This window comes from Microtus oregoni, unplaced genomic scaffold (genome assembly GCF_018167655.1).
Source record: "Microtus oregoni isolate MIOR12 unplaced genomic scaffold, Mior012 000027F_ref0000203, whole genome shotgun sequence".
NCBI classification, from domain to species: Eukaryota; Metazoa; Chordata; class Mammalia; order Rodentia; family Cricetidae; genus Microtus; species Microtus oregoni.
Genome location: NW_024543086.1, coordinates 31,382,731 through 31,585,383, shown reverse-complemented (window position 1 = coordinate 31,585,383; position 202,653 = coordinate 31,382,731). Strand labels below are relative to the sequence as shown.

At 44.4% G+C, this 202,653-nt stretch overlaps 2 protein-coding genes and 1 pseudogene across 5 annotated transcripts; 1 reads left to right on the top strand and 2 right to left on the bottom strand.

Annotated features, from left to right (window-relative positions):
- Window positions 1-1,202: 1,202 nt before the first annotated feature.
- Window positions 1,203-32,860, bottom strand: Bfar (bifunctional apoptosis regulator). Of its 3 annotated transcripts, none has more exons than XM_041676242.1 (8): window positions 32,702-32,860; window positions 19,053-19,388; window positions 15,219-15,423; window positions 13,858-14,027; window positions 10,944-11,088; window positions 6,882-7,055; window positions 4,970-5,172; window positions 1,203-2,007 (listed from the first exon to the last, which is right to left on the bottom strand). In XM_041676242.1, exons 2-8 carry the CDS (start codon window positions 19,313-19,315, stop codon window positions 1,815-1,817), a joined length of 1,353 nt encoding a protein of 450 aa, XP_041532176.1. In that variant the 5' UTR covers window positions 19,316-19,388; window positions 32,702-32,860; the 3' UTR covers window positions 1,203-1,814. The 3 variants fall into 3 exon arrangements, with proteins under 3 accessions (XP_041532176.1, XP_041532177.1, XP_041532178.1); XM_041676243.1 differs by lacking the exon at window positions 32,702-32,860 and adding an exon at window positions 22,067-22,177; XM_041676244.1 differs by lacking the exons at window positions 19,053-19,388; window positions 32,702-32,860 and adding an exon at window positions 17,686-18,130.
- On the bottom strand, window positions 23,591-25,956 carry LOC121463647 (annotated as a pseudogene).
- Window positions 32,861-38,447: 5,587 nt separating the features above from the next.
- Window positions 38,448-129,657, top strand: Parn (poly(A)-specific ribonuclease). Of its 2 annotated transcripts, XM_041676563.1 has the most exons (24): window positions 38,448-38,576; window positions 38,978-39,055; window positions 40,182-40,261; window positions 40,932-40,999; window positions 41,080-41,161; window positions 44,682-44,742; window positions 48,691-48,835; window positions 50,691-50,756; window positions 51,609-51,647; window positions 52,382-52,424; window positions 54,596-54,676; window positions 56,033-56,089; window positions 60,891-60,968; window positions 69,760-69,803; window positions 71,934-71,976; window positions 73,341-73,416; window positions 75,711-75,821; window positions 76,338-76,407; window positions 99,304-99,359; window positions 100,822-100,908; window positions 105,215-105,289; window positions 118,230-118,389; window positions 124,811-124,989; window positions 128,694-129,657. In XM_041676563.1, exons 1-24 carry the CDS (start codon window positions 38,558-38,560, stop codon window positions 128,744-128,746), a joined length of 1,851 nt encoding a protein of 616 aa, XP_041532497.1. In that variant the 5' UTR covers window positions 38,448-38,557; the 3' UTR covers window positions 128,747-129,657. The 2 variants fall into 2 exon arrangements, with proteins under 2 accessions (XP_041532497.1, XP_041532498.1); XM_041676564.1 differs by lacking the exons at window positions 75,711-75,821; window positions 76,338-76,407; window positions 99,304-99,359; window positions 100,822-100,908.
- Window positions 129,658-202,653: the final 72,996 nt, after the last annotated feature.

The following is a 202,653-nucleotide window of genomic DNA, read 5'->3' as shown; positions in this document are numbered from 1 at the left end:
TCATCATGAGAAAGAAAAGCACAGGAAGGAATCTCCAGGGTTATGTCCAGGAATGCACAAATACAGTGTGCCTGAACCACAGAGTCGCTGTCTCACATAGACAAAAATCAGGTGGCCCTAGGGCTCCATGAGAAAACTGGGAGAGGACATTTTTCCTTCACTGGAGATATCACTAAGCAGCATCCTGGCTAAACACCCCACTCAACCTGACTATGTCATAACACATCAAGCTATGTAGGATTTTCCTTGTATTTCCTCAGAATCAGATTTCTCTATAGAGGTTTTATTTATATAAAAATAATTGAAATAATTTTTATTTCAAGTAATTGTCCAAACTTCCAAATGCAAACTTTAACTGAAATCGTAAAGGGTTAATGAATTACAAACTCTCTCTCTCTTTGGATATAAGCTTGTTTGCACAAAGCCAAGGCTGACGAGCTCACACCTCTATACCTGCTGTGTCCACATTGGTCACCATTTGGCTCACTCCATATTTATCATGGCAGCACTTGGTATAATTATACCCACTGCTAAACTTCAGGACCATAAAGATTATACACTATACGGCGCGAGAGCAGCTTACAAATGTTTCCTTGAGGAGACGATACTGTACTTATCCTGCATATTTTGCTTTCAAAACAAAACCCCAGCAGTGCTCTCAGCCACTCGACTGGCTCAGTCTGATGGGTGTCCACTCGGCTGTCATCACAGAAAGGAAAATTAATTCCCAATGACCACAACAGGAAACAAGTCAGCTAGCCATCACTCTCTCGGCCTGAAGCTTTCTCTAGGTTTACTCTAAAGCCTACCAACTCCTCAGTTAAGAAACTGATTGAGATACCCACAGAAACAGCTGACCTGAGCTAGCCTGATAGCGTAGGACCCTGCATAGGACCAAACTAGGCCCTCTGAATGTAGGTGACAGTTGTATGGCTGGGGCAGCCTGAGAGCCACTGGCAGTGGGGCCAGGATTTATCCTTACTGCTTGAGTAGGCGTTTCGGAACCCATTCTCTTTGGAAGGATACCTTGCTCAGCCTAGATATAGTGGGGAAGGCCTTGACCTGCCTAGACTTTGAGGACTCTTCTGAGAGTGGATGGAGGTTGGCTTCAGGGAGAAGGTGGTGGAAGCAGGAGGAGGGGAAGGAGTGGGAACTGGGATTGGTATGTAAAATTTCAATTAAATAAAAAAAAAAAAGCCGAATTCTGGGTTTTCCTTTGTATTTTGTATATGTAACTATGCCTATGACCAAATCCTATCCTTGTTTTCCTTAACTTGGCCCCAACAGGCCTGGTTTGGGGAGCTTGTCAGTCCATGAGGTTAAGGCTAGTAGACTCTGGTGGCCTTCTTCTTTTTGTTGCTGTTGTTGTTTTCAAAATAGGGTTTCTTTGTAGCCCTGGCAGTTCCGGAAATCATTCTGTAGACCACTCTAGCCTTGAACTCAGAGATCCACCTGCCTCTGCCCCCCAAGTGCTGGGATTAAAGGCGTGCGCCACCTCGTCCAGCCTGTGGTGGTCTTCTGACACGTCACTCCACATTGGGTCCAAGACCATCATTCCTGATAGCCACAGTAGTCCGAGCCTCCCAAGTCCATGTAAGAAGAGTGGCTGGTTGTTGGCAGCAGAATCTCACCTGACCTGGGTAGTAGTCAGCTGCCAAGGTGCAGGAGACAAAGGAAGAAGGGACCTGGCTGAAGCCTTGACACACAGAAGCAGCACCTTGCTTTACCATGGTAGAAATGAAGCCCCTGCTTCTTTGACTGTCATAGCTTGGACATCAGGGAGACTCACAGGCTCTCCTGGACCTTGCTGCTGGTCATAACACTTGGGTTTCCAGCCGCCGGACTTCCTTGACCACCAGGTCAATGTTAATAATCGGGCTGAAGTAGAGAGCCCAGTAAAACAGACAGCTGCAGACAAACTGTGGAATGAGAGGCCAGAACATGGCCATGAAGAGCCCCTGCGTAGACACTTTCCAGAAATGGCTCCACATCCTTTGGGGCACAGTCCTGAAAAGAAGAGAAGAGTGGTGGGCGGGCTTGGACATGCTGGGGTACTAAGGTCTGCCCCATCATCTGTTCCCACACTGCCTTACCAGTCGACAGCTCCCAGCACAAGTCCCTGTGGATATTCTCTGGGCACACAGGTACAGCCTCAGCTCTACCTGCTTTGTGGTACTCTGCCCCCCCCCCCGACAAAGTTTCATATAGCTCAAGCTGGGCTCAAACTTGCTATGTGCCTGAGGATGACCTTGAACTTCTCATCTTTCTGCCTTCACCTCCTGAAGGCTGGGATCATCAGGCATGTGCCACCATATCCTGTGCTGGGGACAGAGCATGAGTATGGATGCACACATTCTCTAAAGGAATAAACGACACATGAGAGAGTCTTACAACTATTTACAAGGTCAGGAATCCTGTGACCGATGGGATACCAATATGAAACTGTGTGGTGGCCTGTCTGCCTGGAACAGTCTTCCTAAAACAACTGGAATTGCTTTGGCGGTGCCTGCTTTGTCTATCTGGAGGAACGTGAGTGTGTGTTCTACAACTAAGCTATACTTCCAGCCCCCCCCTCCTACATTTTCCCCATGTGGTTTGATTTGGACACATGCTTCATCTTGAGCTTGGCCATGAAAACCTAGCACATTCCTGCAGTGTGACATGTGGGGTAGGCACATGACTCAAGCTGGACCGACCAGAGTAAAGGCTGTTTCAAGTGTTACAGGAAATGAAGTGCTTGTTTTCTCTTGGCCTTGCTAGGCAAGTTTTGGGGCAGCCATAGGCCATGAGGTGCAAGAAGAGCTGAGTAGCACAGGGAAGGGCAGCCTATGGTCAAGGAGGCCCTGAGGGAGGCAGTCCTGAGGAAGAGTATTTGGGTCTCTGGGTCCAAAACATGCTTTCTACTCTGGGTGGGCATTTCTTTCGTATTAAATTCAGTTAGGCAGATTCTTGCTACTTGCCACCGAGATCTACTCAATGACCAAGCTCTCATCCTACATTAATCTAGGGAAGTTATTATTGTCCCAAGTGCTGGCAAAGCAGAACACTACAGAATTCCCTAGGATGCCTCTCTGGCCTTTACTATACTGCTCTTATTCTATGAACACTCTGCTTTTCCTTCACTTATTCCTCAATTATTAAAATCCTTCAAACCTCTCCCCAGACATTATCTGGTTTCTTATCAAATAGGAATGAGATATGATGACACACACACACACACACACACACACACACACACACACTCTCACGAGCAAAAACAAAAAAAAAAAAAATTAGCACTTGCCAAGCCTGGTGGCACATATCTTTAATCCCAGTCCTTAGGAGACAGAGGCAGACAGATCTTTAGGAGCTTGGTCTATACAGTGAGTTCCAGGCTAGATAGAGCCACAAAGCAAGGGTCTCAAAATAAAACCAATGACCACAAAGAGCCAGGCACAATAGTGTATGCTTATAGTCCCAGCTACTTAGAACTCTAGAGGCAGGAGATAACCAGGTTGAGGCAATAGTATATGTTGGTGTTTTGCGTGTATGCATGTCAGAACTTAGTTACAGACAGCTGCTAGCTGCCATGTGGGTGATGGGAATTGAACCCAGGCCCCCAGGAAGAGCAATCAGTGCTCTTAACAGCTGGGCCACCTCTTCAGCCCTCCTACAGGGCAATCTTAAAAAAAAAATAAAGGCCTTTTCTCAAATGACGTTCCATCATCTCTAACTTGCACCAAGTTGACAAAAAATTAGTGAGCATGGAGTCCACATTGTTCTGAGTGCCTGGACACTAAGTATGCACTATTGTGCTGGCTCTTTGTTTTGTTTAGTTTTTAGGTTTTTATTTTTATGTAGTTATTCTTTTTTTTTGATTTTTTTTTTGGTTTTTTTCGAGACAGGGTTTCTCTGTGGCTTTGGAGCCTGTCCTGGAATTAGCTCTGTAGACCAGGCTGGTCTCGAACTCACAGAGATCCGCCTGCCTCTGCCTCCCGAGTGCTGGGATTAAAGGTGTGCGCCACCATCGCCCGGCCATTCTTTTATTTTGAGACAGGGTCCCACTTTGTAGCTGTCTAGCCTGGAACTCACGATGTGGATCTGTCTGCCTTTGTCTCCCAAGGACTGGGATTAAAGGTGTGTGCTACCAAGCTGGGCTTCCTTATGGTGTTTTAGCATAACAATAGAATGATTGCTCTGCAGGCTGATGAGGGAGGGAAACTTGATGGGGGAGGGGGAGGGAAATGTGAGGCATTGGCGGGGAGGAGGCAGAAATCTTTAATAAAAAACAAACAAACAAACAAACAAAAAATCCTAACGAAGACAGACCCAATTTCTAACAAAGAAACCAAAAAGAAAAAAAAAAATATCAGGAACAAAACCAAACCATTATGCATAATGTAGTCTATTACTATACATAGGTAACTTTTTTTTTTTTTTGGTTTTTCGAGACAGGGTTTCTCTGTGGTTTTGGAGCCTGTCCTGGAACTAGCTCTTGTAGACCAGGCTGGTCTCGAACTCACAGATATCCGCCTGCCTCTGCCTCCCGAGTGCTGGGATTAAAGGCGTGCGCCACCACCACCCGGCTCATAGGTAACTTTCTTATTTTCTGCTTAAGGAGTATTTGTGAAACCAGAGCCTGAGTAGTCTAGATAGAATTTTGTTAGACCTATTTTTATTTATTTACTTCAATTATGTGTATATGTATGGGTTTCTGTACATGAAGGCAATACCCTCAGAGGCCGGAAGAGGATGTCAGATTCCCTGGAGTTGGAATGGCAGGCAGTTGTAGGTGCCCGATGTGGGTGCTGGGGACTGATCTCCAATCCTCTCCAAGAGCAGCACTTGTTCTGAATTGCTGAGCCATCTCTCTCCAGCACAGAATCACCCCCGACTCCAAGTCCGAAAAACACTTTAAAGGGGATCTTCATCACTGCTGCCTCTTTACTACCCCTGTTACTCCAACCATCTCCCACAGGAAGGCACTTACTTCAGCTCACTTCTGGACCAGATCTTCCAAAAAGAGAACAACTCCAGAACAGACAGCAGCATGGCGTTGACGATAAGGAAGCGTGACGTCCAGTAGTGAACTTCCAGCCAGTCCCAGGCAAACTCTGCAATCAGCTGGTACGGCAGGAAGGAGTACTTGACAAGGAATTCACGCCATTGCCTCCACGTGGGCTCCCTCAGGTCCTTGAAGAACACACAGAGTCTCAATCACAGGACTGACTTACACAAGTCAACTCATACATCCCTTTAACAATCTAAGTTTTTTTCAGACAGTATCTTGTCATATAGCTCTAGTTGGCCTTGAACTCACGTTTTTTTTTCCTGCTTCAGTTCAGAGCTCTAGGATTAAAAGCATATGTATGGCTTAAAATAGAGTATTAGTCTATCAATCTCACTTGTAATATTTCCTTTTAGAATAGATGAAGATGGGGCTAGAAAAATGGCTCATTGCTTAAGGATACATGCTGTCCAAGCACAAGGGCCAGAGTTTGAATCTTTCATATTTCATAAAAGCCAGGTATGGAGCCAAGCACTGATGGCGAAGGCCTTTCATCTCAGCACTCATTCACGGTGACAGGTCAGTGAATCTCAAAACACAAAAAAGCAAGAAAAAAAAAATTCTTTTTCCTTCCTTCCTTTCGAGACAAGGGTTTCTCTGTAGCCCTGGCTGTACCGACTGAAACGTGCTCTGCAGACCAGGCCGGCCTCCAACTCACAAATTCCACCTGCCTCTGCCTTCCGACTGCTGGGATTAAAGGCGTGCAACCACCACTGCCCAGTCAAGAAAACGATCTCTTGATACTTTCACTTTTAATTCAGTTTTAACAGACAAAAAGTTAGCTTGATGAACAGTCAGGGGCTACTGGTGCTTATGGAAACACAACATTTCACAGCTTCTCTGTAAAAGCTGGCAGTGGTGGCGCACGACTTTAATTCCAACACCTGGGGGGCAGAGGCAGGCGGATCTCTGTGAGTTCCAGGCCAGCCTGGTATATAAGAGCTAGTTCCAGGACAGGCCCACACCTACAGAGAAACCCTGTCTTGAAGAAACAAACAAACAAACAAACAAACAAAAAAAGCTGGAAACTGGGTGATTAGAGGAATATCCCATAAAGCACAATTTCAACTTTATTCAAGACCAAGATCAGTAGGCAGGAACTTGATTGCTGTGTTTAAAGGAGCTTGTGGAGACGTGGGAATTCTGCTTTTGCAGGGTTAGAGAGGTCCTGAGTTCAGTTCCCAGCAACCACAGGGTGGCTCACAACCATCTGTAATGAGATCTGGTGCCCTCTTCTGGCCTGCAAGCATACATGAGACAGAATACCGAGAATACTGTATACATAATAAATAAATAGATTAAAAAGAATTCTGCTTTAGCATTTACGGGTGTGGGTTACTAACCATGATTCCTATACGTATGACAGCTTTTGAAAAAGACAGACTACAAGAATTAATTAATCCAACAGTAGCAAAGCAAAGGACATTACTCTCAAATGACCAAGCAGAATCAGAGAAGCCATCCTAGTAAAAAGAGTCCTACAGGAATTGGGAAATGACCCATAATATGGAAAAAAAAATTGGCTAATGCCAGTAGTCATAATACCCTGGGTGTGGTCTTCAGGGAAGATCCAAACCATGCTGTGTAGTAGGCTAACTACTACCCTTCAGGAGTTCTGCCAAAGTTGAAATCTATACATCTAATCTCTTAGAATGCTCTGCACCTTCAATGACTTCTTTAGCAACAAAAGCAATGCTTTTTACAAAAAAATATTTCAAGACTAAAAGGGTCATGCACTACTCACAAGCTACCAAAAGGCTGGGGTACTGTCTCCAGTTCTGTATGACATGGAGGTAGGGTAGAATTATCTTTTCCAGGAAACATTTAGACCTACCAGAAGCTTGGTGAGGATGTCTTCCCCAGAGTTGTCTTCTTTCAAGGGGCAGATGGTATGGATGAAGGGTAAGAAGGAGTCTGTGTAGTCAAACAGGTACAGGTACAGCAAGCCAAGCCTTGGGGAGCTCTTGAGGGCATACAGCAAGAACAGAGACCTGCCTGGGTTCACAGCCTGCAGAGGACAAGACAGAGAACCATATTACATACATGGTGGCCAGCTCTTCATCTGCCCTCCTTCAATGTCCCACGATTTTTACCACTAATCTTTTGTGTGCTATAGAGTCCATTTGTTGGGGTATACTGTAAAAAGCTCCAGTCTTGCTGGGCATTATTGCACACAGCTCTAATTTCAGCAGGAAGCTGGAAAATCTGAGGCCAGTCTTGGTATCAGAACAAGTTTAAGGGTAAGCCACATACCAAGCGTATTCCAAAATCCAGGAGGTTAGCTAAGGGTGACAGTGCATGTCTTTAAACCCAGCTTTAGGAGATTCATTGCCTTCTTATGGCCCCTGAGGGCATTTGGCACACATACAGTACGCAGACACAAAAGCAGGCCATACATTCAAACACATTAAAAAAAAAAAAAAGATTATGCTGGCAAGATATCTTAGTGCACAAAGGACTTGCCACCAAACCTGAAAACATCAGTTTGATCCCTGGGACTCAGATGGTAGAAGGAGAGATTTCCTTCCAGCATTTGTCCACTGTCCTGACTTCCACATGTGTGCCACAGCAGCTGCATGCATGCACACGCACGCACCCAGAAAGAAATAAGCATAATAAAATATAAACAGGATTATTAGACATACCACAAGCCCGGCAGGGTGTTGAACACCTATCATCCTGGCACTTACAGAAAGGAGGTAGGTGGACTGTTCATTGATGTAGACTCCACCCTGTCTGTGATCATCACAAACAAAAACCGAAACCCAAAACAACAAACTGCACAAACTTCCAACTGAGGAACATTCTTCAAAAATTAGGATAAATTATAAAAAAAAACTTGGGATAAATTTTGAAAAAAGTTAATTTTAGAAGTCAAATATGATGCTGGGCATATTGGCACATGCCTTTAAATCCCAGCAGTTGGAAGGTAGAGGCAGGCATATCTCTATGAGTGCAAGCCCAGCCAGGTCTACATAGTGAGTTCTAGAACAGCCAGGGTTACACGGTGAGATCCTGCCTCAAGCAAACAAACAAGAGTCAAGCATGGTGATTAAAGCACGTAATTCTAGCAATTGGGAGCCCGAGGCAGGCATGTCTAGACAACAGGGAGACTTTGCCTCGAATAAATGTTTCTATCTGTTTGTCTAGCTATTGATAGAGCAATCATTCAACCAACCATCTATCCATATGCTGGGTATTGAACACAGCCCATGTAGGAATGTTAATATTCTATCACTAGTCTACCCCAGTGACTTCCTTATTCACAGTCACTTTCTTTTTCAGTGGATATCTGTATGTCTGCGTCTATTATTTAACTGTTGCTAATGATGGGCACAAGTTTCTTCTGTGTGTCTGGAGGTGTTCTCCCCTTGTGCAGAGGTCACAGGTTGACAATGGTGACCTCTTCTATTACTTTCTTATTTTTGTGACACAGCTTCTCAGTGAACTGATGGAGAAAGGTCATTGGCCAATAAAGAAACTGCTTGGCCCTGTGGGTGGAGTAAACAGAACAAAATGCTGGGAGGAAGAGGAAGTGAGGTCAGAGACGCGACAGCTCTCCTCTCAGGAGCAGATGCCTGAGAGAGACGCCATGCCCCGCTCCCAGCATGAAGCTCCGACCCAGGATGGACATAGGCTAGAATCTTCCCGGTAAGCGCACCTTGGGGTGCTACACACAGATGATTAGAAATGGGCTAAATTAGTATGTGAGAATTAACCTAGAAGAGAATGGGCCCAGCAGTGATTAAATGAATACAGTTTGTGTGTTGTTATTTTGGGGCATAAGCTAGCCGAGCAGGCAGCCGGGGTGCTGGGGAGGCAGCCGGGGTGCTGGGGACGCAGCCCCGCCGCTCTTATTACTACAGTGAACCTAGACCCTATCAATTTGGCTACACTGGCTGGCCAATAAGATTTTGGGATCCACCTGTTTCTGAGCCACTATGCCTTGTTTCTCCATGGGTGCTGGGATCTGAACTCAGCTCATGTTTACACAGAGAGCATGCTACCCACTGTGCAATCTCTTCAGACCCTTTGTTGACAGAGGTTTCTGTCCCACCTGGTCCCTTAGCCGTTCTGTCCCAAACAAACTCAGAGAGGTCTACCTTAATCATAAACTGGTTGGTCTATTAGCTCAGGCTTCTTATTAACTAATTCTTACATCTTAAATTATCACATAATTCTTGTCTATGTCAGCCACGAGGCTTGGTACCTTTTATCAATGGGGCATTCTCATCTTCCTCTGTGTCTGGGTGATGACTGCAGACTCACAGCCTTTTTTCTCTTCCCAGAATTCTCCAGTTCTGGTCACCCTACCTATACTCCCTGCCTGTCTACTAGCCAATCAGCGTTTTATTAAAACACCACAAGATCATTGTTCTACAGCAACCCTTAGATTGTTTTTTGTTTTTTGTTTTTTTTTTTCTGTGTAGCCCTGGCTGTGCTGGAACTCCCTCTGCAGACCAGGTTGGTCTCAATTCAGAGATCCACCTGCCTGTCTCCCAAGTGCTGGGATTAAAGGCATGCACCACCACCTGGCTCCTTTAGGTTGTTTTTAATGTACTGTTATGATCAATTACATTCAATTTTCTTCCCCAATCAGACTTGGTGAAACATGTCTGTAATCCCAGCACTCAGGAGTCTGAGGCAGGAGAACAGGAAGTTCCGGGTCAATTTGGACTACAAAGACAGACTGTGTCTAAGAAACAAAACTTTTGTCTAAGAAACAAAACTTTTGTCTAAGAAACAAAAGCCAGCGCAGTTTACATTGGGATGTCATTAAACTGTTCACTACAAAGGCCCAATTCAGGAGCTACAAACAGGAATGGGCTTTTTCACGTTATATCAAGAATGGATAAAAGTTGGGACTGGAGAGGTGGCTTAGAGGTTAAGAGCACTGGATGCTCTTCCAGAGGATGTGGGTTCAATTCCCAGCACCCACACAGCAGCTCAAAACTGTCTATAACTCCATTCTAGGGGATGTGGTTCGCTCACATGGACATACCTTTAGAAACAACACCAATTCATATAAAATAATAAATACACTATAATATTTTATATATATATATGTATATATATATGTATATATATATATATACATATATATATATATATGGCTGGACAGTGGTGGTGCACACATTTAATCCCAGCACTTGGGAGGTAGAGGCAGGCGGATCTCTGTGAGTATGAGGCCAGCCTGGTCTACAAGAGCTAGTTCCAGGACAGGCTCCAAAGCTACGCAGAGAAACCCTGTCTGGAAAAGCAAAAACAAACAAAACAAACCGAAAAAACAAGAACAACAAAAGAATAGACAAAAGTCACTTGATTGGCCCATCTCCACCCTTTGAACTACAAACTAACATTTTCCACTCTATGTTTAAGAGTTACATGGCTTTGTCTCTTTCAATATGCATGTATGAATATCCCAGATATTTGCTCTTCAGTACAACATACATTACATTCTGTCTCTGAAGGAGAATCAACTGATATGGTCAAAATGAAAATCAAGTTATCAAGCACAGTACGATGAAGCTGTGTATTATTTGTGACTGAATAACCCCACTCCTCTACATGTGCCATCAACAGTCATCTGTGTACGAGAGTGCCTGAAGCAGCACTGCTAGTGACGGTGCAGACAGAAGAGCTGCTGCTGTCACCAGCAGGGAAATCCAGGGAAGGACAAACAACCATGTATCCTGTGAACACCACCCAGAGATTAGGGACAGAGGCCTGAGACAACCGAGTAGCGCCCACTGCAGGAAGGTGACCCCGAGCACCATAGTACTTGTGACTTCAGTGTCTGAAATGCTTTTCTTCTTAATTTGCAGAGTGAGGAGGAAGATGGCTGCTAGTCGTTTTCTATCGTTTTTTTCCCCCTCAGTTAAAAACAAGTGTTTACCTTGTACTCCCAGAGATTCTGGGGTGGCTTCACGCCCAGGGTTCTTATGCGCTCCAGCTCCAGGAGGATGGCTCTTCTGTGGCTACTGTTTTCTATGGCGTAAGGTGCTCTGGAAAATTCTTCCTCTGTCAAAGTTAAAAGCAACCTGGAGGGGTAAGACGTAGAAATGACTTGAGATTACAGACGGGATGTAGACCTTGCACGCTGAATTCTGTCTTAGTGTGCAAATATGTAGGCTTGTGTGGAAAGGCAGAATGTTAAATGCTGGCAGCAGTGCCCATGACTGCCAAGAGCAGTTTGTTTATTACCAGCCAGTCACCAGCAGGAAGTATTCCCACAAACTTGTCGCTATCTATTTAACTCTGCAGAGTAGCATTGTACTCACTGTGCAGACCAGAAACTGGCTTCAGAAATAAAGTAACTTGCCTTAGGCACATCAGGGTGCTTGTTTTGAAGCATTCCTGTTGGCATATATTACTTTGTTTTTAAAGGGGAGTGTGCAGGAGAAAACTAGAAGGAAATCCAACTGAACAAGGTTCCATTGAGAGTGGTTGCTTTAGCTGGGCTTACTACTACACTTCTCTAATACTGGAGACTTGGAAGGCTGAAACAGAAGAATAGCTAAGACTGAGGCCAACTTGGGCAATATCAAGATCTCAATCTCAAAAACAAAAACAAAACAACCCCAACCAAAAAACACTGATTGTATTGGGATACTGATTCAACTTAACAAAAGTGATAAATCCTTAATTTATTTTCCTCATCAATAAACAATTATCTAGTGGCTAGAGAGACGGCTCAGCTCTTCCAGAGGACCTGGGTTCATTCCCAGCACTGATATGGTGGCTAATGACTATATGTAACTCCAGTCAAGGGGATCTGAATGCCATCTCCTGGCCTCTGAAGATGCCAGATATAACCATGGTGCGTAGACAAAAAAGACACAAAAATCACACACACATAAAAATAAATAACAAATGTAAAACCACTATCTAAGAAAGCAAATGAGAAAACAAGACAAAATGTAAAAAAAAAACCAAACCCCAATAATCTATTTCTATAATGACTCAGTACTAAAACATCCTTGTATAGTGGGAATAGAGTTAAAAAGCTGGGTTCCTTACACAGGAGACTAAGGCAGGAGAAGTGAACACTCAAAGGTCAGTCAGGAAAACACTGTGAAGTCTGTCTTAGATAAACAAAAGCAAATCAAAACCCCAACAACACATTCATATAACTGTACAAACATAAAAAAGCCAGGCAGGGCTGAGGAGAGTTTCAATGGTAGAGAGAGGAGCTGGCATGTTCAAAGCCCTATGTGATCCCCAGAGGACATCCTGACAAGATAACACTCAGATTTAGAAAGATATCTAATAAGATTATTTTTTTGAGACAGGGTGTGATGTATAGCTCAGGTTGATCTTGAACTCTGACCATCCTACCCTCATCTTCCATGTGCTAGGATAGTAACTGTGTGCCACCATGCTAAGTTATGTCTATATTAACAGCAATATTCTAAGAGCAGCAACATAAAGAAATGTCTTACATTATGTTTTAAAAATAATGCTCCGGGGGAGGGGCTCGGGGATTAAAAAAAAATAAAAATAATGCTCCTCCATAATAAGGAGTAATATAGAAATTCAAGTATCACTGATATGAAGTGGAAAGCAGTCCGTCAATGTCTTTGAAAAGTAACCACAGATTGACCCTGTGATGTGGACACTCTTCTCCACGAGCTCCCAGAATACAAAGCCTTGTGCGTGAGTGATCTTAGAGCACTCTTCAGAACAGCCACACACGGAACCAACGCAAATGCCCATTAAGTGAAGAACTGACAATCTGGTCTAACCATCCATACAAGGATGTTTTACAGACACAGGTACTGGTGGATGCTTTTTTCATGTGTGAAATTATGCCAAGTGAAAAAGCTATACACAAAAATATTTTACATATTTCATAACTACATTAATATGCAAGAATTATGGCAAATACGTTTCTGGATAAGATAACTGGTATCTGTCGAGGGAGAAAGGAGTGAGGATGGACCAGCAAAGGGAAGAATCTTCTTTTGGGAGTCAGGAAACTGTTCTAAAGGTAGACCAGTTGTACAGCTCTGTGAAGACATCAGAAAGCCATGTTTGCTGTGGAATAAGAAGATGTGTGACTTTTTTTTATGCTGTGAAACATTTGTTTAACAGTGTTCTTTTATGTTGCATTTGTTTAGCTTGGTGAAGTTGCATTACTTACCTGTCTAAAACACCTGATTGGGCTACTAGAGAGCTGGACGGCCAATAGCAAGGCAGGATGAAAGGATAGGCGGGGCTGGCAGGCAGACTGAATACATAAGAGAGACCTAGGAGTGAAAGAAGGAGAAGAGAGGACTCCAGGGGCCAGTCACTTTAGTTACAATTTCAGCCACGGAGTAAGAAGTAAAGAAAGGTATAGAGAAAGATAAAGCCCAGAGACAAAAGGCAGATGGAATAATTTAAGATAAGACAAGCTAAGGTTGGGCACTCATAAGAAAGAATAAGACTCTGTCTGATTTGGGAGCTGGGTAGTGGGGGCCCCAAAAGAGCAAAAATGTCAAAGAGTAAAAAAAAAAAAAAAAAAAAAAAAAAAAAAAAAAAAAACAAAAAAACAAACAAAAAAACCAAAACCTTGTTTATACACTTCTACAAGGATTTGTGGCAGATAAAATGTATATCAATAAAGTTACCTATGAGCATGTCTGTTGTGCCAGAGGTATTCAGTTTGTTTGTTTGCTTTGTTTTTGACAAGGTTTCTTTAAGTAGCCCTGCTGGCTAACTTGCTAGGTACACCAGGTTGGGTTCAAACTCCCAGAGATTCTACCTGCCTCTGGGATTGAAGGCAGGCACCACCATACCTGGTCTGGAGTGGTAGATTTCCCCCTTACCTTCCATTTACTCTTTCAGATAAGAATCTTTCTCTGTAAAGAGAGGCCCAAGGGCCCAGCTGTTCTAACCAGAGGACAACTTCTTCTGCTGTCCATTTGGCTACAGCCTTGTGCACCAGGAGGCCATGCTCAGACTCTCTGCTGCGCCAGTGATATACAAGCAGGACGACCTGAAAGGAGACAGGCTGTCACAAGTGGGAAAGCCAGTTTCTGAGGGTGTGAGTCTGAGAAACAATACTAAGTCTATACAGGAAAGGAAGGAGCCTCTGCCACAGTGAAGTGAGGAAACAATGTCTTCAGAGGCAGTTTACCTCATGGCTGGGTAGAGATCTGGAAAGGAGGGTAGACAGCAGACAGCAGAGGAACAGTTGTGGTCCTGCCCCACCAGCTCACACGCCTTTTCTACAGGGAAACCTTTTAAGATCGCAGTAAGTCTGCACACTGGCAGCGATGTGCATGCTCTTAAGAGTCTAGCATCAGCACGGATTTGGTTTCTCAGTCTTCTTCTGCTCCTCTCCTCAATTCTTTTTATTTTTTAAAATTTATTTAAATTATTTTATATGCATTGGTGTGAAGGTGGCAGATACCCTGGAACTGGAGCTACAGATAGTTATGAGCTGCCATGTGGGTGCTGGAAATTGAACCCAGGTCCTCTGGAAGAGCAACCAGTGCTCTCAGTGAGTCATCTCTCTGGTCCCACCCTTTCCTCAGATCTAAAATGAGGTTCATCATGATGTCACTCACTGCACAGGTCAGGAGGAGGACAGAGTTAACACTTAAAGACAACTATTGTCTAGTCTCTGCTACTTGTGGGGCCCAGGACAGCCTGGCCACACATGATAGGGCCCAGGCCACATGGGCTGCAATAGCAGGCAGCACCAGATTCCAGGGAAGGCCATAAGCTGACACCACCCAGGAACAGACCATCCAAAAAAAATTCCTAACTTTCTAACCATTGTAGATAGGATCACCTGCCAGCACACACCCATCGCTTTTCACAAGAACACCCCTAGACAAGTGTCGGCCAATCAGGGGTCCTAAGCCTTAGAAATCCCTCATCCCTACCTTTGCTACTATAAAAACCCAACCCCAATTAAGCTCGGGGCTCTCTGATCACTCCAATACGTTGGACACACGGAGAGTCCGAGTTTGCAAACTTGTACAGAATAAAGGCTCTTTGCTTTTACATACAGGGCTCAGTTTCCTAGTTGGTTTGGGGGACTCGGCAATCTGGCGTACCTTACTAACATAAAATACCATTCTGATGAGTCACACCATCAGCTGTTTCAGAGCTATCAGAAGAACTGACTTTAGAGCTAACTGTGGGTGGCACAGGGCTCAGATTACACAGACAAACTTACTGCCACACCAGTCAAAGCAGTGAGTACTCCGGAGAAGAATCCCCCTCCTCTCTGCTGATTCACTCGCCCTGTGCTGGCAGTTACAGGACTCTGATCACTCCCGTATTTTTGAAAGGCTGCAAGACTTTGAACTATGTCATTATTCTGCTGAATGTCTTCAATTCGCATTCTAATGGCATCAGGAAATAACTTTTCAATGGCATCCCTGTGGAGAAAAGAGAAATCATAGGACAGATGTTTGATAAAACACAGCATTCAGAAACCACACCAACTAATACAAACATTTCATAATCTACATACGTGCCTAGGAGAGAAGCAAAGAGTTTTGCTTTATGATAAAAGCAAAAATGGAAGAGCAATCTATGTGTCCACCATTAAGGAAACAGCCAAATGAAATAATTACATCAAATTTGAACCTAAGGCCTCATATATAGTATCAATGTGCTTTACCACTGAGCTACAGCCTAGCCCCTGAAGTAGGCCCCACTCGTATTGCTAGGTGTAGTGTGCACACCTTTAATCCCAATACTCTAGGGGCAGAACTTTGAGACCCAGGCTGGCTTGGTCTACACAGAAAGTTACAGGATAGCCTGAGTACTTACTTAAGTGCACACTTGTGTTCGATGTGTGTCTGGGTGTGGTCATGCTTACGTGAAGGTTAGACGACAACTTTCTATCATAGAACTCTGGTCATCATGTTTGAGTGGCAGGTACTATTAGCTGCTGAGCCTGAAATACATACTGAACTCTTTTTTTTTTTAATTTTGTATACAGAATACTACATATTTTTATAAATGTACCTACTGGGTTACTCTGTATCAAGTTGGATAATTTAGGACATAATGTTGGATGAGAACAGTATATTGCAGTGCTGGACTGATAAAATATCACTGATGTGAGAAAATACTAGCATTTTTCTGTCAGCACATTTATTCAAAAGTATTTGTTCTTATTTTTTGAAAGAGGGTCTCATGCAACCCAGGCAGGTCTTGAATTCCCCACATAGCAGAAGATGATTGAACTTCTGAATTCCCTTCCTGTACCTGCACGCCGTTTCAAATGGCACTGTTTTGTTTTACAGATTTACTCATTTCATGTATGGGTATGTGCCTGAGTATATGTCTGGGCACCATCCCTGAGCTGGAGTTACAAGTGTTGTGAGGTACCATGTGGGTGCTGGGAACCGAACAAGGTCCTCTGAAGCAGCAGCAAGGACACTTAGCTCCTGAGTTTTCTTTCTAGCCCTCTTCAAAAAGTCTTACAAATCTGAATGAAATCACAACTAAGTCCTAACTGAAGGTTCTGAGGGGAGGAGAGTGTAATGGTTTGTCCTGTCCCTTTAAGAGACAAGCTGATCTTCAGCTTCTAGTCTGAGTCCCCCAGAGAGGTAGCTGCTGCTATAGCTTCTCTTCTCCCCACCCTCTGTTTCTTTCTCTCTCTCTGCCCCTCTTTCTGCTCTCCTCCTTTTTCCCCTCCATAACCCACTAAATAAATATCCAAACTCACTCTGCATGGTGTGCCTATCTCTCTGTCTCTTCCTTGCCATGTGGCTCCCTACCTGGGACCAGCTGCCTATGGAGACCTGCAGCGTGGGACTTGCTGCCCCTCGTGGCCCACTGCAGCCACTTGGAGAACTGTGCCATCCCTGCCTGGGGCTAGCTGCTCTTGGGACCCACAGCCCGCTGCAGCCACTTGGGGACCTGCAGCATTTTTTACTTAAACCATAATAGAGAGGTCTTTAGCTTGATCATGAATTTTGAATCTTAATAAGATAATACATGCCATAATCTAGACATGGCCATTAATGGTTATAGCATCAGCACTCAGGAGGCCAAATAGAGTAGTTACCATGGTTCTGAGGCCAGCCTGGGATACAGAGTGAGACCTTGTTTCAAAGAGTCAACGAAGCGGGGCAGTGGTAGCGCACGCCTTTAATTCAGCACTTGGGAGGCAGAGGCAGGCAGATCTCTGTGAGTTGGAGGCCAGCCTGGTCTACAAGAGCTAATTCCAGGACAGGCTCCAAAGCTACAGAGAAACCCTGTCTCAAAACAAACAAACAAACAAACAGTCAAAGAAAATTAAAATTATATGAATGTATATGAATGTACTACTTAAGCTATTATGATAGATTAGTTTACAGAAATGGAAAATGAAGTTCAGTTGGAAACAGTGTGCTATACAGTTACTTTTTGACCGAAGTGTTAATTTTCTTTTTTTGTTTTAAAGAAATCTAGAGGGCTGGAGAGATGGCTCAGCAGTTAAGAGCACTGACTGCTCCTCCAGAGGACCTGGGTTCAATTCCCACCACTCACATGGCAGGTCAAAACTATAAATCCTAGATCTGACACCTCATACAGACACACATGCCAGCAAAACACCAATTTTTATTTTAAAATAAAAATTAAAAAACTAATTTCTTTGTAATTAAATTTTTTTTGAGAATTTTATATATGAATACTCAACTTACATCATTTTCACCTTCCCTTCCTCTCCAGTTTCTTCCCTTAAAATTAATAACTTCTGACAGGTGGTGGTGGTGCATGCCTTTAATCCCAGCACTTAGAAGGCAGAGGCAGTCACTGATTGTTCTTGATCCAAGGATAGGTAAGACTTCAGAAATCTCCCCAACCACACTGGCATGTCAACTGTCAGGTGGTCATGTGCTTATTCAGGTCTTGTTTAGACAAAAAGGTTTCAGATTCAAGCTGGTCTATGGAGGCAGAGGCAGGCGGGTCTCTGTAAGTTTGAGATCAGCGTGGTTTACAGAGTTGAGTTCCAGGACAGCCACGGCGACACAGAGAAACTCTGTCTTGAAAATGAAAACAACAACAAAACAAACAAAAGAACAACCACAACAAAAAAGGTTTCAGATGTTGCAGTTGTAGCTTTCTTGTATGTCTCAAAGGTACCACCTAACACCAAGCACCCTAGCCCTCTGGCTCTTCTATCTTTCCAGGATTTTCCTTGAGCTTTAGGTGCAGGGCTATGTTGTAACCAAGTGCAGCTGAGCGGACTTCCGCAGCAGCACCTGTCTGCTCTAAGAAGCTCTCTGATGAGAAGAGTGCTGGCTCAGCAGCCAAGCTAGGTATGGGCGAGTAGAGGGCTCTTCCTAAAAATAATGTTATTACATTTATTTGTGGATATATTTATAAACGTGTTGACTTTAGGGAAACCTTTCAATTTTTCTCTCCATGGCACATGCAGGAGATTGGAGGACAACTCTCCACCACGTGGATCCAGGCATTTAAACTTGAGTGGTCAATAGTGTTTTTATGCATGGAATACCCTACTGGACCCCCACAAAACTCTTTTCATTTTCAATTATGTAAAATCAAGGAGTCCTCTTTCCAGGTAAGATGAATCTTTTTGTTTTTTGAGACAGGGTTTCTCTGTAGCCTGTCCTGAAACTAGAATGCCTCGAACTCACAGAGATCCACCTGCTTCTGCCTCTCTCCTGAATGCTGGAATTAAAGGTGTGCACCACAACAGCCCGGCTAAGATTAATCTTCAGGTAAAGTAAAGCTGACAGTTATGACCGATGCTGGGCACATGGGCACACACCTTCAACCCCAGAAAAGGCAGGCAGATCTCTGAGTTTAAGGCCAGCCTGATGTACACAGCAGTCCCATGACAGTCAGGTATGATGGATGCACTGAGTGAGACCTTGCCTAAAAAGAAAACAAACCAAACAGAAGGGCAGGTGACAGCCACGTGTGAGAAAAGGAATCGTCTTTTTTGTTTCAAGCCCCTAGAATGATCTGCCCTGAGCCTGTTCCTTGTCAAACAACGGCTCCCAGAGAGAAACATCCATGTTTCCAACAGCACACAGGTTACCTGAGGAGAATGTTGACTTTGGGGAAACCTTCCCATTTTTCTCTGCATTCTGGACACTCTGTCTTCTTTGAAGACATCCACCATAAAGCTAGACAGTGCCGGCAGAAGCTGTGGCCACAGTTCAAGGTGGTGGGGTTAACCAGGGTGTCGTAACAGCAAGGGCAGGAAAACTCACTAACAGAAATCTGAGGGCCGGTGCTTTTGACAGGACTTTCTTCCTCCTGCCCTGTTACGTTCAGGTCATTTTTCTGAGGCTCCTCCATCTCTCAGTAAATTCTGGGATCCACACAAATAGAAACTTTCAGAATCAGGACGTCGCTATAATGCATCATAAGTCTAGAGGAGGAAGCAATAGAACAGGATGAATAGTGGTTGTGGAAGATGCTGCCATTCGATTATACTTCTCCCTCTCCCTCTCTCTTTTTATTTTAGGGTGGGGGGAGGGTGTGGGGTGAGGGTCCTAATATCCAGGCCGGCTTCAAACTCCAGATTCTCCTGCTTCAACAAACTCCAAGATGCTAAGAGCAGAGGTGTGCACCCCACCCCTGGTTTCTGGGATGCTGGGTACTTCATACATGATAGACAGACACTCTACCAGCTGAGCTGTTGTTCCCAGCCCCTAGCGTGCTAAGCTTTAGCCAATGAAGGCATTCTAGACAAGTGTTTTTACCACTGAGCTATACCCCAGCCCTAGAGTTCTGATTTTTGGTTGTGAGCCTAGCCTTTAACAGCAGAGCCATCCCTCCAAGCCTAGAGTTCTGATTTTTAATGTGACAAATTTAATTAATAAGATTTTACATTCTATAAACCATCAGCAAAAAGATATTCACCACATTTTGAAGACTAAGCATGGTGGTACATACCTATAATCTCAGCACTTGAGGAGTGGAGACAGGAGGATCAACAGTTCAGGATTAAAGGCTGGAGAGATGGCTCAGTGGTTAAGAACACTGGCTGCCCTTCCAGAGGGCCTGAGTTCATTTACCAGCATGGTTTATAGACATCTATAGTAGGATCTGATGCCCTTTTCTGTTATGTAGGCATACACACAAGTAGAGCATTCGCACATAAAATATATAAATAAATCTTAAAAAATATTTAAAGAAAGAAAATAAATTAAACTTAAGGGGAAAGGAAAATGGCTTGACCATTAAAGCGCTTGCCATGTAAGCATGAATATCTGAGCTTGGAGCCTCTGCACCAACGGAAATCTGGGCACAGTGGTGTTTAGGCTTGTAATCCCACCACCAGGGAACAAAGACAAGAGGGATCCCTGGGCCTCCCTGCCCAAGGAGTTTAACTGAGTTGATTTCCAGGCAAGTCCCTGGTCCAAAAAATTGGGTGGACATCTTGATGGGAAATGCGTAACATTGGGGGGTTTTGCCTTTGTCTTTGTAAAAAGTAATTTGTTGCCATTTTCTGGGAACACCAGAATGGATCTGGACAGAGTTCATCATCCTGGCCAGAATTTAATTAAAGTTTCCTTCAAATTTGTCTCAAAATTGTGGTAGTGATCTTATCCTCACCCAGTAGAACTAACAGTGTCTTCAGCCACCCAATCACCTCCCTTCTTACGCCACTTGTGTCACTAGCAGAGCTCTCATTTGTCTCCAGACCAGGGCTCGTCTCTCTTGCCTCTCCCAATACCCTTTAAGTTCTTTAAAAGCTGGACTTAAGCTGGGCGGTGGTGGCACACGCCTTTAATCCCAGCACTTGGAGGCAGAGGCAGGCGGATCTCTGGGAGTTCGAGGCCAGCCTGGTCTACATGAGCTAGTTCCAGGACAGGAACCAAAAAGCTACGGAGAAACCCTGTCTCGAAAAAAAAAAAAAAAGCTGGACTTAATTTAAAACAATCACTACTGATTGCTCCTGACGTGTGTGGGTGCTCATGTTATGGTGCATGTGTGGTAGTCTGAAAACAACTTTGTGGCATTGATTCTTTCTTCTCACTTTGCATGTTTCTGGGGGTTGAGCACAGGTTGCCAGGCCTACTGCCCAAGCAATTTTACCAGCTGAGCTGTTTCTTGCAGGCCCTTGAAGACGGAAGTCTGGTGGTTCACATCTGCAATCCTAGTCCTGGGAAGCTGAGCCAAGAGGACTGCTGCTCTTTCAAGGCTAGCCTCGTCTGCAGATTGAGACCATTTAAGCCTGCCCCTACCTTCCCAAAATGAAAACTGGAGCTATCCCCAGTTCTGTGGAGGGGTTTGTTTTAGGCATAGTATATGCTCATTGACTGAGGCTCCCTCTCCTCAAGTATCTGAGGTCTGCTATCTGTTGTTTCAGGAGCACTCCATCTGCCATCTTGTTGCCAGTTCTGAGAACGTACTGGTTGGTGGTTACTTCATCCTGTGGCTATGCCTTCAGGGTATGGGGCATGAAGGCAAGGAAATGGTGGTAAAACTGACAGATGACAAGTTCTATCTATGGCCATTTGATTTCATTGCTTCTAGGACCACAGACAGTAAGGGAGACCATCACGGAAGGGGTGTGTTGAAGATTAAAGTTTACTTCAGGTTATACAGGACACAGACAAAGCAAGCTCTGTCACTGAGACATGGTCTCTCTCTGTAGCTCAGGCTGACCCTGAAGTGATGGCAATCCTCCTATCTCAGCCTCCCAAGTGGTGAATTATAGGCCTTGCCACCATGACCAACTTAATGCAATTAAGTAAATTTACCAAGTAAGAAATCATTTAATCTAGGTTTAAGAATGTTTATGGGGCTGGAGGGATGACTCAGTGGTTAAAAACACTGGCTGCCCTTCCAGAGGACCCAGGTTCAATTTCCAGCACCCATATGGCAGCTCACACCTATCTAGAACTTAGTTCCAGGGAATCTGATACCCTCACAACAAAGCACATACAATAAAATTAAAAAAAAAATGTATGCCCAGTCTGGTAGTTCATGCCTTTAATCCTAGCACTAAGAAGGCAAAGACAAGTGAACCCAAATTTGAGGACACCATGATTGACACAATGAGTTCTAGCTCAGGTAGGGTTCACAGTAAGACCCTACCTAGGGGTTGGAGAGACGGTTCATCAGGAAGAGCACTGATTACTCTTCCAGAGGTACTGAGTTCAACTCCCAGTAACCACATGGTGGCTCACAACCATCTGTAATGAGATCTGGAGCCCTCTTCTGGCCTGCAGGCATACAAGCAGAGACAACATTATAAAAAAAGAAAAGAAAAAAAAAGACCCTATCTCGATTTTTAAGTCTCAAATACCTGCAATAACAATACAGCAACAAAACAAACAAACAGTTGAAATCATGGTCTGTTACTACTTTGTATAACCTAAGGGGGGAAATTATGGATTTAAAGACTGCCATCATAGAGAAACTATTCCAATGAAGTGTAAGTATCAGCTCAAAGGCCTGATTTCCTCCTTCATCATCTAGTTCACACCACAGTGCTACTACAATTGTATGGATCTGACACTATCTGATGCATGAACTCCAACTATTAGATAAGCAACTGCTAGCATGAGCAAGGTGTTACAGAAAACATCAGGAGGGAAGGTCTAGTACAGACATCACTACAGACACTGGCAGAACACTTCAGGGTCCACCCAGCTCTCACGACTACCAAATAAAGATTAATGTGCCCAGACTAAGTGAAGCAAAGGTCAGGGATGCCAATAAGAACAGAATGGTAGTGGAACTCCTGCAGACGGAAAAACTGGCTCCTCCATTACTAAGGCAGAAAAGCATCCTAGTCACTATATTTTCCAATTCCAAAAAGACTCTTCTGGAGAAGGTCAGAGGTCAGCTCCTTTAGATGTTGACTTGTTGCCCTAACTTAGATTGCTTTAAATTATGTTGGGCAAGACAAGGGCAGGCTGAGAAAAGCATCAGCTGAGCCTGTCGTCCGCTGTCTCTGTGGCAGGCTTCGGAGGATCTATTCTGTACTACACCTAACTTCTTGTTCAACAACTCAGAAAGCTATTAAGAAAACAAAACAAAACAAAAAGCCTGTTGTGGCGGTGGCAGCGGCAGCGGCAGCGGCAGTATACACCTCTAATCCCAGCACTTGGAAGACAGAAGCAGGTGATCTGACATGGAGGTTAGCTTTGTCTACAGAGTGAGTTCCAAGACACTCAAGGCACTCAGAGAGACCCTGTCTCAAAAAAAAAAAAAAAAAAAAAAACCCCTCAAAAGTACAAAGACTCTAAACCAAAAAGCTTACAGGGGTTACCAAGTAACACATGCCCTAATAGTTGGTTTTAAATATCCATTTTGGTACTGGGAGTATAACTCAGAGGGTCATCAGTTGACTAGAAGGGCAAAATTCCAAGTTTAACCCCCAAGTGCCACAAAGATACAGACACCAACTCAACTCATATTATAAGCTCACACGTCCTTGGAAGATTCAGCCCCTTCCTATACTTTTTATTTTTTTCAAGATACCAAAGCACCAGTTTATTAAAATAATATACTTTGTAGAACTTTAAGACAATTCTAAGGACATTACTGAGCCCTCAGTCTTAGTGCCTTAGTGCTCCCCCCTCCGTACTGAAATGTTGGGAACTTTCCATCTCCCTATGTCCTGTGGATGTTCTCTAAATAGAGCTTCCTAGAATTGGGACAAGACAACCCACAGATGTCCACAGATGTTTTGACTCTGACCCTGGAAAGGGGTCAGAATGACCCCCAGATGTTCCCTGTTAACTCGCCTGATCTAGCACCCGCTCTCCAGCCCTGGCTCAGACCACTTGTTATTAGAAGCCCCCTTGAATAAATCAATCCCAATAGCTGGAAAACAACCCCGAGTCCCCACCCTGTTTCTATGGCTTTTTGCTTTAAAAATAGCTTGTAACAGGCATTCGGGGTCCTTGGCATTGAATGCTGAGGGACCCTGCCGTGGCAGAATAAAATCCTCTAGCTATTACAACAACTGCAGTGTGAGAGTGAATTCTTGGGGTGACTCCTCCACGGTAATTGGACTCTAGGGTCCAACAAGGATAATTTTAATACAAGCAACAAAGCCTAAGAAAGTAAAAATCACAATTCAAAATGCTAACATTTTTATATGCTATCATTTACTATGAAGTTCAGTCTCTAAACTATAAAGTACAATTGGGCCACACATTCTTGCACTTGGAAGACTAAGATCATGAATAAGAGCAGAAGCTGCTCCCAGCAGCTAAGACACCCACTGAACACTGGCGCGTGTATGAATGAGTAGGTTCTATAGGTGGAATGGAGTTCAGAATTGATTGCTTTAAGCTATTTTAGATCTTACTTGACATTGAAGTATTTCCTTTCATCACAAAAATTCCATATTTGAAGTATTTGTGCAATTCTGGAGTAACAATCGAGGAACGCTTTTCTGCCAGAGCACCAATTCTTTTTTTTTAATATTTATTTATTATGTATACAATATTCTGTCTGTGTGTATGTCTACAGAAGAGCACCAATTCTTAAGAAGCATCATATTGTGCAGTGAGCTGCCTGAGCTCTCTCGCACACTGCTTGATGTGGTAGTGTCATATATCAATCTGTTGATTTCATTGGTTAAGGAATAAAGAAACTGCCTAGGCCCCTTGATAGGCCAACCCTTAGGTGGGTGGAGTAAACAGAACAGAATGCTGGGAGAAAGAAGCTGAGTCAAGGAGTCGCCATGATTCTCCCACTCCAGGCAGATGCAGGTTAAGATCATTCCTGGTAAGCCAGCTCGTGGGCTACACAGATTATAAGAAATGGGCTAGTCCAGGTGTGAGAGTTAGCCGAGAAAAGGCTAGATATAAGGGGCCAAGCAGTGTTTAAAAGAATACAGTTTCCGTGTAATTATTTCGGGGCATAAGTTAAAGCTAGCCATGCAGGCGGCGGGGGTGCTGGGGACGCAGCCCCGCCGCTCCTATTTCAACATACTGCTCACTTATTTCATGCAAGTTCTGAACTCAGAGTGCAAAATGAATGTGTTTCTAATGAAAGATCTTTTCAACCAGCATTCATTACCATCGCAAAGGTTTCACAGTCCTGCTGGTACGCTTGCTTGATTTCCTTGGCTTTGGATGCAATTGCTTTAGTCAGTTGGTCATCAACTAATTCTGTGCCTTCTGTTCTGTTTGATTCAGGCCCTCTGGGGCTGATCCATAAGTAATGGTTCCATGACTCCAACTTCAAACTCAGAAATTTTAGGTAAGTCACTTTCACCTGCCATCTTTGGCCTTTCTACAGCCTGCCTGCTGGTAGCTTCAGGAAGTTCTTTCCATGGAATTTGTTGAGTTTGTTTAAGATTTCTGATGAGGGCCGGGCGGTGGTGGTGCACGCCTTTAATCCCAGCACTCGGGAGGCAGACGCAGGCGGATCTCTGTGAGTTCGAGACCAGCCTGGTCTACAAGAGCTAGTTCCAGGACAGGCTCCAAAACCCTGTCTCTTGAAAAACCAAAAAAAAAAAAAAAAAGATTTCTGATGAGGGAACTGCTGGGGAACTTGATGGGTATGTGCCTCGTGATGTTTTCAAAGACCAGCCAGGTCTCTTTTGACCTCCTTCTGGCTTTTCTTCTCTGTGCCATCTGTAGGAGGCATGAGCATGCACGGGTTCCTTAAACTGTGACCAACGGGAAGAATTCTGCTAGTGTCGTTTTGGAGAGTGCCCTTCATGGGATCCAGATCTGCTATATGAAGAGTCTTTCTGACCTACACTTGATCTGCTGAAGAACGAGCAGCCCCTTTATGGGGAGACCACTGTCTTGACTAACGAATGGGAAGAGGAGCATCTTCTAAAACCATCTTTCATGGCCCTGCACTGACACTGCTGCCTTGCAGAAAGACCATCCCTTGTTCTCCTCAGGCCAGATTCATCACTACAGAACTCTGAGGAAGTCTCTTAGACCACATCTCTCATCTCTTCTGTACACTAATTTTGGATGGTGACCAAGGATAACGGGGATGTGAAGCATGGATAGTCGGGCAGGCCACAAGCTCACCAGGACAGTCCTAGCATTCCTTTGATGGGCACTGAGACACTGGCCTCAAAATTCCCCTGCACCCTAGGGAGGCTGACTCTGGAAGACATGGCTTCAGTGCAGCTTGATGGCTCCGGGTTCCAGGATGCTGCGTAGAGGCTGCCACGGAGGCGGTCAGGGGTTTGGCTGGTGTGTGCTACTGAGTAAAAGTCAAGTATACACTGCCTTGCATTATTTGTTTGTAGGAACGATAGGCTTCTTACAACCTTTGAAAGATCAGTGCACACTTCTTTCAGGTTTACAAAAATTAGAAACGGGCCAGGTACTGGTGGCGCAAGCCTTTAACCCCAGCTATAGGAGGTAGAGACAAGTGGATCTCTCTGAGTTTGAGGCCAGCCTGGGCTACAAACTGAGTTACAGTACAGCCAGGGGTGTTTCTAGAAAAAAAAAAAAAACAAAACAAAACACAAAGGACATGGTCAACAAGACAAAATGACAGCCTACAGAATGGGAAAAGATCTTCACTAACCCCATATCAGACAGAGATCTGATCTCCAAAATATACAAAGAACTCAAAAAATTGGACACCAAAAGATCACTTAATCCAATAAAAGAAAAGGAGTACAGACCTAAACAGAGAACTCTCAACAGAGGAATCTAAAATGGCTGAAAGACACTTAAGAAAATGTTCAGGCGGCTGGAGAGATGGCTCAGTGGTTAAGAGCAGTGCCTCGTCTTCCAAAGGTCCTGAGTTCAATTCCCAGCAACCACATGGTGGCTCACAACCATCTGTAATGAGGTCTGGTGCCCTCTTCTGGCCTGCAGGCATACAAGCAGAAAGAATATTGTATACATAATAAATAAATAAGGGACCAGCGCGCAACACCAAGAGCAGATCGCCCCACTACAATTAAATCAAAGAGGTGGGCCTTTGGTTGGTGAGGTTCCTAGCAAAAGAGGAGCCAGGTCCTGTTCCTGAAGACCCTTCTGAGGGGTGAGAGGGATCGTGGCCCCCGGCAGGAGCCAGGAAACAAAGCGAGGGCATTTGGTAAGAAGAGCCCCTGGCCAGCAGGGAAACCTGAACGGGTTTTAAAAGACCCATTAGATAGCATCGATAGGAGGAGATGGGCAGGCGCCAAGGCAAAAATTCACCCAATAATCTCAAAAACAACATGAAAACACCAGAACCCAATGATCTTACAACAGAAGGACTTGAACACCCTAACACAGAAGTGGAAAAAATTGACTTTATGAAAGCGATAGAGTCCCTTAAACAACATGTGAAAAACACCCTTATAGAAATGGATGAGAAGTATAACAAAAAGTTTGAAGAAATGAGTAAATACGTACATGATACCCTGGGAAACCAAGAAAAAACGATCAAACAGGTAATGGAAACAGTTCAAGAATTGAAAACTGTAATGGAAGCAAGGAAGAAAACACAAACGGAGGACCAGTTGGATAGGGAAAATCTAGGTCAACGAGCAGAGCCTACAGAAACAAGCATAATCAATAGAATACAAGAGATAGAAGAAAGAATCTCAGATTCTGAGGACACCATAGAGAAAATAAACGCACTGATCAAAGAAAACAGCAAAGCCAACAAATTCTCATCACAAAACATTCAGGAGGGGCTGGAGAGATGGCTTAGTGGTTAAGAGCACTGTCTGCTCTTCCAGAGGTCCTGAGTTCAATTCCCAGCAACCACATGGTGGCTCCAAACCATCTGTAAAGAGATCTGGTGCCCTCCTCTGGTGTGTGGGTATAAATGGAGGCAGAGAGTTGTATATATAATAAATAAATCTTTAAAAACAAAACAAAACATTCAGGAAATATGGAACACAATAAAATGACCAAACCTAAGAATAATAGGAATAGAGGAAGGAGAAGAGTCACAGCTCAAAGGCCCAGAAAATATTTTTAACAAAATCATGGAAGAAAACTTTCCCAACATAAAGAAAGATATTCCTTTGAATATTCAAGAAGCATACAGAACATCAAACAGACTGGATCAAAGAAAAACATCCCCTCGCCATATAATAATCAAAACACTAAATACACAGGTTAAAGAAAAAATATTAAGAGCTGCAAAGGAAAAAGGCTAAGTAACTTATAAAGGTAAACCGATCAGCCACAGTCAAGCATATTATATCAGAACAGCTATAAAACACGGCTCTAGATATTTCCAGATGAAAACTGAAATGACAATCATCTGACATTCAACAGAATGCTGTGGGAAACAAGGTGAACTTGACCCAGAAGAGCCTCAATCTGAGTCCACAAATCCTTTCTGGGCAAGGACAGTGTTTACCTGCAGCCTATGCACTGTATCCTATATCCCTCAGTCATCTATTGCTGCTTTTCTGTCCTGTTCTGTTCTGTTCTATTGCCTTTGCTGTCCTGGAACTTGCTCTGTAAATCTGCTTGCCTCTGCCTTCCGCCTGACTCCCTTAGTTACCTCTCTCTCTCTCTCTTTTAAAATTTTTATTTATTTATATTTTATGTATGAGTGCTATGCAGGTACACCTGCACGCCAGAAGAGGGTGTCAGATCCTATTATAGATGGTTGTGAGCCACCATGTCGATGCTGGGAATTGAACTCAGGACCTCTGGAAGAACAGCTAGTGCTCTATAAACGCTGAGCCATCTCTCCAGTCCTCTCTTTTTCCTGCTCTTTCAAGACAGGGTGTCTCTGTGTAGCTTTGAATCTTGTGCTAGAACTCGTTCTATAGACCAGACTGGCCTCGAACTCACACAGTTCAGAGTTTAATCTCAAATGCTGGGATTAAAGGCAGGCACCACCACAGCCTGGCATTTAGTTATCTCTTATACGTGCTCAGCATACAAGCAACCACAGTAGGCCTGACTACAAAGTAAACATGAGCAAAATACCAGGCAAATAAGACCCACAGCGCTGGAGAGCCTGCGGATCTGTGAAACGGCAGGAAGCTATCAGAGGGTGTACATGCCTGTGTATAGTTTCATTCCTCTGCATTCAGTGTCGTGCTTAGCATGTGGCAAATTTAAATTTTGGTTTTTGGAACTTCCTGGATGTTCTGGCAGGGCCAGTGTTAAGTCTGGAGCTTAGCCCCAGGCCCTGGCATCCATCCCAGCACACTGGCCTGGCAGTTGCCTTGCTCTAGACTCCAAATCCCAGCATGCCAGAGTTTTTAAGTGGGCTCCCAGAGGAGAAACAGGTGGTTTTGGGTTTACATGTGCTCCTGCTTTCCTGTCTCCCCGCTATGCACTGCACTTAATGAAACAATGGGCATTTTGATTTGGTTTGATCTGACCTAATTGGATTTCTTTGTGCTGCGGAGCTGCCCCTCTTATTTTTTCCTAACAGCCAGGGATTGACCTCAGGAACACTGTGCAAGCTAGATTCACTATACTATTGAATTACATTCTCCAGTCCCAAAATTAACTTAAAAATTCTTTCCCCTACCTCTTGTTGAATTTGTAAACACGGAATCCACAGATAAGGACCTGACTAGGTATCTGAAACAACAAGTGCTTCACAAGATTATCATGAGCCTGAAAGTTTAGTACTGCATGGAATCTACAAGCAAATGCCTGAATATGTCTTAGACAAGGTACGGCCAAAGTGAAACTTAAATACCACTTACACTTCTTTTTGTAAATCTCTTTTGCAATGATTGAATAATTTTCTTAGAGCAAAATTCCCATCAAATTCCTCCAGTGCTCAAAACCTTCCCCACTAACCTGGATCTGTAGACACAAGCCTATATAATCCCAGCAGGAGGCAGGCCATCCTTAGTTCAAGCCAGTTAGTGCCAAAACATTCCCTACTACAAAAAAATTAAAACTCACAGATGCTAGAAATTCACTCAAGAATCTGCATGGCTGGGGGTTGGAGAGATGGCTCAGAGGTTAAGAGCACTGACTGCTCTTCCAAAGGTCCTGAGTTCAATTCCCAGCAACCACATAGTGGCTCACAACCATCTGTAATGAGGTCTGGTGCCCTCTTCTGGCTTGCAGGCATACACATAGACAGAATATTGTATACATAATAAATAAACAAATATTTAAAAAAAAAGAATCTGCATGGCCAACTGACTAACTTTTCTAGCACTGGGAACTGAACCCAGGATTTTGTACACACTAAACGGACACTCTACTACAGAGGCAGTGGCCTTCAGCCCTAATCCACAGAACTAAGGTTTTGAATTTACAATCTTGCTGCCTCGGTTTACCAAGCAGCTGGAATTAAAGGTCCGTGCCATCAGGCCTTGGCTTGTTAAACCACCATATCTGATTGTCAAACTAACATTTTCAGAGACAGATTGAGTAAGTTCAATCTTAGCATGATCTCAGACAAGTCACTTCCCTCACTTGCCTCACCTGTAAAATGGGGATAACGATACAGTCTCAGGAGGCTATTAAAGACCGCTCAGAAGGGCTCCTAGCACACGGTTCCACAATGATACTGCTATTACTGAGCTTAGACTTTGTTCTCAGGCCACAATGCAGCCCCACCTATAAATTTCTGCTCCCTGAGGGCTTTCTTTATTTTTCATACACTCCTGAAATGACTAAAGTACATCATCCTGTCTGGTCCGTGTTCTGTTTGTTCTCAGACCTACATTCCCTTTCTGCTCACATCTGCCTTGGCAACTCATTCGAGGTTATGTCTAAAATAACTACTATACTCTGCCAGGAATGAACATTTAAGGTTACTCTGACCTTTGATGTAAATTATGGTCTTTGTAGTTTTTGCTTTAAAACCCTCTATCCCTGAGTTTGGGCACCAAGACATTTTTCAGAGGCACAACCCTACTCTTCGTCTGGCCATCATTTAAAAAGAACTTAAAATTTTTAATTGGCTTAATTAACATGGTTGTCAACAGCTACCTCATGTGGATCACTACACTCCCATCTGTTACGATTCCTAAGTGAAAAGTATCCACTAACAAGACCCAAATGGGCTTTGATGATCAATCCACTCCAAGTCAGCCATTCCTGTCTCTATACAGCTACATAAGGTTTATCTGTGTTACCTAATCTCCTGGTAGAATGTTTGCTTTGCTTACTAGGTTCTAACATTAGCAGCGTATAAACTGGCAATGGTGGCACATGTGTATAATCTCAGCACTCAGGAAAATTGCCTTTTGCATAGATCCACATTTCTGAGTCATGAAATTGGGAATCAAAAGAGGGAAATTCTATCTCCTATCACTGGTGTCAATTTACAGTTTCAGTTTCCCTTCTGCATTTCCTGTTATCCGATTCAGACTCAGAAAGTCAGGAAAATCAAAAGTCCAAGAGTTATTCTTGGCCAGCCTGGACTACACGGATTCTATCTCAAAAATAAAAAAAAGTCAGGCATAATGGCTTGTGCTTTTAATCTGAAGGCAGAGGGAGGTGGATTTCCATGAGTTCGGGGCTGGCCTTGTCTGAGTTCCTCGGCAGCCAAGACTACGTACAGAAACCCTGTCCCAAAATAAAAACAAAAACCAAACATACCCCCTCCCACAAACCCACCTACCAATAAAACAACAACAACAAAAAACAAAATAAGTTTTCAGAGTAAAGGCTAACCTAGGCTTTTCAACCTGATTGCCTTTGAGCCTCATTATTTACCATTAACTAGTCCACACTATTATCAACGTTAAAGGATTGTTGGAAATAGATGCCAAACTGTGTCCACAGATAGGTAAAAAGTTTGCTGGATGACTGATTTTAATGAGATTACTAATTTTACTAAATGGTGACTACAGTGTTGATAGCATATATCTGAACTTTTTGATGTATTTATTGCCTGTATATATTGCATACACTCATTGTCCTTATTGTATGTCGTTTTCTTATGTTACAGCCTTCTTTATTATTTTAGACAAAAAGGGGAACTGTAGTGGCATTTCAGTTGTATTTTAATAAATAAAGACTGCATTTATTTATCTAACAAACAAAAAGAAAAGGAAAAAGGGGTAGGTCTGAACAGCCCAGGAGTACGGTTTTCCCATCAAGTTTGTGGAAGAAAAACATGGGCATATCCGAGCATGGGTCAGGACACGTCCAAACTGCTTACAAAACAGCAGTAACAAGAACAAACAAAACTGCATAGGCACGTGCAGTTCGTATTGGCTCCGGGGTGTGCCTAAAGAGAGAGGAAAACGCCTTCACAGTGGCCTCACCTGGTGTGACGTTGGGGCCAACCCAAGGGCAAACCAAAGGGCTTCCCTGGGGTTGACCCGTCGGTGACAATTGCGGCATAACAAGGCTCCCACTTTCTCTTTTCTACCAAAGTTAGTGGTTCGCCCCTTGCCCAACATCGTCTCCCCCCTCTCTCTCGCGCACACACACACACACACACACACTCCCCTTACTACAACATTTCTAAGCCGCGAGTATGGGAATGACAAGAGCGAAGCTCAGGTCAGTCCAGTGTGACGTTGGAGTTTGATGTTCCCTTTTCTGCGTTTCCCATTATTTTCTGCGTTTCCCATTATTAACAGTCTGCCTTGGGACAGGAAGGCTAAGGATCTAGCGGACGTGGCAGGAACCCCTAGCCCGCAGGTGTGTGAAAACAACACCTCCTTGTCCGCCACCAAGTGGGCGAGTGGCTTAGACCCAGACCCCGAAGCGGGCAACAGCCCGGCAGCTCGGGGGAGGAAACGGCCGCGAGCTTGGGTCACCCTGCCCGCGCGGCTCGGGGAGCGGGGTCCGTTCCATCCCAAGCCAAGCGCCCCACCACCATTTCCACCGCGCTGAAGCTCACCTCGCCAGTAGTCCCGGGACCCGCTAGGAGCCCTGCGGAAGCAGAAAGCCGCAGGCTTCGCTTCCGGAAATAACCTAGGTCTGCGGGCCGACCGTGCCGGCTCCCTCGACCATAGAGGAGAGGCCGTTCTCACGCCGCAGATTCTCAACCCCAGGCGACCTCCCCACTGCCTAGAGCGGCCGCGCCGGGGAACGGTGTGCCGCATGCGCACTAGTGCGGCCCGCCCATTTGACGCGTGGTCTGAGCCCCTAAATCACAGCCCGAGGGTGGGGAAGTGTTTTTCCATTAAGCCTCGCTCCCGGAACGTGTTCCTGTGTTTACATGATCTAGCTTCGGTTAGACATTAAAATAATTCTCACGCTGTCCTGTTTGCACAGCAATAAATCTTACCTTCGCAATCCACAGAAAACCAGAGGCCGGGCTTAAAAGTTTTATTTATAAACCCGGAGCCGTGGAGCACGTCTTTAATCCCAGCACTCAGGAGGCATTCATTGTAATAGGGGATACAGAATTTACCATTTTAACTTTTTCCTTTTTGAGATACAACCTTTATAGCCCAGGTTAGTCGTAAATCTGAGATCCTCTTAAATCAGTCTCCCCAAATGTTTTGAGCACAGGTGTGTAGAGGAGGAGGGAAACCTCGCTCCCCAGTGGGGGTTCCCTCCCAGACCAGAGATTAGGCACAAACCACACCCAAACACCGGTTTTCACAGACGGATAGTTTACTAACCAGGGAAGAAAAGTCAAGGTAACTGTTTTCTAACTTAGATAGTAAATAGCAGCGAATGACCATGCAGGCGTAATTTTTTTTTTTTCCTTTCAAGACAGGGTTTCTCTGTAAAGCTTTGGAGCCCCTAATGGAACTCGCCCCGACCACACAAGAGATCAGCCTCCCTCTGCCTCCCAAGTGCTGGGATTAAAGGCATGTGCCACCAACCACCCAGCACTCAGGTTTAATTTTTAAAGAGATTGTGGGTTATGGAGAGGGAAGAGAAGAGGAGAGGTGGGGAAGGGGAGAAGGGAGAAGGGTTGGGGAGAAGTAGCAGCTGCTTCTCCAGAAGGGGAGGGAGAAAGGGGGGCAGGAAGGAGATCTGCTTGCCTCAGTGAAGGGAGGGTGGGGAGAGTTGGGAGTGGGAGGCGCTTATCTCTTAGGGGACAGGGTACCCAGGTGACTAACCAGGCCAGCAGATTGCAACATCCACTGCCCTACTGTTCAGGATATCATGCATGTTCTTCTGTTCTGTCTTCCTATCTCTTATCTTCACTTTTTTTTTTTTGAGACAGTATTGTAAAGTTTTTGTGACCCAATAAGCCTCTCTGCCACTGCAAGAATTCAAATCAGGGCCGGGCGATGGTGGCGCACGCCTTTAATCCCAGCACTCGGGAGGCAGAGGCAGGCGGATCTCTGTGAGTTCGAGACCAGTCTGGTCTACAAGAGCTAGTTCCAAGACAGGCTCCAAAGCCACAGAGAAACCCTGTCTCGAAAAACCAAAAAAAAAAAAAAAAAAAAAAGAACTCAAATCAGACCAAATCAAACAGAATTAGAAAAAGCCCAGGTTTATGGATACCTTCCAGCACTTTAAAGAGGAAAGGAGATGGGGAGGGAAGACTGGAATACGTTTGTTCTCTGGGGGGCAGTTTAAATACCCTCTGGGGAGGGGTCATCATTTGGCGGGCTTTCTCAGAGGTGAAGTCTGACTGAAGCAACTCCCAGGGGAGGGGGCATGAGATGGAACTTCCACCCAAACACTCCAGACTCTTTAGGTATATGGATGCAGGGACTGGGGTAAAGCCTTAACCCAAACAAGAATCTCACTACATAACCCTGGCCAGTCTGGAACTCAGAGATGTGTCTGTTTCTGCCTAAGGTACAGGCTTGAAAAGCATGTGCCTCCACACTCAGGTTGTTTTTTTTTTCCCCTTGCTTTTTCGAGACAGGACTTCTTTGTAGCTTTTGAAAGCTGTAGTGGAAGCCAAGAGGTGGTGGCACACACCTTTAACCCCAGCTCTCAGGAAGCAGAGGCAGGCAGAATCTCTCTGTGATTTTGAGGCCAGCCTGGTCTACAAGAGCTAGTTCCAGGACAGGCTCCAAAGCTACAGAGAAACCCCGTCTTGAGAAACTTCTCCTGGAACTCACTCTGTAGACCAGGCTGGCCTCGAACTCACAAGAGATCTGCCTGTCTCTGCATTCCAAGTGCTGGGATTAAAGGCCTGTGCCACTACCACCTGGCTTTTATTCATTCTTATTGAGGGTCTTATCCAGGTCTTGTTTTATAATATTTTTATTTATTTATTTATTTTTTGTTTTTTAAAACTTTTTCTGTGAAACAGTCCTGGCTGTCCTGGAACTTGCTCTGTACACCTGGCTGGCCTCAAACTCACAAAGGTCCTCCTGCCTCTGCTTCCTGAGTGCTGAGATTAATGCGTGCACCACTACCGCCTGGCTACTTTTATTATTTTTAATTATGTGTATGTGTGTGTCTGTGACTGTGTTGCATTGTGCAAGTGAATGCATGTGCCATGAAGGCCAGAGGCCCTGAACTGGAGTGACAGGCAACTGTGAGTCTCCTGATATGGGTGCTAGGAACTGAACTCAGGTCCTCTGCAGGAGTAATGGATACTCTTTTTTTTTTAAGATTTATTTATTTATCATGTATACAACATTTCTTCCATGTATGCTTGCATGCCAGAAGAGGGCACCAGATCTCATTATAGATGGCTGTGAGCCACCATGTGGTTGCTGGGAATTGAACTCAGGACCTCTGGAAGAGTAGTCAGCGCTCCTAACCTCTGAGCCATCTCTCCAGCCCAGTAATGGATACTCTTAACTACTAAGCAATTTTTCTACTTCCTCATTGATGGAGGAAGGTCATTGGTTAAATAAAAAGAAACTGCTTGGCCCTCATTGGTTTGAAGATAGGTGGGAGGAGTAAACAGAACAGAACGCTGGGAGGAAGAGGAAGTGAGCTCAGACTCCACAGCTCTCCTCTCCGGAGCAGACGCCTCAGAGAGAGACGCCATGCTCCCAGCTCCCAGGCAGACTCATGTGATGAAGCTCCGACCCAGGATGGACATAGGCTAGAATCTTCCCGGTAAGCGCACCTAGGGGCGCTACACAGATGATTAGAAATGGGCTAAATTAATATGTGAGAATTAGCCTAGAAGAGGCTAGATAGAAATGGGCCAAGCAGTGATTAAATGAATACAGTTTGTGTGTTGTTATTTCGGGTAAAGCTAGAGCTAGCCGTGTGGGCGGCTGGGTGCCGGGGACGCAGCCCCGCCGCCCTTAATACTACACCTCATCTCCTGGCTTACAGGCAAGCCTCCCTTCTCTTTAGCACCCCTGCCATATCTAATGATCTCCCTCCTACCATGAGGTCTGATCACGGTCTCAAACTCTGACTCCTAGTAAAATCTCATTCATGAAGAGTATTATTTGTCAACTTCCTTACCTAGGCTGACCTCAATTTCTTTTCTTTTCTTTTCTTTTTTTTTTTTTTTGGTTTTTCAAGACAGGGTTTCTCTGTAGCTTTGGTGCCAGTCCTGGAACTAGCTCTTGTAGACCAGGCTGGCCTCGAACTCCCAGAGATCCGCCTGCCTCTGCCTCCCAAGTGCTGGGATTAAAGGCGTGCGCCACCATTGCCCGGCTCCTCAATTTTATTGTATTGCTATTATTATAGTTAGTTAACACATTGTAAGACCCTGTTTCAAACTTCTCCCACTCAACAACAAACCAATCAGTTATTTATACAGATTGATTTGTGTATAATTCTCTCTCTCTCTCTCTCTCTCTTTCTCTTTTTCTACAGCGTTTCTTTATGTACCGTTGGTTGTGTTGGAACTTGCTATGTAGACCAGGCTGTCCTTGAATCCGGTGGTCTGCCTGCCTCCCAAGTTCTGGGATTAAAGGCGTGCGCCACCACTATTCACCTGTATAATTCTTTAAAATTCACATATTTTAAAATTCAACTGAAGTTTAGGAAGATTGGCTGCATTACCAGGTTACTAAATGGTGGAGCTAAGTTTCACATAGCCCTCTGGACAACTTTATAGTGAGGTTTTTGAAAGACCGAGTAGGAATTCACTCCATCAGTTCGATAAGGGTATCTATTATGTGTCAGTCCAGTGAAAGGCATGGGGGATCAACAACGATCTCCAGCCAATATGACTCACCTCTTACGGCTCCAGCTTTGCCCTTTCTGCTTAGCTAAGAAACCCTGCATCCTCATCACTCTCTGTTGCTGCACCTTCCTTGCTCTTTATCTCCATAGCAACTACCATGTTTCCAAAGGGCAAGTCGGATTTTCCTTCCTACTGTTGCCAAGTTGAGACCCCCAGAGACACCACCGGAATCCAATCAAGTCCAGAATGCAAAAGCAAGGTTTATTCTCCAGCCAGGCTGGGAGTTCATCCATTACGTACAACGCAGCGCAGTAGAGAAAGCTCCCTTCCTCATTTGGGGTTGACTTATATAGGCAAAAAACACAAGCGGGGTTCATTTTGGATCAAGGGGGTTGGTCTTGCTAAATGAAGGATGGGGGCTACTTCTGCACACCCCCTTCCTCCTTTAAGTGGCAGCTTCTGCTTCTGTGCATGCCCCCCTCCCCAAGCAGTTATGTCTGCTTCTGTCTAGACCACAAAGCTGGGTGTCAACAGGTAGGGTTAGCTGCTAGGAACATCTTGGGAATCTTTTGGTTTTTACTTGAACCCAGTATCCTAACCAGCTCTTGATCTTGCAAAGTTTTTAAAATTTTCCATGTCCTTTCACTACCCCAAGTTTTCTGCTCCAATGGGACAATCACCATGCTTTTTCATCATGGTATCCCCATCCTTCCAGAGAGGTAAGGAATGGGAACTCAGTAAAAAGGGGCTGAGAGATGGTTACTTGGACAGCAGTACTTGCTGTCAAATCCACAAGACTTGAGTACAAATCTCCAGCACCCTTGTAAAAAGCCAGAAACAGCCCTGAAGGCCTGCACCGCGGGGTTCGGAGACAGAGACTGGTACCTTAGGAACTGTCTGGCCAGCCGTTTCTGTTGAAACAGATTCAGTGAGAGACCCTCTCTCGAGGAAGGTAGACAAGGAGAGACCTCACCAAGGTCCTCCTTTGCCTACCACTGGCAATCACCACACACATGCACACATATACCTCTCCAACGCTACCGCATAAACTCACAAATAACACACACACGTATGATATATACACACATGTATGTACACACACAACAAATGTACACACTTTTATTCTTAAAATGTTCGCGGACACACACAAAACATGTATGTATACACATACACACAACATGTATGTATACACGCACATATATATTTTTACTTATTTACTTCTAGAGAGCTTCTCATTTTGTTGCCTAAGTGGCCTCAAATTTGCTATTCCCCTGCTTCACCCTCCTCAGGTCCGGAATTTCAAGTCCAGGGAAAAAAATCTCTAGATCAAGTCAAGCGGTGTTCGAGGTCACCTCGTTCTACAGTGCGAGTTCCAGGACTGCCAGAGCACAGGAAAAACCCTAACCAAAAACCAAACCAAAACAACAACAAAAATCTGTTGGTCAACCAGGGGTCAGAACAGTTTGGCCAGTGTTTGTGGGACTTTGTGAGCAACACCACTTCCTGCCCCCAGACAGCCCGGAGGCCTTCAGCCTCCGTCCCGCCCCGCCCCGCCCCGCCCCTGCCTTGACGCAACTCTGACGCAGGCGCAGCGGCGCGCGCTGTTTCCGGAAGTGTCCTGGCCGTCTGTTTCGTGGCCGCCTCCGACACCTGGGTAGCTGTTCTTTGCTGTGGAACTCTGCGCGTGGACCGGCGTCGGCCTGGGCGGGGCCAGGGTTCCGTCTGCGCCGCAGAATGGAGATAATCCGGAGCAGTGCGTGTCTGCCGTGTCCCCCCTCCCTTGTCCCCAAGCCCACCCAGAGTGCTAGGCCCAGACCTCGTGTGCTTGGCGGAACCCGGGGCCAAGTCAGTTCTGCTGCTGGGCTTTGCATCCTTGTCCCTCTGCGAACCGTGCACCCTTGGCACGCTTGCCGCTCTTCCCCGTGCACCTCCTCTGGCCTACCCTTCTCAGTCGTGCACACTTGGGGGCTTGGACTCTTCTGCCTAGCCACCCCTAAAGAAGTTGTCTCTCTTCGGTCCTTGCAGACCTTAGGGACTTGTCCGTCTTTTCCGTGGCCCTGGGCGCTCTTCCGGACCCTTCTCTCCCATCTCCTTTTAGTTGGTGGGCTAGAAGGCCGGCCATCTATTCTGAACCTCTTCTTGGTTTCTCTGCAGATTTTAAGATTAATCTTCACAAAGTGTACCAGGCCATAGAGGAGGCTGACTTCTTCGCCATCGATGGGGAGTTTTCAGGTATCACTCCCTTAAAAGCTCGGGGTTTACACCTTGTATGGCTAAGGCTCCTTTTGTAATCTTGCTAGTTTTGGCAAAAGCGTATGAGAGATGCAGTGGTTCTGTGATTAGTCAGACTGAAGTTTGTGGAAACAGATTGTGGTTCTGGCACTGCTTAAAACAATTAGGTGTTTATGGTTAAAATGCAGAGGGCTGCTGGGCGGTGGCGGTGCACACCTTTAATCCCAGCCCTTGGGGGGCAGAGGCAGGCAGATCTCTGTGAGTTCGAGGCCAGCACATTTCCCCAGCCCTATTTCAGTTATTATTAAGTAGTTTTGCAATTTGGTGGCATTAATTACACACATGCTGAGATGCAGTCGGCGCTGTCTATCTCTGGAATTTTTTTCCTTTAATCTTAAACAGACACACTACTCAAGGAATTATCCATTACCTCCTTTGCCTCTGTCTGCCATCATTGATTGTGTCTTGGATTGTGGCCACTCTAGATACATCATGTAAATGGTATTTTGTGACTTGCCAGGGCCACACTTGAACGGCAGATAAGGATATTACTAATGCTTTAGTAGCTCAGTAGATACATGTGTGCGTGAATATGTCTTTAAGTATGTGTACATCCATGTGCATGAGCAGAGGCTAGAGCTCAACATTCATTGGTTGTTTTCCTCAAACTACGTTTTTTTTTTTTTTTTGGAGATAGCATCTCTTACTGAACCTGGAATTCAGTGATTCTCCTTGATTGGCTGTCTGGCTGATGTGCTCCAGGGATCCACTATCTCTGCATCCACAGTGCTCCATGTAGCTGTTTGCATGGGTTCTGGGAATTCCAACTCAGGTCCTCATGCTTACACAGCAAGCGTTTTGCTGACTGATCCATCTCTCTAACCAAACCCCAATTATTATTTTTCTTTGAATGTAGGAATCCAGCTCAGGCCCTCTCATGTGCATGATGAGCAAGCACTTCTACCAGTTAGCTACACCCAGCGCACACATTAATGTTAATTTTAAAAAAGTGTGATATACACACTTGGAATTAATTTTAAATAACAGGGATATGAATCGGCACTGAATGAAGACTCTAGCAGAGGCAGTTTTATAATGAACCCAGTCCTTGTTTGTTATCATCCAGGAATCAGCGATGGACCTTCCGTCACTGCATTAACAAGTGGTTTTGATACCCCAGAAGAGCGATATCAGAAGCTTAAAAAGGCAAGTGGATATGCTCAGATGTCTTTCTCTCTGCCATGTGGCTCCTGCTGTTGAATTATGAAAGGGTGGAATCATTAAACTTACACTTTCGTATTTTGTAGGTGAGGTGTATCTTCTTTTTTTTTTTGTTTTTTTTTTGAGACAGAGTTTCTCTGTAGCTTTGGAGCCTGTCCTGGCACTAGCTCTTGTAGACCAGGCTGGTCTTGAACTCACAGAGATCCGCCTGCCTCTGCCTCCCGAGTGCTGGGATTAAAGGCGTGCGCCACCACCGCCCGGCTTCTTTTTTTTTTTTGGAGGTGTATCTTCTTAACACCAGCCACAAAATAACATTTTAGTGATGTTTAAAATAGCAAAAGTTATTGTTTGTTGGAAAAAATTCTGAGTAAGGGCTATTATTTCTTAAAATTAATTTGATGTGTAAGAAATAAATATGTAGTTGTAATAGTTTGGAAATAGGCTTAATGCTATGCTCTGGCGATGGTAGATAGCTTCTTAGTTGGGAACAAATTAAGAACTGTGTATAAATGAATAAGACTACTGATGTATAACTTGCACAGTCTGTTCTGCTGAAGTTATGTTGAGTGATTCAGAAAGGCTTCAGATTGAGAGTATTTGCTCATGTCAGATATATGACTCTCTTGTGATTGATTTTTTTTTTTTCCTTTGCCAGCATTCTATGGACTTTTTGCTGTTTCAGTTTGGCCTTTGCGCTTTTAAGTATGACCACACAGATTCCAAGTAGGTTGTCTTAATAGTTGGGAATTCCTAAGCTGTCTCCAAATATCACCCCTAAGTGTCCTTTTCTCTTATTTTCCCAGGCATATAACGAAGTCGTTTAACTTCTATGTTTTCCCCAAGCCTTTCAGTAGGTCCTCACCGGACGTCAAGTTTGTTTGTCAGGTTAGTAGTGGAACTGCACTTTTTCTACTTATGAAATGCTGTTGGGATGGAGTGGAAATGAAGAATTCCTGTAGATTTAGCTCTAGGGCTGAGCTGTAGGTCAGTTAGCAGAGTGCTTGCCCAGCGTGAATGATGCCCTGGGTTCTATCTCCAGGACCACATAGGGTGCGTGCCTGTGATAACAGCCTCAGTAGGGAGGTGGAGGATCAGAATTACCTGGTGAGTTTGAGGACAGTCTGGGCTATATAAGATCCTGTGTCATCCCCCACCCTGCAAAACAACAAACAGACAAACAACTAAACAAAACCATAAAACCAAGCAACAAGATTTAGGCATTGAATAAGTTATCTCACCTTTCTGACCTTCATTTTTAGGTTTTTAAATTAGTGATATTGCTAGCTCCTCTTTATTTCAAGATATTATAAGAAATAGGCTCTAAAGATAAGCAGATGGAAATTAGATCCTGCACTGTATTTTTTATTAATAAAGCTGAGTTGGGGATCATGACATTGCAGTGGGACTCCATTTGGGACATCTGTCTTCCTCTGTATTTATCCTACACCAGGACCCCAGACTTCTCCTTACCTCATTATCTTTGTTCCTTCCTCAAGGGTAGAGCTTTCTTTTCTGAAAGAGTCAAACTTTTTAAACCTGGGTCCTTTCCCCTAACTAACCAATTCAGAAACAGAAGGTGGAAAAGACTCCATTTTCCTTTTGAGAAGAACACGAAGTAGAGAGGCAGGGAGACTTCCCCTGAGACTCTTGTGGTCTCTGGCTTGGCAGATACTAGGTAAATAAAGTTTCCCTTCTGCCTGCTTGGTTATTTGTTGTCGTGAATAAGCAGAGTGTATGTGGGTGTACTGTGGAAGAGAGGGGCTGCCTCTTTCCTCTGTAATCCTGCAGCTTAGGTGGTCTTTCCCTACTAACATGAGTTCATCTTAGTCTTTTCCTTTTTTGCCATAAAAGTGGTAATACATCTGTGGAAATCCAGCACAGACTCCTGGGTACTGGGCACTTTCTTTCTAAAGTTACAAGATAAGGGCTAGGAATGTAGCTTAGTAGGTAGAGTGCTTGCCTAATATGCACAGGTCCTTGAATTTGATTCCCAGCACTTGCATAAACTGAACCCAAAGGTGTAGATAGACAGACAAGTGGCACATACCTGTAATTCTAGGGTCTTACGCATAATAAGTAAACATTTTATAAACCGAGATACCTCCCTGGCCATAAAGTTGTATTTTTGTTGTTGTTGCTTGCTTGTTTTATTTAAAAGTCTATAACTGCAGGCTTTGGGTTTATAGCTGAGTGGAGAATCAGGGCATGATAGCCAGGATCAGTAATCCCAGGGCTGCATGTTGAGACAGGTAGGTTCTGAGGGGAGGTGCCCGCTGGCCAGCCAATCTGGCTGAAAAGGCAAGCCCCAGGTTCAATGAGAGACCAAAAATTAAACTGGAGAGTGATTAGGACCTCAGGATTCCACATATGGCTGTATGGTTGAGTTGAGTGCACCTGTGCGCATCTTTATACATCATATGGGCAAGTGCAGATATATACATACAGCAAAGAGAGAATGATACGAAGATGCAGACATGCATAGACACGTGCACCCTCTCCCACATACTACATACACATAGACACATACCTCCATCTGCAGAACTACATTTTACAAAAGAGGTAGGTGCTAGAGTATGAATAGATTACAATTATGTCATCTGGGACCTAAAGGCAAAACATCTTACTGTGTCCTTGAAAGTTCAGTGTGTTTAGCACAGAGCTGCTAGGTAAGATGCAGGAATGGGCTGCGGAGACTTCCAGGCGGAGTGAAGCAAGTGAAGTTGCAGGATGGCATTTATATGCTTTTTGTCTTTTCTACTTCCCACCTTCTCTTTCTCTCTGTGTTTTCTGAGACTTGTTCCAATGGAGTTCAGACTAGTTTCAGAATTACTAAGTAGTCAAGGATTGACTTGAACTTCTAGTTCCTGCTCGAGGTGTGTCTTTAATAAATGTTTAAAATAGTTGGATGTATATGAAAGAATTTTTCTAGAATGTCTCTGATTTATTTGCCAGCAAGTGGTTGACTTGTCTACCTGTTTTATATTCCTATACCTCGGTTTATGTGAAATTTCTTGCATGAGAAGGGTTTCTAGAGGAAAAACTTTAAGCAGCCCCGGTTTGGCACCTGGGAGACAAAACACCTATCCATGTCCTTAGCATGTCTGACAGAGATGGAGTGTTTGCACAGCTGTGTAAGACTTAGGGAGAGTGCCAGGCAGTAGCTCACACCCTTAATCCCAGCACTCAGGAGGCGGAGGCAGGCGGATCTCTGTGAGGCCACCCTGGTCTACAGAGTCCTCTTTAGTTACTTTGAGGAAGGGCTTCATGATTTGGCCAAATTCATGCACTATTTCTAAAATTATTTACTTAACTCTGATAAATCTATTCACATCTTCCAGGTGCAGGATGTGTTTGTTTAGTCAGGTTTGCTAATTTTTTTTTTGTTTGTTTTGTTTTGTTTTTCGAGACAGAGTTTCTCTGTGTATCTCTCTGGATATCCTGGAATTTGCTCTGTAGAGGCTGGTCCTGAACTCAGAGATCATCCTGCCTCTGCCTCCCCGACTGCTGGGATTAAAGGCGTGCACTACCGCCCGGATGGATCTTGAAAATTAAAAACACCCAATTGGCCGGTGGTAGTGGCACTCACATTTAATGCCAGCACTCAGGAGGCAGAATCAAGTGAATCCTTGTGAGTTCAAGGCCAGCCTGGTCTACAGAGTGAGTTCCAGGACAGGCTCCAAAGCTACACATAGAAACCCTGTTTTGAAAAACCAAAAAAAAAAAAAAAAAAAAAAAAGAAAGAAAGAAAGAAAAACATGCAACTGGCCAGGTTTGGTGCACAGGCCTGTCATCCAGCTGCTCAGGAGACTGAGGCAGGGAGCAGCAGAGCTTGAGCCTTTAATGGACTACAGGCTAAGTTCAAAGCTATCTTCGGCAACTCGACAACTCAGTGAGACTTTATCTGAAGAAAAAACAAAACAAAAATCTGAGTGTTGAGGATACAGCTCCTTGGTAGAGCGCTCGCATAGCGTGTATGAAATCTTGGGCTGTGAATGTAGCTAGCACATTTGGTAGCGTGTGTGCCGAGAGTGAAGTAAGCTTTGGAGTCCATCCCAGGACTCAGACTGGGTATGGTTGTGCACAGTTACAGTCTCAGTCCTTAAGGAAGGGGGAGGATTAGGAGTTCGGTCCCTTGAATCCACTTGCAGGTGGAAGGAGAGAACCAACTCTGCCAGTTGTCTTCTCGCTTCCACACCTATTCCACCACCACAACGCTCACATGCACTGTTCTAATGAGAAGATGGCCTTCTGGGTCTGACTCTTCAGTTTAGACTTGAGGCTTTATGAATGTTCTTATTTCTGTTTACAGCCTGTCAGTCTAGTAAGAGCGGGAGCCTACTGCTACTGGGGAGTTAGCCGTCCACTCTGGATTTTTAACACTGACATGTGTGTTGTCTATTTTCAGAGTTCCAGCATCGACTTCCTAGCAAGCCAAGGATTTGACTTTAATAAAGTGTTTTGCAGTGGTAAGACTGACTTTGTAGTTGATAAAACTTTAAAATCCTTCAGAAGTAAATCTCATTTCGCTTGAGAATCACCATTTTCCAAAAGCCTTTTTATTTTATCAACTTATAGTTCATCATGGAGACAGTGCTAGGTTTCATGTTCAGTACTGCATTTATAGATGTGTGCTGCCTCACCCAGCTTGTCCGTGGGTGCTGGGGCTCCAAACTCTGTTCCTCGTGGCATGTATGAAGTCTTAGGCTCAATCCCTACTTCTCAAAAACAGCAGCAACCCACAAAGAGAGCGTTTTGGGCTGTGAATGTAGCTAGCTCATTTGGTAGAGTGTGTGCCTAGCCTGAAACAAGTTTTGGAGCCCCTCCACATAGCAGGTATTTAACTGACTGAGCTATGTCCCTGAACCTCTATGTTTAATTTTTTTATTAAAATAACATTTTTGCTCTGGGCGGTGGTGGTGCACGTTTTTAATCCCAGCACTTGGGAGGTAGGGCAGGCGGGTCTCTGTGAGTTCCAGGCCAGCCTGGTCTACAAGAGCTAGTGCCAGGACAAACACCAAAGCTACAGAGAAACCTTGTCTCAAAAAAAAAAAATGCATTTTTTTCCATGATATTTATTGAGGTCTACATTTTTCTCTGCTCTCCTCCCTGCCTCTCCCCTTTTCCCTTCAGCCCTCCCTCATGGTCCCCATGCTCCCAATTTACTCAGGAGATCTTGTCTTTTTCTACTTTCTACTTCCCATATAGATTAGATTTATGTAAGTCTCTCTTAGTGTCCTCATTGTTGTCTAAGTTCTCTGGGATTGTGGTTTGTAGGCTGGTTTTCTTTGCTTTATGTTTAAAAACCACCTATGAGTGAGTACATGTGATAATTGTCTTTCTGTGTCTGGCTTACCTCACTCAAAATAATGTTTTCTAGCTCCATCCATTTTCCTGCAAAATTCAAGCTGTCATTATATTTTTCTGCTATGTAGAATGTATCACATTGTATAAATGTAACATATTTTCCTTATCCATTCTTTGATCGAGAGGTTGTTTCCAGGTTCTGGCTATGACAAACAAAGCTGCTATGAACATAGTTGAGCACATGTCCTCGTAGCACAATTGAGCATCCTTTGGATATATACACAAAAGTGGTATTACTGGGTCTTGAGGAAGGTTGTTTCCTAATTTTCTGAGAAATCGCCACACTGACATCCAAAGGGGTTGTACCAGCTTGAATTCCCACCAGCAATGCAGAAGGTTCTCTTTTCCCCACAACCTGTCCAGCATAAGTTGTCATCAGTGTTTTTGATCTTGGCCATTCTTACACGTGTAAGATGGAATCTCAGAGTTGTTTTGATTTGCATTTCTCTGATGACTAAGGATATTGAATATTTCTTTAAGTGTCTTTCAGCCATTTTAGATTGCTCTGTTGAGAGTTCTCTGTTTAGGTCTGTACTCCATTTTTTTTATTGGATTATGTGATCTTTTGGTGTCCAATTTCTTGAGTTGCATTTATTTTTTTTAAATAGTTTATGTATATTTTTATGAGCATTGATTGTTGTTTTGGCTTGCATCTCTGTGTGAGGGTGACAGATCCTCTGGAATTGGAGTTACAGACAGTTTTAAACCGCCATGTGGGTGCTGGGAATTGAACCTGAGTCCTCTGGAAGAGCAGTTGGTGTTCTTGACCACTGCGCCATCTCTCCAGCCCCCATTTTTGCATTTCTTTGTTACATCTGTGCCCATCCAGTGTGTGTGAGTACAAGAGCTCGGAGGAGGATTTTGGGTACTCTGCATCTGGAAGTAAAGGTGGTGATGCGCTGTCTGATGTGATGCTGGGACCTGAGCTCAGACCCTCCAGAACAGTAGCAAGTGCTTTTCACTGCTTCAGCTCCACCCTCTCTTTTGTAACCTGGTTAATTCTGAGTGAGTAAGAGAGTAGGTAGTATTTCCTTAGATTGTAATTAGGTCTCTTAAAGATAGTTCATCTTACCCCTTCAGGACTTACTCACATCTGTCCAAATGCAGGAATGTTTCCTAGGTCCTGCCAGAGTGACAGGTGCATTTCCTACTTAAGCCTTCTGGTCACAATCTCCCGTCCCCATTACTGTTTATTATAATGGAGACAACTCATGGGGAGAGGTGAGGTCTGTGTAGCTGGCCTGACTCCAGTGGCTCAGCTGTGGGGCTCTTGGACTGGACAGCATGCTGAGGAGGGGCTGTGCCTTCCTCATGTGCCATCGTCACTGTAGAGCATGAGGCATCTTTTTCAGGGAGGAGACTTACTATTTGTTGAATGTTAGTGCTGGAATATTGGATAGTAGGACATAGTAGAATGGCGTTCCTTTCTCTTAAATGTTTGGGAGTGAAGGTGGTAGGTGGTACATCAGTCAGGCAGGCAGTCAGTCAGCCTGCCTATGTGAGACCCAGTTTCATCCTTAGTATTACAAAAAAGAAAAGAAGAAAATAGAAGGAGTAAATTTTGAGAGTCAGATGTGGTAGCTGCCCATAATCCCGTAGCTGAGGCAGGAGAATTGCAAGTTCAGTGCCAGCCTTGGCTTCAGTAGCAAGAGGCCCTGTCTCAAAACCAGAAGCCCTGGAATAACTCTTCTGCTGGAAGTTCTTCCTGGGGCTGTCACAGGCTCCGTGACATCTGGACATTGTATAGGAGCTTCAGGGCTGTTACAGGCTCCGTGATGTCCGGACATTCTCCAGGAGCTTCAGGGCTGTCACAGGCTCCATGACGTCCGGACATTCTCCAGGAGCTTCAGGGCTGTTACAGGCTCCATGACGTCCGGACATTCTCCAGGAGCTTCAGGGCTGTTACAGGCTCCGTGACGTCCGGGCATTCTCCAGGAGCTTGAGCTCCAGCTTGGCGTTGTTGTTGGTCTGTCTAGCCCTTCTCTTGCTCAGGGTGACTTTGACATCCAACAGGATGGTTAGGAATGCCCAGTTTGTGCATTTCTTGAGGAAATACTAACTCGGATTGATTTTGTTGTCAATTAACATTAGCATCCAGTGATGATTCCTTTGCTTCTCCCTCTTAGAGCGGTCCCTTCGTTGGCTCTGCATATCTTTTTTCTTCATTTGGTTTTCCCTCACAGTGACCTTTGCTCATTTGATCAGAAGTTCCCTTTGTGGCAGAACAGGCTACTTCTGTTATTTCCTTCATGTTTTTATTCATAAATGCTCAGAACAGCATCAGGGCCGAGTAGTTATTGAAATGATGAGTGAATACATGAACAAGCATCTCTAATGATCACTTACCTTCTGTGGTTTTTGTTTTTACAGTATAGTTAAAATGTGTTTTCTGAGTATGATGGGTTTTTTTTTTTTTTTTTTTGGTTTTTCGAGACAGGGTTTCTCTGCGGCTTTGGAGCCTGTTCTGGAACTAGCTCTGTAGACCAGACTGGTCTCGAACTCACAGAGATCCGCCTGCCTCTGCCTCCCGAGTGCTGGGATTAAAGGCGTGCGCCACCATCACCCGGCTATGATAGGTTTTTAGTTAGTTAAAAACTTTTGTGTTTAAGCCAGGTGTAGTGATGCACACTTTTAGTCCATAACTTAGGAGGCAGAGACAGGCAGATCTATGTGAGTTCAAGGTCAGCCTGGTCTACATAGTGAGTTCCAGGAGAGTCAGGACCACATGGTGGGACTCTGTCTCCAAAAACAGAAAAAAACACCCCCAACAAAAAACCAAAACGAACCAACCAACCAAAAATAGTTTCATGGCTCAGAAGTTAAGAATGGTTGCTTTTCTTCCAAGGGGGTGGAGCTTGGTTCCTATCACCCACATCTGACAACTCATAATTGCCTGTAACTCTAGTTCTAGGGGGTCCAAGGCCCTCTCTGATCTCCGCAGGCACCTGCATACAAGACACATACACATAAGGAAAAATAAATTAAAAGGAAGAGTTTTCTCTGTGAAATTATTATGTCTTCTAATGTATCCTTTAAAAAATTATGTGTAGGAATTCCATATCTGAATCAAGAAGAAGAAAGACAGCTGAGAGAGCAATTTGATGAAAAACGTTCTCAGGCCAATGGGGCAGGAATTATGGCAAAATGTCCTGTGACAGTTCCTGAGGACCAGAAGAAGTTCATTGACCAAGTAGTGTAAGTTCCTGAAATGACATGCCACACGGGTTGGGGGCTGTCTCACCTTGGGCAGCACCTGCAGGGAACCTACATAGGTGTGATGTCAGAGGCAGCATCTTGATTGTGGCAGGACTTCTGTCTCCCACACAACTTGTGCTTCATATGCACAGGTGTTCACACGAGCGTTCACCGGAGTTGCAGGCTTTAATTGTGGCTTATCTAAATATGGCCAATAGCAGCAAGTTGCATCGTGTTTGGGCCTGTTCCATGCTGCTATGTGAGGGCCTCAGCAGGTGTGCAGATCTGTCTGGACCAAACCTTCCCAGAATGTTGTTCCGTATTTACTTTTTTTTTTTTTTCTCACAGTGAAGTTTTGACAAGAAAATGTGTCCTGGGAGGAGTATCTAGTCTATCTAGTCTTATATAGGTTAGTCACCAGTATAGTAGCTTTATTAGAAAAGTCAAAGTGTATTGCTAGTATTGATGAATTCTTTCTTAAAATACTTACAGATTGTGTAAGTGGTATTTATACACTCATGTGTGGGTGTCTGCGTGAGGAGGTCAGAGAAGGGGGTTGGGTATCCATCTGCATCCCTTTGCTTTATTTTTGAGGTGGGGCTTCTCCTTGTAGCTGGAGCTAGGCTGACAGGCAGCATGGCTCAGTGATCCTCCTGTCTTTGCCATGCCCACTCCCAGCACTGGGGTTGTAGCTGTGTGTTAAGTCCTGCCTGGCTTGTTGGTATTGGAATCTGCACTTACCCTCATGGTTGTGTAGCAAGCACTCTTGTCTCTGCATATCTAATATTGATTGTTTGAGAAGATGTTTTAATTTCGCTAGTGACAGCAATAATTCACACAAAGCATATGTAAATCCATTTTTTGTTTTTATTTTTTTAAATTTACTTACTATGTATGTAGTGTTCTGTCTGCATGTATTCCTGCAGTCAAAAGCGGGCACCAGATCTCATTACAGACAGTTGTGAGCCACCTTGTGGATGCTGGGTATTGAACTCAGGAACTCTGGAAGAGCAGCCAGTTATCTCTGAGCCATCACACTACCCCTTAATTTTTTTTTTTTCTCTTGGTTTTTTGAGACAGGGTTTCTCTGTAGCTTTGGAGCCTGTCCTGGAACTAGCTCTTGTAGACCAGGCTGGCTTCGAACTCAGAGATCCGCCTGCCTCTGCCTTCCAAGTGCTGGGATTAAAGGCGTGTGCCACCACTGCCCGGCTTCTGTGTAGCTTTTGAGCCTGTCCTAAGCTCACTCTATAGACCAGGCTGGCCTTGAACTCACAGAGATCCCCTGCACTGCCTCCTGATTAAAGGCGTGCTCCACTACCACCTGCCATTTTCTTTGGCTTTGATTATCTTTTTGATATGCTTGGATTATATGGAAAAAAGACCTATAAGCATAAGACATATGTTCTTGGGGCTGGGAATGTAACTTAGTTGGTAGAATGCTTTCCTAGAATGCACAAAGCCTAGGGTTTGGTCTCCAGCACTGCATGAGCTGAGTGCAGTGGTGCACATCTGTAACCCTAGCATTCTGCTTGTGAGGTGGAGGCAGGAAGAGCAGATGTTCAGGCTGTCCTCAGTACATAGCAAGTTTGAGGGCAACGTGAGATACATGAGACTGTCTCAAAAAAGGAAAAAGGGAAAAAACTAGACTGCTTTTGTATGTGGGGGCATGTTCCAAAAATAGAATTCAGGCTTTTGTTCATGCTAGACAAGTGCTGTACCACTGGCTTCACCCCAGCCCTGTGCTTTTGAATGTAACTTGCTGGTTACTTGAGTATGGATTTTGAGTACAATGACTGTTCTGATCACTTCATTCCTTCAAGGTACTTATGGTCCTTGTCTGATTCTTATTCATCAGAGAGAAGATAGAGGATTTCCTACAAAATGAAGAGAAGAAGATCTTGGATCTAGAGCCGTGCACTGGGTCAGTTCCTGTTTGTTGCATGCATTCCTTTGTAGGAGAGGAGTTCTGCTTTTTGATGTGTGTTCCCTCCCTCCCTCCCTCCCTCCCTCCCTCCCTCCCTCCTTTCTTTCTTTCTTTCTTTCTTTCTTTCATTTTTGGTTTTCCAAGACAGGGTTTCTCTGTGTAACAGCTCTGGCTATCTGGAACTCACTCTGTAGACCAGGCTCTGCCTCCTGAGTGCTTGGATTAAAGGTGTGCATCACCGTGTCCAGCATGTATGGTCTTTCTACAACATCCTATAGTCCTTCTTTCACAGATGTGCTCCTAAGACTTGTCGCACTGACACAGTGGGAATGTCTGTCTACTGAGACTCACAGTCAATACTTTGTCCCATCCTTGGACAGAGCCTTTAGGTTGTGCCCAGAAGCAGCGTCATTAGCCTGAAGGAGGGCTAACCATATGAGGATCTCAGAAGAGAAGGAGTCACTGTCAGGTCCCCTCTGTTCTTTTAATTCTTTCTACAGAGAAAAACCAAGTCAGCATGTGAGAGAACATCTTAGCATCTCTCCTCCTTTACTCATGGCACACTTCACAAGGGTGTCAGGATGCAGATGTCTATTCTAAATTCTTCATGCAGCTGCAGGCAGCAGTATGTTTGATCCTAATTTCTACCTTATCTTTAAAAGCAATATAATAACTTTAAAATTCTGATTAAAAACACATGATGAGTCTTTCTGCCTCACAAATGTGCCTGTGTTTGTTATTCCCACCACATTCTAATGAGGTCACTAAATTCAGTCTTTTCCAAGCATTGACTAATTCGTTAGGGTTCACTCTTAATAGCCCACGTTAATTCCTTTTCTTGTTTTATAGGTTCCAAAGAAAACTTATTTATCAGACTTTGAGTTGGAAGTAAGTATTTGAATTAGATGCGAGAGAGCTCTCAAGGACTGGGATTTACTAAAGTATAATCTTTGGTTCTATTTCTCATGAAGTTTTCAGTTATGGGTGATTTGACCCTATCATGTCCCCAGTCAGTTCTTAAATGGACTCCTCCGACACCACTTTGTGTGTGTCTTAAGGCATACGTAGCTCCCGCTGTTCTCTGTGTCTCCCTCTCCCTCTGCCCCTCCAAACGAAAAACTAATCTGACAGCTATGTGCACATGGGAATAATCTTGTTCTATCCATACATCTGCTCTCTGTGCTTTCCACATCCCTTTCTTCTTTGGCTGCTGCAAACGCCAAGGCAAACTGCAACCTAGCAGCGCCCTGCCCTCCCCTTTGTGCACCCCATGAAGTCTGCAGACAGTGTTAAAACACTTCAGTTACAAAGTAGGCATTAGGAAGCAAGATGTCCTCTGAGACAGTGAGTTGACTATATTATGAAATACCAAGCATTTTAGAAAGTGCTAAAATCCTAAAATGTTCACATGAAATTGATGACATTCCAGTGCCTGAGACGAGGCGGGAAAGCGGTTTTCCGTAGGCTTTTCGTAAAATCTTACTGTAAAGTGTAGTGATGATTGTCCCATTTTAGTAAAACTTTAGTTTATAACCACGTGGCTGCTTGTCGAATTCTTTGGGCTTTAGCAGTCATTGAATCTACACTGATATGTTTTTCCTTTTTTTTTTTTTTCCGTTTAGGTTTCCCAAAGGCATTCATGTTGAGACGTTAGAAACTGAAAAGGTAACTAAAAGTTACGCTGACAGTCAGCTAACACAGTGCCTTTGCCCTGGCTCCCACGAGCTGTGACTCACCACCCATTTGTCCTCTCCGAACCTGCTTTTCCTTATTTGTAGCAGAGCTGAGTATTATGGTCTTAATCTAATGTAGGTTACAGCCTTTAAAAAAAACCCAGAAATTCAGAAGATTTATTTATTTATTTATTTATTTCTAAGACGGCATTTCTTTGTGTAGCCTTGGCTGTCCTGGAACTCGCTCTGTAGACCAGGCTGGCCTGACACTGACAGAGATCCACCTGCCTCTGCCTCCAGAGTGCTGGATTAAAAGTGTGCACTACAACTGCCCGGCTGTTTATGTTTTTATGTGTACAAATGCTTTGCCTATGTTAGTTTGTGTAACATGTGCACTGTAAGTCAAACATAATTGGAGTTACAGATGTTTGAGAGCCATCTGTAGGTGCTGAGAATTGAACTCAGGTCCTCTGCAAGAGCAGTCATTGCTCTTAACTACTGAACCATCTCCCCAAACCCCACTTACTGCTTTTTTTTTTTTTTTAAATGAAGATTCAGGCTAGGAGTAGAGATGTTCTCCTTTAATTTCAGCTCTTAGAGGCAGACCGATCTCTTTGAGTTCCATCCAGCCTGGTCTGCATAGTGATTCCCAAGATGGCCAGGGCTATAGAGAGATCCTGTCTCAAGCAAAACAAAACAAAAAGCAACAAAAATGAACCAAATAAAATGATTCAGTGCCGGGCCGTGGTGGCGCACGCCTTTAATCCCAGCACTCGGGAGGCAGAGGCAGGCGGATCTCTGTGAGTTCGAGACCAGCCTGGTCTATAAGAGCTAGTTCCAGGACAGGCTCCAAAACCACAGAGAAACCCTGTCTCGAAAAAAACCAAAAAAAAAAGAAAAAAAGAAGATTCAGTGTCTAAGTAGAAGAGTACTGTTCCCATATCTAATATATACATACATTATATATAGTATGCATTTTTTTCTTTTTTTAATTAAAGGTTTATTTTTATTTTATGTGCATGGTTGATTTATGTGCATGTATGTCTGTTTGCCATGTGTATGCAGTGCCCACGGCAGCCAGAAAAGGGAATTGGATCTCTTGGGACTGTAGTTATAGATAATTATGAACTGCCATGTGGTTCTGGTAATCAGTCTTGGGCCTTCTAGAAGAGCAGCCAATGCCCTTAAGTGCTGAGCCATCTCTCTAGCCCCTCTTTTTCTCTTAAAATTTATACCTGCACGTATGCATGTATGCACACACATGCTCATGTCTGTGTCTGTGTTGGTGGGGATTAGGGCATGTGGAGGTCAGAAAAGCCCGGCTAGAACTCAGGTGGTCAGGTTTGTCACTAGGTGCATTTCCCTCATGAGCCGTGTCTCTGGCCCTACAGTGTACTTAATGACTATAAAATATCTCATAAATATAAAATGATTTGTGAGAAATAAGACTATACTCCTCTAAGGTTTTTCTCAAGATCATAAAATATGTAGATGCTTTATTTAAAACTAATTATTTAAAATTTCATGGTCAAAAGTTACATAACCTTGTTGATCACTCTGTAAAGTCTTGCTTGTGTGCACAGTCTGTGGTTGATTTCAGTTGACATTTGTTAGTTTGAAATTTTTTTTTTTTTTTTTTGAGACAGGGTTTCTTTGTAGTTTTGGAGCCTAAAGGTGTGCGCCATAGTTTGAATTCTTAAAATACTAGAAATGTTGCTGATGTTGGTAGCAAGTGCCTTTAATCCCAGCATTTGGGAGGCCTAGGCAGGCAGCTCTCTGAGTTCAAGGCCAGTCTGGTGTGCTGTAGTGAGTTCCGGGACTTGCTTCAAAGATACCAAGAAGCCCTGTCTTGAAAGACAAAATGAAAGAAAACAAAGTACTGGAAGTGTCATGACATGCAGATGCAGAGGGGCCTGTGTCCCCACTCAGCTTGGGCATCATCTCAGAATAGCTTCTGTTGTGCTTGCTTATGCTTTGGCTGATAACTTTTTGGCTGTTTTCTTTTTGGCTTATTGAGATGGACTCATCTAGCTCAAGCTGGACTTGAACTCACTATGTAGCCCAATACATCAACATTGCCATTTGAAGTGATAGTCACAGCCCTTTGGAGCTAAAGGGGTGTACAGTGTTTTCAGAAAGCTGCACATTTGCTGTGTCTTTTAGAAGGAGAGACACATACTTATCAGCAAAGTGGATGAGGAAGAGCGCAAGAGGAGAGAGCAAGAGAAGTACGCAAAGGAGCAGGTGAGTGCGCTTGCTGTTTCATTTAGTGAGAAGTGACAGTGTACACAGGACTGACTTCTTTCTAGGTATTTCTGGATCACAGTTGTTGGATCAGTTTAGCAAGCAGATGGCCACTTGTTACAGTTTGTTTTGGTTTGGAGTTTTTGAAGACCAGTAGGGTGTTAGACGGCAGTTCCTGGTTCTCTTTCTCAGTCTTCCAATTGCTGGGATCACAGCTTTGCACTACTTTGCCTTGTTGTATTTTGTAAGTCACCTTGATTGACTTCGAAATTGTAGCTTGGTCCTATAGCTATGTGTGGTGAACCCAGCCCTTGGAAGGAGGAGGTGGGAAGGTCAAGCTTCAAGGCCAGTATAAACTGTACGAGGTCCCGATTCAGAAAATAGATAGTCCTTTTCCCAATATTTAAAGTGATGGGCAAACTCTCAGTGTTATTAAGTAAATTAATGAGTAATTTAACATTGCTCTTTTACTCTCTAAAATAGGAAAATATGTACTTCTCTTTCTTTCTTTCTTTTTTTTTTTGAGACAAGGTTTCTCTGTGCAGCCCTAGCTGTTCTGGAACTTGCTCTGTAGACCAGACTGACCTCAAATTCAGAGATCTGCCTGTGCCTCCCAAGTGTTGTGATTAAAGGTGTTTATCACCACCTCTCATCAAAGATTTACTTTCATTATTTTGTTTTATTTTTATTTATTTCATTGGTGTTTTAGCCTGTATGTGTAAATGTGTGAGGGAGCTGGATCCTGGAGTCACAGACAGCTGTGAGCTGATGTGAAGGTATCACATCCCCTGGATCCTGGAGTCACAGACAGCTGTGAGCTGATGTGAAGGTGTCACATCCCCTGGATCCTGGAGTCACAGACAGCTGTGAGCTGATGTGAAGGTGTCACATCCCCTGGATCCTGGAGTCACAGACAGCTGTGAGCTGATGTGAAGGTGTCACATCCCCTGGATCCTGGAGTCACAGATAGCTGTGAACTGCCTTGTAGGTGCTGGGAACTGAACCCAGGTCCTCTAGAAGAGCAGTCAGTGCTCTTGACCGCTAAGCCATCTCTCCTCCCCACTTTCATTATTTTATTTATGTGTATATGTGTGCTTTGTGTGTATCCTTGAGAGTGAGTGTGCAGAGGCCAGATGAGGGTATGGGAGCCCCTGAAGCTGGCGTGAAATGCATTGTGATCTCTCTAATGTGACTGCTGGGAACTGAACTTGGGTTCAGTTGGAGCTGTCACTTTTCTTCAGCCTTTACAGGGTTCTGAGGGGCACACTCAGGTTGTGAGGCCTGTGTGGCAAGTGCCTTTACCCACTAAGCCCTCTTGCTGGCTCTGTTTGTTTTTAATTTAGTTCTTTTACTTAGGAGGAACTGAATGATGCTGTGGGATTTTCAAGAGTCATCCATGCCATTGCTAATTCGGTAAGTCATCAATATTTTGGTTTTGTTTCTAATTAAATGACTAAGCATACTATTTAAGATTAACTGTTTAACTGCTATTGAAAATTCTTCATTTGATTACTGTCTTAGATAGAGTTTCTATTGCTGTGAAGAGACACCATGACCATGGCAACTCTTATAAAGGAAAATGTAGTGATATTTTATTTGTATTTTAATAAATAAAGCTTGTCTGAAGATCAGAGAGTAAAACAGCTGCCTGGTCAGCCGTATAGACCAGGCAGTGGGAACACACACCTTTAATCCCAGCAGCCACACTAGTTTGCCATAGAAACTGGGTGATGCTGGTGCAGGCCTTTAATCCCAGAACTAGAGAGGAACATAAAATGCGAGGAGACAGCTCTCAGACACAGTCTCATTCTGAGATTCCTGGTCACCATTTTAGACTGAGGTAGAGGTAAGAGTCAGTGGCTGACTGCTTTGCTTTTTTAACTTTCAGGTTGAACCCTAATACCTGCCTCTGGATTTTTATTAATTGTACTACAGGGAAATATTTAATTGGGGCTGGCTTACAGTTTAGAGATTCAGTCCATTGTCATCATTGTGTTCATGGAGGCATGTAGGCAGACATGGTGCTGGAATGATGGAGAGGCTGCATTTTATATGGAGGCGACAGGAAGTGAACTGAGACAACTGGGCATAGCTTGATCATAAGAGACCTCAACCCCACCCCCACAGTGACACATTTCCTCCAGCAAAGCCACATCTTCTAATAATGTCACTTCCTAGAGCTTATGGGGGGCCAGTTACATTGAAATTACCACAGTTACCCTTGGAATGTTTACCTAGTCTCAAGGAGGAAGTCAGTGACACAGGGTCGGTTGCTGCAAGACTCTGGGCTGTGGTGGCACACGCCTTTAATCTCAGCACTTGGAAGGCAGAGGCAGGCGGATCTCTGTGAGTTTAAGGCCAGCCTGGTGTACAAAAGCTAGTTCCAGTACAGGCTCTGAAGCTACAGGAAACCCTGTCTTGAAAAACTAGAAGAAAAAAAAAAAACAAAAGACAACCCAACACAGTAGCTGCACGAAACTAGCATCATGAGTATGAAATTGAGAATCAGAAGTCAAGGAACGAGTAGGGTAATCCGGAGGATAAATAATAACAAGTTGACTTCCTCTACAGAACTCTAGTTAATCCTGAAATATATCTATCATAATCTCCGTAATAATAAAGCTTTGAAAACGTACTGGCTCTTCAGGCAATAGTAGTACACGCCTTTAATCTCAACACTCAGGAGTCAGGCAGGCAGGTCTCTGTGTGTTTGAGGCCAGCCCGTTCTACAGAGTGAGTTCCAGGACAGGCTCTAAAGCTACACAGTGAAACTCTCTCAAAAAAGCAAAACCAAACCAAAACGAAAACTGTATTGGCTATTTGTATAAATGGCTAGAGAATTCTATGGTAGACATCTTTCCTTGGTCCTTTCGCATGGGTAAATGTGGTAGTTCTCTTGCTTTGATCACCTGGGTCTGAGATTTTCTTCTTGGGCAGTTGGATCTGGGAAAAGAGGTTGACTTGTCCCTTAGATGTTTGGTCATCAAGACCCTTTAAATCAGTGCAGGTCTGTCAACATGGGCAGTGGAGAAGAGGCACACCGTGTTCTCATTTGGGGACAGTGCCAATCATAGAGCCTTCCAGAAGAAGATCATTAATCATGAGGGACTTGTTATGAAGTGGACAGTTGTGTGATCCTGGGAGGAGAAAGGGCTGAGTCTCTTCAGCAGCTGCTGAGATCATAGGAGCCTAGAAAAGCAGGTTCTGCTTCCCCTTGGTACTGTGTGCTGCCAGTGTGCTTGAGAGTCATCTTACTGTTCAAAGTCCTCCTTGTTCGTGGAAAGAAGTACATGTCTATTCACTTAACGGTACATACTCTGAAAAAATACAGAAGACAGCAGTACCTCTGATACCTATGGGGCCGTGGTAGATGTGAAAAGTGAGAAGGTGACAGATCTCTTCAAAACACATAGTTTAATAAAAGGATCTAAATCTCTTTTCTAGGATCTAGAGGATTACAAAGTGAGAAAAAAAATTTAAGTTATACGTCTTAGAAATTAAAATATTTCTTATTATATTTTGTTTCAAAATAGGGATTCTCTATATAGCCCTGCCCATCCTGTAGCTCGCTCTGTATACCAGGTTTGCCTTGAACTCAAAGATCCACTTGCCTCTGCCTCTCAAGTGCTGGGATTAGGGGCCTGAGCCACCATTACGTGGCTTAATTTTTTATTAATATTAATAATGTCTCTGAAGCCAACAGATAGTAAACACATTTATTTATTTATTGAATGGTTGATGGATTGATTTGCAGGATTGAGGGTTGAACCCAGCACTTTACTCTTCAATTTTTTTTATTAAATAATTTATGTGTATGGATATTTTGCCTGTATGTGTATGTGTGGACTTGTGATTGCAGCTGCCTACATAGTCCAGAAGAGTGTATCAGATCCCCTGGAGCTGGATTTACAGCTGCCCAGTGTGCCAACTGGGAACTGAACCTTTTTATCTTGTTCTTCGTTCGCTTGTTTGTTTTTCGAGACAGGGTTTCTCTGTGTAGCCCTGACTATTCTGGAACTCATTTTGTAGCCCAGGTTGTCCTTGAACTCACTCTGTAGACCAGGCTGGCCTTGAACTCACTCTGTAGACCAGGTTGTCCTTGAACTCACTCTGTAAACCTGGCTGGCCTCGAACTCACTCTGTAGAGCAGGCTGGCCTTGAACTCATTTCTGCCTGCAGAAGCCAGAAGAGAGAACATCCTCAGATGTCCTTCCAGGTGATTGTGAGCTATACTATCAGGCGATTGTGAAATGGGTGCTGGGAACAAAGCTCAGGTCCTCTGAAAGCAGTAAGCACTCTTAACCAGTAGCTCCAAGAGTGGTTTCTTCTGTGCTGTCCTGACTCTGTGCCACTGGGCAGTGTGTACACAGCCATAGTGCAGGTTGACGTCAATGGGCAGTGTGTGTACACTCAGCCATAAGTGCAGGTACTTAAAAGAGAAGTGCACTTAAAAGAGAATGGCCACCTAGACTCAAAGATTTTAATGCTTAGTCACAAGGGAATGACACTATTTCACTATTTCAAAGGATTAGGTGTGACCTAGTTAGAGGAAGTGTGTCACTGAGTGTTGGTTTGCCCAGAGGCTCTGTCTGCAGTGAGGACGTAGCTCTCAGTGCAGTGCACACTGCCATGATAATAATGGACTGACTCTGAGACTGGAAGCAAGTCCTGTAAGAAGATTGCCTTGGCCGCTGTGGCTCATTGCAGCAGTAGAACACTGATTAAGACAGTTGTTGACATCTGGCATCTCCCTTCTTCATTTGTCATGCCCCACCCCACCTTTCACTTGTCTTGCCCCTCTTTGATTCAGCTAGGCTGGCTGACTAATGATCCCTCCCCAGTGTTTGCATTATAGAAATGAAGCTTTTTTCAAAGTCCTAATGTTTCTTCATGTAACACGTCCAAGTCAGAGCTCAACTTAATTCTTGACATAATTAATCTTCTATAAAATATCCCAAATCTAACAAGCAGTGCTTCACTATATTGCTTGATGCTTTGTGTTCAAAATGGAGTCATCTAGCCAGCACTACACAGTGAGTTCCAGCACAGCCCAGGCTATAAAGGAGACCCTGTGACAGATAAAACAAATTACCCTTCTTAATCCACAAATAAGTAACAAAACCAAACAAAATCTGGAAGCAAAGCTGAATATGGTGGCACATGGGATCAGGAGTTCAAGGTTATCCCAGCTGCATAGTCACTCACAGCCAGCCTAAGCTACCTGAGGACCTGTCTCAACTCCTGCTCCTCCATCCCCAAAATAAACCAGCAGTGTCATCTTCTTCCCATTTCCTAAGAATCACAAGGTTGCAACATTCTATGTTAGTAGTTAAATTTTTATCAAAATGCAGAAATTATTGTACATGTTTATATTTCAGTTGATTGAGAAGTACTGAGGGTCAGCACTGAGCCATCTTGTGGCAGCCTGAGTCTGATTTCCCAAATCCATGTAAAGGTAGAAAGAGCAAATCCTGCTGTGGCTTGTGTACTTGCCCCCTCTACCACCCACTCAAGTATGTGCATGTGTGTGTGCACACACACAGACTAATAATAATAAATTTTAAAAAAGAAGAGCAATGACATGTCATGACTCATTGAACTGAGACATAGATAAATGTAGTTAATGAAGGTTGAATTTAATAAAATTAGGAATTATTTTTCCGTTTCATGGCATTGTTATAAATATATCTTTAACAATAAGTAGGCTGTTTTAAAGATCTTTGTTAAAGTCTTAAAGATATATATATATATTTGAAGTTTTGTTCACAGCTTTTGACAAGCCAAGTTTTCAAGGTTTCAGATTTTATTGTTTAAAAGTGCTTCAGTCAAACTTACTACTTCCAGCCAGGCACTGTGTGTGCTACATCCCCACCTTCTCAGGGACGCCGAGGCAGGAGGATTGCTGTAACCCAGAAGTTCAGGGGCAGCCTGGGCAGTATAGCAAGACTTGTCTTAAAAAACAAAACCAACAATAAAAAACTACATCAAATTCTTGAAAATGACAAGATTAATAAGACTAAGAAAAACAGAGACATCACTAAGAATGGACACAGTGGGTGTATACCTGTAATCTCAGCACTTGAGAGGCCAAGGCAGGAAGGGTATGAATTTGAGGCCTGTGAGGATTACCTGTCTCTGTTGTGAAACTCTTGTCTCATCTGAAGCATGTATCTTACTTGAGTCCTGATGCAATTTTGACCTTGTCTTTTCCCAGGGAAAACTGGTTGTTGGACACAATATGCTCTTGGATGTTATGCACACAATTCACCAGTTCTACTGCCCTCTGCCTGTGGTAAGTCACTCCTGTGTAACTCTGACTGACTGCCCTCTGCCTGTGGTAAGTCACTCCTGTTAACTCTGACTGACTGCCCTCTGCCTGTGGTAAGTCACTCCTGTTAACTCTGACTGACTGCCCTCTGCCTGTGGTAAGTCACTCCTGTGTAACTCTGACTGACTGCCCTCTGCCTGTGGTAAGTCACTCCTGTGTAACTCTGACTGCCTTCTGCCTGTGGTAAGTCACTCCTGTGTAACTCTGACTGCCTTCTGCCTGTGGTAAGTCGCTCCTGTTAACTCTGACTGCCTTCTGCCTGTGGTAAGTCACTCCTGTGTAACTCTGACTGCCTTCTGCCTGTGGTAAGTCGCTCCTGTGTAACTCTGACTGACTGCCCTCTGCCTGCGGTCAGTTGCTCCAGTGTTGATACCCCCTGCCTTTTCAACTGTGACTGCTCTCTGCTGGGTTGCAATTCCTCATTTCCTTGTATGTGACATGTTTCCAGAAACAACTGCCTGTACTCTTCTTTTTAAAAGATTTATTTTACTATTTTATGTGTGTAAGTATTTTGTCTGCATGTTGTGTGCCCTGTGTATGCCTGGTGCCCAAGGAGTTCCAGAAGTGGGCACCTTAGGACTGGAGTGACGGAAGGTTCTAAGCTGTGAGGTGGGTGCTGGGTCTTCTGGAAGAGCAGCACATGCTGTTGATCATTGAGTCCTCTCTCTAACCCCTTAGATATCCTCTTTGGGGTTATTTTCTATGGACCTGGGAAGATAGTTCAAAAGCTAGCTGCTGACCAAGTTTATAGCCTTGCTGTACTGTTTTGATAGGAAGTGTACATGAACTGTTTCAGTGGTTTGATAGCATCAGCTATTGCCAGAGCAAAGCTAAATATTTATTTCCTCCATTGATTCTGGTGGGTTGTTTATTTACTACTGCACAGAGGGTAGGCCACAGGCATCTCTGAAATTAGATTTAGGAGAGCTGTGATTGCCTCCTGCTGAGCATCATGAGGCTCCCTGGGGACTTCAATGGCATCTCTGTACCAGGAGCCATGCTACTCAGGTCACTGTCCCGCCTCTCCAGTCGGCTGTTATAATCCTGAGGCAGCTCATTTCCCAGCTGCCCAGACCGGAATAATCACACAGAAGCAAATCCTTAATTACAACACTGTTTGGCCTATTAGCTCAGTCTTCTTATTAACTAATGTATTGCTACGAGGCTGTGGTTTACTAGGTAAGGTTCTGTTCTGGTGTCTTTCTCCTTCGTGTCTCTTTGACTCTGCCTCCTCTTTCTCTCTCTGTTCTGATTTCCCACCTGGCTTTACTCTGTTAAGCAACTGGCCCAAACAGCTTTATTCATCAACCAATAAATGCAACACATATACAGAAGGACATCTCACATCAGATAATACCTGATTTAAGAGAAAATTAGGTGATGGCCCAAATTTGGGTTGTGTGGCCATAGTTTGCCAATCCCTGTGTATTAGTCAGGGTTCTCTAGGGAAAGAAACTGATAGACTAAATATATCTATATCTACATATATATGTGTGATTTACTAGAGTGCTTACAGGCTGTGGTCCAGCTACTCCAGCAATGTCTGTCTTCCAATGGAAGGTCCAAGAATCCAGTAGTTATTCAGTCCACAAAGCTGGATGTCTCGGCTGGTCTTCAGCGGACACTGGAATGCTGAAGAAGCATGCTCTAATGCCAGGGAAGGAATAGACTTGCCAGTGAGAGCGAGGAGCAGGCAAAGAGAGCGAGCTTCCTTCTTCTGTGTCCTTCATGTAGGCTGCCAGCAGAGGTGTGGCCCAGATCAAAGGTGAATCTTCCACCTCAAAGATCTGGATAAAAGGTATATCTTCTCATTTCAAAAATCCATATTTGCTGACCGTGGTAGCGCACACCTTTAATCCCAACACTCAGGAGGTAGAGGCAGGCAGATCACTGTGAGTTTGAGGCCAGCCTGGTCTACATAGTTCCAGGACTGATAGGGCTGCTTCAAAAAGAAACCTTATCTCCCCCCCCCCCCCCCCCCGCCATCCAGATTAGAAATAGGTCTTTCCACTTCCAATGACTTAATTAAGGAAAAAAAAATCCCTCACAGGTGTCCCCAGATATTTTAATTTTAGTTAATTCCAGATGTAGTCAAGTTGACAACCAAGAATCATCATTACACCATGCTTTATTTTTATTTACTTAAAAAAGTTAATTTCAGGTCTGTCACGGTGTCTCAGTGGTTAAATTCACTTGCTTTTTCAGCAGACCTGGATTTGGTTCCCAACACCCACACTTGGCAGTCCTCAGCTTCTTGTAACTCCAACTCCAGGGGATCTGATACCTTCTGACCTTCAAGGGCACCCGCAAAAATGTAGTGCCCATAAACTCAGCCACATACACACATAAATAATTTTGAAAGTGTGTGAGTATTTTCCCTGCACCATTTGCTTGCCTGATGTCACAAAGGCCAGAGAAGGTTGTCAGATCCCCTGAAACTGGAGTTATAGATGCTTGTAAGCTATCAACTGAACCTGTTCTCTGGAAGAGCAGCAAGTGCTCTAAGCCAGGAGCTCTCTCTCCAGCCCCTACTCAAGTAGCCCAGACTGGTTTTGAACTCTTAGTTCCAAGAGCTAGGATTACAATCTGCTCCCCATCTCCCGCTTTAAACTGCTTTAGGTTGGACTTCTGTTTTGTTGGTTCTTGGATGGTTTGGTCTTAGATAAGAATTTGATCTTATTTCCACATCTGCCACCTCTCTTGATGTTTCCTTGGTCACGTGGCCCCATCAGCCCCTTGATAGTCTTTTGGTGGAGGACAGTGCACTTGACCACTTGCACAGTGGGTCTGTTGGTCCCTTATCCTAGGACTTTGGTCTTAAGGTTGTCATCACTTCCATGACAGACCCATCATCCTCTAGGATGTAAGGGTTCAGGCAAAAATGATGATGAGACATTTGCGCTTTCTATCTAAAGAGTTCATGGTTGTTTCAGTAATTCATTTCTCACTGGCCAGGGAGACCAACAGAGCAGCTTCATTCCTGTCCTTAAAGCAATGAAGTTAACAAAAAGGACTAGGGAGCATATTTAGTGTTGTGCTCTGGGTGTTCTGAATACCAGACAGAGGCAGACTCATGACGGCACTCAATACTGACTTAACAAATGTGTGTTTTCTGACTTATGTGCGTCTCTCTTCATATAACTGTCCGTGACTAAAATTCCCAGGTAATCTCACATTGTTTGTTTCTGCATGTAGTCGACTCTTTGGAGCTGGCCTGTCAGGCTGTGTCTGATTGACTATATAATCCAGTCTCTGTGAGACTCCATGTTCCCAGGCAGGCTGACGTGTTTCCTCAACGCTTTGTGTTTTGGTACGCCTGTGGTGTGGATGCATGCTTATTCCTGCGTGGTCTACTGCAGTTTTGCTGCATGTGTGCAGTCTGCAGCTTCACTCACCCTTTCCTGCCACACAGTTCTTTCTTTGCCTGCTGCTTCGCTAGAATCCAACTGTTCCGTGGCGAGCTCTCCGGGGATTTGGTACCTCCATGGTGCCTATGTTTGGTTCTGGATTACAAGACAACCAATTCTGTGATAAGATCTGAGGAGGATTCACCTGGTGTATGTGTGCTCCGAAAATGTGAACTTGAGTGAGACTAGACCAATTAAAATTCTACCAGAAAGCTGGTGATTTGTATTACAGTGCAGTTTTATTTCACCAAGGAACCTGAGGTGATCACACACACACACGCACACACCCTTTTTCTCCCTACATTATAAGAGAAAAAAAATTCGTCCTTTATTTAGCTATGGAAAAAGTGATTAGAGCAATAGACAATCTATTGAAGATGCTAGAATATTTGCATTTGCTGGTACCATATTTTAGTTTAAAAACATTTATTATTTTATTTTTTGTGTATGGATATTGTCTTAGTTAGGGTTTCTGTTGCTTTGACAAAACACCATGACTAAAAAACAAGTTGGGGAGGAAAGGGTTACACTTCAGCACTGTTGCAGATCATCTAAGGAAATCAGGACAGGAACTCAAGAAAGGCAAGAACTTGGCAGCAGGATCTGATGTAGAGGCCATGCAAGGGATCTGCTTACTGGCTGCTCTTCAAGGCTTGTTCAGCCTACTTTCTTATAGAACCCAGGACCACCAACTCAGGGATGGCACCGCCCACAATGGACTGGGCCCTTCCCCATCAGTCACTGATTAAGAAAATGCTTACAGTTGAATGTTAAGAGGCATCTTCTCAGATAACTCTAACTTGTGTGTCAAGGTGACATGAGAACAGCCAGCATAGTTGTTTTCCTTTTTGTTAGTTTCTTTTCTGTTGCTGTGAAGAGACACAATGACCAAAGCAGCTCCTAGGAACGGAAACATTTCATTAGGGGCTTATTACAGCTTTAGAGGGTGAGTTCATGAACTTCATGGTGGGGAGCAGACATGGCTCTGGAGTAGTAGTTGAGGACTTTACATCAAGATCTCCTGGCAACAGATTCAATGCAATGCCCATCAAAATCCAAGCAAAATTCTTCAAAGACTACGAAAGAATGGTACTCAACTTCATTTGAAAAAGCAAAAAACTCAGGATAGCCAAAACAATCCTGTACAATAAAAGAACTTCTGAGAGTCTGGTTTACCTTTATAAGTTACAATGAGGGCTGCTGAGAAGCCAAGGACAGTGGCACTGGGTTTTGATCCTACTGCATGCACAGTTTGTGGGAGCCTAGCCTGTTTGGATGCTCACCTTCCTAGACCTGGATGGAGGGGGGAGGACCTTGGACTGCCCACAGGGCAGGGAACCCTGACTACTCTTCGGACTGGAGAGGGAAGGGGAGGGGAGTGGGGGAGGGGGAGGGAAAAGGGAGGCGGGGAGGAGGCAGAAATTTTTAATAATGAAAAAAAAAAGAAAATAGAAATCACAATCCCCATACCAACAACCTTTGATTAAAATACATTTAAGGTGGAAAAAAAAAAGAAAAGAACTGCCTTTAATCCCAGCGCTTGGGAGGCAGAGGCAGGTGGATCTCTGTGAGTTCGAGACCAGCCTGGTCTACAAGAGCTAGTTCCAGGACAGGCTCCAAAACCACAGAGAAACCCTGTCTTGAAAAACCAAAAAAAAAAAAAAAAAAAAAAAAAAAAAAGAACTGGAGGCATCGCAATCCCTGACTTTGAACTCTACTACAGAGCTACAGTACTGAAAACAGCCTGGTATTGGCATAAGAACAGACAGGAGGACAAATGGAACTGAACAGAAGACCCAGATATCAATCCACACATCTTCAAAACCTGATCTTGATAAAGAAGCAAAAAATATCAAATGGAAAAAAGAAAGCATATTTAACAAGTGGTGCTGGCATAACTGGATATCAACATGTAGAAGAATGAAAATAGACCCATATCTATCACCATGCACAAAACTCAAGTCCAAATGGATCAAAGACCTCAACATAAAGCCAGCCACACTAAACCTGATAGAAGAGAAAGTGGGAAGTACACTTGAACGCATTGGCACAGGGAACCACTTCCTAAATATAACCCCAGCAGCACAGACACTGAGAGAAACAATAATTGGGACCTCCTGAAACTGAAAAGCTTCTGTAAAGCAAAGGTCATGGTCAACAAGACAAAATGACAGCCTACAGAATGAGAAAAGATCTTCAGTAACCCCACATCAGACAGAGGTCTGATCTCCAAATTATACAAAGAACTCAAGAAACTGGACACCAAAAGATCAAATGTCCAATAAAAAAAAATGGAGTGGTGGCGCACGCCTTTAATCCCAGCACTCGGGAGGCAGAGGCAGGCGGATCTCTGTGAGTTCGAGACCAGCCTGGTCTACAAGAGCTAGTTCTAGGACAGGCTCCAAAACCACAGAGAAACCCTGTCTCGAAAAACCAAAAAAAAAAAAAAAAAAAAAAAAATGGAGTACAGACCTAAACAGAGAACTCTCAACAGAGCAATCTAAAATGGCTGAAAGACATTTAAGGAAATGCTCAACATACTTTGTTATCAGAGAAATGCAAATCAAAACAACTCTGAGATTCCATCTTACACATGTAAGAATGGCCAAGATCAAAAACACTGATGACAACTTATGCTGGACAGGTTGGGGAAAAGGGAACACTTCTGCATTGCTGGTAGGAATGCAAGCTGGTACAACCCCTTTGGATGTCAGTGTGGCGATTTCTCAGAAAATTAGGAAACAAGTTTTCTCAAGACCCAGCAATACCACTTTTGGGTATATATCCAAAGGATGCTCAATCGTGCCACAAGGACATGTGCTCAACTATGTTCATAGCAGTTTTGTTTGTCATAGTCAGAACCTGGAAACAACCTAAATGCCTCTTGATCAAAGAATGGATAAGAAAAATGTGGTACACAGCAGAAAAAAATAACAACAGCTTGAATTTTGCAGGAAAATGGATGGAGCTAGAAAACATTATTTTGAGTGAAGTAAGCCAGACACAGAAAGACAATTATCACATGTACTCACTCAGGTGGTTTTTAAACATAAAGCAAAGCAAGCCAGCCTACAAACCACAATCCCAAAGAACTTAGACAACAATATGGACACTAAGAGAGACTTACATAGATCTAATCTACATGAGAAGTAGAAAGTAGAAAAAGACAAGATCTTCTGAATAAATTGGGAGCATGGGGACCTTGGGGGAGGGCTAAAGGGGGAGGGGAGAGGCAGGGAGGAGAGCAGAGAAAAATGTAGAGCTCAATAAATATCAATAATAGAAAAAAAAGGTCTCCTGGCAACAAGCAGCGGATGGGACTGGAGTTGACTTTTGAAACCTCAAACCCCAGTGACACACACTCTCCAAATCCACACCTTTTATTCAATCCCAAATAGTTTCACTAACTGTGGACTAAACATTCAAATATATGAACCTATGAGGGTCATTCTCTTTCAAACCACTATAGCCTGCATGTACATCTGTGCACCACTTTAATGCCTGGTACCCACAGAAGCCAGAAGAGTTCTGGGAATGAACCCATCTTCTGGAAGAGCAGCTAGTGTTCTTAACTGGGCCATATCTCCAGCTTCTGGCACCGTATTTTTAAGATGTAAATGTAAAGCTAATCACAGTAACTTATCTGTAATCCAGAATTCTACTACAAGATGAGAGGGGGAGACAGACAAACCTCCCAAAGCTTGTGGGCAAGACAGCCTAGTGTATAGTCAGTGAAAGAACCTGGCTCAACATGGTGGAGGGAGAAGGCTGAATCAGAGATTGTCTTTGACTTCCATACATGCACCGAGGCAGGCTTGTGCTCACACTCTATATACACATTTTATGCACACACACGCCAAGATAAAAATAAAAAAAAAAAAGAATCCATGTCTTGGCATTTAGGGGAGAGTTTTTAATGGGACCTTTTGCTGCTTGACCATGACCTTGTAGGTATTGGCCCATAATTCTGTGTTTGCCCTGGTGGTGGCTTTGGTTCTACTTTGCTCTTGCTTGTAAAACCTTTTAGTGGTGTTGAAAGGTTAACAATGGTCATTAGGGCATTTTTGGTTGACTTAGCCTTAGAACCACTTGTTCATATTTTGTTCATTGATTAAACAGCAGCTGTTGAGAAGCTGGTAAATATTTTAAACTAAACACAGTCTGTGTTATAGGCTTGAAAAGCTAGTTGGGAATGGCAGCTCGCTGAGAAGCATGAATGACTTGAAAAGAAATAAAGTTTACAAAGGGTGGGGAGTGTGGCTACCCAGGATAGCATGACAGTTATGTGTGTAAATAAGCTAATTCAGAACTAAAGTACTCTCATTTCTGCTCTAGAATTCCTGATCAAAGTAAACCTATGAAATGAATAGTCTAATTTAGGCACTTATAGTTAGTGCTACATCAGTAATTTTCTGAATACTTAGAGCAAGAGTCATATGCATGTTGCAAGGTCTGTGTGTTAATGGCCATTTTAACTAACACCCAGAGACGGGTCTGTACTCTGGGGTATGACCGTCTCTCAAGTCAATAGTCCTTTACATACGACAGAACCACTTCTTTTTACTTCTCCAAGTCATATAATTCCCAGTGAAAAATGAGAGATATTCCTAAATTCATTTTTATTTATTTAATTTTTATTACATTAAAATTTTAATTTTGTATTCTCTGTGTATATATGTGTGTTGCTGAGGTGTGTCTGTGGAGGTCAGACCCAGTTGTGAGAGTTGGTTCCTTCTTACTCGTATGGATCTCTGATCAAATTCAGGTTGTCAGGCTTGGCATCTGTCTGGTACCTTTAACCCGCCAAGCCATCTTACTTTCCCTGTTTTTCTTAATTAGAAATTTGTGTGTGTGTGTGTGTGTGTGTCTGTGCACACTTGCACAGGTGGCAGTCAGAGGACAACTTGCAAAAGTTAGCCTTCGGTCATGTGAGTCCGAGTGTTGAGCTTAGATTGTCAGTTTTGACCACCGGTACGAGCCTCAGATTTTGTTTTAGAAAGTAATTCTTTTGTAATGTCTTGCCTGCATATATGTATATATGTGTACCACATGTGTGCCTAGTGCCTGAGGAGGTCAGAATAGGGCATTAAATCTCCCGGAATAGGGTGGTTGTGAGAAACCATGTGGGTTCTGGGAACCTAACCTGGGTCCTCTGCAAGAGCCATAAGTGCTCTTCACCTTGGAGTCATCTCTACAGCTTCCAATAAATAATTCTTAATTAGAAGTGGATTTTGCTCTTTAGCTCAAAGCCCATGTGAGGCATGGCAGTTAATATTTGAGAAAACAGCGAGAGCTGTTCGTGTGTGTTCTTAACAAAGACAGTAACGGGGCATCCTTTTGCCGTTTAGGACCTGAACCAGTTTAAGGAGATGACAACATGTGTCTTCCCCAGGTAAGCCTTCTTTAAGAGCCCCTTGACATTTGAGATACTCACTGAGGTATATGCTACACGAGCGGGCAGTTCCTCCAAGCTAGGAAGGGATTTAATGGCTTAGACATCCCCCACTTTCCATTATTGACTGATTAAGTTTATGAGTAGTGTGATCATCCATTAAAGATCAGATTCTAGCTTAGAGTGAAAGTAGAAAGTAGCTGATGTCTCCCTTTTTCCTGTCCTGCATTCTGCTGTCTGAAGGACTGGTGAAGGGTCCTGACACGGGTCTGGCCATTCACACATGTGCGACGTGTTCCAACTGAGAGTTCTTTCTCCTCAGTTAAGAACTGTATGGCTAGAGACCCTCCTACCTACACTGATATGAAGTTCATCAGAGCCAGTATTGTTAGTGTTTGGCTATGTCATATGTCACATGTATGATCAAACACATGACAGGTGCATGGAGCTTATGCGGTAAGAAGGACAAGTGAGGGTAGCCAACTAGTCTTACTTTCAACTGGGATATTGCTGTCCTAGCCACAGTGTTTATATTTATTTGGAAATAGATTTAGACACAATCCTCCCTCCCTCCCTCCCTCCCTCCCCTCCTCCCTCCCTGTTTTTTGAGACAGTTTCTCTGTAAAACGATCCCTGCTGTTTCTTTATTTTTGTTTGTTTGTTTATTTATTTATTTGTTTTTGAGATAGGGTTTCTGGGTGAAACAGTCTTGGCTGTTCTGGAACTCACTCTGTACACCAGGATGGCCTTGAACACAGAGATTTGGCTGCCTCTCTAGTGCTGGGATTAAAAGCTTGCACCACCACCGCCCAGGAGATTTAGACAGAATTTTTTAAAAGACTTATTTATTTAGTATGTATTCAGTGTCTGCCTACATGTATGCTTTCATTCCAGAAGAGGGCACCAGATCTCATTACAGATGGTTTTTGGACAGGACAGTTTTTGGAGCCTGTCCTGGAACTAGCTCTTGTAGACCAGGCTGGTCTCGAACTCACAGAGATCCGCCTGCCTCTGCCTCCCAAGTGCTGGGATTAAAGGCGTGCGCCCCCACCGCCCGGCTCTTTGACAGAATTTTTATGTGGTCAATCTCTTCCCTAGTATTTCTGGTTCCTGTAATAGAATAGTTAAGTGCTCTACTTTTTCTCATTGCTGTGATAGAATACTTGAGAATATCAGCTCACAGGAGGAAAAATCTAGTGTAGCTCACAGTTTGAGGGTGCAGCCTGCTGTGGTGGGAAGGGATGGTGAGCTCAAGGAGTCTACTCCTCACACCCACAGGTCAGGGATACCGCAGCACTTATCTGGCTTTCCCTCCTTCTTTTTTTTTTTTTAATATTTTATATATTTATTATGTATACAATATTCTGTCTGTGTGTGCCTGCAGGCCAGAAGAGGGCATCAGATCTCATTTCAGATGGTTGTGAGCCACCAGGTGGTTGCTGGGAATTGAACTCAGGACCTTTGGAAGAGCAGGCAATGCTCTTAACCACTGAGCCATCTCTCCAGCCCCCCCTTTCCCTCCTTCTTTACCACTGTGTGTGTGTGTGTGTGTGTGTGTGTGTGTGTGTAAACTTCTCAGAGGTCCTTAGGTGATTCCAAATTCAGCCATTTTGGCAGTGGAGCTTAGCTGGCACAGTAGGAAGTAGCAGGGAACTTCCCAATGTGGATTTTGGCCCCATAAGAATTCAGACTGTGTAACCCAGGTGGTAGTGGTGGGTGGTGGCTGTTTGGGAGGGGCAGACCACGTAGAATGGGAAAACGGACAGTGTTTGTCTGACCTTTAAGATGGATGCTAGCCTCATTCCTCCAGGTACAGGAGTGGAACCTGTTCCTTTGGCAAGTATATGGAAAACGGACAGCAGTTGGATGAATGAAGCCAGCACATGGGACTGTGTCCTTAGCTCATTAACCACATTACTGCTAGATTCACACTGGCCAGTGTGTGTGCGTCATCTATCCACTTTTAAGTATGAATGAATTGTGTGATTTTTCAGTATATCATATATGAAATATATGTTACATGTGTATTTTATTTATGAAACATTTTAAGTATTTTTATGTTTTAATAAAGTACATTTGAAATAATGCTATATATTTTATTTACCTTATTAAAATTTATTTTGTTTCCAGACTCTTGGATACTAAACTGATGGCCAGCACACAGCCTTTTAAGGTATTATTTCAATCTGAACTATCATTCATAAGAAATAATTTGAATTTTTTGTTTATTTAAGACAGAATCTTGGTATGCTGAGGCTGGCCTTAAACTCACCCTGTAGGTGAGAGTAGTTACCTGAATTCTTGTTTCTCCTGCCTCTACTTCCCGTGTGCTAGGATGCAGACATGTGGCACCATGCACTTTTTGAAACTTTTTTGCATTACCACTAATAACTTTGGAATTCTGGTCTTTTAAAGTGTTATTTCAGACATAATAAAAAATAAAAAAGGAAGAAGAGAGACATTGGAAAAGCCCAGAAATAAATATATCAAAATATGAAGTTATCTTTATTTTTCCTCTTTTTGAGTGTAAGTTTTTGAATGTTAAAATATATAATTTTTGTTTTTTTATTTATTTTTGTTTTTTAGTACAGGCTTACTCTTTAGCCCAAGTTAACTCTATAGTCCTCCCCCTGTCAGCTTCCTCAGTGTTGGGGTGACAAGTGTGTGCCACCACACAGTTGTGACTTACGTATAATTATATATAATATGTAAGCACACACATACGTACATACATGTTTTTGAGAAAGGGTTTTTCCATGTTACAGTCCTGTCTGTCTTGGAACTTGTTTTGTAGACCAGGCTGCACTCGAACTCATAGAGATCCTTCTGACTCTGCCTCCCGAGTGCTGGGATTGAAAGCAGGAACCATTACACCTGCCTTGTAGTCTATGTTTTTTAATTGGTTTTACATGCAGCCAATTTGTCCTTTCTCTACCTGTCTCATTTTACATATTTGGACATATTTTCTAATAAAGATAAGTTAATGTATGATCATTTATAGCTTGTGAAGGACCTTCTGCAGCCTCTGGAGCAGTATGCCGGGACAGTGCCTTCCAGCTCTGTGTCCCTGCCAGCAGTCCTGGACATTAAGAACTTGCTGTAGCCTTCAAGCAGTGCACTAGGGCAGTACTGCCAAAGTTGTGTCATCCCCATGCCCCCACACCCCCAGCAAACCTGGAAGCTTGCTTTTTCTTCCCCTTCCACAGTTTTTTCTTAGTTTTGCTTCAGTAAAAACCAGGTTGGCCTTCCAATCTCCATCCTGCTGCCTCAGCCTCCCAAGTAGCAGATTAGAGGTGAGCACCACTAGGCCTGCACATGTTTGCAGTTTTAACACAGTGTCATTATTCTTGTCTGTACAGTGAACCTTGAACTTGCTGGTGTGCTTTTTTTTCATGTGGAATAAGCAGTGACTTCTGTCCTTTAGGACACAAGAGGGCAGTATGGGATGCTTTTTCTTCTGTGTACCCTGAAATGACTCTCCTTAATCTCTCTCACTCTCAGATGAGATACCCTAACTCTCCACCTTCTGCCTTGCAGGATATCATTAACAACACATCCCTTGCAGAGCTGGAAAAGCGCTTAAAAGAGACACCCTTTGACCCTCCTAAAGTTGGTAAGAATATTAATCATGAAAACCTTCAAACTCTGGAAATTACCAATATGTTCTGTGCAAACAATGTGATCCATCTCTGAAATATTGTGTTATTTGTAGGGTGTGGCTGGTTAAGGTTCATGCCTGTGGCAGTTTTCTGAATAAAGATGGTGTCCTAATTCCACATCTAGCTCCATCTACATCATGTCAATAGAGTTGGGTAGGGATTCACTGAGAAGTTTCAAGACTTTTATTTCCTAATGCTTGGAGTTCTCCCAAAACTTGATGTGTCCTTTCAGATGGTGTATGTTTGAGCAGAGAGAGAGTCAGTAACTAATAATCAGAAACACAACAGCACCTCCTGTCCCAGAAAACTTAGAGCTGGGGTGCTGTGAGACAAGAGCGTATCCCCGTGTCCTCAGAGGCCAGGAGGAGCCCTTGGTGTCAGATGGGTTGTGTGCATATGTGTGGCCCCCAACCCGTGCTCTGGGGCACTGTGTCCGTGTCCTGTTACCCCATTGTGCAGCTGCCACAGCATTCCATTAGCTAAAGACGATGATAACCACGCTAATGATTCAGAAATTGGTGATGGAAGGTGTTAGAGTGGACAGAGTCATAGTATTTGCTTCCCTTCTGGGTATAGTCCAAGAAAGGAAGTACAACAATGCTGGGTGGATAGAGGGAAAGAAACCCATGTATAATAGCGTAATGGAATAATTGGTTTGGGGAGTGATGAGCTTCAGCAGGTGATGTTGAACATTTTACTTAAGTGCTGCAGTGTTAAAAGGCTTTCTTTGGAAGTGTCAAGCCCAATATTTAGTTCATAAGGACGTTAAGAAGTTCTTGCATAAGAGTATTTTATTGGTATGAAAATGTTCCAGCCGTTCTATCAGCAGTTTCCACTCATGCTTCTGATGTCCTAACATTCATTTCCAGATTAATTCTAGGAAATAATTACTTACAAGTAAGGGCTGTATCCTGTCCTATTGTTTTCATATTTCTTTAGTAGAAAATTTACTCAGAAGTCGATTAGTCTCTTTCATTCTCTCAGCACCTGTGTGTATCAGTAGAATCAGTATTATCTTATAAAATGATTCTTGTAGTGCAGTAGGCCCGTGAACTAAGGCTGGTGTTACAGCAGTTCTAATCTATTTTGGGTGGGGAGTATGCTGTTGTCTCTAAATTGCTAAGCTTGGGAACAGTCCAGGGCCCCTCCAGTATTCAGGTAAACTCTGGGGTTTTATGGGGACTACTTGGGATACTAATGGTTATGTGCATGAGGCATGTGCCAAGCACTAGATGAGATCTTTAGCAGTACCTTGACATTGGATGTTCCCCAAAAGCCTTATGGGGGAAGGTTGATTATCATCTCCTTACAAAATTGGGGGCTCAGAGATGAAGTGCCTTGCCCCAGGGTAACATTGCATATGCCTCAGATTCAGAGAGACACTGTATGACCTCTCAATCCTACTGGGATTTTATTAGTTTATTGTTTGTTTATTTATTTTTGAAGACAGGGTCTTACTTTGTAGCCAGGGTTGGACTAGAACTCACTATTTAGCCTAGGCTAGCCTCAAACTTGCTGTGGTTCTTCTGCCTCAGCTTCTCAAGTGCAGAGATTACAGGTGTGACCACCATGCTCGATTTGGAGTTCTGCTTAATCTGCTGTATCCTGCAAGTGTGCAAGAGTAGCACAGTAGGATTGTCGCAGGATGGGAAACAAATTGCAGGTGACTCTAGCCAGTGTAGCTGAGGAGGCCTACAGCTGAACCTCGGTAAGGAAACAGGCCTTTTTCTGGTCTGAACTGAAATTGTTGTTGTCAGGGTGTTTGCTATTTTGTATTGTGAGGTCTTACATGGACAGAACTGAGAAATAAGACAAGTTTCCTTGTGCCTTCCAGCCACATCTGCAACTGCAGCACACAAGAATGCATCTGAATTTGGCAGGACACCATGCTTACTAGTTAGTCAGTCTGTCTTTCTTTCTCTCTCTCTCTCTCTCTCTCTCTCTCTCTTCTTCTCCTTCTTCTTCTCCTTCTTCTTCTTCTTCTTCTTCTTCTTCTTCTTCTTATTATTATTATTATTATTATTATTTGATTCTTTTTGAGTCAGGGTCTTTCTGTGTAACTTTGGAGTCTGTCCTGTAACTCACTCTGTAGACCAGGCTGGCTTTGAACTCACAGAGATGCACCTCCCTCTGCCTCCCGAGTGCTAGGAGTGCTGGGATCACAGGCGCCACCACCACACGGCACGTACTAGTTTTCATGTTTGCTAGTACACTGGGGAATATTGATGATTCCTTTTTTTCTCTCTAGAAAGCGCAGAAGGCTTTCCGAGCTACAACACTGCTTCTGAGCAGCTCCATGAGGCAGGGTATGATGCTTACATCACAGGACTCTGCTTCATCTCCATGGCAAATTACCTAGGTACTTGAGATATGTTTCTGTTAAACAGAGTGAGTCTTGCCTGTTTCGTGTGACAAATTTCCAAAGACTAGGCCTAGATAACAGACCTGTGTTTCTCATGGCTCTGGAGAGTAGTAAGCCTGTCCCAGACACAAGCTTCCCAACATTTGACACTCCCGGGTGCTAGTTAGAGGAAGCACCCATACTCTCGTGAGGGAACCAGTTCCCCTACTTGCCTCCAAATAGCTCATTTATGGATACCATTGTTTGGGATTTGACTTCCATGTGGGAGTGGGGAAGGGACGACGACCGTCTGTGCATCACAGATTGTCCTAGGATCTGACCACCCTTATAGAAGCAGGAAGGTTTTGAGGGGAGCTGGAGGAGATGAGGAGGGGACACAGGAAGGGACTGCTGACACTTGCCTGTGTAGGTGTGTGGACCAGAAGAGTAACTGTTACCCTCACTGAATGTACCACACTGAGCTTCTGCTGTTTGACCACGCACTGTGTATAACACCATGCTTTTCTTCACTAGGTTCTTTACTTGGGCCTTCAAAAGTGTGTGTGTCTGCCAGATCAAAACTCATTGAACCCTTTTTTAACAAGTAAGTAATCAGAGGGTTACAACTCTGCTTCTCACACTCTGACAAGCTCCGTGTCTTGGGAGACAGGAAACTAGGGTACATTTTTATTAAATATTTCTTATCTTTAGTAGCACAGATAGTTTTTGAGAGTAGAAATTGACCTTTTGGGAAATAATTTCTTAAATATACTGGCTTAAAGAAACTAAAGAGGCTGGGCATGGCACCCCTTTAATCCCAGCACTTGGGAGGCAGGGCAGGTGGATCTCTGAGTTCTGGGCCAGCCTGGTCTACAGGGTGAGTTTCAGGCCACCCAAGGCTACACAGGGAGACCCTTTCTTAAAAAAACCCAAAAAACTAAAGAAAACATTACTGGGGCTGGAGAAGATGGCTCAGCGGTTAAGAACACTGCCTGCTCTTCCAAAGGTCCTGAGTTCAGTTCTCAGCAACCACATGGTGGCTCACAACCATCTGTAATGAGGTCTGCTGCCCTCTTCTGGCCTGTAGGCATATACGCAGACAGAATATTGTATACATAATAAATAAATACTAAAAAAAAATTTAAAAAAAGAAAACATTACTAATGATAGTGTATCTCTTCCAAGAAAAAAAAAGATGGCAGTTTTAGCATTTAAATTACCTTCAAGGGATACTTGTGTTTATAGCTGAACCTACCCTCTAGTGAACTTTACATATGACATTATTATTTATTTGTATTTGTCTTATTAACTGATTACATGTTATTTCTAAGGAAATGTCTGATAAATGGGTATGCTACTCTATGAAGTCTTGATTGTCATTGCATGCTCTTTGGCTCTCTGTTTATCTCTTTTTTATTTTATGGTGTTGAGAATTGAACCCATGGTCCCATGCATGCCAGGGAAATGCTCTGCTATTGATCTCATCTAGGGATGAAAAAGCTTTTCCTACATATGCATTGATTTCTGAAGAAGTCTCAGGGATTGTTATTTCAGACTCTGCCTTGTGCTTGCTTGGCAAGTCTGTGACTAAAGTTAGGATGTGACTCTTGGGCAGCCATGTCTGCTGTGGGCCGCAGCCTCAGCCTTTGTCTGAGGAGTTGGTGCTAGAGTCGGGCGGAATGAGGCAGCTCACATCTGTCATTGTGAGAAACAGCCATGTCAGTGTCGGTGCGTTCATCTCCTTCCCTAATGCACAGCACGTTAGATTGTATCGTGGTTTCACCAGGTGGGACACTGTTTCCTTGGGTTATCTGTGTCAATGATAGTTGACAGTTCTGTGCTTAGTGTACTGTAGAGGCAGCTGCCATTTCCAGCGTCTAGACTCTTCCAGCCTGGTATTTCTGAGCTGCTGAGCTTCATTTCCTTTATCTTCTTCTTTTCTCATTCTCTTTCTTCTTCTATTTAATTTTGCATGTGAGTGTTTTTTGGGGGGAGGGGTTTCGAGACAGGGTTTCTCTGTAGCTTTGGGGCCTGTCCTGGAACTAGCTCTTGTAGATCAGGCTGGCCTGGAACTCACAGAGATCCACCTCCCTCTGCCTCCCGAGTGCTGGGATTAAAGGCGTGCGCCACCACTGCCCAGCTGCGTGTGAGTGTCTTGCCTGTGTGTATGTTTGTTTGCTATGTGTGTACTTGGTACCTACAGAGTCTGAGAGAAGGAGTCAGATGTCCTGGAAATGAAGTTACAGGTAGTTGTGAGCTGCTATGTAGCTACTGGGAATTGAACCTGGGTCCTCTGGAAAAGCAGTCAGTGCTCTTAACTGCTGAGCCATCTCTTCAGTTCCTCTTTGTTCTATTTTTGTTGTTATTTTATTTGGAAGTTCAGAGGAAATATGTAGGAAGTTGATGGCCTTTTCAAAAGTAGGCTAGTTACTAGTGTGATGTATATTGGAAATTAAGTTGAATTTTTTTGTAAAGAAAATGATTTGTGCCCGAGTCTTTGATGTCTGTCTAGTTCAATAAGAGCAGAAAGAGTGAAAAATCATTTTCTTAGCTTTTACCTCTTATTTTAGAGCAGTATTTATCTTTGTATTTCTTCTGAAATCTGTGCCACTGGCGACAATAAATGTGGTTTAAGTTTTGGTCATTCCTTACATTTTTTTTTTTTTTTTTTTTTTTTTTTTTTTTTTTTTTTTTTTTTTTTTAAATATTTATTTATTTATTTATTTATTATGTATACAATGTTCTGTCTGTGTGTACGTCTGCAGGCCAGAAGAGGGCACCAGACCTCATTACAGATGGTTGTGAGCCACCATGTGGTTGCTGGGAATTGAACTCAGGACCTTTGGAAGAGCAGGCAATGCTCTTAACCACTGAGCCATCTCTCCAGCCCCCCTTACATTTTTATGTACATGATATTGCTTTCATTGTTCTACATATTTTTCAACTTAGAAATGTTTAGTTTCTGCAGATGTTTGGAGCAGCAGTTTTGTAATTCCTTACAAAGTCGGGTCTGATGTATACTGACCGGGTCAGATGGAGATGGCATCTAGCTTCTGATCACGTGTGTACCTACAGAATAGGCCAGCTTGCTCAAGAGCTTTTCTACAAGAATGGGTTGCAAATGCGCTGCAGCCTTCTGATCTAGAAGAACGTGACAGAGCTGTTGTGCTCATGCCTGGGATCCAGTTCTTGGGAGACTTGAGTCTCAGTCTAGAACTGGCTGCAAAGTAAGTTCTAGGCCTGTCTAAGCTGCACTGTGAAACCATCTCCAACAAAAGCAGAGAAAGAAGAGGCTGGGCAGTAAATATGTAAGGCTTCCTTCAGCATGAGAACATCTGTCCATTTAGAGGTTTTCTTTTTTTGGGGGGGGGGGGTTTACGAGACAGGGTTTCTCTGTAGCTTTGGAGCTTGTCCTAGAACTAGCTCTTGTAGACTAGGTTGGTCTCAAACTCAGAGATCCACCTGCTTCTGCCTCCCGAGTGCTGGGATTAAGGCGTAGAGTTTTTGTTTTTGAGGAGCTAAAATCTAAATACTTAGCAAAACAGTGAACAAGGGCATAAGGTCAGGAATCCTCCTAGGATTCTCTTAAAAATTGACTTTTGGTTTGTTTTTTTCTTATTTGTAAAAGAAAAACATACTTTTCTTATTTTTGAAGAGAAAACTCTGTGGTTTTTCTGTTCTGTGCTGTAGTGTCCTCTTGGTCCAACACAGTCGGGTTTTCCAAGGCCTCTCCAGTGGAGACTACTGCTCCTGACATATCCTCCTTCTAGCACTGACCTTGCTCTTACAGGTCTGACTTATCACACGGGACCTTGAGTTTTGTCAAGTTATCTTTTTAAGTTTTCGTTTAAACATCTAACATTGGCCCACAACACTATCTCAATTAATGGTGTCAGAAAAATACGATTTTTCTGAAGGTCAGCTTATTTCATTATTGTTTTTTTTTCTTCTTTTGAAACAGTTTCTGCTAACTGTGTAGCTAAAGGAGACCTTGAACTTGTAATCCTCTTGTCTTCCTCTCCCAGGGCAATTAGTTTCTATAGCAGTTTTTCTAATGTAGCTTCACCACAGTCATAAGATCTGACGAGCTTCCCTCAGACACACACAAGCAGTGTTTTGTTTGCTTCCATCGGATTTCTGCTTTAAAGGTAGAGTTTAAGGCGGCTGTTGGCGATAGCTCAGTAGGTTAAGGCAGTTGACACAACTCTGGCAACCTGAGTCTGCTTCCTGGAACCCGTGTGAAGGTTGAGTGAGAGATCCATTGCACAAAGTTGTTCTCTGACTTCCACACACATGCTGTGACATGTGCACATATAATGATAACTATGCATAAAGCTTTCTGAAAGAAGAAAAAGATAAACTTTGAGCAAAAATAAATTCATAGTTTCATTTAAAAATTTGTGTGCAGTGTGTGTGTGTGTGTGGAGAGAGCATGTGCATGTGGCCACTCACACTGGAGATTGAACCCTGTGTCTCATGTATGCTACATCTACACTCCAGTTTATAAAGTTTAATATACATGTGAACATGTGCGTGTCAAAGAGTCAGAGAGGCTGGGTGGTGGTGGCACACGCCTTTGATCCCAGCACTCAGGAGGCAGAGGCTGGCAGATCTCTGTGTGTTCATGGCCAACTTGGTCTACAGAGCGCGTGCCAGGGCAGACAGGACTACACAGAGCAACCCTGTCTTGGGAAAAAAAAGAGTCAAAGAGAATTGAGCATGGCAGTGAGGCTCCTGGCTGCTCTTGCCCTGCACTGGCAGTGCCCTGTTGTTTGTGTGGGACTCTCTGGTCAGGAAATGATCTACTGTCTTAATAACCTTGGTCTATTTCAATCACGGCCTGGAACGCCAGACAGAGAAGAAACTTTGACCCAACCCTTTGGGGCTGGAAAGAGATAAAAGTACTCTCTGCTTTTACTTTTATTGAACCATAGAAAGCAAAGTGTGACTTTGCCTTACATTTATTAACAGCTATCTGTCTCTGCAAACCACCTTTAAATCTCTGTAGATGACCTTTTATGAAGGTTTAGGAAAGGAGAGATTCCATCTCTACTCACTGCCTCCTACTCTGCCCTTAAGAGAGATGCAGCTGTGGTAGGAAGATGGGTTTTAATAACAGGGAAATGTTCGTTACCTGTGGACACAGGCTGGAGTACAGAGCTGCAGGTGTGAAGCAGGTGTCCCCTTTCGCACATTCTGCTTCCAAGTGTTACGGGCTTATGAAAGAAAACTCGGGAAGGTGGTGTCAGCCTGGTGCTTGGAAGCACAAGCACTTTGGATTGGGGCAGTTCCAGACGCTGTGCCACTCAGCTGACTGATGTTGCGACAGCGTGTGGGCTGCAGGTGGAGAGGGGAAGTCCCCCAGATGAAACACACCACAGAGTCTTTCCAGGAACTCTCTATGTAGATCAGGCTGGCCTTTAACTCACACAGATCCTTTTTCTTCTGCCTCCCGAGTGCTGGATAAAGGCACGTGCCACCGTGTCCCACTTCATCACAGTGATTTTTACTTTGAAGGATACAGAAAACAATAGTAAGGAACAGAGCCCAGCTCCTGGCTCTGCTCTAAGTGCGGCATGCATACAGTCAGGGCTGCTAGTGTGCTGTAATGTGTGGGAGGGCCTGTTCTCTCATCTCTCTTGAGGAAGCCATGGTCACACAGTGTCCCCCTTTATATGACTGCATCTTCTCAATGCAAGTATGAGTTGTGACAATCTGTGCTGCTGGGAAACACGTGTCACAGCACCACAGGACTGCTTTCTATCTGAGGCTAAGAAAGAGTTAAACTGTTTGCTTACCCTTCTGCCTTAGCTTTCTCACCTGTGAAGTGTGGCTGCTAGTGTTCTGTGATTGGAGCGAGGGTGCAATGGTGCAGTACATGTCTGTGCCCTCAGACAGCGGTCACTGCTGTCACTGATCTAAGTGATCTGAGATGAAACGAGGACCATTTAGTCCTATGAGAGGCACTGTATAGGCTTATCCTTTGCACTGCCAAAACTCTTTAAACAGGACGTTGTATTAAGTTATGACCTTTGACCAGAAAGCAAGTGACAAAAACCCTGCTGTGACCATTGATGCTTAGGGGGAAGACTTGTATGGGTTATTTCTTATTTCTTTTTGTTTTCCCCCATAGGAGTAAGTAACTACTCTATCATATCCTGCCAGCTGCATTTTCAGGGGGTTTCAGGGCAAGAGTCGTAAGGAAGTGACATCTGCTAAAAGATTCAGCACATGCTTTTCTTTCTTTTTTCTTGTTTACCTGCTTTACTGAGATAGACATTCACCATAACATAGTTTATCTATCCATTCAGAATATATAATGTAATGTTTTTAATCTTTAAAAATTAATTTGTGTATGTGTGTGTCTGTAGGTGTGCACTGCGCACAGGTGAGTGGTGGTCCGAGGACAGCTTTTATGAGCCAGTTCTCTGCTGCCATCATGTGCGTTCTGGAGGTCCAGCTCAAGCCGTCAGGCCTGTGTGGGCCATCTTACCAGCCAGGGATGTGAATGCTTTAAAATTGTGGTAAACATTTATCACTTTTGCCATCTTAACCACTTAAATACAATACTGAGCAACCACCAACCTTCCACTCCCCAATTCTAGAACTTTTTTGTCCCCTCAACAGAACTCTGACCCTCGGGTAGCGACTCCCCACTTTGTCTCCTTTTACCCTTCACCTTCCTGGGAATTGGCCCATTTGGTTTTGCTCCAGTGAAATTCTGTGTTTGTTTTATTTTGTTTTGTTTTGTTTCTCGAGACAGGGTTTCTCTCAGCTCTGGCTATCCTGTAACTCACTTTGTGACCTTGAACTCACAGAGATCTGCCTCCTAAGTGCTGAGATTAAAGGCAAGCGCCACCATGCCTAGCTCCAGTGAAATTCTAATATACTAAAACTACTGACATTTTAGAAATACTGGGAACATCAGTGTAATTGTGTTATATCATGATCAGTGCTTTGACTCCCAATCTTCCAGTTGAATACATGTGTCTTTGTGGGACCATTTCTGCTAAGGTTGACTTGTACGCAATGTGGCAGGGGCGTGAAGGAGGGGAGTCTATTAGTAGGTAGCATCTGCCTGAGTAAAGTCACATCATCTATGTAGCCCAGGCTGGCCTAGACTTTGTAATCTTCCTGACTTGGCCTCCTGCTTATACATAACATTTGACTTTAAAAGTTGTTTTACAATAGTATACATACTGTTTTTCATTAAGGGAAGAGATAGGTGTGTCTTGGGCACAATGAATTATTCTTAAGTTTTAAATCTGGTTTTTAATGCTTGTGCTTGTTTTTGTGGCTTCTTCAGGAAAGGAGTACTTCCCTCAAGTTGGTATTATCTTGTCTAATTTCACCTTGAATTTTTGATTGCCAAAACATTTATTGGTAGGGCTGTGGAGATGGCTCAGTGGGTAAAGGGCTTGCTCTGCACACACAAGGACCTTAATTTAGACTCCTGTCACATACTGGTCATGGTGGTGTATGCTTCTGCTTTCTGGACAGCAGAGACAGGAAGGATGGTCCAGGGGCTTATTGACGAGGCAGCCTAACCAATTGGTAAGCTTCAGTTTCAGTGAGAGACTCTGCCTCAAAAAATAAGGTGGAGAGTGCTTGAGGAAGACAGTGTGCATGCTTGTGCTCTCTCTGGCTGAGCTGGTCTTGTCTTTGCTCTGGTTGCTTTTCCCCCTGGCGTCACTTAGCATTATAATAAACAGTAGTGTGTGGAGGTCTATCAACTTGCACATGCTTATTGGAGCAGCTTGCTTCCTTCATAGTGGGGATGATGTTAGTGTCATGTGGTGGAGGTTAGCTTGCTACCTAAAACAGCAGAAACTTATGTTCTCATATTTAGAAGGCCCAAGTTCCACAGTAAGACATCAGCAGGACTGTGTTCCCTTCTAGTTTCTGCTGGTTGCTGGCACTTGACTTGTGACCACATTAATCTCTGCATTCACAGTCACAGAATGCTAACTGTAAATGTGTACTCTCTCTCTGCCTGTCTCAGAATACATGTCATAGAACTTAGGTCCCATGTAGCTAATCCATGTGGATGTTCTTACCGCAAGGATTTTAATAGCAATTATTAAGGCCTTTTTTTTGTTTGTTTGTTTTGTTTTTAAGACAAGGTTTCTCTGTAGTTTCTTGGAGCCTGTCCTGGAATTCATTCTGTAGACTAGGCTGGCCTTTAACTCGTAGAGACCCGCCTGCCTCTGTCTCCTGAGTGCTGGGATTAAAGGTGTCACTACCATCTGCAATTCCTAAGACCTTTTACCCCCAAATAAGGTGACATTCCCAAGTCCTGGGGATTAAGTGTTATTTATTGTTATTATTGTTGTGGTTATTATTATTATTATTATGATTAGTCAGGGTTTCACTGTGTATTCTGACTGGCCTGGTGTTTTCTATGTCGACCAGACTGGCTCTAACTCATGGAGATCTGTCTGCTGCTGCCTCTCAGGTGCTGGGATTAAAGCTTACAACACCATGCATGGCAGAAAGCATTCTTATGTGTTTTTTCATTAGTCCTGGCTTAGAGCAAGTGGTTAGTAATTATTTTTAAGACTGTATAGTTTGTGCCTGCTCAACAGTGAGCCATGTTCTCTAGGGAATGTAGCTTGAAGGGCTGAGGAGATGGCTCAGAGGTAATGTGGTTGCTGTTCAAGATGGCTGGACTTGGTGTCCTACTTGTCACTCACAGCTTAGGAGACAGACGGGGAATCCTTAGAGCAAGCGGACTAGCCAGACTCACTGAATGGTGAGTTCCAGGTTCAGCAATAGACTCAATGAATAATGTGGAAGGCAATCTGAGAAAATACTGATACCAGATAGGGATTGTATCTCTCTGTGAGATCTCTTTTTCTCTCAGCATTTGACCTGAGCATTGGTTCTGAAAGATGTGTCTGTCATTGTGGGGTATCATGAGAACCGGTACCCTGATGTCAGTGGTTCACGGGCTTTGCAGACAACGCTTTTGTATAATACTTAGTTTAACATTTTTATTTGTTATAATATGGTTCATTGGATAGAATCTATTCCAATGAGCTGTTGGCTTTTGTCTTTCTTTTTATCTAAATTTTAGTGTCAATTATATTTAAGAAGGATGTGCATTGGCTTCTAGACAAACACGAGCACCGCTCTATTTGGACTGAGTGAACTAAAGGAAGCCACGACAGCAGGACCCTTACGGTCAGGGCTTATACAGGAGGGCCAGTGAATTGAGTAAATGTGTTTATTTCAACGTGAGAGATGTCTGCATCTCCTGACCCCATGTCAAGATCTTTTCAGATAGCACGGACATGTGGATATGTGCTTCCTGTGCAGTGCTTTTACTGCTGTGTCCTGTTCCCAAGTACAGCAGAGCCGGTGGCTGGTAAAGAGTGGGAGTTTCCCATTGGGAATTTGGGGGTTCTTGCTCTAATTTTTGACCCCAGGCTTAGTGATAGAGAACAGGACAGCTTTACTTGGCACTGAGTGAAATACTTCGTTTTTAAGAGAATAGTTTGGGGATGTGAGCTTTTCCCTTTTGCTAGGGAGACGGACCAAAACAGACGCAGGTGCATATTAAGGTATGTCTTGACACTAGAACTCTTTCCAGGTCAGTCAGGCCTGAGTGTGCATACACCTGTTTGATGGGGTAAAAAGTCCCTGTGTTCAGACCCTCAGGGTGTCTCAGCTTGGCAATTTGACTGCTGTTCCTGATGCTGACAATGGAATGACATTGCATGCTGGTTAAGGTCAGCCCAGGTAGTTGATGGATTGTTTGTTTTGAGACAGAATTTCTCTGTGTAGTCCTGGCTGTCCAGGTTGACCTAGATCGCAGAGATCCATTTGCTTCTGCCTCCCAAGTGCTGGGATTTTGCAGACTTGGCTGTGGCCATGACCTGTGGCCACATGACTTTCTTCACTGTCCTATTGTCCAACTGTCTTGAAGATTCATTCTACTTAGAGTTCCTTATGGGGAAGCAGTCTCACTCCCCAGAGCCAGGCTGTGCGCCATCACAGACAGCTAAAATTTAATCAGCCCTTTGAGCATGAATCCCATAAAAATGTCTGGGGGTTTTTACTTACAGGCTTGGATGTTGATTTAGAGTGACCATCCTGGTCTCCAGCCCTTTCTGATGGACTCAGAGCTCACTATCTCCACAGAGGTTTTTGAAGCAGTTTGTGTTACACATTTGGTGGGAGAAGACCGGGAGAGGGGCTTGCAGAGGAGAGAAGGCTTGGTTAGCATTGGAAGCTTTGCTTCTGGTCTCTTCTCTTCCCCTGAAGTGGTCAGCGGTCACTACCGAATTGGAAAACCTTACCTCTCTCCTTTTCAGATAAAGAAGCTACTGCTAATTCTCCTCAAAGAATCTCAGCAAGCTGAGTAGGCAATTGTGTTATTTTAGTCAGAAGTTGACACTAAGGTTTTTTTTTTTAACAGATTAAAGCATAATTTTTTTTAACAGATTAAAGAAAAAACAAAACAAAACAAAAAACGCGCATAGTTTCTTAGGCCAAAATAAAAACTACTGTCATTTTACTGAATTTCCAATACATTTGTTCTGTTCTTCGTTTCTTTTGCATTTACTAATTGAGATCAATATTTTCTGTATTTCAGTTGATTATACTGCTGTGTAAGTTACAAGTTAAAAATATGTATGTAGGCTCCAGAGGTGACTCAGCAGTTGAGAGTACTTGCTGCTCTTGTAGAGGATCCAGGTGTGGTTTCCAGCATCCACAGTGGCCCTCTTTTGGCCTTCTTAGGAACCATGTATGACATGGTTTATGTGCATACATGTAGGCACTCATACATACACATAAAATTAAAATAATCATATATATGTTTATCTTTTTTTTTTTAAAGATTTATTTATTAATTATGTATACAGGGTTCTTCCTGCATGTATGCCTTCAGGCCAGCAGAGGGCACAAGATCTCATTACTGATGGTTGTGAGCCACCATGTGGTTGCTGGGAATTGAACTCACGACCTCTGGAAGAGCAGTCAGTGCTCTTAGCCTCTGAGCCATCTCTCCAGCCCCATATATGTTTATCTTACATATGTATTTGAATCCTTGAGAACCTGAGAGGAAGAAGTGTGTATGTATATATATAAACACACGTACATACATGTTTGCACACACACACATATATGAAATTATGGTAAGCCTAGTGGTCAGCGTTGTGTAGCGAGCCTTTGCCACCCTGTCAGGTGGGTCTTGGAGACCTTCCTTCCCTCTGGACTTAAGTGTCTCGTCAGTATCTACCTCCACTCTACCGTGTTTCCTTTCCAGAGCCAAGCAGACGTAGGTTTCTCTTTTGCTTTTAAAGAAAGGGGAGGAATCTTCTGTGTTGTAGACTCAAACCCCTGACCTCACCTCAAGCAGTTCTTTTGCCTCAGCTTCCCAAAGAGCTGTGGTTGTAGACTCTCGCCACTCTGCCCCGCTTGCCAACTATTATCACCTCCTGTACTTCCTTCTCATCCTCCTCTCTTTAGACAGGTTCTCATTATGTCCTGACTCTCCTGGAACTCCTGTGTAGAACAACAGGTCATGGAACTCTCAAAGCTCTGCTTGCCTTAAAGGTGCACAGCACCACACCAGTGTGTGTTTGTTTCTCATTTTTAGATTTGTGTGTGTGTGTGTGTGTGTGTGTAAAACTCTAGAGACTAGGAGAGGGCGTGGCATCCCCTGGAGCTGGATTAGAGGTGATAATTGTGAGCTGCCTAAAGAGGGTGCTGGACCCTAACTTTGATCCTCTGCAAGAGCAGCCAGTGCTCTTCACCGAGGAGCCATGGTCTCCAGCCCCTTCAGCTTCTTCCAGTGATTTCCAGGGTGTCTTACTGTCTTCCTCCCAGTGCTATACTGGAAGGTCTCCTATTTATCAGAAAATAGAGAACCATTTTCTTTCTTTTCCAATCAAAATCAACCTTCCAATTTGGTAATGCAGAATTTTACAGTTATTATCTGTTTTCATGCCAATGTGTCCAAGCCCACCTGCAGAGATTCCTGTCTCCTGCTGGGTCTTCTTATTTAGTCTAAGTTTTCAACCCACCAGCCTCAGTAAATGTGTCACAGTGTGCATGTGGAGGTCAGAGGCAGCTCGCTGGGTCTGCATTTACCTTCCCCAATGTGAGTTCTCAGGTCTGCAGGCTTGGCAGCCAAGCTTTACTTGCTTAACTGTCTTACTGGACCTTCCATGTAACTTTCATCACATTCACCTTTTGGACATTGTTGCATATAGTAGGTTAATACGGGCATTATTTTGTAACCTTTTTGGACAGGTAGGGAATGATTCAGATAAGCCATAGTTCAAAGCAAGCTACTGTGTCATTAAAGAATAATAACCTTTGACCTTAGTTCCCTCTGGTTGGGTTTGGTGAAGAGGTGATCCATGTCTGAAATTTGTTGGTGAATTTTGATGAAGGTTATGGATGTCAGTTCTGTGTTGTGTGGATTAGAGATTTTTTTTTCAGTATTCTTTAGTGGTTAAAGTTTAACTTTTGTCGTCAATTCATAGAAATATGTTTAACTTTTGCTAATGAGTTGTCAGATACTTCTCTTTCTCTCAAAATGAGAATGAAGCCAGATATGGTGGTTCACATCTGTAATCTCCCAGCACTCAAGACTGAGGCAGGAGGATCATGAGTTCAAGGCCAGCCTGGACTGCGCAGCAATGCTGTATGACAACAACAAAATAGCAAACAAAAGACTGTAAGGATGACAGTTATGAAGTAAGCAGTAATTTCCCCTAATTGTCCCTTCCAGGGAACCTGGTGCAGTAGCTTGTCACACTTTGACCTCCTGGCTCCTGGGAGAGATAAAGGCCTATGCTACTGCTTCCTGCATTTTGAGATAGATCTTGAAATTTACTACATTTGTGTTTTTCCAACTCAAAATCTTTTACTGTAAACAAACCATCACAATTCATTTGTATTGGAGAGGTCAGCAAGGCATTGTCACACAGCTGATGATGATAATAACGATGTTGAACACTGCTGTGAACCCAGGGATGGCAGCTCCCAGTTTCTGAGTCAGAATCTCTAACATGTTGTCAAGCGATGATGCCACCGCCAGTGGAAAGCCACATTTTGATAAAGACTTGAGGTTTTATGCCCCTGAGAAGCTGTTTAGACAAGGTATAGTGAATGTGTAATCTTCCTGCCTTTGCCTCCTGGCGGCTTGCATTAGAGACGTGGACTGTCAGGCGTGCTCCTGGGAAGTTCTGTGACGGAAACTTAGTGACAAGTGTGGCATCCTAGGTAGTCTGGGTCCAGTGCCATACCACCTTGTTTACAGAGGAGCTTTTTGTGGGTGCCATTTAGCATGTTGGTGAAACAGGGGAGTTGTCTTATAGAAATAAGGCACCATGCGGGCCCCATAGAAGGCTGAGCTGAAGCTGTGCAGCCTTGTGAAAAGACTGCAGCACACTGCTTCCATGGAACTTTCTAGACTTGTTTGAATGTCAGCAGTACCCCGTTCATAGGATAGGAAGTGCATTGTAAATGTAAATGGTATATACATGACTGTACCCCGTTCATAGGATAGGAAATGCATTGTAAATGTAAATAGTATATACATGACTGTACCCCGTTCATAGGATAGGAAATGCATTGTAAATGTAAATAGTATATACATGACTGTACCCCGTTCATAGGATAGGAAATGCATTGTAAATGTAAATAGTATATACATGACTGTACCCCGTTCATAGGATAGGAAATACATTGTAATTGTAAATAGTATATACATGACTGTACCCCGTTCATAGGATAGGAAATACATTGTAAATGTAAATAGTATATACATGACTGTACCCCGTTCATAGGATAGGAAATGCATTGTAAATGTAAATAGTATATACATGACTGTACCCCGTTCATAGGATAGGAAATACATTGTAAATGTAAATAGTATATACATGACTGTACCCCGTTCATAGGATAGGAAATACATTGTAAATGTAAATAGTATATACATGACTGTACCCCGTTCATAGGATAGGAAATGCATTGTAAATGTAAATAGTATATACATGACTGTACCCCGTTCATAGGATAGGAAATGCATTGTAAATGTAAATAGTATATACATGACTGTACCCCGTTCATAGGATAGGAAATGCATTGTAAATGTAAATAGTATATACATGACTGTACCCCGTTCATAGGATAGGAAGTGCATTGTAAATGTAAATAGTATATACATGACTGTACCCCGTTCATAGGATAGGAAATACATTGTAAATGTAAATAGTATATACATGACTGTACCCCGTTCATAGGATAGGAAGTGCATTGTAAATGTAAATAGTATATACATGACTGTACCCCGTTCATAGGATAGGAAGTGCATTGTAAATGTAAATAGTATATACATGACTGTACCCCGTTCATAGGATAGGAAATACATTGTAAATGTAAATAGTATATACATGACTGTACCCCGTTCATAGGATAGGAAATACATTGTAAATGTAAATAGTATATACATGACTGTACCCCATTCATGGGATAGGAAATGCATTGTAAATGTAAATGGTATATACATGACTGTACCCCGTTCATAGGATAGGAAATACATTGTAAATGTAAATAGTATATGACTGTACCCTGTTCATAGAATAGCAAAAACCAACAAGTTCCACGAAAGCTTAGAGGTGTTTTATGACATCCAGAATGTGAATTTGTTACTGTACAAGACAGAATTTGTTACTGTACAAGTTGGAATCTTGTTAACATCAGTCCTTTAGGTTAGGTGGTAAAATACTGTTTCATCATGGGCTTTCAGGAATGTAGCAGGATTCCCACCCACATCTCAGTTGAGTGTCTTGACAGTATTAGTTCAAGTGTCTTTTTTAAAATTATTTTTTCTAAGGATGTGTGTGTGAGGTTCATGTGGAAGTCAGAGGACAACTTTTCCAGTCAGTTCTTTCCTTCAACTACATAGGTTCTGATGCTTAAATTTAGGTTGTCAGGCTTGGCAGCAAGTGCCTTTATTTGCTGAGCCACTGTGTGTGTGTGTGTGTGTATACGTGCTTGTGTGTGCATGTGAGTTTGTCTGTGTGCAGGTTGCTGCCCCTCCCTGTTAACTCCCAACCCCTTACCCCGTGTCTTTTAGAAGCCTTTAGGTGAAGGCAAATTGTCTCTTCAGCTCAGTTTGCAGCCAAGGAGCCCTCATGCTCCCCAGCTTTTCTGTACCGGGTGCATCTCATGTTAGGGTAAAACTGCCAAGGAGCGCCCTCATGCTCCCAGCTTTTCTGTACCGGGTGCATCTCATGTTAGGGTAAAACTGTCAAGGAGCGCCCTCATGCTCCCAGCTTTTCTGTACCGGGTGCATCTCATGTTAGGGTAAAACTGTCAAGGAGCGCCCTCATGCTCCCAGCTTTTCTGTACCGGGTGCATCTCATGTTAGGGTAAAACTGTCAAGGAGCGCCCTCATGCTCCCAGCTTTTCTGTACCGGGTGCATCTCATGTTAGGGTAAAACTGTCAAGGAGCGCCCTCATGCTCCCCAGCTTTTCTGTACCGGGTGCATCTCATGTTAGGGTAAAACTGTCAAGGAGCGCCCTCATGCTCCCAGCTTTTCTGTACCGGGTGCATCTCATGTTAGGAAAACTGTCAAGCTAGCCAATCCATAAACAAAGCATCTTACCAAGTCTTCCATGGAGATGGCCTAAGCTCTCTGGCAGCTGGTTAGGGTGAGGCACACATACACTGAGTGTTTAATTCTTCTCCAGAAGTTCAGGGTAGCTGGGTGGTGGTGGCGCACACCTTTAATCCCAGCACTTGGGAGGCAGAGGCAGGCGGATCTCTGTGAGTTGGAGGCCAGCCTGGTCTACAAGAGCTAGTTCCAGGACAGGCTCTAAAAAGCTACAGAGAAACCCTGTCTCGAAAAACAAAACAAAACAAAAAAAATAGAAGAAGTGCAGGATGGTAGCAGCTGCACACTGTGGTATAAGGAGGTGGGAAGGTACTGGGGGAGTTTCCTTTGTTTCTGCTCTGCAGCCGCTCAGCTGCAGCAGAGTTACTTTCACAGTTGTGAGGCTCTTTCTAGGTCCCGTGTGCCATGCCACACACAGATCTGGTTTCTGTGTTCTTCCTGCTTGAGGGGGCTGTTTAGTTCTCTCCAGCCCAGAGATGAAGCTGGAGGCAGCAGAAAAGGTGAGAAGTTCTGTTAATAATTCATTTGAAAGTGGCTTCTATTCAAGTACTGAGAAAGCAGATCTGATAGTCAAGATGAAGTTGACATCTCCAGATTTGTGTGTTTTACCTGAGGATAAATGTTCGCTTTAGTTAAGGTTTTGATTGCTGTGAAGAGACACCATGACCACAGCAACTTTTTTTTTTTTTTTATTAAAAAAAAGACAGTTTCTCTGTGTAGCTCTGGGTTTCCAGACTGGCCTCAAACTCACAGAGATCATCTTGCCTTTGCCTCCTGAGTGCTGGGATTAAAGGGTATGCACCAGCACCGCACCATGACCACAGCAACTCTTATAAAGGAAAACATTTAATTGCAGTGGCTTGCTTAGACGTTCAGCCCATTATCATCATGGTGGAACATGGTGGTGTGTAGGCAGACGTGGTGCTGGAGAAGGAGCTGAGAGTTCAGCATCTTGTTAGGCAGCAGTAAGTGAACTGAGACATTGGGCAGTATCTTGAGCACATATGAGACCTCAAAGCCTGCCACAGTGACACACTTCCTCCAACAAGGCCATGCCTCCTAATAGTGCCACTCCCGTTGGGGGGAGGGCATTTTCTTTTAAACCATCACAGTTTTTTTCTTCTCTCTCTCTCTCTCTCTCTCTCTCTCTCTCTCTCTTTTGAGACAGAGTTTCTCTATAGCTTTGGTGTCTGTCCTGGAACTAGCTCTTTTAGACCAAGCTGGCCTCGAACTCACAGAGATCCGCCTGCCTCTGCCTCCCGAGTGCTGGGATTAAAGGTGTGTGCCACCACTGCCCCTGCCCGGCTTGCTTTTTTGTTTTTAATTAGTAAATTTTGTACTTGACAGTTTTGTACAGGTCTATAGTGCATTCTGGCTACTGTCCTCCACCCTCTCTCAGCTCCTTCCCTCCCCTGCCAGTTTTTTTTTTCTTTCTTACCATTAATTTCCTTTCTATATCCCTGACCTTTTTTTTTTGCTGTGTTTTGTTTTGTTTTGTGCTCCACAGAGTTTAACTAGGACACTCCCTGTGACCTTGGGTTTGGAACTTTTCATTAAAGCTGGTAGACCCACCAGTGGCTCTACAGCTGGGGTTACACTTCCCCCTTTAGTTGCTGGTAGTTTAGAAGTGAGTGGTAGGGCTTCTGAGTCTCTTCTCTACTCATACTTGACTGTAAGGCAGCCCTGATGTGTATGTGCCCAGTGCCATGCTGTGTCCTGTGTAGGAGTAAATTCTTCGGCACTTTACCCCGTCTTCTATTTCTTTGTACCTTCTTTCCAGCCCCTCTTCCAAAATGTTCCCTGAGCCTTGTTTAGGGCTGACCTTCATTCGTAGTCTCTGTCTTTACCTGTTTGCTACCAAGAATTTAAGGAAGAGAGTGTAAAGATTGAGATCTCTTCCAGGTGGGGAGATGCCTTTGTTGAAGCCACTGAAGTTTAATCCAGTGGGACAAGTGAGGACCTAGCCAGCCAGCACTCCTAGGGAGGCAGGTTTACTAAAGACAATGTACTTTTCCTTTCTAGAATTTCTGCCCTAGTACACTCCTCATGTGTGGTGGCATTTCAAATGTATCTTAATAAATAAAGACTGCCTGAAGATCTGAGGATAAAGTAGTCCCACTGCTCAGCCTTACAGATCAGATTATGGTAACACACACCTTTAATTCTAGTAGCCACCCTAGTTGCCATAGAAATTGGGTAGTGCATGCCTTTAATCCCAGTGGTACATGCATGCCTTTGCTCCCAGCCCTAGAAAGGAGTATTAGATGGGGTGAGACAGTGTCTCAGACACAGTCTTCTTCTGAGATTCTTGGAGGCAGGATTGCCATTTTGGACAGAGGTCGAGGTAAGAGCCAGTGGCTGGCTGTTTTGCTTTTCAGCTCTTCAGGTTGAACCCCAATTCTGACCCTGTGCTTCACTCATGAACTGCCATGATTTTCGCCTGGGTCTGCCAGCCCTTTCTTAGAAAGGCATAACTGTTTCCTTTTCTTCTTTTTCTTTCAGATTCTTTCAGATTCTGGCCAGAGCCCAAGTATGCTTTTAAACTCTAAGTCATGCTTTGGGCCTCCTTGCTCTTTCTTCTTCCCTGTTGTGTGGCTGCCTGCTGCCAGGTGGCTGACCTGTCTTCCACCCTCTCTCAGACACCTTGCTTTTGTTCCTTCTGGTCTCCATTTCCCCCGATGCTTTCCTGGCAGCCTCAAGATTTACAGCTTGACTGCCCTGAGGGTTTTCTTTTTAAACTGTAATATTGTCCTCAAGATTCTGTTTGAGTATGCTCTTTGCCTTTGAGCTTCCCTTTGTGTCCTTTCTTAAGTTCTTTTATTAATAAGATCAAGAACCCAAAGAGGGGATCCTGACTTCCCTTGTATTATGATGGCTGCACTGGACCTTCCCAAGATTTCTGGTAACACTTCTTTCTGGCCTTTTAATTCTTTAATCATTGTGCACCCTCAAAAGTGTCAAGAGCAGCCTTTGTCTGTGGGTGTAAACAGATATCTAAGAGACACTTTGTGTATGGGTGTAAACTTGGGTTTCTAGAAGGCAGTTGATGCTTTCCAGTTTACCTAAGCAGCAGTTTAGTCTTAGGTCTTAGGGCTCAAGACCTTCTCAGTCAGAGATTTTGCCCAGGTTTATTGTGTTAGTACAATACTAACCATGGCTATCTTCTTATGAAGCAGGCCTTACATTTGGTCAGAGAATGTTTGTGACATCCGTAGCAGCTGTGCCACTGTTGCACTACTGGGCACATCCAGCCTAACTAGTTGGTATTGTAGTTCCCAGCACTTGGGAAGCACAGGCAGGCGGCTCGCTGTGAGTTTGAGGCCAGCCTGGTCTACAGAGCAAATTCTAAGACAGCCAGGGCTACATAGAGAAGTCCTGTTTTGAAACGCAAAAACAATTAAAAGATTGTTGATATCTTTCCTCTCCCAGTAGCCAGTCAACTTTGATTATTGCTTTGTTTATAGCAATGATCATCTTCCTGAGTCAATTTCCTTTTTTTCTTTTTTGAGACAGTCTCAGAGTCTGAGGGTTTCACTATGTAGCCCTGATTGGCCTTGAACTCAAGTAAGTAGATACATCTACCTGCCTTTGCCCCATGAATGTTGAGATTATAGGTATGGACCCAGCACACCTAGCTCAACTTTTTTTTTTCTGATCAAATAAAAAGCATTTGTTAGTTTTGTAGGTTAGTTTAGATTGAACAACCATGTTGGGTTTTTTTTTCATTTTTTTAAATTGATATTTATTGAGTTCTACATTTTACTCTGCTTCCTTCCCTGCCTTTCCTCTCCCCCTCAACTCTCCTCCAAGGTCCCCATACTTCCAATTTACTCAGGAGATCATCTCTCTTTTTTTTTTTTTGGTTTTTCGAGACTGGATTTCTCTGTAGCTTTGGTGCTCTTGTAGACCAGGCTGGCCTGGAACTCCCGGAGATCCGCCTGCCTCTGCCTCCCGAATGCTGGGATTAAAGGTGTGTGCCACCACCGCCCGGCTTCTCTTTTTATTCTTTGTACTTCCCCTGTAGATTATCTATGTAAGTCTCTCTTAGTGTCCGCATTGTTGTCTAAGTTCTCTGGGATTGTGGTTTGTAGGCTGGTTTCTTTGCTTTATGTTTAAAAACCACCTATGAGTGAGTACATGTGATAATTGTCTTTCTGTGTCTGGGTTACCTCAGTCAAAATAATGTTTTCTAGCTCTGTTTCTCTGCAAAATTCAAGATGTCATTATTTTTTTCTACTGTGTAGTACTTCATTGTGTAAATGTACCACATTTTCCTTATCCTTTCTTCAGTCGAGGGGCATTTAGGTTTCCAGGTTTTGGCTATGACAAACAAACCTAGCGCAAATCTTATTCTTGAAATTGAGATTAAAATTTTAAATTATGGTATGTATGTTCCTTGCCTTTAATTTTTATTTTATTTTATGGTACTAGAGATTGAAGTCAAGGCTTCACATATTTTAGGCAAGTGATCTACAATTAATCTTTATTATCCTGCCATTCATTAACTTCTACACTTGATCTTAACAAGAGAATAATAAGTGATAATTAAAATCTTTAAGATTTATTTTACTTGCATTTGCTTGTATGTATGTCTGTATATCATGGGCATGCCTGGAGCTTTCAGATGCCAGAAGAAGGCCTTTAATCCCCTGGAACTATGTAACCGCCCAGTGGGTCAGTTAGTCTAGGGTTGTAACCCGCCTGGCAGGTCAGTTATTCCAGGGTCCTGAAGAGGCGCTATCTGTATCTGAAAAGACATGGGCGGGAAAGAGGAACGAGGCCAAGCAAGATCTGTTGTCAAAGTCTCCGTTTATTATCGTAATGGTTGTGGCCTATATAGCCCCTGGATGAGGAATTTGGGTTGGGATGGGGGGCAGGGGCATGGCAAGGGCAGGAAGGGATCTTGCAGCAATGGTCATGAGTCGACACCTGGTCACGAGTCGGTCATGAGGTCACAAGTCGTAGGTCAGGAGGTCGCGAGTTGACACACTTAGTCTCTAAGCAAGTGGAATCTGTTCCTTTTGTGATTACAACCACAAACAGTTCTCTAGATAGTTGGAATGTGGGGCAGGTTCCGCTAACAGATAGCTCTCAAGATAGTTGGGTGTGGGGTGGGCTCTGCCAACAAACAATTGTCAATACAGTTGGGGTGTGTGGCTCTCCGCAAACATCCCCAGGACAATGGTCCCCGCTATAATCTTTGGGAAAATGGCTCCTGACAGAACTATAGTTAGAGATGGTTGTGAACTTCTATTTGGGCTCTGGGTACTGAACCTGAATCCTCTACAAGAGCAACACTTTTTTTTTTATTTTATTTTTGGAGACAGGGTTTCTCTGTGTAACAGTCCTGTCTGTCCACAACTTGCTTAGGCTGGCCTGAACTCACAGAGATCCACCTGCCTCTGCCTCCCACATGCTGGGATTAAAGGTGTGCACCACCACCGCCTGGCGCAACAAGCACTCTGAGTCATGCATCTCTCCAGTTACACATTTTCTGAAGTCTCCTTTCTCCTCCCACAGGATTTTAAAGCTTTATTTTATGGGTATGGTTGTTTTGTCTATATTTCTATATATGTGCCGTGTGTGCATGGTACCTGGGGTTTAAAAGAGAGCATTGATCCCCTTGAACTAGGCTTCCCAACAGTTGTTAGCCACCATGTGGCTACTGGGAACAAATCTAGGTCCTCTGCGAGAGCAGTCAGTGATCTTATTCTCTGAGGTGCTCTCCAGCCCCAATTTGTAATTTTTAAACATTTATTATTATTGTGCATGTGTCCATGCTGTATATGTGAGTAGTTTTGCAATGGCATGTTTTTGAAGATCGTCTTTGAGCATCATTTTTCTTCTGCCTTTACACCAGTTTTGGAGACTCAGACTCAGGCCACCAGGCTTCTATGGCAAACACCTTTACCTGTGGAGCCCTGTTGTTAGTCTGAAGTGACTATTTTCTTAAATTTTATTTTCAGGTTGGGGAGACTATCTAAACCTACTAACATGAGCATGGATTTTTTTTTTTTTTTCGAGACAGGGTTTCTCTGTAGCTTTTTGGTTCCTGTCCTGGAACTCCCTTTGTAGACCAGGCTGGCCTCGAACTCACAGAGATCCGCCTGCCTCTGCCTCCCAAGTGCTGGGATTAAAGGCGTGCGCCACCACCGCCTGGCCGAGCATGGAAATTGTAGAGTGTATAAAACTGCTCTGGGTGGTGGGGACAGTGACAACGGCCCCATCAGTCAGGTCTGCCATGCTACTGCATGCTTGTATTCTGTCACTTCCAACACTGCAAGAAACATGGATTCATTTGGGTGACATAGTTTACAGAAGCAGAATAGTAGATCTAGACTCCATTTGTGGTTTATTGTCATACAGGCTCTCCAGCACCAACTCTTGTGAGCTCATTCTCCGACAGTGGCAGCACAGAGCTGTTCTGTTGGCTCATCTGGGAGCCGATCATACCCTGCTTGGCTTTGGTGCCTGGTAATAATGTGTCTTAATTGCAGGTCACTGGAGCCAAACTAATTGCTTGTTGGGCACTTAGATTGCCTTTTTAATTTGCTGCATAATGCCTCTTCTAACAGAAGCACACAATATATTGTTATCCAAGTAGAACTCATTAGTATCTTCCTAGACACAACAGAAAGCCTGATTTTGTTCATAATTTAGCTACTGAAAGAAGATGGAAAGACACTGTAGACAGATGTAATTAACAGGTACTGTTTTTTAAGTGCTCCTTTGTATCCGCTTCAGGAACTATACATAAAATTCTTGCTGTGCTTTATATTTGTGTAATAGCCGTGTGTGGGGTCTGTGTACTCGTGTGTATGAGGGTGGACTGTGTGGCCAGGTGGGTGAGTACACTGTGTACATGTGGGTGCCCTCCTTTGTCACTCTCCACTGGGTCTCCTTGAGACAGGCTCTCCTGTTGGAACCAGCAAGCCCCAATGCCCCCTACCCTCATGGTGCTGGTGTGACGGGTGTGTGCAGCCACAGTTGGCTGTATCCATGGATGCTGGGGATCTGAACGTAGGCTTTCAGGGCAGACATTCTTACCCACTGAGCCATGTTCCTAGCCCTATGGTAACCTTTCTTTATCAAGGATTGTTTTGTTTTGTGCTTCAGATATGTTTTATATGGCAATAATAATATGAGCATTTGAGACAGTCACTTATTTCAGTCTGTGGGATTTACCCTACATCCAGTGACTTTGTATTTCATTAAAAAAAAATAAATCAGTATCATCGTTCCCAAATATGAACCTTTTCATATGCCAAGTAAAGAGCTCATACTTGTTTTCTTGTCATTTCCTTGGACTGTAGTAGAACAGTGCTCTGCACAAGGTTTTCAGCTTTTCGTTAACAATTTCATTAATCTAATGGGTACATTTTGAGAAACTACGGAATGCCTGGACCTATTATAGGTGTTGGAGATACTTTATGATAAATATTTAGCTCAAGAGGAAAAAAAATGAAGTAAATTTTAAGAATCCTAATTTCTTTTTAAGAATAGAGTAAGTATATTATTTGTAACTTTTTTATTGATTTAACAAAAACCTAGGCATCTTATAGAAGAAAGCATTTAGTTGGGCTAATGGTTTTAGAGGGCTTGAGTTTATGATGGCAGAACAAAGGAAGCCTGGTAGCAGGAATGTGCACATAGGGAGTCGAGAGAGTACACTGGTGATGACTGCAGCTCTTAATCCTCCAACATTTCCCCCGGCTGAGGACTGCATACTCAAACCGGAGCCATGGCGGCCAGCCTTAGCCGAACCACCGTAGTAACAAGTAGCATCTGCTGCAATTTTAATAGATGCTTTTTTTCTTAAAGAAATTAGTTTGTTACCTGTTTGTTTGTTTTTCTTTTGGTAGGCTATTTCTCATGAGGGTCATGGACATTCCCTATTTAAACTTGGAAGGGCCAGACTGTAAGTACATCAATTTCCTCATCGCATCTGTAGTTACCAGAGAGTGGCCTGAAAGGGACACCAGGGAAATAGTGCTGACAAAAGAGCTTTTTCCTTAAGAATGGGCAGTGGTTTGTGGTTGGCAAGGGTTGCATACTTAAAAGTTCATGAGACCCTTGGGCCTTTGTTAGTTGTGACTTGCATTTTTCAGGCTATAGAAGTATATCTCATGTATTCATAGTTTCATCCCACCCCCAAACTGAATTATTTCCAGTACATATTTAAAAAATATGCTGAACAAGCTGGAGAAGTCACCATTAGACCATGCTGTGGGGCCTTCCTGTGACCAGCAAACATACAGCTTGAGGTAGACTAGGGGTAGCAGTGTTGCACCTTCCCTCCACGCTGGCTGTTTCTTGATACTCTACTGCCTGGTTCAGTTTAATACCCAGTGACATCAGGACCCAACGCAGCCCCTACCCACCCCAGGGCAGGACACGCTTATCTACACAAGCAAACCAATATGATGGCTCCTGGCTGTGGCTGGCAGCTCTGCAGGACTTGGGGAGCAAGAAGTCGTGGAGTCAGTGGGCTCGTCTTGCAGTTTTGTACTCTGTTTGTTTGTTTTTTTCAATTCAGCTATGGCTTTTTTAAAACATGACTTGAAGCTCTAGTTTTCTAGATCTTTACAGTGTACAGTATTTTACATAATTGAGCTGTATTAAAAGCTTTATAAATATAAAGTAAAAAAATCCTATCTATGTCAGTAATTCGATTTTCTATTTTCTAGTTACTTATGCATATATTTAAATTTAGTAAGTTGATTTTTTTTAAATTGCTGTCAATCAAATTGTTATGGGTTACCTGATACATTAGAATACCCTGCTGATGCCCTGGGTGGCCGTGCACACCTGGAGTCCCAGCACTCGGGCACAGAAGCAGGACTGCAGTGTCTTTATGGCAGTCGTGTCTACATAGTATGGACTAGTTTAATTAAAGAATCTGCTTGCCAAGTGTGGTAATGCACACTTATAACCCCAACATTCTGTGGGCTGAGGCAATCAAAAGAATCACTGACTTGTCTTGATCCCTTGCCGGGAGCCAGCCTTGGTTGTTGTTCCTCAGGAGCTCTCTACCTTGTTTTTCGAGATCCAGTGTCTACCTGAAGCTCACTGCTTAGGCTAGACTATTGACCAGAGGGTCCCAGGGATGGATCCTTTTGTTTACCCCTCCCCGGTACTGGCATCTGGAGTACACTCCTCCTTGTCCACCTTCTTATAGGGTCTGGCCTCAGCTGTGTGGCCAGCGTCTCCCTAAGTGGGCTGTCTCCCTGGTCTCATAGCTGTGTGGCCAGCGTCTCCCTAAGTGGGCTGTCTCCCTGGTCTCATAGCTGTGTGGCAGCGTCTCCCAAAGTGGGCTGTCTCCCTGGCCAGTACTTGGGTCACTTCTCCATTGTCGCCCTTTTGTCACTTTTGTCTCGTAGTGCAGCCTAAACGCGACCATGTTCTCCACGTGACGTTCCCCAAAGAGTGGAAGACAAGCGACCTTTACCAGCTCTTCAGCGCCTTTGGTGAGCAGGAAAGTTGTGGCGGCTGCTTTAAGGGTTGCCCTTCTCCTGGTGGTTAGTTGGTCAGAAGGAGATCATGGAAAAGATTTCTAAGTCCATGACAGGGTTGATTTCAGCCACAGAACTGTTCTGTTGTAATGGGATCTGAGGTGCATTGTGTAAGCCTTGCTGACAGAGTATATGGGCCATCACCGTGGACTGCCCTTACTGCTGAGAAGAAAGCAAGCCTAGATCAGGGTAAATAATTTTTAAGGCTAAATTCAGAGAGGATGTCTATTTTATACTGGCAAGCAATCTCTATGTGAGATGAGCAGACCAAGCCTGCAGGTGTGTGTAAGGTAGACAGTTCCTCTCGTTCCCGGGTTAAACTCCTCAGGGTCTGTGAATGTACAAGTTTGTTACTTTAACAAATGAAGTATTGAAGCTATTTATTCTCTTTGGGGATTCTTGAATAAAGTGAAGGCAGAAAACTGGCCAGTAGTAGGATGCTTAGTAATACTTGTATATTATCAAAAGATTTACTATGCAGACATTTAAGAAAATATTCATAGGCTAATGAGATGCTCAGTGTTTGTTGTGCAAACTTAGTCATCTGAGTTCAATACCTGGAACCCACATATAAGTGGAGGAGAGACTGTGAGTTTGAGGACAGCCTGGTCTACAAGAGCTAGTTCCAGGACAGACTCCAAAGCATAAAGAGAAAGGAAGGAAGAAAAGAGAAAGGGAGAGGAGTGGAGGAGAGACCCAGTTCCACTAAGTTGTCTCTGGCATTCAAATGCACGCTATGACTCCTGTAAGACATAAATAGTAATTGTCTTAGTCAGGGTTTCTCTTGCTGCAGTGGAACACCGTGACCAAAAAGCAAGTTAGTGAGGAAAGGATTTATTTAGCTTACACTTCCACACTGAAGGAAGTCAGGACAGGAACTCAAATGAAGCAGAAACCTGGAGGCAGGAGCCGATGCAGAAGCCATGGGGGGGAGTTGCTTACTGATTTGCTCCCAATGCTTGTTCGGTCTGCTTTCTTATAGTCCCCAGGACCAGCAGCCCAGGGATGGTCTCACACACACAGTGATCTGATTATACCCTCATCAGTCCCTAATTAAGAAGATGCCCTACAGGATGCATACAGCCAATCTTGTGGAGGCATTTTTCTTAATTGAGGTCCCTTCTCAGATGACTTAAGCTTATGTTGATATAAAACCACCGAGCACAGTAATGAATAAAATAGTATGTTTGAAGTGTATATGCAGAGGTATAAACATTTAAGAAAGTATTTAAATAGTATTTTAATACTTAGATTTAAAAGAGGATATGGGATAGGATCTTGTATAACTAACAGTATTTTTAAAAACATTGTAGAGAAGTCAGATGCAAGTAAAGGAAGATACATTTACCACTGAGTATTTTATTATTATTCATTAAGAAAAACCTATATATTTCTTTCTTTCTTTTTTTTTTTTTGGCCTGCATTTTGGTATTAGCACCATGTGTATGCAGTGTTTGGCGGTCAGAAGAAGGCATCAGATCCCCAATACTGCAGTTATAGTCAGTTGTGAACCTCCATGTGGGTGCTGGCAATTGAGTCCAGGTCCTTTGAAAGAGCAGTCAAGTGCTCTTAACGGCTGAGCTGTTTCTCCAACCACATCACTAAGTATTTTTCAGATGGTCTTTATGTTTTGTAAGCTTTCCTGTCTTTTCAGAAATGAGCACACGTTACCTCTTAAGTTAAAAACAAACGCAGACTGCTTTATTTGAAAACAGTTATATTTCTATAAAGTCCTCTTGCTGGTGCCCTCTGCCCTTTGAAATCCTACCCCACTTTTTAATTTAGCTGCAGAGAGAGAAAGGCAGTGGCCTCAGGCTCAGCTCTTTTTGAAGTGCCTGCTATTTTCATCTGTTTAAGTTCTGACCCTATGAAGTCAGACTTTAAGCACTAAAGTAAGTAAAAAGTCTAAAACCTAGTGTGAAGCTCCACAGCTTTAAAATGGCTTTTCTAACTGTCTAGAAGTTCAGTGAGGTGGGCAGGTGTGGTGGGGAGAGGCAGGCCATCTCTGTGAATTCCATGTTAGCCTGGTGTACAGAGCAAGCTCCAGGACAGCCAGGACTAGATAGAGAAAACACGTCTAAAAAATAGTCATTGAGAGGTATGGACTTTGGATCTAGTTCATTTTGGTGTGTAATTTTTTTTCCAAATTGTTTACAATAAAGTTTTAATAAGTAAAACAAACATTAGCTGTGTGACCTTGGGCAAGTGTTCTCTCAGTAGAAGCAACAACAGTTGTACTAGTGATAACAGCCGTCTTTGTGGCCTTAGCAGGACACTAGGGTGGAAGGAGCTGGCTCTGGAAGGTGTTCAGAAGCTGACTAGCACTTTTATCTTATCCAGAGAGGCAGCTGCCTCCATAGGCAGAGAGGTGTGTCATCTTACTGAGAAACTGAAGTGGGGGTTTTGTATTGTTTTCTTTTCCACTTTGATAGTGAAACTAAACTTTTTTTTTTTTTAATTCCCAGCCTTTGAAAGTCTTAGTAGAATGAATTTTTCTTTTATTGCTAAATTCCAGTGCTGTTTACCCATTGTTAAAGTCTGGTGCTCAGTGATTCAGAGGTGCAAGTGTCCATCTCCTCCGCAGGCTCGGGCTCTGCCCTGGGCTCCCTTTCTGCTCATGCTGTTTGCCTCAGCGTAGTACTTTTGCTGCTGTTTCTCCCTGTCAGCCTGTTTTTTCTCTCTCTGAACCCTTCACTTTTAAATGACAGGCATGCGTGTGCGCGTGTGTACATGTGATTGCTTGCATGTGGAAGTCAGGACAGCTTGTAGGAGTCTGCTCTCTCCTCCCACCACATGGAAGCTTGACGGCAGGCTCCTTGATCCACCGAGCCATCTCAGCAGGATCTGTTTGGCTCAGAGCTCTTTCTAGTAGTTTGGAATCGCAGCCTCTTGCTGTCAGGGTCCCCAGGGCATCGTGGAATGAGAGAGGAACACAGGTCCTTGCGGTGTCTGTCAGGGGGACCTCTTTCTCTCAGCCCCCAGTACTCCCAGGAGAGGCACTGCCCTGCATGAGCTCCCTTGTCCTGTCACTCCCCAAGGCCCCACTGCTAAGTATTATGAGTCAAGTATTCTCTCCCTGTATGTTCCCAATGCCTGAATACCTGAAAATGGAGATTTAGTGTCAACATGGGGCAGGGACAGAACTATCTAAACTGTAGCAGTCTGTAAAATGAAGTATCTGTAACAAGTTTGATTGTAGTGGTCTTGGAGTTTTGTTAGTGACCTTGAAAGATAAACACCTTCTAACCTTGGCCTAAGATTGGACAGAATTGTGACAAGTCCTTGTAGCTAAGTTTTCTTTTTTTTCTTTTTTAACTTTTAAAGTTTATTATCACTGTTTTGTGTTTGTGTGTGTACCTGTGTGTGACTGTGAAGTCCAGAGCTTCATGTCTGATATCTTCCTCAATTAAATTTCTACTTTACTATCTTTCCAAAATTCAAAAAACTGTATTTGTTTATTGTGTGTGAAGACACACGTGCCATAGCGTGCTGTGAAGGCCAGATGACAGCTTATAAAAGTTGGTTCTCTTCTGTCGTGTGGGCCCCAGGGATCCAGCCGAGGCAACAGTGCATTCACTCCCTGAATCATCTCACTGGTCCTCTCCAGCTTAGTTTTTTGATGCAGGGTCTTTCGCTGAACCCAAACCTCACCAATTTTGCTATACTTGCTAGCCCAGAGTTCCAGGGATTTGCCCCTCTCCACCTCTCCAGCACAGGGATACAGGCCCACTCAGCTGTGCTCATCTTTTTATAGGGCTGGCAGGATCAAACTGAGGCCTTTATACTTTGCAAGGTGTGCGCACGCACGTGTGCACAGGCGCACAAACACACAAACACGCAGACACTTGCTCCTCACACACCACTGGGGAGACCAGTGGAGGAGGCCGAAGATTCTGCTATGACACAGGATCTCTCACTGAACCTGAAGCTGTCTTAGACTGGCTGACCAATGGGCTTCTGAGATCCTGTCTCCAGCCCCCAATGCTGGAGTTACAGGTGTGGGTTGTTTTTTTTTAATATGGGTGGTGGGGGTTTGAACTTAGGACTTCATGGTAGCACAGCAAGTGCGCTTATGCACTAAGACATCTCCTACACTCTCTTGAAACTGTAACAGAACAAGTAGCGAATTGATTAGTGCTAAGGTTTCCAGTCTTACAGCAGTAGTCATCTCTCTAGACAATCCTGAAGTCTGCCAGCTGAGTCTTGGTGTGGTTCTCTAAATGCTCAGACGTTCACTTTGCTTTTCGTTCATTGTTAACAGGTAACATTCAGATATCCTGGATTGATGACACCTCAGCCTTCGTTTCTCTCAGCCAGCCCGAACAAGTACAAATTGGTTAGTGTTCTAGATGTCTGTTCTGTGTGTTAATGAGGTGGGGGTTCTTCTTCAGTTTGAAAGCTGTGACTTCAGCCAGTTGGTTCAGTGGCATTGCTGCTCAGTTAATTTTTGAGCTTGCCTGTGAAATAAAGGGAAAAATTAGTAAGTATATCATACAGAGAAAGATCTTTGATTCATTATTCTAAAATTACTTAAACCATGCCTCAAGACCCCATGTAGTTACATGTGACTGAATGTCAGGTTTGAAAATTTGGCCATGGAGAAAGGTTTCTGAGCATGCAGTGACCAAACAATTTAAAATCAAATGCTAGTAAACTGGAGTCAGTGCTTGTCCGTGTTGTCCATGGTCTCACTCCAGCCTTCATTCTGAGTACACAGCATGTGTGTTTGATGCTGCTTGTGCCCTCCTGTGATGCAGTACCCTCGTCAACTGCTGAAACACCTCGGGTTCCCCATTAGCATATGTTCTGATTGCAGTGTTTTAGTTTTCTGTTCAGACACACAGTGGTTCAATTATGGGAACTGAAGAGGTCACATTTTTCCTACTGTTATTTCTCAGTATCCATCAAATTAATCATTGCAACTCTGGGTTGTATTGTATTCGACAAGCACATTTGTCCCATTCGTATATAAATTGCTTTTGTCTTAACAAATAACAACATTATATGTGTACCAAAATGGGTTTTGTTGTTGTATGTTTTGTTTTATTTTGGTTTTTTGGGTTTTTTTTTTGTTTTTTGTTTTTTTTGTTTTTTTTTTTTTTTTGCTTTTTCGAGACAGGGTTTCTCTATGGCTTTGGAGCCTGTCCTGGAACTAGCTCTTGTAGACCAGGCTGGTCTCGAACTCACAGAGATCCACCTGCCTCTGCCTCCCGAGTGCTGGGATTAAAGGTGTGCGCCACCACCGCCCGGCTTTATTTTGTTTTTTGTTTTTTTTTTTAAAACAGACAAAGAGTCTCACTATGTAGACCAGGCTCACAGATATCTATCTGCTGCTGTGGGATAACCCTTCAGTATGCTGTGTTGCTTTCATTGAATGATAATAAAAGCTGAGTTGGGCCGGGCGGTGGTATGCTCTGAGGGTGAGAATTTCCCCATGCGGACCCCAGGAGCCATTGTGTTCACAGTGGCTGGCTGAATCTGGTCAATATCATGGAGTTGGAGCCACGATATACATCCTGTCGTGAACTGGAGATACCTTTTGTACTTGATAGATCTCATGTCTGTTTCTCTTTCTGATTTCTAAATCTGTGTGAATGCTTCTTTAAAAGACAATTTGCAGTTTGCTTCTCATAGTAATGATTCTCATGAAGCCAGGGATCTGGGTTATCGAAATTTGCTACAAATCCTATTAATGCTACCTTAAACAAATTATAGAAACATTTCAGCAGAAACAGATCAATAATGTAACAATGAAAAAAATCATTAAATGCCTACTTATATAGGCTCTGATACAAATTATTTTTGATTTACATTCAAAGAGTTCCATTTAAGCTGACAACTGTCTTTTTACTCTGGTATCACTAATTCTAATCAATGTTTGAAAAGTCTTTTTTGACCTCTTGAAAATGAAAGTTCTTTTCTTACAGGAAACTGTATACTAATTACTAAAATGGTGTATGTGCGTGTGCTTGCGCATGCATGCACTATGCCCATGGTGTGGAGATCCATGTTGGTGCCTTCCTAGTCTGCTCCATTCTTCATGTTTTGATGGGGTCTTTTTCACTGACTTCACTAGGCTGGCAATCCAATGAGCTCTAGGGATCCTCTTGCCTCTAGCTCCTGAGTGCTAGGATTACAGGCCTGCACACCACATCTTATTTTATAGGTGCTGGGCACTGGACCCTGAGCTTCCCCAACAGAGCCATGCCCCAGTGAGTTTTTCACAACTTTGACTGTTTCTGCACTTGGCCATGGCTTATTTTAATGTGCGTGTACCATGGGTGGAGCCCCAGTGCTTCTGACATGCACGATTGAGGTATACTTCTAGTTCCTTCTCTGTATTATCCTGTCTGAACTGGCAGCTTTTAATATATGTCTTTCACCAGACTTGGTAAAATTTCAGATATTTGTTTTCATAGTCTCTTGCTGTTACTCCTGGGATTGCTTCTGCACACAATACATCATGTGCTCTGTTTTTTCTCATCCCATCTTTCTGTTGTGCAGACTAGATAATTTATTTCCGTGTCTCTGCTCTTTGACTCATTACTCCTTGACCATTATTCTTCTAATAAGCCAGCCTAATGGATCTTTTATCTTGTACATTGGTACCACTCATCCTGCTGTAGGGTGACTTCCTGATAAGCCCCTTGTGAGTAAAAATGCTATTAAGCAGAACATGTATGTCGTATGCCTGTTTAATGTCACCTTAAGTTTACCTAGAATATGGTTGGGTAGAATCATGCAGACTCTATTTCTTGATAAAATATAGTTCTTAAATACTGTTTTGAAAATGGAAAACACATGTGTTGTGAATGTTCTCTTGTAGAGTCTCTGGGTTTGGATAGATTCCTCAGAAGAGTGTTTTGTTTTAGTTTCACAGATATTCATCTTATTTGGACTTGTGGGTGATGCTTAGGTTGGAGCTCAGACTTCCAGTTTGCTGCACTAGTGGTTAAGAGTTAGCCAGAGAGCAGAGGACTCCTTGGGTAAAAGCTGTCTTGATGAGCTGGGCTCAGATGTGGTTTGTCCTTAGACCTCCCCCGTGCACACTCTTATAAACATATGTGCACACATACACGAAGGTATAAACAGATGTATGTTAAACACAAGCCAATCAGACATCGGCCGGATCTGTTCCCCACTGTCTTTATCTGGCTTCCGCTCCGCAGTGCTCCTGTCTCACTCTGGTTGCTCTTGACCCCATGCTTTTCCTTTCCTTCCTCATAGCAGAAAGATATGAGATTTATAAAAAATATTTTTGGTTATCTGGGCATGGTGTCCCAGGCCTTTAATTCCAGCATACAGGGAGCAGAGGCAGGCAGATCTCTGAGTTTGAAGCCAGCCAGTAATACATAGTAAGATACTGTCTCAAAAAAAAAAAAAAAAAAAACCAAAAAAAAAAAAAAACCCTTGCAGGACCCAAGCACCAGCCACTTTAATGACATGGCAAAGTCTCTCTAGTGCTTGTTCAGGCACAGGTGTGCACATGTGCTCAGGAGTGTGTGCGCACATACAACCCCCCCCCCTTTCTCTCTCTCTCTGACCCAGTGTTCATCCACCGACTGTTTTACATCTTCACTCTTCCTATTCAGAGCACTTCCTCCTACTCTTCAGGCTTTGCGTTTTCTCCAGCTTGTAGTCCTTGCAGTGGCCGATCATTCTTTTAGATTTCTGCTTGACCAGAGCCTGCATGCCCTTTCCTGCTTTCAATCACTCTGCTTCTAGCACCTGCCTTTAATTCTGTCTTAGCTACATCATTTGTTGTGTGTAATTACCTCTTGTTTAATAGTACTTTGCAAATATGTTAAAATATTAAAAAAACTCTATCTCAAGTGTACCAAAGGACGTGCTCAACTATGTTCATAGCAGCTTTGTTTATCATAGCCAGAACCTGGAAACAACCTAAATGCCCCTCGACTGAAGAATGGATAAGGAAAATGTGGTACATTTACACAATGGAGCACTACACAGTAGAAAAAAATAACAATATCTTGAATTTTGCATGAAAATGGTTGAAACTAGAAAACATTATTTTGAGTGAGGTAACCCAGACATAGAAGGACAATTATCACATGTACTCACTCATAGGTGATTTTTAAACATAAAGCAAAGAAAGCCAGCCTACAAACCACAATCCCAGAGAACTTAGACAACAATGAGGACACTAAGAGAGACTTACATAGATCTAATCTACATGGGAAGTAGAAAGTAGAAAAAGACAAGATCTTGTTTCCAGGTTCTGGCTATGACAAACAAAACCACTATGAACATAGTTGAGCACATGTCTTTGTGGCATGATTGAGCATCCTTTGGATATATACCCAAAAGTGGTTTTACTGGGTCTTGAGGAAGGTTATTTCCTAATTTTCTGAGAAATCACCACACTGAAATCCAAAGGGGTTGTACCAGTTTGCATTCTCACCCGCAATGCAGAAGTATTCCCTTTTCCCCACAACCTCTCCAGCATAAGTTGTCATCAGTGTTTTTGATCTTGGCCATTCTTACAGTTGTAAGATGGAATCTCAGAGTTGTTTTGACTTGTATTTTTCTGATGGCTAAGGATGTTGAGCATTTCCTTAAGTGTCTATCAGCCATTTTAGATTGCTCTGTTGAGAGTTCTCTGTTTAGGTCTGTACTCCATTTTTTTTTATTGGATTCTGTGATCTTTTGGTGTCCAATTTCTTGAGTTCTTTGTATATTTTGGAGATCAGACCTCTGTCTGATGTGGGGTTAGTGAAGATCTTTTCTCATTCTGTAGGCTGTCATTTTGTCTTGTTGACCATGTCCTTTGCTTTATAGAAGCTTTTCAGTTTCAGGGGGTCTCATTTATTAATTGTTTCTCTCAGTGTCTGTGCTGCTGGGGTTATATTTAGGAAGTGGTTCCCTGCGCCAGTGCATTCAAGTGTACTTCCCACTTTCTCTTCTATCAGGTTTAGTGTGGCTGGCTTTATGTTGAGGTCTTTGATCCATTTGGACTTGAGTTTTGTGCACGGTGATAGATATAGGTTTATTTTCATTCTTCTACATGTTGATATCCAGTTATGCCAGCACCACTTGTTAAATATGCTTTCTTTTTTTATTTGATATTTTTTGCTTCTTTTTCAAATATCAGGTGTTCGAAGATGTGTAGATTGATATCTGGGTCTTCTGTTCGATTCCATTGGTCTTCCTGTCTGTTCTTATGCCAATACCAGGCTGTTTTCAGTACTGTAGCTCTGTAGTAGAGTTTGAAGTCAGGGATTGTGATGCCTCTAGAAGTTCTTTTTTTGTACAGGATTGTTTTGGCTATCTTGGGTTTTTTGCTGTTTCAAATGAATTTGAGTACTGTTCTTTCGAGGTCTTTGAAGTATTTTGCTGGGATTTTGATGGGCATTGCGTTGAATCTGTAGATTGCTTTCGGTAAGATTGCCATTTTTACTGTATTAATTCTGCCTACACAAGAGCATGGGAGGTCTTTCCACTTTCTGGTGTCTTCTTCAGTTTCTTTCTTCAAAGATTTAAAGTTCTTCTCATACAAGTGTTCCACTTGTTTGGTTAGAGTTACTCCGAGATATTTTGTGCTATATGTTGCTATCGTGAAGGGTGTTGATTCTCTGACTTCTTCCCCAGCCCTTTTATCATCTGTGTACAGGAAGGTTGCTGATTTTTTTTTTTTTGAGTTAATCTTGTATCCTGCTACATTGCTGAAAGTGTTTATGAGTTGTAGAAATTCCTTGGTAGAATTTTTGGGATTACTTATGTAAACTATCATATCATCAGCAAACAGTGAGAGTTTGACTTCTTCATTTCTAATTCGTATCCCCTTGATCTCCCTTTCATGTCTTATTGCTCTAGCTAGGACCTCAAGAACTATACTGAATAGATATGGAGAGAGTAGACAACCTTGTCTTGTTCCTGATTTCAGTGGAATTGCCGGGAGTTTCTCTCCATTTAGTTTGATGTTGGCTGTTGGCTTGCTGTATATTGCCTTAATTATGTTTAGGTATGTTCCCTGTATCCCTGCTCTCTCCAAGAACTTTATTATGAAGGGATGTTATATTTTGTCAAATGCTTTTTCAACATTTAATGAGATGATTATGTGGTTTTTATTTTTCAGCTCTTTTATATGGTGGATTACGTTGACAGATTTTCATATGTTGAACCATCCCTACATCTGTGGGATGAAGCTGACTTGGTCATGGTGGATGATTTTTCTGATGTGTTCTTGGATTTGATTTGCTAGTATTTTATTTAGCATTTTTGTATCAATGTTCATGAGTGAGATTGGTCTGTAATTTTCTTTCTTACTTAGTATTGCCTTTCTGTGGTTTGGGTATCAAGGTAATTGTAGCCTCATAAAAAGAGTTTTGCAGTGCTCCCCCTGTTTCTATTGTGTGGAATAATTTGATGAGTATTGGTATTAGTTCCTCTTTGAAAGTCTTATAAAATTCTGAGCTGAAATCATCTGGTCCTGGGCTTTTTTTGGTTGGGAGACTTTTGATGACTGTTTCTATTTCTTCAGCAGTTATAGGTCTGTTTAATTTGCTTATCTGGTCTTGATTTAATTTTGATAAGTGATATTTATCCAGAAAGTTGTCCATTTCCTGTAAGTTTTCCAATTTTGTGGACTACAGGTTTTCAAAATATGACCTGATGATCCTCTGTATTTCCTCCATGTCTGTTGTTATGTCCCCCTTTTCATTTCTGATTTTGTTAATTTGGATATTCTTTCTCTGCCTATTGGTTAGTTTGGATAAAGCTTGGTCTATTTTGTTGATTTTTCTCAAAGAACCAACTCTTTGTCCCATTGATTCTTTGTATTGTTTTCTTTGTTTCTATTTTGTTGATTTTCAGCTCTCAATTTGATTATTTCCTGTCATCTAGTTCTCTTAGGTAAGTTTGCTTCTTTTTGTTCTAAAGTTTTCAAATGTTCTGTTAATTCACCAGTGTGGGATTTTATGTAGGCATTTGGTGCTAAGAACTTGCCTCTTAACACTGTTTTCATTGTGTTCCATAAATTTGGGTATGTTGTGTGGTTATTTTCATTGAATTTTAGGAAGTCTTTAATTTCTCCCTTTATTTCTTCATTGATGATTCAGGAGAGCATTGTTTAATTTCTATGTGTTTGTGAGTTTTCTGGAATTAGTATTGCTGTTGACTTCTAGTTTTAGACCTTGGTGATCTGATAAGGTACATTAGGTTATTTCAATTTTTTTGTATTTGTTGAGGTTTGTTTTGTTACCGAGTATGTGGTCAATTTTTGAGAAGGTTCCATGAGGTGTCGAGAAGAAGGTATATTCTTTTCTGTTTGAATGGAATATTCTATAGATGTCTGTTAAGTCCATTTGAGTCATAATAACATCTGTTAGTTCTCTTATTTCTATGTTCTTTTTTTTTGTCTGATTGACCTGTCCAGTGGTGAGAGGGGAGTGTTGACGTCTCCCACTATTAGTGTGTGGGGTTTAATATATGATTAAGCTTTAGAAATGTTTCTTTGACATATGAGGGTGCCCTTGTATTTGGGGCATAGATGTTCAGTATTGAAATTTCCTCTTGATGGATTTTTCCTGTGACTATTATGAAATAACCTTCTTTGTCTCTTTTGACTGATTTTAGCTTGAAGTCTATTTTGTTAGATATTAGGATAGCTACACCCACTTGTTTCTTAGGTCCATTTGATTGGTATATTTTTTTCCCAACCCTTTTCTCTGAGGCAATGTCTGTCTTTGAGGTTGAGATGTGTTTCTTGTATGCAGAAGAAGGATGGATTTTGTTTTCGTATCCAATCTGTTAGCCTGTGCCTTTTTATGGGTGAGTTGAATCCATTTACAGTAAGGGATATTGATGACCAGTGGTTGCTGTCTCCTGTTCATTTAGTTGGTGATGTTAATTTGTGCATTTTTCTTCTTCGGGATTTTCTGTAATGAGATCATCAATTGTCTGTGTTTTTGTTGGTGTAGCCATCTTCCTTGGGTTGGAGTTTTCCTTCTAGTATTTTGTGTAGGGCTGGGTTTGTGTGTAGGTATTGGCAAAATCTAGATTTTTCATGGAATATCTTGTTTTATCCTCTTATGGTGATCGACAGTTTTGCTGGGCTGGCACCTGTAGTCTCTTAATGTCTTCATAACGCTTGACCATGACCTTCTGGCTTTCATTGTCTCCACTGAGAAGTCAGGTATGTAATTCTGATAGGTCTACCTTTATATGTTACTTGGCCTTTTTCCTTTGCATCTCTTAATATTCTTTCTTTACTCAGCATGTTTAGTGTTGTGGTTATTATGTGGCGAGAGGACTTTTTTTTTTTTTGGATCCAGTCTATTTGGTGTTCTCTAAGCTTCTTGTATCTTCATAGGCATATCTTTCTTTAGGTTGGAAAAGTTTTCTTCTATGATTTTGTAAATAAATTTTCTTTGCCTTTGAGTTGAACTTCCTCTCTTTCTTCTCTACCTATTATTCTAAGATTTGGCCTTTTCATGGTGTCCCATGTTTCCTGTATATTTTGGGTTAAGCTTTTGTTAGATTTAATGTTTTCTTTAGCTGATGAGTCTATTTCCTCTGTTTTATCTTCAGCATTTGAGATTTCTCTCCCATTTCTTGTATTCTGCTGTTCATGCTTGCATTTGTGGTTCCTGATCCTTTTCTCATGATTTCTGTTTCTATAATTCCTTCGGCTTGTGTTTTCCTTTATTGTTTCTATATCAGTATTCAAGTCCTGAATAGTTTCTTTCATATGTTTGAGTTCTTTTTCTTAGTTTTCTTTAAGTGATTTGCTGATATCTTCCAATTTTTTGTCTTTTTTCCTTCATTTCTTTAAGTAAATCTCTCATTTTATCTTTAAGAATTTTAAACATTCTCTTGAGGTTAATTTTTAGATCATTTTCTTCTGGTTCATCCATATTTGGTTGTTCAGGTCTTACTTTTGTAGGGTCTTTAGGTTTTACTGGTATTGTGTTGCTCTTTGTGGTGTAGCGTGTGATCTTACCTTTTCTACTCATCTTTTTCTCTTATAGGTGTGGTTGGGGCTGTCTGAGATTCTGTTGAATAATCTTCTACGTGCCAGTGAATCGAAAGCTCAGATGGTTTTTCCTCCTGGTACAGTCAGTGTCACAGTTCTAGTTACCCCATTGGTTATTCCTGTTTCTGGAGGTAGCTCAGCATTCCTGTTCTTTGGTCTGCTCCATTGGAGTTTGCTGTCTCAGGCCTACTTTAGCCTAGGCTGCTGGCTTTGATCTGTTTCTGTAAATCCTGGTCTGGATCTCTTCCTGCAGAAGTCCCTGGCTTGGAGTTGGACCTGTTGTGGTGGAGATCGCTGACTCTGGATCTGGTCGTTTGCTCAATTCTGGTCTGCTAGTGTTCCAGGACTGGGTTTGCTTCCAGGTCACTGGCTCAGTCCTGATCTGCCCATCTCCCAGGACTGGGTCTGCTCCTGGTGGAGCTTGTTCTCTCTGTGTCTTAGGTAACTGGTTCAGTCCCACTCCGGTTCCCATGGAGCTCACAGACTCTGAGTCAGGTCGTTGGCCCATTCCTGGTCTACCAGTGTTCCTGGACTGGGTTGGCTCCCAGGACTGGATTTGCTCCTGGCTTCTGCTCCTGGTGGAGCTTGTTTCCTCAGGCCCCCTCTGTCCTAGGTCGAAAATTCAGCTTCTCATATAATTCATTAAAATTCCTAATGCAGGATTTTATAAGATGGTTATCAACTTCAACAAACTAAATTCCTGTAAATAAACAGGAGACAGAATGCCTCTTTTAAATATGTCTATATATTTCTTATGTATTGGTTTCAGACTAGCTCTGCTGATTTCTGCAAGGCCTTAGGCAGTGGGAGAGCTTTATCTGTGGTCATTGGAGAATTCGTTCCTCTGGGAATCGTGGAGATTAAATGTTGTGAAGAGGCGACAGACTGGGCAGGAGACATGAGATTATTATGTGAGAATCACCTCACTGTCCATAGGGAAACAGGGTAGACTCCTGGTGTGTTTGGCTTCTGTCAGCTTTGAAAAAGTGGCTGGAGCAAAAGAGGGCTCTAAGCCCTTTCCCTGGCTAGCCTGGAGAAGGCTTGTGTCACCAGGTAGCCTGCTGCATGCTGTTTCTAACAGGCAAGTGGACGCTGAAGGACTGGATGGACAGCTGATTTATTTTGCTGACTCACCCATCAGAAGCGTGGCTCTGAGCCAGACATTGGCTTCTAGGTTAAAGGCCAGAGCTGCAGAACTGCGGGGACTTGAAGGGGTGCTGGTATCATTGCCATGTAAGACCTGTGGTGAGAAGCCTGTTATTTCTCTTCCCTTTCAAGTGACCCTGATTCCGCTGTGCTCAGGGAGCTGTTGGACGCATTGCTCTGTGGAGTGTGGCAGGGGACTGGGAGCAGAGGGAGTACTACCACTGGGCACATCCTCTCGCTGCCCTCTAGCCCTGCCACGGCCTCAGCTGCCGTGGGGATACTGACCTGAGTATATCCTTGGGAATGCACATCCCACTCAGAAAGGATTATTTTGGGTGCTGTAGTGTAGACTTTCCAACCAAAGAGGAATTTCAGGGAGACGGTGCTGGTCATCACGCCACACAGCTCTGCAGACTGCGCTGCTGTGACGTAGAGTTGTGGTTATGAGCTCATGGATTGTTCACAATCCCTGCCACTTCTTGGGGAGGAGATGTTGCATAATATGAAAATTTCCTGATACTTTGAGGTATTTTTCCTCTTTTACTATAGAAAAGTACAATAAGCCTTTAAGTAAACTTCTGTATGTCTTAAAGAAGTTGATATTTTTTTAAAGTATATTAAATCTTTCTTTGTGGGTGGTGGCTATAGGGTGTGAATGAAGTACTTGTTAGTATGTGTCCATGTGCACATGGGTACTCACATATGTGGAAGCTGGGTGTCAACAGAGATGTTTCTTCCACCTTTGTGCTTTTGAGAAAGGATCCCCTTGTGAACCTGAAACTCAATGATTTGCCTAAGTTGGCCATGACCATGGCAACTCTTACAAAAGAAAAATTATTGAGGTAGGAGCTTATAGTTTCATAGATTCAGTCCATTATCATCATGACAAGGAGCATGGTGGTGTGCAGGCAGATGTGGTGCTGGCCGCCTCTTGACCAGAAGGCAGCAGGAAGTCTACTGACTGTCACACAAGACCCCAAAGACCCCTCCTACAGTGACACATGTCCTCCAGGAAGCCTGCGCCTCCTAATGGTGCCACTCCTTTTGGAGGCCATTTTCTTTCCATTCACCACACTGACAGAAGCGCCTCCTCATCCCTCTTTCTTATCTTAATATTTGGATGTCCAGATATTTCAAGTATGACTTGAAACAAACAATTGTACTGAGGAGTTTGGTCAAATCTGATCATTTTAAGATTTCAAAATATCGACCCTTGGCCGTGTGTAGCATCTGCCGCTTGCACTTCCTTTTCCTTTTCTTGAGGTTAAGGTTCCTGGTATGCCAGAGTCTCTTTTACTTCTTTTTTCCCAGGCAGGATCTTGTCCTGTCGACCAGATTGTCCTGAACTCACCATGTAGCATAGCTGGCCTTAGGCTGCCACTCCTCTGTCTTGGCCTCCTGAACGTGGGGTTACATGTTTGTGCCACCAAGCCTGGTCCATTGTCCAGTTCTCGCATACCCTGGGACTATATGTTCATCTGTCCCATCTGCCTTCTGCCTTCATGCATCCATTTATGCATCTACTATGAACTCTGCCAGGTACAGCTGAACAAACCGTGACTGCCATGTGCTGGTGCAGCTCCTTAGGTACCAAGACTACCCCAACAGCATGGCCAGGCTCCTCCCTCCTCCTCCTCCTTCTCCTCCTCCCCCCTCTTCTTATTATTATTAAGAATATTTAAATACAATCTTTTCTTATTTCTTCATTCCCACTCCCTTCCCTCCTTCCTCCTGCTTCCTCCACCTTCCCCTACCCCACCTCCCCATTTACTCCTCAGAAAGGGTAAGGCTTCCCATGGGGAGTCAGCAAAGTCTCACACTTCACTTTGAGGCAGGACCAAGGCCCTTCCCCTCTATATCTAGGTTGAGCAAGGTATCCCTCCAAAGAGAATGTGCTCCTAGATGCATGGCCAGGCTCTTATCTCCCTACAAGTATTAGAGGTGCTGATAGTGAGCAAGAAAAGCAGGTGAGCCACCACCCATTGTGATGGAGCCATTCACCCAGGACAGGCCTCCCATCTCCTCATTATCTCACTGCCACTTGTTCCGTCCTCTTCCTCAAAGAAGGAGCACATGGGTTTGGAACACAGGTAACCAGAGCAGCGCTCTGGGGAAGAGCACTTGCTGTGTGTGAGCCAGGCCCTGGGTTCTGTGCTCTGTAGTGCAAACCCAGAAACAAACAAAATCCCTGACCCACCCATTTGCACCAGCAGGGTGATATGTAGGGAACTGTGTGTGTGTGTGTGTGTGTGTGTGTGTGGCGGGGGGTCTTTAAAAGTGAAAGGTGAGTGAGGTAACATGAATTCCTGAGAAATGGGTTCGCCCAAAAAGGGCACACCTTTAATCCCAGCACTTGGGAGACAGAGGCAGACAGATCTCTGCGAGTTCTGTCTGGCCAACCTGATCTACAGAGTGAGTTCCAGGACAGCCAGGACTACACAGAGATATTCTGTCACCAAAAACCAAAAAATGTGTGTGTGTGTGGGGTAACTAGGCAAATGTCAGAGGTTGTAGAATTTAAGTGCAGGGCAGCACAAAGAGCCCTGGCATTTGGAGAACCTGGTGTTGTCTCTGTAGAGGGACCTGTAGGAGACCAGGCCGACTGGCCCTCTGGGGTCTATCTGCCCATCATGTCAGACTTTTTTTTTTTTTTTTTAAGTATCAGATCTGGGTATCTGAACTTAAGTTCTCATGCTTGTAAAGCAATCACTTTACTAAATGAGCTGTCTTCCCAGCCCTTGCTTCTCATTGTTCAAGGCATGAACTGTGGAACTCAAACAGTATCTCTGAAGCATTGACATAGTAGCCACACCAGTGTGCTGCGGCCTTTGTCACTACTTTATTTGTAATAGTGAGAATTTGCAGGTATTGCCTAATGACTGCTCGTTTACTCTTTCTTGCTCTGAAAACGAAGTTTTCAATCTATCTTGCTAGCTGTAAACACACCTGGGAAGTCAGTGTTCTGGTCATGCCTTTGCAGAACTTTCCTGTTTACAAAGTCCCTCACACTGAGGGAGACTTGTCACCATGTGAGAAGACCCAGCAGCTTCTGGACTAGGACTTCTTAGTCAGCATAGGCCACCTCTCCTAAGTACTGTCTTTATCTGATCTAAGGATTTCTTTCTCTTCTTTGTAGCTGTTAATACCAGCAAATACGCTGAAAGTTACCGGATCCAGACCTATGCTGAGTATGTGGGGAAGAAGCGGGAAGACAAGCAGGTCAAGAGGAAGTGGACAGAAGACAGCTGGAAGGAGGTGGACAGGAAGCAGCCAGGCCCCTGTTCCCACACCAACAGGTGAGCCCCTGGCTGTGCTGGGACTTGCACTGTCCCCGCGGTGGCCCTCTTGGTGCCTCCTTGATGAATAGGAGGAAAATACCTTTTATATTAATGTTGTAAAAAACTGATTATTGTTTAATTTTTTATTAGGTGCATCTTCATTTTGAGATAATCTTGGTTGCTCTTGAATTCGCAGACCTCTTTGGTGCTAGTTTTTTTTTGCATTGTCTTACGAGTATTCCAGTTTGTTACATTTGAGAGGTTATATAGACCCTAGACTTTTTCACTAACTCTCCAACAACACCATTAAGACATACAGGAGGTATTCTATTCCAATCTTATGAGTAAGGAAATGGAGGTTCAGGGCCTGGTCGGCAATGCGAGAGGCCAGGGTAGAGCTGCTCCTGCTGGTATTTGCCTCTACCTTTGCCGAGGCACCAAGACTAGAGAACCTTGACCTAGCAAGCCTAAGACCCTGAGTTCATTCCCCAGCCCCAAAAATAAGTAGGCAGAGAGATTCATAGAAAAAGATTAGTTTACCTTACCCTTTTTGGTTTAGCTTTGGGTCTGGAATTATGTAGTATTGTCCTTGCCTTTTCTTTAAAAGAAAGAAAGAAAGAAAGAAAGAAAGAAAGAAAAAGATAAAGATAAACCTTGTTTCTGGGATTTGCTCTTATGCGTGTTGATTTGGTGGGGGGGGCTGTTTGCTGTGAATACGTATGTGTCAACATGTTTTCCTTCCTCTTGAGTGAGTGAGTAGAAGGAGGATTATGGAATGGGTGTATGACATTTATGTGTTTGTTAAGCTTTAAGCTTTGGAGAAACAAAAACAATCTCTGAAGTGGCTGTGCCATTTTACAGCCCACCAGTAATGTGTGACTTCAGTGCTTCATACACTTGCCAACATGTACTGCTGTCTGCTAGTTTTAGCTACTCTGCTTCTCTCTCGTGACTAATGGGGTGACCCATCTTTTGTTTTTGCAGTGCTAAGAATGTAGTCAGCTCTGTTTAGCTGCACCTCTAGCCCTGGCTACCTTTTTAATGTGCTTATTGGCCATTCAGGTATTCCTTTTTAGAGGCTTATTGTCATACCCCTTGGAAAATGTTGGCTGTTGATTCGAAGTATTCTGGATCAGAAATGTATGCTGAACAGTTATATTTGAGGATTGATTTGCTTATTCACTTTTTTGTAGTGATCTCTCTCTTTTGGGGGTTTCTCTGTAGTGTTGTATGATGTTTTGCTCTTTTGACTTTTGTGGGGCCCACCACCCAGCTACCACATAAATCACACACAGGAGGCTTATTCTTAGTTATGAATGCCCGACCTTAGCTTGGCTTGTTTCTTTCCAGCTTTTCTTTTTTTATTTTTTTTTCTTTCCAGCTTTTCTAACTTAAATTATTCCGACTACTTTTGCCTCTGGGCTTTTTCCTTTTCCTACTTCTGTACATCACTCTTACTCTGTGGCTGGCTGGCCTCTGATGTCCTCCTCCCCTTGTTCTCTTGTTGCTCCTCCTCTCTCCACATTTCTCTTCCTGTTGAGACTCTGCCTGCCAGCCCTGCCTGTCCTTTCTCCTGCCTTGCTATTGGCTGTTTGACTTTATTAGGACCATGAGGTGTTTTAGACAAGCAAAGAATCACAGCTTCACAGAGTTAAACAAGTACAGCATAAACAAAAATTATACATCTTTACATCGTTAAACAAGTGTTCCACAGTATAAACACAAAAGTAACACACCTTAAAATAATATGCACCAACAGTGTAGCCCTGGCTCTCTTGGAACTCACTCTGTAGACCACGTGGCCCTGAACTTAGAGATCTGTCTGCCTCTATCTCCTGATCTCCTGAGTGCTGAGATTAAAAGTGTGTGCCACCACCACATGACTCTTTAATGATACCTCTTAATTTTGGTGATTGTGATAATTTGAATGATAGTGCTTCCCATAAGCTCTGCCATTTGAGTGCTTGGTCCTCAGTTGGTGATTTCGTCTGAGGTATGACCTTGCTGGAGGAAGTGTGACACTTTTGGAGGCTTTGAGGTAGCAAAGAATTGTACCATTCCCAGTTTGCTCTCTGATTCTTGCTTGAGTCTTAAGGTGTGAGCTCTTAGCTTATTGCTCCAGCCATCGTGGCTACCTGTCGCCACACTTCCCCATGTGTGAGCACCCAGCAATGTGAGTAATCTACCTGCGATCTAGAGAGAGGCAAAAGGTACTTGACACTTGGGAAAGGAAGAGGCTAGATACCAACAGGAGCAGCTGTAATCCTGGCCTCTCACTGTGTTGCTGGTCATCTGAACCTCCGTTTCCTAAAATGGTGTGGACTCTGGTTCCTCTAGGTCCATAAATAAACAAACACTTTTTCTGTCAGTGTCCTGGGCCTGGTGTTTAAATCACAACAGAAAAGACTGGTAATGTGATGGTCTGCTTATGGCTTTTGTTTTTCTTTTATAGTTAGATTTTTTTTTTCCTTGAAAATGTTTGTTTACCCTAAGGTAGTCATGATTTTATTCATGCTTTCTTTTGGAGGGTTTGTTGTTTTTGCTTTTCTACTTGGGTTGTGGTCCATTTCAAATAAATTTTGATTATGTCATGAAATGATGGGGTTCTTACATGCCTTCCAAGAGCTTGTGTTTTGAAGGTTTGCTCTCACCTGGTGATGCTGTAGGGAGAAGGTTGGCACTTTAGGAGTGGGGCCTGTTTAGAGGGTGTAAGTCATTGGGGAAATGCCCTTCAAAGGGATTCTAGGAGCTGCTGTCCCTTCCTTCTGCTTCTGGGTCAGTCACTATGACGTGAGCAGCTTTACTGCATCAAGTGCTCCTGCTGTTGGTCCTGTACCACCACGAGTCTAAGCCATGGGCCAGGCGGCCAGCGCTGAGACTCCTGATACTGTCTCCTTTCGTCCTAGACTTGTTCATCTCAGGGGTTCTGTCTCACTGAGAAGCTGACTAATGTATGGAGGTTAGTTAAGGGTTAGTGTTTCCCATATGACTTCCTGGTTGTTATTCTAGTATTTGTTCTAAAGAATACAAAACAAAGTGGGGAGTCTGGAGAGAGACTCCGTGGTTCAGAGTACTTGCTGCGTGTGCAGAGGACCCACGTTCAGTTCCCAGCACCCATATGGTGGCTCACAGACACCTCTAACTCCAGTTCCAGGGCTCTAATGCTATTTGCTGGCCTCAGTGGGCATTATATGCACATACAGACAAGCAGACAGAAACATGTATACATAAATAACAATTAAAATAGAACCCCAGACAAAACAGAAAAGCCACTAAACTCTTCCTGACTCAGTAGATTGACTCACCACCTTTATGGAAAATATCTCTTTTCTGCTCCATTCTCTCTTTTCTTCTGCAGATCCTAAGCTGCCTCATTTCTGTGACTTCCTAACAAGGCTTAACTTCAGCTAACACCCAGGCTTTACCTTTGGCCTTTGTTTATTCCTTTAAACAAATTTATACTGATAATTTCAATTTTTATAGTGGCCATCTATATATTTTATTTTTTGTGTTTTGTATTTTTAATACATTAATAATTTAAGGCCAGGCAGTGGTGGCGCATGCCTTTAATCCCAGCACTTGGGAGGCAGAGGCAAGTGGATCTCTGAGTTCGAGGCCAGCCTGGTCTACAAGAGCTAGTTCCAGGGCAAGCTCCAAAGCTACAGAGAAACCCTGTCTTGAAAAAACAAAAAACAAACAAATAAAACTGACATGGTGATGAATGACACACATACATGTCTTGCGTTTTCTATTTTTGATTGTTGGAGGTTTATCTTCTGAACTGTTAGAAGCAGGCTCTTTGACTTGAACGGTATCCATGTGTTGTTTTGTTAGGTGCCCCCCCTCCCTGGCAGGGATGCTGCACTGTTATCTGCATGCACATGCGTGCCCATCCCCATGGTCTCACAGGGCAGAGCACATGTGTGTGGGTATTTTTGCTAATCTAGTAGTGAGAAACTACATCTCAGCATTGCACTTTTGCATTATGGACATGTTTAAGGAGTATGGGCATATGTGTGTTTCTTCTTTTACATTTAGTTTCTTCCATTTGAGTACTTCACATGCCTTTGTGGTGTGTGTGATCAGTATTTTATCCTGCTTTATTGTTTTTCTTTTTTGCTTTGCTCACAGACTGCCATATATAAGATTTTTATATTCAGACTTATCAATCTTGACTGATCTGGGTGGCAACTCATACAAGGAAAACATGTTCCATACCTAGGCTGCTGAAATTCCCCAGGTTTTCTTTTAGTACTTCCGTCCTTACATTTCTCAGTGTGAAGAAAGCCTTCCATTTGTCTTTTTCTACTCATCTTCACAGCAATGTAAGAAAGTCCATCTTTGCTGAAACAATTTGTGTCCGTTCACACACAAAAAATAACACAGATAAAGCTGTGGTAGGTTTTGCATAGTGGTACGTATAAATGATTCCAGCACTCAGTAAGGCGAGGCAGAGGGAGGCAGAGTGCAAGGCCATCTTGGCTTACACATTAAGAGACTGTCTCAGAAAGCAAGGATATAATACCTTTGAGTATTTTTGTTGTTTTAAATGTTAGATAATTTCAGAAAATTTAGGCTGTTCAGAAACTAAATCATTAGGACCATCCCATGCTGCAGAGGGAGAAGGCATGGACATTCTCTCTGGGCTCTGAGTTGTGAGGGCTGGTGTTCTCTGGGACATAATGTTTAACAAAAATTTAGCTGGATCTTTTAAAGTCATTCACCTTTAATCTCAGTACACAGGAGGCAGAGGCAGGTGGATCTCTGAGTTCAAGGCCAGTGTGGTCTAAAGAGCTAGTTCCAAGATAACCAGAGCTACACAGAGAAACCCTGTTCCAATAAAACAAAACAAAATCATAAAGCACAATGCTCAGAAACAGACCCAAATATTCACAGACATCTAGTATGTGATAGAAGCAGTATCAACAACATGAAGGTAAGGGCTGTCAGCTTTTTCTTTCTGTCAGAAGGAGCTCCAGCTATTGGGCCTTGTGGTAGGTGCCATTACCTGCTGATCCCTCTCCCTGCCACAATTAAAAACAAAAGCACTGTCCATGTAGTAGAGGAGAAGCAAGAGACCAGCCTTATGAGGCCAGGGCTGGCATGAGCCTCACACGGGGGCATGGTCTAGAGGGCTCCTGTGACCCTGCTCACACAGGAATGGTCTATATGGCTGTGACCCTGCTCACACGGGGGGGGGGGATGGGACAACAGTCTAGAGGGCTGCTGTGACCCTGCTCACAGGGTGGGGGTGGGGGGGACAGTCTAGAGTGACTGTCAAGTGCCGAGGAGATAGGAGGAACATGGAGGAGGAGCAGTTAGCCGCCACATGGTTGACTTGAGTATCTGTCGGTGTCACCTCTAGGAGTCTAATAGGAATGAGGTTAGCTCTCGAGTCCTCTCACCCAGCTCTCTCTACTTGAAGGTGTCCCTTAAATGGAATCCTTTGTTTTTGTTTTTTAATATTTTTCATCACTTAAAAAAAATCTATTTATAAGATACATTTCAAGAAGACAAGACTTGTTGGTCATATGGTTTAGCTTTCATTAAGTCCATATCAGGGAATATATTTTTTAAAAGAAAAATCAGACCTATAATCTAGTTTGATTCAATATGTCAAATCCTATGAAGTCTTAGACGTAGCACAAAAAATAAAAACTCAGAGTCAGATATTGGGGTTTAACCCAAAAACCAGAAAAGCAAAGCAGCCAAACCATTAGAGAAGTCTTACCTCTACCAAGACTGGGCAACTTCAGACTAAGCCTCTCTCCTCCCATTTTATATTCCTCTACTGCTGGGATTAAAGGCATGTGACTCCCTAGTACTGGGATTAAAGATGTGAGCTGCCCGCCACCTGGATTTGTTTCTGCATTGATCTTGTATTGTACAGACCAGGGTGGCCTTGAACTCACAGAGAACCTTCTGCCTCTGTCTCCCAAATCCTGGCATTAAAGGTGTGTGCCACCACTGCCTGACCTCTAGTGACTTTAGCTTTGCCCTTTTGATCTTTAAGTAAGTTTTATTTATTAAAACATAAATAAAACATCACTATATTTAAAAACAAACACAAGTTTCAGTGTAAGCCTATTTTAGAAGAGCAGAGAATTACATGAAGGCAGGATGTGTTCTGCAGCTATCCAGGTTTCAAACCATGCAAGAGCAGCTGGAGCAGCAGTTGTTTCGTTCTCCTTTGCTTCATCTGCAGGTTCTGAAGGAGCTTTGTAGAAGCTCTGCTCCTTTTTCCTCTGGTGCCGTAGCTTTATCACGATGCAGCCAGGGTTTTTCTATAAAGGATTGCTAATGCTAAAACAGCCCAGCTTTGCACTGTGTACACAGCACCCTGTAGCGCCTGTGTCGTAGACTTCTATCATTGAGACATTTTGTTGGCCCTTCTTCCTGCTCCTAGCGCCACTCATGTTGTTCACCTGGTACATTGCAGCTTCACAGCAACTGGCGTGATTGGAAAGAGAAATCTGAGTCCTGACCCACAGGAAGCTGGCTCGGAGGACAGAGAATTGGAGGAGATAACTGACTCTGAACTTGACCAGATGGATTCCTGTGCAGACCCCCTCCCAGAGGGAAGGAAAAAGGCCAAGAAGCTAAAGAGATTAAAGAAAGGTCAGTATTTGTCTGGCTGAGTCTGACCAGGAGCTGCTTCAGGCTTCAGGAGGCTCTTATTTTGGGAGCAAAATTATAGCAGGCATTGAAGGCAGACCCCATGTGGTGTGCTGTCTCCTGGAGCATGAAAAGCAGCTCTAATTGCTGTGCTGGATTACTGGGCACAACTTATGGGAGGAAGGGCTTGTTCAGGCTCATGGCTTCTGAGGGGTTTCGGTTCAGCACGATGGCAGTGATGCTTCTGTGTGTGGGTAGAGCAGGAGGTGGTTGTACAGCAGGCTGTGCTTGTTTCGGTGGTGGCATACAGGAAGAGGAGGGATTCCACCAGCCAGACCCCACCTCTTAAAGGCTCCACAGCCTTCAGAAGTAGTACCACACGCTGGGGCTGAGTTTTCAGACATGAGCCGTTAAGAGACAAGCAATGATGTATTTTAATTTAAGAGGTTGTAACAAGCCCTGGAGCTGCACACAAAGCCTGATGAGGTCTCTCATGAGAGGTGGCCAGGCTGCTTTCATGATTCCCATCTCTACCGTATTATTCAAGGTGCTGCATGTATATCTCTGGTAGCCCCTGTGCTTAGGATGTACTTTTAGATTTACACAGCAGCAGCAACCGCTTGTGTTGAGTGTCAGGAACAAACCTGACACTTCCCAGGGACAATCTGGCCTCCTGACTTTCTTCACAAACAGAATTCTATAAGGAGCCACGGAAATGGGAACTTAGCAAGTGTTCAGAGCCTAGTGTTTGCCTGACTCCCTAGTGGGAGGTTTTTTTGTTATGTTTTGTTGTTTTGTTTTGTTTTGTTTTTGGTTTTTCAAGACAGGGTTTCTCTGTAGCTTTGGAGCCTGTTCCTGGAACTAGCTCTGTAGACCAGGCTGCCTGGCCTCGAACTCACAGAGATCCGCCTGCCTCTGCTTCCCGAGTGCTGGGATTAAAGGCGTGCGCCACCACTGCCCAGTGTGGGAGCCTTCTTACACTTGATTTTTAAGTTTTCACAAAAGCCTTGAAAGGGGAAAACATCACCCTTGGAGTGATCCAGACTCCAAACTCTGAGAAGTTAGGAAAGTGTGAAACGTGGAACTGGGGGACCAAGGCCTGCCTGAGCCAGCTGTGCCTTCTCCACCTCACACAGCCTCAAGCAGCCAGTGCACACACTCTAGAGCAAGGGCCTGGGTGTCTTCTCATCCCTGCTGTGCGGGGCGAGGAAGCAGGTGACACTACAGCACCTGTGGCTCTGCTCCCCGTGTGCATGTGGGACAGGCCTAACTGTTGGGCACTTCTGTGCTTAAAGCCTTCACTGTCTGCTTCATGGCTAGGAACATGGAGCATCTAAGAGTTTGCCCAAGGTCCCAGACTCCTTAAGTCTGCCCTGTAAGGAAGCTGGCTGCTACTCTCACCCAGGACCTGTTTATGTGTTCAGGATGAGGAGATACTGGCCTAGAAACAGTTGTTTTTCTTTGTGTTACTTGGGGACCGTGGCCCTGTTTGACAATCAAGAGTGGAATCAGAGCAGTGCTGGGCAGCAGGCTTGACTATGCTTTCCACCCTATGTGTATCCTGATCTGTAGTTTGCTGAATTTCATCAAAGTTAGCAAAAGTCACACAGAGTCAAATGTCTGCCTGACCCTTGTCTGCATGTGGTGCAGCTTCATTTTAGCAGCGACTGAAGTCCTGCTCGTCGTCCCTCATCCCTCCTCTACCCTCACCCTCTGGCTCGCCGTCCCTCATCCCTCCTCTACTCTCGTCACCCTCCGGCTCGCTGTCCCCCATCCCACTCCACCCTCCTCACCCTCCTGCTCGCCATCCTTCATCCCTCCTCCACCCTCATCACCCTCCTGCTCGCCATCCTTCATCCCTCCTCCACCCTCATCACTCTGCTCTCTAGAATAGTTGCCTTAAAAGACCAGGCTGGGCAGTGCCTACTTGGAATCACAGCATTTGGAAGACTAAGGCTGAGGGATCCCCATTACTTTAAGGCCAGTCTGGCCTATCCAGGGAGTCTGGGGCCACTCTGGGCTACAGACTGAGGCCAATTTCCAAATAAGTAAAACACATAATTATAGAATACATTAATAGATTGATTTCTTTTGTAGTTTTCATTTAAGCGAAAACTTTGTAATGGTTATTTAGGGTTTTAAACTTAGGATATTCTAATAAAATAGGTTTTTCTTTCCTCCCATTGAAGCAGTGTTGTCAGTGCTGAACAATGTGAACCAGAACAAAAGTAGATTTTGTACTTCTTCCTCAGTACTGTAGAAGACGCTTGATGTTGAATTGGAGGACGTGGGGAAGTAGGCTTTTTTCTGAAGCCTCCTGAGTACAGCCTCTGACTGCAAGGTGGAACTTGCTGGACCCTCCACCCTCTGGTTTAAGCACTCAGTCCTGTGTGTGTGCAAGCTAGGCCAAAGTAGTCAGGGGCTGAACCCGTTGAGTCAACTAGTCTTGTTGCTCACTTCTCTGAGTGAGACTGTCATGAGTGAGTGCAAGCTCACGCGTATGTTGAAGCCTCAGAGGCTCTGAAAATGCCAAGAGTGGAGCTTCTGCCAGTGGTGGGGCTGTAGGGAATGCTGGGGACCATGTGGCCCAGGGTCTCCCCGAGAGCTTTAGCACTCAGCTTTGTGGGCCTCAGCCACTGTGCTGCACAGATCTGATACTTAACAGGTGGGCCAGCCCCGGGGCTTTCTGCTTTTCAAAGAGTGTATAGCAGAAGCAGAACCACTGGGTGTGATACTGCACAGAGGCCACCCAGAATGGTGTCAGTGCCGCTGTAGAAACACTAGCAGTTAGCGACCAGATGCCTTCCTGTGTGACAAGAGCACTAAACAGCTGTTTGCTGGGTTCCTGTTGTGCCACAGGGCATCAGGATGTGTCTGCCCTCAGAACTTCTTTTGTTATCTGTCGGTTTCTGTAACCACATTAAGGCATGGAGGAGACAGGTTTGTGGAGTTCACTCGAGCAGTCCACGCCCAGAGTCTTGGCTCTGCCTGTGACAGGCTTGGATGCTTTCCATTAAGGACACTTTCTTCCTCAACGTAGTCCACAGGAGCCACACTAGACGCTGTGGCTCACATACCGATCCGCTGTGTTGGCTCTGCCACCCCTGCCAACTATCACACTGGCTGAAGTGGAAGAGTTTCTGACCTACAGGAAGCCTGTCTGTAACTGGCCCAGAGGAGGACTCAGCCTGCATCACTGCCTCTGCAAAAACCACAACTGTTCTTGCTGTCCTGGGACCCATGGTCCTCACTGGCCTGCTGCCTGGCATTTCTCCTGCGGGTACCAGCTGCGCTTCTCCTCATGGGAACTCAGGTTGTTGCAGCTTTAGTGAGGAGCTTAGTGCTTGCTCTAAACTCACCTCAGGTGGTTGGCCACCTTTCTATGTCTGTTCTTTCACCACTATCCTGGGGACATCAATGGCTACCTGGTGGGCTTTTATGAAGAATGTAAACTAAATGCCCAGCTTGGTTTGCAGCAGAGACTGCTGCTTACACAGTGAGAGGTGATGAAGCTCCCGCCTGTGAGCAAACAGAGGCAGCCTAAGCAGGCCAGGAGGTTCGCCACCTTCATGTGCGGGTCTAGTACCTTCCCGTGCACCAGTCCTTGCCTGCTTGTCTGGAGCTGTACACAGGGTGCTCTCAGTGCCAGCCAACAGTGTTCCCCTAGTGATTGCCCATGTCCTTAATCTGCTTCTCTTCCCCCCCAGGAACTGTTGCAGATAGCCCTGCCATGCTCTTCGAAGTCCCTGACACGTGGTAATAGAGACCAGAGTGGAGCACACTGAGCGTGCTGCTGCTGAGAGAGAGCTATTTGGAAGCCATACTGTATTCACTTAATCAGATGAGGCATGGGAGGGCTTAGAACCAAGTTTATTTCCTTTTTTGGCTATCTCTATCTTCCCGTTCCATCTAAACTGACCATTGGCACACGTCATGATTGAGGACTGTTGCAGGTGTGTGTGTTATTAACTAATTACTTCCTGCTCCTGGGAAACCTGTCTGGCCCCATGAGTGTTGGCAAGCCTGCCCGGGAAGGAAATCAGCTGTGAACCACGCCAGGAGAGCCAGCCTCCAGGGTGTTATGATCATACTCTCCGTTCAGCCTGTGGTGCCGTCACAGGTCATGGTCACTGACTCCCGACGAGTTAGTGGTTGTACCCTACTTCCCACCATCACTGCTTAGGAACAGCACACAGGCTCGTCCTTTCCATGCCGTCTTCCCGTGCTGACCCAGGGTCATCCCAGCAGATACCTGGGCTTTGAGAGCGTCCTTTCAGGTTACTTTCCCTCTGATGCAAGTCTCTCATGTGTGGGGTGTGTGGTGTGTGAGTGAGAAGCTGGCTTTTCTGTTCCTGTGCACAGTGCCAGATTCATGGTGAAGTGGATTCACCTGCTTGTCTTTACCGTGCATTTTTGTGTATCTGGTTACGTGTGTGTGTGTGTGTGTGTGTGTGTGTGTGTGTGTGTGTGTGCGCGCGCGCGCATGCGTGTGAGAGACAGTGGCAGAACTGCAGCATGCATCCAGCCCTCATGGGACAAGTTCCACAGTGGCAGAGCACCATGCACTCCTGCGGGACTCCATGGCCAACACTTCTGGACATGGAATGCTTTTGTATCATGAAAATAAAAATGAATTTCAAAAAGATGGAATTAAAGAAAATGTCATAAAAACCTGCCTTTAACTTTTTCTTTGAAGTGGTTGATGCATTTGCCCTCCAGCTCCCGTCATGGAGTCGCACAACTCTGTGTTCCCCAGCCTGAAGCTCCTCACCCTTCCCTTTCCCCCAGGGCTCTGCTGCCACAGACCTGGTAGGAAGGAGTGCCAGCCTTTCTAAGGCTTCAGTTGCCCAGCTCAGTTTGTGGGCTCCACTGAGTGCAAAGAGGAAACGGAGGGAGTAAGCCAGGGCTGTTGGCTCTGCTAAGTCATCAGACTTAAAGGTTAGAGACTAAGGATAGCCTTTTGGTTTGGTTTGGTTTGGTTTGGTTTGGTTTGGTTTGGAGTATAGAAAAGGGGACTCGGCTTCTTTTGCACTAGTCCAGCACGTTATCCCTGAGCTACATCCCAGCCTGACACTAATTTTAAAAAGGAAAAGAGAGACTGGAGATGTAGCTCAGTGCTAGCCTGGCACAGCTGAGGGAGATACATTATTTATGGGGCTGAATAGACAGTTCAGTGCCAACACTGCTCTTACCGCTTTATCAGAGGATCAGAGTTCAGACCCCAGCACCCACGACCAGGCAGCTCTCAGACACCTGTGACTGCAGGTTATCGAACGTCTCCCTCTGTCCAATGGGCACTGACACATTACACATACATATATGTATTAATACATCTTGAAAAAGTATAAAAACTGAAAAGGGGAAGCACAAAACACCATGAGCTGGCACGTCTGTGTACATGCACAGGTCTAATGTGGGGGCTTGTGTGGTTGTGAGAGCTCCCTGGTCCTGTGGAAATGGAGATCTTACATGAGAGGGAGACAGCTTCCTTATCCAGAGGTGAAGAATGTCTACACTGTGCCTGAAAACCCACTCAAGAATATTCACAGTACTCATTACTGGAAAAGCTCTGCCCATACACACAGACCCTGCCACTGTTCTAGAGAGCAGTTCATGGGGGTGAGATGTGTTTTCTAGACATGTGCTTCAGGGCCTCTTGTGGCTATGTTTGTGCCCCATTTCCAGCCCTGTCTTCCTGGACACATTTCTTTGCCCTCTGAGCCTCAGCCTTCTCTCCATAAAGTCAGGGTAATGAAACTCTCACAGAGTAGTTGTGAGCATAAATGCAAGTAAAACACCAAACACTCACAGGCATACAGGAAGACTGTGGTGGTGGTAGGTTGGGCTGTTGGTTTGAGTCCCCTACATGCCTCTCACTGAAGCTGACAGAGATACAGTTGCTGAGAATTTACCCTCTCCCTACACCCCCCTGAACTACTCTCTAGGCCGAGTGACACCTCCATAAAACCTAGGGCAGGCTTTTGGCACCCTCATGGCACCACCCAGAAGCATAGAGGCTGTGGGCTGTGATTGGGTGCTTCCTAAATGCTTTCACCAAGAGCCCTCAGGTGTGGGAATAGAGGATTCTGTGGTTCTCTGCATGTTTTAGAGTCCTTGGACTGACAAGCTGTAGTGGAAATCAAGCCCTTGCCTGTTTGTAGCTTTTTGTGTATTCATTGTCCCCCACTATCGTCTTGGGGAAATGGACAGGAATCTGTTTATTCACTTGAACTGTATATGGTTGCCATCTTGATATTCCATTTGTCTATCCATCTGCCTACACATCCATCCTCTATCACCCACCACCCATCCATCCACCAGTCTCCTTAGTTTTTGATGAATTTCTCATGCAGATGTTCATGTACAGGAATTTGAGGGTCGCCAAATAATGGGAAATTGGGGTATCCTTTGATGTTCTTAGTCTCATAAAAGAATTTAAGAATGAACTCTTTAAATAGGAGCTCAAGGAGAGTTTTATTAGACTAAAAAACAAATCCCAGGGCCGGCCAGCTGTTGCAACAGCTGTCCAGGAGGAGAATAAAGAGAATCAAGTCTCTTGGAGGGTGTACATGTAGCTGACAAGCAGACTTGGTGGGACAGCAAGGGAGAGAGTGAAGAAGTCCAGAGTGCCTGCAAGAGCATGTAGCGTGCTTCAGTTCTGGCCAGCTTTGCATACACAGGGAGACCTTCCAGTTGGGTGGGGATTCTGGGAGGGAAAATATCTCATTAAAAGAAAACTTACTCTGCTTCTTATTTGCATGGCTAATGACTGACCTGGCCCAATGGGATTGTTAGACTTCCCCAGGCAGAGATGCCACTCACCTGTCACTTCATCAGCACTTGTGTGTGCCGTTGGCCAGTTAGTAGCTCTTTGTATTCGGGGCCCTGGGGCAATCATACCTTGATTGAAATACTCAACTCTTACAGATACCATTGAATAGTTTTCCAATACTGCTGCCACAGAATTGTCCCTTGGGCCTCTTCTCCACCAACCCCATTCCACTCCCAACCTCAGAGGCAATCAGGATTGATCTTTTCAGTACAGATTCATCTCAGATTTTATGAGAACTGAATGAGAAAGTCTATACTCAAGGTCATATAAGCTCAGGGTAGGAGTGTAGGCCCATTGCTTGATTAACAGAATTTCATCTGAGAGTTTAGAAAACAGCAAGGAAGATGAGTTTTCTTTCAGCATAACATTTTTGGGATTTATCTATGGTGTGCATACAACAACTTCTCATTCATTCATTCATTCATTCAGGTTATGAGCATGTAGCCCAGGACCTTGTGATATTAGGTATCTTACCTCTGAGTTACCCCACCCCTCTGTAACATGAGGGCCTGCTTGTTGGGGTTTCTATCCTGCCCAGTACCCCACAGCCGGTAAGCCCCAAAGAAATTCACACAGAGTCTATATTAATGATAAACTGATTGGCCCATTGGCTCAGGCTTTGTATTAGCTCTTATATACCAGCCCATTATTCTGGTATATGTTAGCCACATGGCTCAGTACCTTTTTCAGCAGGATAGGTCATATCTTGCTTCTTCCATGGTCTGGGCAGGACTGGGGAGGAATGGGCTTTCTCCATCCCAGAATTCTCCTGTTCTCTTAACCTGCCTCTACTTTCTGTCTGGTTGTCCTGCCTATATTTCCTGCCTGGCTACTGGCCAACCAACATTTATTTAAAACACAATTGAGAGAATATAGACAATTCTCCCACACCACCCCTCTTTCTAATTTTGAATTATCTGTACCAATAGTTTATCTGTTCTCCACAAATACCTACATTATTTCCTGTTGCAGACTTTTGTAAATAAAATTCTTGTAAATATTCTGTACAAGTCCTTGATTTTTTTTCTTCAAAAAGCAGAATCTTTAACTGGGGGAAGGGAGATAAGTCCTGCCCAATTCCCACAGTCGTTAAGTTCCAAAGAAATCACATACAGATCTACATTAATTATAAACTCAGTATCTCTGGCTCTTCTTATTAACTAATTCTTATAATTATATTAGCCCATGTTTGTTGTCTATGTTGGACACGTGGCTTGGTACCTTTTTTGGTGAGGCAATCACATCTTGCTTCCTCTGTGGCTGGGTCACAATGGCAGACTGCACTTCCCTCTTCCCAGCATTCTCATTGCCCTGCCTCTACTTCCTACCTGGCTACTGGCCAATCAGCATTTTATTAAAAATAATACAAGTGTCAGGATAAAAGACCATTGTCCCACAGCACTTCCCCCTCCCTTTTTTTCAAAACAGCTCTGAACTGAATCACCCTTGTTTAGCTTTCTTCCTGACCATTACCCATAACAACTTGTAACCAACATTCTAAACAAAGGAAAATATCCATAGTCCATTTTGTGGGAATGTGAACATAGTTTTCCAGGCTACTTCCTGCTGATTGGGGATGCTGATAATCTTATGGAGACCTAAAGAAAATTTAGAATTATATGGTCAAGTCATGACTGGAGTATTCTGTGAGGCTTGATCATCTCAGGCAGCAGTCTTGAATCTGTTCTGGTTGTAGAACTCAAACATCTGGGCCATTCATTCCTACTGGAGATTTCGGGTGGTCTTCCTTGATCAAACCTGATTTTTCTTATTAAATAATTCTTATAATTTATATTAGCCCATATTTGTTGTCTATGTTAGCCACGTGGCTTGGTACCTTTTTCAGCAAGGCAGTCACATCTTGCTTCCTCTGTGGCTGGGTCATGAATGCAGAATGAGCTTCCCTCTTTTCAGCATTCTTGTCCTGCCTCTATTTCCTGCCTGGTTGTACCGCCTCTACTTTCTGCTTGGGCTACTGACCAATCAACATTTTATTAAAAATAATACAAGTGACAGGATAAAACCATTGTCTTACAGCAGTTGGGATGTACCAAGAAGGAGCTTATGTTAGATCTGCATGTCTTCTAAGAAATAGCTAGCATGCCCCAGATGTTCCATCTCCATCCCCTGTATTTATGTGAATGCTAGAGATCTGCACACACATTCTCATTGCTTACATGGCAAGTGCCCTGAGCCATCGCCCCAGCACACCCATGCTGTCACAAACCCCTGAAAAGTCCCAGGAGTTCCCTTGCCAACATTTGCTGGAACCACCCCCCCCCCCCCCCAGCCAGGTAGGCAACAAATGACTGTGTCATTCTTTTCTCTGATGCTGAGTGAGGTCTGTATTTTACCTGGTGATTTGTATCTCTTGTTAACTTGTAGGAGTTTACATATTCTCAATATCCATCCTTTGTCAAATATTCTGCAAATGTGTCATCCTAATGTGTGGCTTACAGCTCCCTTTAAAAAAAATGTGTATGCATGGGCTAGAGAGATGACTCAGAGGTTAAGATCACTAACTGCTCTTCCAAAGTCCTGAGTTCAATCCTGGGTTTTTGTGTTTTCATATGAAGTTGAGTGTTGTTCTTTCGAGGTCTGTGAAAATTTTTGCTGGGATTTTGATGGGCATTGCATTGAATCTATAGATTGCCTTTTGTAGGATTGCCATTTTTACTATATTAATCCTACATATCCAAAAGCATGGGAGATTTTCTGATGTCTTCTTTGATTTCTTTCTTCAAAGTTTTAAACTTCTTGATATACAGGTCTTTCACTTGTTTGATTAGACTTACCCAAGACATTTTATCTTATTTGTGGCTATTGTTAAGGGTGATGTTTCTCTGCTTTCTTTCTCAGCCTATTTATCATTTGTATAAAGGAGGACTGATTTTTTAAAATTAGTCTTGTATCTTGCTATATTTATGAAGGTGTTTATCAGTTGTAAGAGTTCCCTGGTAGAATTTTGGGGGCCAGTATATATATACTATCATATCATCAGCAAATAGTGAAAGTGTGACTTCTTTTCCAATTCGTATCTCCTTGTTCTCCTTTTGTTGTCTTATAACTCTAGCTAGGACCTCAAGAATTATATTTAATAGATATGGAGAGAGTGGACAACGTTGTCTGGTTCCTCATTTCAGTATTTCTTTGAGTTTCTCTTCGTTTAGCTTGAATGTTTGCCATTGGCTTACTTGTATATTGCCTTTATTATGTTAAGGTATGTTCGTTGTATTCCTGCCCTCTCTAAGACCTTTATCATGAAGGGTGTTGAATTTTATTGAAGGCTTTTTCAGCGTCTAATGAGATGATTATGTGGGGTTTTTTTCTTTCAGTTTATTTATATGGTGGATTACATTGATGGATTGCATATGCTGAATAACCCTGCATCTCTGGGATGAAGTCTATTTGGTCATGATGGATGATTTTTCTGATGTGTTCTAGGATTCTGTTTGCCATCATTTTATTGAATATTTTTACATCAATGTTCATGAGTGAGATTGGTCTGTAATTATCTCTCTTAGTTGTATCTTTGTGTGCTTTGGGTATCAGGTAACTATAACCTCATAAAAAGAGTTTGGCAATGTCCCTTCTGTTTCTGTTATGTGGAACAATTTGAGGAGTATAGGTATTAGTTCTTTGAAGTTCTGGTAGAATTCTGCACTAAAACCATCCAGACCTGGGCTTTTTTTGATTGGGAAATTTTTGATGACTGTTTCTATTTCCTTAGTTATTGGTCTATTTAATTTGCTTATCTGGTCTTGATTTGATTTTGGTATGTAGTACTTATCCAGAAAATTTCCTTTAAGTTTTCCAATTTTGTGGAGTACAGGTTTTCGAAGTATGACCTGATGATTCTCTGAATTTCCTCCATGTCTGTTGTTATGTCCCCCTTCATTTCTGATTTGTTAATTTGAATATTTTCTCTTTGCCTTTTGATTAATTTGAATAAAGGTTTGTCTATTTTGTTAATTTTCTTGAAGAACCAATTCATTGTCTCATTGATTCTTTTCTTCTTTTTTTGTTTATTTATTTTTTGTTAAAAATTCCCACCTCCTCCCCTCCTCCCATTGTCTCATTAATTCTTTGTGTTGGTTTCTTTGTTTCTATTTTGCTGATTTCTGCTCTCAGTTTATTTCCTGCCATCTAGTCCTCCTGAGTGAGTTTGCTTCTTTTTGTTCTAGAGTTTTCAGGTGTTCTGTTCATTTGCTATTTGTGGGATTTTTCCAGCTTCTTTATGTTGTCATTTAGTGCTATGAGCTTTCTCTTCTTAGCACTGATTTTATTGTGTCCCATAAGTTTGGGTATGTTGTGTGGTCATTTTCGTTGAATTTTAGGAAGTCTTTAATTTCTTTCTTTATTCCTTCATTTACCCAGTGTTGATTCAGTTGAACACTGTTCAGTTTCCATGAGTTTGTGGGCTTTCTGCAATTAGTGTTGTTGAATTCTATCTTTAAGCAATGAAGATTCGATAATACATAGGGTTATTCTAATTTTTTGTCTGTTGAGATTTGCTTTGTTACTGTGTATATGGCCTATTTTAGAAAAGGATCTAAAAAAGGAATATTCTTTTGTGTTTGGGTGGAATGTTCTATAGGTGTCTGTTAAGCCCATTTGAATCATAATATCTGTTATCTCCTTTATTTCTCTGTTAAGTTTCTGTCTGGCAGACCTGTCCAAGTGCTGAGAGTAGAGTGTTGAAGTTTCCCACTGTTAGTGTGTGGGGCTTGATGGTTTAAGCTTGATTGGTTTAAGCTTTAGTAATGTTTCTTTTTCAAATGAGGGTACCTTTGTATTTGGGGAATAAATGTTCAGAATTGAGATTTCATCTTGATGGATTTTTCCTGTGATGAATATGAAATGATCTTATTCATTTCTTCTGACTAATTTGAGTTTGAAGACTATTTTGTTAAATATTAAGTTAGCTACACCTGCTTGTTTGGTAGGCCTATTTGATTGGAAAATCTTTTCTCAAACTTTTGGTCTGTCTTTGAAGTTAAGATGTATTTCTTGTATGCAGCAGAAGGATCAATCTTGTTTTTCTATCCAATCTATTATCCTGTGTCTTTTTATATGGGAATTGAGCCCATTGATATTAAGGGATATGAAAGACCAGTGATTGCTAGTTCCTGTTGCTTTTGTTATTGTTAGTGGGATTGTATGTGTGTTTCTCTTCTTTGGGATTTGCCGATGTATGATTATCTATTGCCTGTGTTTTTGTGGGTGTAACTAACTTCCTTGGGTTGGAGCTTCTCTTCTAGTAATTTCTGTAGGACTGGATTTGTGGATAGGTATTGATAAAATCTGGTTCTGTCCTGGTTCTTTCTCTATCTATGGTGTTTGAAAGTTTTGCTGGGTATAGTTGTCTGGGCTGGGCTGTCATCCATGGTCTCTTAGTGCCTGCATACTGCCTGAGTAGGAAGTTCTGGCTTTCATTATTTCCATTGAGAAGTCAGGTGTAATTCTGATAGGTCTGCCTCTGCACCCTCTACATGCCCTTCACATCTGCACAGTGCCTCAGCACCCCCTAAAGCCCTTCACAATTGCACAGTTCCTCAGCACCCCCTAAAGCCCTTCACAATTGCACAGTTCCTCTGCACCCCTACACGCCCTTCACAATTGCACAGTTCCTCTGCACCCCTACACGCCTTTCACACATGCACAGTTCCTCTGCATCCTCTACACGCCCTTCACACATGCACAGTTCCTCTGCACCCCTACACGCCTTTCACACATGCACAGTTCCTCTGCACCCTCTACACACCCTTCACACATGCACAGTTCCTCTGCACCCCTATATGACCTTCACACTTGCACAGTGCCTCTGCACCCCTATATGACCTACACACATGCACAGTGCCTCTGCACCCCTACACGCCCTTCACACATGCACAGTGCCTCTGCACCCCTACACGCCCTTCACACATGCACAGTTCCTCTGCACCCCTATATGACCTTCACACTTGCACAGTGCCTCTGCACCCTCTATATGACCTACACACATGCACAGTGCCTCTGCACCCCTACACGTCCTTCACACATGCACAGTGCCTCTGTACCCCTAAAGCCCTTCACACTTGCACAGTGCCTCTGTACCCCTAAAGCCCTTCACACTTGCACAGTGCCTCTGTACCCCTAAAGCCCTTCACACATGCACAGTGCCTCTGCACCCCTATATGACCTTCACACTTGCACAGTGCCTCTGCACCCCTATATGACCTTCACACATGCACAGTGCCTCTGCACCCCCTACATACTGTTCACATCTTCACAGTCCCTCTGCACCCCCTACATACCGTTCACACATGCACAGTACCTCTGCACCCCCCTACATATTGTTCAGAACTGCACAGTGCCTCTGCGCTTCTTTAGATTCCTTTCACACCTGCACAGTGCCTCTGCACCCTCCTACATGCCCTTCATACCCTCACTTATCTTGATCTTGAGGGGGACTAGGTTGTAACACTGGGTTACTCAGGCCAAGCTAAGCTATCTGTTCTGCTCTAAAAACCACTGAAACTTTGAAACAGTTTAATGTCTGTGAATGGCTTGGGCTTTCAATCTCATGACAAATGTCATGAGTCTGGAGAGGTGACTTAGAGGTTAAGAACGCTGTCTATTTTTCCAGAGGACCCAGGTTCAATTCCCAGCATCCAAATGATACCTCACAACTGTCTGTAACTGGTGTCAGGGGATCTGATGCCCTCTTCTGGCCTCCATGGGCACTGTATGTACATGGCATTCAAACATATATGCAAGCAAACACCAATAAATATAAAATATAAATGATAAATCTTTTTTAAGCTGTCATGGCTTCACTGTCACTTTTCCCCTAGTGACTCAGAGTACATTGGTGTGTCATGATTGTTTGAGTGTCAGAAGTAGAAGATCAGAAAGCTGCTTCCTGTTTCTGTTGGAGTCTCTCATCCCCCTAAGTCTTCTGGTGTCTGCTAACAGGAGCTCAGCTTTTCACCTGCCACTTGTCTGCGTCTATCAAGCTGAAACTTGACTTGAGAAGCACTTGATGCTGGCTAGGGCTCTAAATGCTGTGCATTCAGCTAGCTGGGGGATCTTTTGAAATGGACCGGTCTGCCCACTGTGGTGACTCAGCACCTGAGAGGCTGAGGGCTGCACAAGTGAGATGCTTGTCTCCAACTAATCGATTAATTAATGAGGGGCAATCCTGACCGCCTAAGTTTGGACCTTGAAACTATTATAAAAGTGGAAAAGAGACCCTAGCATCACAAAAGCTGTCCTCAGTCCTTTATCATGTGCACCATGAAATGGATACGCACACATAATGATAATAACAGTTATTATTAATACTTAAAAAATAAGAGTGGTTTATCGATGGTGAAATGAATAAAAATGAAATAGGGGAGCAACAAAATAGGACCCATTTTTAAATGGTCGGGGACTTTTTAACTGTGTTTTATAAGAACGTGATACTGAGCTGGGGGTGAGCAAGCATGAGAGCTGGGGTTTAATCCCTGGGTCCGCACAAAGGTGGATATGAGAGCGTGTGTGTGTGTGTGTGTGTTTGACCTGAGAGGTAGCAACAGGAGAATCCCTGGATGCTCCCAGGCCACCTAGCCTGGTGCACATGGTGGTGAACCCTCAGAGACCCTGTCTCAAGAAGATGGAAAGCAATGATTGTCATCCAAGGTTATCTGACCTACACACACACACGCACGTGCACACACACACTCACAAAGAAGAGTGGGTCTTCATGCTTTGTTTTGTGTGTGTGTGTGTGTGTGTGTGTGTGAGAGAGAGAGAGAGAGAGAGAGAGAGAGAGAGAGAGAGAGAGAAAGAACCAGGGAAATCTTAAGTGAAGCTCAGCCAAAGAAGCCAACCTATTTGCAAGTGTAGACATACTTGGTGCCCATATACAGGAAGCCTGTGTGATGTCAGGTCCAGAACTGCAGCTTTGCCTGCTTCCAGTAGCAGCCAGAGAAACAGCTACTGTGTCTGGCACCTCTCAGAGGCAGGATGGGAGCGAAGGCTCTCCCTAGAGTGTCCTTGCAGATGTCCAAATCTTGGATAGTGGCTCCTTGATCGCAGGGAACCTGGAATGCATACTAGGCAGCCCACCAACCATGCTCTGATTGGCATGCCCCTCTTCACATCCTTCCATGCAGCATCTTATACCTGATAACCTAGAGTCGGAATTTCAGTTTAAGAGCTGGTTTTGCATGTGCATAAGGACTCTTCCTACCTGAAGGTTTACCCCCATTTGTGGATTATGAAAATTGCTTAGTATCTCTGCTACAGATTCCCTTCATCCATGATTGTTACTCAGTGACACCTGGGTGGCCACCTGCTTTGGAAATGGAGGGGATAGCAAACATCAGCTGTCTTTACAAGCCTTCTCTGTTCTATGACTTGATCTCAGCCGGCAAGCTCTTGAGTGCCCCCTCCTAACCCCAGAGCTCTCGAGTACCCTCCGCCTAACCCCAGAGCCCTCGTTGTCTTCCTTTCCATTTGCTCACTCACACTTAGACTCTCTGGCCAGCTGCACCCTGGGTTACCCAGAACTGAACTCAGGACCTGCTCAGCTGTGTGACCTGAGACTGTCCTCAGTCTCCATCACAGCTCCTCACCCAGAAGGTAGCAGGAAGCTACCCAATGCCTTCACTCAGTTCCTGCTTTGGTTTATTTCATATGAAAACACATGGCCCTGGCTTTCTAGAGCTCTGAGACATACTTACCTTCTGGGATATAAAATATGCTTTTTGAAAGTAGTTTATTAAGGAAAGTGAGGACATGATGGCTCCAAGGCATGATTGAGGAGGTTTTATGGTAGATATGAAGGAAAGTACAGACAGAGGCATCTGGAAGGGTCTAGAGCAGAGAGAGGAAGTGGTAGAGTAGACATGACCAGTAGACTGAACCAGGAAGAGAAGAGAAAGGGAGCAGATAGAAGGGACCAAGAGAGAGCCAAAAACCAAGAGAACCAAAAGAGCCCCTGATAGCAATGGCAGGGTTATATAGGAAAGAGAGGCTGTGGGGAGGGAAGGGAAGCCCCTGGACCGGAGAGCTTTAGGGTAGGATGTGAGGTTAGAAGAGCAGAGAGGAGCCACAGGTACTGAATGAGCCTGATGACCAGTGTGCACTTTGGTATGTTAACAGGCACCACAGTTAGCCATTTGTCCCGAGTTGCTTTTGAACCTGAAATTCCAGCCTTTTGTTGATGGGATGACATAATTTCTTCTGTAACTGCTTCTTAGTTGAAATTATGACATTGGTTTGTCATTGTCAGGGTGCAGAGAGGCTGAAACTCAAGTCCTAGAAAAGAGAAAGGAGTTTTAGATATATTACATCACCACTATTTGTAATCTGTACTGAAAATTGTCACTATAGAAAAAGCAGCTAGGGGGCTAGAGAGATGGCTCAGTGGTTAAGAGCATTGCCTGTTCTTCCAAAGGTTCTGAGTTCAATTCCCAGCAACCACATGGTGGCTCACAACCATCTGTAATGAGGTCTGGTGCCCTCTTCTGGCCTGCAGACATACAGACAGACAAAATATTGTATACATAATAAATAATTAAATAAATAAATATTTAAAAAAAAAAGAAAAAGCAGCTAACAGGTGTCTGTAAAATAGCCAGAGCAGACTTAGGCATTTGAGTCATAGTGAAAGCTGTGGCTTTGGGTCAAAACCATGAACACTCCTTTCCTTTGTCCATAGGGCTGAAGAGAGAGAGGATAGATAGATCAATAGAGGATAGATGATGGATAGATAGATAGATGATAGATGAAAATAGATTGATGATAGATAGATGAGTGGTAGAGTGATAGATGATAGGTAAGTAGGTAGATTGATCAATCGATCGATCGATCGATAGATGATGGATGGATAATAGATTTATGAAGAATGAATAGAGTGATAGATGATAGGTAGACAGACAGACAGACAGACAGACAGATAGATAGATAGAGGAATATTACTTTACACTGCGTAAATATATGTCACCATGATTAGTTTAATAGAGAAGCTGACTGGCCAATAGCTAGACTGGCAGGACTGGCAAAAAAAAAAAAACATGAATAAGAAGAGGAGTCTCAGGAGTCAGGAGATGCAAAGGAAGCAGGAGATGAACTTGCTGTACTGAGAGAAGGTGCAGATACACAAAGGCAGAGCACAGATAGAAACATGGGTTCAGTTCTAAGAGCTAGTTAGTGACAAACTAAGCTATTGACCAAGCATTTATAATTAGTAATAAGCCTCTATGTAGTTATTTTGGAACTGGCTGGTGGAAAGGAAAAGTCTGCCTACAATCTTCAGGTGTCACACAGGGCAGCAATTAGCTTTCTGCAGCCAAACCAGCAGGTCTGAGAGATTTCCTGTGGACAAGAAACTTGGAAAAATTAATCTTCCTTGGCAGAGTAAGGTAGTCAATCCAACAATGCCAATAGTTTGTTCAGGATCCAGGAAGACGTTGAGGCATGTGACTGCTCTTTGCCCAGTGGTTAGCATTGCCACAGCCCAGGTGGAGTCATCTGGGCCATGTCCTCTTTAGAGACTGTAGGGTTGCTGATAGGAGCTGGCATTCCTGTCTATCATGGGAAGCTTTTTCCATTAAACATTAAATGCCATATTCAGCAGATCTCTGGAAAGTTTGAAGACTATTATCTATTAAATATACTTGAGTTAAACAAACTTTTACTTGTTTTTAGTTGCTTGCTTTAGGCTTAATCTTGAAAATATATACAGGAAGCTAAATAAAGCTTGTCACTGTAAATGAATTATATTTGTACTTAGCATAAGCACAGTTCTGAGCACATTAAAGAATTTGGCCATTTAAAAGGTGACTGACCACTAACTTGCATGTCTTTATTACTTTTAACAGTTTATAACAAGTTAGGAGCTTTTATAAGATTAGGATTTTACAGTTTCATCCCTGTTAAGTTTGGGCTTTAAAGATTTAAATTGACGATTTACTTGAAGATCCTTTAGCATCCAAGTAAAACCTTAAACCATAAATAAGCCATAAATTTAGTCAGTCCACAGATAGACTGGGAAGCTTATAAAGCCATAAATGCAATCCACAGAGGGATTGGGACTCTTATATTCTTGATCATTTCATAGTACACAATTACAGAATATCACAGTTCCTTGTGAGACTCGGCTTATCTAAAGCTAAAGCTTACTTAATAAAGTTGGCAAAGACAAAGAGGGTAGACATAGATATTCAAGTCGGTTACTGTTAACCTGAGTAGACCTTAGAAATTTATAGACCTTATTTATTAAAGGTAGCTTATTCATCAAACATATGTTCCTTATTTACATTTTCTAAAAGCCTGGTGTTGAGCACAGCAAAGACAGAAGTGGCTAGACATACATCCCTAAGTTAGTTTCTTTTAACCCAAGCAGACCTTTGTAACCTTAGGAATTTATCATACAAAATATCTTGGAGATATGTTATTGTTTCTTTAATCTAAAAAAGAGACACAGTGATAAGCAGAGAGCTTAGCAGGATTAAGAATTTTATGGGTGCTGCCTTAATCATTGGTTTATATCATGTGGTCTTCTTAACCTCTTTTACCTTAGTAACAATGACTGCCAGCCATGTGGTTGCTATTTAAAAAGTCTATTTTTCTAAGCTCCCAAGGTCCTAATGAGGAGCAGAAGGAGGGAGAACATGAGCAAAGAAGTCGGGACCACGAGGGGTGCACCCACCCACTGAGACAGTGGAGCTGATCTATTGGGAGCTCACCAAGGCCAGCTGGACTGTGACTGAAAAAGCATGGGATAAAACTGGACTCTCTGAACATGGCGAACAATGAGAGCTGATGAGACGCCAAGGACAATGGCAAGGGGTTTTGATCCTACGTAATGTGCTGGCTTTGCGGGAGCCTAGCCAGTTTGGATATTCACCTTCCTAGATATGGACGGAGGGGGGAGGACCTAGGACTTACCACAGGGCAGGGAACCCTGACTGCTCTTTGGACTGGAGAGGGAGGGGGAAAGGAGTGGGGGGAGGGGGAGAAGGGTGGGAGGAGGGGGAGAAGAGTGGGAGGAGGGGGAGGGAAATGGGAGGCTGGGAGGAGGTGGAACCTTGTTTTTTTTTTCTCATTTTCTCAATAAAAAGAAAAGATTTAAATAAAAAAAGTCTATTTTTCTAAACAATATATATCACATATAACATACTGTAGCATGTTATTAAGATTACCTATGCATAATTTTTAACTATTAACCTTTTGTTACAAGTTTTTAGCTAGTGTTTCTGTTACGGGTTTTTAATTATTCCCCAAAGGACTGAGAGACTTGTCAGAGAGAAATGCCCAAAATCACAGAGGAGAGAGGTCACTTTCCACATGATAGGGCCCAGGAGAGCAAAAGCATATGGCTTTTGTAGTAGTCAAAGCAGGCATCTCCGGTTGACACGTGCCCAGTAGTGGAAGAGAGATGAGTGGTTAGAGCTGAGAACTGCTGAAGAGGGAGGGGGCCCAGAGAGAAGGGAGGGCTTGAATGGAGGGAGAGGAAAGACGGCCAGGTGGCAGGCACCTCAGGAGTTAAAGAGACACTTATGAAGTAGACTAGGAGGGATGAGTGGTTAGAGCAGGTGAAGGGACAAAGCAGCTGAGGAGGTGAACTCTAGAATTTGGGGTCAAATTTGGTTGTAGCAGAACCATCAGACACAAATGATCTATACACATGTTAGGACAGTCAAACCAGCAGCTTGGTTTTGCGAGGCCGAGTCCATCGGAAGGAGCTCATGTTTGCCTCTCCTGGATTTCGGGCTTGAGAATGAAGGTAGGGCATGGCCACTCCTAGGTATGGTTGAGGAGAAGGTTTTATCACAGATATGAGGGAGAGTCCAGAGCAGGGAGAGACAATAGAGATGACCAGTAGACTGAACAGGCCCATGACTGGGGAGGGGACCGAGAGAAAGCTGAGAAGCAAGAGACAAAAGAGCATATGGCCGAAATGGCAAGGTTATATAGGAAAAGGAAGTGGGGGAAGGGAAGGGAAGCCCCTGGAATGGAGAGGTTTAGAGAAGAGGGCAGGCAGGGGAGAAGAGCAGAGAGGAGCCATAGGTACTGGATGAGCCTGGTGGCCAGCATTTGCTTTGCTATATTAAATAGGCACCAGAGTTAGCCTCTTACTCTGAGTTTCTTTGGAAACTGATAGGTCCCAAATTTACATATTAAGACAGGTCTTACTATGCAGCCTGGACCAGAAATGAGTTCAAAGACTTCCAAAACAAAGAAACAATAAACACTTATGCATCTTAGCCAACTTTTTTCATCATTGACACTGTAGAATTGCATTGAAAATCATCACATGCTACTGCTAAGAATATACAATTAAGGTCAACCAGATGTATTTCTCAGTATTGGAGGGGTGGAGGCAGGAGGATCAGCAGTACCCTGGGCTCTATGGTGGGATTCTGTGTCAAAAAACAAGAGTCTGGGGAGCTGACTCAGTAATAAAGTACTCTTCACATATGCAAGAGGACCTGAGTTCCATCCCCAGCATCACACGGAAGCTGGTGCCCCCAGTGCTGAGGAAGTGCATCCTAGAGCTGGCCAACTAGGAAGTTAAGTCCATCAGCAAACTCTGGTTCAGCTAGAAGACACTCTGCCTCAAAAAGACAAGTGGAGAGCAACTGAGGAAGACACCCGACAGTGATCTCTGGCCTCCGCAGGCATATGTCCACACAAGCATACACACTCCATCCTCACCTCCTATCCCCCATCCATGGCCCAACAGCTGTGGAGAAGGCAGGGCAGACCAGGATGATAACACAATCCACTGAGACCTCCACTAGCAAGGAAGAGGGAGAGGCGGGGCAGGATGCTTGCTGTCTTTCAAGCTCCTTGTGCTTACGGTGTGGCTCAGATCTGGACACATCAGTGTCATCTGAGACTTAGGAAGGCACGTTATTGGGCTCCAATCAAGGGCAACTGAGTCAGAGTTCCATAGCTACAGCCCAGAAGTCTGCAGACATAGCCTCTTGGGGGTTCTGGTGCTCACGAGAGCTTGGAGCCCCTGGAAGTTCACAGCTCCATCCATCTCTTTACATTAGGAGTCAGCATTCTGAAATGAATAGTGTCTTTGGTTTGAACAAGTTGGGCCACATGAAAAATGCTTCTTCCATGTAGAAGAGTTTGACTCTTGGGAACACTGTTACTCACACTGAGAGGTCTGTTGTGCCCGGCATATTATCACCATCATTGCTGTTCCCCAGAAGTGGAAGCTGAGAGCAGTCTAAAGCATCATGAGGTACCATCTTACAGTGGACTGAGGGAAGATACTGACTTTTCAATAGAAGAGTCTTGCAGAATACCACTTTTGGGTATGTATCTAAAGGATGCTCAACCGTGCCATAAGGACATGTGCTCAACTATGTTCATAGTAGCATTGTTTGTCATAGCCAGAACCTGGAAACAACCTAAATGCTCCTCAAACAAAAAAATGGATAAGGAAAATGTGGTACATTTACACAATGGAGTACTACACAGCAGAAAAAATAATGACACCTTGAAATTTGCAGGCAAATGGATGGAGCTAGAAAACATCATTTTGAGTGAGGTATCCCAGACCCAGAAAGACAATTATCATATGTACTCATTCATAGGTGGCTTTTAAACATAAGGAAAAGAAAACCAGCCCAGAAATCACAATCCCAGAGAACCTAGACAACAATGAGGACCCTAAGAGAGACATGCATAGATCTAATCTACATGGGAAGTAAAAACAGACAAGATCTCCTGAGTAAACTGGGAGCATGGGGAACTTGGGAAAGGGCTCAAGGGGAGGGGAGAGGAAGAGAGGGGAGCAGAGAAAAACGTAGTGCTCAATAAAAATTAATTTAAAACAAGTCTTGCAGAATGTTGCATTTGTTGCTGTTCCAAAGCTCACTCTGAGTTTCTCCAGAACTGGCTTTTTCTCTGGATCTCCAGACCTTGAACAAGCTAAAGCCAGTCTTGGTTACATGAAGTCCTTATGAGGCTGGCAATCACTAGTCAACCAGGGCTTTATTTTTCCTCCACATGTTTTGATTCAATTTGAAGGAATAGTTTCTAGAACATTCAGATTCCAGGCATCACCTTGTAAAATATCTCAGTTGAATGCAATCATATCCATGACACTTGTGTGAAGCACTCCCAAGTCCTAACTTTAATGACAGGTGGGCATCAGGCATTTGGAAGGGCCAGGGAGTGGGAGGGGGCAGGGGCACAGTTGGGGACTCCTGGGACTCTGTTTTACTCGTGGTTGGGCCTACAGGTTAGGATGCAGACTGGCACACTGCTTACTCTGTGGCTAGGCTTAGCATCCTGGAGTAGTGGAAGCTGCACCAGAGGCCAGACTGCTGCCCAGAGGGATATCCTGGGGAGAGAGAGCCTCCTAGCAGAAACAGAAAATACTCCAAATATTTCCTTTTGGGAAGGGGGAGGGTAAGCCAGAAGAAATGTGAAGAGGTGTCTGAAGCCTGGAGGAAACCAAAAGGCCCTTCCAGAACTTCTATTTGTGGTAAGAAACCTTGGCATGGGGCAGCCAGCTCTACTGCAAAAATAGACCAGTGTGCTGAGAAGCAGCTCAATTCTGAAAGCAAATGTTCCTGTGCAGTGGAGACTCCTTCCTCCCTCCATGTCCTTCTGGAAGTCAGCACCAAGAAGAAGGAAAAAGATGGCTAAACATTTGCATATATGCAGTGTGTGTGTGTGTGTGTGTGTGTGTGTGTGTGTGTGGAGAGAGAGAGAGAGAGAGAGAGAGAGAGAGAGCGAGCCTTGGGTGTAAAGTTCCTCAGACGCTATCTAGGGGTTGTTGTTGTTGCTTGTTTGTTTTTGTTGTTTGTTTGGAGGTAGGAAAGTGAAGGAGGTCATCGAAAAGACCTTGAGGAGGTAAGGACCTTGAGGAGGTAAGGGACTCAGGCACTGTACTAGAGGGGACACTTCATTTCACCAAGCTGAACTTCTTCAGTAAAATATTCGGCTATGGCCTGAAGTTCCACTCTGTCTAACTTCTCTGCAGGAGATGGATGCATGATCCAGGCTCAGCCAATCAGAGTGTGTCCTCACCCCAGGACAGGGACTCCCTTGTTTGAGAATATGCTGGAAGTGCTGAAAATCTGGCAGGATGATGCATTTCTAGTTCACATCAGGGGTTCCTTTGTAGTTGGTGAGGAGGGTACCCCATTTTGAAAGAACATACAAATAGCAGCCATGTCCGTGTTCACGTGCTGGATCCATCCCTGCTTTTCAGTACATAAGTCAGCACAGCACTTCCCCTTTCCTTATCCTAGTTCAGCTCTGACACTGCATGTTACTGGGGTCATCTCCACACAGGAGAAACTTGCCAGTGCAAGTACCAGGTGTGCAGTGCTCCTGCCAGCTGGAGGTTGGTGAAAAGAGGCAAGTTACAATTCTTGAGGTGTGTTTGAGATGCAGAGGTAGGTCTAAGAGGTGAATAACAACCCCCCAGGTTACCTGGTGTGTTGTTAACCAAGTAGGTCTTATTCCGTTGTCATGGACCCTGACAGTTATTAGTAGCCCTGAAAGTCTGGCTCTCAAGGCTACTCCTAGGATTTGAAGAAAAACTCTACACTGTAGCAAAACTGAACTTAAGGTTCTATCTGAGGAGTTTGGAATAAATTCACACATGTTCTGTTCTGTTCATGCTCTTTTTTTTTTCTATTTTCCTGTCCTCTAATTTTCTTCTAAGTTATCATTCTTTCTAGTTCATTTTTGTTTCAATTCTCTGTTCCAATTCTCTCTTGCTTCTTTGTTCACCTAGCTTAAATACAGAAGACTTGAGGCTATAAGAAGAAGTTACAAGAATTACATCTTATTGGTTTGAGCACATTCCTTGTGTAAATGATAAGGACAGAGCCATTTGCCATGGCAACACAAGGTTTCAAGGTTTCTAGAAATCAAGGGCACAGCATCCAGTAAGACAAGCTTTGAGACATAGGTCTTGGCCATGATTGGCATGATTTTTTAGGTTGCTTTGTGTTAATAATCTTAGTTAGATACCTGTGATTCTGACCTTGTGCATATTTGTAAAGTTTTTAACTTAAGACTCATTTACAGAAACAATCTAGTTTGAACTTGCTCGGAGGTAAAATGAGCTAATTGTGTGTAGTTTGAGTAAAAGAAACAAAGCGGGCTTTTACAGTTCTCATGGGACAATAGACTTAGTTATGAAGCATATCATAGTATATTTTCTATGCATCAAAATTATACAGCTTAATGAGAAGTCATCTTCCTGACCACCCATGGATATATGTGCCCAAAAGATTGAGATGCAATCATGAGATTACATATGCGTATCACATGAGATTACACATTACAATGCAGGTATTGGGGAGACACCATAGCTCCTTTGGCACATGTGAAATTACAGACAGGAGCAGCAGTTTTCAGGATCAGTGGCTCCATAAACCCTGCCTGGACAGGATTCACCTCCATCAGAAAATCATTCCTCTGTTGAGTTGACATCTGAACACTAGTTGTCACCTCCTGTATACTTTCATGGCCTGCAACAGAAGGTCAGGGAAGAGAATGGAGGGACATGATTGGAGGGAATCAGGCTAAGAAGCTGAGCTGGGGACCTTACTTCACTACTAATGGGAGCTGGATTACCTCATACATCCTGGAGTCTGAACTGGAAATCCCTGAGGAGGGTCTGCTCCTCTGGATAAGGACCTGACTAGGAGCCTCTCTAGGAGGTAGCCCTATGCCTTGGCGCTTCCTAGAGGCTGTCCCTCCTTTGGAAAATTCTCACTGGTGGCTTGGCCTGGGCTGGCTGTCTTTGGCCATGAGAGCCTACCTGCCCTTGGTACAGCCAAGCTCTTTCCTGGGCCAGGCATCTGAGAGGCAGCCAGGGTTTTTTTTGCTCCACATGCCAGTCTTCCCTATGACTTATTTTGAAATGGAGAATGTTTCCCAAGCCACCGATTTCCAGGTCCATGGTGTTCCTCACTGAGTGTGCCCACAGGACAGACAGGGTGTGTGATGAACAAACCAACAGTCTGCCACTGCCACACACTTAGGTTTCTCATTTGACGTCACCTGGCAGAAATGGAAAAATGGGCCAGAAGTGCCAGACACCTCCCACTAGATCCCCCCAGAGGAAAGGGAAGATATGGTTGGTAATGAAGTAAATTAGAAGTTAGGAGAGCCCCAAACTTGCTCTTGACTTTGGATAGCTCCTATAAGCCAATGGACCCTGGTTTTCTTCTCTATAAATAGGGATGATGGTACTACCATGCATGCAGCTGGGTTTTGTAAGGAACAGATCTGCATACATAAGATGGGGAGACAGCGCAATCAATAAACAGACCCGTGCAAAGTCCAGAACGCAAGCCAAAAAAGCTGGACTTGGCGCACATGTTATAATCCCTGCCCTGGGAAGGTAGAGACAGACAGACTCCTGGGGTTCACTGACCAAGCAGTTAGGTTAGTGAGACACCTTGTCTCAAAGAAAAGGTGGATTCCCAAAGAGCAATACCTGAGGTGACCTCTGGCCACCATTTACACACACACACACACATGTATAAGAGCCCATACAACATGTATACATGCATACACATGTATCTGCACACACACACACACCACAAGACATTAATGTAAGATGAAGATAGACCAAAGCTAGTATGACATCCAGCCTACCTACTGGCACTAGCTTCCATTACAAAGGTCACCTCCTGTCAAAGATGGCTGCTAGACTACCAGCCATCACTCTAAAACACAAGGAAGAAGACTTTCCTCTGTTCCTCTGTCTGTGCAAGCTGCAAACCTGTAACTCCGACACTCGGGAGGTTAAGACAGGAAGATCCTAAGTTCAAGGGCACCCAGGCTTTAGAGAGAAATGGGAGGGACAGTGATGGGGCAGGAGAGGAAGGAGCAGAGAACACTGGTTCCATCTTATTTTTAAATGTATGTTATGTGTGCAGGCATGTGCACCTGTGAGCACACATTTGGAGGCCAGAGGACAGCACTGTGGAGAGTTCATTGTTTGAGACAGGGTCTCTCACTGATCTGAATCTTGCTATTTCAGTTAGGCTGGCTGGCCAGCGAACCCCCAGAATCTGCCTCTCTGCTCCCCCAGTTACAGGGGTTACAGGCATAAGCTGCCATGCCCAGCATTTACATGGTGCTGGGGATCCAAACTCAGGTCTTCCTGCTTTCCCAGTGAGCCATCCCCACAGTCCCTCTGCTCCGTCTTTTAAGAATCCTTCTTAGACCCCCACAGTGTTTCTGTTTGCATTTCATTGGCAAGAACTTAGTTACATGGCCGCCGAGCTGCAAAAGATTGAGAAAGTTAAAATATTAGAAGTCTCTGGGCAGTGGTGGCGTACACCTTTAACCCCGGCACTCAGGAGGCAGAGGCAGGTGAATCTTTATGAGCTTGAGGCCAGCCTGGTCTACAGAGTGAGTTCTAGGACAGCCAGAGCTACACAAAGAAACTGTCTTGGAAAACCAAACAACAACAGCAACAAGAATTAGGAGTCTCGGACTGGAGAGATGGCTCAGAGGGTAAGAGCACTGGCTGCTCTTCCGGAGGCCCCGAGTTCAATTCCCAGCAACCACATGGTGGCTCACAACCATCTGTAATGAGACCTGGTGCCTTCTTTGCCAGCATTGTATGCTTAATAAATAAATAAATAAATTTAAAAAAAAAAAGAATTAGGAGTCTCAAAATGGCCTCCACAGTCTCTGTCTCCTGCTTTTCACTGCTTTGGTAATTTCCCTTGAGTATAGTGAGCCACCTTCTAGCCAGTGAGGATGCTGGCTAGGTTACAGAGAAATAGTGGCCTTTGTCTTGGATGAGTGCCCTCTTGTTCTGAGGAAAGCCAGATGCTGAATTTTGAGCTGCTCTCCAGAGAGACTCACGCAGGAAACAAAGCCTGAACAGCTATCTGATGGAGGAAGGTCATTGGCTAATAAAGGAACTGCCCTGGCCCATTTTATTGGTTAGAGGATAGGTGGGAGGAGTAAACAGAACAGGATACTGGGAGGAAGAGGAAGTGAGCTCAGAGACGCCACAGCTCTTCTCTCTGGAGCAGACGCCTGAGAGAGACGCCATGCCCCACTCCCAGGATGAAGCTCCGACCCAGGATGGACTAGGCTAGAATCTCCCCGGTAAGCGTTGGGGTGCTACACACAGATGATTAGAAATGGGCTAAATTAATATGTGAGAATTAGCCTAGAAAAGAATGGGCCAAGCAGTGATTAAAAGAATACAGTGTTCGTGTAATTATTTCGGGGCATAGGCTAGCCGGGCAGGCGGCTGGGGTGTTGGGGACGCAGCCCTGCCGCCGCCCTTATTACTTCAGCTATCCACAGCCAGAGACCTCAGCCTGAAGGCATCCTGAGTGAGTTCATAGGAAGTTTCTCCCCTAGGAGATGACTGTCCTGGTAGACCTCCTGACTGCAGCCCAGTGAGACACCTGAGCTGGAGGACCCATGAAACTAACTTACAAAACTTTGAGAAAAATAAACATTTTTAGAGAAAAATATCGTTTATTTGAACTGTTAAGTTTGGAGCTCACTTATTACAGGACGTTAGCTGTCTAGTACAGTTTTCTAGTTAACCCACTCCAGATTTCCTTTACCAAGAGGAAAGGAAGGATAGGGATTGAGGGTGATCCACAACTGCCTTCACCTGCATATACCACTAAAATTATGGTGAAGCTAAAACGGGTCATAGCTAAAATGGATCTGGTATCAGAAAGTACCTGGGGAGAAATGATCCCATCCTGCCCACTTCGGCCAGCAGACAAAATGGGGCTGTGTCTCCTGACTTCCCTTCCCCTTTGTAGTGCACACCCTCTGTCCCTGTGCAGGTGGAAGTTTCATGCACTAAGTCTGTCTGCTAGGTTCACAGAATGGAAATTCTCAGAGAGACATGTTGGCAGCTCCAGGTCAGGCAGCTTCAAAGCCTTGTAGATACCGTGGCTCTCTGGCCTGCCTTCTTCCCACATTGCTATTGCCAAGGAAGAGCCCAGTATGTGTACATGTGACTATATTCCCAGGTTTGAGGAGACTGAGGCAGGAGGATCAATTACACCCAAAGGTTTGAGAGCAGCTTGGGTCTTAGTGAGACCTTGCTTTGAATGAATAAATGAATGAACGAATGGATGAATGAGTATCATGCTAGGAGCCCACGTCACGTGTATGGGATGTGGGTACTTCTGCATGAGTAAGCTCCTCTGCCTTTACCTCTGGCTGTGGGCAGCCATTCCGAGGGCTCTGTCTCTGACGGAATCACCAGGAGAAAAGTTCAGAGTATGCATCCATGTCCTCGAGGTAGCAGGTGCACATAAGGCCAGGATTGAGTCCAGGTTCTCATCTCCCCCAGGAAACGGGGTTTAATGTCACGCTGGAGGAGTGTGGTCTCCAGAGTCACTTCATATACAGTGAAGTCCCAGTTTTGGTTTTGTTTTTAACTGGAAACCAAAGCGTTTCCGAGCAAATCAGTGTTCTCGGGAGGGAACACTGGAGTCCTAAGGCTGTCTTTTCCCCCTGTTGGTTTAATGATGGTGGTCTGGGCTGGAGCTGGTGGCATGCTAAGCAGGTGATGTACTCAGCACAAATGAGGGTTCAATCTCCAGACACACATTCGCATACAAAATATAGATGATAAAGGGCCAAGGAGGATCATGATTCAGTCTTCATCACCCACGTGGTGGCTCGCCACTGTCTGTAACTCCAAATCCAAGGGATCTGATGACATTCTGACCTCTGGGTACCAGGCATGTGCGTGGTACACACACATGCATACATACAGGCAAAACACTTGTCTACAGACAGTGTTTTTAAACCACCAATCTTTAAAATATGGAAGATAAATGCCCTGTGTTCTGTATTAATGAATGAAGCTGCGTGGGAACTTAATTTGCAGACATCTCAGCTGCACCATTAAGTTCTCACCAGAATCAGCAAATATCAGGAGAAATGGCTCCCAGATTTATTTACTCGTTCAGTGCTGTGTTAATGTATTCATCATACTTTAAAAGCGGTCATTGGGGGCTCTGTAGAGGGCTTGTCTGGTGTGCATGAAGCCCTGGGTTTGATGAGCTCCACATAAACACAGCATGGTGGTACATGGATGAAATCCCAGAACTTAGGTAGGGGCAGAAGGATCAAAAGTTCATCAACTACATAGTTTGAGGTCGGCCTGAGCTTCATGAGACCCTGTCTATGAATGAATAAAAATAAAATATATTAGTAGTTAGCATAAAGTTTAAGGGGCTTATTAGGATTATGATTTTAAAATGCAAGACAGGCTGGCTCTTGAGAAGCCACACAAAATCATCATGGCCTGCTGTCCCTAGGAACTCTTTGGTGCAGGAGAATTGTCTGTATTCTGTCAATCATGTTATAAATAAACGCTGATTGGCCAGGCAAAAAGTATAGGTGGAAAAATCAGACAGGAAGTAGAAATGATGTAATGAAAACAGGAGAATTCTGGGAAGGAGGAAGTTGATTCCTCCCTCTCCTACCCAGATCACTGAAGCAGCAGGATGTGATCTGCCTCACTAAAAAAAGGTACTGAGCCACATGGCTAACATAGATCAAAAAAATGGGTTAATCAAGATGTGAGAGTTAGCCAGTAAGAGGCTAGAGCTAATGGGCCAATCAGCTTTATAACTTATAGAGACCTATGTGTGATTTTCTTTGGGGCTAAACAGTTGTGGGGTACCGGACGAGACAGAAACCCCAACAAACAAGTAGGCCCCCGTTCATGTTACAATCCTTAGTTTACAAAGTCCAGTGTGATCTGATCAACCTGTAATCCCTGTACTCAAATGACCGAAACAGGAGGATCACTAATCTGATAGACAAATCCCCTATACAGCCCTCCACCCTCATTCCATGTGTGTTCATGGGCAAAGGTCCTGGGGCAACTCCCTCTGAAAGTCAAGTCTTAAACCACATGGGTCTCTTAGATCAGTCTTGGGCACTCAGGCCATTTAAAAGCCACGAAACGGGAGGAGCAGGCAGTTTGGTGCCTGTGTTTTCAACTCCACCCAGTTCAAATGATGTTAACACACACACTCATGCACACGCACACACACGCACGCACACACATGCACACAGACACACACATGCACACACACACGCACACACATGCACACACACACGCACACACACACACACACACACACCTTCCAAGAGACTCTGCTTGCCAGGCTGTTACAGCCTTACCTCTAACCTCCACCCATGTCATAGAGCCCATGCCCCATTGCTCAGGCTGGTTGAGGTGTCTGTAGTGCCCAGGAAACAAAACCCAGAATTTACTGCTGCTTTCATTATTCTGTGATTGCTTGGGAGGCTGGGCTGGAGGTGGGCCTGAGCCCAGGAACTCTGCAGGAGCTGGGGAAGTGCTTGGTCCCAATGCAGGGCCTTGGGCTGCGTGGGGCAGTGCCTGCTAGTTGCTTAGGGTCCTTGGGACCCCTTGAAAGCTGAGCCTCCTTACAGGACGCCTTGAACTACTTGGAATGAGAATCCAACTGCTTAAGTGGGGGCTCTGGTTGCTTAAAAGCAGGTGGGGCCACGTGTTCCTGGAAACCTGTTGAAGCAATGCCTGGGGTTGCTCAGGAAGGTCAGAGTTGGCTCTGCCATTATCAAAAAGTAGCTTCAGGCAGGTTCCTGGCTGTCTACCTCATTTTCCTGCTCAGTAACACGAGATAGTAACTTCTTTCTGTGAGATGTGTGAAGTGGCTTCACATAGTGTCAGCTGCCCTGAGAGTTGGGTACGGTGCACACATCTATAATCCTAGTGTTGGGGAGGCTGAGGCAGGAAGAGTGTGAGTTCCTGTCTGGCCTGGGCTACAGAGCAAAGCCCGGATTTCAGGTCCCCGTTGGTGGTCGTGTTGAGGTGGCAGAGATGACAACTGAAGGCTGGACCTGTGTGGCCTTGGATGAATGGCGAAACCTTTGGAACTTGAGTTTTACCACTTGTAAAGCAGGGATCATACAAAGAGTGCCTCCCAAGACTGCCATGAACCCCAAGTGGGGTCACAGCTTAACTGTAGGCCTGGCCTGTTTAAGAAATTCAGGTGTGTTTATGACCACATGAAAATCCCAATGAGATCTCCCAGTGTCCTTCCCAGATGTTCTGAGGTGTTTGTATCAGACCCCAACCCCTGGCAAGCTTGTAGGGGCTCAGATATTCCCTAAGCCTTACAAAACTGTTCATCCAGTATGTGAACGCTCAAACCCCTCTTTGTCTTGGATGTCAGTGGTATAACCCTAGTGGTTTCTGCACTGAGAGGGCCAGGAGCTCATGCTGACTCAGGAGGGGAAGGGGCTTCTGAGCTTGGCCAGACCTCAGAATTGCAGGGTTTTCACTATGCTGAGGTGTTGGCTGCTGCCCACTGTGAGAGAGTGCCCAGCTTTCTGAGCCTGACTGTAGACACTGCCTCCCATACAGATCCAGCCTTGCTACTCTGAGTCCTGGCTGGACTCTCTGGCTTCACAGGGTGCCTCTGAAAGGCAGACTTAACACCTCAGCTCCTCTAGTGTACAGCACAGAGCCTGGAACTCAGAATACACATGTTGGACCCATGAATGATGCCCAAGGGCACTAAAGGTCCCCAGTGCTGTCACCCAGGGGATTTAGGTTAGAGGTGCCTCTCCCAGTTCCCAGAAAGTACTGGTGGCCAGGACCTGGACGTCATATACATGATCTTAGAGTGCTCAAGACAGGTGGCAGGATTTTCCAAACACCTACTTCGTGAAAAATACGGTGGCACCCAGGCCTGTTCTAGAAGGCATTAAACAGATGCCACAGGCTGGTGTATAGCTCAGTCATCTCACTGGGCTAGCATGCATGAACGCTCCATTGCCTCAGGACCATAACATGGTCAGAGCCGCATGTTAGGGATAAGGAACCCAGTCTTACGGGAAAGCAGTAGTTGATGAGACCCTTGGCCTTTCCTTCATCTTCCTATGTTGATGTATTTTCCTTAGGACCTTGAGTTTTTGCTCTAGGAAGTAGGGCTGTCGGGGAGACCTCTGGCAGACAACAAGAGAGAAGGCTGGTAATCAGGAAGCCAAGAGCCTTCCCGATACCCTCCTATCTTACTGGGTTGAACTGCTTTAGACTGCCAAGAGGCTCGGGTTTTCCAGAACTATCTTATTCTAGCACAAACATTCTAACACTCCAGAAAAATCCCCAGTCCCACGCAGACAGGCTGGTTAGTTCACTCCTGGGACCCCCTGCTGTCGGCTCGGGTTTTCCAGAACTATCTTATTCTAGCACAAACATTCTAACACTCCAGAAAAATCCCCAGTCCCACGCAGACAGGCTGGTTAGTTCACTCCTGGGACCCCCTGCTGTCCATGACCTCAGACGGTAGGGTGAAGCAGCAGTAGGTGAAGGGATCCTCTCCATACTGGTGGACGTAGACCCAGATGTGTCTGGACATACTGGCATCATTAAGAGGAGCTGTTTCTGCCCAGGGCTTTCATTACTCCCCAGTCTCTTGCAGGGCCAGCAACTGAGAGTTCAGGGAGACACCCATACCCCACTTACAGAAGTACAGAAGACAACCTGCCATTGACCACTCTGCTGCCTTCCCACCTCCCCTTGTGTCTGAGACCTCTTCTATGTGCAAGATGGTATTGTAAAGAAGACAATGGTGTGTGCATTGAGATCAGAGTGTCTAGAGCTGGGGTGGCGAGGACTTCTCACTGGCTGAATGTCATCCCTGGTAGAGAAAGCAGACTAGGGTGGGGTTGGTCATGGAAGCTCCCGTATCTGGTCCTTTACAGTTGTCCCCCTGCCTCAGTGCCTAAGCTCCTTGCTTTCCTCTCCCTGAAGCCCCTCCCCAGTCTTCACTCACTGTCCTGGGACTCTGATAGTTAGCTGTTTGCTATTTATTCTGTTCTTGGTAGTACAGGGGCAGGGGCAGCATCCTCCCAATGTTCTGTTCTCACACCCTGCTTTATAAAAACCTGACTGAAGGTGCTGGTTAGTTCTTCTGTCAACTTTATACAAGCTAGCGTCATCTAGGAAGAGGGAACTCACTGGAGAAATCGCCTCTGTCTTTGCCCCATGGGCAAGCCTGCAGAGATATTAATAATTAACAATGGATTAATAATTGCTGTAGAGTGTTCAGCCTACTGTGGGCAGCGCCCCTCCCTGGAACAGGCAGTTTGAGCTGCAGTGTTCTTCAGGGCTCTGATTCAGTTTCAGCCTTGAGTTTCTGCCGTGACTTACTTTTATGATTGGCTGTGACCTTTCTTTCCTATGTTGGTTTGGGTCAGAGTTTTATCAGAGCAGTAGAAATCAAGCTGAGACAGAGTGGGACATTGCTGGCCCCAAGCCAGTCTCTAATCCTCATCCACACCGCACATCTCAATGTTCCTGAGGTGGAGGCCAGGCGTTGTCGAGGGTTCCCATGCTATAGGCATGGCAGCTGAAGCTCAGAGACAGAAAGCCGCATATCACCTCGGTGAAGATGCCCGACCTGAGCCCACCCACAGGCCTTTGCACAGCTCCTTGAAGGCCTGAGGCGAGGGCCCATCCCAAGCCTTGCCCTGCTGTTAGCAGGACGCAGATGACTGCAAGGGTGGCTCCTGGCTCTGGTGATGGCCTTCTCAGTGCCTGCTGCGTGTCTCACTGATGGAGGTGGGTCTTGTATCTTACCTGTTGCTTTCATTGGTTAACTAATAAAGAAAACTGCTTGGCCTGATAGGACAGAAAATTAGGTAGGCGGAGTAGACAGAACAGAATGCTGGGAGAAAGAAGCCCAGTCAGGGAGTCGCCATGATTCTCCCACTCCAGACAGACGCAGGTTAAGATCTTCCCTGGTAAGCCACCTCATGGGCTACACAGATTATTAGAAATGGGTTAGATCAATATGTAAGAGCTAGTCAATAAGAGGCTAGAACTAATGGGCCAAGCAGTGTTTAAATGAATACAGCTTCCATGTAATTATTTCAGGGCATAAGCTAGCCAGGCGGCCGTGAGCTGGGGCAGCAGGAACGTAGCCCCGCCGCTCTTATTACAACATCTCACTGCTGTTCCCAAGTTAGTTTCAAGTTCAGCCTGGGCCTACAGTTTCCACTTGCTTTCTGTAATTTGAGCTCCCCAAGACCTGGCACCCAGATCCTGCTGGGTAAGGATCCTGGTTTCCTTGGATGGTTTTGGATGATTTCATTGGTAGAGTCCAGCCGCAGTAGGCACATTACTCCCCTTCCCTATAACCAGGCATGGAAGAGACACCTACGATCAGCAGAGCCTCCAGCGACCTTAAACACTGGGAACCGCCTGCTGGGGCTGAGCAACTCCAGCTGCCTGTTTGATTTCATTGTGGCGTCCACCTGGGTGCATGGACCCTGCATAATCCATAGCATAAAGCTGAGGAGCCTGGGGCTCAGAGTCACACAGCAAACGAACTTACAGCTCAGAATTTGCACCCAGGTCTGCAGCCCCAACTTCCAACCTCCTCCTCCAAGATTTCTTTCCTGCTCAAAATTGTAGGCGTGACTTGGTCCTGTGGCTTCAGAATGGCAAAAGCCTGGACCTAGCCCACAAAGAGTCCTGCAGAAAGAGACCAACCTGAATGCAAACGGCAGCCAACGCTGCACTGCCTGTATGAGATAATCTATATTTTTAGACAGGGAATGAGTCAGGCCCGATGATTCACAGGCCTGGCAAGGCTCATAGGGCAGCCCTAGGCCACAAAGGGTAGGGAAAGAGATCAATTACACAGAGGACAAGAAGACCCCAGTAGACAGAGAGGCTACCACCTTCTTCTCTGTTCTGTGAGGGGTAGGAACAGGGACTCACACTCTCTACCATTGGCAAACAGCTCCAGGATCAGAAAGGGATACATCTGCTCTGAGCTGTGTTAGGTGTCAGGGAAGCGGGTGCTCCGAGGAAACCACTGAAGCCCAACCTCGTGCAATGAATCTTCTAGAACAGGTGGCTGCATGCCATCTCCATAAAGAACAAGAAAGCAAATGCTTCAAGCTTTGTGGTCCATAAAGTTTCCATGGCAACCACCTCACAGGAAAGCAGCCACAGGCAACATTTAAATGAACAGAAGTGGCTGCATTCTAATAAAACTTTATTTATAACAACAGGATCCTGACTAGATTTGGCCCATGGATTTTCCACATCTGTCCTCTACTGTGGGATGTCAGAAACCTGTGTTAACAGGCACTAAACTGGTGTTGGAGGCGAACAACACTTGGATATTACTTTGCCTGTATGTAAGCTAGCTCTTCCTAGGCTGTGCCAGCTCTGGGATAAAAGGATCCAGCCGTCTCTTTTGTGCCTAGTCCAGGGTTTAGGCATCACAGTAGCTGGCCGTGCGGCTGCAGGGTGAATATCCTAGGCTTTGCTACCTTCATTTTAGATAGAAACTGGCAAAAAGAAGTGTTAACGTATTAGGATTCCCTTCCCTGTGATCTTTTCTACCCCAATCACATTTCTGTGGAAGTCCAGGGGCGAGGGAAGGGCTGCAGGACTGAGCCCTAGCACTGAGCATCACTCCCTGTCTGTGAAAGAGAAGAGTGGGAAAGGACCTGCAACAACCCAGCTGAGCCTGTGGAACTCATGAACCATGGATGTGTCTCTCAGCCCTGCAGAGGGCTGGATTAGCCTTACTTCTACAAGTAGCAGCCTGGAGCCATGAGCGTCCTGCTCAAGGTCACAGCCAGCAGGAGCAGGGGTGTGGGGCATAGAGACCTGGTCTCTCTGTGCTTCCTTTGACCACCATCTGTGACCTGGGCATGGTGAGCAGCCCTGGTTTCTCCAGCAGACAGACTTCCTACTTAGCTCTACCCAGAATTTGCTCTTGCTCCGAAAGCCTCGGCCCTGCTTCTATACCCATGTCACCACGTGGTCATTGCCACCACTGAATTAATGGCCTTACTGGGGGCTTCTCGTGTGCATTGTGGCTCTGGCATCTTTAGCCCATCAGTGACATTGACAGCGAACTCCTTTACAAGAGGCTTACATCCCCACTATCAGTGAGATACCCGTGCCACTGGTCTCGTTTCCTTTTCCTGAAACATGGACTGTGATGACAGTTTGCTGCGATGGTGTTCAGTAAGTGCTCAGCGGGAACCTGCTGCCTGAAACAGACAAGCTCACACACAAAGCTTGTCAGCAGTCCCAGCAATCCCAGCATTTGAGAAGCTGAGACATGAGGATTGTGAGTTTGAGGCCAACTAGGCTATATCACAAATTTACACACACACACACACACACACACACACATCCGCTTTCTCTAGTACTGGGGCTAGAAACCATTGCCTCGTGCATGCTAGACCAGCAATCTGCAAACTGAGCCACATCCCCAGCCAGCTCGAGCTACACAGTGAGACTGTCTCAGATTAGCAAAACCAAATGCATACATGTAAATAAATATTCTGGTAGACGTGTGCAGTCACCATTTGATAGTTTTTCTAGGCACTATCTGATTATATTTGATTTAATGGTGTGTCTGTGAGTGTATGAAGCACATGGTATACATTTACTTGTCTAAGTGTAAAAAAGGACAGGCATGGTCTAGCTAAAGACCTTCAGTCTTCAGTGGGTAGCAGTCTGCCACCCACCTAGGCTGCCCTTTGCCCGCAAGGGTCCCTCCTGAGTGAGGATGGGGCTGGGAACATGGACTCAGCCTGAGACACTGACTTATGTCTGTCCTGTCCTGGCAGGCATGAGTGAGAGACTGTCCCTGACACGCTGTGTCAAGACGGCAGGTGTGTAAGGGGCTTAGCTCAGTGCCAGGGAATAGTGGGTGTTTCTTTCTCCTCTCCTTCCTGTCCACTAGGATGCATGTAGTTGGTGTGTGTGTGTATGTGTTATTTTGTTTTGTTCCGTTTGAGACAGGGTCTTACTGTGTCTTGGATGGCCTGGAACTTGCTCTGTAGACCAGGCTGACCTGACCTGAAACTCACAGAGCTCCACCTACCTCTGCCTCTCCAGCGCTGGGATTAAAAGTGTTCACTGCCATTCCAGGCTGCATTTAGTTGCTAACATTAAATATTAGTTTATGAAAGGTGTCTGCCAAGGAGTCTAGAGGGAACAGCCCTGGTTTGCACAGGTAAGGGCAGGGACATTGGTCGGGCTCCCAATCCCACCCCGTCCCTCTTTCAGTGTAGCAACCCCCACTGTAATGTCCCACTGAGATGACCTCCCAACCATCCCTGCTGTCCTCATCTCCTTCCTGGTGTCTCCTCCTCTCTCTCTCTCTCTCTCTCTCTCTCTCTCTCTCTCTCTTGTGTGTGTGTATGTGTGTGTTTTCCTTCTTGAGACAGGCTCTCCCTATGTAGCCCAGGTCTATGTCGAAAATGGACCCTTTACTTCAACCTCCCAAAGGCTGGGAATGTGCGCATTATCGTGTCCCCCAGCCAGTAAACTGCTCACTTGTCTGTCCAATAACTGTTTGTTGATCACGTGGCACACTAGATTCTGGGGTGACAAAAATGAGTCAGAAAGGAGACAGACACAGGGATTAGAATGTCCAAATTTGAGGTCCCAGTTTGGGAGAGAGTAAGTTGTCTCCCACATTAGAGACACACATCTTACAGACTTTGGGGTGGTGTCCTCAGCACCTCAGCTCTGATACCTTATTCTGGGAACCCCGTTGGTCCAGTCAGAAGAAGCCACATGTAAAATCAGAAGCTTGAAGCTAATAGTCTCAGTCCCACGCAGATGTTTCCATTCCAGAGAGCCAAGCAGCCATCGCTTCAGCTTGGAAAGGCGTACCACACACTGTTTTCAGAGTCTGACTGCACTGGGGCTTAAAAGCAGAGGCCTGGCTGTGCCCCTGGCTGATTACACCAGAGCCTTTGGGAGACCAGCACAAATCATGGCAAAGGATTTTCATATACTGTTTGTGGGTAAGGAGGCATGCATGCCATAGCACATTGATGTGGGAGTGTCATATATCAATCTTTTGATTTCATTGGTTAAGTAATAAACAAACTGCTTGGGCTCATAGCTTAGAATATAGGTGGGTGGAGTAAACAGAACAGAATGCTGGGAGAAAGAAGCTGAGTCAGGAGTCGCCATGATTCTCCCACTCCAGGCAGATGCAGGTTAAGATCATTCCTGGTAAGCCAGCTCGTGGGCTACAGCAGATTATTAGAAATGGGCTAGTCCAGGTGCGAGAGCTAGCCTAGAAGAGGCTAGATAGAAATGGGCCTAGTGGTGTTTAAAAGAATACAGTTTCCGTGTAATTATTTTGGGTAAAGCTAGCCGTGGGGGCGGCCGGGTGCCGGGGACGCAGCCCGCCGCTTCTTATTTCAACAGAATGGCGCCCAGACTTGTGGACAACTGTATCCACTGAAAGCCTGAGAAAGCTTGGGAAAGAGTAAAGCATGTTTTCTTGGTAGCTGCCATTTCTCGGTTCTATTCTGCTTGCTAGAGGCAAGCAAGCACTCTCATCTAAGAGAGGCTTCCTGACTCAGCTTTAGCTGCAAAACCCTGCAGCTCATTAAGAGGTCCTGCCACGAAACACTTAAACGGTGTTGACAAAAAGCTGAACGCATGCTTTTCGGTTTTTAGCCGTAGCAAGAAAAAAGCTGCACCGTTTAAAAATGCCGGCTTTCTGGGCCGTCCTGCCAGGGCAAACTCTGACTGTTTGAGGCAGGAGGGCCAGCTACAGAGAGAGGACTTGAGTGTTGTCTGTTGCAGCTTGTTTGATGGCAAGGACCTTGAAACACTGTAGACTTGTGGCACTGAATGCGGCTCTGGCTGGTACCTCAGCCACAACAAGGTTGGAATGGCAGAAAGCTAAGGAATGGGCTACATCTAGCCGGCAAAGCCACGGCTTTAGTCCTACTGATATTGCTTGGTACATTAAAGACTCATGTGGTCAGAAAAACAGATATACAGTAAAGAGAGCGTCAAAGACAAAGAAAAATTTTAAATGATTTACAGTGTTAAAATATATGCAGACTAAAAGTTGAAGTTCTTAAAGTAAAAAACAAAAAAAGGAAGAGAGTTGTTGTGTGTGGTAGTACACACCTTTAATCCCAACACTTGGGAGGCAGAGGGAGATTGACCTCTGTGACTTCAAGGTGTGGTAGCACAGCCTTTAATCCCAGTGCCTAGAAGGCCGGGACAAACAGATCTCTGTGAGTTCAAGGTGTAGTAGTGTACACCTTTAATCTCAATGCCTGGGAGGCAGAGACAGGCAGATCTCTGAGAGTTCAAGGACAACCTGGTCCACAGAGTTATCCCACATCAAAGATATACAGAGAATATAAAATAGAAGTAAAAAGAAACGAAATAGAGGTTAAAACAAAGGTGTACAAAGATGGAAAATAAACAGAGAATTTTGATACTGTATGCTATTATGCTCTCTTTGAATTATTTGAATGCTGAGGAAAGAGCAACAGCTGCTAAAAGATATTTATTTATAAATGCTGCTGAACTAATCCAACATAGATACTTTGAAAATGCCTTGACTTTGAAATTTGGATCTAAGGACATGATGCTTTGGAAAGGAGTTTCTTATTTTGTTTTCACAGAGGATGAGACCCTGTTCATTTCTTCTATTCCGATATGGTATGATGGACCACGTCCTCCTGAAGGGTTGCTGTGAACATCTTCAGAAAATTGCTTTGCTCAACTGCCAACTGAGATGAAACTAGCACACAGGTTATACCATGAAAGACCTAATTAATGACGCCCCCATTCAGCAGGAAGCAGTTTGGAGAGAAAAAACTGCGCCCATGTTCCCAAATATGGTTTATAAACGTTCTTTAACATTTAAAGGGGGATATGATATAGATATGAATAATTTGTATTAGTTTAGATTTTGCTTTATTGATAGAGATTTAAGGTCAATTTTGTTATATGTATATGCATATTTCTGCTATTGATTAAGATATTGTGATTATGTAGTTCATTAAAAAATGTAATGTATAATTAAGAAATATAGGTTAATGGATAATCATCAGTAATAGTCAAGCTTGTAGTCATGTTAGTTAGATTTTCTAGATATATAGAGATACATTTCAGTTAAATAGTCATTCTTCATATTTTTCAAAGATTATAGAATATGGCATTTTAAATGTTTTAATAACTTAGGGTTTTTTCATGACAATGAGACACTCTGCTCCTGGCGGCACCAATCTACTTCAAGAAGAAGATGGGCATCGAAGAGGATCCTTATGGAGTTTGATAGCCATTTGGGCAAGAAACTGTTCTTGCCTGGAGTATTGCATAAACTGGACACAGAGAACCCGCAGAGAGAGGACTGCTAAACTTGCCTAAAGGTGAGATGATCTTTCGGGGTTCCTTTTTTTTTTTAATTTATTTATTTATTAAGGATTTCTGCCTCGTCCCCACAACCGCTTCCCATTTCCCTCCCCCTCCCCCGATCAAGTCCCCCCCCCCATCTGCTCGAAGAGCAATCAGGGTTCCCTGACCTGTGGGAAGCCCAAGGACTGCCCACCTCTATCCAGGTCTCGTAAGGTGAGCATTCAAACTGCCTAGGCTCCCACAAAGCCAGTACGTGCAGTAGGATCAAAAACCCACTGCAATTGTTCTTGAATTCTCAGTATTCCTCATTGTCCGCTATGTTCAGCTAGTCCGGATTTATCCCATGCTTTTTCAGACCTAGGCCAGCTGGCCTTGGTGAGATCCCAATAGAACATCCCCATTGTCTTAGTGTGTGGGTGCACCCCTCGTGGTCCTGAGTTCCTTGCTAGTGCTCCGTCTCCTTCTGCTCCTGATTTGGACCTTGAGATTTCTGTCCGGTGCTCCCGTGTGGGTCTCTGTCTCTGTCTCCTTTCATCGCCTGAAGAAGGTTAATATTCCTGAGGATGCCTATGTGTTTGTCTTTGGATTCACCTTATTTAGCTTCTCTAGGAACATGAATTATAGGCTCAATGTCCTTTATTTATGGCTAGAAACCAAATATGAGTGAGTACATCCCATGTTCCTCTTTTTGGGTCTGGCTTACCTCACTCAGGATAGTGTTTTCTATTTCCATCCATTTGTATGCAAAATTCAAGAAGTCCTTGTTTTTTACTGCTGAGTAATACTCTAATATGTATATATTCCATATTTTCTTCATCCATTCTTCCGTTGAAGGGCATCTAGGTTGTTTCCAGGTTCTGGCTATTACAAACAATGCTGCCATGAACATAGTTGAGCATATACTTTTGTTGTATGATAGGGCCTCTCTTGGGTATATTCCCAAGAGTGGTATTGCTGGATCCAGGGGTAGGTTGATCCCGAATTTCCTGAGAAACCGAAACACTGCTTTCCAGAGTGGTTGCACAAGTTTGCATTCCCACCAGCAATGGGTGAGTGTACCCCTTTCTCCACAACCTCTCCAGCAAAGGCTATCATTGGTGTTTTTTATTTTAGCCATTCTGACAGGTGTAAGGTGGTATCTTAAAGTTGTCTTGATTTGCATTTCCCTGATCGCTAAGGAAGTTGAGCATGACCTTAGGTGTCTTTTGGCCATTTGAAGTTCTTCTGTTGAGAATTCTCTGTTCAGATCAGTGCCCCATTTTATAATTGGGTTGATTAGCCTTTTACGGTCTAGTTTCTTGAGTTCTTTATATATTTTGGAGATCAAACCTTTGTCAGTTGCAGGGTTGGTGAAGATCTTCTCCCAGTCAGTGGGTTGTCTTTTTGTCTTAGTGACAGTGTCCTTTGCTTTACAGAAACTTCTCAGCCTCAGGAAGTCCCATTTATTCAATGATGCCCTTAGTGTCTGTGCTGCTGGGGTTATACATAGGAAGTGGTCTCCTGTGCCCATGTGCTGTAGAGTACTTCCCACTTTCTCTTCTATCAGGTTCAGTGTGTTCGGACTGATATTGAGGTCTTTAATCCATTTGGATTTGAGTTTTGTGCATGGTGATAGATATGGATCTATTTTCATTCTTCTACAGATTGACATCCAGTTTTGCCAGCACCATTTGTTGAAGATGCTCTCTTTTTTCCATTGTATATTTTTAGCTCCTTTATCGAAGATCAGGTGTTCATAGGTTTGTGGGTTAATGTCAGGGTCTTCTATTCGATTCCATTGGTCGACTTCTCTGTTTTTATGCCAATACCAAGCTGTTTTCAATACTGTAGCTCTGTAATAGAGTTTGAAGTCAGGGATGGTAATGCCTCCAGACAAACCTTTATTGTATAAGATTGTTTTGGCTATCCTGGGTTTTTTGTTTTTCCATATAAAGTTGATTATTGTCTTCTCCAGATCTGTGAAGAATTTTGATGGGATTTTGATGGGGATTGCATTGAATCTATAGATTGCTTTTGGTAGAATTGCCATTTTTACTATGTTGGTCCTCCCAATCCAAGAGCAAGGGAGGTCTTTCCATTTTCTGGTGTCTTCTTCAATTTCTTTCTTCAAAGACTTATAGTTCTTGTCAAGTAGATCTTTCACTTCCTTGGTCAGGGTTACCCCAAGGTATTTTATGCTATTTGTGGCTATCGTGAAAGGTGATGCTTCTCTGATTTCCCTCTCTGCTTCCTTATCCTTGGTGTATAGGAAGGCAACTGATTTTTTGGAGTTGATCTTGTATCCTGCCACGTTACTAAAGCTGTTTATCAGCTGTAGGAGTTCTTTGGTAGAATTTTTGGGGTCGCTTATGTACACTATCATATCATCTGCAAATAACGAAAGCTTAACTTCTTCCTTTCCAATACGAATCCCCTTGATCTCCTTATGTTGTCTTATTGCTATTGCTAGAATTTCAAGCACTATATTGAAGAGGTATGGCGAGAGTGGACATCCTTGTCGTGTTCCTGATTTTACTGGGATGGCTTTGAGTTTTTCTCCGTTTAATTTAATGTTAGCTGTTGGCTTGCTGTAAATAGCTTTTATTATATTTAGGTGGGACCCTTGTATCCCTATTCTCTCCAAGACCTTTATCATAAAGGGGTGTTGAATTTTGTCGAATGCTTTTTCCGCATCTAGTGAAATGATCATATGGTTTTTTTTCTTTCAGTTTATTTATATGGTGGATTACATTGATAGATTTGTGTATGTTGAACCAGCCCTGCATCTCTGGGATGAAGCCTACTTGATCATAATGGATAATTTTTCTTACGTGTTCTTGGATTCGGTTTGACAGTATTTTATTGAAGATTTTTGCGTCGATGTTCATGAGTGAGATCGGTCTGTAATTCTCTTTCTTAGTTGGGTCTTTTTGTGGTTTTGGTATCAAGGTAACTGTAGCTTCATAAAAGGAATTTGGCAATGACTCTTCTGATTCTATATTGTGAAATACCTTAAGGAGTATAGGTATTAATTCTTCTTGGAAGTTCTGGTAGAATTCTGCATTGAAACCATCTGGTCCTGGGCTTTTTTTCGAAGGGAGATTTTTGATAACCATTTCTAATTCTTCGCGAGAAACCGGTCTATTTAGATCATTCACCTGGTCTTGGTTTAGCTTTGGTATATGATACTTATTTAAAAAAAGTCCATTTCTTTTGTATTTTCCAGTTTTGTGGCATACAGGCTTTTGTAGTAAGATCTAATGATTCTCTGAATTTCCTCTGTGTCTGTGGTTATGTCCCCCTTTTCATTTCTGATCTTATTTATTTGCGTGTTCTCTCTCTGTCATTTAATTAGTTTGGATAGGGGTTTGTCGATCTTGTTGATTTTCTCCAAGAACCAGCTTTTTGTTTCATTGATTCTTTGGACTGTTTTCTGTGTTTCTATTTTGTTGATTTCAGCCCTCAGTTTTATTATTTCCAGTCTTCTACTTCTCCTGGGCGCGTCTGCTTCTTCTTTTTCTAGAGCTTTCAGGTGTGTTTTTAAGTCCCCAATGTATGCATTCTCCGTTTTCTTTAAGTGGGCACTTAGTGCTATGAACTTTCCTCTTAGCACTGCTTTCATTGTGTCCCATAGGTTTGAGTATGTTGTCCCTTTATTTTCATTAAATTCAAGGAAGACTTTAATTTCTTTCTTGATTTCTTCCTTGACCCAGGTGTGGTTCAGTAGTTGACTGTTCAGTTTCCATGAGTTTGTCGGTTTTTTGAGGGCAGCGTGGTTGTTGCCTTCTAACTTTAATCCGTGATGATCTGATAAGACACAGGTGGACACTGATATTTTTTTGTATCTGTGGAGGTTTCCTTTGTTTCCGAGTATGTGGTCAATTTTTGAGAAGGTTCCATGAGCAGCAGAGAAGAAGGTATATTCTTTCCTATTTGGGTGGAATGTTCTATAGATGTCTGTTAAGTCCATTTGCTTCATTACCTCCAATAATTCTCTTAATTCTCTATTAGGTTTCTGTCTGATTGACCTGTCCCTTGGAGAGAGAGGTGTGTTGAAGTCTCCTACTACTAGTGTGTGTGGTTTGATGTCTGCCTTGAGTTCTAGTAATATTTCTTTTACATAAGTAGGTGCTTTTATATTGGGGGCGTATATATTCAGGATTGAGACGTCCTCCTGATGAATTGTTCCTGTTATGAGTATAAAGTGACCGTCTCGGTCTCTTCTGATTGATTTTAGTTTGAAGTCAGTTTTGTTAGAAATTAGTATGGCCACACCTGCTTTTTTCTTAGGACCATTTGCTTGAAACACCTTTTCCCAACCCTTTACTCTGAGTAGGTGCCTGTCTTTGTGGTTGAGATGTGTTTCTTGCAAACAGCAGAATGTTGGATCCTGTTTTCGTATCCAATCTTTTAGCCTGTGCCTTTTTATAGGTGAATTGAGCCCATTAATATTAAGTGATATTAATGACCAGTGGTTGTTTACTCCGGTTATTCTTATTGCTTTTGGTAGCAGAGATTGTGTGTCTCCTTTCTTTGAGATGTGCTCGTGAAGGGTCATTAGATGCCTGGGTTATTGTAGGCAGTGTTGGCAGTGTTGGATTCCTTGGGTTGCGATTTTCCTTCTATTACTTTCTGTAGGGCTGGATTTGTGGCTACGTATTGTTTAAATTTGTTCTTATCCTGGAATGTCTTGTTTTCTCTGTTGATAGTGAACGATAGCTTGGCTGGGTATAGTAGTTTGGGTTTGCATCCATGGTCTCTTAGCTTCTGCAGAACCTCTATCCAGGACCTTCTGGCTTTCATAGTTTCCATCGAGAAGTCAGGTGTAAGTCTGATCGGTTTACCTTTATAAGTTACTTGTCCTTTTTCTTTTGCAGCTCTTAATATTCTTTCTTTAACCTGTATATTTTGTGTTTTGATTATTATATGGCGAGGAGATGTTTTTCTTTGATCCAGTCTGTTTGGTGTTCTGTATGCTTCTTGAATATTTAAATGAATATCTTTCTTTAAGTTGGGAAAGTTTTCTTCCATAATTTTGTTGAAAATATTTTCTGGGCCTTTGAGCTGTGACTCTTCTCCTTCTTCTATTCCTATTATTCTTAGGTTTGGTTTTTTTATTGTGTCCCATAGTTCCTGGATGTTTTGTGTTGAGAATTTGTTGGCTTTGCTGTTTTCTTTGATCTGTTCGTTTATTTTCTCTATGGTGTCCTCAGCATCTGAGAGTCTTTCTTCTAGCTCTTGTATTCTATTGATTATGCTTGTTTCTGTAGACTCTGCTCGTTGGCCTAGGTTTTCCATATCCAGCTGGTCCTCAGTTTGTATTTTCTTCTTTGCCTTCATTTCAGTTTTCAATTCTTGAACTGTTTCCATTACCTGTTTGATGGTTTTTTCTTGGTTTCCCAGGGTATCATGTACGTATTTACTCATTTCTTCAAACTTTTTGTTATACTTCTCATCCATTTCTATAAGGGCATTTTTTACATGTTGTTTAAGGGACTCTATTATCTTCATAAAGTCGATTTTTTCCACTTCTTCTGTGTTAGGTTGTTCAAATACTTCTGTTGTAAGATCATTGGGTTCTGATGTTTTTATGTTGTTTTTCGGATTATTGGGTGAGTTCTTGCCTTGGCGCCTGCCCATCTCCTCCTATTGATCCTATCCAATGGATCCTTTAGAAACCGGATCAGGTTTCCCTGCTGGCCAAGGGCTCCGCTTACAAAATGCCCTCACTCTCTTTCGTGGTTCCTGCTGCAGGCCAAGAACCCTCTCACCCCTCCGAAGGATCTTCAGGACAGGACCAGGCTCCCCTTGTGCCAGTGACCTGGCCAACCAAAGGCCTACCTCTTTGATTCAATTGTAGTAGGGCGATCTGCTCTCCTTATTGCACGCCTGTCCCAGCTGCTTGGGTCTGGCCGCGCTCCGCCGCGTCTGGCGCCGCTGCCGTGCCGCCGCCGCTGCGCCTCTGTGCGTCTGGCGCCGCCGCTGCTGCGCCTCTGTCGGGGTTCCTAATTCATGAAAGAGTCTGCAAGACATTCTTCAGGACAAGCAGATAGTGACTGCCTTTGAAATTTCCTGCTTTGTGGAAATGTCTGCTGGAAACTATGGGCCTGGAGGCCGAAGATGGATGCCCCAATGGTACAGAGAAACTTTGGGTGACTGTCCAGGCAGTGAGATGTCTCTGTCATTTCTAGAGTTTATAAGTTGCTTACTTCTTATTTACTTAGGTAATATTATATTCTTCTGGAGTCTCTGATGGTATTGAAGAATAGATAGATAGATATAGTTGTTTTCCTTAGTTATGATAAAGATAAAATAGATATAAATATTGTAACTGTAATTCTTGCTTGATAACTGTTTTGTTATATGTAATTTTGCTATGTTAAAGTTAAAGCCTTTTTTTTGTTTAAACAGAAAAAGGGGAAGTGATGTGGGAGTGTCATATATCAATCTTTTGATTTCATTGGTTAAGTAATAAACTGCTTGGGCTCATAGCTTAGAACATAGGTGGGTGGAGTAAACAGAACAGAATGCTGGGAGGAAGAGGAAGTGAGGGCAGACGCCTCAGCAGAGACGCCATGCCCCGCTCCCTGGCAGACAGACGCGATTCAGCTCCGACCCAGGATGGACGTAGGCTAGAATCTTCCCGGTAAGCGTACCTCTGGGTGCAACACAGATGATTAGAAATGGGCTAAATTAATATGTGAGAATTAGCCTAGAAGAGGCTAGATAGAAATGGGCCAAGCAGTGTTTAAAAGAATACGGTGTCTGTGTAATTATTTCGGGGCATAAGCTAGCCAGGCAGCCGGGGTGCTGGGGACGCAGCCCCGACGCTCTTATTACTACAGCACATATGATGGAGGTCAGAGGGCACCTGTGTGCAGCTGGTTCTCTCCTTTTTTTTTCTCATGACCTTTAACCCAGTGCTTGACTCTGGTCATGACTCAGCTTCAGTTGGACGTGCCAACTCTCCCATTCTAGCTCCACCCCTATGATATATAAGTATTTACACACACACACACACACACACGCACGTACGCACACACATACATTACAGGTACTCTTTTATAGAGAAGAACTTCTGCTCCACTCTGTGTTTAATTATTACCAATTTTCCTGCTGACCACAAATCCATCAGTGCCCATGGACTAGGTCTGAGCTTCCGTGGTCAGTCATCTCCTATACTGATCCTAGCTGAGGGCCAAGCCTTCAACACCTGAGTGAGTCCTTTTGGAGGACGGCACATAGCTGAACTCAAACATTCTACCAAAGGGCATTCAGTTCATTTTCCAGAGTCCCCAGCTTAGTAGATACACCAACACTGTTTACAAAGTTTGCAGTCTCTGAGACTCATGCAGACCTCTCTGTAGACTCCTGTAAGATTCCAAAAGCAAGTGATGTTCTTCCATGAGTAAACATTCCTGTTCCACATGGTAGGCTATGGAAGCTCAGAAGGGCAGAAAGAGACTACACCCAGCCTGCAAATCAGCGGGGACATGTGATTGCAGAATGTGGACCCCAGAGGGCTTAGCACCCCCGTCCCTATGGTTTTGCTGTTTGCAGCCCGTACAGCCCCTCTGTCCTGATGACTCTACTCATTGCCTGCAGCTTTCCTGTGTAGACACTCCAAGTTTCCTGTCAGCTTGCACAGTTCTGGAGTCTCCCTCTGGTCTTCAGTCCCATGCTCATGGCTTCATGGATCGACTGTCCTTTCTAGCAACATTATTAGTATTGTGGCCATTTTTTGAATATAAAAATTGACCTGGCTAAGATTTGAACCCAGGCATCCTGAGTCCAGTCTCATGCCCACAAACATCAGCAAATACTGCCAATGCCTCTTGTCTCTGAGCAAATGGGAGAGTGGCTCAGGATGCCTTTTGGTGCCTCAAGGATAGAGGAATTCTGTTCTTCTTGGACAATATCAAGCCAAGGGCAATAGCAATGACAAGATTCTTCCTTCTCCTGACCCCAGAGGAGGGGAGAGATAGGAAGGGCATGACCCAGGAGCCCAGCTCTCAGCCCATGCCCCTTGCCCCAGCTGGCACTGATAGCAGTTCACTCTGCCCAAGTCATCTGACTGATTAACTGTTGTCCCAAGAGGCTGCCACAAAATGAGTGGGTTACCCAACACGGCTCCCTTCCCTCCTTGGCACCATCTGCTCATCCTCCCCGGGGGATGTGGCCTCAGGCTAGAGGATCTCTACAAAGGGTAGGGGACAGTTGGGCCTGCCCCCAAGTTGTCTTATAGACTAAGAAGCCCAGGAGAGTTCATGGCTAGGGAGATTATTTCCAGCTGGGCTACCCAGGTCTCTTTGACTGTTTCTCTGAGCACCAAGAGAAGGTGCCTTTCAAGCAGCTCTGGTGAGATACACGGACCATACCGAGAAGTTACTAAGCGGTTGTGAGAATCTTATTAGACATATAGAGGAGTGTGGCTTTCACCGTACTCACATTTTACAAGTGTGCCAACTTCTCCATGGGGATGTGTTCCAGGACCCCATTGTAAGCCTGAGTCCGTGGGTAGTTCTGAGTCATGTGAATGCTGTGCTTTCCTGTAGTCTGAACCTATGATGAAGTTTCACTCACAAGTTAGGTAGAATAAGAGACACAGCGGTAGCTAATGGTAAAGTAGTGCTACTACAGTGATATATTTAATAGAGCGGGTACAGTGGTTCCCTCCTGCAATCCCTAAATTTGGGAAGCTGAGGTAGGAGGATTGCTATGAGTTTGAGAACAGCCAGAACTACATGGTGAGTTCCAGGTCAGTCTGGGCTTTGGTGTGAGACCCTGTCTCAGGAAATATTCTAGAGGACTATGGAAATAGTGAAGTGCTTGCCATACACTCATGAGTCAGTCTGCACCCGAAGCCAGTGTGTGGTGCTCACTTATAACCCCAGCACTTCAGAAAGGACATAAGTGGATCCCTGGGGCTCGCTAGCCAGCTCCAGGCCAGTGAGGGACCCTGCATCAAAAGCGCTGGATGGCACTTGAAGAATGATGGGATTTCCCTCTGTAGGCTGTGACTACCGCTAATGAATAAAGAACTGCTTTGAGCCTATAGTGGAGCAGGGTGGGGCAGAGCAGAAGTAGGCAGGGAAAACTGAACTGAATGCTGGGAGGAAGAAGATGGAGCTAGGGAGAAGCCATGGAGCCTCCGGAGACAGACACTGGGAACTTCAACCAGTAAGCCTCAGTCTTGTGGTGATACAAAGATTACTAGAAATGGGTTAAACTAAGATGTAAGAGTTAGCCAATAAGAAGCTAGAGCTAATGGGCCAAGCAGTGGTTATTTCAGGACTGAGCAGCCAGGAACCAACAAGCAGCCCCTCCTCCAGCAGAGGAATGGCCCTCTGGCCTTCTCTTACATGTGAATGTGGTCCCTCTCTGTCTCTCAGGCTACCTTACCCACACTTTCACCTCTTCATTCAGTCTCAACATTTCATGACTTCTGGCTTCTCTGTCATTTTTGAATGGCGAGTATCATGACTCTTGCACTTTGGGACCATTATTGGCTTAGAAATTGGGTCACCTGACCACAGCTTTGGACCATCATTGCCTGAGAGGGTGTTTCCTGACCATAGCACTTGCTTTCCATGACAGCCCTTCTTCATGTGTGCAATGGAAGGACAGCATATACAGTGTGAATATCCCACACCAAGGAAGATTCCAATCTCAGGTGTGAGGCTCAGGATCTCACAGAACAAAGTGCAGTATAAAGCTAAAAACATACATGTTGCTTCTAGAGTTTTCCATTTCATAGTTTTGGATGCATGATATAAGCATAGGTCAACTTTGGGGTCATCAGGTGTCATAACTTGCCTTGTTCTGAATGAAACTCTGTGTGTATAGCATCCCCACCCCTCTCTTCACTCCCCTGGTCACGGCTAGTCTCCACAGGATGCCTTTTTTATGGGTTTTATATAAGCGAGGCCATGATCTGGGACACTCTCTACATGGAGTGACAACATTTGCCTCTTGATCTTGCAGCTGTGCTTGGCCAGGCCCCAGTGCCGGATGCTGGGCACATGCTGAAGAGCTAAGACCGTTCCTCTTCCTGGAGTACTTCTGGGATGGAGGGTTTAAGGCTGAGCTCTTAGGTAGATTTCATTTTGTCTTAGGTGGCTGGAGATGACACCAGGCTGGGACAGCAAGGGCCACTCGGCATGAGTAGGCAGGAGAGGCCTCATGCCTGGTTCCTGGCTGGGAACTCTGTGCGTGGGCTTCTTGGACTTTCTCACGGTGAGGTTGACCAATGCCCTTTGTATATTCTCCCTGTCTTGTCATCCTTGTCACTGATACCCGAGGCAAAGGTTTCTCACCCACTCCAGCACTGGTGGCCCTTGCTTCCCCTTGCCGGTGGGATTGTATCACCAAGTTGCAACTCTTCTGTCCTTGGAAAGGGGCAGTGTGGATACCAAAGTGGGAGTGGGAAGAGGGAGGGGACACAGAGGACACAAGAAACATGGGGGATGCTCAAAAAGGATGTTCCACACGTTCATTAAATGACTTTATATGACACTTATAGTTCAGAAAGGAAACAGTTGTATGCGTCCTAGCCCTGGCTGTGCCTCTCTGAGTCACAGTAAAAAAGCATATTTCTGGGGACTAGAGAGCAGATCAGGGGTTAAGAGTCCCTGCTGCTCTTCCAGAGGACCCAGGTATGATTCCAACACCTACAAAAGGGCAGCTCACAACTGCCTGTTACTTCAGCTCCAGGGAGGATCTGATGGCCTCAGCATGCACCAGCGTAAGTGGCACACACACAAAGTAAACCTTTAAATATACATACATCCACATACATTTGCATATATATATATATATATATATATATATATATATATATATATATAAATATATTGTTGATCTGAAATTCAGAGCTGTGGTAGAGAGCTTGCCCTACATTGTCAGGCCTGATGTTCAGTTCACACCACCATGAGGTGTAGGGTAGAGGAAGAAGTAAATTCAGGGCTAAGTGGACATCCTATACTTGTGAATTCCAACAGCCCCTTGTTGTTGCCCTGGCCCCTCACAATAGTAAGCTATGATCCAGCTCCTAAATTGCTGTTCCCTTGTCTTCTATTTAGATAGGAGCCTCACCTGAGTGAGGTCTCAGAGGGGAGACTGTGGCAGGAAGATATCCCTCGCTCCTGAGAAAGCCCAAGAACTGCAATGGCAGTAGCTCTGAGGGAAGCCCTGTCGCTTTGTTTGGGAGTGAGGAAGCCTTAGCTAGGTGGGTGGTGTTATGGTTTTGGCCCCTGGTCCCTTTAAGAGACAAGCCACGCCCTCCCATTCGCTGAGGCAGGCTGATCTTCAGCTTCCAGCCTGAGCTCACTCTATTTCCCATCTTCCTCTCCGAGAGGCAGCTTCGCTTCTGCCTCTCTCCCCACTTCTCCGCTTCCCCCCTTCGCTGTTGCTTTCTCCTTTTCTCTCTCTCTCTCTGCCCCCTCTCCCTTCCCCCTTCATAACCCCCTAAATAAATATTCAACCTCACTCTGCAAGTCGTGTCTATCCATGTCTCTGGCTCCTGCCTGCCTGGGACCAGCCACTGCTGGAGGACCGGCAGCCATCTCTGGCTGCTCCCAGAGCCCACTGCCTGCCGCCACATGGCCCGCTACCTCCACTTGGGACCTACAGCATTTCTGCTGCCTACTGCTGCTGGGAATCTTGCAGCATTTTAAAAAAAATTATAAAAGGTGGGTTACCTTTCTCATCACTGCAACAAATACCCAACAGAAGCAACTTGACGAGGAAGGGTTTGCTGTGACTTGGTTTGAGGGACAAGGCTGCCATGGTCCCACTGCACAGTCAGGATGAGATGAACGCTGGTGCTCAACCCCTTCCCTCAGAAATCCCGGCCTGGGTGATGGGTGGGTCTTCCCACCACAGTTGATCCAGTCTAGACACTCCCAGAGTTTGTCTGCAGAGTGATCCTGCCAAGCTGACCATCTTTCCATCCTACTCACTGTTGTCCTTTATTGTCCCAGGGAGAACTGACACCAGGCCTCACACACACTGGGAAATGACCAGCTCAGAGCCACTGGGCGACTTAGCAATAAGACTTTGCCGTCCAGTCTAGGACTTCTGACTTCTTTCTCATCCAAGCAAGGTTCCCCCAATTCCCTACTGCCAGCTGATCTTAGATTTCCAGGTCTCTTCACAGGGATTTGGGACACACTCAGGGTCAGGGGCAAAGTGACCTTTGAGAGTTCCTTGAAATTTTTTTATATTTTTGTGTGCATGTATGTGCAAGTATGGAGGTGAGAACACAGCTTGTGGGGTCCATTCTTTCCTTCCACCATGTAGGATTTGGGGATTGAGCCAGATGTGCCAACTCCTTCTCTGCACACTGACTTCCCAGGCCTGTGCACGCCCCCTCTAATAAACTCCTAAGTGGGTTTGTTGCGGGTTTTGTGGTTCCTTCTCACTGGCGCCAGGTATTTCAGGAGGTTTCTGAGAAAATGTTCTTTTTGTGTGCATTTGAAAAAAGAAAAATCTTAAGCTCTTCCTCCTAACAGCAGTGACACAGGACAGGGAAAGAAGGGACGAAGTCCCTGCCTCTATGAGTTCATAGACGGAAAGCTTAAGATGAATTCAGGTAGGAAGTAAGAAGGGGCACCTAGCACTCAGGAGGGGAAAGCAAGAGGAACTGGGTTACCAATCTCTCCAGCCTGGGCTAACAAAAACCTATATAATAATAATAATAATAATAATAATAATTAATAATAATAACAATGCGTTGTGAAATGCACACTCCACCCTGTGGAGGCCTACAACTACAGCGCATTCCCACCTTGTCTGAAGGTCAGAGAGTTTAGAGATTTGACATGCAAACTCAATTCAGGAGGTGAGTGCTTCGTTCTTTTGAAATTAAGACAGCAACAAGCCGTCCTGACAGGTGGTCAGGATATGCAAATGTACTTTCTGCTCCTTCTTTTGTTAACTATGAGATCACCTGGGGAAGATTTGTGACCTAGAGCAGCTTTGTACCTGCACAACAGAATGCTAATGATTTGACGTCTCAGAGTGATAAAGCGATTAACTGTGTGAGTTACCCTTTGTATCATGTTGATAAAGTCTTTTATTACCTTACTTGGGTATAAAAGCTGTGAAAAAAATAACCGTGGATGATTTTAGGGTTTCAGTCACTGGAACACCCTCCCGGTACTTTCTGTGGTTTCTGTCCTGTTATTCTTATGTCTTCATATTCTTTACTATATTTCTAAAATTCCCACACCCCTACCCTGGTAAGAAGTCGAGGCCGGTCCTCAACACCACCCTCCCCTTCCTATCATACCCCAACAAAGGAAATTAAATTCTTCTTCTTCTTTTTTTTGTTTTGTTTTTCGAGACAGGGTTTCTCTGTGGCTTTGGAGCCTGTCCTGGAACTAGCTCTGTAGACCAGGCTGGTCTGGAACTCACAGAGATCTGCCTGCCTCTGCCTCCCGAGTGATGGGATTAAAGGCATGCGCCACCATCGCATGGCAGGAAATTAAATTCTTACAAGAAAAAGAGATGACTTGGGAGGAACCATGGGTTCTAGAAGAAGATAAAGTAAGGCATAAATGGTGAGGAGAGAGTCTTGGGGCTTTTCGTGGGGAGCCCTCCCCATGTGCTAACTGCTGAGTGGCACCCACACAGGCTAAATTTCTTCAGACTGTTTGCTGGGTTCCCGCAATGGAGAGGGAGGACTACCCAAGGGTGGTCTTGAGACAAAGAAGGAACAATTTCTTTCACCTAAGGGAAACTGCACAGGACCCAGCCTGGAACTGTTGTTGTCAGTGGTAACTGAAGACCTCCCACCCCCACCCTGGGGCACCCCTGTTCTGACACTTTCCATCTTGAATGTGTGGGGAAGGGGAGAGTGCCACTCCAGGGCATCACCCTCCTTGCCTGCTCATGTCTGCTTGTACCCGCACTAAGGCTTTCAATGACTTGGTACCTCATGTGGACAGTGTAAGGCCAAGAGAGAATGTGTCCAGCCCCGGAGATCAGACACGAGAAGGAGCTGAGTAAGGTGAGGACTGCAAGCGCAGACCCTGACCCTGCAGACTGGCAGGAGAGGCCACTTTCGATGGCCCCCGCCCTCAGCCCCCTCCCTCTCCTTCTAGCAGCTGCCCCCTTTTCCTTTTCCTGAGAAAAGAGCTTTAGGGGAGAGGGAAAACAAACCGTTCCTCCCAGACACCCCCCCCCCCCCATTGTGCAGCGGAGAAACTAAAGCCTATGTGCTGCTGAGCTGCTGAGCTCCGCTGCTGAGTTTGGCTGCCAAAGTTTGCCTTCTGCCTGAAAGTCCTGAAAATCTCTCACACGGGACTACTGGGACTACCGCAGACCCTGATGGTTGAAGGTCCGACTCTTGGGCCACTTGTCTGGAGCTCCGAGCTTGGCCCAGATGTGATTCCATCCCTGTCCCCCAGCTATGGCTTGCCCTGAGGGTCTGATTGTCCCTTTCTAGTGAAGCGGATGTCTCTTACCGTGGGCTGAGGTTCACGCAGCTGGCATGGCCAAACTGGGAGCAATGAACAAATGGATGTTTTGACTCTGTATTTCCTACCCAGCAAGTGCTCAAATTATGAACCTGCTTTAAATTTTAAAATAATAAAGTAATCACCCAGACATGGTGAAGTCCCGGCACTGAGAGGCAAATGCAGGAGGTTTGAAGCTAGCCTGTCTACACAGTGAGTTCCAGGATAGCCCAGGACTACATGGCAAAGCCCTGTCTCCAAACAGAACAAGACAATACCACTTGCAAAGGCCTTGACCTCAGCCCTAGGGGGAGCTTTTTGCAACCTGAAACAAATGGTTGTTTGAATGAAAAATGTGAAAAATGGCCACTGTAGGCTCATATATTTGGATACATGGTCTCTCTAGTAAATGGAACTGTCTGGGAAAAATTAGTAGGTGTGGCTTTGTTGGAGGAGGTGTTGAAAGACCCCCAGTGCGGGGAGACTCTCACTCAAATCTCGGGATAACAAGAGCTTCCCAGTAACTCAAGAGAGACCGTCCTTGCTCTAATCACACGAAGTTTAATGGATGAGATGAGAGGGAACCAGTGCACTGGGGCTGAGACTCATAACCCAAGCAGGGGAAGAGTTCGATCCCGAGTGACCTGGAGAAGGGTTTTTTCTTAAATTTATTTATTTATACGGTATCCTGCCTGTAGGCCAGAAGAGGGCACTAGATCTCATTATAGGTGATTGTGAGCCACCATGTGGTTGCTGGGAATTGAACTCAGGACCTCAGGAAGAGCAGTCAGTTCTCTTAACTGCTGAGCCATCTCTCCAGCCCTGAGAAGGGATTTTTATAGGAAGAAACCATAGCCCAGTAATCCAAAAGGGGCAGGGAGGATGTCACAGAAAATCACAAGGGGGCAACTCCCTGCCTCTCAAGATCACTCCAGGTCATAATCAGCTAATTCCTGAAACACTGTATTCCAAAAATACCAATGATAATCACAAGGGGGAAACTCCCTGTTTCTCAAGATTATTCTCAAGATTACAATCTAACTTTATCTTCAGCTAGTTCTTGAAACACAGTCACTGTTTTCTGATTTCTGATTCTTCTCTTCCTGCTTAGATTTTTGGCTGTTTTCTTCCTGCTGGGGGCGGGGGAACCTGGATTTATCCAGGGTTTTCTTTGGGGATATCTGGATTTATCCAGGTCTTTCAGTGTGTCACTGGGAGTGGGCTTTGGGTTTGGTGCCATTCCCAGTTAGCTCCCTACCTCTTGCTTGTGAACCTGGTGTGAGTTCTCAGGTACTGCTTCAGTGTTCCCTGCCATGATGGGCAGCCACTCTAACCCCCTGAAACCAAAAGCCAGCCCCTGCCCCCCGTAATGCTGTCCTCCAAAGTTGCCTTGGTCACGTGTCTCATCACCCAGTTGATGGCACTGGTGATGGTGAAGGACCCCCGTGCCCACGCACTATGTTAAACTCTGCTGAAAAGTTAGCTGGGCCCCCGGGCTCAGCAGATGCTAAAACTGGACATCTATGGGTTGCAGACTCACTGACTAGGCTAAGGAGATGGAATACTCCACCCAACTGTCAACTTGCTGTAGGGTGTTTTATCTGTCTTTATGTTTTTTCGGGGTGAAAGACCCTAGGAGAGGACCTTCCCTCCGGTGAAGACCCTGGGACCCAGGCAGACACTCTGAGACCACTGGATGCAATCAGCAAGAGGTTTATTAGGTAAACACGGGTACCTGCGGGCGGCAAAGTCTTTAGGAGGACTTGCGCGCCTGCAGACTGGGAGAAGGTCTTTTTATAGGAAAGAGGGCAGCAAAAGCGGGTTTACAGAAGCAGAAGCGTGGTTATTGGTCGGTTGGAATGAGGCGAGGGGCATAAATGGTTTTTCCTCTCCCAGCACAGATGTATGGCAACAGATATCCTGTTCTTATTTTACAGATATCCTGTTTTGTAGATGTCCTATTTTACAGATATCCTGTCTTGCAGATAGGAGCCCTGACCTCACCCTGCACTTACATTTGTTTTTGTCAAAGCCTTGCAAAATGACGTTACAGTAGCTAAGCTGGGGTCTTTCATAGGGGCGACTGTTCCTTTTGTGAACTGCTAACATTCTAAGTTTGGCTCATATGCCAACTACAGGTATCCAGTTTTTCTAAGCAAACAGGATGTTCTCATGAGAGCAGGCTAGCTGCAGGTCCTGAGGGGGTCCTGAGGGTCTCAAGCAAACAGGATGTTCTCATGGGAACAGCCGACTGCAGGTCCTGATAACCTTTCAAACAAACAGGACGTTTTCACGGGAGCATGCTAACTGCGGGTTCTGAGAGGGGGTCTGTAGGGGAAATTCGAGAATAGACATGGGGCCATTCCCAGGATGAGCTAAGCCCACCAATTTGAGAGCCAATGAAATGCTTGTGCTATACTACCCTCTTATGTAATCATTTTTCCCTATAAATATGGCTGTTTGAATTTACCCGGGGTGTGCAGTTGGCGTAAGCTACTGTTGCACCCACAGGCACCTGTGTAATCAATAAAGACACCTCTTGCTGATTGCATCTGTTGGCCTGACTTATTGAGTCTGGGGGATTTCTCCCACCACCCTTGAAAATGAGGGTGTTTCAATAGAAAGCGTGTGGAAGGATTTCATACTGTGCAGCCTGGGGTGGCCAAATCTTTAGCCAGCTGTCCTTCGTGGCACCCTTGGGACAATTGTGTTGTCATCTGACCCATTTGTTAGGCAGCATGTGAATTCTACTTCACCAAAAAGTCCTGACGTAAGCCAGGTGGTGGTGGTGCACGCCTTTAATCCCAGCACTCAGACAAAGGCAGGTAGATCTCTGAGTTCGAGGCCAGCCTGGTCTACAAGAGCTAATTCCAGGACAGGGACCAAAGCTATAGAGACACTTTGTCTGACATGGGGCTAGAGAGATGGCTCAGAAGTTAAGAGCATATATTCCTCTTCCAGCACCTACATTGGACAGTTTACAATTCCAGCTTCAGGGGATCCAGCATCCTTTCTGGTGTGCACCCCCTTTGCATACACATATTTTGAAAAATAAGAGATCAAAATGAAACCCTGACATGGTTGGGCATGGTGACACAGGCCTGTGATCCTCCCAATAAGCGAAGGCAGGAGGATTGCCTTGTTGCTCAGTTGGTAAAGTATTTGACAAATTGCAGATTCTGTCAGTCACATGACAAATGGCCCTGGACTTGGTCCTCAGCACTGACTCCACCATGCACTCACCGTGCATGTGCCTGTTTCTCAGCACTCAGGAAGCAGAGGCAGGGGAATCCTGGGCAACATGAGAGTCTGTCTAAGCCAGCTCTGCCCCTCCCCACCAAACACAGAAGAGCTGCCCCCTTCCCTTGCCCTAGGACCCTCCTAGTTTAGAACCACCCTAGTCCCCTTCTGGAATATCCCTCTTTCTTCCAGTTTTCCCTCACTTAGGTATTTAGGGGTGCTGCTGCTAGGCCTGGCTGGGCTAAGCTGGCCTAAAATGCATGAATACCAGGTCTGGGGAGGTGGCACCTTTATTTTATGGAGGACCCAGGTTCTGTTCCCAGCACCTGTTTTGGGCTGCTTATAGCCTCTGTAACTCCAGCTCCGGGGAATTCAATGCCCTCTTCTTCAGTTACCTGCACACATGTGACTGACAGAATCTGCAATTCAGGTGCCTCACATGCCTGGCTCTGCACCTTTCGAGCTCTGGGCTTGCAATGCACTCAAGTGTTCATTCTAGCTCTGCAAGCAGACTAGAGAGTAGATGCATCTGTGCTGGGAACAGTCTGGCGGCTGACACACTCTTCACAGTCTTCCTGGGTCCTCGGTTTATGGATTAATTTCTCCCCCAAATGTTTCAACTTGTCTGCAGTTGGTGGGTATTGAATCAATGGAATAACAGACTTGTAGATACGATGGATGAGGGGCTTTCTGGTTCCTCTGTCTCCCACAGGAGGTGGAGATCTGATGAGAACTTGGCTGTCCTGGGAATTCTTTCCAAGTATTTTTAGTACCATTACATGTCCCTTTTAAATACTTCACAGGTGATCAGTGGCTCTGCTCATCCCATAGCCCAGTGGGCAGCATAGTTGGGCTGTTAGCCTGCCCTTGTCCTCCCCCAGACAGCATGGTTAAGAATAACAATGATGTCACAGGCAACTGGGGAAGTTTCTGGGACTATGCACGTGAAGCTCTGAGTTAGGAGGAAATGGATGCCTTGGATACCCTCTCCATGGGGTAGCCTCGGATACCCTCTCCATGAGGTAGCCTCAGATACCTTCTCTATGAGGTAGCCTCGGATACCCTGTCCAAGAGGTAGCCTCAGATACCCTCTTCATGAGGTAGCCTCAGATACCCTCTCTTTGAGGTAACAGCCTCAGATACCTTCTCCATGAGGCAGCCTTGGATACCCTATCCAAGAGATAATAGCCTCGGATACCCTCTCCATGAGGTAATAGCCTGGAAAGAGGCAGGCCACTCTTATCTTCTTTCATTGGCATGGCTTAGGGGTTGTGTGTCCTGGGGATGGTCTCCTCTCTATATGATCATCACCCCTGGAGACTGACAGGGCTGAGGGCTTCCCTTCTCAGGATGCTTTTCCAACCTTAACAAATCAGGGCTTTTCTTGCCTGTCTGGGCTACAGATTATTTCACAGTGTGTGTGTTTCTTAAAGTTCTAAATCTTTATTTATGTATATGTGTGTGTCCATGTATGGGTATATACATGATGTGGGAATCTCCTCTGTGTGCTGTGATTACCATTAATAAATAAAGTGCCTTGGCCTGTTGATAGGGCAGAACTTAGGTAGGTGGGGAGGACTGGACTGAATGCTGGGAGGAAGAAGAGTGGAGTCAGGAGACACCATGGATCTGCCTCTGAAGATAGATGTGCTGAAACTTTGCTGGTAGGCCACAACCTCATGGTGATACACAGATTAATGGAGATGGGTTAAATTAATATGTAAGAGTTAGCCAATAAGAAGTTAGAGCTAATGGGCCAAGCAGTGTTTTAATTTTTTTTAAAAAAAGGGATGATAATAGTGGGTAATAGAGTGAATATTTGTGAGCTATCATTTATGGATAATTTACATTGGTATAGTTTTTGTATATTAATACAAGTTCAAATTATATTTGTTATTTTTGTTTACATTATTTGTACACCTATGCAAAGTTATTCCATCAGATTGTATATATGCATGTTACTACCTCGGCTTAGGACATTTTGTATATTGATACAACTTTTAGGATATATTTTCACATTGCATTATATATTACTCCTACCTCTAATCAAGATACTTATAGATTGTTTACATTTTGAGGTCACTATCCTCATTTGTCGCACATTTGTTTACAGATTATTTAATATTCTAGCATGAAGTTTTAGTCTTTAAGTTATACAGGTATTAAATATTATAGGTCAATAGTTGCTCATGTTTGTTATACATACAGTCAGATCAATTAGGTTCTTTAGATATATAAAGATTGTATTCTATCTAGATAGGTAATCTTCAACCACTTCAAGGATCTGTAGAACATGGAATTTAAATAACTTAGGGTTCTGTTGACATGGACATGATTGCTCCTGACAGCACCAGTCTATTCCCAAGAGAATGTTGAGCACAGAAGACACACTCTACTTGGAGTTTCTTTTTCTTCTTGGCACAATTGACCTTTGGGCAAGGAACTACCCATACCTCAATCACTGACAAAGATATGGTGTTTGAAATGGATCAGTAGGACACAAGGAAAAAAACTGTCAAATCTTGCCAAGACAGGGTAAGACAGTTCTGAAAAAATTCCTGCTTCTGGAAATGGTCTGTCAGTTATGCTAGGCCTTAACTAAAGTTTGTTGCTTCAACGTTGCAAAATGAGACTTTGGGTGATTGCTCATGTAGCTAATTGTCTCCATCAGATATTGCTTGCTTTGGAAGCTGCTTGATTGTACTTCCTGCCTGCTTAAGTAATATTATCTCCCCACATGAAAGCCAGAAGAACGTGTTCCATCTCCTGGAGCTGGAGCTACAAGTGGTTAAGAACCACCTGAGTACTAAAAACTGAACTTAGGTCCTCAGTAAGAGCGGTTCCTGTTCTTGACTCCACAGCATGTGCTTACAGCAGTGATCGTCACAATAATTCCATGTGTGGAAACAGAGGTGAAGCATAGAACAGGGACATAAGTTAGTTCATAGCCTTTGGAAGGGTGTGCAAATCATCTACTTTCTTAACTTTCAAATTTAAAAAATATACATTTTTAAAGGAAAATAGAATAGATAATTGTGAATGGATAGGGAAGTGCCTGGAACAGCAGGGTAAAGTGGAAAGGGGTTGAGGGAGGGAATATGGGGAAGAGACATCTAAAATTAAGAGGAATTTGAGGGATAGTATGAAAACTATATGATAGAAACTTCATCTATCTATCTATCTATCTATCTATCTATCTTATGAGGTTGTTATATGACAGTGATCCAAATGAAATTGTCAAATTTGGGGGGGACAGAGCCCCCACTGGATGTCTCTTATCACTAACGGAAACTTCCAGTAAAAAGAATGAGTTACACCTAATCTAGTTGTTGGCCAGACGGTCTCATGGGAACCCCTAAACGACCCAGGATGTTCCCAAGATAATAGACCGTTAGCCTCCATCGCTGAAGACAACAACAACATCACTCACTGAACATGGAGAAGTCATGCTGGTGCCCACATAGGGCCTTCACTCCTACATTCTAGTGTCTTGGTACAGGCAGGCACCCTACATGCTACAAAAGGAGAAGCATAAACACCAGCTAGTCACAAACCCTTGTCCTGCCTGCAGGATATGCTAGTGCAATGGATAGAAAGCTTGTGGGAAGAACCACCAATACCTGATTTGACTAAAGATTCACTCCACGAATGGAGCCCATACCTGACACTAAGAACCAGAGACTAAATACTTTAGGGACCTAGGGTAAAATCAATTACTACTGGTCTTAAAACAAGCAAAGTAGTGATAAAATGACTCCTAATGACATTCTGCTACATTCACAAATCATCCCTTGCTCAACCATCATCAGAGAAGCTTCCTCCTTCAGGAGATAGGACCCAGAGCTGGACATCAGAGAGAGAGAGGCGGGGGGGGGGGGGGAGGAAGAAGAAGGAGGAGGGGGAGGAGAAGGAGGAGAGAGGGAGGAGAGAGACAGAGACCTTGGAACACACAGCTCTGTATGGGATTTTTCCATCAAATGCTACCCCTTGGAGGTCAGGGACTCCTGTGGAAGAGGAGGCAGGAAGAGTGTAAGAGCCAGAGGGGATGGAGGACACCAGAACACGGCCCTCTGAATTGGCCTGAACAAAGCTCATGTGACCTCACAAACTAGGCAGCACGCCCAGGGGTGATATACATCTGTACCAGATCCTCCGCACATAAATTATGGCTTCCAGCTTAGTACTTTGGTGGGACTCCTGAGTGTGTGAACTCATAGGTCTCTGGTTTTTGTGCCTTCTTTTGGTTTGTCTTGTCCAATGTCAATGTGATAGTCTTTGTTTTACCTTATTATATTTTATTTTGTTATATTTTATTATTATCTCTTAGAAGCTTGTTCTTTTCTAATGAGAGATAGAGAGTAGATCTGTACGAGAGGGAAGACAGGGAAGAAACTGGAAGAGTAGAAAGAAGGGAAACCAAAGTCAGGATATATTATGTAGGAAAAGCGTCTATTTTAAAAGTGTACTCTTTGTCTAAAGGAAAACCTGCTTTCAGTAGACTATTACACAGGATGGTACTCCAGCCCCCGCTACATGTGTACTGCAAGTAAATCTTTGACTTCTCTGTTTCAGTTCCTCCAGAGAGGGGATGATGGTAATAATAGGTCCAGCCTTGGGCTGCACATCTACCCCAGTGAGATCGACTAAACCAGAGCCTGGTGTGCAGGAGGTGGGCAAGGAGAAGAGGCTGCCAGGGGTGGGTAGACAATAAGAGGAGACTCAGCAATTTCTTTCTTTTTAAAGATTTATTTATTGTATATGAATGTTTGTCTGCATGTATATCTGCACACCAGAAGAGGGCATCAGATCCCATGAGACCACAGTTATAGATGGTTGTGAGTCTCCATGTGGTTGCTTGGAATTGAACTTGGGACCTCTGGAAGAGCAGCCAGTGCTCTTAACTGCTGAGCCATCTCTCCGGCCTGATATTTGGTAGTCTTGAACACAGTGCTGCAGTGATATCTGAGGGCACACAATGGGTAAGTCCCTCTTTGAGCCACCTCTTATCTCCTGTCTCTGTAAACCACCTTGGCAGGTTACTCAGTCTAGGGGTGTAACCCGCTTGGCAGGGTCAGTAATTCCAGGGTCCCGGAGAGGCACTATCTGGAAGATATGGGCAGGAAAAGAGGAAGGAGACCAAGCGGGGTTCTTGTCAAAAACCTCCATTTATTAGAGTATGGTTACAGCTTATATAGGATGAGGAATTTGGGGGGCGGGGGGCAGGGGCATGGTCTCTTGCCGCGTGGTCCACGTTGGTCACGTAGGCCAGGAGGTTACGTTCGGTCAGGTCATGATTCCTCGGCCAGGAGTTCACAGGTTGACACACCTAGTTCTCTAGATTATTGGAGTGTGGGGCGGGTTCCGCTAACAGATAGCTCTCTATTAACAGATAATTGGGTGTGGGGTAGGCTCTGTCAATAGAACAATTGTTAGGGTGTGGAACTCTTTGCAAACTCCTCAGGGTGATGGTTCCCGTAATGATTTTTAGGGGGAGATGGCTCTTGACATGTCTCCACTCAACCTTCGGGACTCCGGCTGAGACAGCACCATGTCCGCAGTATGGCAACAAATGAACAGGTGCCAGACCATAGATCTTGGCTCAGAGGCTGACCTACTGTTTGAGGAGGAAGCCTTTTCTAGAAGCTGCCATACATTTTGGCTTTGGAGTTGCTAGGTACCTTCTATTGGGTAGTAATCCTGCTGTCTTCTCTCTCTGTGAGCAAAAGGCAGCTCACAGTCACTGGGAGAGGAGCGGGAACTGAGGGACAGACTGAGGGACAGTCGTGTGTGTGTTTTTACCTCAGATGCTGTGGTGTTGGCTTTTACAGTAATCTCATGACTAGAGGTAAATACAACCCCAGGTTCAGTAGTGTAGGAACCCCAGTGCTGACACTGGTCCTGTTGTCCTGATTCCCGGCTACCCCTGTGGCGATGGCAAGAGCTGACAAGCATTCTGTGTAGCACAGGGACGGACTGTTTGTGCCATGTCTGTGCTAGTAAAGTAACTGATGTAGGTCAGAAGCAACCTTGGACATGCATAGGTAAACAGGTCTGTCCCAATAAAACTTTATTTACAAAAACTGCTATTGTAGCAGTCAAAGCAGAACAGTTAAAAACACAACTCCAACAGTGGGAGAAGCTGACCACGAACCACATGTCATGGCTGTTTCTGTTTCTTTCTGTTGAGTGATAAAACACTCAAACTCGGGGATGAAGCAACTCAGGGAGGAAAGGGTTTGTTTGACTTACATTTCAGTTCACAATGCACCACTGAGGACAGTCAGAGCAGGGACTCCAGCAGAAAGCATGGAGGAACACTGCTTGCTACCTTGTTTGATAGATCATGGTTAGCTAGCTTTCTTATACAGCCTAGGACCATCTGCCTAGAAAATGGTGCTGGCCATAGTGGATGGACTGTCTTTTGTCAAGTGACAGTGAAGATGGCCCCCACAGACAAGCCATAGGTCAACTGAATCCGAGCAATCGCTCCTTTGAGACTTCCCCATCAGATAAGTCCAGGGTGTGTCAAGTTGATGGTTAGAGATAACTCCCACAAAGGCCAATATAAGAAACACATCGGGAACTCCTGCATCACACTAGCTAAACAGCAAGAAGCAATTATAGCAGTGGCAGCAAAGAATCTGAGCAGACACCAGTGACCAGGTTCGTGAAACACTGGCATTTATCAGGGAAATGCAAAATCAAACAACACTAGGACTTCCCTGAAATGTGTCAGAATGGCATTTACAAAAAACAAGCCAAGGACTGACAAGAACATGCGTTGTGCAAATATAGACATTTATAATATAAAGATAGTTGGCACCGCAGCCCTAATAGAGGCAACAAGAAACCAGAATCATCCATGGTCCATCAAAACCTCTTTTTTTCTTTTACTTTGTGAGACCAGGTTTCACGCATCTCAGGCTGGTCTCTAACTCACTGAGTTGTGAGCTGAGGATGACCTTGAACTCCCAATCCTCCTGCCTTTACCTCCCCAGGTCTGGGATTATAGGCATGGTCCACACCATGCCTGACTTTATGTTTCTGAGACAGGACCTCACCATGTAGCCCAGGTTGACCTGGAACTCATAATACTCCTCAGTTTCTGAAGTGCTGGAAACACGGTGCTGCTACCATGTGTGGCTGCCTGCTGCAGGCTCTGCTCAGCCTGTATACAGAAGGAGTTCCAGTACAGTCAAGACACAAAGAATCCCCCTCACACCCCTCCCAAGCCCAAACCAAAATAAATAAATTAACAAAGGAGGGAAGAGCCAGAGCAGCAGAGAGAGTCACTTCACTCAGCAGCCTGGCTACAAACACTTTCGAGAGGCAAATGTCCCTCCTAATTCTCCTCTGGAGGGAAGACACAGTTTTCTATGTTGATTTGTCTACAACACTTACTTAGGGTGCCTGGGATCAGAGGTTCTTCAGCAGCCTGTGCTCCTCTGCCCCACAGTGCTCAGGTCTCCTGCTCAGGCACTGGACTGGAGTGGTGGCCTTGGATCACCTTGGGCAAGAGTCCCCACATCTCTATGCAAGCAGGCAGCCTCAGGGGGGTGACTTGGTAGAGTGCACCATCTGGGCTGAGGAGTTCACCAAATGCGACCATCACTCAGCTGCCTCTGGTGCTGTTCTTTCCCACTCTTTCCATTTCTCTTTGTTTTGAGACAGAATCAAATATAGCCTAGGCTGGCCTCAAACTTACAGGCTGATCCTGAACCCCTCATACACGTCCCTACCTCTCAATGCCAGGATTATGCGTATATGCTACCACACCCAGCTTTTTAGGGGGGCATTTTTGAGACAGGGTGTAACGTGAGGGGTCTGCTTTGTTGGGATTTCTGTCCTGCCTGGTTCCCACAGTCATTAGGTCCAAAAGAAAATCACACAGAGGTCTACATAAGTTATAAACTGATTGGCCCATTAGCTCAGGCTTCGTATTAGCTCTTATAACTTACATTAACCCATTATTCTTACCTATATTAGCTACATGGCTCAGTACCTTTTTAGGTGGGGCAGGTCATATCCTGTTTCTTCCATGTCTGGACAGGACTACGGAAAGAGCTCCCTTCTTCCCAGAATACTCCTGTTCTCATTGCCCTGCCTCTACTTCCTGTCTGGTTGTCCTGCCTATACTTCCTGCCTAGCTACTGACCAATCAGCATTTATTTAAAACTTAATTGACAGAATACAGAGTTGTCCCACACTAACAGGGTTTCAAAAATGTATGTTTGTATATATATATGGATGTATTTAGCATAGGCTAGATAACCTTAAACCTACTGTATGACCCAGGCTGGCCTTGAATTTGAAATTCTCCTGCCTCTGTCTCCTAAATGCTGGATTGACAGCAGGCACACTGTGGATAGCTAACACCATTTCATCCTCCTGGTCCTGCTGTTACTTTCTGCTATGGCTACAGAGCAGGTGTCTATAAGAAGGTTTTGTGGGTCAGTCATAGTGTCACGTGCTTGTCATTCCCACACTGAGAAGACCAAGACAGGAGGACCGAGAGTTCAGGGCTAGCCTGTCCAAGTCAGCACCAGTAGCAACAACAATGATTATTACTGTGCCTTTGGTTTAAGTCAGTTTGCTGAGGGAAAACCCAAAGTAGAGAAAGCACGCAAGAGAGAAAGCCACACTAACTCCGGTCAGGAGACCCTGGGATGTGGTGGGGATCAGAGTCCCGGAGCAGTGGGTGCAGTGAGTCTGGGGCCAGCATCAGAGCGAGACATTCGTGGAGCAGTGCTTGATTATCGTAGTCACTTAATATCTCTGAGTCTCAGTCTCCAAACTTGTAAGACATGAACTGACAGTGAGGGTCAGTGCGGAACCAGGTGTTCAGGAAGGGGTCGGGGATGGGTGCTTTTGGAACAGAGCAAGGGCACTGATGGGAAAATGGAGAACACTGAGAAACATCCAGGAGGTAGTGTCACTATCAGGGAAGGAGTGTGCAAAGCCAGATTAGGAAACTTTTTAAAGTCCTAAAAGGAACGAAGAAAGAGGCTCCCAGGAGAAAAAGACACTCCTTCCAGAGGTCTTCCTCTCTTCTGTGCCCACTCACCTGGCCCCAGTGATGTCACAAGCACAGCCCACCCTGAGGAGCTTTCCTCACCTAATGGGATGAGGTCATCATTGTGGCGTGAGGTCATCATCATGTACTCTGTGCGGCCCCTGAGGCTCTGCTTCTTGCTTTGATTAGACCATTGTATTCAGCTGATCTTGGTGGGATTCAGGGCCAGCTCTATGGGTTTGCAACCATGTAACCTGCACTTGGCTGTGTGCGCAGAAGCGCCCTGTCTTAGTGTCCTATTGCTGTGAAGAAACAGGCCATGGTAATTCTTTTTTTTAAAGATTTATTTATTATGTACACAACATTCTCCCTCTATGTATGCCTATAGGCCAGAAGAGGGCATCAGATCTCATTGATGATTTTTATGAATTACCACATGGTTGCTGGGAATTGAACTCAGGTCCTCTGGGAGAGCAGGCAGTGCTCTTAACCTCTGAGCCATCTCTCCAGCCCCGCCATGGTAATTCTTAAAAAGAAAAACATTTAATTGGGACTGACCTGAAGTTTAGTCCGTTATCGTCATGTCAGGCAGCATGGCAGCATGCAGGTAGACATGGTGCTGGACAAAGAGGTGAGTTCTGCACCATTTTGTTTTGTTTTTCAAGACAGCGTTTCTTCATGTGTAGCCCTGGAGTCCTGGAACTTTCTCTGAAGAACAGGCTGGCCTTGAACTCACAGAGATCCACCTGCCTCTGCCTCCAAAGTGCTAGGATTAAAAGTGTGTGCCATTCCTGACTGACTGGCTGAGAGTTTTGCATCTTTATCTTTAGGCAGCAGAAGTAACTCTGCTTCACACTGGGAGTAGCTTGAGCATAAGAGACCTCAGAGCCCACCCCCACAGTGACACATTTCCTCCAACAAAGCCATACCTCTTAATAGTGCCACTCCTTTCTTTCAAACCATCACGGCCCACCCTTGCAAAATGTCTGCTGTGGATATTTTGAAATTATTTAATTTTTTTTTTTTTTTTTAGATTTAGGGGCTGGAGAGATGGTTTAGCAACCGGTTAAGAGCCGTGGCTGCTCTTCCAGAGGACCCAGTTGGATTCAATTTTTAGTACCTACGTGTCTGTAACTACACTTCCAGTGGATCCAACACCCTCATGCAGACATACATGCTGGCAAAACACCAACGCATATAAGATAAAAAATAAATACATCACTAAACATTTTTAGACATTTATTTTATATGTATGGATGTTTTGCCTGCAGGTGTGTATAATATGGGTGCCACATGCAGAGAGTTCAGAAGAAGGTGTTGGATCTCCTGAAACTTTTATCCTGTATGAACCCTTGTGGTTACATTAGCCCACTTAGATGACTAAGCACAATCTCAAAGTTCCTAACTTAACCACCACTGCAAAGTCCCTTTGCCATACAGCTGACACACGGGCTCCTGGAATATATTGTGGACGTATGTGGGGTGCATGAGAACTGGGAGTAAGGCCTTTCTCAGGTCAGCACTGCGCCCTCCTGACCTCCGACACTGAGGTCTATGCCTGGCATATACGGCATATACTCAATAGATACTTGTTGAATAAATGGACAGATAGATGCCATGCGCAACACAGTTGGAGTACCCAGTGTGAACTCTAGAAACTGGCCCAGGCAGGATTGGGCAGGTCACTTTGGGTCACTGACCCTTTGCTTACAGGAGGGGAGAATGACTGCCAGGAAGCTGATCAGACTTGACAGGCTCAAGAGAAGGTGGCTAGTTCCCTTGTGGGCTCAGCCGGTCCAAGGCCCACCCGGGTGGTCTGGACTGCCCTTGGTGGCCTGGGCATGTGCATTCTCCTCTAAAGTCGTGCCATTTTCTCTTCCCCAGGGTCACTCTGACTCTGAAGTGAAGGGCTGTCCTTAGTAAAGCAACCCTGATGTCACAAGGGGAATTATGACAACACTGTGGAGGCGTGGCAACCTGGAGGTCATACCACCCTGCCTGGCCTGTGTCTGCCTCACGTGGAGGCCTGCCCCCCCCCAACCCCGTTCCAAAGCCTCACGTGGAGGCCTGCCCCCCCAACCCCGTTCCAAACAGGCCAGGTGGAGATGTACTGTCGTCTTTCTTGGCTTCCTAGAAAGTGTGAGACCAGCCTAGTCTACTCTGGAGGTGGGCGTGGCCAGAGGTGGGGAGGAGCTGGGGGGAGGGAAAGAGTATGATTAAAATATAATTGTTTTAAATGAAAAGAGACATGGTCTCCTAAAGTCTGCACCACTCAGAGTCTGGGGATTAGAGGGCTCATCAAGTTCAAGGTCGTTTTAGAGACAGTGAAGAGTTGCGAGAAAAACCTGCAGTATTTTGTTTTGTTTTAATTCTCTCTAGGTAGCTCAGGCTGACTTTGGAGTCTGACCCCTTGCTTCCACCTCCTGAGTGCTGGGATTCCAGGAGTGTATCTGCTAAGTTTAGATGCTTCATGGGTGAGGGCGTCTCCAGGAGACAGGCCCACCCAGAATTCCCTGCGCCCCATGAGCCGAGCCTGGCAGACAGAGTTGGGGAAAGAATGAGCAAGCCACAGTAGTGAGGTGGGCCAGGAGCAGAAGCCAAGGTTACACTCTGGAGAGTCAGGTTCCGAGAGAACGGCAGGGCAAGTCATCTCTATTTATTACATACGTTTATTTATTGTGTGTGAGAGAGAGTGTGTGGGCACATCCGCCCATCCACAATCCACATATCATTCATAAAATTACCTAGTCACCCATTTTCATTAAAAAACCCAAACTGAAGCTGCGTCCTTTGACCCAGGGGCTCTGTCATCAGGAAAGAAAATGGTCAAGGTTGCTTTGCTGAGGAGGGAAGGGCTGGAGACAGCCCACACGTGTGCCACCAGGGTGGTCTGTTGTGTTAACCTGGGAAAACGTGTGTAAAGGTGAACGAAGACACACCTGAGAGATGTGAGCGTAAAACATATGTCTGAGAGGCCCGAGGGTCTTCAGGAGAGGCTCTGGTGGAGGGAGGAGGCCAAGTTCTTCTTCCTGGGAGCACTGTGCCAGAGGAGATCTGGGAAGCTGCAGTGTCTTTTATCCCCCTCCACTGACTGACTTGTTTCAGGGGCACGTATTTCTTCTGAAGCTTTAAAGGAAAATCCAGTAAAAAATATTTTTAGACATTTCCTCAGCTAGGTTCTGTGCACACCACAGAAGCCGCTGCATTTGTTGAGGGCACTCTCTGCCTGGAGCTGAACTCAGCTCTTAGAAACCTTCTTGGGTACCTGGGGGTGGTGCTTCTACCTTTCTGGTCTGTCTGTCCTTCCTTCCTTCCTTCCTTCCTTCCTTCCTTTCTCCCTCCCTCCCTCCCTCCCTCCCTTCCCCCTCCCTCCCTCCCCCCCCCTCCCTCCCTCCCTCCCTCCCCCCTCCCTCCCTCCCCCCTTGCTCCCTCCCTTCCTTTTTTTTCTTGGTTTTTTGAGACAGGGTTTCTCTGTGGTTTTGGAGCCTGTCCTGGAACTAGCTCTGTAGACCAGGCTGGTCTCGAACTCACAGAGATCCTCCTGCCTCTGCCTCCCAAGTGCTGGGATTAAATGCGTGTGCCGCCACCACCACCCGGCCCTCCCTTCCTTTTTTTAAGACAAGGTTTCTCCACACAGTCCTGACTATTTTGGAACTCACTCTGTGGAGCAGACTGACCTTGAACTCACAGAGATCTACCTGCCTCTGTCTCCTGAGTGCTGGGATTAAAGGCACAAAACACCATGCCATTTTCTGGGAGAGAAATCTGAGGGTTGAGTGGTTTGCCCGAGGGATCACAGCTCACAAAGCACCACAGCCTGTGGGAATGTGTCAGAGCCAGAAGTCCCCGTGTGATGAAGCAGCAGCTTTGGTTGTCTTGCTTTGGGGTTGGATCAGGAGTGGGGAGAGGGATGCACCATCTATATCTGTCATATGTGTTGAGTGCCTGCTGGGCCACCTCACATTTGTAGACAAAGGGGAAAAGGCAAAAGTTCACATTTGATTGTGGTTTGAATTTCCCAGCATGCATCAGTGTCCACTGGATCTGGGCACTCACGTTCTGTGCAGACAGGAGCCGCAGATCTGGAAGGTAGCGCACCTAAGGCTTGACTAGAAAGAGCCCTTCAGAGTGGGGGTGATTCCCAGCAGGTGACCTAGCTCTGGTTCTGGCTGAGGGGGCTGGGATAATGGGAGCCCAGCTGGAGTGGAGAACGGTTGCAGATGTCCCAGTGTGGCTCAGAACCATCTGTGTCAGGAAGGGACTTGTCACCACAGTGCTGGTCTACAAACACACTGCAGTACATGCCCCCTGGGCCTTGTGCACGGTTCAGAAAGGGAAAAGTTTTCACCTCATGGAGTGCCAATTCCAGGGCAGGGCAAAAGCCATCGTGAGGACACAGGAATGGAATTTTGGCCTTTGAGTTTGAGACACACAGGATCAGAAAGTATGAACCCTGCAAGAACACAGGGGAAGAGCAGCCAGCCAGAAGAACAGCATGTGCAAAGGCCCAGGGTCAGGAAAGAGCTAATGTGTAAGAGGAGCAGATTACCTGTGCAGGGACAGAGTGGGCTATGTGGGCTGGGGTTGGCCATGGACTCCCAGGCCTGGATGAGAGTTTAGATTCTGCTAGACTCCCAATGGAGGTTGTTGTAGGTAAAATAGGAGTGATATAGTCTGGTTTTCCATATAGGAAAACATTCTGGTTTCTGGATGGATACTGTCTTAGTCTGAGACTAAGAAACATGAAAGAGAGGGATGTTTAAATTGACTCACAGTTTAAAAGGCCAGTAGATGGTGCAGAACAGAGTCTGCTGGTTCTTCAACCCGTAGCTGAAAAATAGAAGGGCAAAGGGGGTGTATAATCAGCTCTCAAGGTAACTCAGGAGAGAGAGAGAGAGAGAGAGAGAGAGAGAGAGAGAGAGAACTCACAAGCATGGGAAAGACATTTACTCTTCAACTGCATAAAGCTCACATTTTACAACATCCTTGGCAGTGGTTTCAGTGTGAATCTTGGCAAGATGAGCCATCTGAGAGCAGAACCAAAGGTGCAGTGTGGCTGGGGAACACAGCAACAGTTGGCTAGTCTGGATAGGAAGGGGTGGGGCCTAGATGATGGTGGGGACCCTGGAGCAGAGGGCCTGGAATGAACAGCACACGCAGGGGGTTACTGGCTTACTTTTGTCTACTTTCTTCCCCAAATTTCAGGCTTCTAGAGATCAGAGAGAATGCACCACCTCTAGTATCCATCCACTGGTTCTTCTGAAGTGAATCACTGCCCTAGAGACTAAGGTGGGACAGTTCTTTAACACAGATGGCCTGGCCAGCTACTTAGCATTTGCTGGCCCCTGGCCCTGGGTACTCCCTTCTCAAGCATCTTTTTCAAGTTCCGGGGCCACAGACTCCACTTTTGAGAGGTTCGGATCTTAGCTGTGGGAGACCAGAGTTGGAAACCTGGAGTGGCCTTTTGTAATGTACTAATTGGCTTTTGCTTCATAACAGACAATTCCCGAACTAGGATGGTTTAAAATAGCCAGGCGTGAACGGCTTTTTCACCAAATGGGTGGTTCCTCAGTTGACTACATCCGGTATTGCTCATGGCTGTGGTTGGCTGGAGCGTCCACCGTGACCTTTACCATTTTGGAATAACAGTTGACACCAGGTATTGACTAAATTGTCTCAGTTTTTCACAAGGCCTTGCATCTTTTAGGCAGAACAAGCATCCTTACCCAGTATTCCACCTCAGCAGAACAGAAGCTTGTAGAACATTCTGTCAGTAGAAATGTTGAAAGAACAGCTGAGATGCAGAGGAGTGCGGAAACTGATGTCACCTAACTGTGAGTTGTAATTGGAGGTTTCTCTCCTGCCTGCCAGTTCCCAAGTAACCTCTCTGAGGCTTAATATTTCAGTCAGTTTGTAATTAACAATAGTATAATATAACAATAAGCTCAGGCTTATTATTAACTAGCTCTTACAACTTAAATGAACCCATTTCTATTATTTTATATTTTGCCTTGAGACTCCTGACTTGTTACCTCACATTTTGCTTCTCTGGTGGCTGCTGGTGTCTCTCTGATTCCACTCTCTTTCTCTTTATCTCTGTTTGGATTTTCTGCCTGGCTCTGTTCTGCCTGACTATAGGCCAAATCAACTTCTTTATTAACCAGTGGTAATAAAACATATTCACAGCATACAGAGTGACATCCCATATCAGTGAGCAGTTCTGGGCACTTCTGGTCTTGTTCAATCCACTGCACAGGTATGAGGGCTGGGGCCCACATCTTGGCCCTCTACATAGTGGTTTTTTTTTGTTTTTTTTTTTTTAATTAAAAATTTCCACCTCCTCCCCTCCTCCCATTTCCCTCCCCATCCCCATCCCTTCCCCCTTCTTCTCCAGTCCAAAGAGCAATCAGACTTCCCTGCCCTGTGGGAAGTCCAAGGTCCTCCCCTCTCCATCCAGGTCTAGGAAGGTGAGCATCCAAACAGGCTAGGCTCCCACAAAGCCTGTACATGCAGTAGGATCAAAACCCAGTGCCATTGTCCTTGTGTGTGTGTGTGTGTTTTAACCAAGGCAGCTATAGTGGGAAGTTGACGACTGGGTGGAGGCAAATGGCTTTCGAGGTTAATGCTATTTAGTGGGATTTACAGTAAACCACACTTCATGTTGAGCCCAAATACCTTTCTTTGTAAAGAGCCCTAATATGTTGCTTCTGCTCAGTCATCTGTCTTGGTCTAGGAAGAGGGCAGGCCAGATGGCTCCTTAGGCTTGGTGCTCTCTCTCTCTCTCTCTAGCATAGCCTTCAATACCTCTCCAGTCAGGCTAAAGCAGAACCAAAGCCAGACCTGGGGGCACACCTTTAATCTCAGCACTTAAGAGACTGAGGCAGGCAGATCTCTGAGTCTGAGGCCAGCCTGGTCTACAGAGCAAGTTCTAGACCACCCAGGGCTACATAATGAGACTCTGTCTCAAACAAACAAGCAAACAAACACCCATTAAACAACAGTAGCAGAAACCACTAGTTGTGATGGTGACAGCCTGGCTTGGAGCTGAGGGAGTTTAGTTTGTGGGCATTCTTTACTTGGGGCACTGGGCCTGGTGTGGTTGAGAACAGAAAGTCTGTCTTCCTGAGCTGTGGAGACCGTCTGGATCTGTAGTGGGTGGGGCTGTTACCACCTGATAATTGACAGGGGTTTTCTGTACCAAGTGACCCTAGATGTGGGAGAGGCAGGGATAGGGACAATTGGAGAGAGAGAAGGGGGTGTGTTTGCTTCTATGGCTGCTGTTCAAACTACACAGACCTTGTGATTTCAAAACAAAATCCAGCCCAAGAGCATTCCCAAGACTCGTAGCCCAGGGAGAAGCAGGCTCCACTCCCTCTGCTGACTTCAGGAAAAGGCCTTTCAGTTCTTCCCAGCTTCTGGGAGTTCCCTTATCTTGGCCTGCCTTAGCTTGTAGCTGTATCCCTCCAGGCTTGGCCTATGAGTTTCTGTGCCCCCTCCATCCCCTGCTTCCCCCTTTTCCTCCCTCCCAAGGTTTCAAACAGGATCTCAATAGCCTGGGCTGGCCCAGAAGTTGCTAAGAATACCAGGCTGGCCTTGAACTCATAGAGATTCACTTGCATCCATGCCCCAAGTGCTTGTTTTAAAGTGTGAACCATCCACTGCTCCTGACCCCTCTTCATCTAAGATCTATACTCACTGGAGGTAGGACCCACCATAGTCCAGGGTGGCCTTGTTTGACTACATCTATAAAGATGCTATCTCTAGGGGCTGGAAAGATGGCTCCTTGGTTAAGAGCACTTCTCTTCCAGAGGATCCAGATTCAATTCCAAGCACCCACATGGCGGCTCACAACAACCACACAGCTGCTACCCTTCCAGTGTATCTGATGCCCTCTTCTGGCCTCAGAGTACCAGGCATGCGACACATCCATCCACCTGGCAAAATACTCACACATAGTAAATTTTCAAAAAGAAATTAAGATGCTATTTCTTTTTTCTTTTTCTTCATTCTTCATTTCTTTTTCCTTCCTTCCTTCCTTCCTTCCTTTTTTTCTTTTTATTTATTTATTTATTTTTTTTTGATTTTTGAGTAGCTCTGGCTGTCCTGGAACTTACTTTGTAGACCAGGTTTTGGCCTTGAATTCACAGAGATCCACCTGTCTCTGATCCGAATGCTGGGATTAAAGGTGTGCACCACCACTGCTTGGCGAACTGCTATTTCTAGTGAAGTCAGATGTTGAAGTTTTAGTTGGACAAAAGCTTATGATTTAACCCATCATGGAAGGCAAAACAGAAGCAGATGAAGATTGAGACAACCACGGGTAAAATGCAAGGCCTGGGAGTGGCTCTGGACGGGTGGCCACGTGACTGGAGGAGGTCTGAACTATGTGGCTCCTGCAGAGCGTTTACAGCACACGCGGTTCTCCAGGAGCCTGGAGCTCTGGCCGAGGGTCACTGAGCATCTTTGGGCCTTGACCATGTCTTCCATCCGCTTGTGCCCAGTGCCCAGCTCACCGGCACACACCACTCATCCCATAGGAAGCTGGCGGCCACAGTCTGTTCTCTCTTGATATAACAAAAACTCAGAGTCAGGTATTTTAGAAGAAGCTTTTACTTAGGTCCTAGTCCTGGCAGGTGAGATGCTCATGCACACAGATCTGTTCTGTTTGCCTATGGTCTCACACTGCATTGTAACTGGGGGAGGGCACCCCGTGTCCAGATGACAATGAAGTAGCTTTTACAACTGACACCTCTCATAACTGGATGATGGATGCAGGAAACTGTTCTCTCGGCTCTCCAGCTCAAAGTCTGAGAGCTGAGTGGAACTGAGAGGGGAGAGGTTCTCAAGAGGTTCCCAGAGGTTGGCATTACATCATCAGACCTAACCACCACCCACAAAACAGGTATCCCTGTTGGTGCCGTTGGTGCAGGTGTGGATGCAGGGGAGGGGATTAAGAGGGAGACAGTTCTAGAAGGCCAAGGGAGAAATGAAAGCAGCCAGGGCAGCATGGAGGGGGCTAGGAGAAACCATCTCTGCTCCAGGACTACAGAGAAAGGGTAGGCAGAGGGATGGGGAAGGGCGGGCTCCTGAGACTGAAGCAGGAGGCTCCAGAGGGGCAGGAAGGGATCTGATGAGTTTGCTAGACAGGCAAATGGAAGTCTTCGGAAGGGTATCAGGTTTGCGGGAGACTGTTTTGCACAAGTTGAATTTGCTACGGTTTAGATAGCACATGTTGGAATCCCTGAGCACCCCGTGGCAAAGTCCCCTGGGCAAGGCCTCTGTACTCCTCAGATCCTTAGATTCTCAGTCTGAAAAATGTAGTAACCTACTAGGTGATCTCAAGGATGTTGTGTGAACTGTATGCAAGTCCCCTCCCATTTGGCCGAATGCTGTGAATCTGTATAGTCCAGTTTCTTGGCCTCTCTCTCTCTCTCTCTCTCTCTCTCTCTCTCTCTCTCTCTCTCCCTTCACTAGACGTGAGGCATGTATCTCTACTGACTCCCAGCAGTAGCTCAGGGGCTCTCTATCTTTTGGGATTTCTGTTTTCTCAGACACCTTCCACACATTTCACAGCCAGGGCGGTGCATGAGGCCTTTCCCTATAGTTCTGGCAGGGAAGTCCCAGAGAAAATTCTGGTTGGCCCATCTGGATGATGTGACTATCTTAAAGCCGAGTCTGGGTCACTGAACTTCCTTCTTTCTGAAAGAAGGAAGCTAAAGCCCACAGCCATCTCTCGTGGACTCCAGATGTCCAGGGCAGCTTCTGCTGGGAAGAGACGAAGCTTCCGGGGAAGCTGGGAGTCAGGCTGTTAAATGCTCTTCCAGCCTCGTATTTTATTGTCCTTTGCAGTCACAGTGGCAGCACACATTGTCCCAGCTGCTCAAGGACTGGGGAGGACTATCCTTTGCAGATGAAGCCCTCGTTCCAAGCACCCTGAGCTCAGGCTATCCAGTGTCCTCGCTTGATCAGGCTGGGAGGTTTTATGGTTAATCCTGAGTTGTTTTTTCTGCTCCAGGAGAAACATTCTAGAACCTCTGTGTGTTTCTCCTCAGTCAGTTCAAGAGGACAGCAAATTCCGCAGAGCTAGACAAAGACCTTTGCATGACATCAACTGCTAGAAAATTCCCAGCTCCTGGGGCAATGCTTTCCTCTTCAGCCTCCTCTGGTTGGAGCAGCCGGGGAACTCTCCACCAATGAGCAGCAAGGCTGCAAAACCTGGAACTCTCTAGCTTAGCAACGAGCGATCTGGAAGAACTCAGGAATCCATCTGAGGAAAGGGGAGGAAAAACAAGGAGAAGGGATTAGCTAGTAACGAGGCTGTGGGTTTTATTATTACCTTGGTGGCGAGGCAAGGAACGAACACATTCAGTGTTGATTACTGCAAGGGCCAGAGAGCAATCTGGACTTCAACTCTGAGGCTCATGGTCCCCCCTAACACCAATTGAGTGCTGTGATAGGGATCTGAATGGAGTTAAGAGGGGGAGACAAAACAGGTACAATCACTGAAAAAGAACCAGACCCCATATGTCCTGTCAGACCATGTTTTTTCTCTGCTATCATCTTCCATCTTGATGTCAGGTGGCCTGCCAGACAGAAATGGGGACAGGAGGTCCTGGTGTGTGTGGAGGGTTTCTCTGACATCAGCTGGAGCAGAGATGTGGTATTGGTGGCACCATTTGATGAGTATAGAATGTCACCCACATGTCACCATCCAGGAGCAGTAAAGCAGAAATGACGCCAGAGATGTGACTGACAATCTGGGGACATTTCATTTGTATTTTAACAAATAAAGCTTGCCTGAAGTTCAGAGAGTAAAACAGTCACACTGGTCAGCCTTACAGACTAGGTGGTGGTGGCACACACCTTTAATCCCAGTAGCCACACTAGTTTGCCATAGAGACCAGGCAGTAGTGGTGCATGCCTTCAATCCCAGCCTTAGAGAGGAATA

Bases quoted from the DNA above. Each gene is read 5' to 3' on its own strand.
- Parn (XM_041676563.1), top strand. The intron at 41,162-44,681 runs GTTAGTAGTGGA...GTCTATTTTCAG, and splicing joins ACGTCAAGTTTGTTTGTCAG to AGTTCCAGCATCGACTTCCT. The intron at 48,836-50,690 runs GTAAGTTCCTGA...CTTATTCATCAG, and splicing joins AAGTTCATTGACCAAGTAGT to AGAGAAGATAGAGGATTTCC.
- Bfar (XM_041676242.1), bottom strand. From the start codon at position 19,315: ATGGAGGAGCCTCAGAAAAATGACCTGAACGTAACAGGGCAGGAGGAA. The intron at 14,028-15,218 runs GTAAGTTTGTCT...GTCTCCTTTCAG, and splicing joins CTGCTTTGACTGGTGTGGCA to GTCGTCCTGCTTGTATATCA. The intron at 2,008-4,969 runs GTAAGTGCCTTC...TCTTCTTTTCAG, and splicing joins TGGTCCAGAAGTGAGCTGAA to GACTGTGCCCCAAAGGATGT.